This window comes from Symphalangus syndactylus, chromosome 4, assembly GCF_028878055.3.
Source record: "Symphalangus syndactylus isolate Jambi chromosome 4, NHGRI_mSymSyn1-v2.1_pri, whole genome shotgun sequence".
NCBI classification, from domain to species: Eukaryota; Metazoa; Chordata; class Mammalia; order Primates; family Hylobatidae; genus Symphalangus; species Symphalangus syndactylus.
In genome coordinates, this window is record NC_072426.2 from 86,139,856 (window position 1) to 86,428,213 (window position 288,358).

The 288,358-nt window shown below is 43.7% G+C and overlaps 8 protein-coding genes across 36 annotated transcripts in view; 5 read left to right on the plus strand and 3 right to left on the minus strand.

Annotated features, from left to right (window-relative positions):
• Window positions 1-13,823: 13,823 nt before the first annotated feature.
• LOC129480900 (class E basic helix-loop-helix protein 40-like) lies at window positions 13,824-14,231 on the plus strand. Its single transcript, XM_063638084.1, has one exon. It carries the CDS (start codon window positions 13,824-13,826, stop codon window positions 14,229-14,231), a length of 408 nt encoding a protein of 135 aa, XP_063494154.1.
• A 186-nt stretch (window positions 14,232-14,417) lies between these two features.
• LOC134736483 (class E basic helix-loop-helix protein 40-like) lies at window positions 14,418-15,062 on the plus strand. The gene has a single exon (XM_063638083.1). It carries the CDS (start codon window positions 14,418-14,420, stop codon window positions 15,060-15,062), a length of 645 nt encoding a protein of 214 aa, XP_063494153.1.
• A 6,918-nt stretch (window positions 15,063-21,980) lies between these two features.
• LOC129480896 (shieldin complex subunit 2) lies at window positions 21,981-168,493 on the plus strand. Of its 25 annotated transcripts, none has more exons than XM_063638085.1 (10): window positions 21,995-22,087; window positions 22,257-22,335; window positions 131,577-133,142; window positions 137,988-138,095; window positions 145,718-145,912; window positions 146,081-146,215; window positions 151,699-151,905; window positions 155,881-156,109; window positions 163,190-163,305; window positions 167,196-168,493. In XM_063638085.1, exons 1-10 carry the CDS (start codon window positions 22,082-22,084, stop codon window positions 167,393-167,395), a joined length of 2,841 nt encoding a protein of 946 aa, XP_063494155.1. In that variant the 5' UTR covers window positions 21,995-22,081; the 3' UTR covers window positions 167,396-168,493. The 25 variants fall into 25 exon arrangements, with proteins under 25 accessions (XP_063494175.1, XP_063494174.1, XP_063494176.1 ...); XM_055275431.2 differs by lacking the exons at window positions 21,995-22,087; window positions 22,257-22,335 and adding an exon at window positions 83,775-83,891 and having other exon boundaries at window positions 131,577-131,654; window positions 131,691-133,142; XM_063638104.1 differs by lacking the exon at window positions 131,577-133,142 and having other exon boundaries at window positions 21,992-22,087.
• LOC129480898 (glutamate dehydrogenase 1, mitochondrial) lies at window positions 39,782-82,098 on the minus strand. Of its 2 annotated transcripts, none has more exons than XM_055275442.2 (13): window positions 81,384-82,098; window positions 65,780-65,860; window positions 65,172-65,227; window positions 63,790-63,853; window positions 56,987-57,081; window positions 51,922-52,101; window positions 50,183-50,320; window positions 49,957-50,094; window positions 49,437-49,517; window positions 48,427-48,550; window positions 46,946-47,037; window positions 42,632-42,694; window positions 39,782-41,173 (listed from the first exon to the last, which is right to left on the minus strand). In XM_055275442.2, the coding sequence occupies exons 1-13, from the start codon at window positions 81,826-81,828 to the stop codon at window positions 41,054-41,056; spliced, it is 1,677 nt and encodes a 558-aa protein (XP_055131417.1). In that variant the 5' UTR covers window positions 81,829-82,098; the 3' UTR covers window positions 39,782-41,053. The 2 variants fall into 2 exon arrangements, with proteins under 2 accessions (XP_055131417.1, XP_055131418.1); XM_055275443.2 differs by lacking the exon at window positions 81,384-82,098 and adding an exon at window positions 76,632-76,858.
• Window positions 168,494-189,587: 21,094 nt separating the features above from the next.
• Window positions 189,588-200,325, minus strand: LOC129480903 (synaptotagmin-15B-like). Its single transcript, XM_055275446.2, is given in 8 exon segments — window positions 189,588-191,607; window positions 193,017-193,196; window positions 194,177-194,297; window positions 194,889-195,059; window positions 196,931-197,226; window positions 198,085-198,227; window positions 199,950-200,263; window positions 200,266-200,325. Coding segments are annotated over 8 exon segments (1,428 nt in total). The 3' UTR covers window positions 189,588-191,464.
• Window positions 200,326-220,033: 19,708 nt separating this feature from the next.
• Window positions 220,034-234,766, plus strand: LOC129480282 (G protein-regulated inducer of neurite outgrowth 2). Of its 2 annotated transcripts, XM_063637779.1 has the most exons (3): window positions 220,034-220,104; window positions 221,883-222,009; window positions 225,778-227,160. In XM_063637779.1, the coding sequence occupies exon 3, from the start codon at window positions 225,784-225,786 to the stop codon at window positions 227,158-227,160; it is 1,377 nt and encodes a 458-aa protein (XP_063493849.1). In that variant the 5' UTR covers window positions 220,034-220,104; window positions 221,883-222,009; window positions 225,778-225,783. The 2 variants fall into 2 exon arrangements, with proteins under 2 accessions (XP_063493849.1, XP_055129989.1); XM_055274014.1 differs by lacking the exons at window positions 220,034-220,104; window positions 221,883-222,009 and adding an exon at window positions 224,987-225,108 and having other exon boundaries at window positions 225,778-234,766.
• A 9,823-nt stretch (window positions 234,767-244,589) lies between these two features.
• On the plus strand, window positions 244,590-246,678 carry LOC129480283 (protein phosphatase Slingshot homolog 1-like). The gene is given in 1 exon segment (XM_055274015.2): window positions 244,590-246,678. A coding segment is annotated over 1 exon segment (2,082 nt). The 5' UTR covers window positions 244,590-244,596.
• A 40,301-nt stretch (window positions 246,679-286,979) lies between these two features.
• The window catches only part of LOC129480284 (tubulin beta-3 chain-like), a 1,489-nt gene continuing 110 nt past the window's right edge, over window positions 286,980-288,358 (minus strand). The window contains exons 1-3 of one of the 3 annotated variants that reach the window (XM_063638112.1): window positions 288,025-288,358; window position 287,688; window positions 286,980-287,417 (exon numbers count right to left, since the gene is read on the minus strand). The exon at window positions 288,025-288,358 is cut by the window's right edge and continues 110 nt beyond it. In XM_063638112.1, coding sequence (XP_063494182.1) covers window positions 287,040-287,417; window position 287,688; window positions 288,025-288,358 — 713 coding nt within the window. In that variant the 3' untranslated portion in view covers window positions 286,980-287,039. Of the gene's footprint in view, window positions 287,741-287,986 lie in introns of all 3 variants that reach the window. The other 2 variants (XM_063638111.1, XM_063638110.1) reach the window with 2 other exon arrangements.

The following is a 288,358-nucleotide window of genomic DNA, read 5'->3' on the forward strand; positions in this document are numbered from 1 at the left end:
AAAAGTTTTTTTCTTTATGCACCAAAGAAAGACAGAAATGTCACTGATAATATTTCTTATATTAGGCCGGGCGCGGTGGCTCACGCTTGTAATCCCAGCACTTTGGGAGGCCGAGGCGGGCGGATCACGAGGTCAGGAGATCGAGACCATGGTGAAACCCCGTCTCTACTAAAAATACAAAAAAATTAGCCGGGCGTGCTGGCGGGCGCCTGTAGTCCCAGCAACTCAGAAAGGCTGAGGCAGGAGAATGGCGTGAACCCGGGAGGCGGAGCTTGCAGCGAGCCGAGATAGCGCCACTGCACTCCAGCCTGGGTGAGAGCGCGAGACTCCGTCTCAAAAAAAAAAAAAAAAAAAAAAAAAATTTCTTATATTGATTTCAGAGGGACAATACTTCTTAGCTTAATCCATGGAAAGAAACATATTTGTACAAAGAAAAACATGATATTAGAATGATAGTTCCCTACCCACTCTTGATTCTTTGCTTTGAATTTCTTCAAAATTACTTTTAACTACTCAAAATGTATGTGCATATAATGGTTCGAGACAAATTGTACATGTAGAATGCAGATCATAATCTTTGGAATTTGCATTTCTTCACAACTTTACTCTGGCATTATAATATTTAGGGTTACAAATACAGCATATTTTCACCTAGAAATACTTAAAATCAGTGCCTGCAAAGTCAGCTATAATGTAATTGTATTTTAAAAGGTACCGACTTGGACTTCTGTTTCAGATAATCGTAAATTAAATCATTTGCAAAAAACCAAACACCGCATGTTCTCACTCATAGGTGGGAATTGAACAATGAGAACTCATGGACACAGGAAGGGGAACATCACGCTCCGGGGACTGTTGTGGGGTGGGGGGAGGGGGGAGGGACCGCATTAGGAGATACACCTAATGCTAAATGACGAGTTAATGGGTGCAGGGAATCAACATGGCACATGGATACATATGTAACAAACCTGCACATTGTGCACATGTACCCTAAAACCCTAAAGTATAATAAAAAAAAAAAATTAAAAAAAAAAAAATCATTTGCATAAATTATCCAGAAAGTTGGACAAAACATTTTAACAATCTTCAGGAAAGCATCGTAAAATTAACAAAGTATTGAAAAATTACCAGGCCACGATCTGTGGACCCGGAGTAGGGTGGGAATCTAGGAAAGTGAGCTGAGAATTTGGAGATGCTTCACTCCTGAGGTTATTTTCAGATCCTAAAGGGGGCCATTGAGAGGCTAAGAGGGTGAGGTGAGATATTGACTATTCACGTGCATCTAAGAGAAAAAAAATGCATCCCAGTCTGACAAACTGAAACTGATGAAACCCTTTGATTTCAGCTTGGAACCAGAAAGCTTCCTCCCAAAATGTAGCATGAAATGGAGGTATAAAGCCCAGCACAAGGTTTGCAGCTTAGCTTTAAATTCTGTCAATTCCAGAAATTAGATTGATGTGATCCCAAATTACTAGTGTCCTTATTTTCCGAGCAGGAGGAAATTTTCTCTGAAGGCAGGTATTATCTTCCCAAGCCTCAGATTTTCTCTATGACAGTTTCATAATTAGTATCTCCCTCTTCCTCCCTCCTCTCTCTCTCTCTCTCTCTCACATGCACGCACACACACACACACAAACACACACACACACAGATCAAGGACAACATGAAGATAAAATACAACATAACAAAACCAAAGAGAAATAGTCAAATCGACTTAGACCGACAAATATCGATGCTGGAACTATTTCCTAATGTACATCCTCCAAGGTATTCTCCACTTCAGCGTCTGCTTTACAGGAAACCCCAATAACAATGATAGGTCTGAGACAACTGACACAGATGGAATGCTGGAGCTGGGACACATGCTGCCTGGCAGGCAATGACATCTCCATCATTCTTGTGTGGCAGGTTATAGAAAACCCATGAAATAAAGTAGCCTATGACTGTAAAATTTTTCCTGGTGGTAGTGAACTGGGAAACGATCCTCATGGAATGAAATGCCCTAGAAGGTGGGATGTATCAAGTGCATAGAAATTATGTGATAAGAGCAATTATAAGAACAATGCAATGGATTGTTCTTTCTGGGGGCGACTAGTGCTTTGAGAAACACAATGATAGGCTAAGGATGACTACTTATCCATTACAGACTAAAGACTATGTGTGAGAGTCTCCTGGTAGCTTATAAAGAGAGGTCATCTCCTGCAGCCTCAAGGCAGAGAAAGTTAAGGGTTAGGGTGAGGGTTTATTCTTAAAGCTCCAGAAATTCAACAGTTTAAATTTGAAACGTAGATAGTGTTCTGTGCCAAGGACAGGACTCTGTCTGGGAAAGAAGTATAAAACACTGGGACTTGGTTTTGGAAATGCTCATTCATTTTAATTCCTCAGTTTGTTTTGATTATCTGAGCCTGCAGAAATGATGCACCCAACATTTCTCTCAATCATTCAAATGATTTAAAACAAATGAAATTTTTCTATATAACATATCAGATTTCAGTGAGTTGTTGACTTCTGTATAGGAGCCAACAAGAATTTTAAAAATCTGTTGTTAAACACTAATAATAATCAAAGTTGCAAGACACTTCATGTGGAGAACTACAAAGAAACAGCCATAGATAAAGTTAACAGAGATCTGGTGTCACTGCTCACTCCAGGGTGTAAGCTTAGTGCATAGACTGGCAGGCATGCTTGACAGCAGAGTATGCAATGTCTTTTTTTTTTTAATCTCCCATTCTTTTTTCCATTTTATCAAGCATATATAATTACATTTGTTAAGTGAAAGGATGCTTAAAACACTTGCAGCGATGTTTCTCAGGACCATCCTGAGATTTTTTTTTTTCAAAAATTAGTGACTTTAGGGAAACCAGCATCCTTTGCAAACTCACTGAATTAGTGTGTGCATCACCAAGATAGACCATATTTTCTTATGGGTAGGATGCTAGCATGCAACCTGAGATCCCAAAATATTATATATTTACAGGAAACAGCAATACAAAATGGCATGAGAAAGCAGACTATGTGCAGAATCCATTCTGGTAAAGGTGGCATCAGAGTATCCATCTTTGGGAAGTAGTTGTGACAAAGTTTCTAGAATCCAGTGCCCGAGGGTCAGTAGGCAAGCTCTGGTGTCTGTATCCCTCAACAATATTTCTTCCTGCATAAGCCAGTTAGGGTGAAATCTATTCTTTGCAACTCAAAGCACTGATAGACACATCCTTCTTTTCTTCTGGCAATACATTTCTCTAATTCTTTAGCAAATACCTTTTTCTCTGTAGTTCTCAAATTTTGGTTCCCTCCTTAACTGAAAGTAAAAACTGATAGACTCTATTTTCCGGTATTGCAGTCTAAACACATATGTATCTAATTACATTAAATTAGTTCAAATTAAATAAAATTAAAAATTTACTTCTTCAGTCAACCTGAACACATTTTAACGGCTTAATAGCAACATGAGCTACCAGCAACATCAAACAATGCAGATACGGAAACATTTCCATTACTGAAGAAAGTTCTATCAGAAAGAGCTGCTCTAAGGCATAGAAAACTTGACTGGGGCATATGTGTCTGCATCTAGTTCAGAGAATCCCCTTTTAATAAGTTAATTGATTCTGTTAACAGTTTCAAATTATGACCTTGATGCCATGAGATTTATATTCATCTTTCACTCTATTCATTTTGATTTTGCAAGTAAGGTTACGAATGATCAGATTAGATGCAGAGCTCATTTTCTGTTAGAATAACAAACATTTAATCTCATTACTACTCATTCCTAAACACTGAAGTTTTCCTCCCAGTTGCCTTCTCATGAATGATATTAAACTCCGAAGTACAATCTGAAGGCTGACACTAACAGTGTCATCCTTTGCAGAAACTACATTCAACTATGTTAAAGTGTTCATTTTAGTTCAATGATACCTGAAATGCAGGCTGTGAGGTGGACAGGTAGGATTTGTATCTGCCTAGCACGCATTTCCCATCCTTTTACTAAGAGTGCTCCAATTTTTAAAATCTCCCCTAGTATACAAAGTCTTGGTACTTCTGTCAATCAAGTTATTTTCTCACCCTATCCTGGCCTTGTGCTTGACTTAGGAAACAATTAACCAATTGGATAATGCTGTAGAAACTTACAAAGAGGGAAATTAAATGAAGTTACTTAATCACAACAGAAATTACCCAAACATATGCTCATGAGTTTCTCTTCACTAGACCCCCAGAGCTGCCCTTATTTTGCCCTTCCTGAATTTTGATTGTTTAACATTTACTTTAAATATGTGTCCTCCTACAAGATTTTAATAATTTTTAGATTTTGCTTTTAGGATAGCCAGTTGGCTTTTGCAAAAGTATTAGATGATATCGATGTGCCCATATTTTTATCTACTTGGGAACTTTTTCAAATTACATCTGTTCTTGAGATTCTGAAATGCCATGCTTACCCCTTTCTCATCTGTCCTGGCAGCCTCCCACACTATTGACACACTCATCATGAACCAGATAGGTACTTCATCTGCCTGAGAATAATTTAACCTTCATGGTCTGTTTCTGCCAAAACACTGCTTTAATATCCCCAATATTCGTTAACTCTATTTGAAGTTAAATGTCTATCTGTTTGTGCTTCGAGAGATGTTGGCAAAGAGAAAGGGGGAAAATAAACTCTTTTAGATAGGCTTAGCCTTGTCAAATCTGTTGGAGACTTTACAGAAATCACGTTGTCAAAGTGATCAACTTGAAGAAAAACATATTTATGTCTTCTTATTCTCTGTTTCAGGATATAACTGAGTATCTTTTAATTAGACCTTTGATAATATAAGTTATTTTCCCAAACCATCATTTCAAGGTTATTACCATAAGACAAATCACTCCAAAAGCCAGTGGTTCAAGCCAGTCAGAATTGAGTGATGAAAATATACGGCTTGGCTGGGCGCGGTGGCTCACGCTTGTAATCCCGGCACTTTGGGAGGCCGAGGCGGGTGGATCACGAGGTCAGGAGATCGAGACCACGGTGAAACCCCGTCTCTACTAAAAAATACAAAAAATGAGCCGGGCGTGGTGGCGGGCCCCTGTAGTCCCAGCTACTCGGAGAGGCTGAGGCAGGAGAATGGCGTGAACCCGGGAGGCGGAGCTTGCAGTGAGCCGAGATTGCGCCGCTGCACTCCAGCCTGGGCGACAGAGCGAGACTCCGTCTCAAAAAAAAAAAAAAAGAAAGAAAAATCAGAAGTTAGGAAGCAGGGATGGAGAAGAGATCATGAACTTAGTTTCACACTTTATGAATTTGAAATAACCATAGAATATCCAAATGAAAGTTCCAAGAGACAGTTGGTCATGCAGGTCTGAGCTATGGAATAAAATTTCAAGATGTCAGAGATACAATTTTAGCTATCATCTGTAGACAGAAATTAGTTAAGAATTTAACAGTTGATAAAATAAATCAGAAGTAATATGGAAGGCTGGAGTGGAAAAAAATAAGAAAGTATATCTGAGAACATTAACATATGAGATATACATAGAGTAAGAACAGCTTGAAAGTAAACCAAAAATCTGTCTTCAGTAATAAGGTTTAAAATACAAATAATGATAAAAAAATAAACAAAAGGTGAAAGTTATGCCATGTAAAAGAAGGGAGAGGAGCGATTCTAAGATGAGGGAAGAGTCAGCAATAGCAAATAATGCAGATGGGTCAAATCTTCCATTGAATTTAGCAAGTCATTGGTGACAACTGGTATAGGTCATCTCACAAAAATAGTAAAGGTAGAAGCAAGATTGCAGTAGAGAGAGTGGAATTGCATTAATAATTCACTCAATGGGTCATTGAGTTTGAAGTTGAATTCAAACTTATGAATCTAATTCTTTAGAGGATCAAGGTCCCCTAGAAACTTGGTCATTTCCTATATGAAGGTTTCAGAGAAGATATTTATATTCCCCATGAGAATAATACTAACTACACAGGATAAGGAGTAACATTGAATGTCTCAGGAACTGTGGCTAATTTTTTCTATGAGAAAACATAAGTACATCTAACATAGTGAATGGCTTCCTAAACATTCATATTTAAAATTCATTTGACAACCAATATCCTAACATTTATAAGAATGTCTTTGATATGACCAACACCAAAGCAAAAACATAAACAAAAATCCTTAAAGACGTACTCTGTGTGAATGTTATAAGTCATCCAAAAATCTTGTTTCTATTTTGTCCCTTGTCAAATTTTCACCCTATGACTTGCTGAGAAGCTGCAGGGGAGAGAATTTCCTGATGAGATGTCTAACAGCTTATTCTTTCCTCGTGCTATGTCCTCAACATCTATGTTCAATATTAAATTTCACTGCAGCGGAGATGAGTGTGATGGTAAGCCTGGCTCTGTGTGTGTGTGTGTGTGTGTGTGTGTATGTGTGTGTGCTTTAAGCAAAAGACAGAGGCTTGAGTGACTTAGTAGCTAAAAATATAATTCACTGACAAGCAATTAACATATACTTAGGTTCAAAACCAAATATTTCCTTAGAAACAATCATAATCACAGTTTTACAGTGAAAATTTGCATATTTATGATATCTTGACATTAAGATATTCAATAAGCATATTGATATTTAAATTCCAAGTTTAAATGCAACTATTTATAAATCAATTATCCCACAAATCACCTTTTCCTAATTTTGAAGTGCAAATGTGTGAGTTTAAGATTTTAGATTGACCAAAGTACTTATTTGTTTTCTTCCACATACCTCAGTTTAAAATTCGTAAAAAGTATTAAACCACAGGAAAGAAACGTGATAAAAGCAAAGATGTGATTCAGCAAGTTTCTTAACGTTTGAAAGTAGATGGAAAGTCACAATTATTTAAAGCAGAATACAAAAAAAATCACATTGCAAATGGCAAAATTGGGTGAGTATGGATAACATACACTATCAAATTGACTGGAGAACATATAACAAACTTATAAAATAAGGGTAGCATGAAAAGCAAGAAAGATTAGTGGTGTCAGTAAAAATATTAAATAAAGGTATAGGTAAATTAGAGGGATCCTTCCCCAAGTTCTGAGCATTTTCCCCTAAGCCTTCTGCTTCCCCATAAGAGATGTTTTTCTGAAGAAACTGTGAGAAAGCCACCAGACTTTAAGTCAAAGAAAGAAAGGCCAACTCTTTGCTCGAATACAGGAATGTCCACCTGCTGACAAGCCCTGCTCACACACAGAAGATTTCCAAAGAGCATTTCAGTGCCCAGCCATTGGTGACACCAACAACTATCTGTTAAAAATCCACACGCACATATATATTTTTACACATGTATATATTTACATATATATACACCTATATATATATATGTTAAAAAATATGTGTATTTCCTTCATCTTTTAGGAACACAGCAAAAGCACTTGTCTCAATTTCCCAATAGTTAAGCTTGGCCATGTGACTGAGTTCTAGACAAAGGCAAGTGAGAAGAAGGCACATGTGCCACATCCCATCCTATCTTGACTCATGAAAACTTCTTTGCAGGCTGCTTATTTTTTTTCCCCCAAAAAGTTGTCTGGAGTAACAAACCCTCAGGGCAAGCTGGGAAGCCATGTGTTGCAGATCATTCCCACGGCCCCAAGGTCCTGTTGACATAAAATCCACCCACAGAGAGTTACATGAAAAATAAGAAACATTAAACAATTACACGTGAAGATATATGTGTTTCCATGGCCTACATACTCAATTAATAATTTAATGTGAATGAAGAAGCAGGATTAATCAGCCTCTTTGAATAAAACCTGAAACCCCAAAAATGGAAAATAAACCAGAATAAAAAATAAAAGGTGGGAATGGGAAGAGGAAATAATAACGAGGTAGCCAAATAAAACTGCTTTAAAATAAACATGATTATAGTAAATATCCTCACAAAATAAGAAAATATAATTTTAAAAAAGGAAATGACTTAGAGAATGAGATCTTGAGAGAAAAATATTAAGACCCACAAACAAAAATAATAATAACAACAACCAAAATACTCAAAATACTCCTAGGCCAATTATCTTTCAATCCTAACACAGCATCTGAACTGTAATGTCCTCCATTTTTGAAACCAGTAATTATTTATCAGTCCTGTCTTTCTGGAACCACTAATGGTATTTGATACAATTGATCCTTATAAGCTTTCAAGGGCCCAGAGCTCTTCTTTTCTTAAAATAAAAGAAATATGAGGTAAAACTCAGCAATATCAAGTAATCCAGATAGGTCAAATCTTACACTGAATTTAGCAAGTCTTTGGTGACAATTGGTATGGGGCATCTCACAAAAATAGTAAAGGTGGAAGTAAGATTGCAGTAGAGAGAGTGGAATTGCATTAATAATTCACTCAAAGGATCACTGAGTTTGAAGTTGAATTCAAACTTGCGAATCTAATCCCTTATAGAATCACGGTCCCTTAGAAACCTTGACCTCTTCTTTTCTTAAAATTTAATGTCCACAGACCTTTTCTTTTCTTAAAATTTATATCCAGCCCAACTTCTCTTCTGAGCTCTAAACTTGCAGGCTTATCTAATTTGTATGCATTATATTCATCTCAAATGCAACATGTTTAAAAATGAAATCTTAATTTGCCTTTCTAAGCTCATGTTAGTCTTCCCATCTCAGTAACAATTCTAAAAATCTTCAAGTCATCCAACCTCTCTCTTTACTTCACATCTCACATTTAAGCCATCAATACATTATGTTGATTCTATCTTTAAAATGTATTCAGAATCAAAACCACTTCTGACCACCGCACTGCTAATACCTTAGGCTGAGCCACCATTTCTTTGTGCCTAAATTATTGCTTTGGCCCCTTAATTCCTCATTTCTGCTCTCATCTACCTATTGACTATTTCCACAGAGCAGGTAGAGTAGCACCTTTACAATGTGCATTAAGAAAACTTTGCTTTACAATGTGCATTAGGAAGACTTCTGATTTCATTAAGAAGCCCCTCTTGTTACAACACAAAACCCTGTACACAACACGATTAATGAGCATAGAATGACCCTGAGAAGTAGAAAGAAGAAGGTGGACTGGCTAGAGACCTAAGGGCCAAAAACAACATGGCAGTGAGCCCTCTGGGTTTCCTTATTCTGGCCCATAATCTGGGACAGGGCTCCAACATGGAATGGCAAACAGATGTAGGCCCAAAAAGCTCCAAGAAAAATATCTTTACTCTAAACAAAGGACCCAAAAAAGGGTGGGCTAAAAACAAAGTTTTGGGCAATACTTGCCTACTCCAGCCAAATACCAAGGGGAAAAATTGCACCATCTCTACCCTACTAGTGGCTTCAGCAATGTCAAGTAGGAAGCTGATTTTTCACAAATGACAACCTTGCTTCTGAGAAAGCAGGTAGCTGCCACTAAATTCATCTGCTCGGGGAGTTGTGATGAATGGTTTTATGTGTCAACTTGACTGGGCGACAAGATACCCAAATACTTGGTTAAACATTATTCTGGGTGTGTCTGTAAAGGTGTTTCTGAATGACATTAACATTTGAATTGGTAAACTGAGTAAAGCAGATTGACTACTCAAGTGTGGATGGGCTTTATCTAAACCACTGAAGACCGGAACAGAACAAAAGTTGCTCTCCCTACCTGTCTTCAAGATGGGACTTGAGTCTTTTACCATCAGGCTTGAACTAGGACTGGATCAATACCATCAGTTTTCCTGGATCTCCAGCTTGCTGACTGCAGATCTAGGGACTTCTCATTCTCTGTGATTGCTTGGGACAATTTCTTGTCTATCTATCTACAGATAGACAAATAGTTAAACTATTTATCATCTATCTAATTTCCTATTCATTTTGTATCTCTGGAGAACCCTGACAAATACAGTAATATAGCCAGGTTGAGCACTAGCAGGGTGAGATCTTATATCTCATTCACCACCAGAAAGAAGGAGGATGTACTGAGTCCCCCACTCCCAACTTCTACCCATATCATGCTATTAGCAGAGTCCTCCACCTGGACCACCAGGTGAGCTAGGTGAGCCTCTATTCCTACCCAGTACCAAGCTGACTTAATTAAGGAGGCAATATAAAGATGATCTTGTCAATTGTAGGCTTCACTCCACTACTCCATGTCACCACCACCACCCAGTGTCAGTGGGCTCAGTGGAACTGAACCTTCATCCCACCTGGGCATCAATGAGACTGAAAACTGTGTTGCAAGTCTAGGCTAGTTAGCACTGCACTTTATCCCCACCTTTGGTGTCAGGAATATCAAGTAGCTGAGCCTCCACTCCCATTCTGCAGCAAGAAAGCATTGCAAGTCAACTCTCTATTTCCGATATCTCTGGAGGCTCTGGGATACAAGAGGGAAGTTGATTTTATACACCCACCCAGAGGCAATGAGGCAGTATAAGTCTGGGTCTTAAAACCACTGAAAGGAGGACTGCCATTCTGGAAAATCATGGAATTTAGTGGCCAGCCTTTCTGAAGACTTAGAAAAATTTATTGACTATCATGATCTGTGGAATATCTCAAAAAAAATCAAAGATACAGGTTCAGCAAAGTAAGCTGAAAAAGGCATGAATTAATGATAGAAAAACAAAAAATTGGAAAATAAAATCACAATCTATTTTTGCATATTATAGTAACCATAATTTATATATATATGTATATATATATTACTGTGCTTACAACTTGGGGTAGGATAAAAACTGTGCTGATGGTATAAAAAAACCAAATGTTAAGTAGTATAATAGGAAGGAAACAATATCTTGAATCAATAAATCAAAAGATAAAATCATAAGCATGTTATTTAAAAGTATATGAATAAATAAAATAAGAAACATCACCAAAAAAGGTTTAACAAAGTTGTATATGAAAACTTGACTAAAGAGGCAGAATGTGTTCTTTTTTTCATTATACTCACAATTTAATGTTCTTTTTTGAAAACAATGCACAGCTATTTCTTTGATTAAAATAATCATGAATTCTAAGAAGCTGCTTTGAGATATATATATATATGTATATATCTTAAAGGAAAATATAATCTACATCAAAATGGCAACTATTTACTAAACATACATTTTATTTCATAAGCACACAGCTTATTTCATAAGCACAAAGCTCTTTGCTTTGGCATTTTCTCAATTACACAATATCTTCCATTCAAGTTACCACCACCTAAAAAGTTATTTGAGAAAACCTTATTTCTCACAATGAAACCTTAACCCTGATTTACAAATACAAAATAAGAATTCATATAATGTATGCTATTCAAAACTCAGTATATCCTGAGTGGAAATTTTTCAATAAACCTTGTAAGGATGCCCGAAATGTTTGCTGTCATTTTTTGAAAAATATTAGCACACCAATGCAACTATAGCTAATGTTCTAAAATGGAGTATTTTATTTCATGCTTACCGTATCAGATGGAATGTAAGGTTAACAGACTTCCAACACTTCTTAAATGAAGGGATTCATGCAGACATTTTCAGAAGTAAAATTAATCAGAGGGGCGAAATCTGTGCCTACCTGGTAGTGGTGAAATGGATGGCGTATTTAAAAATCACCATTCATAGCTCCTGGCACACAGTAGACACTAAATTTTTTTTTCTTTTATCATTTAGAAGATAAATTCAACAACACATCAAAGAAAGTAGGAAAATAAACATTCAAACCAAACTCTTGCAATCATTCCTAGATTGCTTTCTTAAACATAGTCAAACATTAGTAATAACATATTTAGTAAAAAGAGTTCTGAATTATAAAATTCAAAAATTGTTTAAGTTCAAATTTTTAACATAACATAAAATTGAAGATCAAAATTTGAGTACTTTCTGGCAAATTGCTTTATTTTCTCATAATCTGCCTTATAGCTAGGGATAATCTTAGTGCTTTCATATTGTACATTTTCACTTACAAACCATACACATTCTTTATAATGATATTTTCTCCCATCTTTTCTTGAAATTCAGAAAAAGAAGTATATGTGTGTTTCATTTAAAATTCTCCACACTTCTTAGTTTTATACTTTTTTTCTAACTTAACTGTCCACTTTTCCTTGTCCCTAGTCTATCTTCGCTCATCTTACTATAAACTATATACATTCACTTACTTTTTAAAAATTCCTACCACCTCTGTCTTCCACAACCAGTCCTTATATTAAATAATTAAATAAAAATGACCAAGTCACCACCAGGACAAGATAAATGTCCATTCTCAAAACTATGACTTCAGCTGGCTTTAAGAAAGTAGGATGGACAGTAGGGAGACATCTTTTCCAGCGATTCTGCAAATCAATACCACCATTCTCTGCAAAGCAGACAGGAGGAAATTGATTGTTTCGTTGCCATGTTTCATATTAAAAAACCAAAACCTCATTTCAGCTTTCACATACTCTATGGAAACTAATATTCAGAGCAAATATATGTATTCTTCCATTAAATATTTACTGAGTACTTACTAAATTCTGGACACTGACTGAGCTAGTTAGCGGAATTACTAAAATATATTGTGCAAAGCTTCAAATGAAATATGCTTTTTCATTTAATTAACAGAGCAAGACTATGAGATAGAAAATAATACCTGAGTTTTACAGGTGATACAACTATAGCTTATCAATATTAAATTACTTACTGTCTTCTATGCAGAATAAGCGTTGAGCCAAGGATTTAACTTGACCTCTGATGCCTTGACCGCTGACGCCAATGCTTTTGCTTTCAAGAATTATACCTAAATAATTATGTTGGCCGGGTGAGGTGGCTCACACCTGTAATCCAAGCACTTTGGGAGGCCAAGGTGGGCGGATCACAAGGTGAGGAGTTCAAGACCATCCTGGCCAGCATGGTGAAACCCCGTCTCTACTAAAAACACAATAAAATTAGCCAGGTGTGATAGCGGGTGTCTGTAACCCCAGTTACTCAGGAGGCTGAGGCAGGAGAATTGCTGGAACCCGGGTGGCAAAGATTGCAATGAGCTGAGATCACACCACTGCACTCCAGCCTGGGTGACAGACCAAGACTCCGTCTCAGGAAAAAAGAAAAAAAAAATCAAGCCAGAGCCTTCAGTCATATAGTCATAACCAAATTTTTTTCCAAACAACTTGAATTCTTCCACAGCTGAGCCTCGAGAAGAGAACTCAGACCAGCTAATACCTTGATTAGAGCCTATGAGACCCTGACCTGGACCTCTGACTCACACACTTTGAGATAATAATAAATGTGTGTGGCTTCAAGATACTAAAATTGGGATAATTTGTTATACAACAATACAATACTAATACATCCAGCATATAAGAACTGGAATTGTGAAGAGGTAACGTGGGTAGTTTTTTTTTCTTTTTCTGTTTAAACCTATTAAACTATTTTGTAAAGTCTAAATTTTTCTCCTTAGGAAAATACCGGAAGTATCCCTAAGGAAAGTATAAAGTAGCTTTAAATAATAAATATGTTAAATTTAAAAAAGTATTTTACAAATATTATCTGCACTTCTCTTTAGTTTTATTTTCCAGGTTTCAAATAATTTTAGATTATATGAAATATTGAAATAATTTGACTTTATAATACCTAATCTCACTCAAGCACAAAAATAGTCCCTATTTGAAAGCACAACAAGTGCATAGAAAGGAGTTTCTTGCTCTAAATTTAATACTCTTTAAGAATTATATTTTGAGTCGGAGCCAGAGGCCGCGGGGACACCGGGCCATGCACGCCCCCAACTGAAGCTGCATCTCAAAGCCGAAGATTCCAGCAGCCCAGGGGATTTCAAGGAGCTCTGACTCAGAGGAACATCTGCAAAGAGACCCCCGAAGCCCGCTCCAGGACAGTCCTCATCCAGACGCTCCGCTAGTGCAGACAGGAAAGCGCAGTGGCCCCGGCTCGCCGCGCCATGGAGCGGATCCCCAGGGCGCAACCATCCCCCGCCTGCCTGCCCAAAGCACCCGGACTGGAGCACAGAGACCTACCAGGGATGTACCCTGCCCACATGTACCAAGTGTACAAGTCAACACGGGGAATAAAGCGGAGCGAGGACAGCAAGGAGACCTACAAATTGCCGCATCGGCTCATCGAGAAAAAGAGACGTGACCGGATTAATGAGTGCATCGCCCAGCTGAAGGATCTCCTACCCGAACATCTCAAACTTACAACTTTGTGTCACTTGGAAAAAGCAGTGTTTCTTGAACTTACCTTGAAGCATGTGAAAGCACTAACAAACCTAATTGATCATCAGCAGCAGAAAATCATTGCCCTGCAGAGCGGTTTACAAGCTGGTGAGCTGTCAGCGAGAAATGTCTAAACAGGTCAAGAGATGTTCTGCTCAGGTTTCCAGACATGTGCCTGGGAGGTGCTTCAGTATCTGGCCAAGCACGAGAACACTCGGGACCCGTAGTCTTCGCAGCTTGGCACCCACCTCCACCGGGTGGTCTCAGAGCTGCTGCAGGGTGGTACCTCCAGGAAGCCATCAGACCCAGCTCCCAAAGTGATGGACTTCAAGGAAAAACCCAGCTCTCCGGCCAAAGGCTCGGAAGGTCCTGGGAAAAACTGCGTGCCAGTCATCCAGCGGACTTTCTCTCACTCGAGTGGGGAGCAGAGCGGCAGCGACACGGACACAGAGAGTGGCTATAGAGGAGAATCAGAGAAGGGCGACTTGCGCAGTGAGCAGCCGTGCTTCAAAAGTGACCACAGACGCAGGTTCACCACGGGAGAAAGGATCGGCGCAATTAAGCAAGAAGCCGAAGAATCCCCCACAAAAAAGAACCGGATGCAGCTTTCGGATGATGAAGGCCATTTCACTAGCAGTGACCTGATCAGCTCCCCGTTCCTGGGCCCACACCCACACCAGCCTCCTTTCTGCCTGCCCTTCTACCTGATCCCACCTTCAGCAACTGCCTACCTGCCCATGCTGGAGAAGTGCTGGTATCCCACCTCAGGGCCAGTGCTATACCCAGGCCTCAACGCCTCTGCCGCAGCCCCCTCTAGCTTCATGAACCCAGACAAGATCTCGGCTCGCTTGCTCATGCCCCAGAGACTCCCTTCTCCCTTGCCAGCTCATCCGTCCGTCGACTCTTCTGTCCTGCTCCAAGCTCTGAAGCCGATCCCCCCTTTAAACTTAGAAACCAAAAACTAAACTCTCTAGGGGATCCTGCTTCTTTGCTTTCCTTCCTCGCTACTTCCTAAAAACAACAAAGAAGTTTTTGTGAATGCTGCAAGATTGTTGCATTGTGTATACTGAGATAATCTGAGGCATGGAGAGAAGATTCAGGGTGTGTGTGTGTATGTATGTGCGTGTGCGTGCACATGTGTGCCTGCGTGTTGGTATAGGACTTTTAAGCTCCTTTTGGCATAGGGAAGTCACGAAGGATTGCTTGACATCAGGAGACTTGGGGGGGATTGTAGCAGACGCCTGGGCTTTTCCCTACTCGGAGAATAGCCCCCTTTGATACATATCAGCTGGATTTTCAAAAGCTTCAAAGTCTTGGTCTGTGAGTTACTGTTCAGTTTGGGAGCTGGGTCTGTGGCTTTGATCAGAAGGTACTTTCTTTCTTTCTGTTTTTTTTTTTTTTTTTGAGACGGAGTCTCACTTTGTTGCCCAGGCTGGAGTGCAATGGCGCGATCTCAGCTCACTGCAAGCTCCGCCTCCCGGATTCACACCATTCTCCTGCCTCAGCCTCCCGAGTAGCTGGGACTACAGGCGCCCGCCACTACGCCCGGCTATTTTTTTGTATTTTTAGTAGAGACAGGGTTTCACCGCGTTAGCCAGGCTGGTCTCGATCTCCTGACCTCGTGATCCGCCCGCCTCGGCCTCCCAAAGTGCTGGGATTACAGGCTTGAGCCACCGCGCCCGGCCCAGAAGGTACTTTCAAAAGAGGGCTTTCCAGGGCTCAGCTCCCACCCTTTTGCTTTTATTGTCGACGTGACTCACCAGACGACGGGGAGAGAGCAAGTCAGACCGAGCTTTCTGCTAACATGGTGAGGTAGCAGGCACTGGCATAGCAGGGTAGTGGTTTGGGGAGGTTTCCGCAGGTCTGCTCCCCACCCCTGCCTCGGAGGAATAAAGAGAATGTAGTTCCCTACTCAGGCTTTCGTAGTGATTAACTTACTAAGGAACTGAAAATGGGCTGCTTGTACAGGCTGAGCTGCCCCGGAGGGAGGGAGGAGTTCCCTGGGCTTCTGGCAGCTGTTTCTAGGCCTAACTTTAGTACTTACTGTTCAGGGAACCAAACCAAGGTCTGAGAGATGCAGACACCTCAAGCGAGTACCCCAAAGTGCACAAAGCTGAGTAAAAAGCTGCTCCCTTCAAGCAGAACTAGACTCAGTTTTCAATTCCATCCTAAAAGTCCTTTTAACCAAGCTTAGCTTCTCAAAGGCCTAACCAAGCCTTGGCACCGCCAGATCCTTTCTGTAGGCTAATTCCTCTTGCCCAACGGCATATGGAGTGTCCTTATTGCTAAAAAGGATTCTGTCTCCTTCAAAGAAGTTTTATTTTTGGTCCAGAGTACTTGTTTTCCCGATGTGTCCAGCCAGCTCCGCAGCAGCTTTTCAAAATGCACTATGCCTGATTGCTGATTGTGTTTTAACTTTTTCTTCTCCTGTTTTTATTTTGGTATTAAGTCGTTGCCTTTATTTGTAAAGCTGTCATAAATATATATTATATAAATATATTAAAAAAGGAAAATGTTTCAGATGTTTATTTGTATAATTATTTGATTCACACAGTGAGAAAAAAATGAATGTATTCCTGTTTTTGAAGAGAAGAATAATTTTTTTTTTCTCTAGGGAGAGGTACAGTGTTTATATTTTGGAGCCTTCCTGAAGGTGTAAAATTGTAAATATTTTTATCTATGAGTAAACGTTAAGTAGTTGTTTTAAAATACTTAATAAAATAATTCTTTTCCTGTGGAAGAGAAAAAAAAGAATTATATTTTAAAAGATGACGTGAACAGTTCAACATCTTTACATATTTTACTAAATCACATTGTGTATTTATTATACAACTATAATTTTATGAAATTAGTTATTTCTTGGAGCATTGCCCTTAAGCTACTGTATTATATCCCAAATTGCTTTTCTCAAATAATAGTCTGCCTGTTGGAAACTCAGCAGAGACAAGTATTAAATAAAGTTTATACTGTTCCTTATCCCTCAAATTGTCACTATGAAACAGGTAAGTGCTAGGGTTAAAAAAAGTGAAAGTAGATATTGCTGGCAAGAAACTAAATTAACTATGTCTACCTTGAATTCTGACAATAAACGGGTGTCGGAATAAAAAATAAAGCTATACAACATGAAACCATGACAAAGACTTATTGGTTTAAATACAGATGACTCTCCAGTTGCCAAATCCCTGGTTAAGGTCTTATTGTGATTATACCTAACAGCTTTGAATCTCAACTTTAAATGACTGCTGACAATAGTAAGTCTAGAATGACTTGATCCCAGGCAACTTGGTGAGATACTGCTCGTAATGAGCAAGGTTATTTTGATAATACTGCAGAAGCTTTCATTCAGTAAAGCTTTAATCTGGGTTAAAAAAAAATGCCTTCTCTACCTCTCTACTTTGCAGTTCCTATTGACTCAAGGACTCAGCCCTCATCTTAGAAGGATAGACAAAATCCTCTTATGCCATGCTTTCTCAAAGACATATATTTAAGAATAATATATGAGCTAGTATGGATTTGCTATATTTAACCTGATACTTTGAAATGTTCCCTACCAAAGCACTGGAGTCAAATGCCTATAAGAAATACTATATTTAGTTAATATATAAATTTGCTAGAGTAAGACAATGGCATAAACAGTATTTTAATTCTCTTGCTGGTGAGAGAACTAGCTCTGCACTCTAGCAAACTCTGTATATATATACCTACTATTAAAACAAGTCAAGATTCCAAAAAAATTAAATACAGAAAAAGAAAGTTTGTATCTTTGACTAGATATTTGCTTTTCATTGTTCATTAAATACCAGTGCACAGATGAACTGGCATGAATACAAATGTTTATGGTAATCTTCACAGCTGTGTGTATGATGTAGCTAATTTTTGGCATACAGTAGAGCATTATGTGTTTCTGTATCATTGCTTTGTGGAATGTGCCATGTGGTTAGCTTGTGAGCCTTTGTGCTCTGGCTTAGGGGTGGGTCTGAGGAAGAGGCACCTTTTTTTTTTCTTTCCAAAAAAGGCAACACCATGCTATCCACTATTCACTTGTCTAAAGATGCTTTCTCTAAAGTTCACAGAGGTGCATGTGGACTAGACACACTGCATATACAGAGTGGTCTGTTACATGAGAGAGAAAATGTGGATTGCCGACCACAAAGTCTGATACACAAGAGTTGCTCTTTAAATCACAGCAGTCGATCATAGATATATGAAATTAGGTTTAGTTTACTTTAAGACGGAAAGAGGTTGTATTACCTCACCTATTAGGTGAGGTAATTTTTTTTTTTTTTTTGAGATGGAGTCTCCCTCTGTCGCCCAGGCTGGAGTGCAGTGGCGCCATCTCGGCTCACTGCAATTCACGCCATTCTCCTGCCTCAGCCTCCCCAGTAGCTGGGACTACAGACGCCCACCACCATGCCTGGCTAATTTTTTGTAAAAAACAGATATTTTTATGAAAAATTCTCACAAAATTCTAATACAATTAGATGAAGATTTAGAATAACACATAAAATATATATTTGTGCATCAACATGAACAAGCAAATATCTGTTAAACATACTCAATTTTTTTTAATGTTTGGAAGGGGAGGTGAATGACAAGAAGATGGTGCTAAAAAGGAATTTAGAACTAAAAATCCATGAAAACAGACATACAGGAAAGATTCAGCATGGTCTCTGCAATAATCATCAATTTATATTCATCATGGCATTGTCAGTATTTATGAATATGGAAATGTTTGAATGCAGTTATTAACAGGGAATGTATACTATTTGTCTTCAGCTTTAAAAATTTGACAGCTTATTTTATTTATTGCCACTTTTTAATATGTTTCATAATTGGTACTTAAAGAGCTAGATAACTATCCTTAAAGTTATGTAATGAAATTTATATATCCATTTTTCTATTGTTGATAGATTTAATGATTTATTTTTAAACTGTATTATGTGACTTTAACAATTTTTTAAATAAAATTGTAATCATCAATGTTTAAATATTTTAAATGTTAATGTTTTCAATGTTCAAAATCTTTCTAAAGCACCTAATAGGTGAGGTAATACAACCTCTTTCCGTCTTAAAGTAAACTAAACCTAATTTCATGTATCTATGATCGACTGCTGTGATTTAAAGAGCAACTCTTGTGTATCAGACTTTGTGGTCGGCAGCCTACATTTCCTCTCTCATGTAACAGACCACTCTGTATATGCAGTGTGTCTAGTCCACATGCACCTCTGTGAATTTTAGAGAAAGCATCTTTAGACAAGTGAATAGTGGATAGCATGGTGTTGCCTTTTTTGGAAAGAAAAAAAAAAGGTGCCTCTTCCTCAGACGCACCCCTAAGCCAGAGCACAAAGGCTCACAAGCTAACCACATGGCACTTCAGCCCACTCCTCCACAGGCACCTTAACCCAGGACCTTGATTAAAAGTGGTAAAATGGAACTTCAGAAAGTAAAGGGTCTTAAACCAGGATTCTACAAATATCTTAAAATTAGAAACTATCTGTCAAAAAATAGGTGTTTTGTTAAAGAAATACACAAACATACATACAATGAAACATTAATGATAATTTGAACCTATATGTGTTTATAGAAGTGAATGTTCATGATATATTTTAAGAGAAAAAAAGGCAGTTAAATGTCATGTTTAGAGTAGGATTCAAGTGGACTTTACAATGCAGGGGAGGGGTGAGAATATTATACATTTTTTTTCAAAGAAATTATCATCTCTAGTAGCAAATATTTCAGTGACTCCATTTTGCTTACTGTGTTTTCAAACTGGTTAAAACTTACCTTTATTCATCCCACAGTAAATATTGCATTTTTCACATTTCATTAAATGTATTTTTCTGAAAACTAGATATTGTAATTTACTTTTGAAAATGAAAATTAGCTGTTGTCATTGACAAGCGTTCAATTAATAATAATTTCATTACTCAAAGAAGATGAGGAAGGGATAAAATTTTCTATTTTCTAGCTACAATTCTGATGTGTCATCGAAGTTATAATTGAACATTACCATGAATGAGGCTGAATTGTCCTCAGTAAAAATAACTACACAGGCCGGGCGCGGTGGCTCACGCCTGTAATCCCAGCATTTTGGGAGGCCGAGGATGGTGGATCACGAGATCAGGAGATCGAGACCATCCTGGCTAACATGGTGAAACCCCGTCTCTACTAAAAATACAAAAAATTAGCTGGGTGCGGTGGCGGGTGCCTGTAGTCCCAGCTACTTGGGAGGCTGAGGCAGGAGAATGGCGTGAACCCGGGAGGCAGAGCTTGCAGTGAGCCAAGACTGTGCCACTGCACTCCAGCCTGGGTGACAGAGCGAGACTCCGTCTCAAAAAAAATAAATAAATAAAAATAAAAAATAAAAATAAAAAAATAAAAAATAACCGCTTAATAATTCTTATGGTTACTGATACAATCTTATAATACCAGCTGCTCTATTTAACAAATATCAATATGTGGATTGTTCCACACATGAGACATTTAGTGAAATGAACAAAAAATATCTTTTCACACAAAATATGCACATTGTTTAAACATGTATCAATAAAGTCATCTTTATTAACGCATCAATTTTAAAATCTAAAAATATCAATTCTAACAACTGTATAATGTATTCACTTATTACAAGTCCTCGTGGACTCCCACTGATCTGTGTTTTTAAGGAAGCAAGTAATTTAGTTTGTTTCAGTGGTACATAAAATAAAAACAAATGGGTTCCACTTGAGACTCAAGGGGTTCATCTATAATTATCTGTTTACTTCTACGCGTTTTAATGCTTAAAATTTATAACATATTTGGCTCATCTCAGATATCTATTTCCATATTCTTAAAGATTTTTCCCTCCTTCTGGAAAAGTGAGCCCGCAAGATAAGTCCATTTTGTTTTAAATGAGATTTTATTTTCTGCAAATGTTTGTGTATAGATATGGCAACATTTCTGGAGGCATGGTGTGCTTTTTCTTCTTAAGTAGAATTAATGTATCATCCTAGCAAATAATCCACATGGTTCATTAAGAAAACAGGTGTTCCGGGGGATTTTGTCTGTGATACTCTTCACCTGTCATTTTCAACCAATCTCAGTATATTTGCTCTGTCACAATCACTACTAAAATATGTTCTTAAATTGCTTGTTTCTAGATCCTTCCTTCTCATATGCTCAGGTGAATACATGGGCGAAATTTAATATGGAATTGAAATAAATACTATGCAAGATAGATTCCTTAAGAAATGTTTCTCTGATTTATATGACATAATTGTATTTTACTAGTTTACCTGTCCATCTGTAAAACTTTCTTTTGGAGATTTCATATATTACAATGTTTAAGAAATATGCTATAATGTTTTGTATAGTGTATTTCTTCATGAAACCCTTATATAGTACCACTCATATGTGTTTGTAAAAATCTAAAGAGTACTTTTGGCTCCTATAGAATGTGTGAAGTTGTGAAATTGTTTTTTTTTTTTTTGGTTTGTTTTTATGCCCCAAAGATGCGGAGGGCTTTGTATAAGAGGGTATATTTAATGAGAGAGAGAGAATGATAAAAGAAGCTTAAGAGATTATTTTGTCTTGTCAATGATATTGTTATTGAATGTAAGCTGCTAAACTTCTTAGTACTGATGAAGTAAAACAGTAAAAACAACCACTCAAAACAGAACAGAGAATCATCAGACAGGCTGACGAACACAGTACAATAAAGCAGCCAGTACCGATGATCAGTGGACATCAATTTGTCTTTTGAGCTGTAGCACCTGCTACTAATTGGTGCAAAGCGCTCACCAGTCAGTGTGTGGTTTAGCGCACTCAGCTGTCTCCTGTATGTGCTGAGAGAAGCAAGATAGCTAATTGCTGTTGCTTCAGTGCCACTGAATCAACGTGCTGAGCTAATAGCGACAGATAGAGGGCAGACAGAGTCCTGCTAGCAGCTTAGAGTTAGTCGCTTGTGATAACTAAGGCAGGTAGCATACGTCTCAGAACGTGGAGAATGATGGTATGCTTTCTGAGTTAACATACTGAAGTGTTCTGCTTTTTAAAAAATTTTCCTAGTGACATTTTCTTGATGATATGAGAGTGGATATCAATGCCTCACAGAAACAAGAGGTGGAACGTGTGAATGAGTCGTCTTGGAACTGGATTATGAGCATTGGTTCTTTTTAAAGGTATGTGCAAGAGGCAGCCTTGGCAAGAAAACTTGCTGCATAATCTTACATGGACTAAAGATGAAACTTCAAATCGCAAGTAAGTTCTTCCCCAGCCCTTCTCTTATTTTTTTTCAAATTTAAGGCAGCAGTGAACCACAGAGAAAGTTAAGACGTTCTTTCAGTACAATGATCTCTGTCACGATGCTACTTTCTGTCATGCTTGTTGAAAGAATAGAGTAGTAATGATGTGCAAGTGATTATTTGCTGGAAGGGTGAACACAACTGCCTGTCCTTCGATTCTTCCTGATTACTGTCTGGTATTATAATTTTGTTTAGATGACAATGTAATCTTTACAAAGACACAAGCTTTTGAATAACAACTCTGGTTTGTTATTTAAAAGAATTTTTCATCCTCAGCCACTTTTTTTATTCCCTTCTCCCTGACAAAATATAGAAAAATGGCATCAGAATTGACATGTTTTGTTTTTGTATGTGCAAATATTGATGATTTGTTTTATGAGTGGTTGTTGCTGGAGGTTATAGTTGGCAGTTGAGTTAAAGTAGCTAATTCTGCAACACAATGAACAGTATTTTTAATTTTGTGAGTATACTGATATTTTTACTGCAGATGTTTTAGTTTATTAGAATATCTACTTCTTTTTGTAAGTATCTGGGAACATTAACCATTTAGAATTTGAATCTGGGTCGACTTTATCCTTCTAATACGGAATTAATGCTAGATAGTATTAACAGGTTTCCCACTTTGTGCTGTGGCCTTTACTTTAAAAAATATACTTTGGTAGCTGTAGAGTAAGTGGGCCCTGAATAACAAGTTTCAGGTTCAGTCTGTTGGTACTCTGTGTCTCTAGTACGCACAGATGGCCATCAATTTGGTGGACTTGTAACACGTATGCAGAAAGCCATTGTTAACTAGAGTATAATATAATGGCCTCCTGTAAGGTTAACTCCAAGTCATACTCATTTGCTTTCACAAAAGAGCCAATTGTCAAATCTAGTAACCAAATACTTAAGTTATTATGTTGCTTAACATTAGAGAAACAAAAAATCTGTAACAGTGGCATATTTTGAGCACAAAATGCTTTCTGTGGTTTGCACAGCAGGTATTAAGCTTTTTTTGTATATACTCATGTGAACTTGTTTTTTTCACGGAAAATTGGCTTTACTATTAGTTTCTTTAGTTTGCTTAAGCTGTGGCCAAGTGTAAGTGAGTGCATGTATCTGTACATACGTGTTTTCAAGTTTCAGCAACTTGATCCCCTTGACTGTGGACTCATTCTCCCATGAAATAAAAGTGCTAATGGGTGCCAAATTCCACTGAGTGGTGACTTCCTAACCCCTCAGCTGTTGCAATTATGTGCTGAACAGGGAATGTGAATCCCTACAACTTTGCCACAAAAATTACCCCTAAACATAATCATTAAAGAACCTGAACAGGTTAGAGTTTGTGCTACCTAAGTGTCAGCAACTTCTCTGGAAAATTATGGCATGAAGTTTTGAATATTATTCATAAAAAGATTTAAATAAAACATTTCATTTTCTAGGAAATTTTTAAAAATATAGTATACCCACTAATAATATTTGATAAGTATCTGAACTATAGTTTTTAAAAAACACTAATAATTATGCTTTAAAAAATACCTCAGTGAAAGATAAATATCCATTACAACTTTGTTCTTAATTTGTTCACATTTAAATTTTGCATAGTATGTGTTGTATCTTTTTATCATACAACTTTCACAGCAGATAAGCAGACATAAATTGTTTTTTCTGCCACTTGCAAAAATTCTCCAGTATTTGGTTCACAGCTTATGTTTGAAATTAAAGGCAAAAGGTAATTATTATTTTTTATCGAAGGAAATCACTATTATTATTTGATCACAAAACGTATGTCAAGCAAATACATGTTGAGGAATTAATGATTCCTTTGTGTTATCACTTTATCAAGAGGACTTTTACTCCCTAGACAAATTATGAGCCTTTTCAATAATAGTAAAATGTAAAACCAAAAATTATAAAGTAATTCCCTAAATGTGACCACTTTATTGGGTAGATGAGTGTACTCCCCCTTTCTTTAAATGTGCAGATACAATTTCAGACTATAAGAATTTTTTTGCTACTTAAATGGTGTAAAACAATAGCTTTTCATAAACCAGCTGTTATATCAACTTTTTCCTAACACAGAAGCCCCCCGTATACATTTACATTTTATTGTAGCCCTAATGCTGGGAGAAATACATGGTTTTAAGTTTCACTCAGGATCTCAACCCATGGAAAAGTTAGCAGAAATAATAATCTAAACAAAGAGACCACACTACTTCATAAAATGATCATGTTTATTATCTAAAAGTTTAATTTTACTTCGGACTCTATTTTAAGAGTGGGTTTTAGTCATAGTCATTTTGTTTGTATTTTTCCATTTTTTAAAATAGTTCTTAGTATCGGGATCACTTGTGAACTAGAACCATTTTGTCATTCTGTGTATCTGTGGTTTTCACATGCAAAATAAGACTATACAATTATAATATTGAAAAGATAGTTTTACTTGTCAGGGATGGCATCCAAAAGCTATTTTTGTTACTCTCAACTAAAACTTTGTTTGAAGTTTGATATATTTTCTTTTGTAGTGGGATTTTGTTGTTGTTGTTAACGCCATAGTATGACAGAATGTGGATTCAAAACTAACAATGACCTGTGGGCTTCATTTATTAGTTTCAGACTCAAGTATCACTCAATTGCATCCAAGGATATTGGAAGGAAGTCTGGCTGCTCATTAGTGCTCATAGTAAATTTTGAGTAAGGAAAAAAAAGCTAATGTGAGTAATTTATGGCCAGATTATGTTCTCTTGATAGAGTCGCTATACAAATTCCAGCCGTGTAAGGCACTCAGAAACTGTAACATTTATTTAAATTGAATACTGGAACCACTTAGGTTGAGATGGTAACAAGAACCGAGAATACACACAGAAATTCCAAATGCACATATTAATTCGTTGCATGTATGGATGGCAGGGGCGGGGTAGGAGGTAATTTTGAATGTGAGCGTGAGTAGCTTGACCTTAAAGTACAATTTCCAACTGTGATGTATAAACTGAAGTAAGAGACTTGGAAAAATATGCAGATGAATGTGACTTAGTCTCAGCCTAAAAGTCAGTCACATTGAGTAAGAGGGACCACCCCCTATCCTCGCCCTGCCCCCACACACACGTGCACTATTTATTAACATAAGGAGCATAAAAACATCATATTCTGGCCCAAGGACAACAATTATTTTCCTTGAGAACCTCAGCACACCCCCTAAACATTTGTTCCTCAGTGTCCACATTTAAAATACACAACTTATAAATGAAACCAGGAAAATGAATAAGGAACCTGTAAATTGCTAAATAATTTAAAATACAATTAATTTTTTAATCTTGTACCAATTACTTCCTAAGATGATCACGTGTGTGTGTGTGTCAACAATAACAGCAACAAAATAATTTCCACCTAAAGAGTAAAAGTTTCTGAGCACTGTAATGGACAAATTTCTTTTTATATCATAAGTTGTTTAAAGGTTGCACTCACCCTTGAATATCAGATCATGGCGATTGAGGCTATAAATGTAAGAGGCAAAAGCAGTCATTATTTCAAGAAACTAAAGAAAATGAAGCATCTCTTTCCTTCAAGTTGGTAAATGGAAAAGTTCAAAGCTTGTTTATTGTGCTCCTTGATGGATAAGAAATTGATAGGAGTGTAACTTTCTGTATGGCTTTTGAGTGTAAGCGTTCTCAGGCCATGGCAGATGTGTAGTTCCTATTAGTTGTTTTTTTGTTTTGTTTTGTTTTTGGTTTTTTGTTTTTTGTTTTTTTTTGAGATGGAGTCTCACTCTGTGGCCCAGGCTGGAGTGCAGTGGTGCGATCTCAGCTCACTGCAAGCTCCACCTCCTGGGTTCACACCATTCTCCTGCTTCAGCCTCCCAAGTAGCTGGGACTACAGGCGCCCACCACCATGCTCGGCTAATTTTTTGTATTTTTAGTAGAGATGGGGTTTCACCATGTTAGCCAGGATGGTCTCTATCTCCTGATCTCGTGATCCGCCATCCTCGGCCTCCCAAAGTGCTGTGATTACAGGCGTGAGCCACTGCACCCAGCCTAGTTCCTATTATTTTGAAAAGTCATTCATTCTCATGCCTAGTGAAAGAGCGAGTTTCAGATAGAATTAAGCAGTGTTTCCTGACCTCCCAGCAGTGTGTGCGATGAAGTCATCATTCAAAAGGAAGCCCAGCTAATGAATGCTCTCCTTGTTGTTTTCATGGAGGTGTCAGAATGAGCTTTTTCTGATTCTGCATCACTGAATCCTTATGGAAATGCAAATTGTTTATCCAAGAACAGTGACTTTTCTTTTTGCTTTATCATTTAAGGGACTTACTTCTTTAACTTTGCAGCACACCACTGGAATCCAGAGAAGGGTCATTAAAATTGGATGAGAGGTTTTTATTACTTTAGAACCACACATCTCTGTCTGAGAGACAGAGACAGACACAGATAAGTCACAGAGAGATATTCACAGAGATAGAAACTCAAAGAGAGATACAGGGATAGTCACACAAAGAAAACGAGAGACTCACAAGGAAAAAATATAATGAAAGTTAGAGACAGTCAAAGATAAGACAAAGAAAGGGAACAGAAAGAGAAACTGCGATATGCAGTTAGGAAAGAACAGAAAGAGAGAGAAGTGGAAATAGGTTCAGAGAGAGAGAAAGGTAGAAGCAGAGAGACAGACAGGCAGGGAAAACACAGGGTCAAGAAAGACAGAAATAGACAGATTGCCAGGAAGACAAATAATAAGCAAAATGAAACAAAAAAACGTAAAGAGATAGGGAAAGGGATATAGTGATAGAAAGTCTGAGAGATTGAGACAGAAAGGGAGACTGAGATAGGCATACATACAGATAATAGGAAGGTTGATATATAGATATATAGATACCTAGATGATAGATAGAGAAATAGATAGATAGATAGATAGATAGATAGATAGATAGATAGATAGATAATGTAAAAAGACGGTGGAGAGAGCCTGTGATTTAAGCACGGAGAATGTGTATGTAAGAGAGAGGCTGTGAGGTTGGTCTTCTAGTTTCAATAACTGTTGCTATAGAGAATTGATGGTAAAGAAAAGAATACAGAACCAGATGGAACTGAGCTTTAATTCTATTTCACTCCCTTACCAGCAAGGATCAAGTTGTTTAATTTCTCTGAGCTTTGGTTTCTGTCTGTAAAGGGTGATAAAAGGATGTAATTCACATATATAAAGCACCCAAGCACAGGACATCAAACCAAGGTGTATTTCAGTAAATGGAGATTGACACTAATCATCATCATCATCCTCGACATCAACACAATATTTTTTTTTTTTTAAGACGAGTCTCGCTCTGTCGCCCAGGCTGGAGTGTAGTGGCGTGATCTCGGCTCACTGCAAGCTCTGCTTCCCTGGTTCACCCCATTCTCCTGCCTCAGCCTCCCAAGTAGCTGGGACTACAGGTGCCCGCCACCACACCCGGCCAATTTTTTGTATTTTTCTTAAGTGTGTTAAAATGTCCTTGAAGCTGCTTTATTGTGTTTTGGGGTATATGATAGGCAAAATTTCATAGACTTGAACCCATCAATAAAGATAGTGAATATGAAACTGGCAATTTGTCTGTTTTTTAAGTAAATCATAACACATACAATATACTTTGAAATTAGGAATAGTATTCAATTTTATTCAACATATGTGTTTTTAGCACCAACTATATACTGGTCATTGTAGTAACCAGTTTTTGCTCTCAAGAAACTGACAATTTTATAGAAAAGACAAAATTGCAAATAGAAACTATAGCACTCTGTAATAAATGAGTGTAAGCAAACAATACTAACATACATTTTTTTTAAATTTTCATCAGCACAGAATTTAATATAGAGTTAACAGCATTAATGATGAGAAACTAAAAGTAGCACTATTGTTCGCCTACATGGGACATTTCTCAAAGTCTTTGTATAGACAGTAAATTTCTTACTTCCCCTTTTGGTACTAATGTCTGTGGTGCCTGGCTTGGCATTCAGAGCACATCCACCAATGTGTGAAAAGTTGTCTTGGTTGTCTGTTCTATAAAGAAGATAAATTACTTATCAAAAGTATTTATCTAGAGAGAAGGCTCTGTTTTTACACTTTGAAGCCCTTTTAAATAAATTCGCCAGATTTAAATTTCATATTTCTTTGGAAGAGGTTTTCATTTTGTATTCCCAGTAGTAATTTTTAGCATTTAATAATTGATGTTGACCTTTCATTAGATAGAAAGTGGATGCCAGTCATTCAGTTGAAATACTGACTCTATTTATTTCAGTTATTGAGTATATATTTATCAGACTCAGTTTTGCTTCTTGAAACACGAACAATCTTTTGATATCACTGTGATCAGAATTGAGCTTTTGTATCATTGCTGCAAATTGGGACCCTTAAATGAGCACAGTTGCAATTTGGCTGCACCTGCACGAATCCTAAATAAAAGCTCAATTCCAGGAAAATGTTTGAAATTACTATATTACATAATTATTTTTAAAAATATTTATCTTGATTTTACCCTTATTTTATGTTGGTACCATAAAAACAGAATAAGTATTATTTGTCTAGGCTTGCCAAGTGCTTTCTACTCTGTTACTGTTATAAATGTTTATTAATTAGAAGAAAATAATTTCAATTTCATATTCTTCAGGGATCCTATGTCACTACTTGGGGCTGTAAGTATCTATCTTAACACTGTATGTTTATTTAATAGTCTGTCTTCCAAACTAGGATGTAAGGTCCTTGAGGGCAGGAATCAAAATTTATTTCAGTTTGTATTCCCATGTCTAACTCTAAGCCTACTACTTACTAGTCTGCCAGGAAACATTTGTTGAATAATTGAATAGGTGAATACATAAATGGTTATTCTGTATTCTTCAGGATTGACAAAATGTGCCAGATTTTCAGAAATTTAGTTTTATATTACTCTAGAAAAAATTCTTAATATCTCCAAGACTTAGTTTGGCCATTTAAAGGCTATGAGAATTAAATGATTGATGTATATACATGCTCAGCCAGGCTTCTGCCCCCACATATATTAGGTATTACTATTATTAAGCAATAATAATTTTCATTTCTAGAGGTTGGCCACATCGTTTTCAAGGCATCCTGTTTCTTTCTAATGAAGTGAGAACCACTTATTTTAAACTATAAAATGACACCAAAACTTTTTGAAGTATCAGAGAAACTGGAAAAACTCTGAAAATCAGAGAGAGCATTGTTGTTGAATGTAAATTAAGAATTATAAAATACATGTTTTGCAAAACTGAAGTACTCCAGAGGGAGGAAAAACATATTCCAGGAACTTTTCCCACTACTGAATTAAAGCTAAGAGGATCTCTTTTTTCTACCCTGCTTTTGTGACAGCATTGATGTTATGTAGTTCACATGAGATATGAATAGTGAAGGACTGATCATTTTGGAAATTAAAAATGGCTAACCTTTTATTTCCTTTCACCAGAGACGTCTCATTCCCAAATTTGACAAAACAAAACTGCAGGTGTAATGTTTATTTGCATAATTTTGTTCTTTTGGAAACTGCATTTATGAGGAAATTTTGGAACTATTCAAAGATTAAATGAAAACCAAATCCTTTTATATACACACAGAAAAAAACATGAAAATGAAAGTGATCTAATCAGAAGTATTACAAAAAATAGATAAGAAGAATCAACAGTTATATGATCTCTCTCATAATGGTAAATTCTCTCTTTAAGTAGGCATGTTGCTATTGATGTATACTGAATGAATGTGTTTTACTTTTCCAACATAGCAAATCTGACACTGAACTTGAAATCAGTTAGACTGGTAAGGGGTTTCTGGCTGGATTCCACATAATGCTCTTGGTTCATATATATATATATATATATAATATATATAAAATATATATATTATATATAATATATATGTTGTTATCACTAGTTGATATTCGATTTCCATGTAATTGTAGGCTTTTGAGTGAATTTCTTAGTCTTGATTTCCAATTTGATTGCACTATGAGCTGAGAGACATAAATCAACATTTAATTCTAAACATCTTAAATTGTTTGTGATGTTCATAGTCCTGATAAATAAACACAAAGGATGGATCATTGAACTCAGTAACTTCAAAAGGAAAAATGATCAAGAGTGCCAACACCATCAAACACTGCTGTTAAAAACACAGGCTCGGGCAGCAGTTCGCGAATTGCATGGATACTTCCACATTTGCACTCAGATTTGAGTTAATTTGAATAAGATACTTAGTATCCACTTCTGTTGTTTTCATTATCCAAAGTGTTAACACATTAGATGAGACACAGGGCGGTGTGTGTGGGAGGAGATGTTCCTCACATCAGTGAGGCTATTGATAGAAAAAATATATGTATGTTGTGTTATCCAGATGTTCATCCCATCTGTTTTGAAACAGTTATTCACAGAGCTACTGGTCAATAGAATTTCAAAGAACTAGCGAGGTAAACTAAAAAGGAAATGTGGTCAGTTATCTGCTTTGGTAATTTGTAAAGTATATTCTGGGAAAACAGTTTGAGGTATTGTTTCCTTGATATATTGCATGTTAGTTTTTACCACTTTAAAATTATGATTAAGGTTGTCAATATTTTATAAGCAAGTACTCATTAAAATCCCTGAAAGTGTGTATAGAAAAACTTCAATGAATTGTTTTGAGCATTTTCTTAGTAAATGTGTAAGTTATGCCCTGTGAGCCAAGTATCTGTTTATATTGCTAACCGCTGAGATCAGTATGAACTGACTACTCTTACTTGTCCTATACATGGGATTAGGTCATGAAATAAAGGGTGCAGGAAACGAGAAGGCACTAATTCACTCCTGTAACTTAAGACTTTTGCTCAAGGCGTAGTAGTGAAAGGATCAATCTGGGTTGCGGCTGTATAGAGGCACCTGTCACCTCGACAAATTCAGCCCCCAAATGTCAGTGTAGGATAGATGATAAAGCCTAAGTGTAAATCCATTCCCTGAAGAAAACTTTAGGATTTCTCAAAAAGGTACGGGATTTTATGTCCTGATAGTGTGCATTATTGATTGAAAATGTCTGTACACCTTAGAAAGGATGTTGTCAATTTATTTATTCATAACAATTTTAAAAACACACTGTCGAGAGACAAATAATGCCCTAATTCTGCTCCCAGGCATGGCCTTGATATTTTCTAAATTAAGATGAACGAATCATAAATGCCTAAGGAATTGAACTGCATACATGCAGTTTGTTTCTATACCGAGGGAGAAAACAGAACTATGAAAAGGAAGTATTGAAATGGAAATTTATTTAGGATTTATATATTTTAGTACTGAATTTTATTAACATATCATTTTTAGGAAACTTATTTAAATGCATTAAATTGTTCATTTTTATTTTGAAAATTGTGTTCTGCTTTATTCCTAAGGGTTCACAGCAAATTTAGGAAATACTCACATTTTGCAACCTGAACAACGGAAAATTTAGGGTGTTTGCCTGATAGTGTTGCCAGTGGAATTGAACACTTCTAAAAATAATTTTCTTTAAATATCATGTCACATTCTTTATTATAAAGAAAATGATGATAGTACTTTTCAAATTCCTACTTGAAATCTAATTGATTATTTTAAGTGATTTTATTTCATCTGTATGAAAGGGTGCCTCCCATCTTCCTCCCCCTTTAGCTGAGCTTCTGTGTCTTCCCTCCATCCACTCTCAGTGCCTTCCCTCTGAAGATCCATTAGGAGTGTACCAGTCAAATCAGTCCCTCAGTGGCAGCTGTTGCACCTGGCTGCATCTAGTTGGCCATCTTAACATGTATATTTCCATAACTGATTTTTGTGTGTTGACTTTGTACCCTGCAATTTTGTTGAATTAAAATCAGCTCTACTAGGTTTGTTTAGATTCTGGCTTTTGAGATAGGGCTGGAGTACAGTGGTGCAATCTTTGGCTCACTATAACCTCCACCTCCTGGCTCAAGTGATCTTCCCACTTCAGCCTTCTGAGTAGCTGGGACTACAGGCGTAAGCCACCACACCTTGCTAGTTTTTGTACTTTTTGTAGAGATGGGGTTTTGCCATGTTGCCCAGGCTGGTCTCGAACTCTTGGGCTCAAGCAACCTGCCTGCATTAACATCCTAAAGTGTTGGGATTACAGGTGTGAGCCACCATGCCTGGCTAGTAGGTTTATGTATGTGTATATGTGTATGTATTCTGTGGAATTTTCTAAATATAGAATCATGTCATCTGACAATAGAGTTTCACTTCTTCCTTTCCAATTTGGATGCTTTTATATCTTTTTCTTGTCCAATTTTCTTGGCTAGGACTTCCAGTGCAACGTTGACTAGTAGTGGTGACAGTGAAAATCCTTGTTCTGTTCCCATACTTAAGGGGAATGCTTTCCATTTTTCACCAATGACTATGTTAGCTATGGATTTTTTCATAAATGCTCTTTGTTATTTTTGAGAAGTTCCTTCTATTCCTAGCTGAATGTTTTTATTATGAAAGGGTGTTGAATTTTGTCAACTACTTTCTCTGCATCTATTGAGATGATAATATGTTTTCTCCCTTTGTTTCACTAATGTGGTGCATTACATTGATTGATCTCTTATGTTGAACTCCTCTTGCATTCCTGGGATAAGTCCCACCTGGTCATGGTGTATACCACTTTTAGTCAGCTGCTGGCTTTAGTTTGCTAGTATTTCATTCAGTATTTTTGTGTCTATATTCATAAAGGATATCGGTGTGTAGTTTTTTTTTTTTTTTTTTGAGATGGAGTTTAGCTCTTGTTGGCTAGGCTGGAATACAATGGTATCAGGGGAACCAGTCCCCAATATTTCAATGTAGGTTCTTTTCTATTTTCCCTAAGTCTTGGCCGGTCTGATAAAGGGAAAGAGTACAAAAGACAGAAATTTTAAAGCTGGGTGTCCAGGGGAGACATCACATGTTGGCAGGTTCTGTGATGCCCCCTGAGCCACAAAACAATCAAGTTTTTATTATGAATTTCAAAAGGGGAGGGGTGTACGAATAGGGTGTGGGTCACAGAGATCACATGCTTCAAGGGCAATAAAATATCACAAGGCAAATGGGGGCAGAGCGAGATCACAGGACCAGGGTGAAATTAGAATTGCTGATGAAGTTTCATGTCTCACTGGGCATGCATTGTCATTGATAACATCTTATCAGGAGACAGGGTTTGAGAGCAGACAACCTGTCTGACTAAAATTTACTAGGCAGGAATTTCCTAATCCTAATAAGCCTGGGGGTACTACAGGAGACCGGGGCTTATATCATCCCTTATCTTCAACCATATAAGACAGACACTCCCAAAGTGGCCATTTTAGAGACCTACCCCTGGGAATGCATTCTCTTTCTAAGGGCTGTTCCTTGCTGAGAAAAAGAATTCAGCGATATTTCTCCTATTCGCTTTTGTAAGAAGAGAAATACGACTCTGTTCTGTCTGGCCCCATAGGCAGTCAGGCCCAATGGTTATCTCCCTTGTTCCCTGAAAATCGCAGCCATCCTATTCCTTTTGGATGCCCAAATTTCATATTGTTCAAACACACATGCTCTACAAACAATGTGTGCAGATAACACAATCATCACAGGATCATGAGGCAACATACATCCTCAGTTTATGAAGATGATGAGATTAAGAGATTAAAGTAAAGACAGGCATAGGAAATTATGAGTATTGATTGGGGAAGTGATGTCCATGAAATCTTCACAATTTATGTTCAGAGACTGCAGTAAAGACAGGCATAAGAAATTATAAAAGTATTAACTTGGGGAACTAATAAATGTCCATGAAATCTTCACGATTTATGTTCTTCTGCCATGGCTTCAGCCAGTCCCTCCGTTTGGGGTCCCTGACTTCCTGCAACACAATGGTGCGATCTTGGCTTACTGCAAACTCTGCCTCCCAGGTTCAAGTGATTCTCCTGCCTCAGCCTCCCGAGTAGCTGGGATTACAGGTGGCTGCCACCACGCCTGGCTAATTTTTGTATTTTAGTAGAGACAGGGTTTCACCATGTTGGCCAGGATGGTCTTGATCTCCTGACCTAGTAATCCACCCACCTTGGCCTCCCAAAGTGCTGGGATCACAGGTGTGAGCTACCACGCCCAGCCTCTTTCTTTCTTTCCATAGAGATGGGGACTTGCTATGTTCCCCAGGTTGGTCTCAAACTCCTGGACTCTCACATAGTTCAATCTAATGCTTACTTTTCAATTCTTCCTATTTCTCTGAAGCTTAAAATAATTAAAATACATAATAATCCTTCACTGTTAAAACATGTGTGAAAAATACCAAATTTATTTATTTTAAATTTGTTAGTAGTCACTAGGATTCTTACTCCAGTTTTAGAATATAATGAAAAGAGAAGGTAAAAAACACACATGTCACGCACTTACTGTCAAGCTAATTACAAAGACTACCCAGTAAATGAAATCAGCCTAACCAGCTCTGTCTGAAGGAAAGAGCAGGGAGCATATGTGAAGTACAACTGTGGGGTCACCGCACTCACCGATATCCTGTCTTGGAACTCTGCCGTGGGTACAATGGGAATAGTTCCACCCTGCTTTCCAGAGTTTTTTTTTTTTTTTTTCGAGACGGAGTCTGGCTCTGTCACCCAGGCTAGAGTGCAGTGGCGTGATCTCGGCTCACTGCAAGCTCTACCTCCCAGGTTCATGCCATTCTCCTGCCTCAGCCTCCTGAGTAGCTAGGACTACAGGCACCCACCACCACATCCGGCTAATTTTTTTTGTATTTTTAGTAGAGACGGGGTTTCACCGTGTTAGCCAGGATAGTCTCGATCTCCTGACCTTGTGTTCTGCCCGCCTCGGCCTCCCAAAGTGCTGGGATTACAGGCATGAGCCACCACGCCCGGCCCCAGCTCCACTTTTGCATTCTATTTTTTTTCTTCCTGAGAGTAATATGGGGAGACTTTAGCATTCTTTATAACACAAGTTTACTCATGATAAACTCCCTTGACTTTTCTGGGAATGTCTTAATGTTCCTTCGTTTTTAGAGGTTGTTTTTTGCCAGAGATAGGATTCTTGGTTGACTTTTTGCTGTCAGTACTTTTAATATATCATCTATCGGTGGGAGAAAGGGGAAGAAGTGTCCTACTGCCTTCTGTACTCTGTGATTTCTGATAAGCAATTGTTAATCTTACTGAAGATCCCTTGTACAGGATGAATCACTTATCTCTTGCTGCTTTTCTGTCTTTAACTTTCTACAATTTGATTATAATATGTCTCAGTATGGATCTCTTTGAGTTTATCCTGCTTTGAATTTGTTGAGCATCTTGAATGTGTAGATTCACAACTCCCATCAAATGTGGGATATTTTTAGTCACTATTTTTTGAGACCGAGTCTCGCTCTGTTGCTCAGGCTGGAGTGCAGTGGCGTGATCTCGGCTCACTGCAAGCTCCACCTCCTGGGTTCACGCCATTCTCCTGCTTCAGCCTCCCCAGTAGCTGGGACTACAGGCGCCCACCACCGTGCCCACCTGCTAATTTTTTGTATTTTTGGTAGAGACGGGGGGGTTTCATCATGTTGGCCAGGATGGTCTCGGTCTCCTGACCTCTTGATCCGCCCGCCTCGGCCTCCCAAAGTGCTGGGATTACAGGCGTGAGCCACTGTGCCTGGCCTGGTCACTATTTCTTAAAAAAATCTTTCTAGGCCAGGCACAGTGGCTCACACCTGTAATCCCAGCACTTTGGGAGGCCAATGTGGGCAGATTGCTTGAGCCTGGGAGTTCAAGACTGGCCTGGGCAACATGCGAGACCTTGTCTCTCCAAAAATACACAAATTAGCTGTGCTTGGTGGTGGTATGGGCCTATAGTCCCAGCTACTTGGGAGGCTGAAGGGGGAGGATTGCTTGAGCCTAGGAGGTAGAGGCTGCACTTAGCCATGAGCTGTGAGATCACACCACTGCACTCCAGCCTGGACGACAGAGCGAGACCATCTGAAAAAAAAAAAAAAAAAAAAGATAGGGATATATCTGCATGACTATGGATTAGGCAATGGTTTCTTACATACAACCTAAAGCACACCAACCAGAGGAAAAATAAATTATGCTTTCTCAAGATTAAAAAGGAGACTATCAAGAAAGTACAAAGACAACTAACAGATTGAGAGGAAATATTTGCAAATTATATGCATGATAAAGGTCAATTATCTAGAATATGTATTTCAAAAATTCATTTACAGATAGGGTCTTGCTATGTTGCCTAGGCTACTGTTGAACTTCTGGGCTCAGGTGATCCTCCTGCCTCAGCCTTCTGAGTAGCTGGGACCATAGGCTTGTACCACCACAACCGGCTGTGGAATATGTAAAGAACCCTTACCACTCAATAATGTGGACAAAACCCAATTTAAAAATGAGCAAAGGCTTTAAATAGAATAAAAATGAAATATTTAAGACTGCTGAAAGTGGTTGCCTTGGGGCAGTGGAAAATGGTGAGGCAGGTGGTGTCTGGATTGGAGGGGACAAGCTATTGTGAACAATAAACCTTGTGTCACTATTTGGCTGTCTGGATTGGATGGGACAAGCTATTATGAACAATAAACCTTGTATCACTATTTGGCTCTCTGGATCACGGTTCACAACAAGGGATGAATTTGCTCCACAGGGGACATTTGGCAATCTGAATATATTAGTCGTTGTTATAACTGAGGGGTCTTCCTGACATCCAATGTATAGAGGCCAGGGATATTACTAAACATCCTAATAAGGCAGAGAGAATTACATAGCCTAAACTGTCAATAGTGCTGAGGTGAGAAACTGTCTGAAGTATGTTTGAAGCTGGATGTGTGGCTCATGCCTATAATACCAATACTTTGGGAGGCTGAAGTAGGTGGATCACCCGAGGTCAGGAGTTCGAGACCAGCCTGGCCAACATGGTGAAACCCTGTGTCTACTAATAATACAAAAATTTGCTGGGCATGGTGGCGCATGCCTGTAATCCCAGCTACTCTGGAGGCTGAAGCAGGAGAATTGCTTGAACCTGGAAGGCAGAGGTTGCAGTAAGCCAAGATCGCATCACTGCACTCCAGCCTGGGTGATAGAGCGAGATTTCGTCTCAAAATAAATAAATAAATGAAGTATGTTTGATAAAAATACAAACACAAGTCAATAAAAGTTATGTTAAAAATATTTAAAAATCGTAAAAACAATATTTTGTACAATATCCACAGATGTAGTTTTCTTCATGTGCCATGCTTTGACTACCTTAACAAACAGCAGGGCTGGGAAAGCCTGTCAGGGATGTTTAGTGAATATGGAATTTACTTGCTTGTGAGTTAACATGCCAGGCTTGAGACGGAGTCTCGCTCTGTGGCCCAGATTGGAGTGCAGCGGCGCGATCTGGGCTCACTGCAAGCTCCGCCTCCTAGGTTCATGCCATTCTCCTGCATCAGCCTCCCAAGTAGCTGGGACTACAAGCGCTTGCCACCATGCCCGAGTAATTTTTTTGTATTTTTAGTAGAGATGGAGTTTCACTGTGTTAGCCAGGATGGTCTCCATCTCCTGACCTTGTGATCTGCCTGCCTGGGCGTCCCAAAGTGCTGAGATTACAGGCGTGAGCCTCCGCTCTCAGCCATGCCAAGCTTTTTTTAAAAAGTGAATCAGCTCTTTGGCTAGTCATGAAGTTAAAAAAAAAAGGAAAAGAGAAAAAATATAGAAAAAGGAATGACCAATCCTACTAGTTAGGGTGCCAAAAGCACTGAAAATTCATGCCTTTACTTCTCATCTCCTTAATCAGGGAAATTAGAATACACTCTGGTGTAGAGGCTCATAAAGCAACAGTTAAGTCTTCTTCAGGTGCTATATAAGTCATCTATGGCTATTTCAGAACCAAGTAACTTCAGTATCATGTGTGAGTTTTAAAAATAATTGAAAATAGGTCGGACACAGTGGCTCACGCCTATAATCCCAGCACTTTGGGAGGCCAAGGTGGGTGGATCATGAGGTCAGGAGTTTGAGACCAGCCTGGCCAATATGGTGAAACTCCATCTCTAATAAAAATACGAGAAAATTAGCTGGGCGTGCTGGCACGCATCTGTAGTCCCAGCTGCTCGGACGGCTAAGGCAGCAGAATTGCTTGAACCCAGGGGGCGGAGGTTACAGTGAGCCGAGATCGTGCTACTGCACTCCAGCCTCAGGGACAGAGCGAGACTCCATCTCAAAAAAAAAAAGAAAATTTCTGTCAAGGTAAAAAGAGTAATTGACCAGATTTTTAAAAACTAAAACCTTCAGGAGCCAAAATTACTGACACTAATGCTCTCATCTTTATATAGCTAGCACAGGTAATTTAGTTTTCTAATATTACTATCAACAATACTCCTCAACATTAATCTTTAAAAAATTACTATTGGCCAGGCATGGTGGCTCATGCCTGTAATCCTAGTACTTTGGGAGGCCAAGGTGGGAAGATAAGTTGAGCCCAAGAGTGTGAGATCGGCCTGGCAACATAGGGAGACCTCGTGTCTACAAAAAATAAAAACAATTAGCCAGGTGTCCTACCCATACCTGTGGTCCTAGCTACTCAGGAGGCTGAGGCAGAGTAACTGCTTGATCCCAGGAGGTAAGAGGATGCAGTGAGCCGTGACTGCACCACCGCACTCCAGCCTGGGTGACAGAGCAAGACACTGTCTCGAAAAACAAAAACTAACCCCCCAGCAAAAAAAAAAAAATCAATATTTCCAATATATAGTCAAAGGCCACTAAGACTTATCCCACATTCACATGACTTGAATCTGCTGCCCCACCATTATTCTAACATTCTGGAACTGGTTTTTGTATCACTTTCCCCCTTACACATTTTAGTAGCCCACCTAGAGTGCAGATAGACACCACCATGCTGGGGAAGGGCTTGCTATGCCCATATACTGGGGGCCTGTTTATCTGACTGACCCGATGCCAGGAGCATGCAGAGGCAGAACTGTGACATACAGACAAAGACCAAATGAAAGTCAGCCTTCACACTGGCAGTTAAGTAACTGGTGGAATCAAGTCTAGAATTCAGTTCTGATTACAGTTAGTATTCTCTCTTCAATAGTTGTTACATTCTATAGCTAAATTATTCCACATAAAATCCCCTTCAGTGAAAAACGGCACTAAAAGTTACCTCAGTATCAGCTTTAAACATTAGAGCCTCTTCCTCAAGAACAGCTGTTGATATTATTTAATAAAATACAAAATAATTCGAGAATAAAGACTATGCTTTCAGGGATCATTTCTACAGTTCGTTACTAGGGAAGTTTCTCAGAATGTGTAGAGCACCAAACAAACAAACAAACAAACAAACAAACACCAGAATTCAAGAATAAAATCTGGGCAGCTCACAATAAAGTGGAAGGAATGTTATATAAGTGGTCACTATAAACATTTCAGAAATCCAATTGCAGTATTATAGCTCATGAAAAGAGAAACTACCACATATAAAAACACAGAAAAGAAACGTAAGTTTTGGAAAACGTAGACTTTTAATAACTGCTTTTATCACCAGGTTAAGCCATGCAGTTACAAAGTAGTTAGAAATTTCTGAAGGGTGTTAGAGTTAAAAAAAAAAAAAAAAAAAAGCTGATTCTTACACATATATTATCTAGCACTTCATGGGGACACTACTGTTCAAAAGGCCCTGGCTGGATAACTCCCAAATGAAATACTCAACCCAAGGATGTTTTCAGCCCACTGTTAGTGAAGCTGGGTGCAGAATGCAAAGCCTCTAAAAGGAGAGGATACAAAGTCAGGTGAGTAGGGGCCATTGGCAACGCTCAGAGCCAGCCAGACTCCAAACAGGGAGCCCAAGTGGTTTTTTTCTGGGACACTCTACTTGAATTATTGTTTAATTAGTCAACCATAGATCTTCAAAAGAGAACAATTAGTTAACATGATAAAAAGTTACTGCATTCTTTGGACTGTGTCATAATTATAGTAGGCAAATTCTGACAGTTTTAACGAAAATAGCCTCCACTATTTTGCAGGTATGAAGATAACTTAATTATCCACAGGGCTTTTAATGTCTGCTGGACAACAATACATGAATGATAAGCTATAAATGACATTGTTTTATGATATAAAAATACTAGTTTTTTTCATTTATTATTTCTATAGGCATTCACTGTTTGAGTCAAGGTTAGGCTTGTTAAGTGATTAAAGGCAATTTTATTACAGCAGCATGTACTTATTCTATTCTAAAAGAATAAAATTCATAAACAGAAACAGCTTTTATATTTGTTTGCAACCTGCAAAATTGAGTTATTTTGCTGATATAAAATACTAAGAACTCACTTGAGGACCATGCCACCTTCTGAAAAGGCCACACACCTACTTCTTAAATGTGTTAAAGTTACAGCGTGTCCCAGACTCATCCAGAGCAAAATAAGAAAGCAACTGACTGCTCTTGACTGTCCCTTCCCCAGCACTCGCACTGATTGTGTTGGGAAAAGCCACAGAGTAAGGCTGCACAGCCAGATAGAGGAGGCTTTTTATCTAAAGGCAAAATACCAAAATGGCTCTCTGGTGTAGGTGATTTCTACTTTCACACTCAGCTTGTACATGATCCCCTAACCTTAATTTCTTTCTCAACAGGCTGATTTGGATTGACTTGTTGAGAATGGTATCCATTATTAATGAGTCAGGAGAGAAAGGGATTTCTGTGGTTACATGTAAACTTGTGATAGGTCTGCAGAAGTTACACGTGAAGAGGATAGTGAGGAAGTCGGCCATGATCCATCTATGTGAAGGTCACACCAGCTTCATTGTACACTTTGAAGACTTTCTCAATGGCATTGACATAGGCAGCTGTTCTCAGGTCCAATCCCAGGTTATATTTCATGGCTGTGCGCATAATTTGCTGAAATGAAAGAGAAAATGCAGTGAAAATGATCCTGACTCAAGTGGCCAGGCCATAAACACACAAGGCCCAGACAGGCCTGGTCCAAGTTACCCTCTCATTGTTTCAAGGCAGGACTTGGGCAGCCAAAGACAAACTACTCTAGCAGCAGAACCTCTAGGCAGGAGGGCCTAATTCTCTGGACTTAACAATGGGGTGGCTGGGTGCAGTGGCTCATGCCTGTAATCCCAGCACTTTGGGAGGCTGACATAGGCAGATCACTTGAGGTCAGCAGTTCAAGACTGGACTTGCCAACATGGTGAAACTCTGTCTCTACTAAAAATACAAAAATTAGGCAGGGGTGCGGTGGCTCACACCTGTAATCCCAGCACTTTGGGAGGCTGCGGCGGGTGGATCACTTGAGGTCAGAAGTTCGAGACCAGCCTGACCAATATGGTGAAACCCCATCTCTATTAAAAATACAAAAAATTAACCGGGTGTAGGGGTGGGCACCTGTAATCCCAGCTACTCGGAAGACTGAGGAAGGAGGATCGCTTGAACCCAGGAGGCGGTGGGTGTAGTGAGCAGAGATTGCACTCCAGCTGGGCGACAGAGCGAGACTCCATCTCAAAAAACTAAACAAAACGAAAACAAAATCAAAAATTAGTTGGGCATCATGGCTCACGCCCGTAATCCCAGCTACTCGGGAGGCTAAGGGACAAGAACTGCTTGAACTTGGGAGATGGAGGTTACAGTGAGCTGAAAGTGCGCCACTGCACTCTAGCCTGGGCAACAGGGCGAAACTCTGTCTCAAAAAAAAACAAAAAAAAGAAGGGAGTGATGAAAATGTTCTAGAATTATAAAGTGGTGATAGCTCAAATATATAATAAAGGATGCCAAATTTAATACTTTGAAAGGATGAATTTATACCACATACACCCTATCTCGATCAAAAATTAACAAGAAAAACAACAGCCCTAAGAAGCAACACCTTCTTCATCAATACCTGCTTATGCTATTTCATCATAAATCCAAGCAGATAGAATCTGAACCCAAGAAGAAATTAGGAAAACTGGACTCAAACTGTGGTTGAGGCCTTAAAGCAGGGATCAAGCAGTCAAAATAACTTTTGCTTATACCAAATTCTATAGTAAGGTAGCCTCCTGTAGCTATAACATAGTGGCGCACTGAGCTACAATCCAATTTGGCTAACTACTCCATACTGGGCTAGCTACCAACATCATTACCTCCTAAATCAGCCTTATTATTTCTTTCCAAAGCCTCAAAAACATATTTGAAGACTCTAAAAAATTGCTCATCATCTGAGACTGAAAAGGCATGTGTTTTGCTACACACAAATGAGGACCATTGAACAGACTGCTGTTTTCTATCAGCACATACAGTCTGGCGGCTGAGATAGCATGGTTGAGTTGCACTTCATGTGACTAGCTGGAAGGCAAACAGCATCTGCACACATACCCTGGCGGAACGCTCCATTGTGTATGCCAAGCCAGAGTGCACGATGTCTTTCTCAGATGCACCCTATTAGGGAAAAGAACACAAGTTTAACAAAACCACAAAGACCTGTTTTGTGTCCCTGTATAAGATGACAAAGGATTCTCAAGTCAATATACAACCAGACAGAATTTTTTGTCTTTTAGCTAAGATATGTCATTTCTGTACAGTATCATACAGTATCTTGATACATTGAAGCAGTTGCTTGTTGACCACAATTTATTTTTATTATATTTGACAGCAAACAAATACTCATAAGATTATAGTACAACAAAGAAGACAGTTTTTGGACCTAGAGACATGAGAGCATGGAGTGAGATGAGCACCCTCCACTCATGGAGATGCAGATGCACTGAGCAATGTGTTACGCTGTTCATGCCATGGTGCGTTCACCTCAGCTCCCCAGAGAACAGGGACACCACACAGAACACAGAAAGGAATCTGATTAAACCCCATAGCGGCTTTGGGGTAGAATTCCGCCTATGTATTCAGTAGTGCCAGCAACTTTTAAAGCTGTATAGATCTTAGCAGCTTTTTAATTTTACTGATGAGGAAACTAAGGACCAGAGAAGCTGGCCATGGTTACAGATAGCTATTTTTAGAGCTGGGATATGACCCAGGGCCTCCACCATCAAGTCAGCTTCTCTCTTTCCTAATTTGTTTCTTGAAATGCTTTCTCGAAAATTAAGGACAATTAACTCACTACCACTCTTAAGGTGACATACAGAGCTACAAAACACATATGCCCGATAAAAACTTAAAATGGGTCACTGATATAGTTTGGACACTTATTGAGTACATACTCTTCCAGGTACTAGGGCACACTAGAGAATAAAATCAACATTCTGTTCTCAAAGACTTTATATGCTAGTGGAAAGACAGTGTATATACATGGACTTCAAACCACGAGGCTAAGTGGATCACTGAAGTTTTCAATCTAGATAGAGAAGTGGTTTGGAGATGCAGGCCTTCCAATGTTAGGAGAGTGGAGAGTTGAAGAGATACCAGCAAGAGGCAATTGAGAAGAAACGTTTAGTGAGGTAGGAAGAAAACCAGGAGAATGTGGTATCCTGGAAACTAAGCAAAGAAAATGTTTCAAGGTGGGAGTGTCAATTGTGACAAGAACTACTGACAGGTCAAGCAAGATGAGGACTGAAAAATAGCTATTGGATTTGGCAATGCTGGTGTCACTGGCTGTCTTGACAAGAATAGTCTTGGTGGAGCAGGTTCAAGTAAAGAAGAATTGGAGGCTGAGTATATACAACTCTTCCAAGGAGGTTTGCTCTACAGGAAACAAATGGCAATACTGGAAGGGGAAGTGGGATTAAGATTTATACATTTTTTAAAACAGCATTTGGTAAGCTGAGGGGAATGACTCAGAGGAGGGAAACTGCTGATGTAGGAGAGAGGCGCAGACTTGCTAGAGAGGTGTATCTGAAGAAAAACCATCCAATGCCCACAACAAGAACTGGACCTAAGAAATGAAAGCACAAAGAACTGATCTATTCAAAGAGAAATGACACAGGACTGGGTACAGGTACCAGGAGCTGGGTAGATGTGGAAGCTCCCAGGCTGTGTCAGTTTTATCTGTGAACAGATAGCAGGTCATGAGCTGGAGTGCAGGGCAGTGAGGAGAAAATATGACGTAATCACTAAGGAGACGGGGAGAATGAATAGAACACGGAAAAAATAGTATGACTGCTGGGCAGCTCTGAGCGCCTACTTGAGGTTAGCGGTCAGGGTGTGAACTGCCAGCAGGGCCTCCTACAGGGTAGAGGCATGGAAGAGACTGCTGGGATTTAATTAGGGCTTAGGTGTTAACAAGGGAGTATGATGAAGGAAACAAGACCGGGGAGTGGCAGTAATGATGGAGCATGGAATTTAAGTTAGATAAGGAGGGAAGTGAGGGCACTGGGGGGATAAAGGAGAGTGGAAACATGGCAGGGTCAATGATGTGGGTCCTGATAGTGCCAAACAGGGGCAGGGGGAAACTAGAGGGAGAGAGCTTGAGAAAACTTTTATTTTTTTAACTGACAAGGCATATGCTGGGCAGTGGTGTGACCAAAGGGACGGGTGAACAGTCCTCTGGCAGCGGCAATAGCAGCGCAAGCCCTTCTGATGCACTGCTAGCCACTTGGGATGGATGTTATGTATGAAACAGTGGCACACAGGAGACTTTCAGAGAGAGCCACAGAACTGCAGTGACACTTAAGCAGGGAGGGGATCAGTGTATTCCAGATACAAGGACCAGAACAAAGACATCACTCTAGGAAAAAGGAAGGTTTACTGAGGGGAACGGTTAGTACCTAGAATGGGTAAAGCATTTTTTCTTTCTTTACAACAAAACCTTTAACTTTTTCCCGTGTTGCAATATAGTCTCAGAACTGTTTTCCATCACTCAATATTTCATAAGAAGATACATTGACGGCCGGGCGCGGTAGCTCATGCCTGTAATCCCAGCACTTTGGGAGGGTGAGGCGGGTGGATCACAAGGTCAGGGGTTCGAGATCAGCCTATCAACAAGATGAAACCCTGTCTGTACTAAAAATACAAAAAAATTAGCTGGGCGTGGTGACGGGTGCCTGTAATCCCAGCTACTCAGGAGGCTGAGGCAGGAGAATTGCTTGAACCTGGGAGGCAGAGGTTGCAGTGAGCCGAGATCGCGCCACTGCACTCCAGCCTGGGTGACAGAGCAAGACTGTCTCGAAAAAAAAAAAAAAAAAAAAAAAGATATATTGTAACTTACCCATTGTAATATATTCTTAAACTATGAGTGAATATTTCCTAGGATGTATTATAAGATATGTCAGCCATTTCCCTGCTCCAGAACTTTAAATAAAACCAAATTTAAAAATTGTCTACACCATTTCTTTTCTTTTCTTTTTTTTTTTTGAGATGGAGTTTCACTCTTGTTGCCCAGGCTGGAGTGCAGCGGCACGATCTTGGCTCACTGCAACCTCTGCCTCCTGGATTCAAGCGATTCTCCTGCCTCAGCCTCCCGAGTAGCTGGGACTACAGGCATGTGCCACCAGGCCTGGCTAATTTTTTGTATTTTTAGTAGAGACGGAGTTTCGCCATGTTGGCCAGGCTGGTCTCGAACTCCTGACCTCAGGTGATCCACCTGCCTTGGCCTCCCAAAATGCTGGGATTACAGGCATGAGCCACCGCACCTGGCCTAAAGATAGTTTCAATAACATCATCGTGCATGGAGTGGTTCCTCCTCTTTTGAATTATTTTCTTAGGATAAATTCCCAGAGGGGAGATTATCATAGCACCAAAGGGCAGGAACACTTTAATAACTTCACATTTTCCAAAGAGCTGCCCCAATCTGCACTGTCACTAGAATAAAGGTACAACTGTTTCACCACATACATGGTGAACGTAAGATCCATCAATTGTTTTTGTTAATACATTAAAAAAAAAACACCCTTTTTAAATTTGTATTTCTTTAACAATGAGGTTAAATTTTTCCCCCAGGCTTATGTGTTATGGACTTTTGTTTTTCCTGTCTTCTATCATTTACTGGTAAAGAAGTTTCCCTCCATCCCTCCTTTCTTTTTTTTTTTTGGAGGGGGGCGGGTAGTGGCGGCAGGAACGGAGTATCTCTCTGTTGCGGGAACGGAGTATCTCTCTGTTGCTCAGGCTAGAGTGCAGTGGTGCAATCTCGGCTAACTGCAACCTCCACCTCCCGGGTTCAAATGATTCACCTGCCTCAGCCTCCCAAGTAGCTGGGACTACAGGTGCGCAGCACCACGCCTGGCTAACTTTTGTATTTTTAGTACAGATAGGGTCACCATGTTGGCCAGGATGGCGTCGATGACTTGACTTCGTGATCCACCTGCCTCGACCTCCCAAAGTGCTGGGATTACAGGTGTGTGCCACCATGCCTGGCTTCTTGCTTTCTTTATTTTTGTAGAGACGGGGACTGGCTATGTTCCCCAGGTTGGTCTCAAACTCTTGGACTCCCAAATAGTTCAATCTAATGCTTACTATTTCTCCGAAGCTTAAAATAATTAAAATACATAATAGTCCTTCACTATTAAGACATGTGCGTGAAAAATACCAAATTTATTTATTTTATATTTGTTAGTAGTCACTAGGATTCTTACTCCAGTTTTAGAATGTAATGAAAAGGGAAGGTACAAAACACACGTCACGCACTTACTGTCAAGCTAATTACAAAGACTACGTCGCAAATGAAATCCATCTAACCAGCTCTGTCTGAAGGAAAGAGCAGGGAGCATGTGTGAAGTACAACTGTGGGGTCACCACACTCACCGATATCCTGTCTTGGAACTCTGCCGTGGGTACAATAGGAATAGTTCCACCATGCTTTCCAAATTTTCTTTCTAAACTCTCTTGAACAGACACTATAAAAAAAACCAACAGATCAAGATATTGCTAACAGAAAAAAAAAAAAAAAGAATCAAAAGTAGTCCCAAACTATAACTGTAACCCAAAAACTTATACAGTGTTTTTTTTTTTGTTTTTTTTTTTTGAGACGGAGTCTTGGTCTGTCACCCAGGCTGGAGTGCACAGGCGTGATCTTGGCTCACTGCAAGCTCTGCCTCCCGGGTTCACGCCATTCTCCTGCCTCAGCCTCGCAGTAGCTGGGACTACAGGGGCACGCCACCACGCCCAGCTAATTTTTTGTATTTTTAGTGGAGACGGGGTTTCACTGTGTTAGCCCAGGATGGTCTCCACTTCCTGACCTCGTGATCTGCCTGCTTTGGCCTCCCAAAGTGCTGGGATTACAGGGGTGAGCCACTGCGCCCGGCCTTATACAGAGTTTTAATGACATAAATGGGTTAATCATTTAAAACTCAGTCAAGAAGGAATAAAACACATTGCCAATTTCCTATATAAATGTGAATTTAGGTCACTGCTCTGTTTCCATAACACCCATTACCAGGGTTTTTCCTTGGCTCTATTAAAAAGAAAATGCTGGGGGAAAAAGAAAAGGAAATAGATAGAACACTTCACCCAGATTCTCACAGTGGGCTGAGTACAGAAGCTCAGTAGGAGGTCTTGGTCTTATTTCAGCTTGATGGGAAATTCTACTCTTAAATGTGGAGCTTACTCTAGTCAAAGAAAAACAAGTATTCTCATCAGGAGTCTCAAAAAGAATTCTTGACACTAGATAGGCCTTTACTAAGAGCAACCAGAGACAGAAATTAGTATCGACAGTGGGGTTTTAAAATCACACTTAAAAAAATATTATTGGCTGGGCGCGGTGGCTCACGCCTGTAATCCCAGCACTTTGGGAGGCTGAGGCAGGCGGATCATGAGGTCAGGAGCTCAAGGCTATCCTGGCCAACATGGTGAAACCCCGTCTCTACTAAAAATACAAAAATTAGCCGGGTGTGGTGGTGAGTGCCTGTAGCCCCAGCTACTTGGGAGGGTGAGGCAGGAGAATTGCTTGAACCTGAGGTGGAGGCTGCAGTAAGCCGAGTTTGTGCCACTGCACTCCAGCCTGGGCGACAGAGTGAGACTTCCTCTCAAAAAAAGAAAAAAAAATGTAGATTATATTCTGTGAACATTATATCACAGAATAAAAATCTGGATATAAGTACATGGGAGAGTTAATATCCAGAAGGACATTGTGCATTTTTGGTCTAAGTTTCATGAGACAAAATATTATTTTCTTTTCTGAGACTCAATTCTTTCCCAAAGGGATCAGTTCTCACAAGTGGACCTTTTTATAGCCTTTTAGCTGGCTCAAAAGATTAGTTTTGGCAAACAAGATTATCGATACTCACTGAGCAAGTGGTAGTTAGAATCCCTTTCATATTTGAAGGTCAAACGGCCATAGCTGACATGATTTAGATTCTTTAGCCACTCAAAGTAAGATACTGTCACTCCTCCAGCATTCAAGTAGAGATCCTATACACAAAAATAAGACACCAAAGAAATTAGAAGATGATCGTTTTTGGAAAAGCTTAAAATGAGCCTAAGACCTTAATTTCAATACCAAGGTAGACTGAACTTCAAATATCGCAAATATATTTTAGCTAATATCAGGAATTTCACACTTAATTAATACTCCTCCTCACCCCACCCAATTCCATCTAAGGCTTTTTCTATTTAGGAAAAAAAAAATCATTTTTTGGCTTATTAATCAAGGAAAGTCAATAATCTTTGGTTAGAGCCTCTTCTCTACCAGAAGTTCTCAGACTAAATGGCTTGCCCACCAACCAATTGGACTGGACTGTCCACAGGGCCTCTCAGAAGACAGGATTCTTTCTCCTATTACCTAAGGGTAGCCCATTTCAGTTACATTAAATGTCTTAAGTGCTTTCAGCAAAGAGCGTTCTTTAAAATGCATCCCAAGCCCACACTAATTTCCAGTAACTTTTTGGTGTAGACTCATGCTTACCTGCTAAAAAACCTGAGCACGTGTTCCTCATATTAGTTTTCTGAGTAAAGCCGGAAGGGGCACTTGAAATGCATAAGGTTAGGAATCATATAGAAAATCTTAGAGCTTAAGTTAGAATAGTGTTTCTAACATAGTACACATTTATATAACCAGACTCTTAGAAGGCTAAAGACATTCGGTAAAGAGCCTGAAATTGGAATAAATGTTTAGATCAAAGTGAAAAGTAACAGGCTTAGAATTAACCATGCTTCTACTATATTTTCTGAAAAGTGAAATAAAGATGAATTCACTAGAGCTTGGGAGACTAATAATTCCTCTCTTCCTCCAAATTCCTTGCAAAAGACAATTATGATCCTAAGTACATATAAAGCCTAATAAATACAGATGACTTACTGGAATAACCATAATGTTTCTCTCTAGGAAGATCTTGTCAGCTTCTGGAGTTGTTGGCCCATTGGCACCTTCAGCAATGATCTGCAAGAGAGTCAGGAACATAGAGATGCCAACAACACCGTCAAATCCCCTCCACTGAGGGCAAGAGATGTGCATATATGAACAGGGGGCTGTGGGGAGAAGCACAGTTTCAGTTAAAGTTAAATAGAGGTTATTTTGCTCTGCAAAGTGTATAAAACTACCTTTCACTTTTCTATTTATCTAGGTTTTTTTTTTTTTTTTTTTTTAACAGGAGTGTCAGGCGGATCCATTTGTTTTGGTAATGGTTGCACAACTCTGTGCCAGTAGCTAAAAGCCATTAAATTATGTACCTTAAATGGGGGAACTGTATGGTATGTGCAGTATGTGCCAATAAAGCTGCTAAAAAGAAAGAGAAAACTCAATCAGACTCTTCTACGATCCCCCTAATGTCATTCACATTGATAATGTTGGTTCCGGTTTCTATAATGTTGTCAGTCACCTTGGCTTTGACTCTGGGTGCGTTGGATTTGGTCAACTGCTTCTCACTGGCAGCTGGGATCAGTATGTCACAGTCGGCCTCCAAGATGCTTCCTTCATAGGGCTTTGCCTTGGGGAAGCCCAGAATGGACCCATGTTGCTGCCATTGATTGAAAATCACAATTAATAGCTGCACCAGAGTTTAAATGTTTATATTTAGTGTCTATGCCATAAAAATGTATTAATACCAATTTGAAGTCTTCCAGTTCCTTTGGGTCAATACCATCTGGATTCCATATACTCCCATCAGACTCACCAACAGCAATACATTTAGCACCAAAACGATGTAAATATCTCATAGAGTGTAGGCCCACATTACCAAATCCCTGTGAAGAACAATTACCCATAACACAAAAATTAAAGTCCTGGTATAGACAGCAAGAGTCATATTTTGACCAATGTAAATCCACATTCTGTTCATTTAGAAGTAACTCTCAAAATTCTTTTGCCAAAAGAAACAATGTACTAACTGGTTTCTCTTCAACAATAAAATTCTCTGTTTAAGAATGTGATGACCGGGCATGGTGGCTCACGTTTGTAATCCCAGCACTTTGGGAGGCTGAGACGGGTGGATCACTTGAGGTCAGGAATTCGAGACCAGCCGTGGCCAACGTGGTGAAACGCCGTCTCTACTAAAAATACAAAAATTAGGCGTGGTGGTCTGTGCCTGTAATCCCAGCTACTTGGGAGAATGAGGTAGGAGAATCACTTGAACCTGGGAGGTGGAGGTTGCAGTGAGCCAAGATTGCACTCCCGCCTGGGCGATAGGGTGAGACTCCATCTCAATCAATCAATCAATCAATCAATCAATGGCAGTGGCGGTAAGTACACCACCAGGTCCTCAGTCCTTGATGATCAGATGTCCTATGTTGTGAAAAGGGATGTCACTAATTTGGAGAAATACAATTTTTTTTTGAGACCGAGTCTCATTCTCTCACACAGGCTAGAGTGCAATAGCACAATCTCGACTCACTGCAGCCTCTGCCTCCTGGGTTCAAGTGAGTCTCCTGCCTTAGTCTCCCGAGTAGTTGGGATTACAGGTGCCGCCATCATGCCCGGCTAATTTTTCTTTTTTTTTGAGACGGAGTCTGGCTCTGTCACCCAGGCTGGGGTGCAGTGGCGCGATCTCGGCTCACTGCAAGCTCCACCTCCCAGGTTCAAGCGATTCTCCTGCCTCAGCCTCCCGAGTAGCTGGGACTATAGGCGTGTACCACCACACCCGGCTAATTTTCCTATTTTTAGCAGAGACGGGGTTTCACCATATTGGCCAGGATGGTCTTGATCTCTTGACCTCGTGATCTGCCCGCCTCAGCCTCCCAAAGTGCTAGGATTACAGGCGTGAGCCACTGTGCCTGGCTTAATTTTTCTGCTTTTAATAGAGACAGGGTTTCACCATGTTGGCCAGGCTGGTCTCGAACCCCTGGCCTCAAGTGATCCACCTGCCTTGGCCTCCCAAAGTGCTGGGAATACAGGCATGAGCCACTGTGCCCAGCCACCACTTCTATTTTAAAGTAATCTCAACTTAATTAAGATTCTCCTAAGTAAAATACATGTTAACACATCAAACAAATTTGGGTCAATGTGTAAACCTTTCTGTATACTTACAAAACTTAGAAAATTATGTTAAGAGACTTGCCCTTCTAGATATAATTTCAAGTTGGAATACTAACCAGTATTTTGGTTGAATTTGGTGATAGTTTGGTTGAAGTTGGTAATAGTTTCACATGTACTTGAGAGATCTTAAATCAGTTCTAGTTACATGAATCATACCAAGGTTCAAAAAACAAAAGATCTATTACTCTGAAAACCACCACTCTAAAATTTAAGAGATTTGAGATAACTTAATTTTTAAATTACAATTCTAAAAACATTGAAAACTTTACTTAATGTCTATCAGTTATTAAGGAAACTTTTTTTTTGTTTTTACCTGAACAACAAATGTTTTATCTCCAAACCCTGGTGTCATTCCTAAAATGCTCATGTAAGAAGCTTCATTGATGAAGTTTTCAATCCCATGGAAGACACCACGGCCAGTAGCAGAGATGCGTCCATGGATTCCCCCTTGGCTGATGGGTTTACCAGTAACACAGGCATGTGCATTAATATCCTGTAAGAGGGGGTAATTGAAAGAATGAAATGTCAAGTCCAATTTCTCTGTTGAAGGAACATAATGAATTAAAGTCAAAGCACATTCTCACTTAATTAAAAATATGCTCATTAGGAGTGTGTGTGTGAATGTATTTAAGGTACACTTTTACCAAGAGAGACAAGACTCACTTTTTCAGCTTTCTGTTCCTAGAAAATACAATAAAATAGACTATATATATATATATTTTTTTTTCTTTTTTTTGAGATGGAGTTTCACTCTTGTTGCTCAGGCTGGAGTGCAATGGTGCGATCTTGGCTCACCGCAACCTCTGCCTCCTGGGTTCAAGTGATTCTCCTGCCTCAGCCTCCTGAGTAGCTGGGATTGCAGGCATGTGCCACCACGCCCAGCTAATTTTGTGTTTGTAGTAGAGATGGGGTTTCTCCATGTTGGTCAGGCTGGTCTCGAACTCCTGACCTCAAGTGATCTGCCTGCCTCGGCCTCCCAAAGTGCTGGAATTACAGGCGTGAGCCACCACACCCGGCAAAGTAGACCATATTTTCTGACAGAAAACAAGACTGTAGGGATTGAACATCAAGTAAGTACAAATAACATCACAAAAGTGGAGCTAGCTCAGCCTAAAGCTATCATTCCTTCAACAAGTATTTAAGCACTACTAAATCAAGGTACATACGCATCCCATTACGAGTGTCTTAAAATCTACTATAAGACTTGAGCATGTCACCAAAACAGAGCCTGAGACATGAAGAGGCTTTACAATTGTCTTGGATGGGAAGACTCAATGCTGTATTCTGCCACTTTTTAAAAAGGAAGTTTTTAATATAACTTGATACTTAATATAACATGACATTCAAGTTCATCTAAGAGTAGACTAACAAAGTATTTAATGAAGTATTTTTAAAAAGGTATGTGTGGGTGAGAGTCCTGTGCTTCTGTGTGAGCAGAGTATCTTTGGTAGCAGTGGTTAGGTCTGCAAAGTGGAGATGGGGGTTAGCAGTCTTCACCACCCATCTTTCTGTCCTCTTTCAGTTGAAGATGTGCATATATTCTTGTTCAGAAACAGGTGTAATTAGAAAAAAGAAGAATTGGGCTAAGTAGGGCTTCCCTTCCAAGACATCAACTATACTATAAACATGGCCACGAGAACACTGCAGAGTAAACTCATCAGTGGAGCAGGAGAAACTAGAGACAGTCTTATTTTGTATAGGCAATCAATATAAAATGAAAATCCACATAAAATTTTAAGTCAGTGGCAAAAGTATAAAATACTCAATAAACTTGTTGAAGCAATTTGCTTTCCATGTAAACAAAATAAATACCTTACTTCACACCAAACCCCTAACTCCCAACATATCCTTAACGTTCCAGCTGGCTGAATTAAAAAGTGATCTGTTCTTTATTGTTTAAATATTTTTACACAGAGAACTTAGAATTATATTATTTGTGTAATTACCAACAAAAAGGATGAAAGCAAGGAAGAAAAACGCAGTCTAGTAAAGTGATTTATAGAATTAGTAGTTTTCCCACAGTTTGCTTTCATGAATAATTAACACTTATGAATACAGAAATGCAAACCGAGTGCCAAATGCTTTTAAACAGTGAGAATGCAAATGCAGGGGCTGAAGGAAATACTGTCTGGGGTCAGGCCTGGCGCCAACTGCCAGGCTCCCCAGCATACGTAATGGTCCTGAAAGCCGAGAGAAGAATACATTCTCCCACCTACACTGCACTTCTAGGTGAGGCTAGGACAAAGAGGGCAGCATGTTCCAGTTCTCATCTAAAAATGAGTAACAAAAACAATTGCGTCCTTCCCTTAGGCCTTGATTTTAGATTTCTTATCACTCAAAGAAGAAAAACTGTTCACCAGTATAGTTCAAGCGGCAGTGCTTCACCTGAGTCCAGCCTGGTCAACATGGTGAAACACCATCTCTACTAAAAATTCACAAAAATTAGCCGGGCGTGGTGGCAGGCACATGTAATCCCAGCTACTTGGGAGGCTGAGGCAGGAGAATTACTTGAACCTTGAACCCAGGAGGCGGAGGTTGTGGTGACCCGAGATCGTGTGACAGAGTGAGACTCCGTCTCAAAAAAAAAAAAAAAAAAAAGAGACCACACCCAGAGCTCATTGCTAAATGAGCTCCTGATCTCAGGTGATCCACCTGCTTCCGCCTCCCAAAGTGCTGGGATTACAGGCGTGAGCCACCATGCCCAGCTAGTCTCTTGTTCTTTTTAAGCAAGCCACTACATTGAATAGTGCAAACCAGTGGGCAATATGTTATGTGTAGCTCATTCTCAGTACTAACAGCAAGAGAAAGTCTTGTGAAGCACGGCCCCTTGAACTATACTGGTGAACAGTTTTCCTTCTTTAAGTGATAAGAAATCTAAAATCAAGGGCTAAGGGAAGAATGCATAAAAAGGTGACAGGTGGAAAACTGTCCTTTTTGGGAAGGGCAGTTGAAACCACAATTATTTGAAGGGTCTATATCGTTCCTGTTTTATTTCAGGGGGTTGTATAATTTACCTGATGTAATACCTATAGATATTTATTTTCTGGTACTTACTAAGGGCTACGTACAGTTCTAAGTGCATTAGATTATTATTCATCTAATGCTCATGAGAGTCTCACAAAGTAGGTACTATTATTACTCTCATTTTGCATAGGAGGAAATGGAGGCACAGAGACTCCCAGGTCACAGCACTGATGGGTGAAGGTGCCAGGGTTGGACTTCAGGTGGTCTGCCCATGTTCCCAGCCACGGCATGACATCACTTCAGGAAATGTCCCCATTTCCACATTCTTCCTCTTCTCCAAGGCCCATCTTTTCACTATGAAAAGAACTCCCGAGGCCTTTATTCCCTCGGGGGACTTCACTACCTCTACCAGCCTGCATCTCTTCAGCATTGTCTATCTCTTGCACTGGTGAATCTGTGTCTTACAGCCAATAAACATGCCAAAAGACAATAAAAACCTTTTTCTTTGGGTAACAGCCACTTTTCAAGCTGTCTTCTTTCTGCTTCTCTCCAGTGCGATTTATCTTAGTTGGAGGCTATACTTCATGCCCTGCTTCCCTCTCCTTATCCCCTTGCAGTCCGGGCCCCTGTAGTAGTCTCCTGCCCTCAAGTCTTCAAATGCACACTTAGCTGTGTCACACCTGCTTGAAACCAGCTCTTTGCTGGTTTCCCTCTGTTTTCAGGACAAAGACCAAAGTTCTCATGGTCATCTACCAAGCAGTAACCTGGCCTGACCCTTTTTTCTACTGGCCTTTCTTATCCCACCTTTCTCTTTCTCAACTCTGGCCACAGTAGTCAGTCGTTAGCCTCCCAAGTTCACCCAGCTTCTGAACTTCAGAACCTTCCCTCAGGTACTTCCTTCTGTTCCAAACACTTGCCACTATCCCTCCCCTAGTCCACGTCCACACACCCGTCTGAGTGCAGACCAGAAGGTTTTATCTCCTAGGAGGCTTTTTCTGACCTTACCTTGAAAGGATTTAAAGGACTGGATGGGCCTGTGATTCTTTTTCATAGCTTCAAAACAACTTCTAGCAATTTATCCCAATTGTAGTGAACACATTGCTTACACATGGCCCTGCATGTAGTAGGCATAAATGTATTTTTTGACTCAATTTCTCTTCTTACTCCTCAAATGTTTCATTTTTTAAGGTTGCACCCCTTCCAGGGACAGGAGTTATGTTTCCTCTCATGTTCAGTTCTGTGGTACTACCTCTGCTCAGTCCCCAGACTCAGGTTCTCCCGGTTCTCTGTGACTCAGCCTGGTCCCTTTCCTTAATTCCACATATATCCAATCCAGTTTTGCCGAGTCTCTCTGTCACGTGCCTCACGTGCCAATGCTCTTCTCCTGGTCCTCTGGCTCCTGGGCTTGGTGGAAAGGCACTGACACCACAGGAGGTTCTCTCCTGGCGCCAGCACAGCTGGACATTGCTGCCAGCCTATTCTTCCCCAGGAAGGATCAGCAAAATTTCTCCACTGACTACCATGTAAAACACAAACACTGGGGCTTGGTGTTTTTGTCCTGGTTCATTTACCTCTTCATTCTTACTTTCTTTTGTTTTGAGACAGGGTCTCACTCTATTGCCCAGGCTGGAGCGCCATGGTGCAACCACGGCTCACTGCAGCCTCAACTTCCTGGGCTCAGGCGTGCCTCCCAGGTAGCTGGGATTATAGGTGTATACCACCATGCTTGGCTAATTTTTGTATTTTTTGGAAAGACAGGGTTTCCCCATGTTGTCCAGGCTGGTCTCGAACTCCTGGGCTCAGGTGATCCACTTGCCTTGGCCACCCAAAGGGCTGGGATTATGGGAATGAGCCACTGCATCCAGCCTTCACTCTTACTTTCTATTACCTTTATAAATATGTCTTACCTTCAGACAATCTGAACTCTGTTGTTTCTCTTCCTCTTATCCTGCAAATCTCTAAATGTTCATATTCTACCCATTTTCAAGGTCTAGCCCAAATATCTCCTCTAGAAAGTCTTATTTCAGAATTCATAATCTCCACTGTTGTATTACATTATTTCCATACCTTATCTGCTTATGCGCCTTAGTTCCTCCTTAAATGGAAGCCCTCTGAGGGAAAAATCAGAATTGAATGCTTCTTGATGTATGTTCTAGTGTCTTAGCATAGTGGGCTGCCCTGGTCAGTAAGTGTCCTGTTCCAGTGACAAGCATAGGGTAGCATATAAGTAAAGCTCAATCCGTGTTCATTACGATTTAAGAATAGACAAGTAGACATAAAATAATATGCACATCAAGATTATGATTGAATGAGAGAAAAATCCAGCGATTCTCAACTTTTGATATAATCAGTCAAACTGTTAATTCTTGTAGAGAGCAAATGCAGAAGCCTTGGGGCTTCCAGTGGGTACTCACATAGTGCCCTATGGTGCTGGCATAGGTATCAGCGATCCAGGACATCTCCCGCTCACCTGTGCTCATGTCTGGAGCAGGCACATCAATGCCAGGACCTGCGGGGGCACAGGGAAAGAATAGTGCATCAGTTTTTAAGAAAAATTCTTCTCGAACACAAAGATCCATGCAAGTCTCTGCAATAACCAAGTTACCATGGCTAGAAAACTTTAGATCTCATTTAGGTAGCTAATCAAAGTCCTAGAAATATTCATTAAATGTTTCACTATAAAACGCAGACACATACAACATTACATAATAATTTATCTCTCTGGCATTTACTTGCTATATGTTTGGAAGTTAGCTATGCACAACAGATATAAGCCACTCCATAGGATTTCTGATTGTGTGACCACAGGCTAATCAGTTTAGCCTCTCTTGACCTCATTTCACTAACATGCAATTAGAGATAACAGTACCATTGTGTTCTATATAAGCAGGATTATTATGGTTACGGAGTTGACATCTATGACATGGCAGAGTAACATGCTGCTTAGTGGGGGTATAAGCCCTCCTTATCAAGTAGAGAAAAAGGGGAGAAGATCATATTGCTAAAGCAATTGTGTTAAGCCCCATATTATTTTTACTTGTGGAAGAATGTGGCTGTGACCTATTATTCGACACTCAGCACATATAAGGTTTTAGGCCTTAGCTTTCAGTTCCTCAGATCATAGGAAATTAAAGTTTTAGGCTAACAAATTAGCTTACAGGCAATAACAGGAATCACTGACTGCACTACTACTGACAGCTACAGTAAGATCTCTGATAAAAACATGTTAAGTGATGCTCACTCAAATCTGTAAAGGTGCAGAAATACTCCTCTCAAACACAGTAAAAATAAAAACAACCTAATTATCTTGTATGCCAATTAAATGAAATATGGTATACCTATGCAAAGTACTAAACAGCCATTAAAAAGGATAACTTACATCCATGTAAATTACCTGGAATTATCATGAACATACATATGGAAAAAGGCAGGTTTCATACAGCATGTATAACATGTTCCCACTTACAATTTTTTTCTCTTCCCCTTTCTCTCTTCCCCTCATATATATATTGTTTATAACTTTCTATATTATTTCAACTGTAAAATACAAACTCATTTTTACAAAACGAAAAACACAACTTAAAAAATGGTTAAACTATTAGGCTGAGCACAGTGGCTCACACCTGTAATCCCAGCACCTTGGGAGGCTGAGGAGGGCAGATCACGAGGCCAGGAGTTCGAGACCAGCCTGACCAACATGGTGAAACCCTGTCTTTACTAAAAATACAAAAACTAGCCGGCATGGTGGCACATGTCTGTAATTCCAGCTACTCGGGAGGCTGAGCCAGGAGAATTGCTTGAATGGAGGAGGTGGGGGTTGCAGTGAGCCAAGATCGCACCAGTGCAGTCTAGCCTGGGTGACAGATTAAGACTCTGTCTCAAAAAAAAAAAAAAAAAAAAGTTAAACTATTAAACTATTATGTCTTCCCCATAAAATAATTAAAGGTCTTTCTAAGGGCTGTACCCAATTATTACTATAAATTTTACTTTTTAGTCAACAGAATCAGTATATTGTAATGTTTTCCTATAACTCAGGGGCCCAAGGCCTAAATAATAAACTTTTTTGAACAAGCTGTGATGTAATGGATACAGGGCCGGTATAAGACAACTCTGAAATGGTCAAGGATCGCTTTTTACACCCTGACCCTCTCCACTTCCCACCTAATCTGTAACTCTATGTCTTAGCACCCTTTCCCTTAGTCACCTTAAAACTCTCATGAAGTCAACGACAACAACAACAACAACAACAACAAAATCTCGTGAAGTCTAACCCCACACAGCACTTGGAAAGACTAATGCCATATTCTAGCCTCATCCACTGACAAAAGGGCTCTCTGGTGCTCTCCAGCTCCTATTTGCTCACTTTCCATTCCTTTAGTGACATACCTCTCTGCTGGAGGTCAGTACAACTTGTTTAACCACTTCTTTTCTCCCAATATACAAATGACAAATTGGTCCTGAATCTTTCTAGAGGTATCTACAAAAGTATTATGCTTGCTTTAGGATTAAATAAGCTTGTTACCTCAAACAACAATTCCAACTAGGCTGGGGCAGTGGCTTATGCCTGTAATCCCAGCACTTTGGGAGGCCGAGGCAGGAAGATGGCTTGAGCCCAGGAATTTGAGACAAGCCTGGGCAACATAGTGAGATCCTGTCTTGATTAAACAATACATTTAAAAAACAAAAAACTGGCTGGGCGCAGTGGTTCACACCTGTAATCCCAGCACTTTGGGAGGCCGAGGTGGGCTGATAACGAGGTCAAGATAGAGAGACCATCCTGGCCAACGTGGTGAAACCCCGTCTCTACTAAAAATACAAAAATTAGCTGGGGGTGGAGGCGCGTGCCCATAGTCCCAGCTACTTGGGAGGCTGAGGCAGGAGAATTGCTTGAACCAGGGAGGCAGACGTTGCAGCGAGCTGAGATCACACCACAGAGCTCTAGCCTGGTGACAGAGCAAGACTCTGTCTCAAAATCAAAAAAACAAAAAACAATTCCAACTGGAGAAGGGCTCTGGCAAGTGGCAAGTCTGAAACACATGGTTTGTAAATCAGAAACACGTAATGATAAAATCCTTCTCAAAAACAGTCTATACATGCTAAACGTGAAATAGCTTCTGCCATCCAAAACAAAATCACAAGGTATTAATTATTAGGCTTATGAGTTTTCTACTCCATACAAAACTAATGTATAGGGATGCACAGATTACAAGTAGTTCCTGAGGCTGGGTGCGGTGGCTCACACCTGTGATCTCAGCACTTTGGGAGGCCAAGGCGGGTGGATCACCAGGTCAGGAGATGGAGACCATCCTGGCTAACACAGTGAAACCCTGTCTCTACTAAAAATACAAAAAATTAGCCGGGCGTGGTGGCGGGCGCCTGTAGTCCCAGCTTCTTGGGAGGCTGAGGCAGGAGAATGGCATGAACCTGGGAGGCGGAGCTTGCAGTCAGCCGCAATCGTGCCACTGCACTCCAGCCTGGGTGACACAGCAAGACTCCATCTCAAAAACAAAAACAAAAACAAAAAACAAGTAGTTCCTGAATAACAGATATATTCTTTTTGTTTTTTTAAAATTTTTATTTTTTGAGATGGAGTTACACTCTTGTTGCCCAGGCTGGAGTACAATGGCATGATCTCGGCTCAGTGCAACCTCTGCCTTCCAGGTTCTAGCAATTCTCCTGCCTCAGCCTCCTGAGTAGCTGGGATTACAGGTACCCGCCTGGCTAATTTTTTTTTTATTTTTAGTAGAGACGGGGTTTTACCATGTTGGCCAGGCTGGTCTCGAACTCCTGACCTCAGGTGATCCACCCGCCTCAGCCTCCCAAAGTGCTGGGATTACAGGCATAAGCCACCACGCGCGGCCTAACAGGTAAATTCTTATATAGAGAACAGGTATGAGGCAGAAGTTAATCTTTTTTAAAAAAGCAACTTTTCGGCCGGGCACGGTGGCTCACGCTTGTAATCCAGCACTTTGGGAGGCCGAGGCGGGCGGATCACGAGGTCAGGAGATCGAGACCACGGTGAAACCCCGTCTCTACTAAAAATACAAAAAATTAGCGGGGCGTGATGGTGGGGCGTCTGTCGTCCTAGCTACTTGCAGAGGCTGAGGCAGGAGAATGGCGTGAACCCGGGAGGCGGAGCTTGCCGTGAGCTGAGATTGCGCCACTGCACTCCAGCCTGGGCCACAGAGCGAGACTCCATCTCAAAAAAAAAAAAAAAAAAAAAGCAACTTTTCTAATAGCATGTGACTATAGAGTAGGAGATGAAAGGGTAATTTTGGTACACAGAGATACAAGGGGATGAGAAGGGTGGAGACATCAGGGTCCTGCAGAACTTTACATAGGTGATATTTACACTCACACAAGAGAATGAACATTGACCTTTCAAAAGCTTTTCCAAAAGCAGAAGAGGAAAGAACACTCCTCAACTCATTCCATGAGGCTAGAATTGTCCTGATACAAAGATTAGACAAAGACATCATAAGAAAACTATAGACCAATGTCACTTACAATAGCATTAAAAGGAATAAAATATTTAGTTGCAAGACTTCTGCGTAAGACTTCTAGACTTCTACAGTGAGAACTACAAAACATCATTGAAAGAAATCAAGAGACCTAAATAAATGGAAAGACATCTCATATTCAGCATTGGAAGGCTTAATATGGTTAAGATGGCAATACTGCTCAGGTGCAGTGGCTCATGCCTATAATCCCAGAATTTGGGGAAGCTGAGGTGGGAAGATTGCTTGAGCTCAGGAGTTTGAGACCAGTCTGGGATACGTGACGAGACCTTCTCTCTACAGAATATTGAAAAATTAGCTAGGCACAGTTGCGCACCCCTGTGGTTCTAGCTACTTGGGAGGGTGGGGTGAGAGGATTGCTTGAGCCCAGGAGGTCAAGGTTGCAGTGACTGCTGCCTGGTACTCCAGCCTGGGTGAAAGGGCAAAACCTTTTTGGGGAAGGTGGGGAATATGGCAATACTCCACAAATTAGTGTACAGATTCAATGCAATTCCTATCAAAATCCCAGCCTCTTTTTTTCTTTTGTTTTGCAGAAATTTACAAGCTGATGCTAAACACACATGTGACAGGATCAGGGTTCAGGCTCAGGTCTGAGCCTCAATCTGACACTGTCTGTGGAATGGGAAGTCAGGAAATAACAGATAAATAACATCAAATTTGAAGGTTTGCCGAGGAGTGAGAGAAAAAACTCCCTTTGCCTACCTCCTAGGCTTCAAAGATGTCTGGGCCAAGATGTCAATTTAGCTGCATCCTGGGTCAATGAGGCTTTTGCACATTAAGCAAATAAATCAAATTACTAGAGTTTAAGATGTGTTTTCTTTCAGTATTCCAATGAATCACTTTTTGACCTTTGGAATTATTAGGTACTTGTCAAGACTGATAAAATTAAGCTGGAGATATTGCAGATATGGGCGATAAATATGACTGAATAAAGTCTGAAACCATTTAAGACTATAAAATGTGTTTGAGATTTAGGCGAAGAGGAAAGACCTTTTAAAAATTATGAAGGGTATTAACAGGCTGAACATGACTTCAATTCACCGTATCTCAGAATCAGTAGGCACTCCTATAAAAGTGAGTGAGATAGTTAACTCATGTTAACAGGCTCCGTGTAATGATGCACAAGTTCACAGTAGTGCTGGGTATGCGGCACGTCAAAGGCCCAAATGCCTTTTATTATGAAAGATAGGCCAAATCTAGTCAAGTTTTAGAGTTACCTAGACTTAGTTTATATTTCTATATTAGGTTATTTCATGACATTTATTTCATGACTTTTTTTTCCTAAAAATGAATCTGAATAGCTTTATTTCTTTTCTCTTTCTTCTTGAGATGTGGTCTCGTTTTGTCACTCAGGCCAGAGTGTGGCAGGCCAGAATGTAGTGGCAAAATCACAGCTCACTGCAGCCTCAACCTCCCAGGCTTAAGGGATCCTCCCATCTTAGTAGTTGGGACCACAGGCATGCACCATCACGCTTGGATGTCTTCATTTTTTGTAGAAATGGGGTCTTGCTATATTGCCCAGGGTAGTCTCAAACTTCCAGGCTCAAGTGATCCTCCCACCTCAGCCTCCAAAAATGCTGGGATTACAAGCCCCAGCCACCATGCCCAGCCTTTATAGTTTAATTTCATAGGAACTTGTGGGGGAAATGCTAAGAAAGGAAAGTAGAGAAAAATACACTTTATTTCCTATTTAAGTAGACCTTATTTTGTTTAACTATACTGATATTGATAGGGCAAGTATTCTATTAAGTAACAATTAACATTCTTTTTTTTTTTGAGACGGAGTCTTGCTCTGTTGCCCAGGCTGGGGTGTAGTGGTGTGATCTTGGCTCACTGCAAGCTCCGCCTCCCGGGTTCATGCCATTCTCCTGCCTCAGCCTCCTGAGTAGCTGGGACTACAGGTGCCCGTGACCACGCCCGGCTAATTTTTTGTGTTTTTAGTAGAGATGGGGTTCCTACTAAACCCCATTAGCCAGAATGGTCTCGATCTCCTGACCTCGTGATCCGCCTGCCTCGGCCTCTCAAAGTGCTGGGATTACAGGCGTGAGCCACCACGCCTGGCAGTAACTATTAACATTCTATTAACTATACTGATAGGGCAACCATTCTATTAAGTAATTATGTATATTCTATTCTAACAAATTAGAAGCCTTCTACACAAAAAAATATATAGGTTTAAACTGCTTGAAAATTAAAGGGTACATGACAAATACTTACATATCATAGAAAAGAATATTCGGATTGCGCACAAAGAACATATAAACACAGATAATAGTAAGATACAAAACCATCAAGCAAACGAAGACTAGTATCTTCAGAAATGTTGTATGTCTGGCAAAAGCTCCTATAACAAATAGTAGGAGGCTGGGCACAGTGGCTCATGTCTGTAATACCAGCACTTTGGGAGTCCGAGATGGGTGGATTACCTGATGTCAGGAGTTCAAGCCCAGCCCGACCAACATGGCAAGACCCCATCTCTAGTAAAAATACAAAAATCAGCTGGGTGTGGTGACACATGCCTGTAATCTCAGCTACTTGGGAGGCTGAAACAAGAGAATTGCTTGAACCCAGGAGGCGGACGAGATCACACCACTGCACTCTAGTCTGGGCAACAGAGTGAGACTCCATCTCAAAAAAAAAAAAAAATTTTTTTTTAGATGTTCCCACTTTATACCAAAAACTATTGTGGCTACACATACCAATAAAGCCCTTCTTTGCTAGCTCCATGGTGAACCTCCTTGTGATCTTTTCCAATTCATTATCCTGTAAAATAAGAAAACAACAACAAAAAAAGAAAAAATTGATATAAAAATCGCTTGAGATTATAGCTAGTATCTTATTTTCTATTTATACTACATTTTCATATGTCTTCTCATGTAATCCTTAGAACAACTCATAAAGTAGGCATTGCCATTTTAAAGGTGAGAAAATAAGGGATCAAAAGAGTAGGTTATAAAAACAAGATAGTAGAACTAGGGCTCAAATTCCCATCCTATTAATTCCCTACTGAAAAACATACTAAATCTTAATTAACATTAATTTAAATATAATTAAATTCCATTTAAATGGTGAATTTTAAAGAGAATAAAAATCATCCATTTATGTTTGTATATAGACAATTTAGTATTATGTAAAGCATGGTGACAATCAGTTTGAATTAACTTGGAACTGACTGGATAAAAAGTAAGGTTTTTATAGTCTTAGTTAATATATTTGTTACTAGAATGAGATCCTGACATAAAAACTTCAGATCACAGTAATACTTTTTTCTTTTTGAAACAGTCTTGCTCTGTTACCCAGGCTGGAGTGCAGCGGTGAAATCTTGGCCAATCTCTGCCTCCTGGGTTCAAGCAATTCTCATGCCTGAGCCTCCCAGGTAGCTGGGATCACAGGTGTGCACCACTACGCCTGGCTAATCAGATCACAGTAGTTCTTAAATATGGGTATAAGTGTCTAACAATATGAAGATATTAATTACCTTTTAACTAAGTAAGAAAATAATAAAACAAAAAGCAAAAAAGTAAAACCAAAAGACTCATAAAAACAAAACCAAACAAAACAGAAAATGATAAAGGATATAGATATTAAGTAGGTGATCTTTGTATGGCAAAACATTCTATGAGTTAATTCTTTACATTTTTCTATTCCATTTGAAAAGCAATGGGGACTACTGATCTCACTGATATGGGGGATACAGAGAAGCCTAGCAATTTCAAGTCCTTCATAAATGCACTGTGTGCACAAATGTCACTTTGAGGCCGGGTGCGGTGGCTCATGCCGCAATCCTAGCACTCTGGGAGGCCAAGGCAGGTGGATCACCTGAGGTCAGGAGTTCAAGAACAGCCTGGCCAACATGGTGAAATCCCCTCTCTACTAAAAATACAAAAATTAGTCGGGCATGGTGGCGTGCACCTGTAATCCCAGTTACTGGATCAAGGAGAATTGCTTGAACCCGGGAGGCGGACGTTGCAGTGAGCCGAGATCATGCCATTGTATTCCGGCCCCGACAACAGAGCAAGACTCTGTCTCAAAAAAACAAAAACAACAACAATAAAAAAAAAAGTATCACTTTCATACTTACGGTATAGTTCTTGGGATTGATCTTAACACCAGCTTTAGCACCTCCAAACGGCACATCTGAAAGAGAAGGCTGATGGTTGCTATTCCATATAAATGTTAAAAAAGTAAAATGACAGAAAGCACCACACAATATTAGAGAAACATGTGATGCTTTAAGCTTCAATTTCTGAAAATTCAAGAAATAAACCTACCATCATTTTCTAAACTGTACTTTAAACAACATTTTATTGAACAAAAATTGTTCAATAAAATTGGCTAGCCAAGTTCTAATATATATTTAATCAGTGCTCTTTACCACTTCTAAAAGATAATAGCTTATTTACTATCCTTCTACTATAATTTGGTCTTATTTACAGAATGTGTTGAAGAATTGAAAACAAAGATCTAGACTTAAAATCCAATTATCTCCTATTTTAAAAAATCCCCCATGTAAAAATAAAGGCTGTATCTTAATTTAGACTAATTGAAAAATGATGCAGGTCTTAAAGAGTACAACTTAAAAAAAATCAGTTTTGATAAGGTATATTTCTATAGCATCTTAACAGTAACATGTGTGTAAACATATTTCCCCAGAGTTCTCATTAGTCAGCAAGAAAAGCGATCACTTACCAACCACTGCACACTTGTATGTCATCAGAGAAGCCAAAGCTTTTACTTCATCTACACTCACATCAGTGCTGTAACGGATACCTGGTGGTGTTTTTAAAAAAAATGTGTTGGGGTGGGTGAGAAAGAAGGGGTTATATTTAGAACAAACTTAAGTAAGCTTCAAAAAAGCAAGCTACAAATTGAAAATATCCACTTTTTACGTTTTACACCCAAGCTATGTCCAAAAACACTTGAAGCAGCTCGTACGTCAGAACACCATGAAAATCACCCTGTAATGAATTTCTGTACACTTTCCAGAAGGCTTTTTAATGTTCCTTTTACCTTTGGTTTGGGTGACCTGGTTGCAGGCAGTTCAAGAATTCAGCTTGCTTTTTTTGCGGGGGGGGGGGGGTGGGGCGGTAGGGGTGGGAAACAGGGTCTTGCTCTGTTGCTCAGGCTGAGTGTAGTGGCACAGACATGGCTTACTGTAGCTTCAACCTCCTGGGCTCAGGTAATCCTCCCACTTCAGCCTCCTGAGTAGCTGGGATCACAAGTGCATGCCACCATGCCCAGCTAATGTGTGAATTTCTTGTAGAGACAGGATTTCACCATGTTGCCCAGGCTGGTCTCAAACTCCTGCGCTCAAGTGATCCTCCCACCTTGGCTTCCCAAAGTGCTGGGATTACAGGCATGAGCCACTGTGCCTGGCAAGAATTCTGCTTTCTGATAATTCACAAACATGGGCAATGAATAGTCACCAGGTTCAAAATACCATATGTCTAAACAGAGGTTTTGGCTTCAAATGGGTATACTGAAAGAGATCCTTACCTGTTATTCTCCTCACCCACTGCCAACCTCTTTCAATCTGAAGATGAGAAAGCCATCTTCCCTTCCTGAGGTTGAGTGATTCCCTTCACCACTTCTGCAAGGAGGGCAGGTAGCCAAGCAGACAGGTACTAGTGCCCCTGTATCTAGTAGCCATTAGGTGTTGGTATAGGGTATACAGAAAGTGGGGATGCCCACCGCTTTGGCTTTGGGGATCTTGGTCAATTACTCTTCGAAGTTTCGGAGTGCTAAGCCACCTTTCTTTCTCTATAATCCATTGCTTCTCAATCCCAAGGAGGAAAGTGTGAGCGGGGTTGATGTTTGACTGCACAGTGCTTGGGGCACTGGGTATTTGTGTGTGAAGGATACCCACAAGAAGCTGCAGCATTTTTTCTACCTTCCCACTCCCAACAGATTCAGCCCCCTTGAGGGGCTGGGTACGATTTCCACTGGGAGTCACAGGTAAGTAATGGGAGCCCCAGGGACAGCTCTTTTAAAGAATTCTGAGAATAAAAGTTTTTCAGACAGAAAATATACAATATCTCATGGACTGGCAGTTTGAGAGAACTTCCCTAGTCAATTTTAAAAGCTAGCTTTTTTATATGTTTCTGAAAACATCAACCTTAATATTGATAATGTTTTAAGATAATTTATTTATCGTACACATGATCATAAAGAGCATATTCTAAGCTGAACATACTTATTTGGTCTACTGTAAAAACAAATTATATTTAGAGGAGTATGTGCTTAGAACTATATCTTGTATATAACTGATTCTCAAATTGTGAAATAAATGTACTCATTATTAAACTTTCAGAATGCAAAATTACAGGTAATTTTTCTAGCACACAGCAGATAGCTGTATGGCTCACTCCCCCATTTCATTCAGGTCTCTGTTAAAAACTTCATTCTGAGCGGCTCTCCCTGACCACTGTATTTAAAAGAGCACATCTTTCTCACTCCCACTTTCCTGCCTCTCCTACCTTACTTGTTTCTTCAAATTGTTTATTATTACTGACTTTGCATTATACATGTGTTTATTATCTGGCTTCCCTACCTGGCAAGTTAGCACCATGAGGGCAGATTTTGTTTTGTTCACTGCTTTAATTCCCGGTTCCTAACATAGAAAATGGCATATATTAGGCACTCAAATACATGCTGAATAAATATATGAATATTCTGACTCTTAAAATTTAAAAAAGGAAAGCTATGGCCACAAAAAATTTTGACATACATGTTGTTTTAAATAACTTACCATAAGCCTCCATACATATCATGAAAGGACTCAGAGTATACAAAATTGGGGATGGGGGTGACAGGGAGATGTTGGTCAAAGGGTACAAAGCCTCAATTAGACAGGAGGAATAAGTTTCTTTGAGATAGATTGCATAGCATGGTGAATACAGTAAATAATAATAGATTATACATTTGGCCCAACATGGTAGTTCACGCTTGTAATCCCAACACTGGAAGGCTGAGGTCGGAGGATCACTTGAGCTCAGGAGTTTGAAACCAGCCTGGCCAACATAGTGAGACCTCATTTCTACAACAACAAAAAGTACTGCACATTTCAAAATCACTGAGTAAATTTCAGATGTTCTCACCAGAAAAAATGATAATTATTTGCAATTGTTTCCTGTGGTGAACAGGTTAATCAGCTTGACTTAATTATGCAATGTTGTATTCATAAAATTACTTTGTACCTCATAAATATATATCTACAATTAATCAATTTACAATTTAAAAAATAAAAAATTTAAAAAGAATTTCCAGTCAGATAAGGCCCACAGAAAAGGAAAAAAAAACCTGTAAATAATATTAAGATGAATCATTTGTATCTTAAAAAAAAAAAAAAAAAGTTGGGCGTGGGGGCATGTGCGTGTAGTCCCAGATGCTCAGGAGGCTGGGGCAGGAGAATCGCTTGAGCCCAGGAGTTGCAGGCTGCAGTGAGCTACACTCAGGTCACTGCACTGCATCCCAGCAACAGAGCCAGACCTTTTCTCAAAAAAAAAAAAAAAAAAAAAAAAAAAAATTGTTTAAACACTAAAATGTGCTTTTCAAATTATTCAAAATAGCTTCTAAGTAATACCACATATTATTTAATGATAACTACACTAAGCCAGGGAAATGGTCAGGTGCTGTGCCCAGGCGACCCAGTCTGCACCATCTCCTTGCATGGAGGGGTGCTAAAGCCGCTCTCCTAGGATGGGTGTCACAACTGAGAGGAACATTGCACATGGGGAATCTGGCATGGTGTCCTGCAAGTGGTCAACAGGCAAATCTCAACTATTACCACTGCTATAACAAGTATTACAAAGTAACGGCATGTAACAATGCAATTAAAAAGTCTAAACTGACAGGAGTTTGAACAAATGACTTAAAAAACCTTGGTTTCATTACTTCTACATAAATTCACGGGAAGTGGTAAAACAATGTATTAATTAAGAACTAGTATTTCTTCTCCCACACATAAATCACTTTTTCCATTGCTCTTTTAGAGCCTGTGGAAGTCATCACTACATTATTTTTAATTTTCCTTGCTTTCTTAAGTGGAGGAAAAGTTACTTTCTTTCAACTTAGAAACTTAAAAATTTTAACTTGCATTTAGTGGGGAGCTAAAAACTGCTGGAACCAATGATATTCATAAATCAAACAGAAGCATTCAAATGTCAAGCCTAATATTCTAGAAATAGATGTTATTAAAAATTAGAAACCAGACCCCTCCTTCCACACAACAGTGTAAACAAAAATGTCCATTTTGTCATAAGTCATGGAATGATATGAGTCAGAAACTGTGTGTGTAGAACAAAAGACATGTTCCGCTGGATGGAACCCAGGAATTCTTGTTTGTAAAGTTAAATTCTCTTTCCCAGCTACACCCATTTCGAGAGCTCAACTGCTGAACAGTGAAGAGAAGCAGTTTCACAAATTACCTCTTACAGCACAGGCATTTTCTGTAGGCTATGAACAAATAAAAGCACAGGAGGAGCTATAAAGAAAGTACCAGCTTAGTGGAAGAAGCCCCAGAGCCAACAGAGCAGGGACAGGGAGGGGATAGAAATGAATGCAAGTGATATTGCCTGGGCTAAAGAAGAAACATTTTCATTTTAAATTTCTAGTTAACCAGTGATACATACATGTTTTTAATTCTAGAAATTGGCAAATATCGAGTACTGGGCTACCTAAACTGTTAATCTGAAAAACAAAAAATTTTAAAGTGCACCCATTAATAAAATACTCTGCAGCAATACTTGAGACAAAACAATCTCCAATAAGACACAATGTACCCACACACAGAAAATGCCAGTTACTCTTCCTTCTCTGGGTTTGGAAACCAAAGATAACTATCAAAAATATACTGTCACCTGAAAATAAGTCTTAACTACATTCTAAGGGACACTAAGAGATTTAAGTAGGGGCCGGATGTGGTGGCTCACGCCTATAATCCCAGCACTTCGGGAGGCCGAACAGGGCAGATCACTTGAGGTCAGGAGTTTGAGACCAGCTTGGCCAATATGGTGAAACCCCATCTTTACTGAAAATACAAAAATTAGCTGGGCATGGTGGCACACTCCCGTAGTCCCAGCTACTCACAAGGCTAAGGTGGAGGTTACAGAGAGCTGAGATTGTACCACTGCATTCCAGCCTGGGCAACAGTTTGAGACTCTGTCTCAAAAACATAAAAAAAAAAAAAAAAGTAAGAATATGACTGCAAAAAGGAAGGTACTCTACTTAACTCAATGGATTGGGAAAAATTAGCACAACTGGAGAATGTGAAGGACAAAATGATGTGACATATGCCTCAAAGTTCTGAAAGGCAGGGGAAGCCTAGCACTTTTGAATGCCTACTCTCATTCAAATATACTCAATTTGAAGTTGTTCAAAAAAGTCAAATAATAGGTAAATACATATACATACAAGAAAATCAGGAAATCTTAAAATATTTAAGCCAAAATTAAGCAAGAAGGATCTTATGTGGTCTGAATATTGTCACTTTTTATAAAACCAAGCCTTTCCTCCTTCAGCAGAGAAGGCTGAAGGTGAACAGGACCAACAGAGATCAAACAGGGGCACAGAAAAGAAACTAGAAGGAGGAAGGAAGAGATGTTTTATTCCAGAAATGGAGGAAAGTAAATTATATTTTTTGTATCCCAAGTCTTAGAGGGTTAGGCATGGTGGCTCATGCCCATAGTCCTAGCACATTGGGAGGCTGAGGCAGAAGAACTTGAGCTCAGGTGTTTAAGACCAGCCTGGACAACATAGTGAAATCCCATCTCTACACACACACACACACACACACACACACACACACACACACACACCACACACACACCACACATCTTAAAACTCTGTTAGAATCACTGATGCATTACTAGTGTTTGGGATCAACTGGGTCTTTGGTCAACTGTGCTAGTAGGAATGAAGGTAAATACTTTTAACAAAGACCAGGAGTCCATGGCTGGCTAAGCTAGACAGTGAATGGGCTTGGTACACAGGTGTCAGCCACAGAACTGATGCCATTAGAACATGGCCTAAAAATCAAGGCCACCCTGCTGACAAAGTAATCTGTGCATCCAGCTCACCAGAGGAAACTAAAGACACACCACCCATGACGTTTATTATTTATCAATCTCAGTAAAGCTGGAGGAAGGGCTAGGGATAGAATGACGTATGTACTACAATGGGAACTTTTAAATCATTCCTTCTATTCTGAACAGAAACCGACTAAACAGTTATTTTATGTTAACTGGTATCCAGATGTTTCCAAAGAATATTAGTGAAATGCAGACATCTGCAACTATATACAGCACAAAGCACTGATCTGATTTTTAACTTAATTACCACAGATATTCCTTAGTATGCTCAAGTCTAATGAGCAGTGCATGCTAAGTTTCTCTAGGAGAAATAAAAATCAAAAGCAAAAACTAGCTTAAGTTGCTATAGTGATGAAGAAAACAAACCAGCTCATTACTTTAAAAAAGATTCAGTGAAAACCACAATTGACTAAGCTTGAATTTTTTTTCCTTTTCCTAGCCGACTCAAAAGCAAACACACAAAAGCCTCCAGCTAGAGTCAGTTTTTTATAATTAGTTATTAACAAAACATTTATGAAAACTCAAGTGGTTTTAAAATTACTTGAACCTGTTTCTCTTAATAGGGTTTGATTTATTCATCAGAAATCTAATTTCCAGCTGTACTTTCTCACTTTTCAGGAACTATTTATTCAATAACCAAGAGTTCTACCAGAAGCACAGAACCCCCAGAAAAGCAAAAAGGCCTCAGAACAACTCTTAATATTTATAAGTTAACACTCTTGCCACTTACTCATCAGATTGTATTTTTTTCACTTAATATTAATGTACCTTCTAACCCACAATAATGTAGCATAACTTAAAATGAGGAGAGGAAGGTTAGAAGCAGGGAGGAACTCTCAAGTAATGACCTCCTGAAATACTATGTCTCAGATAAAAATTCAGACATTCAGCATGGGGAAGGAGCACTGCATATAGGAGCTAAGAAAAAGTAGACACTTTAGGCTGGGCGTGGTGGCTCATGCCTGTAATCCCAGAACTTTGGGAGGCTGAGGTGGGCAGATCATTTGAGGTAGGAGTTCGAGACCAGCCTTGCCAACATGGTGAAACCCTGTCTGTACTAAACACACAACACAACTAGCTGGGCGTGGTGGTGCACACCTGTAATCCCAGCTACTGGGGAGGCTGAGGCAGGAGAATCGCTTAAACCTAGGAGACGGAGGTTGCAATGAGCAGAGATTGCACCACTGCACTTCAGCCTGGGCGACAGAGAGTGAGACTCCGTCTCAAAAAAAAAAAAAAAAAAAAAAAAAACCAGAAAAATTATACTTTAATTGCTTTAGCAGCATCAATGTACTGTTTTGTATAAAGTAGGCAAACACCATCTTAGATTTTTAATCCACTGTCTAAATCTTTTATTTTAACCTGAATAAATTTTAAAGAGGTAACTAAGCTTTCTGGGAAGCAAATGTTTAGCTGATATTAGAAAAATATAACCTATTGACAGATCACAGGAAAAAAGGAAAAATACTTTTTCATTAAAAATTTAAAATTATAATACTTATGTATGTATTTCTATCAAAATTTAAATACAAAAAGAAAGCCGAAGACTCCCTTGACTCCCACTTGTGACCCCAGTCTTCTCCTTAGGGGTGACTATTCTTAGCAATGTAAGTGTATATCCTTCCAAATCATGTTCCCTGCAATTATATATGTACATATCCATAAAACATACAGCTTTGTTTTGTGTTAACTTACAGCCTGATGGATGGAAGATTACACATTAAAAGGGGGATTTTGTTAATTTTTCTTGGTAGATTCTCTTATTCTGATCTTGATTAACAGTAACTTAGCTGCACTTTCACACCAAACAGGTCTTGGAATCGGAAATGATGCTAGTTAAAATGGTGACTTTAAAGTTGGATTTAGTAAAAGATAACAGTAACTTGTTATTAAAAAGTTTCAAAGGGATAAAGGCTTGAAACCTCAGCTATCCAGTTTCATATAAATTATTTACAAGTCTACATGATAATTTGAGATGGGTCTTAAGAGAGGCAGAGGAATCCCAGGGAGGGGGAAGCGAGGCATGGACAGGCAGAGGGACTGCACTATGCAAGGGCATGACGGAGAGAAGTACGTGCCTGGATTTCCAATTTCCCTGAGGATAATTTTACGCCAGATCTTCTTTATTTTAAAAATCCAATCCTTTTTCTTAATAACCCCATCTGTCCCTGATACCACCATTTTTTTCTACCAGTCTCTCAGGCTAGAAATTTTGTGGTTATCTTTGCCTCTTCTCTCCTTCATCCTGTAAATCCTACCTGTTGGGAATACATTACTGTCCTTTCTTCAAAATGTTTTATCTGTCTTTTCTTTTTCATTCTCTGCTATTAACTATAACTTCATTCTCAGTTCCACTGCTGCCTAGCTTTCTGTGCCCTGCTAGGTTCATCATTATCCATCCAACAAACATAAAAGGAAAAAATTGGCCGGGTGCGGTGGCTCACACCTGTAATCCCAGCACTTTGGGAGGCCGAGGCGGGCGGATCACGAGGTCAGGAGATCGAGACCATCCTGGCTAACATGGTGAAACCCCATCTCCACTAAAAATACAAAAAAAAAAAAAAAAAAAAAAAATTAGCTGGTGTGGCGGTGGGCGCCTGTAGTCCCACCTACTCAGGAGGCTGAGGCAGGAGAATGGCATCAACCCAGGAGGCGGAACTTGCAGTGAGCCAGATCACGCCACTGCACTCCAGCCTTGGAGACAGTGAGACTCCGTTTCAAAAAAAAAAAAAAAAAGAAAAAATTGTTTTTACTCGCACATTTCTGACAACAAATGTGTGGGTTTTCCACACTAAGCAGTTCTCCAGTTCTCTGCAGATACAAACTGGGTGTCCTGCAATTCAGTTCTGACACCGACTACCAGGGTTAGCACAGACCCCACAGCTCAAGGGCTCAGTCTCACAAGACTGTTCCCTACTTCAGATGCCAGTTCCAAGTCCTGGGTGCCCAGGGCACCCACACTTCTGTCCAACTTGGCTACCAATCAGGGGGTTCCCATGGCCCCCTTCTCAGGTTCAATAATTTGTTATAAAGGCTCACAGGACTCAGGGAAACGTTACTTATGTAAAGGATACAAATCAACAGCTATATGAAGAGGTACACAGGGCCATGTCTGGAATGTCCCCATTGCAGAAGCTTCTGTCCTCCTGGAATTTGGAGTGTACCACCCTACCCATACATGGATGCATTCACCAACCTGGAAGTTCTCTGAACTCTCCCCATACTCCACCCATCAGTTAGGGTTTGTACAGAGGTTCCATTATGAGGGCATGACTGATTGCTGATTAAACTCAATCTTCAGCCCCTTTCCAATCTCCAGAGGTCAGAGGGTGGGGCTGAAAGTCCCAAATTTCTAATTATGGCTTGGTCTTTTTGGTGACTAGCCCCCACCTTGAAGCTACCCAGAAGCCCATCAAGAGTGTCCTAGTTAGAATAAAAGATGCTCCTATCACTCAGGAATTTGCAAAGGATTCAGGAGCTCTGTGTTGGGAACCAGGCAAAGAGACCAAATATATTTACTGTCACAAGTCCTTATTTCTCATTATTTACAAATGTAGTTTGTCTTCATGACCCCCTTACACACAGTTCCACTTCCTGCCTTGGGTGAAGCCATCCCCTCTTTATCTGAAATGGCCTTATCCAAATCCTATCCAGCCTTCTCTGTTCCCACATCAAGACTGTCTGTCTGCCGGGCACAGTGGCTCACGCCTGTAATCCCAGCACTTTGGGAGGCCAAGGGTGGATCACATGAGGTCGGGAGTTCGAGACCAGCCTGACCAACATGGCAAAACCCTGTCTCTACTAAATATACAAAAATTAGCCAGGCGAGGTGGTACATGCCTGTAATCCCAGCTACTTGGTAGGCTGAGGCAGGAAAATTGCTTGAACCTGGTAAGCAGAGGTTGTAGTGAGCCAAGATCACGCCACTGTATGCCAGCCTGGGCAACAAGAGCGAAACTCTGTCTCAAAAAAAACAAAAAAAACAAATAAACAAACAAGACTGTCTGTCCTTGGTATCCTTGAACTCCTACTGCAATAACACATGATTTAGTTTGTTTGTTTTTTTTTTTTTTTTTTTTGTCGTTTATTGACTGGTTCTAGGAAAGGAAAATGTAGAAACAGAATACTGAGCTAATAGCAAAACAAAAAAGACATAGGGTACAAATGAGATTTGAATCTGCTCTACTTGGGAGAAATCAATGAAAAAAATATTCCAAGAAATAAAAAAATTCAACTTTGTCTTTTGAAAAGAACCCTCTGCATACAGTTCAGAGATTTTGCCTGCAGGATCAAAAAACACATAATAAAAAAATTGATTTACTTAGAATATAGACTATAGTTCATAATAAAAGCAGTCCTTATTTGGTAAACCTCCAATACGAGTACATCACCCTTGGTTATTTCTTTGCTCTTTCTCTCTTGGCAAAAAAGAAAAAAAAAAATTCATGCAAAATACTACTAAGGCCCAATATGTACAAAATATTTTTTTAAAGTCCTATGTTGATATATTTATGATAATGACAAATGATAAAAGAAGTCATACTACTGACAACCTTTGTAATTTTCACTTATCATCTTTCACATTTTCCTCTAGCCTAGAAGCAAATCAGAAGAATTATGTCTGATAGACTTTCTCCAAGAATAATAATCAAGAGAAATAGCAATTCATGATAAACAAAGCATTTTCTTAGTTTTTAATGAAGAAAACTAAGAAAGTAATTTCAAAATTATTCAACAGAGAATCTTTAAAGATAAATGGAGTACACACTGGTAGAGAAATGAGTTGTTCTGGCTAACACGTTAATCTCTTAAACACCAAAGTCTTCAAACCTCTTTTGATGGAAAACTGTTTAAAATGTTATTTCAGGTCTTCAGAGTTGGGTGTAGGGGAAAAAGGTTATTTCATTTCCTTAGCAATTAGAATAAATGGACCTCTAGACATATCATCTACGCTGAGTTTTATATGCAAAGTTGTTTGAATATGTATTTTTCTAGGAAGAAGGTAGGTCTTCTAATAGCTTTTAACAGAAATTTCAAAGGTATCTACGATCCGAAGTATTACGAAGCATTGTGTCAATGGCATGAGGTGGTTCTCAATCAGTGCTTACAATTAAAAGCCTAAGATACAATTTGTAACTTTTTGCATAAATAAATCCCAGACAACAATGATTAAGGTGGGTGCTGGAATCAGATGCCCAGAATCTGAACCTCAACTCCACTACGTACTAGCTGTGTCACCCTGCCAAAAGACACTTCACTCCTCAACCTTAGTAGCCACATTTGGAAATCAGGGACAACAGTGTTTTGCATGAGGCATACAAGCAATGATGCATGAAAAGTTCTTACATGCATTGTTGCTATGAGGGATAAAACTGATGATGCACGAAAAGTTCTTAATAAAATGCCTGGCACACATAGAGCTGAATAAATGTTAGCCTTTGCTAATATCTGACCTCGGTGAAGGCAGTTGACCTCAGTGAAGGCAGAATGTGTATGGCTGCAGAATCTTCCAGGTATAGTTGCCTTTTTGTAAAGATAATCGGAAGGTCTTGAGCAGCTCCTTCTCCTAGTTTGTCGTCTTGTCTTTAATAAAGCCTTTCCTGTCTTTATCAGTAGTATTTCACATATTAACAATTCCGACTTGATAGTGAACACTTGAATCTGTATTAATTTCTGCCTCTGGAAAGGGGAAAATATTGATTCATTTGGATAACTAGTCAGTTTTAGACAGCGGCATTAGATTTAAGATTGTTCATGGTTATACTGGGGGAAGGACTTGAGGTAGAGCTGCTCCACTTTTCATTTTGTAACTTTCATTACTATTTGATAATGTGAATCATGCATGTGTATTTTATGGGTTTGCTGAGTACAAAATTTATGGGCTATTTATGAATCAATGTGCTCTAAAGTGATTAGAGATTTTTCTCTTTACTACTTACATTGTAAAAGCCTAATTATTGGGTAAAATAAATAGAAAAGAAGAACAGTCACACGGCAGAGACTAGTGTCTAGGATTTTTTAAACGTCTACAGGTTAATATTTTAGTTTTTAATGGTTACAGGCAGAACCCTTAGTATTTTTAACATAAGTAGATAAAAACTGATTTTCCTAAGCAATCTGAATTATTAACAGCGGTAAAACTAATTTCTTCCCACTATATGCCAAAAGTTCAGGCTCAATTTTTATTTCTTGTACTTAAACACTACAAGTTGTATTGAACCTTAATATATACTGGTGCTTAGGCTCCAATTTTTGATGCCCTAATTCTTACAAAGTATACTTTGGATAATGAGTGAGCAGTTGTTTGTCTTCCTGCACATGGGGCTTTACTGCCAAAAGCAAACTTGCTAAATGGATTCATACATGCAAGTGACAGAAAGACTGAAATCTGATGTATAGATCACTACCATTACCAAGGGTCTTCATTTTCTAGTATACTTTGGGAGAAAAGACGCATTTGGCTTCCATGAAATAAAAAGGCATAAGGGCAACACAGTTCCGTATTTAAATAAGATGTATTACAAACAACAACCTCGGGGCTAAGTGCTTTTAAAAGACACACAAATTAACTATCCTCCAACGGTACTTTCAGAAAAGTCCTAAATTAAATTCACCTACAAAGGTTATATTTTATCTGCGGCAGCAGATGCAGACACACAGCCACTTGAAAATATTAGAAACTGTGAGTTTATTGAAAGTTACCTAAGTTTTGATGGTTGTCAACTGAACATAGCAAAATAAGTCAGAAACATTTTTTCCCCCAGTGAAGGCAGAGAAATATCTCATTTTAAATCAGTATCAGTGCTCTCTATAGTCTTCCCTTAAGCGCTAAACAATGACATCCCAGAGGCTGAGGGCGTCTTTAACACTGCATCGACTCCGGTCTTCTCTTGCATTATGTCATCAAGATTCCACTGTTTCCTTCTGGCATTTTGACTTTTAAAAACTAGTTACTGGGTTAATATAGGGTACACTTTTTTGGGTACTAATATTTGTAATTAAAAGACTTAGGGTCAATGTATGAGAGAACTCCATCTACGGTCCATCAACTATATGTAAATTATGATAATTTTAGAAAATTTTATGATGGTAGCATCAGTGATAGGGAATTTTAATAGTTTTAATATCAAGACAACTGGGGGGGGCAGACTGGAAGAGAAAGTTAATTGACTCCTACCATCAATAAATTGCTATTATCAATCTCTACTTTCCCTCCAAACTGACTTTAAAACGATAAACTTCCTTCTAAAAAGGTAGACTGGTCTCAGGCAGAACCATAGCAAATAAAATACAGATAATTTACTCAGAGAAAGTTAATAGAACAATCTTTGATAATATTTCCAAACACACCAGAACTTTTGAACCAGTCTTCTCAAATCGGTCGCATATTCTCACAACATGCCCCTTTGCTGGAAATATTTTTAAGGCCTCACTTAAACTTCCCTTCAGATCCTACAGCATACCCTTTCAAATCCTTAACACAGACAAATTTAACGGCCTCAGGTACATGTAGTAACTGGGAAAAGAGAAGCACAAAAACTGTGTGTATTATTAAATATTTACTTGGAAAAAGTACACATCAGCCACCAAGTCTTATAACCATCTGTTTCCCTTAGAGATTATTGCTAGATTGTTGCTTTGCTTCAACCTCAAGAATTTTAATTTAGAAAACTCAGGGATAAGGTTGCTCTTGAGGGAAAATGAGATATAGAAAGCTGAAGGTTGGAAAAAGGGTGGAGAGAGGCAGATGAGGTTTTCTTTTTTTTTTTGGGAAAGAACCAATGGGAGAGAAGACAGGTTAGTGGGGAGAGGGAAGAAGAATGCGCTAAAATATGTTTAAAAGGGAAAGACAGAATTTCATAGGGATTATCTAAAGCATTTAAAAAAATCTCAATCACCTAATATATTCTGTGTTTCTAAGACTAGAGCGGGACCACAAAGGTTAACAATGTCTTAGACATTAAAAAAGCTTTAAGAAAGAAGATCTGTCCCTCTTAGAATGCACATTCTCTGCAAACAAGGCTGATAAATGGGTAGATAGATCTGGGGATGTCTTGAACACAAAGCACGGAAGGCTACAGTACCCAAATTTTGCTGATCATCTGTTGAGTATACTGTTTATTAAGCACACTAAAATATTTAAGGGCTTTCATAGCTATATAATCTTCCCCAATCCAGAAAGCCTTTCAAATTCCTGAAGATAATAAATTTATCACTTTGTAGAGGCCAATTTTCTTTGATGTTCTATCAATGCTTGCAACAGTTTATTAGTAACAATTCAGTTTCTCCATGTTTATATGCTGGGGGTTAATAGCATGCTTTTTTGTAAACGGGATAAATGGAACAGAAAATTGTATCTTACACTCTAGTACAAGCAAGTGCTACAGTAACAGTGCTTTGGTATGGCGGACCCAATTTGTTGCTAGGTTCAATATTTTGGCATTAAAACTGCTGTGGCAACAAGAGAAAGAGGACTGACAAACTGGTAAACGAGTTGCTTCGGTGAGTTTGTGGAGCTGCGACTTATAAAAACAGGAGAGAGCTGGGCATCTGAAGAATCGAAGAAAAAGGATTTCAGAGACCAAATCAGATCCTGCAGAAAACCACATACAACGATTTATCTGTACACCTTTTAAAGGACTGGCAAATGCTGCCAGCAAGATAGTAAAAATATAAACTTGACGTCCGTTTTAAGAAAACGATGCAACTCAATATCTGCTAAACATTGCCTGAACTTCCTCCAACATCCTTATTTGCCTTTCTTTGGAGTCTGAACTTGTTTTCCTGGTTTGGAGAATAAAGGAGTGGTAGGAAGAAGGAAGGCAATGTAGGAGACTGACGGTGTGTACATTTTATACAATTTTGAAGCTAGAAGGGAAATCAGAGGTCAAAGTGGCTCAAACACTGGTTTTGGCAGAGGAAACCAGAGCTAGAGGGTAATTAAGCTCCAAAGTTAAGTCCTAGAAGTGGGTGGGGTCAACGCAAATTTAGTAAATCTTTAAAAGCAACCTTTGTCCCCCCTGCTGGGAACACCAGCACCGCTCAAGTTTTTTCCGGTACAGAGAGGATTTCTAAAAATCCTTAGAAGTCAGCGGGCATAATTGAAAGAGCACAGAACCAGGTTTACTAAGACATGGGTCTAGCCCAACATCCTCTGTGCTTCTCAGCCAATCCATCTCCAACAAGACTCCTCGCCTCCCCGGGCTCTTTATTCCATATAATTTTTCTTTTTTACAGTAGACAAAAGTGGTTTGTTCTTTCCATTTTAGGTTACTAAAGAGGTATGGTGCAATGCATTGAGGGGAAAAAAGCTCTTATTTGCTCGAAGAAAGCAATCTGACTACAGAGGCCAAATCTACAGACATTAAATGATTTAAACTACAGGATAACCCGGTGACTACCAAACATCTAACCCCTTTCTTCACGTACTATACCTTTCCTGAAGCTCAAATCCAGGGCTAGCCAGGACCAGTACACACCCCCAGAGCTATTTCATTCCACTGGCTGGCTGGCCATCCGCAGCCTACAACCTGTAAATTTACTGTCAGGACGCCAGGTGTTTATTTGTCAGAGATATTACATTGCTTGTGATTTTTTGTGTTTTTCCTTTTTTTTTGGTATAAAACAGAACTTGTCAGAACGGGAAAATAACTTAATTGAAGCGATTAACGCGTGATCAGTAAATTCCTTTGGTTAATAAAACTGTCTGGATTTCAAACTTAGAAGCCAAGTCATTTTCCATGTTCGGATATCATCTGTCACTGTTGGGACAAATATCAGAAAACAATTTGACAGTTTGCATTTAGGGGAGAGTCACAAAAGCCCAAGAACACTGACGAGGCATTATCACACGGGCAGGTCATTCCCTTTCCTAGAAGTGCATTTTGGCAGGACCTGCCGTGTGTGACACAGACACTGGGACCAAAAGGAGACCGGTGCAGCGTCTACTCTGCATGCAAGATCAACATATACAGAGGCCCGGAGTGACGGCGCGGGGGAGGGGGCAGGCCAACCGCATGATTTAAGGCGGAAAAATCACCATCCACAGAGCCGGCCACATCCGAGGCGGGGTGACCTGGGCGGGGACCCGGCCCGCTCCAGCTCGGCTGGGCTGGGTTGAGCAGCGGCCCCGCACGGGCAGAAGGCCGGAGGGGAGGGCCGCAGGGGAGGCAGGGAGGGCGGGACGGGGCCCGGCCGACGCTCACCTCCCTTGCAGGGCGTGCGGTGCTGGCTGTGCTGGGCCCGGTAGCCTTCGATGACCTCCCAGGAGCCGTCGTCGCGCCGGATGGGGAAGGAGAGACTCAGCACATGGTTGCAGGGCTTGATGATCCGCAGGATGCCGCGCACCCGGTTCCGCTTCTGCTCCTCGCTCTCCCGGGTCCTCAGGTCCTCCACCAGCTTGTCCTCCACGATGCTGGCGCCGCGATCGAAGAAGCCCTCCACCATCTTGAAGAAGTTGGGGTCGTCCTCGCGGTCGGCCACCGCCTCGCTGTAGTGGCGCCAGGCGGCCCATGCGAGCCCCGGCTGCGGGGCGGCGGCGGGCTGTCCCCGGGCCCGGCCCAGCAAAGCGGCCGAGTCGGCGGACGCCGAGCCCAGGGCAGCGGGCCCGGCCCGGGACAGCAGCAGCGCTTCGCCCAGGTAGCGGTACATGGCGACAAGCGGAGGGGAGGTGCGTGATGGTCGCGGAACAGGAGCGCTTTCTCAGACTCTCCGCGACTAGGGAGGAAGGGTCCGGCGCGGGGTGCCCTTTTAAGCCGCAGCTTCCTGCCTACCCGCTGTCCCCTCCCCTCTGGCGCTCGCCACCTAACGGGGAGGATGGACTTCGGCGGCAGGGCGCCGCCCAGGGCGCCGGGCCTCCGCCTCCGCCTCCGCCGCGGCCTCGCCGGGCCTCGCTGGCGGCGGCGCGTGCCGGCGGGGCGTCGGGGGCGCGCAGGCGCGGAAGGGCTCGGCGCGCATGCTCGCGCGCCAGTGAGGAAAGGGAGGCGAGGGGAGGGGAAAGGAAGGGAGAGGAGGAGAGGGGAAGGGCGGGGCGCGGCGGGGCGCGGCGGGGCGGGCCCACGGGTGGCCGGGTCTGCCCGGAGGCCGCACCCGCCTCCGGCGGGGTTCTCAGGTATGTGCGCTGCTGGGGTCCCCCAGGGGTTGGGGGGTAGCCCAGGGAGGTCGGGGTCGGGGTCGGGGGCTGGCCTCTGTGGGGCGCTCAGAGGCCGAGTCCCCGGGAGCGCGACGCGGGTGAGCCTTGGCGGTCTGGTCGGGGACCGGGTCGTGTGAGTCACGGGCGCCCCTCCTTTCCGCCCGCGCGCCCTCGGAACGGGCGGCCCACCCTGGCCTGTCCTCTGGCGGCCTCAGGCCGGGGCCGGGAGTGCGGGTGCTGACACGTGGGCAGGAAAGCGAGGCAGAGCCGCCACCGCGGAAGGCCGGGCTGAGGGCTCGGCGTCACCAGCCAGGGCTGCAGAGAGCGGCGTGGCACCCCGAGTTGAATTATGCTTGGCTGGCGTGAGCTGGAAAGGAGTCACTCACCCACAAGCTCTCACCACGCGAGTTTTTATTGTCCCGTTCAACTGCACTGCAGTTTGGAGATCTCACAAAGGTTTATCTACTCTTGGTTAAGGGTTCCTTTCATGTTGTGAGTAAACATGAAAAATGTAGGATCTTATCCTTTTAAGCCATCATGCAAGAAACATGTGAGGTCTCTTAAAAATTAACTGTGCTGGCCGGGCATGGTGGCTCACGCTTGTAATCCTAGCACTTTGGGAGGCCGAGGTGGGTGGATCACTTGAGGTCAGGAGTTCAAGACCAGCCTGGCCAACATGCTGAAACCCCGTCTCTGCAAAAATACAAAAATTAGCCGGGCGTGATGGCGGGCGGGTGCTTGTAATCCCAGCTACTTGGGAGGCTGAGACAGGAGACTCGCTTGAACTCGGGAGGCGGAGGTTGTAGTGAGCCGAGATCGTGCCACTGCACTCCAGCCTGGGTGACAGAGCAAGATTCCATCTCAAAAAAAAAAAAAAATTTGTGCTGGCTGGGCGCAGTGGCTCACACCTGTAATCCCAGCACTTTGGGAGGCCGAGGCAGGTGGATCACCTGAGGTCAGGAGTTCAAGACCAGCCTGGCCAACATGGTGAAACCCTGTCTCTACAAAAATACAAAAATTAGCCGGGCATAATGGCGAGTGCCTGTAATCCCAGCTCCTTGGGAGGCTGAGGCAGGAGAATCGCTTGAACCCAGGAATGAGCCGAGATGGCGCCACTGCACTCTAGCTTGGGTGACAACAGCAAGATTCCATCTCAAAAAAAAGAAAAAATTAACTGTGCTTATAAATGGGAGCTAAATTAGGAAAAAAATAAAAAGTAAAAAAAGAATGAAAATGAAAATTTAAAAAATATATTAACAAATTAACTGCACTAAGGTAGGATTCTTTTTTTTTTTTTCGAGATGGAGTCTTGCTCTGTCGCCCAGGCTGGAGAGGAGTGGCACAATCTTGGCTCGCTGCAACCTCCACTTCCCGGGTTCAAGTGATTCTCCTGCTTCAGCCTCCCAAGTAGCTGGGATTACAGGTGCCCGCCACCACGCCCAGCTAATTTTTGTACTTTTAGTAGAGATGAGGTTTCACCATGTTGGCCGGGCTGGTCCTGAACTCCTGACCTTGCGATCTGCCTGCCTCCGCCTCCCAGTGTTGGGATTATAGGTGTGAGCCACCACACCCAGCCACTAAGGTAGGATTCTGATCTCACCTGTATGTTACTTATTATGCCTCTCTTTATCTTCATTTTAAAATAGAGGTCAGGTTTTTTGTTTTCTTTATATATAAAGAATGGCACATTCAGTTATTCATCATTCAAGATGCCTTGCCATTCAGCTCTGTTTAATGATGTGGACCACCCTCTAGAAAAGAAAACCTTTATCCTATCTTGAGCATTTTGCTTTTGAAACTTTTAGATCAATTGTAATTTCACTATGGTGTTAGAGGATAAGAAAGGAAGTGTAAGGTAAAAATTGGGGCACATCTATAATGCTGTTAAAAACAGACATAACTGAAAAATACACCAGAGAAGCAAAAAGTACCTTCTCCTTGACCATTCTAGAGGTGTTGCAGAAGAAACAGACTTTAGGCGAAGCATATATGTGAGTATAATTATGTTGCGCTTGCTTCTTAGTGAAAGACATGTCAGTGAAGGACTAGGCACAAGGTAGAGACGGTAATAATGTTGAGTCAGCTCAGGAAATTGGACCTGAAGTAAGAAGATAGAGATTCCTTAGGATGCAATATCCAAATAAAAATGGCTTAAAGGAAAGCCATAAACCAAGATAACATTATCTAACAAGAAGTCTGAAGGCAGGGCTTTTCCATTGTCAGTCCAAGGGCTCAGTGATACCATCAGATACCTACTCTGCTCTTCTCTCTGTTAGACATTCATCAAGTTTGTGATGTCTTTCCTAAGGGTTGTAAGATGGCTTCAGCAGTTCCAGGGGTCACATGTAGCCATAACTAAGTTCTATGGAGAAACAGCAGTTTCCTCCTGTGCATATCCCGGTATTAGTGAAGAAACCTTTTCCAGAGGCCTGCCAGCTACCTTCAACTCTCATAGACCCCAGTAGCTAGGGTTGGGTTGGTTACATGCCACACTCTGGCTGTAAGGGAGGCTACAAGGAAGACTTACTGGCACTTTTGGCCTCTGAAGTATAGGCAGACTGTGCCAGCCAGGAAGAAAGGTAGAAAAGGATTAATTGGTTTTGTTTGTTTGTTTGTTTGTTTGTTTGTTTTGAGACAGAGTCCTGCTCTTGTTTCCCAGGCTGGAGTGCAATGGTGGGATCTCAGCTCACTGGAACCTCCGCCTCCTGGGTTCAAGCGATTCTCCTGCCTCAGCCTCCCCAGTAGCTGGGATTACAGGCACCTGCCACCATGGCTGACTAATTTTTGTATTTTTAGTAGAGACGGGGTTTCACCATGTTGGCCAGGCTGGTCTTGAACTCCTGACCTCAGGTGATCCACCTGCCTCAGCTTCCCAAAGTGTTGGGATTATAGGCATGAGCCACTGTTCCCGGCCAGAAGGAATAATCGTTAGACAACTCACAGTGTCTGCCATATTTGCCACAGAAAATAACTGACTTGCTCTCTGCTGTCTTACTGTGATAATATATTTTTTTAACACAATTTACAAGAGAGGGGGAACATTCTTAAATATGAAACTAGGAATTATGATATTTGCAGTTTCATATTATATACAGTAAAGAGTCTTCAAATTCTAGTTCTCCTTGAGATCTTATACAATAACAGTTTTAAAATTATGCCTTCTGTTTTTTGAACAGCTTTTTACTATTGACAGCTTTTAAGGAAGTAGTTTTCACGTTGTCGTGTTTACTCTCTTACTAGACTGGAAGAGAGAACAGAAATCCATCCTCAACTTCTGGGGATAATCTGAGGATTATAATGAAATATCAGGTGCTTAAATGATTTCAACAGACTTTCAGATGAAGTTGCCATTAGCAACTTGTTATCATCAATGTAACACATAGGCAAGTGGATTAAAATAAGAGGGCTAAACTGGCCTTTATGTTGAAATTAGAAGTTTTGTTGTCCTACAGGCAGAAATAACAGGTTCATTGGATTCTCTATGTTATAGTAATATATCATCAGAAGGATAGCTTGGGATGAGACTATTTTGAAGATACATGGGAGTGGATATTCAAAGTGCCCTTTACATAGTTACCCTCCTCCACAGTTTCCCAATAAATGTGGAATCCTTGTGATTGCATTCTTGGAGGGCCATCGAAAACCAGTGAAGCACAGAGAGACTATTTTTTTCTATAGATATTAATCTAAAGCAATAATTGGCAAAAAAAAAAAAAAAAAATGAGATTTAAAATGTAGGATAAAGGCCAGGTGCAGTGGCTCATGCCTGTATTCCCAGCACTTTGGGAGGCTGAGGCAGGTGGATCACCGGAGGTCAGAAGTTCAAGACTAGTCTGGCCAACATGGTGAAACCCCATCTCTACTAAAAGTACAAAAACTTAGCTGGGCATGGTAGTGCGCCCTTGTAATCCCAGCTACGGCGGAGGCTGAGGCAGGAGAATTGCTTGAAACTGGGAGGCAGAGGTTGCAGTGAGCCGAGATCTTGCCACTGCACTCCAGCCTGGGCAACAAGAGGGAAACTCCATCTCAAAAAAAAAAAAGAAAAGAAAAAAAATAATATGGTGCTGTGCTATGGGATAACGGGGAATACCTACTTTATATAGGGTGTTCAGAGAAGGCCTTGAAAAGAAGAAACATTTAAGCTGAAATTAAAGGCTGAGTTGAAGCAACCTATTAAAGAGCAATGGGAAAGGCATCCTAAGTGAAGGAAATGGCGTATGGAAAAACTGTGATACAGAAAAGACCTTGATATGTTTTAGGAATGGACAGAAATCCAGTGTGACTGTGGTTGTCCTAGTGGAGAATGTTGTGGTTTTGGACAGGTGGATAAGCATCAGATCATATAGGCAAGTGCTTTACATTTTACCTTTTGTGCAGTGGAAAACCCAAATGGAAGTATAGTAGGCATAAATTTTGTAGACTACATACTTAAATATACAAAGATGTAATTTTCTTTCGTTTGTTTTTTTTTTTTTTAGAGATGACTTTTTTTTTTTTTTTTTTTGAGGCAGTCTCACTCTGTCACCAGCCTGAAGTGCAGTGGCGCAATCTCGGCTCACTGCAACCTCTGCCTCCTGGTTTCAAGCAGTTCTCGTGCCTCAACCTCCCAAGTAGCTGGAATTGCAGGTACACGTCATCATACCTGGCTAATTTTTGTTTTTTGCTTTTTTGAGACGGAGTTTCACTCTTGTTATCCAGGAGTGCAATGGTGTGATCTCGGCTCACTGCAACCTTCGCCTCCCAGGTTCAAGTGATTCTCCTGCCTCAGCCTCCCGAGTAGCTGGGATTACAGGCATGCGTCACCACGCCAGGCCAATTTTGTGTTTTTAGTAGAGGCGAGGTTTCTCCGTGTTGGTCAGGCTGGTCTCGAACTCCGGACCTCAGGTGATCTGCCCGCCTTGGCCTCCCAAAGTGCTAGGATTACAGGCGTGAGCCACTGCGTTCAGCCCAATTTTTGTATTTTTTAGTGGAGACGGGATTTTGCTATGCTGGCCAGGCTGGTCTCGAACCCCTAACCTTAAGTGATCCACCGCCCCTTGGCCTCCCAAAGTGCTGGGATTACAGGCTTGAGCCACCGTGCCTGGCCTAGAGATGAGATCTTGCTATGTTGCCCAGGCTGGTCTCCAACTCCTCTGCTCAAGTGACCCTTCCACCCCGGCCTTTTAAAGTACTGGGATTACAGGTGCGAGCCATTGTGCTTGGCCAACTTCATTTCTAAATAACTAAAATTTCCTTAGCTTTGTTTCTACTAGGTAATAGAGAACAATCCTGCTAAACAATCTTGCTGCTTTAGGATAAAAAGTCGGTAGCTTCTGGTTTAACTAAATTAATTACATGTTAATCTAAACCCTTGATAAATACTTGGTCCTTTGGATAAATACTCAGTTTCCTCACAGAGCCCACCCTTTCCCTTTTTTTCCTATGGTAGATGGTATTGGTAGAGAAATCTTATAATTTTTCCTGGCATTAAGGGAGAGTCATCTTATCTTTGTGCTGTCCTCTGTCCTTCTGAGCCATTGCAAATGACTGGCTTGGTCTTGAATGGGATTGTCTGCCTCTGCCACTTCTGAGGATGATGTCCCTGCTACTACTGTAGCCCCTGGGCAACACATCTGTGCATGCTGGGTCCTCCTTAATCCCAGGCTCTTTTGGGTATACTGGCCCAATGGTGAGTGCTAATATGCTTGGGACCCTAATAAAGCAGCTTTTCAGGAATATGGTTTGGGCATGTCATTGGCTATTATGCCTTTAGCAAGGCATGATACTGTATTAGGTGCAAGGTTTTGCTAAATGGCTACAGTCCCTGGACCATAACTTGGGAAAGGGAAACACAATTATTTCCCATTCTGGGTCCTTCCCCACAAACACTGGAGATTTTTCTTACCCTTCCACAAATAAGATTTTTTTTTTTTTTTTGAGACAGACTTTCATTCTTGTTGCTCAGAGTGGAGGGCAATGGCTCGATCTCAGCTCACTGCAGCCTCTGCCTTCTAGATTCAAGCGATTCTCCTGCCTCAACCTCCCGAGTAGCTGGGATTATAGGTGCTTCTACCACACCCGGCTAATTTTTTGTATTTTTGATAGAGACAGTGTTTCGCCATGTTGGCCAGGCTGGTCTCGAAATCCTGGCCTCAGGTGATCCACCCTCCCCGGCCTCCCAAAGTGCTGGGATTACAGGCATGAGCCACCTCACCTGGCCCCTCAAATAAGATTTAGCTCCAGATAGGACAGGAGGTAAAAATTCTAAATTTACATCCACTCTTTTCTTTTAACTCTTGTTTTTCTTTGAACTCTTCCCCCAAGTTTTTATGTCATCTTGATCAGTGTGAAAGAACTGTACTTATGTCATCACCTGCCTTTCCTCCGTGCTGGAGTTTACATGACAAACTCTGCCATGAAAGTTTTCTTGATTTGGTTGGTGATAGTTAAAATCACAGTTTTAGAATTTAAAAAGCTGTCTTGGCCAGGTGCAGTGGTATGGTTCTGAGGATTAATTTTATATACACATATATAAACACACACACATTTGAGTTCAAAATGTATGTTACTACATTTTACAAAGGAATAAGTAATTTCATAGATTCTATATCAATATTAAATCTTGGCTGGATGCAGAGGCTGATCCCTGTAATCCCAGCACTTTGGGAGGCTGACAGTTAAGATCACTTGAGCCCAGAAGTTTGAGACCAGCCTAGGCAACATAGTGAGACCCTGTCTCTACAAAAAATACAAAAATTAGTTGAGCATGTTGGCATACACCTGTAGTCCCAGCTACTCAGGAGGCTGAGGTGGGAGGATCGCATGAGCCCAGGAGGTTGAGGCTGCAGTGAGCTATGATTCTACCACTGCACTCCAGCCTGGGCAACGAGAGAGACCCTGTCTCTCTAAATAAATAAATAAAAAGTTCTCTTTGGCCAGGTACAATGGCTCATGCCTGTAATCCCAGCACTTTGGGAGGCCGAGGCGGGCGGGTCACAAGGTCAAGAGTTCGAGACCAGCCTGGCCAACAGGGAAACCCCATCTCTACTCAAAATACAAAAAATAGCTGGAAGTGGTGGCGGGTGTCTGTAACACCAACTACTTGGGAGGCTGAGGCAGGAGAATCACTTGAACCCGGGAGGCAGAGGTTGCAGTGAGCTGAGATTGCGCCATTGCACGCCAGCCTGGGTGACAGTGTAAGACTCCATCTCAAAAAAAAAAAAAAGCTCTCTTTTCTCTTAAGCCTGTAGGTCTTATGATTGAAATTCTGAGCTTTCAAGAATTATCATTTTAATGGATCAAAGACATAAATATAAGAACTGAAACTATAAAATGCTTAGAAGAAAATGTAGGTTTAAATATTCATGAACTTGGATTTGGCAGGTTTCTTAAATATGACTCCAAAAGTGCAAAAGAACAAATAGATACATTGGACTTTATTAAAATTAAAATTTTTTTTTTTTTGGTGAGATAGAGTCTTGCTCTGTTGCCCAGGCTGGAGTCAGTGGTGCCATCTTGGTTCACTGCAACCCTGCCTCCTGGGTTCAAGCGATTCTCCTGCCTCAGTCTCCCAAGTAGCTGGGACTACAGGCACGCACCACCACGCCCAGCTAATTTTTGTATTATTAGAAGAGACGGGGTTTCACCATATTAGCCAGGCTGGTCTCGATCTCCTGACCTCGTGATCTGCCCACCGTGGCCTCCCAAAGTGCTGGGATTACAGGCGTCAGCCACCGTGCCTGGCCCTTAAAATTAAAAATTTTTTTTAAAGTTTTTATTTTTTTGAGACAGGGTCTCATCATGTTGCCCAGGCTGGAGTACAGTAGTGCCATCATGGCTCACTGCAGTTTCAACCTCTCTAGACTCAAGCAGTCCTCCCACCTCAGCCTTCTGAGTAGCTGGGACTATAGGCATGTGCCACCACATCTCACTAAGTGTTGTATTTTTTGTATTATAGAAATGGGGGCCAGGCACAGTGCTCACTCCTGTAATCCCAGCACTTTGGGAGGCCAAAGTAGACGGATCACTTGAGGTCAGGAGTTCGAGACCAGTCTGGCCAACATGGTGAAACCCCCCTCTCTACTAAAAATACAAAAATTAGCTGGGAATGGTGGCATGCCCATGTAATCCCAACTACTTGAGAGGCTGAGGCACGAGAATCTCTTGAGTCTGGGAGGTGGAGGTTGCAGTGAGCCGAGACCGTGCCACTGCACCTCAGCCTGGTTGACAGGGCAAAAGTCTGTCTCAAAAAAAAAAAAAGAAAGAGAAAAAGAAGTGGGGTTTCACCATGTTGCCTAGACTGGTCTTGAATTCCTGGGCTCAAGCAACCTGCTTGCCTTGGCCTCCCAAAGTGCTGGGATTACAGGTGTGAGCCACTGCACCTGGCCAAAATTAAAAACTTCTGTGTTTCAAAGGACATCATTAAGAAAGTGAAAAGACAACCTACAGAATGGGATTCAATATTTGCAAATTGTGTATCTGTTAAGGGTCTAGTATTTAGAATATGTAAAGAACTATCACAGCTCCATAAGAAAAAAGCAAATAATCCAATTTAAACAATGGGCAGGCCAGGTGCGGTGGCTCACGCCTGTAATCCCATCACTTTGGGAGGCCAAGGTGGGTGGATCACGAGGTTAGGAGATAGAGACCATCCTGGCTAACATGATGAAACCCTGTCTCTACTAAAAATACGAAAAAATTAGCTGGGTGTAGTGGCGGGTGCCTGTAGTCCCAGCTACTCGGGAGGCTGAGGCAGGAGAATGGTTTGAACCCAGGAGGCTGCAGTTGCAGTGAGCAGAGATCGCACCACTGCACTCCAGCCTGGGCGACAGAGCGAGACTCCGTCTCAAAAAAAAAAAAAAAAAGAAAAAAGGGCCAAGAATTTGCAGAGATATTTCTCCAAAGAAAATGTGCAAATGGCCAAATAAACACATGAAAAGGTGTTGAACATCATTATTCATTAGGGAAATGCAAATGAAAATCACAGTGAGGCCAGGTGTGGTGGCTCATTGCCTGTAATCCCAGCACTTTGAGAGACTGAGGCAGGAGGATCACTTGAGCCCAGAAGTTAGAGACCAGCCTGGGCAACATAGGGAGATAGGTGTGGTGGTTTGTGCCTGTAGTTGCAGCTAGTCGAGAGGCTGAGGTGGGAGGATCTGCTTGAGCCTGTGCCGTTGAGGCTGCAGTGAGCAGTGATGGTGCCACTGCACTCCAGCCTGGGCAGCAGAGCAAGACTCTGTCTCTAAAATAATAATGATAATAATAATAATAATAGAGATACCAATTCACACCCACTAGAATGACTATAATAACTTAAAAAAAATTTCAAAAAAAAAAAACCCAAAAAACAAAACCCCAACAACTGTTGGTGAGGATGTGGAGAAATGGGAACCCTTATAGGGTTCCTTACTGATAGGGATGTAAAATGGTACAGATGCTATGGGAAACAGTCTGGCAGTTCCTCAAAAAATTAAACATACAGTTGCCATATGACACAGCCATATGACACATATGCCATGTGATACATAAGGCACATATAAAACAGAGCAAGACCTAAATGTAGATCAGCTGATGAATGGATAAACAATATGTGGTCCAGCCGGGCATGGTGGCTCACACCTGTAATCCCAGCACTTTGGGAGGCTGAGACAGGTGGATCACCTGAGGTCGGAAGTTCAAGACCAGCCTGACCAACATGGAGAAACCCCATCTCTACTAAGAATACAAAATTAGCCAAGCCTGGTGGCGCATGCCTGTAATTCCAGCTACTTGGGAGGCTGAGGCAGGAGAATCGCTTGAACCTGGGAGGCAGAGGTTGCAGTGAGCCGAGATCATGCCATTGCACTCCAGCCTGGGCAATAAGAGCGAAACTTTGTCTCAAAAAACAAAAACAAAAACCAGTATGTGGTCCATCTGTACAATGGAGTATTATTCAGCCATAAGAAGGAATGAAGTACAGATTTATGCTGCAACATGGCAAACCTTAAAAACATTATGCTGAGTGAAAGAAGCCACGAAAGATCACATATTGTGTGATCCCACTTACATGAAATGTTCAGAACAGGAAATCCATAGAGATAGAAAAGAGATAAATGGTTTCTAGGAGAGGGGGAGGGAGGCAATTGGGAATGACTGTTAATAGTTATGGGGTTCCTTTTAGGTGATAGAAATGTTCTGAAATTAGCGTAGATGGTTGCAAAATGTGAATACACTAAAAACTGAATTGTATACTTTGAAATGGTAAATTGTATGCTATGTGAATTTTATCTCAATTAAAAAGGATTACAGCTGAGTGCAGTAGCTCAAGCCTGTAATCCCAGGCTTTGGGAGGCCAAGGCGGGTGGATCACCTGAGGCCAGGAGTTCAAGAACAGCCTGGCCAACATGGCGAAAACCCGTCTCTATTAAAAAAACAAAAATTGGCTGGGCATGTTGGTACATGCCTGTAATCCCAGCTACTGGGGAGGCTGAGGCACGAGAATTATTTGAATCCAGGAGGTGGAGGTTGAAGTGAGCCAAGATCACACCACTGCCCTCCAGCCTGGTCAACAGAACAAGACTGTCTTGAAAAAAAAAAAAAAGATAAATTATGGTATTTGCTTTGGAATTAAATAATTAGTAACCTTTAGTAAGGTTTAGTAAAAGTTTAGTAATCTTTAGTTAACCCGGTTAACTTCTGTGTCTTATATTTGTCTTTGTACTGAAGTAGTTGAATGCCACTGACCCACAGAATGATTTGCCAGAGAACTGGAGCAACATTCTGTTTGTGGGAAAGAGAATACTCTGTTACTACCTTAAAATTAGATTCCCAACATATCAATTGAAGAGTTTTAAATAGAGTGATGTGTTTCAATTTATATTTATATTATATTTACACTTGATCTTAGCCAAAAGGCTGAGAAGCGATTTTATATTATATTTATAAAGATCACTTTAGCTTTTTCCTGGAGACTGGATTGGTAGAGACAAGGTGACATTGGTGAACTTGGTTAGAAAGCCAGTCAAGCCCTGTGCAGTGGCTCACGCCTATAATCCCAGCACTTTGGGAGGCCAAGGCAGGTGGATTACCTGAGGTTTGGAGTTCGAGGCCAGCCTGGCCAACATGGTGAAACCCCTTCTCTACTAAAAATACAAAAATTAGCCAGGCATGGTGGTAGGTGCCTGTAATCCCAGCTACTCAGGAGATTGAGGCAGGAGAATCACTTGAACTTGGGAGGTGGAGGTTGCAGTGAGCCGAGATCGCGCCACTGCACTCCAGCCTGGGCAACAGAGCGAGACTCCGTCTCAAAACAAACAAACGAACAAAAAACCAGTCAGTACTCTAGGGAAGAAATAACAATAGCTATATTATGACATAGTAGTGAGTTGAAGATAATTGAATAGCCAAAACATATTTTGGAGATAGTTTTTTGTTTTTTGTTTTTTTTTTTTTTGAGACAGAGTCTCGCTCTGTCACCCAGGCTGGAGTGCAGTGACGCGATCTCGGCTCACTGCAAGCTCCGCCTCCCGGGTCGGCTCACTGCAAGCTCCGCCTCCCGGGTTCACGCCATTCTCCTGCCTCAGCCTCTCCGAGTAGCTGGGACTACAGGCGCCCGCCACCACGCCTGGCTAATTTTTTTGTATTTTTAGTAGAGAGGGGGTTTCACCGTGGTCTTGATCTCCTGACCTCGTGATCCACCCGCCTCGGCCTCCCAAAGTGCTGGGATTACAAGCATGAGCCACCGCGCCCGGCCTTGGAGATAGTTTGATATGAGAGGTGAGGAAAAGTAAGTAGTCGTGTGTGGTTCTTTGTTTCTAGCTTTAATAACTCCGGTAGTTCTGGAAGAGACTTAGTGGGAAAATTAAGGACATTTTGGATAAATTGAGTTTGTTCAAATGGGGTTGCCAAGTGGAGAGTTGAGTAAGTGAAGCTAGAGCTCAGGAAAGATGTGGACCAGAGTTATAAGTCATAATTATTTATTTATTTATTTTGAGACAGAGTCTCGCTCTGTCGCCCAGGCTGGAGTGCAGTGGTGCAATCTTGGCTCACTGCAGCATCTACCTCCGGGGTCAAGTGATTCTTCTGCCTCAGCCTCCAGAGTAGCTGGTATTAAGGCGTGGGCCACCATGCCTGGCTAAGTTTTGTATTTTTAGTAGAGACAGGGGTTTCACCATGCAGGCCAGGCTGGTCTCGAACTCCTGACCTTAGGTGATCCTCCTGCCTCGGCCTCCCAAAGTGTTTGGATTACAGGTGTGAGCTACTGCGCCCAGCATAAGTCATATTTAAAACAATGGGAATGAATGGGTAGGAACAACTAGGGATAGAGTGTGGGAAATAGAATAGGGCCCAGTATACAGCTGTGCCAAATTTCACTTGTACAGGTTAGATAGTGGAGTGGGTCAGTTCTGTTGAGAATGCCCTGAAAGTTTGAATAATGATAAGCACGTCCATTTTAACATAATGAGGTAGTGGTGATGTTCTAAGAGGAGTTTCAGTGTAGTGGTGGTCAAATTGTCATGGGTTAAAACGTGAATTGGATATGAGGAAGTGGAGTGTGCAAAGATAGTTTTCTGAAAGTTTTACTTGGAAGAGGACAAAAAATTGAGACTAGACAGTTTGAGGAGGATGAAAGATCAAGAATTCTAAGCTAGTGATAAAAATTTCGTCCACATCAATGAATAGGTAATGTAAACACATTAATCCTGGGATGGATGTGAGAAGAGCAAAGAAAGGAGCCCTGGGGGAATATCAGCTCTAAAGGTTGTGTAGAGAAGGAAGGAGTGATCTGAGAGGTGGAAGGAGTAGGAATTATCATAGAAACTTTAAGCTTCTTGAGGGCTTGTGACTGTGTCATGTTCATCATTTTATCTGAAGTTCGTATCAACAAAGTAGCTTTCAGTAAATATTTATTAAATGAAGACAGAAATTTTAAGAGCCATCTGTAGCCCACAGTTGAATGAATATGAGGACAGGGAAGTGTCTCTTGATTTTGGTGTTAAGCAGCTGATTGCCACCTTCTGTAGAACAGCTTCAGTGGAGTCTCCATGATAGAAATAAATGCCAGGTTGCTGAGGACTAAGCATGGATATTTGTTGAGAGTGGAGACAGTAAGTGCAGACATTCTTTTCAGAAAGCTTTGCTCTTTTTGAAGCTTTGCTCATAGAGAGATATGAGATAGTAGGTAGAGAGGCAGGCTGTGTTTAGATGAGAGAGACTTCAGCATGTTTATATGCTAAATGGAAAAAGGAAGAAGGAAGGGAGAAGTTGAAGATGTAGAATAAAGGAGGTGTGTATGATTGATTGTACATTGTCTTTGAGGTTAGTGGGAATGGAATGAAGATACTGGGTTGCAGTACAAACAAGAATACAGTTTCCACTGAAGTAGGAATAAAGGAACAATAGATGGTGCAGATGGGGAAGTGTTTGGGTGGCAGGTGAGAATTTGGGATATCAACACTTGATTTTTTTCAGTGAAGTGGGTCTAAGGTCATCACTGAGATTGTAGCGGGGAGGAAATGATGATTGTAGGGCACTGTTTGAGGAGAAAAGGAGAATTTCAAGAAAGCCTCTGAGGGAAGTGAGAGGGCAAGCCGAGTGGGAATACTTAGAAAAAATGGAATCATGGATTTTTCACGGCTGTGGTATATATTTGTATGAATGAGTTCCTCCTTCTCTCAGGGCTCAGCAGCCTGGGTGAGCACACAGTTGAACAGTTGGATTGATCTTGGCCTGGGTTTTATGTGTCAGTGTGACAGAGGGTAAGGAGGCAAGATATTTCAGTAGCGAGAGTGTTTGAAGTGGTGGGCCATGGAGTCTAGGCTGAATAGGGAACGAATGAAACCAGAAGGTGGCTGCTGGGACATAAAGTGGTTGGTGTTCAAGACTGGATAGTGGAATTGAAGATTGAACGGGAGGAGCAGTTGCTGGTTATGACAGAATACAGGATCCAGCTATGGAGTGGATTTATGAAGTAGAGACAACGTTCCCAGGTCTTTAGTGAACATCAGAGTGTGTCATCTATTAGAACTTTAGCTCCGGCCAGGCAAGGTGGCTCATGCCTGTAATCCCAGCACTTTGGGAGGCGGAGGCGGGCGGATCACCTGAGGTTGGGAGTTTGAGACCAGCCTGACCAATAGGGAGAAACCCTGTCCCTATTAAAAATACAGAATTAGCTGGGCGTGGTGGTGCATACCTGTAATCCCAGCTACTCGGGAGGCTGAGGCAGGAGAATTGCTTGAACCTGGGAGGTGGAGGTTTTGGTGAGCCGAGATTGCGCCATTGCACTCCAGCCTGGGCAACAAGAGTGAAACTCAGTCTCAAAAAAAAAAAAAAAAACAACTTTAGCTCAAAGGCAAGTGGTAGCAGGTAAGGAAAATTTAATGAAGAAAAATTCAGTTTTTAAAACGTTTTAGGCTGGGCGTGGTGGCTCACGCCTATAATCCCAGCACTTTGGGAGGCTGAGGTGGGCAGATGGCTTGAGCCCAGGAGTTTGAAACCAGCCTGGGCAACATGGCAAAACCTTGTTTCTACAAAAAATTAGTCAGGTATGGTGGCATGCACCTGTAGTCCCAGCTACTTGAGAGGCTGAGGTGGGAAGATCTCTTGAGCCCAGGAAGTTGAGGCTGCAGTGAGCTGTGATTGTGCCACTGCACTCCAACCTGGGCAACAGAGGGAAACGCTGTCTCAAAAAACCCAAAAAAACAAAAAACAACATTTTATTTTGGTGATGGAATTCTCTGTTGTTTTGAAGAGTTTTGTTTGTTTGAAAGACATTAACCAGTTTTCTCGAGGGATATTCTATGAAAAAGTGGGTTCTATCATCCAATAAGTTTGAGAAACTGCAAACTCTATCCCCTTGGTAATTCACAATGAACCTCAACTTAGATTAATAAAGGCTCTGGGAAATGATGTTACTATTAATGATTTAACATTTATTGAGCACTGTCTAAGGCTCTGTTCTAAGGCTCCCACATGCATTATTGTTTCCAGTCTTTACAGCAGCTGTCTCATTTAAGTCACATGGCTAAGCTAGAATGGAAGAGCTGGGATTCAAATCCAGAAAGACTTGCTCCATAGGGCTCTCAGGCCTTTAACCAGTATGGAAACAGGCTTACCATTAAATCCAGCATTTCCCCATCTTGTTTGGTTATGGAACCTTATTATCTTTTAGTATTTATAGACAGATGAGTCAGTTGTCCACGGCATGGACCCTGGGAAGTGTTGCCTGAGTCAGTTTACACTGGTGACTGCAGTCTTTTAAACAGCATTGTTTCAGACTATAACTAGTTTTTTCTAACTTGGTTCTCTGTTGATAATACTTAAATGTTATATTTATTTTTCTATTTGAGAGCCTCGTATTTTGACTTCAGGGCATTTTATATTCCCTTTCACAATGACCTTCCCAGGAATCAAAGATATTGTCACCACCACACATTACATTTGAGGTACTAAAACAGTTTATAATCCAAATAACTATTTCACTTTCCTTTCTCTGGTCTAAGATTATCTTATTGTAATTTGTTTTTTAAATTTAGAGACAGGGTCTTGCTATGTTGTCCAGGCCAGTCTCAAATTCCTGAGTAGCTGAAAATACAGGCATGTGTCACCTCAACCAGTTTATTGTAAAATTTTAATGTTTAGAGATCTTGGAGATCATGCATCTTTTATTTTTAACATTATTTATTTAGTTTTGCAGGTAAAGAAAATGACAGCTGTGTACTGCTGTGGAAATTATAATAATTCATATACAAGCTTGAATGTCAGCTCCGCCTCTTTACTATAGCTGTGGCCTTAGAAAACCTACTTCATTTCTTGAAACTTGTTTCTTCCTCTAAAAAGATGAGGATAATATCTTGCAGGGTGGCTATGAAAATTAAGACAGTTCATATAGTATCTGGCACATGGAAAGTTCTCAATGTTAATTACCCATTTTTTTTCCATTTAAGGAAATAGTCTCAATCCTATACCATGAATGAATTATGAAAATAGTTGGAAAGGAGACAACAGTTTTAAATGTGAACTGTCTCAGTCTTATGCTGACATCAGCTACATTTCTGGTAAAGTGATGGTGTCGTGATACAGGTTGTATTAAGGGTTAAAACCAGTTTCCTTCTGGCTTTTCAACTGACATAATAAGCAAAACCGGCCTGGGCAAACATAGACCTATTTATTGGCTCACTTATTATTAATGTTAAACTAGCTTTGGTGCTGACTTCTCCTGTTCTTGTTTTAAAATTTCACTGTTGTCATTTAAAATCTGACAGACCTTCAGAAGCTTCATAGAATGCTTAATGGTTTAAATCGTCTCTAGAACATGTGAAGTATCTTTTCCGAAGTGGTTTTCTCCATCTGTCAGTATGTTCAAAATCATGTATATAGGGCTGGGCGCCGGTGGCTTACGCCTGTAATCCCAGCACTTTGGAGGCTGAGGCGGGTGGATCACGAGGTCAAGAGATCCAGACCATCCTGGCTAACGTGGAGAAACCCCGTCTCTACTAAAAATATAAAAATTAGCTAGCCATGGTGGCACGCACCTGTAGTCCCAACTACTCGGGAGGCTGAGGCAGGAGAATCACTTGAACCCGGGAGGCGGAGGTTGCAGTGAGCCAAGATCGCGCCACTGCACTCCAGCCTGGGCAACAATGTCTCAAAAAAAAAAAAAAATGTATATAGGACAGAATTGCTTATATTTTCACATTTACTACCGGATGCCCGTTTGGTTTTCATAGCAATCAACTTTTGGAGTTTATGGGCAGTACTTAACATATATAACCTAAGTATGGATAATTATTTAAAATAAGGCTATTGAAAGAAAAATCTATAGGGATTTTTCAGTTTTCACAACAACAACTCCCTGAGCAAAGAAAAAATAGGTTGGTTTGAGTTGTATGTGATGAGATTTCTAATATTCTATTCGAAATGCCCCCTAGTAAGCACTAGTGATATGTATTAATGAGCTGAATTTGATTTCTAATTCCAACTCTGTCCCTTGCAACTTCTGTAACCTTGAAGGTTTCTCTATGTTTCAGTTTCTTCATATGTAAAAGAGATTACCAATATTTCCCTCCCAAGGCTGCTGTAACAGTGAAGTGTTGAGGTTTTTAATATAGCCAGTACAGCATGTGGCACATAGTAGGCACACAGCCATTGCTTGTTCCTTCCAGACATCTCACTGCATTTTTCAGTAATATTCTTTTCAAGTATATTATTCTTTCTCATTCCTTAACATTTAGAAGCTGTATTCAAGAGAGAATATTAATGTTTGCCAAGTAAAGTGAAAATATTTCCTTTGCAGACCACACTTTGAAGTGTTTTAGGCCGGGCGCGGTGGCTCATGCCTGTAAGCCCAGCACTTTGGGAGGCCGAGGTGGGCGGATCACCTGAGGTCAGGAGTTCGAGACCAGCCTCAATATGGAGAAACCCTGTCTCTACTAAAAATACAAAATTAGCCAGGTGCGGTGGTGCATGCCTGTAATCCCAGCTACTTGGGAGGCTGAGGCAGGAGAGTTGCTTGAACCCGGGAGGCAGAGGTTGCGGTGAGCCGAGATTGTGCCATTGCACTCCAGCCTGGGCAACAAGAGTGAAACTCTGTCTCAAAAAAAAAAAAGTGTTTTAGCAAAAAATGATTTTAGCCGGGCGCGGTGGCCCACGCTTGTAATCCCAGCACTTTGGGAGGCCGAGGCGTGTGGATCACGAGGTCAGGAGATCAAGACCACGGTGAAACCCCGTCTCTACTAAAAATACAAAAAAAAAAAATTAGCCGGGCGTGGTGGCGGGCTCCTGTAGTCCCAGCTACTCAGAGAGGCTGAGGCAGGAGAATGGCGTGAACCCGGGAGGCGGAGCTTGCAGTGAGCCGAGATTGCGCCACTGCACTCCAGCCTGGGCGACAGAGCGAGACTCCATCTCAAAAAAAAAAAAAAAATGATTTTATGTATGACATACCTTGGTTTAAATCCTGGCTTTTTAATTTTAATTTTTTATTTTTTGAGACAGGGTCTTGCTCTGTGGCCCAGGCTAGGGTGCAGTGATGTGATCTCTGCTCACTGCAAGCTCCGCCTCCCAGGCTGAGGTGATTCTCCCACCTGAGCCACCTGAGTAGCTGGGAGTAGAGGTGTGCTCCACTACGCCTGGCTAATTTTTCTAGTTTTAGTAGAGACAGAGTTTCACCATGTTGCCCAGGCTGGTCTCAAACTCCTGGGCTTAAGCCATCCACCAGCCTCGGCCTCAGTGTTGGGATTACAGGCGTGAGCCACCGAGCCCGGCCTGAATCCTGGCTTTTGAATGTACTAGTGTTGTGACCTTGGGCAAGTTACTTAACCTATCCATAAAGTATTATGAGGCTAAAGTGAGTAATAATACATATAAAACATCTAGTTCATTGTCTGGTTTGTATATTCCCAAAATAAATGTTATTATTTTAAATGGAAACTGTTGTTTAATTTGATAATTCATATAATTCATGGCTTTTGAGAGCCTGCTCTACTCAAACCCCATTAAAAGCAAGCAGGAACATTGTGAATGAATGTTGGGCAGATTATTATGCAAGTGACTGAATTTGACCTTGCCTGTAATCAGGTTCAGCAAAAGTGGTATTTTCTTTCTTTTTTTTTTTTTTTAAATTGAGACAGAGTCTCGCCCTGATGGCCAGACTGGAGTGCAGTGGTGTGATCTCGGCTCACTGCGTCCTCTGCCTCCTAGGTTCAAGCGATTCTTTCACCTCAGCCTCCCAAGGAACTGGGATCACAGGTACATGTCACCATGCCTGGCTAATTTTTGTATTTTTTGTAGAGATGGGGTTTCGCCATGTTGGCCAGGCTGGTCTTGAACTCCTGACCTCCAGTGATCCGCCTGCCTTGGTCTCCCAAAGTTCTGGGATTACAGGCGTGAGCCACTGAACCTGGCCAAAAGTGGTATTTTCTATTGCATTTGAGGTAACAGAAATTGATGGGCTTGTCATTGCGTTTGGCGTGGCTTTTTTTTTTTTTCCATGTTGTCTTTCTCCACTGACTGTCAAAAAAAAAAAAGGCACATTCATGAGTGCCACAAGAGAGATTCATGATTCCCGAGTGCTACAGCAGACCAAGGTTTATTTTAGTATCTAAAAAGTTTTTCATCTTTTGCTGATCTTGTTTATTAGAAATAAATATATTACTCTCCTGTATTAAAATTTAACACAATATTGGCAAGCTAAATTTAATCAAATATTCTGCCCATTTTAAAATTCACTTCCTAGCCTGTCCATCCTTCCTTGTTTTGTTGTTTGATTTTGTCTTATTGTATGCTTTTAGCAGCCTGAAGCCATGGTTTTTAGTTTCTGTCTATAGTGATAAGTGGAAAGGAGGGATGAGAAAGGGGCTTTATTGGCCCAACCAGAAATAGAAACCAAGAACCAGGACTGTATTATCTCCCTTGGACACCCAACACTATATAAAATTGATTCCTGCCCTGGCAGACTAAGCATTGGAAAGCTGGTGCTAAGAGTGTTATGAGAATTCCTAATAAATAGAAAAGCTCAAGGATTGACATTATAGTAAAAGATTTCATTTTGAAATGTTTATAATTTACTTATCAAGTTAACAATAAGGTGTTTTTATTTATTTATTTTTGTTTATTTTTATTTTATTTTTTGAGACGGAGTCTTGCTCTGTCACCCAGGCTGGAGTGCAGTGGCTTGATCTTGGCTCACTGCAAGCTCTGCTTCCCGGGTTCACACCATTCTCCTGCCTCGGCCTCCCAAGTAGCTGGGACTACAGGCACCCGCCACCACACTCGGCCAATTTTTTGTATTTTTAGTAAAGACAGGGTTTCACCGTGTTAGCCAGGATGGTCTCAAACTCCTGAACTCGTGATCTGCCCGCCTCGGCCTCCCAAAGCGCTGGGATTACAGGCGTGAGCCACTGTGCCGGGCCTTTTTTTGGTATTTTTATTTTATTTTATTTTATTTTATTTTTTTGAGACGGAGTCTCGCTCTGTCGCCCAGGCTGGAGTGCAGTGGCGCAATCTTGGCTCACTGCAAGCTCCGCCTCCCGGGTTCACACCATTCTCCTGCCTAAGCCTCCCGAGTAGCTGGGACTACAGGCACCCGCCACCACGCCCGGCTAATTTTTTGTGTATTTAGTAGAGACGAGGTTTCACTGTGTTAGCCAGGATGGTCTCGATCTCCTGACCTCGTGATCCACCCGCCTCGGCCTCCCAAAGTGCTGGGATTACAGGCTTGAGCCACCGTACCAGGCCCTCGTTTTTAATTTTTTGTAGAGACAGGATCTCACTATGTTGGCAGGCTGGTCTCGAACTCCTGGGTTCAGGTGATCCTCCTGCCTCGGCCTCCCAAAGTGTTAGGATTTCAGGTATGAGCCACCATGCCTGTCCTATGAAGTCATTACAAAGAAATTAAATTAATTGGTTTCATTGGCAGTATTGAATTTCAAAGCAGAAGGGCTGCTTAAGAGAAATAATGCCTTTGGAGTAATTTCTGATGCTAGATGAAACTCATGTCTCATTTAAGGTGTCCATCTGAATTTTATGTTTGGATGATTATCAATTATTCCTTAAAGCTTGAAGTGAACTCTGGCTCTCTAGGATAAATTAATCTTTATTTCTTTAATCTTTATTCCATTAGGGATATATTAAAGGGATCAAATTTTTTTTTAGAGTAATGTAAAATTAAGGGACTTCTTTTGTTAGGTTAATTTCTCAGGTTTTAAGATATCAGTATCATTGTGGACATTGACTACATTGTCTACTAAATTCTGTAATTTTAATTTATAATTCTCAGTAATTGGCTGGGTGTGGTGGCTGATGCCTGTAATCCTAGCACTCTGGGAGGCCAAGGTGGCAGATCACCTGAGGTCAGGAGTTGGAGACCAGCCTGGCCAACAGGGTGAAACCCCATCTCTACTAAAAATACAAAAAAATGAGCTGGGTGTGGTGGCAGGTGCCTGTAATCCCAGCTACTGGGGAGGCCGAGGCAGGAGAATTGCGTGAACCCAAGAGGTGGAGGTTGCAGTGAGCCGAGAACGCTCCATTGCACTCCAGCCTGGGTGACAAGAGTGAAACTCCATTTCAAAAATAAATAAATAAATAATAAAAAGAAAAATACAAAAATTAGCTGGGCATGATGGTGGGTGCCTGTAATCCCACCTACTCGGGAGGCTGAGGCAGGAGAATCACTTGAACCCGGGAGGTGGAGGTTGCAATGAGCCAAGATCACACCACTGCACTCCAGCCGGGGCTACAAGAGTGAGACTCTATCTCAAAATAATAATAATTCTCAGTAATTTTTGCAATTTTTTTGGTACCTAAAATAATTTCTGTTATTGTGTTGGATAACTTTGTCAACTTCACTTTGGGAATATCTAAATATAGGTAGCTGCATTTGAGCCAGAGGAATATTGAGTTTTTTTGTTGTTGCTTATTTTTGAGGCAGCCTTGCTTTGTCACCCATATTGGAGTACGTTGGCACAATCATGGCTCACTGCAGCCTTGACCTTCTGGGCTCATGTGATCCTCCCAACCCAGCCTCCCAAGTAGTTGGGACTAAAGGTGTGTACCACCATGCCTGGCTAATTTTTAAATTTTTTTTGTAGCGATGGAATTTTGCTATGTCACCTAGGCTGGTTTCGAACTCCTAGGCTCAAGCAGTCCTCCCACCTTGGCTTCCCAAAGTGCTGGGATTACAGGTATGAGCCACCATGCTCAGTTGAGAAATACTGGGTTTTAATCAAGATTATTGTCTGAATATTGAGTCTTAATGACTTTTTTGATTTTGTTTGTTTGGCCATAGTATTAAGTTTGCAGTTGATAACCTTCTGTACTAACTAGAAGTAGTATAGAAACTGCAAATAAGAAAAAAAAAACCCAGGTAGGGCCGGGCGCGGTGGCTCACGCCTGTAATCCCACCACTTTGGGAGGCCGAGGTGGGCGGATCACAAGGTCAGGAGATCGAGACCATCCTGGCTAACACGGTGAAACCTCATCTCTACTAAAAATACAAAAAATTAGCCGGGCCTGGTGGCAGGTGCCTCTAGTCCCAGCTACTCGGGAGGCTGAGGCAGGAGAATGGCGTGAACCAGGGAGGCGGAGCTGGCAGTGAGCCGAGATGGTGCCACTGCACTCCAGCCTGGGCGACAGAGCAAGATTCTGTCTCAAAAAAAAAGAAAAAAAACCCAGGTAAAATGTTGATGGCTGCTATTTTTATTTAACGTATTAGTAAAGGAAAAGAAGTCAGGGACATTATGGAGGTCAAGTTTTATATTGTTAAAACCCAACTTCATGATTTATACATACTTAGAAATAGTATGAGTGATGTGTGACCAAAATATGATTTCTAGGAGGCATGATTGTTACATCCATGGAATAGCTGCATACACTTTATTGTTCTTGGTGCTTAAACTTTAGTTGTCCTGCTAAGATAAAGGAAGACATTCTTTCAGTTGGAAATCATAATGTATTTCTCCATTGAAACAGTATGGTTTGAGCAGTGCTATATATTCTTACTCATTATTCCTTAAATGAATATTTTAAGCTCCTGATAGAAGGCAGGTACTGTGTTATATGCTGTTTGTGTTACCAGAATACAAAGATGAAGAGAACAACGTATTACACAATTCCTAATCTCACATAAATGCTATTTTTTTTTGCTAGCTGTGGGGAGCACAAAATAAGTGGTTGAAAGTCATCTGACACAGTTAACATTTATTCCTTTCCTTTTTCATGGCTCTTAGGAATAAATTGTTCTACTCTATGGATTAAATTGACCTTTGTTTATTGCCTGGGATCCCAACTTTATTTCATAATTTTATTTCTTTGAGGAAACGTTTCACAAGTTTTATAACAAAGTATAACTCAATTTGGAGAACACAGTCTGTGCATAAGTTGGAGGCTACCTATTGTGAAATGGAAAAATGCTTGTCCTAGCATTACTGAGTTAATGTATAGCTGGTAGAAAGTTTTCACTTTTAATTGCTAACTTGCCTAGTGAGAGTGAAAGATTGATTATGGCAACTAAAATGTATAAAAACGACCTGAGTAGCTTTTAGGTACAGTCAGTTCTTCAGTAGAACAAGAATCTTTAGAGATAACTTTCACTAATTCTTTACTAGTTGTTTTTCCTATTTCTCTTGGATATGGATCATCAGAATGTTTTTTGTCCCTCTTACCCGTCCCCCCATCCTCCACCCCCCGCCCCCCTCTTTTTTGTTGGGAGGCTTATGTGAAAGCATTAGAGGCCTTGAATGTTTGGGTAGACAAGGTAAGTATTCAAATAAACCTTTCAAGATAATTGTGACAGTGAAATTATTTGATATGAAAAAGGATCTCAGTTATTAGAAAAAACACAACGGTGTTAATACTGACAGCCAGCATTGCTGTAAGTGTTTTATGTGCATTATCTCACTTAAGCTTTACAACAGTCCTAAGAGAGGAATGCTGTGGTTATTACACCCACTTGACAGACCAGGGAGCAGAAGCACAGAAACCCAAGGATTTCTGCCATCAATGTCATGCATTTGGCTAGAGTTATGATGTCGTGCAAGTAATGTACCTTCTTTTTCCCTCTAATTCATTTTTATGTTTTTCTTTTACAGGGCAATTTTGTTAGATTTAGTTTCCAGAGGTCAGGTTTGTGTGGGTTTTATGTCCTTGGGAAATCCTCAGTACCTTATTTCCCATATTTCATATTTTTTAATCTTAATTTTTTTCCCCTCAAATGTTATACAGTTTAATGAGTCAAGTGGCCTTTCAGGGATTATTAAAACAAACAGTAATTCTCAGCCTCCACCTTCATTTCCTCCTCTCATAGGTAACCATCCTCAACTCATAGGTATTTGGAATTTACCTGTGGTTTTTCAAGCAACATTTAAAAAATTGATTTACTCGAATTTTCAGTTTAGAACATAAATTATTTGCATGATTTGCTGTGTCTTTGTGACTAACTCAACCTAAACATTCTATCAGTTGTCCAAATTTCCCATTTTCTTTCAAATTTCCCATTTCCTTCACTTACTCTGTCAGTTTCATCATCTTGAAGAAGCCTTTTCCAGAGCACAGTGCTCCAACATGGAGTAGTCTCTGTTTTCTCATAGTGCCCAGCAATCGTCCTAGGAATTCTCTTTTCTTTTCTCCTGCATTGGCACTTCTGTTTCTTCTCCTCTTATGTCTTCCTGTTTCATGGGAGGCAAATATTTGATACCTTATGTTTTTTGAAAACACTTTATTTTCCTCTCACCCTTCATTAGTGGTTTCACTGTATGTAACATTGAGATTGATGATTTTGCTCCATTGTCTTCTAGCTGGTGTTATGCCTGTTGAAAGTACAAAATAATTCTGGAAGCTTATCTATTGTTAGCTATTTCTCTCTTCTGGAAGCTTGTAGGATCTTCCCTTTGTTTCCACTGTTCTGAAACTTATAAATGATACGCTTTAATATGGTTGTACTGTATTTTAAACAATTATGCTCTGCACTCAGTGTTTTTTTTTGTTGTTTGTTTTTGTTTTTTAATTTTTAAATTTATTTATATATTTTTAAATTTATTGTTTTTGTTTGTTTTTTGAGACGGAATCCCACTCCCACCCAGGCTGGAGTGCAGTGGCATGATCTCGGCGCACTGCAACAACCTCCGCCTCCTGGGTTCAGGTGATTCTGGTGCCTCAGCCTACCCAGTAGCTGGAATTACAGGCATGCATCACCACGCCAAGCCAATTTTTGTTTTTTTGTTTTGTTTTGTTTTTTGAGCAGAGTATCACTCTGTCGCCCAGGCTGGAGTGCAGTGGCGTGATCTCGGCTCACTGCAACCTCCACCTGCTGGGTTCAAGCCATTCTCATGCCTCAGCCTCCCGAGGAGCTGAGATTACAGGTGTACCACCACGACTGGCTGATTTTTTTGTATTTTTAGTAGAAACGGGGTTTCACCATGTTAGGCAGGCTGGTCTTGAACTCCTGACCTCAAATGATCCACTCACCTCGGCCCCCCCAAAGTGCTGGGATTATGGGCATGAGCCACTGTGCCTGGCTTCACTCAGTGTTTTCAGTTAGGAAACTTAACATTGTTTAGTTTTGGGACATTTTCTTGAATTATTTCACTGATTTTTTTTTCCTCTCTGTTTTCTCCCATGGATTCCCCATTGCATAGATGCTGAATTATCTTGACTGGACCTCCAGTTTTTTCTTCTTTATTCTGTTGCCATCTCTTTGATTCCTTATTCTTTCTGATAAATTTTCCTAAGTGTAATTTCCAAGGACTCTTTGGAAAAGTAGCAATTTTTTTCATGGATGGAGTATCTACTCTTTTGAGACAGGGTCTTGCTCTGTCGTGGCTCACTACAGCCTTGATTGCTCAGGCTCAAGCGATCCTCCTGCCCTAGCCCTCCCAGTAGCTGGTACTACAGGCCTGCACCACCAAACCTAGCTAACTTTTTTGATTTTTAGTAGACAAGGTCTCGCTGTGTTGCCCAGACTGGTCTCGAACTCCTAAGCGCCAAGCATTTCTCTTGCCTCAGCCTCCTAAAATTCTAGGATTACAGTGGAGTATCTTCCGTATTCTTTCCATGGACACTAATGATGGGGTATAAAATTCCTTTTATTTATTTGTTTTTTTATTGACATCAGAAATTCCTGCTAGTAAAATTCTTTTTAAATTTTAAGTTCTTTTCTTCCCACAGTTGTCCGTATTTCCTCCAAGTTCCTTTTCTATTTTTTGTTTTCCTTTGTTTTCTTTTTGTGGTAGATGCTTTCCTCAGATGAGTGGTAATCCTTGGCTATTTGCAATTATGCCTCTAAAAGCTGATTGGAAGCTCTTAGTACCTCATTGGTACTTGTTGACTAGAGTTCACTCTAGGGTGATCTATCTGTGTCATTTGCTGGGGCACCCTTCATGTCAGCTTCTGATTACTTTTCCCTTTTCTGAAAAGGGAGAGAGGTCTTTTAATTTCCCGTCTGGTGGGAGGAGGTCTGTATGCCGCTTCTGTTGGAGAGTGAGGGAAGTAGGGCAGTGAAGATTTCAGCATTCAGTACATATATGTGTTTTCTTAAGGCCTCTGTTTTCATTAAGCCTCCCCTGCACCAATGTGCTTTATGTTCTCCTGCTCTGAAATCCTCTTGAGGGAATAATCCTCTAGAATTTTGCCTTGGTGGGAAAAGCATAGTAACCTAACCATGTGGTATTTAGGAAGGTACTGAGAGATTGAGCAGTTTCCTAAGGAGCTTTCAGCCAGCCTTCTTTATTTAGTGCTCCTTCCACACCTGTTTCTTTTTTTTTTTTTTTTCTTTTTTTTTTTTTTATTATACTTTAGGGTTTTAGGGTACATGGGCACAATGTGCAGGTTTGTTACATATGTATCCATGTGCCATGTTGATTTCCTGCACCCATTAACTCGTCATTTAGCATTAGGTGTATCTCCTAATGCTGTCCCTCCCCCCTCCCCCCACCCCACAACAGTCCCCGGAGCGTGATGTTCCCTTTCCTGTGTCCATGAGTTCTCATTGTTCAATTCCCACCTATGAGTGAGAACATGCGGTGTTTGGTTTTTTGTCCTTGCAATAGTTTACTGAGAATGATGTTTTCCAGTTTCATCCATGTCCCTACAAAGGACACGAACTCATCATTTTTTATGGCTGCATAGTATTCCATGGTGTATATGTGCCACATTTTCTTAATCCAGTCTATCGTTGTTGGACATTTGGGTTGGTTCCAACTCTTTGCTATTGTGAATAGTGCCGCAATAAACATACGTGTGCATGTGTCTTTATAGCAGCATGATTTATAGTCCTTTGGGTATATACCCAGTAATGGGATGGCTGGGTCAAATGGTATTTCTAGTTCTAGATCCCTGAGGAATCGCCACACTGACTTCCACAATGGTTGAACTAGTTTACAGTCCCACCAACAGTGTAAAAATGTTCCTATTTCTCCACATCCTCTCCAGCACCTGTTGTTTCCTGATTTTTTAATGATGGCCATTCTAACTGGTGTGAGATGGTATCTCACTGTGGTTTTGATTTGCATTTCTCTGATGGCCAGTGATGAGGAGCATTTCTTCATGTGTTTTTTGGCTGCATAAATGTCTTCTTTTGAGAAGTGTCTGTTCATGTCCTTTGCCCACTTTTTGATGGGGTTGTTTGTTTTTTTCTTGTCAATTTGTTTGAGTTCATTGTAGATTCTGGATATTAGCCCTTTGTCAGATGAGTAGGTTGCAAAAATTTTCTCCCATTGTGTAGGTTGCCTGTTCACTCTGATGATAGTTTCTTTTGCTGTGCAGAAGCTCTTTAGTTTAATGAGATCCCATTTGTCGATTTTGGCTTTTGTTGCCATTGCTTTTGGTGTTTTAGACATGAAGTCCTTGCCCACGCCTATGTCCTGAATGGTATTGCCTAGGTTTTCTTGTAGGATTTTAATGGTTTTAGGTCTAACATATAAGTCTTTAATCCATCTTGAATTAATTTTTGTATAAGGTGTAAGGAAGGGATCCAGTTGCAGCTTTCTACATATGGCTAGCCAGTTTTCCCAGCACCATTTATTAAATAGGGAATCCTTTCCCCATTTCTTGTTTTTGTCAGGTTTGTCAAAGATCAGATAGTTGTAGCTATGTGGCATCATTTCTGAGGGCTCTGTTCTGTTCCATTGATCTATGTCTCTGTTGTGGTACCAGTTTCTACAGGCGCTGTTACCAGTTCCTGAGCCTTTTGAGGATTCTGTGGACGAAGGTTGGTTTTTGGCTTTCCATACTGCTGGTTTCTTGGATCTGCTATGTTAGTTACCATTTATGCATTTGCTTTCTAGCTTTTAAGTTTTGTTTATGCCTTAAAAATACCTGATGAGGGCCAGGCGTGGTGGCTCAGACTTGTAATCCCAGAACTTTGGGAGGTCGAGGCAGGTAGAATGCTTGAGTCTGGGAGTTTGAGAGAAGCCTGAGCAACATAGCAAAACCCCGTCTCTACTATAGAAAAATGAACTCAGTGTGGTGCACGCCTGTAGTCCCAGCTACTTGGGAGGCTGAGGTGGGAGGATTGTGTGAGCCTGGGAGGTGGAGGCTGCAGCGTGCTGAGATCATGTCACTGCACTCCATCCTGGGTGACAGAGTGAGACCCCATCTCAAAAACAAAAACAAAAAACCCCCAAAAACCTTATTACTATTTTAGCACAATTTGGGGAAGAAATGAAGTTAAATATGTATGTTCCATCTTCTCTTTACCCAGAACCTATTTCTAATTTTTTTTTTGTTAAGCATCTTTTTTATTGTGGTAAAATATACATAAAATTTATTATTTAAAAGTATATAGTTCAGTGAGTTTTTTATATACTTTTATTATTTAAAAGTATGTAGTTCATTAAGTACATTCACAGTGTTTTACAGCCATCACTACTTTCTAGTTCTAGAACTTTTCTATCACACCAAAAAGAAACCCCATACTCATTAAGCAGTCACTCCCCCATTCCCTCCCTCGCTCAGCCCCTGGCAGCCATGAATGTGCTTTTTGTTTCTATGGATTTGCCTTTTGTGGATATTTCATATAAATGAAGTCATTCAGTATGCGGCCTTTTGTCACATGTTTTCATTTACCATAATATTTCTGTGGTTCATCTATGGTATAGCATAGATCAGTGCTTCCTTCTTTTTTATGGCTGAATAATTTTCATTGTATGGATATATCACATTTTGTTTATCAGTTCATCAGTTGATCAGTTGATGAACTTTTCGGTTGTTTCTGCTTTTTCTGGCTATTGCAAATAGTGCTGTTATGAACACTGATGTACAATTTTTTGGGGGGAACATTTACTTTTATTCGTTTGGGTATATACCTCGGTGTGGAATTGCTGGATCATATATGGTAATTCTGTCTTTAACTTAATGAGGAACTGCCAATCTGTTTTCCTCAGTGACTGTAACATTTTATATTCCTATTAGCAATACACAAGTGTCCCAGTTTCTCCACATTTTTGCCAACACTCTTTTCCATTAAAAAATTTTTATTATAGTCATTCTACTGGGTGTAAAGTAGTATCTTTTTGTTTTGATTTGCATTTCCCCAGTATTGAGCCTCTTTTCATGTGCTTGTTCGCCATTTGTATATCTTCTTTGGAGAAATGTCTGTTTAAGTCCTTTGCCCACTTTAAATTGTGTTGTCTTTGTTTTGTAGAGTTGTAAGAGTTCTTTATACATTCTGGATACTAGACATGATTTTCAAATTTAGGTACATGATTTTCAAATCTTTTGCCTCTAGATGTTTTTTACTTTTTTATTTTTGATCCTTGAACCCATCTATATTCTATGGTTGTGATGTAATGATGACAGAATTGGTGTCATTTGTGTTTATTTACCAGGTTATTTGGAAGGATTATATTTTAGGTGCTCTCCTCTCCCCCAGTAAATGGTATTATGACACAAGGGTTATAAAGGACAAGACAGAAGGGGAAGTTGGCTTGCTTCCAAAATGTGGTCCCAGCCGAAGTGAAGTTAGTTACACCAATAACTACAGTCAAAAAGCTATTTTTATCCATGATAATGTATTTGTTGTTATTAATATTAAAGATTATATTTTGCCAGGTGCAGTCGCTCACATCTATAATCCCAGCACTTTGGGTGGCTCAGGCGGATGGATCACTTGAGCTCAGGAGTTTGAGACCAGCCAGGGCAACATGGTGAAACCCCATCACTACAAAAAATGAAAAATTAACCAGGCTTGGTGATGCGTGCCTGTAGTCCTAGCTACTCACGAGTCTGAGGTGGGAGGATAGCTTGAGCCCAGGAGGTCAAGGCTGTGGTGAGCCGAGATCGTAGCACTGCACTCCAGCCTGGGCAACAGGACAAGACCCTGTCTCAAAAACAAAACAAAACAAAAAAAACACGACTATATTTCTGCATTAAGTGGGGGTATGGAATCCGATCTAATATTTGAGATAATAATTGTTATAGTATTTTATTGAGCTTTTATTGGGTACCAGATGTGTTCTAAGTTTTTTTCATGAATTATTTTCGTTAATCTTACTCGTTGTGTCCTGAATGAGTACTCACATATTTGTGGAAGGGCTCAATGGTCCCTAAACCCTTAGATGCTGTTTTGGAAGGTTAACTTGCCAAAGGTCACATAGTTGGCAAGTGATGAAGCTGAGATTAACATTAAGATCTGATTCCAAAGTAGTCTTTCTTAACTATATTGCTTTATGTGGAGTTTTGCAGTTGATATCTAGACAGAAAATCTCTAGCAATGGAAAAAAAACTAATTTTTAATTAATTTTAATTTTTTTAGTGTTTTGCTTCTTTTATTTTTTTTATTTTGTGAGCCACCATGCCCAATTGGTTTCTTTTAAAAGACTAGTTAGCTTGTGCTTTAGGCCTCTTGGTTAATCTGTGGTATTTAATTAATATCTTTGAAATCCTAAGATTTACTGTATCACTTCTGCAATATCTAAATTTTTCCTTCTTATTTCTATTCTCCTTCTATAGTCCTTTCCATTATGTCTAATCATTAAAACATTGTTCTTGTTTTCTACTGCAATCTAATTTTTAGTGTTATACTGTTTCCAGATGCCATTTGGGTCATTTTCAAAAAAAGATGAGTAATAATTAGCAAGTAATGAATATTGTTCTTTTTACCATTCATTAAGAACAATTGTTAATTGTCTTATTCTATTGTGAAGAATATCTGTCATTCCTGCTTAGAACCTGGGTTGATAGCAGGATATGAGGAAGCACTAAGTGTACACAGAACAATATAGCTGGAAAAAGTATGTATGTTAAAGAATAATATGTTGTCTAAGGACAGAATGGAACTGATCACACAGGTTCTTTTTTGGTAAGCTTCAAAAATTCTTATCTCCCATAAAAGTACTTTTTCGTTTATAATATGCAGCAATAATTTTCTGTTTAGTTAATTAGTTTTAAAGCAAGCTTAAACTTATAATTTATAAAGAATCATATTTGCTCCCTATCATTGTTTTATAGCTGGGACTACACTGACAAATAAGAAAAATAAAATTCCTGCCCTTGTGGAGGAGACAGTTAAGCAATGAGACAAATACATTTCAGATGGAAATGAGGACAATGGAAGAAAAGCAGAGCAGGATGAAGGCATGAAGGGTGACTGGGATCTGGTCAATCTTTAGATAGTGTAATTACGGGAAACTGCTTTGAAAAGGTGACTTCTGAGCAGAGATCTTAATGTACTGAGGGAGTGAACCATTCAAAGTCTGGGGAAAGAATTCGGCTTCCTCTTCGGATGTACAAAATTACAAGATATTGCCATTCTCTTAACTGAAAACCTATAAAAGCAGGATAAGAAGTACAGTTTCCAAAAACCCACCAAAGAGCTGAGGACACAAGGGAACTTAAATGAACCAAACTCCAGAAAGTAATCAAGCTTTCATAGTAGAGAAGAAACCCATGGTTGCTCTAGGATGGAACAACCAAAGGAGTAGGAATCCACCATAGATGAGGGGAAAGGAGAAACCAGCCACATTTTTTTAAATCAGATTTTTAATGGCCACGTATGGGCTGGTATGACAGATTAGGGTCCTGAAAAGCCCTAGCAACTCTGGCACCAAAGAGCAAGTATGCACCCACACTCCAGCTCCTACCCACAGATGTTCACTGAATGTTCAGGAGTGGTAAGCCAAAAGCCTGGGCCAGTGACAAACTGGCATAGATAATACCTGAGGCATTTGGAACCTCTCCCAAGTGTAGGGCAACCACCCTCAGAAGGCAGGATTGCTAAGAGAAATCCAGCAGAGGCACTCCAGGCTTTCGGTTCTGGAATGCTGCAGGCAGGTGAAGAGCTGGAGATAACTCTCACCCCACACTCTGGCAGTCCATGTTTTCAGCCACCAAGGACTGGGGACAGGGCAGAAGAGGTGAGTGAAACTGCTCTAATTCATTTCAGGCCTTCACAGAATGTAAGGAACCTGCCCTCCAGAAGGCTGGCTGGGGAGGAGGAGCAGGGCTGCACGAGGGCACCTGAGCTTCAGAAAGCAAGGTGTGCAACTGGGGAACAAGGAGAATCTAGCAAACCAAACTCTGACCATTGCGCTTAACACAGAGATACAGCTCCTACAGTTTTTTTTTCTTTCTTTTTTAAAATATAAACTTGAATTTTTGAAATAGTTTCAGATTTAAAGAAAAATTGCCAAGATAGTATAGAGAGTTCCCATAAATGCTGCCTCCAGGTTTTCCTATTTTTATTTTTCTATTTATTTGTTTATTTATTTATTTATTTATTTTTTAGTTTTTCCTATTTTTAACACCTTATATTAGTATGGTATATTTGTTATAATTAATGAACTAATACTGACATATTTTCATTAACTAAAGTCCATACTTTATTTACCTAATGTTTTGGGATCACATTTAGCTGTCACGTCTCCTTAGGGTCCTCTTGGTTTTGGCATTTTCTTAGACTTGAGCTTCTCATCTCTTGTTTTTGATGACTTTGACAGTTTTGAGGAGTATTGTTCAGGTATTTCGTAGAATGTCCTTCTATTGATATCTGTTTGGTATTTTTATCATTGTTACAGTGAGGTTTTGTATTTTTGGGACGAAGAACATGCAGGTTAAGTACAATTTTCTTTCCTTTTTTTGAGACAGTGTCTCACTGTCACCCAGGCTGGAGTGCAGTGGTATGATGACAGCTCACTGCAGCCTTGAACTCCTGGGCTCACGCTATCCTCCCTCCTTAGCTTCCTGAGTAGCTGGGACTACAGATGCATGCTACCACACCTGGCTAATTTTTTTTTTTTTTTTAATAGAGACAGAGTCTCACTGTATTGCCTAGGCTGGTCTTGAACTCCTGGGCTCATGCAGTCCTCCCACTTCAGCCTCCCAAGTAGTTGGGACTACAGACATGTGCCACTATGCCTGGCAGTACCATTTTCATCACATCATATTAAGGGGACATACTGTCAATATGACTAATCAGTGTTGATATTGACCTTGATCATCTGGTTGAGGTAGTGTTTGTGTATTTCTTTACTACAAAGTTACTCTTTTTTCTCCTCTGTTTACATACTGTACTCTTTGGAAGGAAGTTACATATGCGCAGCCTACACTCAAGGCATGGAGATTTATGATATCCCTCCTCAAGGGCAAAGTGTCTATATAAATTATTTAGATTTCTTCTGCATGGGAGATTTGTCTCTTCTTCCTCATTTATTTATCCATTCAATTTTTTAAATATTAGTATGGACTTATGGATATTTTATACCTTGGGTTAAAATCTTATTATTGCTTTATTTATTTTATTGGTCAAGTTGTTCCAGCTTTGGCCACTGGGAGCTCTTTCAGTTGGTATAACTTTTTGATATACCACTGTCAGTGTATGTGTGTGTATGTGTGTTTGCACTTTCTCACTTTCTGGCACTACAAGATGCTCTAGTATATTTAGGGACTAAAGCATGTAGTATATGCTTTAGTATATGCTTTATCTAGTATATTTTTCTGTCTCAATCCTAGAATTAGCCATTTCTCCATGGAGCCTTGGTTCCTTTTACTGGAGAATGGAGAAACCAAGATCTAGGTGCTAGGTGTACATGTTGCTACTGGGGTGTTGTTGCTTGTAGGCCATCTCAGCTGACAGAGCCAGAAAATACATGTATTTATACTACCCTGTATATAACCACATATCTATAAATATGTCTATATGTATCCATCTATATCTAATTAAGCTAAACATGAGTTTATATTGATGTATTCAGTTCCAGTTGAGTCACTACATGGATGATTCTAACCTCCTGCCCTTGCTTATCTGAAAACTCCTGCTCCAATAGTGAGAAATCTGTCTCCTACCATCAGCCACCCATTTACTTAATCTTTCTACTCTAGTATATGCGTAAGGTACTCCCGCAGTTTTAAAAATTGGTGGCTTGGCTGTGAAACACAAGCAGGTCTCTGTAATTTTACCTAGGCTGAGATCCCAGACCTGCTCAAGTGAAAAGCTTGATCTCAGTCCTTAAATATTTGAAGCCAGTGATTAACTGTCAAATTAAAGCTGCATCATAGCCCACACCCAGCTCAGTTACATATTGGATTGACTCAGACTCCCTTCTAGTGTCCTAACAGAAAAATTGTCATGTCTTTTTCTGGAAATAAAATATTACTTAATTTAATAAGTAATCTATTTTTGTATAAAACGTCTGGTGTGTAGTAAAAAGTTACAAGACACAAGAAAAGCAAGAAAATGTGACCAAAGGTCCAGAGAAGAAATAGTCAGTAGAAGAAGACCCAGAGATGACCCAGATTTAACAGAATTATCAGACAGGGATTTAAAGATAATTATGAAAAAAATGCTAGATGATTGAATGATAAAGGTTAACAATGTGCTTGAAAAGGTGGGGATTTCTGTAGGTCATGGAAATTATGCCAAAGAACCAAGTTGAAATTCTATTAAATAGAAATGAAAAATATACTAGCAGAGGCCAGGGAAAACAAAAAAAGGAAAGAAAAGAAAAGGAAAGGGAGGGGAGGGGAGGGAAGGGAGAAAGAAAAATATACTAGCAGAAATGAATTCATTACATGGGCTTAACAGTTTATGGACATAGCAGAAGAAAGAATCAGTGAATATGAAGACAGATTGGAAAGAGAAAAGACAGAAAAAGTCAGGGAGGGATAGAAAAGAGATTTCAGATCTGTGGGATAATATCAGATGGTCTAACATATATGTAATTGGAGTTTCAGAAGGAGAGAAGAGAACGTGGCAGAAGACATTTGAAGAGACAATGCTCAGGAACTTCTAAAATTGATGAGGTCATCAATTCACAAATGCAAGAAGTTCAGCAAATCCCAAGCAAGTTAAATACAAAACAAAAATAAGCCAACAAATGTAAAAATCCCATATGTAGGCATATCGTAATCAAACTGCTGAAAATTGAAGATGGAAGAGATCTTACAAGCAACAGGAGAGCAACAGGAGAATAAAAGACACATTAGTTATGTGAGAGTGGCAACATGGGTTATGGCTAATCCATGTTTTCGGACCAGAAAAAAATGGAGTCTTAGCTGAGCATGGTGGCACATGCTTGAACCCAGGAGTTCGAGTCCAGCCTGGGTAACGTAGTGAGACCCCATCTCTATTTAAAAAAGAAAAGAAGTCCAGGCGTGGTGGCTCACACCTGTAATCTCAGAACTTTGGGAGGTGGGTGGATCACAAGGTCAAGAGGTCAAGACCATCCTGGCCAACATGGTGAAACTGCATCTCTACTAAAAATACAAAATTTAGCTGGGTGTGGTGGTGCGCACCTGTAGTCCCAGCTACTTGGGAGGCTGAGGCAGGAGAATCACTTGAACCCAGGAGGTGGAGGTTGCAGTAAGCCAAGATCACGCCACTGCGCTCCAGCCTGTCGACAGAGCGAGACTCAGTCTCAAAAACAAAGAAAAGAAAAAATGGAAAGTTGAAGACAATGAGATGACATCCATAAAGTACTGAAAGAAAAAAAACCAACATGTTAACCTAGATTTCTATGCCCAGCAGAAATAGCCTTCAAAAATAATGGCAAAATAAAGACTTTTTGGACATATCAAAAAGGGAAAGAATTTGTTTCCAGCAGACCTGGACTGTCAAACATTAAAACATACATATTAACAAGATGTGGGTTTTACAGCATATATGTGATTATACAACCATGAAAGAACAAAAAGGAGGAGATGGAATTATACTGTCATCCATTTCTTACTCTGTGAAAAGAGACTGTAGTAACTTAAGGATGCATATATAATCTCTAGAACAAGCACTAAAAACACAAACAGGGATACCATAAAGTCAGTACATCTGCCCAAGAGGGATTAACTGCTATGAGAATCATTCTTCTACTGTAAACAGCTAGAAAACAGGACAAAAATACATGAAACAACTGTTTTCAGACATTGGACAACAGGCAGCACAGGATAGTGATCCTGAGAGAAGAGAAATAACTGATATGAACCCTACAGGGGTTCCTATAGGCAGTTTCCAGATTGTAGCACAGAGTAGGGGAATCCAAATGGAGCCCAGGAGAGTTTGGAGAAGCCAAGGCAATTAGAATTTGTGGGGCAGAAAACAAGAATAAAAGGAACTACACAGAAATCTATAGAAGTAAGAGAATCTTTGATTGGACACTCATCTGCACATGCAAAGTGTGGAAGTCAACAATGCTGGAGAAAGTCACATTGGAAATCAGAACACTGAACAATTCCAGGAGCTCACACAGAGCTGGGAATAGTTTATGTTTCCATTAGGCATAGTGGAGAGACTGTCATACACAGGACATTGGCTAGAGTCTTCAAAGTGGGGTTAAATTAGCTATAGACTAAAGGCCTTTCTAAACCTACCCTAAGCTTCAAGGCAGGTTTTGAAAGGACCAGGCTGATTCTAAGTAACTCAATTATGTGCCAAAACTAAACTTTTAAAGAATACAGTAAAAGCCAGCACCTGACGATTAAAATGTTCAGCATTAATAATATATTAATAAAAGATTAGTAGGCATACAAATAAAAAGCAGGAAAATGACCTATAACCAAGAAAAAAATCAATAGAAAGAGACCTAGAAATGTGGAATTATTAGGAATAATTCTGATGATTGAATTATCAGCCAAATATGTTAATACAAGTATTATAATGACTAGTAGAGAAATGAATGATAGATAAAAAGACACAAGCCAGATGTGGTGACTCATGCCTACAGACGTGAGGGTGGGCAGATCAGCCTGCCCAACATGGCAAAACCCTGTCTCTACTAAAAATACAAAAATTAGCTGGGTGTGGTGGGATGTGCCTGTAATTCCAGCTTGGGAGGCTGAGGCACGAGAATTGCTTGAACCCAGGAGGCGAAGGTTGCAGTGAGCTGAGAACATGCCACTGTACTCCAACCTGGGTGATGGAGTGAGACTTTGTCTCAAAAAAAATAAAAGGCTCACAAGTAGTATCTAAAGATGAAAAATACCAAATATAATATCCAAAACTGGGGGAAAAACTGGATGTGATTAACAGCAGATTAGACACTGTGGAAGAAAAGATCATTAAATGTGAAGGTATAGCGGTAGAACCTATTCTCATTGAAGCACAAAGAGAAAAAAATACTAGAACAAAGTTAATAGAACATCAGTAACTTGTGGGACAATAGCAATTTGCCTAATATATGTATAATTGGAGTTCCAGAAAAGTGGGGAAAGGTAGAAAACAATTACTTTAGGAAATAGTGTCTGGGTGGCCGGGCAGGTGGCTCACACTTGTAATCCTAGCATTTTGGGGGGCCGAGGGCGGGGGGGCAGATCATTTGAGATCAGGAGTTTGAGACCAGCCTGTACAACATGGTGAAATCTCGTCTCTACTAAAAATACAAAAATTAGCTGGGCTTGGTGGCATGCAACCGTAATCTCAGCTTCTCGGGAGGCTGAAGCATGAGAATTGCTTGAGCCAGGGAGATGTAGGTTGCAGTGAGCCAAGATCATGCCACTACACTACAGCCTGGGCAACAGAGTGAGAACCTATCTCAAAAAAAAAAAAAGAAAGAAAATAGTGGCTCATCATGGTGGCTCATGCCTGTAATCCCAGCACTTTGAGAGGCTGAGATGAGAGGATTTTTTGAGCACATGAGTTCAAGACCAGCCTGGGCAATTTCCTTAAAAAAAAAAAAAAAAAAGAAGAAGAAAAGAAAAAGAAACAGTGAGTATAAATTTTCCAAATCTGATGATAACCATAAACTCTCAGATCCAAGAAACTCAGTGAACTCTAAATAGAATAAATAAATACAATCATACCTAGGTATGTAATAATAAAATTAGTGCCAGTCATGGTGGCTCATGCCTGTAATCCTAACACTTTGGGATACCGAGGCCTGGAGTTTGAGACCAGCCTGGGCAACATAGTGATACCCCTATCTCTACAAAAATTAAAAAATAGAAATATAAAAAGTTAGCCAAGCATGGTGGCACTTGTCTGTAATCCCACTTACTTGGGAGGCTGAGGTGGGAGGATCACTTGAGCTCAGGAGGTCAAGGCTGCAGTAAGCCATAATTGTATTCCACCCAGGGTGATAAAGCATGATGGGAGATCCTGTCTCAAAACAAAACAAAACCAAAAAAAGACCAGGCACAGTGACTCACACTTGTAATCCCAGCATTTTGGGAGGTCAAGGTAGGATGATCGCTTGAGCCCAGAAATTGGAGACAAGCCTGGGCAACATAGTGAGACCCTGTCTTTCAAAAAAAAATTTAAAAAGGCAGGCATGGTGGCATGGGCCTGTAGTCCTGTCTACTTAGGTGGCTGAGGTGGGAGGATTGCTTGAGCTTGGGAGGTTGAGGCTGCAGTGAACTGTGTTCGTGCCACTGCACTCCAGCATGGGAGACAGAGCAAGATCCTTTCTCAATAATAACAAATAAACCAATGTTACAATTAGAAGAAATAAATTCTGGTGTTCGTTTTTTTTTTTTTCCTGAGATGGAGTTTCGCTCCTGTTGCCCACGCTGGAGTGCAATGGCATAGTCTCGGCTCACTGCAACCTCCACCTCCTGGATTCAAGATGATTCTTTTCCCTCAGCCTCCCAAGTAGCTGGGATTACAGGCGCGCACCACCACACCCAGTTAATTTTCATATTTTTAGTCCACCATGTTGGCCAGGCTGGTCTCAAACTCCTGCTCTCAAATTCTGGTGTTCTATTGCATAGTGGGGTGAGTATAGTTAAGAGTAAAATGTTATTACAAAATAGCTGGAAGAGGGGCTTTTGAATGTTCTTTCACAAATGAGAAATGCAGGAGGTGATGGATACACCACTGCTCTGATTGGATCATTATGCAACATGGATATGTATCAAAACATTGAATTGTGGCCGGGCATGGTGGCTCATGCCCGTAATTCCAGCACTTTGGGAGTCTGAGGTGGGCGGATCACCTGAGGTCAGGAGTTCAAGACTAGCCTGGCCAACATGGCGAAACCCTGTCTCTACTAAAAATACAAAAATTAGCTGGGTGTGGTGGTGCATGCCTGTAATCCCAGCTACTCGGGAGACTGAGGCGGGAGAATTGCTTGAACCCGGGAGGTAGAGATTGCGGTGAGCTGAGATTGCGCCATCGCACTCCAGCCTGGGCAACAGAGCAAGACTCCATCTCCAAAAAGTAATAAATTGTACCCGATAAATACGTACAATTACAACATGACAGTTTAAAAAATAAATTTTAAAAAAATTCTCTTGTGCCGGGCGCGGTGGCTCACGCTTGTAATTCCAGCACTTTGGGAGGCTGAGGCGGGCAGATCGCGAGGTCAGGAGATCGAGACCACAGTGAAACCCCATCTCTACTAAAAATACAAAAAAAAATTAGCCGGGCGTGGTGGCGGGCACCTGTAGTCCCAGCTACTTGGAGAGGCTGAAGCAGGAGAATGGCGTGAACCCAGGAGGCGGAGCTTGCAATGAGCCAAGATTGTGCCACTGCACTCCAGCCTGGGTGACAGAGCAAGACTCCGTCTCAAAAAAAAAAAAAAAAAAAAAAAAAATTCTCTTGTACTTAAGAGCTGAATAAAAAATAAATTTTTAAAAGGAGAGAAGTCTTCTTAAAAACCAGTTATTTACCCCATCATTAAGTTATAATGAACTTTCTTATGGGAATTCTTTGATAAGGAAGCTCCTTTATGCTGAAGTTTTATTCTTTTCATACCTGTTTAGATAAGTCAGTGCTTTGGGAGCATATGTCATATGACTCAATGGCAGTGTTCTAACTTGGAGTCTAGCTCCACATTGTGCAAAGGCAAAAAAACCAGAGAGTCAGTGTGGTAGTTAAGAACTTAAGTTCTGCTGCTTGATTTCCTACATTCCAGTACTCCCTCCACTACCTGCAGTCTTCCTGACCTGGGGCAAGTTCCTTTTGTAAACTCTGTGTTCTAGGGGGATGGTGGTGGAAGAAGGATGGTGATTTGAGCCAGGCAGTAGCAGGTGGAGGTGGAGAAAAGTGGTCAAACCCTGAATGAACATTAAAGATAGGACCAAAAGGATTTGATGAGAAATTGGAAGTAGAGCATGGGGAAAAAGAAAGATATCAGTGATGATGCCAAGGTTTTTGGCCGGGGGAACTGGGATAGTGGAGTTGTTATTTGCTGAGTATGACTTTTCACAAAGGAATGTCAAGGCGTAAGTAGCAAAGTTCTTCTTTTTTTTTTTTTTTTTAATTTTTCTTGATTGTGTTTGTTTTATTTTTCATCCTTTGTGGGAGGTGGGTGGAGATGAAAGCAAGCATAGGGCTTGGCAGGCATACCCCTGGCACCTACCTGTGAGTTCATGGTTACTAGTCTTAAAGTTCAGTCCTTTTTATTTTTACTTTTTTTTTTTTTTTTTTTGAGAGACGGAGTCTCGCTCTGTTGCCCAGGCTGGAGTGCAGTGGCACGATCTCGGCTCACTGCAAGCTCCGGCTCCCGGGTTCACGCCATTCTCCTGCCTCAGCCTCCCGAGTAGCTGGGACTACAGGCGCCCGCCAACACGCCCGGCTAATTTTTTGTATTTTTAGTAGAGACGGGGTTTCACCGTGTTAGCCAGGATGGTCTCGATCTCCTGACCTCGTGATCCGCCCGCCTCGGCCTCCCAAAGTGCTGGGATTACAGGCTTGAGCCACCGCGCCCGGCAATTTTTACTTTTTTTTAGAGACAGTGTCTCACTCTGTCATCCAGGCTGGAGTGCAGTGACACAATCACGGCTTACCATAGCCTTGACCTCCCGGGCTCAGGCGATCCTTTCACTTCAGCCTCCTGAGTAGCTGGGACTACAGACACGTGCCACCCTACCCAGCAATTTTTTTATTTTTTATTTTTTGTAGTGACGTAGTCTTACCATGTTGCCTAGGCTGGTCTCGGACTACTGAGCTGAAGCAACCCGTCTGCCTCAGCCTTCCAAAGTAAGGTACTGTAATTATAATCTTGAGCCACTGTGCGTGGCCAAATTCTGGCCTTTTGATGTTGCATGGTGCGGATGGGGAGGCGAAGTGTGATATTTTAGGAATTTGAGGATTTCTTCTTCAACCTTAGGTGTGACATTGGACAAATGACATCTGGGCTGAGACATTTTCTGGTAATGCTGCATCCAAAAAACTCTTATCCCATTGTCTCATAGCTTCATTTCACAGACCTGGCAGCCATGATCCTCTTTTTTTCCCCCTTAGTTGCCAAACATGGGTTCTCTGTCTTACCTCATTTGAGTCTTACCTGAGAGTCTCAAATGTATACCATAATTTTCAGACAAAATTCAACCTTATTTCAATTAGTATTTCATTGTTATTTAAAGATTTTAACAGGAAAGCTGAGCAATGTTTCCCTTTTTTTTTTTTTTTTTTTTGAGACAGAGTCTCGCATTTGTCACCCAGGCTGGAATGCAATGGCACGATCTCAGCTCACTGCAACCTCTGCCTTCTGGGTTCAAGCGATTCTCCTGCCTCAGCCTCCCAAGTAGCTGAGATTACAGGCATGCACCACCATGCCCAGCTAATTTTGTATTTTTAGTAGAGACGTGGTTTCTCCACGTAAGTCAGACTGGTCTCGAACTCCCAACCTCAGGGGATCCACCTGCCTCAGCCTCTCAAAGTGCTGAGATTAGAGGCATGAGCCACCATGCAGTTAATCCTGTTATATTTTAGATAAAGTGTAGTAGAAGGCACATTCTCCATTAATAGAATATTTATTCATGTGTTTATGTGGTTCTTAACTAGGAACACCATATAGTCTATCTCCAACCCTTTGAGAAGGAAAAAAGATCCTGACCAAACAGGACACCAGAAAAGCATGCTAAACTAGGACTGTTCTGGGCAAATCAGAAGGCATGTTCACTTTATTCTTTTTTTTTTTCTTTTTTTGTGACAGAGTCTCTCTCTGTCACCCAGGCTGGAGTACAGTGACGCAATCTTGGCTCACTGCAACCTCCACCTCCCGGGTTCAAGCGATTCTCTTGCTTCAGCTTCCCAAGTAGCTGGGACTGCAGGCATATGCCACCATGCCTGGCAAATTTTTTGTGTTTTTAGTGGAGACAGGGGTTTCGCTGTGTTAGCCAGGATGGTCTCGAATTCCTGACCTTGTGATCTGCCCCTTCGGCCTCCCAAAGTGCTGGGATTACAGGCATGACCCACTGCGCCTGGCCTCACCCTATTCCTAAGGCCAGAAAAGCAGCTAGAGTAAAGTTCACTTTCTGTTTGAGTGCTTGGATTTTATTGGGAGAAGGAAAATGCCCTGGAACAAGAGTGAAAGGGAGAAATTCCCGTTGTATTGCAAGCCAGAATAAGAGAGGCTCACCTGCACTGGCCTAAGTCATCTCAGGTGTTGATGAGAATGTGATTACAGATGTCTCACTTGAATACCAAAGACAATTGCAAAGGAAATTAAAAGTTATGCAAAGAGAGTGGAGAAGTCAGTTGTCTGCTCACAGGTTGGCTTTAGTGGCTATTACTTTGAGATACTAAATGAGCGATAGCTTTAAACTTCAACTGCTTTTGTTTCTGAGGAAAAAAACATCTTATATCCTTTCATAAGTCACATAAAATGTGTACATTTTCTATTATTTTAAATAGTAAATTTAGATACTAGTATTTACTAATTTTTTTTTTTGAGACGGAGTCTTGCTGTGTTGCCCAGGCTGGAGTGCAGTGGCTCAATCTCGGCTCACTGCAAGCTCCGCCTCCCAGGTTCACGCCATGCTCCTGCCTCAGCCTCCAGAGTAGCTGGGAATACAGGCGCCCACCACCACGCCTGGCTAATTTTTTGTATTTTTAGTAGAGACAGGGTTTTACCAGTTAGCCAGGATGGTCTCGATTTCCTGACTTCATGATCCGCCCGCCTTGGCCTCCCAAAGTGCTGGGATTGATTACAGGCGTGAGCCACTGCGCCCGGCCTGTAATTCTTTTTTTTTTTTTTTTTTTTTTTTTTTGGGACAGAGTCTTGCTCTGTTGCCCAGGCTGGAGTGCAATGGTGTGATCTTGGTTCATTGCAAGCTCCGCCTCCCGGGTTCACGCCATTCTCCTGCCTCAGCCTCCCAAGTAGCCGGGACTACAGGGGCCCGCCACCAGGCTCAGCTAATTTTTTGTATTTTTTAGTGAAGATGGGATTTCACCGTGTTAGTCAGGATGGTCTCGATCTCCTGACCTCGTGATCCACCCGCCTCGGCCTCTCAGCCTTTAGTAATTCTTAAAAGAGTTCAGCATGAATATACACAGTACGTGGGTTATTAGTACGGTGTTGTTAACACAAATGAACTATGATAGCAAATTGAATTTGGTTCAATCAGGTCAAAGAATAAAAGGATGATTTTTTTTAACCACCAGCAAAGAATAGTATAATGAACCCCATGCAACTGTCACTTAACTTCAATAATTTCAAGTTTGAGTAAGTTGCAGAGTAGTGATTTGAGCCCACATCTCTCTTGTTCCAAATCCCTTGCTTTTAATTACAATCCCATGTGGCTTCTTTGTCATTTGATGCTATTGAGCAACTTTATGATTTTTTTGGTGTTTTTGGTAAAATAGACATGAAAAGGCATTACTACAGGGAGTTTTTTCATTCTCTGGTAATAAGAGGGAAAAAGCACTCTCTTTTAATGATACATGTTTTGTAATAAGCATTTTTTTTGGTTGCAGTGTTCTGCAAAGACAAAACCTGCTGATACAGTTCATCCTGTTTTAGAAATCTTTGACCCATTCATCAGACTCTGACCACTCTAAAGATAAAGGATTATGGTTGTATTGGTTTTTCTGACTGAAGCGGCCTTCTGCAGATTGAGAAATTGTATAATTATTAACTGTGGTAATGGAGATGTACTTGCAAGTTTCATCTGGTATCTTAATGAGCTTTAACCCTCTGAGTACACCTAAAACATATCCTAGAATTATTGAAATTAATCAGTTGTCCATAACTTTTCTGTCTGTATAATTTGGCTGTCATAAATATTTTGTTTCCCCCTGCCCTTACCAGTTTCCATCCTCCTACTCACATACTCACAACTCCTATAAATTGGAGTATTTAGTAGCAGTAGCCTTTGGTATAAACACTTTTTAAAAATTTACTATTTTTTGAATTAATAGGGCCACTTTCTAGTCAAGTTTTTTTTGGGGGGAGGGGCGGTGAGGAGGGTAGGGTAACAGTTCCACACTTACAAGGGTATTTGTTCAGACCAAGTTTGTTCAACCCACAGCTTGCGGGGCTGCTTGTGGTCCAGGACGGCTTTAAATGCAACCCAGCATGAGTTTGTAAACATTATGAGTTTTTTTTGAGATTTTTTTTTGAGACAGAGTCTCACTCTGTTGTCCAGGCTGGAGTGCAGTGGCCCAATCTTGGCTCACTGCAACCTCCACCTCCTGGGTTCAAGCGATACTCCTGCCTCAGCCTCTGGTGTAGCTGGGATTACAGGTGTGCGCCACCACTCCAAGCTAATTTTTGTATTTTTAGTAGAGACGGAGTTTTACCATGTTGGCCAGCTGGTCTCAAACTCCTGACCTCAAGCGATCTGCCCACCTCGGCCTCCCAAAGTGCTGGGATTACAAGCGTGAGCCACTGCGCCCAGCCTGCGATTTTTTTTTTTTTTAACTCGTTAGCTATCATTAGTGTTAACTGTATTTTATGTGTGGCCCAAGACAATTCTTCTTCTTCCATTGTGGCCCAGGGAAGACAAAAGATTAGACACCCCTGATTTAGACAAATAAGTGAAGGCACACTGAAATAAGTTATATATAATAACCTTGTGCCGCCCAGCGCGGTGGCTCATGACTTTAATCTCAGCACTTTGGGAGGCTGAGGCGGGTGGATCACCTGAGGTTGGGAGTTCGAGACCAGTCTGACTTACATGGAGAAACCACGTCTCTACTAAAAATACAAAATTAGCTGGGCATGGTGGTGCATGCCTGTAATCTCAGCTACTGGGGAGGCTGAGGCAGGATAATCGCTTGAACCCAGAAGGCAGAGGTTGCAGTGAGCCGAGATCGTGCCATTGCATTCCAGCCTGGGTGACAAAAGCGAGACTGTCTCAAAAAAAAAAAAAAAAAAAAAAGGAAAAACCAAACCTTGTGTTTCATGGATCTCACATTCATCTCAGATATTTCTTGCCCTGGGAGATCCTCTGAATTCTCAGGACTGCTTCATGTCACCCCTTTATGCTCTACTATCTTCCCCTGCCTAGAAGGCAAGTAGGACTTTGAATCTCGCCTTTGATTCTACTGTGATCCTATCAAATGTAGTAATGCTAGAAATACAGGTCTGAAGTTTGGGAGAGAGATTGGCTCAGTATAGATTTGTAAAGCACAGTTGGATATGTGGTAGTTATATGAATGGGATTGGATGAAATTCTCTAGAGGTGTGTGGAATGGAAAGAGGTGGCCCAAGGAGGAAGAGAGAGAGAAAAATTGGAGAGGTAGAAGAACAATTTAGGAAAGAGTAATGTTCTAGAAACTAAGGAGAGAGTTTCACAACTGCAGTGGTGAAGCACTGTGAGTTCTTATTTGGCAATTTGGACTTCATTATTGTCTTATCACAGATAGGAAATGAAAGGTTGCAGGACATTTAGGAGAAAATATTAAGTGAGGACACAGAAGCAGTAAATGTCGTATACGCCTTTTAAACATTTTGGAGATTACCCATAGTAGGCCTGTCCCTTGGGTAAGGCAATTAGGGCAGCTTTCCTGGGCCCTATTTTGGGGTGGGGAATGACTCAGGGGCTTTATTATATGACTTTTTTTCTGAACATCAATAAAATTCAGTTCCAAAATTTTGTGATTAACTGTAGTCCTAAGAGCCTACGAAAAATGCAGATAATGGGCAGTTCCACATTGGTTGAATTGTCCCAGGCTTCTCTCTTCTAGAGATGCTGTCCCTTCCTTTTAATCCTGTAGTAGCTCCTATCACTGTTTTTTTTTTTTTTTTTTTTTTTTTTTGAGACAGAGTCACCCAGGCTGAGTGCAGTGGTGTGATCTCAGCTCACTGCAACTTCTGCCTCCTGGGTTCAAGTGATTCTCATGCCTCAGCCTCCTGAGTAACTGGGATTACAGGTGCGTGCCACCACACCTGGCTAATTTTTGTATTTTTACGGGGTTTTATCATGTTGCCTAGGCTAGTCTTGAACTCCTGACCTCAGGTGATCCACCTGCCTCAGCCTCCAAAGGTCCTGGGATTACAGGCGTGAGCCAAGGCTCGTGGCCTCCTGTCACTTTTTATAATTGTCGGTTTGTTTTTCCTCTCAGAAATGAAGCTCCTTAAAGCTCTCTATTATTGTTTTGAATTCCCAGGGCCTAGCATAATGCCCAGCACGTAATGTTGAGTGTTTGTTACGTGAGTGATTGAAGGAATAATCCAATACATATCTGTCTTAAGTACAAAAGAATTCCAATATGGTAGTCTCACAGAGTCAAAAAAGCAGAATGTTTCAGGAAAGAGGGATTGATAAACAGTTTCAAATGGTAGTGAAAGTATTGAAAACTGACCTTTGAATTTGGCTTCTAGAAGGTCATTGGTTTCCATAGTGAAAACTTTTATAGCAAAATGGTTGGAGTAGAAGTGGTTGAAGACTAAAGGAGAAATGAGATGTAAGAAACAACAAAGTTTGTGGGGGTGGGGGGTTGGTTTTATTTTTAAAGATTTGTATCTGAGCGTGACAGTATGTATCTGTAGTCCCAGCTATTTGGGAGGCTGTGGCTGGATGATAGCTTGAGCCCAGCAGCTTGAGGCTGCAGTGAGCCATGATTGCGCCATTGCACTCCAGCCTGGGTGACAGAGCGAGACCCTGACTCAAAAAATAAAATAAAATAAAACAAAACAAAATAAAATAAAATAAAATAAAAATAAAGATTTGAAGCTAGAGGGAAGAAACCATTGGAAAAGAAAGCCAAAGATCTGATGGAGGCGAATTTATTATCACGGTAATGTTATGCATTTGATTTGCATATATCTAAGTATTCCCACCAACATTTTTTTTTTTTTTTTTTGAGACAGAGTCTCACTCTGTCACCCAGGCTGGAGTGCTGGAGTGCAGTGGCATGATCTTGGCTCACTGCAACCTCCCGGGTTCAAGCAATTCTCCTGCCTCAGCCTCCCTAGTAGCTGAGACTACAGGCTCGTGCCATCACGCCCTGGTAATTTTTGTATTCTTAATAGAGATGAAGTTTCGCCATGTTGGCCAGGCTGGTCTCAGACTCCTGACCTCAGGTGATCCTCCCACTTTGGCCTCTCAAAGTGCTAGGATTACAGGCGTGAGCCACCACGCCTGGCCCTAACCAACATTTCAAGATAATATATTTCTCCTTCCACTTGGGTTTGATATATTAATGTATTTTGAACTTGAAGGCTTTTGCTGTGCTATTTGGGGCCCCTAGTGGTAAATCTAATAATGACATGTAATAGAACAGCTAATATGCCAGTTATTCCTTATGCAGGTTATTCTTCCCATGAGGATTAAATGAGGTTGGAATATGTAGTTACAGCAATAATAGTGATTCTTAATCATTTTTTTAAAGAGAGGGTCTCACCAGGCACGGTGGCTCACACCTGTAATCCCAACACTTTGGGAGGCCGAGGTGGGTGTATCACTTGAGGTCAGGAGTTTGAAACCAGCCTGGCCAACATGGTGACACCCCATCTCTACTAAAAAAAACTAAAATTAGCTGGGCGTGGTGGTGGACGGCTGTAATCTCAGCTACTCGGTAGGCTGAGACAGGAGAATTGCTTGAACCTGCGAGGCAGGAGGTTGCAGTGAGCTGAGGTTGGGTCATTGCACTACAGACTAGGTGACAAGAGCAAAACTCTGTCTCAAAATAAATAAATAAATAAATAAATAAAGGGTCTCACTTTGTTACTCAGACTGAAGTGCAGTGGTGTGATCATGACTCATTTCAATGTCCACCTCTCAGGCTCAAGTAATCCTCCCACCTCAGCCTCCCTAGTAGCTGGGACTACAGGTGTTCCGCCACTATGTCCAGCTAATTTTAAGAAATTTTTTAGTTTTTAAATTTTTTTGTAGAGATGGTGGTCTTGCTATGTTGTCCAGGCTGGCCTCGAACTCCTGGTCTCAAGCGATCCTCACACCTCAGCCTCCCCAAGTGCTGGGATTACCAGTGTAAGCCACCATGGCTGGCCGAAAATGAGTAATTTTTTTTTTTTTTTTTTGAAATGGAGTCTCGCTTTGTCGCCCAGGCTGGAGTGCAGTGGCGAGATCTTGGCTACTGCAACCTCCTCCTCCTGGGTTCAAGTGCTTCTCTTGCCTCAGACTCCTGAGTAGCTGAGACTATAGGCACAGGCCATCACAGCTGGCTAATTTTTGTATTTTTAATAGAGATGGGGTTTTGCCATCTTGGCCTGACTGGTCTTGAACTCCTGACCTCAAGTGATCCACCCCCCTCGGTCTCCCAAAGTGCTGCAATTACAGGCGTGAACCACTGTGCTCTGCACAAAAATGAGTGTAATATAGTTAAACAAATGCCTCTTTTCCCATTCTTTACTAACTTGTTATTTAAATGGGGCACGTTTTTACAACATAAGAAATAAACAGGCCAGGCGTGGTGGCCCACGCCTGTAATCTCAGCACTTTGAGAGGCAGAGGCGAGCCGATTACTTGAGGTCAGGAGTTTGAAACCAGCCTAGCCGACATGGTGAAACCCCGTCTCTACTAAAAGTACAAAATTTAGCCGGGCATGGTGGCACAGACTGTAATCCCAGCTAATCAGGAGGCTGAAGCAGGAGAATTGGTTGAACCCGGGAGGTGGAGGTTGCAGTGAGCCTAGATGGCAACACTGCACTCCAGCCTGGGTAACAGAGCAAGACTCCATCTCAAATGAAACAAACATACTAAAAACCTATTTACTTGTTTGATGTGAGTGTGCTTAGCTCTATTTCCCTTAAAGAGAGTCTTTTTTTTTGAGATGGAGTCTCACTCTGTTGCCCAGACTAGAGTGCAGTGGTGCAATCTCGGCTCACTGCAACCTCTGCCTCCTGTGTTCAAGCGATTCTCCTGCCTCAGCCTTCAAGTGGCTGGGACTACAGGCGTGTGCCACCACGCCCAGCTAATTTTTTGTATTTTTAGTATAGACGGCGTTTCACGCTGTTAGCCAGGATGGTCTCCATCTCCTGACCTCATGGTCCACCCACCTTGGTCTCCCAAAGAGCTGGGATTACAGGTGTGAGCCACTGCGCCCGGCCTAAAGAGAGTCTTTAGGTGAAAAATTTTTGTGAATATTGTGATTTCTCCTTAATAATTTCTTGTGTATGAATTTTATATAATTAAATGGCGTATCAAAAAAATCACCTATGTTAATTATGTTTTTGACTCAGTTATATTTTCTTTTGGCACATTATTAATATCCATATGCAAAAATATACTGACAATATATTAATTTTGGATTTTTCATTTTTATCAGAAATCATGAGTGGAGGATCTCAAGTCCACATTTTTTGGGGTGCTCCAGTTGCTCCACTGAAAATGACAATATCACAAGGCACAGTTGCTCCACTGAAAATGACAATATCACAAGGCACAGCTTCTTTAATGTCTGTTGCTGACCCCTGGAAAAAAATTCAGCTTTTATACAGTCAACATTCTTTATATCTGAGGGATGAAAAACAGCACAAAAATCTTGAAAACTATGAAGTCCCAGAATCTATTGGTTCTCCAGATCTTAGTGGTCATTTCTTAGCAAACTGTATGAATAGACATGTTCATGTGAAAGATGACTTTGTACATTCTGTTTCTGAAACCCAGAATATAGAATCCCAGAAGATTCACTCCTCTAGACTGAGTGATATAACTAGCTCTAATATGCAAATACGTGGATTTAAAAGCACAGTTCCGCATTTAACCAAAGAAGAAAAGGATCAAAAGCTTCTCAGTGAAAATAAAATTATAGATGAACGGCCTAAACATCAGGCAGATATATGTGGTCAGAACTTTAACACAAATTTGTTTCAGTTAGGCCATAAATGTGCAGCTATATTGGATTTGGTTTGTAGTACTGAACAAATTAATATAGGGCCTGAAGTGGTACAAAGAGAGTGTGTGCCAACAGAATATCATGAAATACAAAATCAGTGTTTGGGATTATTTTCCTCGAACGCAGTAGATAATTCAAGGTCTGAAGCAGCAGTTAGGAAGGTCTCAGACCTTAAAATATCAACTGATACAGAATTTCTCAGTATAATTACCTCCAGCCAGGTTGCTTTTTTAGCTCAAAAGAAAGATAAAGGGCGGAGTCCTATAAATAAAGGGAATGTAAACATGGAGGCTGAACCAAAGGCAAGTTACCGGGAGATAAGAATACCTGAAGAGAATTCGATTCAGCTTGATGGTTTTACAGAAGCATATGAAAGTGGACAAAACCAAGCATATTCCCTTGAACTTTTTAGTCCTGTTTGTCCTAAAACAGGAAATAGCTGCATTCACATAAACTCTGATAAAGGTCTTGAAGAACATACAGGATCTCAAGAACTTTTCAGTTCTGAAGATGAACTGCCACCAAATGAGATACGTATTGAGTTGTGTAGCTCAGGAATACTGTGTTCCCAGCTAAATACCTTCCACAAAAGTGCTATTAAAAGAAGCTGCACCTCTGAAGATAAAGTGGGCCAGTCTGAAGCTCTATCTAGAGTCCTTCAAGTAGCTAAGAAAATGAAGTTGATTTCTAATGGAGGAGATTCTGCTGTAGAAATAGATCGGAGGAATGTGTCTGAATTTAAGGGTATTAAAAAAACATCATTAATAAAAAACTGTGATTCTAAAAGCCAGAAGTATAATTGTTTAGTCATGGTGCTATCTCCATGCCATGTGAAGGAAATAAACATAAAATTCGGACCAAATTCTGGCTCTAAAGTGCCTTTAGCAACAGTTACAGTAATTGATCAATCAGAAACTAAGAAGAAGGTTTTTCTGTGGAGGACTGCAGCATTCTGGGCATTTACAGTGTTTCTTGGAGATATAATTTTACTCACAGGTGAGGTCATTATGGTATAGTGATAGCTTATTTTATAAAGCTAAGTTTTGTTTGTTTTTGTTTTTCTCCCACTTAGTCTTTGAAGACTCAATCTTTAGTCATTTGCCTCTTCTGAGCTCAGCGTAATTGATCCCTTTATCGCATCTGCATTGTTCTCCTTCCCATTGTCCACTCTCCTGCCCATTGCCACTTCTGGGCCTCTGTTCTATCCTTCTGAGCTCTGCCCCTTCTTTCCACTTATCCCATCCTTTAATAAGCCTTCCCTAGTCAGGTGCAGTGGGTCATACTTGTAATCCCAGCACTTTGGGAGGCTGAGGCAGGAAGATTGCTTGAGGCCAGGAATTTGAGACCAGCCTTGGCAACATAGACCCCGTCTCTACAAAAAATAAAGTAAGTTTTGTGTGCCTGTAGTCCCAGCTACCCAGGAGGCTGACGTGGGAGGATTGCTTGAGCCCAGGAGGTTGAGGCTGCAGTGAGCTTTGATTGGGCTACTGCACTCCAGCCTGAGCAACAGAGTTAGACCTTTCTGCTTCTTTACCTAATGTCGAATAATGCTGTGCACATTGTGTTCTTACTGAGGGAACAGTTATTGATTTCTATTGCTTTATTTTACTATTAAAATTATATTAATTACACTTGGAAATATGGAAAGGAAAAAACTGGTATTATACCAACTTCATATAACCACCAATAGAGTTCTAGAGTGTTACCTTCCAGTTATTTTCTCTGTTCTCCTTAAAATGTGTGTGCATGTGTGTATATATCACACACAGAAGCTCATATTTATTGGGAGCTTAGTTTGTGAGACCCTGTTTTAGATTTTACATGCATATTTCGTTACATCAAGTATATGAGGAAGGTACTGATTTTTATCCCCACTTTTCAGTTGAGGAAGCTGAAGCCCAGAGAAGTAAAGTAACTTGTCCAATGTCATACATCTAGGAAGTGGCAAAGCTATAGTTTCTCCTAGACTCCAGAATTTATACTCTTACTATATAGTTGTAACCATAAAGAACATTTTGTTTTTTTAATTTTTAATTTATTTTTAATTTATTTATTTTTAAGAGACAGAGTCTTGCTATGTTGCCAAGTGCAGTGAGTACTCACGGGCACAGTCCGATTACTGATCAGCATGAGAATTTTTAAATTGTTATTTTTAATTTTTTGTTTGTTTGTTTAATAGGGACAGGATCTCACTGCATTACCTAGGCTGATCTCCAACTCCTGGGCTCAATTGATCCTCCTGCCACAGCCGCCCAAAGTGCTAGGATTACAGGCGTGAGCTACCGTGCCCATGGTATTTTTAACATGCCCTTGTTTCCAACCTGGACCAGTTCACCCCTCCTTAGGGAACCTGTGGTCCTCCACTCCCAGGAGGTCACTATATTGATGGCAAGCTTAGTGCAGACACCTGATGGCAGCTACAACTCTGAACTCTTGGGCTCAAGTGAGCCTCCTGCCTCAGTCTCCCAAGTAGCTAGGAATACAGGCACGCATGCCGCTGCACCCAGAGAGAATATTTAATTTTTTTTTTTTTTTTTGAGACAGAGTCTTGCTCTGTCACCCAGGCTGGAGCGCAGTGGCACAATCTTGGCTCACTGCAACCTCCGCCTCCTGGGTGCAGGTGATTCTCCTGCCTCAGCCTCTCGAGTAGCTGAGATTACAGGTGCACGCCACCATGCCTGGCTAATTTTTGTATTTTTAGTGGAGACGGTGTTTCACCATGTTGGCCAGGCTGGTTTCGAACTCCTGTCCTCAGGTGATCCACCCACCTCACCCTCCCAAAATGCTAGGATTGCAGGTGTGAGCCACTGTGCCTGGCCAGAATATGTTTTCACCGAACACACCTAACATTGTGTTACATGTTCTTTGTTGATTTAAAATTGACACACGGTGTATTAGAGCAGGAGGAAGTTGATTAAGCTTAATAAAATATCCAATGAAAGAATGTGATACAGAGGAGGTATTTAGAAAAAGAAAACTTCAAAGCAATATTGATAGTCCTACCAAATAATTTACAGGAGGAATGAGAACCTTAGCTAATGTACCTTGGTGTTCCTGTAGGATTGTCAAGTACAATCTTTTATAAAGAGGTAAACACAAGATTGTAATGAACAGGCTTAGCATAGCCACATCCCACTGGCAGCATTAGCTATTATTATTTATATGTGATTATATTATTGGAGGTTCAATTCACCTAACTCTCTGTTCTGATTCAGTGCTTGCTGAATACCTTTTTGCTTGTAATTTGGCTTTCTAGTTGTAGAGCTGCCCATAGCATGAGAACAGGCTGAAATACTATTTTTGGGGGCAATTAATGCCTCATTGTAAATGAAAAAAAAATTGCTTTTTTTTTTTCTTTAATTTGTTTCATTAATTGATTTAGTATGAGTTTATGTTGCAGTTGGAGTGTTAACAAAATTAAGTTTCCCAGACTGTAAAAGAGGGCTGGATCCTGGACCATGGTCATTTTACCAAGGCAATTAATGTCACCAGGGACCTCTCAGGGGCCTTTTCCTTTTTCCTAGGTAGGTGTAAACTCAACTCTGCAATCTCTGTATTTTTTCCTAACATCTCTATAGTTGTTAACAACTAGGTAACATTCTCTCTGGTGGCTTCAATGCAATTTACTTAACATTTTCCTATTATAAGACATTTAGATGATTTCTATGAACTTTTTTTAAAAAATCAGATTTTTTTGTCTTTTTAAGAAAAAGATGATCTAGTTCACTGATTTCTGAATAAGTTTCTTTTGTGTGGAACAGATGGAAACTTTGAGGAAAAAAAGAAATCTACACTGTTCTGTTGTCCTAATGAGGCAGTGAACTTAGATGGATAGCTTAGATAGTTCATACTACCTATTGATATATACCCCCAAACAGAAATATTCTTTTTTTTTTTTTTTTTTTGAGATGGAGTCTCGCTCTGTCGCCAAGGCTGGAGTGCAGTGGCACAATCTCAGCTTACTGCAACCTCTGCCTCCTGGGTTCAAGTGATTCTCCTGCCTCAGCCTCCTGAGTAACTGGGACTACAGGAGCCCGCCACCATGCCTGACTAATTTTTGTATTTTTAGTAAAGACAGGGTTTCACCATATTGGCCGGGCTGGTCTCAAACTCCTGACCTTGTGATCCGCCCACCTCGGCCTCCCAAAGTTCTGGGATTACAGGCGTGAGCCACCACGCCCGGCCCAAACTGAAAAATTTTAAGTAACAGATGTATTCCAGACCTTGTTGAATACCAACACAGTAGACAGTTTGCTATTATATCTTCTAGCAATAGAATGAAAAGATGCCAAAAATAAGGATTACCTAAGGGAGACTACTGACTAGAATTAGAAGAAGATGGGAGGCTTAACATTGGGAAACAACAGTGTTTAAAGGACAGACAGAATAAAGACTAGGAGTGGGGGCATGTCAGTGGGAGGGCAGGAAGGAGCCAGGAGGCCAGGGCGGGCTACCCATCCCCTCCATGCACCACTAGTGATTACCATGTCACTAATCCAACGTAGGCTTCACAGTCCTAGCTTTCAGAACGCTCTCCTTGAAATTTCTCATCTGTTCCTTTTTTCTGAAGAACATGCATCCTGAATGTTGGATCATGAAAAGTCTTGAATGCTGTACTAGCTCTTCCTGGCTAGGCAGTGGGGAACCACTGTTTTTTAGTAAGTCACCTGAATGATATATCACTCATTAATACTCTGGTAAATGATTCATTAACATTGTAAGAAATGGGTTGCAGGCAGGACAAGCACCTGTTGGGAGGGAAAGGAATGTGTGATGTAAAACAGTAGTAGTCGCAGGGCATGGGCACATTTAAGCAGCAAAGGGGTAGGTGGGGGCTTGTGGCAAGAAGTGGGAAGGGAGAGGCAAGATGACTTCAGATTTTAGTTTACTTGATTAGCAGCATAGTGTCAACAAATGAGTTGGGCACTATGAAAGGAAAAGCAGGTTTGGACATTGCTGAGTTTGGGGAGCCAATAGAATATCCAGGTGGGAATTTCCATCAGGCAGTTGTAGATAAAAGGTTCAAAAGCTGAGGAAAGGGTCTGGAATCTAAATCTGCAAGTAATCACTTGGAATTTATACATCCTTGTTTTTCTTTCCTATTATCTCTAAATTATTTCGCTATTGTTAATATATGTTTATACCTCTGACACTGTATGCTGATTAGATCCTGCCTTAGAGATAGCTCCCTTCCCCTCTTTCTCTTTATAGCTCACAAGTTTTGCTCTACTTACAATTGTTTCTACCTGTTGGTATGTTTAGTTCTACATGATTCTACTCTATCCGTCTTAGATACACAGCTCTCTCTTTCCAATTGGAAAATGTTCCCTACCTCCAAAGTCTTTCACTTTTAACTTCTATGGAAGATAATTATCATGCCATTTAGGGAAAAATAATCAAGTGTGTTAAGAATGCCTTATATTCAGATATATTTATAGTAGAAGGGACCAGTGCATACTGAATATTATTACTCTCCTAGGCACTACGACTTTGGAACCACTACTTTGCCCTCTGCTAAAAAAATTATTTTTAATTTATCAGAAATATACATGATAACATTTTCCTTATGTAAATAAAAACTATTAAACCTTTTTTATATAGAGCAGTGGACTTCCATACTGATATCGTTTGAATATAAAGAAGCAATTTTGTTAATTTACCTAGATTTAGATTTTAGATTTGCGGTTTTGTCATTTCGTGCCTTTAGGCAGGTTATTTAACCTATTTGATCTCTAGTTGCTTGGTATATGGGAGGCATGCATAATATTTTGCTGCGACTGGTAAGTTAACCACATTGTGAAGGAATTTATGGCGTGATCAGAATGTTTTTTCTCTCTCTAGATGTTGTTATTCATGAGGACCAATGGGTTGGCGAGACAGTACTACAATCAACATTTAGCAGTCAGTTATTAAATCTTGGGAGTTATTCATCTATTCAGCCTGAAGAATGTAAGGCACATTTTAAATGAAATAATATATTAGTGTTTAAAGTATAAAAACATACTAGGAAAGATTAGGGTTAAAATGGTTCTTTTACAAAATGTTTTCTAAACAGTTGGAGAGTATTGGTTTCTTTTCGTTAGTAAGAATGAAAATAGAATTTTAGGAAATGAACTTGTACATTGTAAATCACATTTATTTTAAGAAGTATTGGGTCTCATCTTTCGTTTTCTTAGGCAGTCAGTATAGTGGTGGTTCTTCAGCTTTTAGGGAGTCAAAGACCTCTTTGAGAATCTATAGACCATTTCTCCAGAAAACTGGACTTATGTAGATAGGCACAAAATTTACTTATAATTCTAAAGCATTCCATGGACCTCTGAAGTTCTTCTGTGGAACTTCTGAGCCTCTGATTAAGAATCCTTGAGGTAATAAAAATGGATTGGTCTCATATTCAGACAGCTGTGGTTTGAATCCTTATTCTCCTATCTCCCACTGCTAAGAAAAGCTATCTTCCTTCTTTAACGTCCAGTTTTCTCTTCTTTAAAAGAAGCTGTTTAATGAAGAAACTAGCAGCTATGTCCTTCTCGAGGAAATAAAATAAAATAAAATAAAGAAAGAAAACAAAGTAAGGGAAACAGTATAAACTTGTGGTTATGGTCACTGGATTCAGATAGACCAGGATTTGAATCCTGGCCCTCTTACTTCCAGTCTTTGTCTTTAGGCAAGTTATTTCACTTCACTATACCTCTGTCTCCTTTTCTGTGAAATGGAGATAAAAATACATACATACCTTATAGGGTTGTTATGAAGATTAAGTAAGGAAATGAATATAAGATGTTGAACCTGCACATAATGTAGTACTAACATAGTAAATATTAGAGGGAGAAATAATAAGCTAGCAAAATATATTTGATAAAATTCTGAAATATCATACAAGAAAATAGCTGGAGAAATATACCGATTATACAAGAAGATAACTGGAATAACAGGAAAGTTGTAGGATGTATATAGAAGACAGAGCATGGAATTCCTATCTTTGAATTCTTAAAGAAAGGCAGAGCAAGTAGAAGGGAAGAGCAACAATTAGAATAACAAGAACTGTGTTTGGAATGGGCAAGGTTTCATTATATACTAGGGTGGCCCATCAGCAGAAAATCAACTCTTGACATATTTCATAGACAACTAAAATAGAGTTCTTCATCTGTCCAATATATATTTATTATGTGTTGACATTGTTTCAGGCACTGTGCTTACTGTACACTGGGGGTACAATGGTGCCTGCCCTCCTGGAGCTTATGTTCTCATGTGGAAGACAGACCAAAAAAAATGAATGAAACAGACATATAAGTAAAATATTTGCAGGTGATAATGAGTGCTATGAAGGAAACTAACAAAGGGCTAAGATACAGAATGCCATGGTTCTAGTTGAGAAGGATTGATCATGGAGTAGAATCAGGGTTAGGAAGTTGTTACAATAGCTGCAGTTGAGAGATGACAGGAGGCCAATGGAGCTAAAGAGCTGAGATATATTCGTAAATAGAGTTAATAGGATTTTCTGATGATGTGGGTCTGGGGATGCGGGAAGAGGGACAATCTACTGCTACTGGATTACTGGTTTAAGTAACTAGGTAGGCTTTACTGGGAAAGACTGAGAGGGAACTGGTTTGTGGGGAAAAGGGCTATGTTTCAAGGCATGTTAAGTTTTAGGTATCTTTGAGATATTCAAGTGGAGATGTCATATAAGAACTGGAAACAAAGTTCAGGACTCAGAAGACAGGTTTAAAATTAAGAGGCAAATTTTAAAGTTATTAGCATACAGATAATATTTCAAATTTAAAAGTTTTTTAAATAATAAATATTATCTGTATAATTATAGAATCACAGGGGATTGTAAAAATAATACATAAAGTCCCATGAACTCTTCATCTAGCTTCTCCCAGTGGTGATATCTTATATAACTTTAGTACAATATCAACAACAGGAAATCAACATTTGTATAATAATATACTAGGATACTTTCCCTTTCAGTATCAATAAATATAGTATCAGCCTGGCACAGTGGCTTATGCCTGTAATCCCAGCACTCTGAGTGGCTGAGGCAGGAGGATTACTTGGGCCCAGGAGCTCGACACCAGCCCGGATGATATGGTGAAACCTCATCTCTACTAAAAATACAAAAAAATTAGTCAGGTGTAGTGGTGCACACCTATAGTTACAGCTACTGGGGAGGCTTAAGTGGGAAAGAAAGTTGAGGCTGCAGTGAGCCATGATTGTACCACAGCACTTCAGCCTGGGTGACCGGAGTCAGACCTTGTCTCAAAAAATTATTTTTTTCTTAAATAAATAAATATAGCATCAATACAGCATTATAATATGATTAAAACTATATCAATAAAATAGATATACTTAGTCCTAATGCCAGTGTCTTATTTAATAGAAAAGCACTCGAGGCATTGTCATTAAAACCAGGAAAAAGATAAGGATGTCCACTATCTCTGCAACTATTCATCTTATACTAGAATTATCAACCAATGCACTCAGACAAGAAGAGGCATCTGGTCTGGCGTGGTGGCTCACACCTGTAATCCCAGCACCTTGGGAGGCCAAGGTGGGCGGATCACTTGAGGCCAGGAGTTTGGGACCAGCCTGGCCAACATAGCAAAACCCTGTCTGTAGTAAAAAGATAAAAAATTAGCCAGGTGTGGTGGTGCATGCCTGTGGTCCCAGCTACTCAAGAGGCTGAGGCATGAGAATTGCCTGAACCTGGGAGGTGGAGGTTGCAGTGAGCACCACTACACTGCACTGCAGCCTGAGTGACAGCACGAGATTCTGTCTCAAAAAAAAAAAAGAAAGAAGAGGCATTTGAATGGATAAAGAAGAATGAAAATTATCTCTATTTGCAAATGCTCTGATAACATACCTGAAAACTCCAGGGAATCAAAGTTAAAACAAATTTAAATAATAAGATAATTCCTGTGATATATCCTGTGATATATCCTGTGACATAACAGGATATAACAAGATATATCCTGTGATATAACAGGATGCAAAATTAATGTTAAAAAATATCATTAGGCTGAGTGCAGTGGTTTACGTCTGTAATTCTAGCACTTTGGGAGATGAAAGTGGGTGGACAGCTTGAGCCCAGGAATTCAAGACCAGCCTGGGCTACAAAAAAAAAAAAAAAAAAGAAAAAGAAAAAAAAGCTGGGTGTGGTAGCACACACCTGTGGTCCCAGCTGTTTGGGAGGCTGAGGTAAAAGGATTGCTTGGCCCAGGCTGGGGGATGAGGTTGCAGTGAGCTGTGATTGCACCACGGTACTCCAGCCTGAGCAACAGAGCAAGGCCCTGTCTCAAAAAAAAATAATAATAGTAATTAGACTTAATATACACAAATAATAAATGGGCATAATGATAGTGAAAAACTCATTTACTATAGTAATAAAGAAGATTGTTCAAAATACAGTTAATAAGAAATATGCAAAACCTATATGAGGAAAAAATTTAAACACTCCAGAAAGAAATGAAGACATGAATAAATGGAAAGACATTCCCTGTTCTTGGATAGGATGACTCAACATTATAATGATGTTAGTTCTTCCTAAGTTAATATGTAAATTCAGTGTAGTTCCAATGAAAATATATATGTTATGGCATATAAAAGTTGATACTAAAGCTCATATGGGAAAACAGACATGCAAGAATAGCTAGGAAAAGACTGACAAAGGAAAACTACAGAGGAGGGGAACTAGCTTTACCAGATGTTAAAACATGCTATAAAGCCTCTGTAATTAAAACAGTGAAGTACTGATGCATGAATAGACAAGTAGACCAGTGGAACAGAGTAAGAAGATTAGAATTAGACCCACCTACGTATAGCAATTTAATATATGACAAAGATAGTATCTGGAATCAGTGAGATAAAGCTAACTTCTTAATGTGCTGAGACAACTGGGTAGCCATTTGGAAAAAAGGGAAAATTGGACACATATCTCACAACAGTAATAAACACCATATGGATTAATAATCTAAATGTAAAAAATAAAATCATGCAACAACAAGAAGGAAACCTGAATGAATCCTCTGTAATCTTGGTGTAGGGAAAGGCTTTTTCTTAATATTACTCAGAATCCAGGGGCAGTAGAAAATAAACTGATACATTTTACTATAGAAAAATACATTTTGCATAACCAAAACACCATAAACAAAGTCAAAAGACAACTGACAAACTTGGAGAAAATATTTGTAACATATAACAAAAGGCTAATATCCCTAATATATAAAGAACTTTTAAACCTTGAGTGACAAAGGCTGGGTGTGGTCGTTCACACTGGTAATCATAGCATTTTGGAAGGCTGAGGTGGGAGAATCACTTGAGCTCAGGAGTTTGAGTCCAGCCTGGGCAACATAGTTAGACCCTGTCTCTACAAAAAGTCAAAAAATTAGCCAGGTGTGGTGATGCATGCCTATGGTCCCAGCTACATAGGAGGCTGAGGCAGGAGGATTGTTTGAGCCCAGGAGGTCAAGGCTGCAGTGAGCTGTATTCATGCCACTGCACTCTAGCCTGGCAAAAGGGAAAATGTGAAAAAGAGATGAACAGTCAATTTTCAAAAAAAGATATAAAAATGGCTATCAAATATAACTTATTAGAGAAATTCAAATTAAAACTACATGGAGATACAATTTCTCACCTATCAGATTGGCAAAATTAAAAAAAAGACAGCACATTCTGTTGGTGAAACTGTGAGGTAATGTGTCCTCTTATACATTGGTGGTAGGAATGCAAATTGCTACAACCCTTGTGAAGGGATATTTGGCAATATCTAACAAAATTACTTATGTACTTATCTTTCAACCTAGCAATCCAACTTCTAGGAATCTACCCTGAAGCTACACCTCCAACAATATGAAAATACATATCACAAGGTTATTCATTGCAGTATTGTTTATAATTGCAAAATATATAGGAGAATGATTCAGTAAGTTATGGCACATTCACATAGTGGAACACTATGTACTATGCAGCTGTACAAAAAGAATGAAAAAGATCTCTATGAACTGATATGGAGTGATTCCCAGGACATACTGTTATGTACACCATATACACCATGGAATTCTACGCAGCCATAAAAAGGAATGAAATCAGGCTGGTGCAGTGGCTCATGCCTGTAATTCCCACACTTTGACAGGCTGAGGCAGGCAGATCGCTTGAGTCCAGGAGTTTGAGACCAGCCTGGGCAACGTGGCAAAACCCTGTCTCTACAAAAAATACAAAAAAATTAGTTAGGTGTGGTGGTGCACACCTGTGGCCCCAGCTATTTGGGAGACTGAAGTGAGAGGATCACCTGAGCCCAGGAGGTGGAGTTTACAGTGAGCTGAGATTGTGCCACTGCATTCCAGCCTGGGCAACAGAGTGACACCTTGTCTCAAAAAAATAAAAAATAAATAAATTGCAGCAACACAGATGCAGTTGGAGGCAATTATCCTAAGTGAGTTGAGGGAGGAACAGGAAACCAAATAACATGTATTCTCACTTATAAGTGGGAGCTAAACACTGGCTACTCATGGACATAGAGGTGGCAACAATACACACTGGGGACTACTAGAGGGAGAGGGTTGAAAAACTACCTGTTGGGTACTGTGCTCAGTACCTGGGTGACAGGATCACTTGTACCCCAAAGTTCAGTATCACACAGTATATCCAGGTAACAGACCTGCACATATACACCCGAATCTAAAGTAAAAGTTGAAAAGAAAAGACTTCTGTTCTTTCATCTTTTTTTTTTTTTTTTTTTGTTTTTTTTTTTTTTTGAGACGGAGTCTCGCTCTGTCACCCAGGCTGGAGTGCAGTGGCGCAATCTCGGCTCACTGCAAGCTCCGCCTCCCGGGTTCACGCCATTCTCCTGCCTCAGCCTCTCCGAGTAGCTGGGACTACAGGCGCCCACCACCACGCCCGGCTAATTTTTTTTTGTATTTTTAGTAGAGACGGGGTTTCACCGTGGTCTCGATCTCCTGACCTCGTGATCCACCCGCCTCGGCCTCCCAAAGTGCTGGGATTACAAGCGTGAGCCACCGCGCCCGGCCTGTTCTTTCATCTTTATAGTGAGGTGTTACATGTTTTACAAACCTAGTTCTGATAATGTGACAGGAATATAAATTTATCTTGAATATTATTAAATATATAAGTCAAAGATCAACACAGTGTTTCCATGAGGTAGACTTTTTTTTGGAATCTAAATAACCATGTGTTTCCATGTACATTTTTATGAATCAGGGACAAATATATAATTTGATGTCAGAGATGTTTTTGTTCCCCAAAAGCTCTATCTTGTTCATGAAAAACGAAGCCCAGAGAAGTTATGTACAAGTTCACAGAGCTTATTATTGATAAAACCAGAATTTGAATACAGCTCTTCTGATTCCAGATTTGCTGGAAATACTGTGAAAGAAGAATTCAGTCTGGTAGTATTACTTGTGGTTTTAATTTTTTCTTTGTAACTTTAGTTTGAATTTTATGTGTGTGTGAGCATCTGCATTTACTTTTAAAAACTTTTATTGTAAAAGCCTTCAAGCATATACAAAAGTGTAGAATACAAAGCATAATGAACTTAAGTACCTATTAGCCAGCTTATTAAAACATGGTCAGTCTTGTTTCACCTGTTACATCCCTTTTCTTTTACTGTCTAAAGAAAGGAAAGAGGAATCACAAATCAGTTTATGGACTCTGCTTTCTAAAAAGTACTTCAGTGTTTATTGCCAATATCTTATTTTGGTCAGCAATCAATCACGTCCTCAAGCATACTTCTCTTACGTTCAGAGAAATTAAAATTTAATCAGCAAAACTCATCAGCCTATACATTTAAAATATATGCATGTTATTGCACAGAAACTATACCTTAATAAAAAGTGAGAAAAAAATGAGACAGGAAAGAGAAAAACATTTAAAAGACATAGTAACTGAAGAATTAAATAACCAATCCAACACTTGAAAAATATTACAATGTAGCACATGCTGAAAAGCTCTCTGAGTTCAGGGAAAGAAACAGCACTGTGAATCTATAGTGGTCATCATTCTGTGTGGTATTGGGTAGGATGAGAAGACCGCCTTGCAGCTGGAAATTGGTGCGGACGGAGGCCTCGCTGTGGAAAGAGTAAGGCACACTCAAGGAAAGAACCAGTGAGGTGGCTCTGAGCCTGTTTCAGAAGGGAAGTCCCCAGGGGCTTGAGGAAGAATGGCAGAGGCTGGGATAGTTGGGAAAGGAGGATCAAATCAGACTCCAGGGATTGGGGAACCGACTGGCTGTTACAGGGTGGTGGAGTCAAAAAAGAACAGAAATTTTGTGTTTGGTTAATTGATAGAAAAATGATATTATTAACATAGTAAAGAAGTATGGGAACAGCAGATGTTTTTTGGGGATAGTAAATAATTCCATTTCCATTGATTAAACATATCGTTTATTTTTACATCTAAACTGATTCAAGACTTAGCTATTGTACGTTTTAGAGAAAACAAAACTATATTTTATATCTAATCATACTTTACAACATAAAATACAGTTCTAAAAAATATTGTTTGTCAAGAAAAATATTATGTTGCCATCTTTTGTCTGTATGTATGTTTTTTTTCCTTAGGTTCCAGTGTAGTTAGTGACGTTGTACTTCAAGACTTACTGGCATATGTGTCCTCAAAACATTCCTACCTCAGAGATCTTCCTCCGAGGCAGCCTCAGAGGGTAAACAGTATAGATTTTGTAGAATTGGAGCACCTTCAACCTGATGTATTAGTCCACGCAGTACTAAGAGTTGTTGATTTCACTATACTGACAGGTAAACATTTTGACTGCCACCTTAATTTTAGATTATGAAAAAAATTAAGATACAAGACCATCTTAGTGTACCATTTGGTTATCACTATATATGTATCATCAGCTATTAAAGTATGGTATCACATGTGATAGAGTAATACCAACTAAGATACTCATTTTCCTTTTCCAGAGGCGGTATACAGTTATAGAGGACAGAAGCAGAAAAAAGTTATGTTAACAGTGGAACAGGCCCAAGATCAACATTATGTGCTTGTATTATGGGGTCCTGGAGCAGCCTGGTACCCTCAACTTCAAAGGAAAAAAGGTAAATACACCAAAAAGCATTTAACCTATTTATATTTCGGTAAATGATTAATGTTTATGAGCCCAAGATGGAGAAAATCTTAAGAGATGAGACAGCATTTGAAATACAAATGATCATGATTGAATATTCTTCTGCAAATTTCTTCTGTTAAAATTTTGTACCTCTTGTAGCAATTCATTTATCTAATAAGTCTTCATTAATTAATGGTGGTGAAATAAAGGCTTAAATTTATTCTCAGATATACTACTTTACCTTTTTAGTGAAGATCTTACCTCCTTCAAATAATGTTCTTTAAACACTTAATTCTGGAGAAGCTTCTACAATTTTTTTTCAGCCAAAGTACTCTGATAAATAAACGCTATGATTATAAGGCAGATGTCAGGGGAGTTACCTTAACTCTTTCAAGTCACAATTACTGTTCAATAAATTACTGTTTCATATTTTTATTATACTTGTTTTAAAAGCATGCACTGTTAGCCATCCCTAGAATGTTCCATGTTAAAATATGACCCATGATTACATTTTTCTTTAAAGCATAAATTATTTCTGGTATAATGAATTAAATGGAATTGATGTTTCATTAAAATAGTATAGTATCTTCCCTTTGCTATTGTGAAATCCTTTAGTTGTAACAATCAAAGACAGTTTCATTCGTGGCTTATGAGTTATTTTTCCCTGCTAAATTAATTTAGAGATTGATTCAGTATATTATTATTTTTTACCTGAAAGAGTTAATGTCTCTCCAAACTTCTGCCTTCCAAATAGTTATTTGTAGATAGAATCTGTCACATTGTCTCTCTTAATCATTAATAGCTATGACTAGGATTTGAGATAAGTCTAACTTTGGACTTTTATGTTAAGATCAAACAGGGACAGATGTTTGGTTGAGCAAGCTGACAAACATGTATTAGTGATAGACTAACTACGATCATTGACCACCATAGCCTGGCTGAGAACATGAGTCTAGTGCATGCTACACAAGAATGTAGGTCACAAGTATAGTGGAGCTGTAACAAAGCAGATTGCTCCATGTTTAATGTGAATATTCTTTGAAAATTAATAGTTTTTTGGTTAATAGAAGAGAAATTACAGTTGTCTCTAGGTGATTCTATGGTGTTTAGGTTAGTATTGAAAACATATGAATCCAGGAATTAAGATGTTTGTTGTTCTTTGTACATTCATTCATCCAGCCCCCCTTATTTATAACCATCATTTTAAAGTTTTAACATCTACTTCAATACCTCACATCAGTTTTTTAAGATAAAAATACCAATTTTGAAGGATTACTTAAGTAATTCTATTTTCCTGATTTTACTTTTCTTTTCAAGAGACCAGCCCCATTTCCAAATTCCCAGCAAAGAGAATCTGATTGCCCAGAGTAAATTTGATTCAAAAAACTGTGATCAAAGGTCAGGAGATCGAGACCATCCTGGCTAACACGGTGAAACCCCGTCTCTACTAAAAATACAAAAAAATTAGCCGGGCGTGTTGGCGGGCGCCTGTAGTCCCAGCTACTCGGGAGGCTAAGGCAGGAGAATGGCATGAACCCGGGAGGCGGAGCTTACAGTGAGCCGAGATCGCGCCACTGCACTCCAGCCTGGGCAACAGAGCGAGACTCTGTCTCAAAAAAAAAAAAAAAAAAAAAAAAAAAAAACTGTGATCAGGAAGACAGGGTCACACAATACAAATATGAGAGCTTGAGCTTATTTCAGTGGATGGGAAAACAGTTAAGGGAATCATTTGTGGTCTGGGTGAATACATAAAGATATTCATTACCAAAAATGTGTATGTTCATTAGCTTAGAAAGATATATGTAATATATTATTTAGTTTAAAAAGTAGATTATAGGCCAGGTGTGGTGGCTCACGCCTGTTAACCCAGTACCTTGGGAGGCTGAGGTGGGTGGATTGCTTGAGCCCAGGAGTTCAAGTTCTCATCTTAAAAAAAATAAAAATTAAAAAAAATTGGATTGTAAAACTTCACGTATAGAAAATATATTATGTTAACATATAATAAATATTTTTATGTTTATATAAGTTAATACATAAAAATTTTCAAGAAAACCCTTTATATATAATAGTATCTCATTTTAATAAAAATATATCTATAAGTATGTATGTACATTTGAAAATCTGGAAATATGTATGTATACCAAAATGCTAGCAGTGGTTGTTTCTGTATGGTAGTATTATGTGTGCTTTAATTTTTTCTTTATACCTTTAGTTTGAATTTTATGTGTGTGTGAGCATCTGCATTTACTTTTAAAAACTTTTATTATAAAAGCCTTCAAGCATATACAAAAGTAGAGAGAATACTAAGCATAAGGAACTTTTTTTTTTTTTTTTGAGACAGAGTTTCATTCTTGTCACCCAGGCTGGAGTGTAGTGGCCTGATCTCTGCTCACTGCAACCTCCGCCTCCTGGGTTCAAGTTATTCTCCTGACTCAGCCTCCCAAGTAACTGGAATTACAGGCATGTGCCACCACGCCCAGCTTATTTTTGTATTTTTAGTAGAGACGAGATTTCACCATGTTGGCCAGGCTGGTCTCCAACTCCTGACCTCAGGTGATTCACCCACCTCAGCCTCCCAAAGTGCTGGGATTATAGGCATGAGCCAGCCACCATGCCTGGCCAGCATAATGAACTTAGGTACCTATTAGCCAGCTTATTAAAACACGGTCAGTCTTGTTTCACCTGTTACCTCCCTTGTCTTTACTGCTTAAATATTTTACAATAAATATATTTTATTTTATAATTAAAAATAAAATTAAAACCTTGTGCTTTTTAAAATAAAAGAATAGTTAATGTTTGGAAAATCTAGCTAACAATGTGAGAAAAAATAGAATTAAATTTATACTTTATGTTTGTGCCAGTGTAAATTTCAGATACATTAGAGATTTAAATATAAAAATAATGAAACAATGAATAGTAGAAGAAAATATAGGCAAAATTATTTGTAATGCAAAGGTTGGTAGGGTAAATAAAATCCAGCAACAAAAACTATTATACATAAAAACCACCATGTACAAAATTGAAGGGCAGCCAAAAAAAACAGAAAAAAAATTGCATTGTCAGAAAATAATGCAGTAAGCAAAAGACACATATCTATAGAGATAAATGGGGAAAGGAAATGAGTAGGCAAGTCCACAAAGAAGAAATAAAAATGGCCCATAAATATATGGAAAAATTGTTCTTTTTTTTTTTTGAGACAGAGTCTCGCTCTGTCGCCCAGGCTGGAGTGCAGTGGCGCAATCTCCGCGCACTGCAAGCTCCGCCTCCCGGGTTCACGCCATTCTCCTGCCTCAGCCTCTCCAAGTAGCTGGGACTACAGGCGCCCGCCAACCACGCCCGGCTAATTTTTTGTATTTTTAGTAGAGACGGGGTTTCACCGTGGTCTCGATCTCCTGACCTCGTGATCCGCCCGCCTCGGCCTCCCAAAGTGCTAGGATTACAAGCGTGAGCCACCGCGCCCGGCCGGAAAAATTGTTCTTACAAGTAATTGAAAACACACAAAGTAATGATGATAGATGATTTTTCTTTTAAGAAATTGGTAGAGAAGATATGGGAAAACAGCTACTGTCATCAGCTATTGGAAATGCAAACTGGCAGAACCTTTCTTGAGGATAACTGACAATTAATATGAACAAATTGGGGGTACTTTTAGCCCAATCATTTTAGCTGTAGGAACTTATCATAACTATGTATAAAGATGTAGCTGAAAATGGGTTTATCATGGTATCATGTATAATTGTGAAAAATAAAAAAACAACCAGAGTCCCTCAAAATAGAAGTTTGCTGTAATAATTTTTAAGATTTTGGTGTATCTGGACAATGGCATGTTATGTAATATTTAAAAGCAATACATATAAAACTATATTTGACTTATTAAGTCAATCCCAATAAATAAAATCTCAAACAACTGGTTGTCTGCTAAAATGTTAACTGCTTATTTAGGGTGTTGAGATTATGGCTGCTATATGTTTATTTACTTGGCTTCCTTAGCTTACTTTTCAGGTATTTTGTAATAAGACAAGAAAGCTATTTTAGTGATTGGTTTTAAGCAGTAACTTGGAATTTATGCTTTAGTTCTAGCTAGTGATGCTCTGTCTTTACAGATTTACTGACATGTTTGATGATTTTCCACCAAAAAAAAAAAAAAATCTCTAGTGAAAGAAACTAAGGAGATGAGTAGGTGTAGTAAATTAGATTTATGGCCTGAAGTAAGTGGGAAACTAAAAAGACAGCTGATGTTATCAGAAAAATTAGTGCTAAGAAACCCTCTTTTGTTTTATTATGGTTTTGAAGTTGAATTTACTAATACAGAATATGATAATACAGATAAGTTGAATTTACTAATACAGAATATAACAGTAACAAGGTCTGTGCTACTGTGGCTTTAAGAATTAGAATTGTTTCTGGCTCGGTGGCTCCCACCTGTAATCCCAGCACTTTGGGAAGCTGAGGCGGGCGGATCACGAGGTCAGGAGATGGAGACCATCCTGGCTAACATAGTGAAACCCTGTTTCTACTAAAAATGCAAAAAAAAATCAGCCGGGTGTGGTGGTGGACGCCTGTAGTCCCAGCTACTCCGGAGGCTGAGGCAGGAGAATGGCATGAACTCGGGAGGCAGAGCTTGCAGTGAGCGGAGATCGCGCCACGGCACTCCAGCCTGGGCAACAGAGCGAGACTCCGTCTCAAAAAAAAAAAAAAAAAAAAAAAGAATTAGAATTGTTACTGAGAGTTAAAAATAAGTGCTATTGTGTCTAAATGCTTTTTGTTCTAGAAAAGTTAACTAAGATAACTAAAGTATTGAAATATGAGTGAAACATTAGACTTGGGTTCATTTCCGTGTCCTTTCTTTAACAAAACAAAACTTTGCCAATAGGTAGATACATGAGAATTTTCTTTACAGAAAGCAGTTGGTTATTATAAATGATGACCGTTCAGGAGGGCAAGGAATCTTTATAAAATATTTTATTAAAATTATCTCTGGTGGCCTGGCGCGGAGGCTCATGCCTGTAATCCCAGCACTGTGGGAGGCCGAGGTGGGCGGATCGTGAGGTCAGGAGTTCAAGACCAGCCTGACCAACATGGTGAAACCCTGTCTCTACTAAAAATACAAAAATTAGCCAGGAGTGGTGGCACGCGCCTATAATCCAGCTACTCAGGAGGCTGAGGCAAGAGAATTGCTTGAACCCGGGAGGTGGAGGTTTCAGTAAGCCAAGATCGCACCACTGCTCTCCAGCCTGGGCAACAGAGCGAGACTCTGTCTTGGAAAAAATAATAATAATAATAATAGTAACAATCTCTAGCATGCTTCTATTGTCTTAATGCACCATTCATATTTTGTCTCTTTTTACCCAAATTCTTTAGTGATAAAAGATTAGTATTCAATTGACTTAATCAGATCAATCTATTTAATCAGATACTAAGCCTAGTTTTTTTCCTTTTTGGTGACTTTTGTTTTTACTGTTTTTGTTTAAGGTTATATTTGGGAATTTAAATATCTTTTTGTTCAGCGCAATTACACACTAGAAAACCTAGAATTGCATACAACGCCTTGGTCATCCTGTGAGTGTTTGTTTGATGATGATATAAGGGCAATTACATTTAAAGCAAAATTTCAAAAAAGTGCACCCTCCTTTGTGAAGATATCAGACTTAGCAACCCACCTAGAGGATAAATGTTCAGGTAAGATCTTTAGATACATAAATTCTGCTATTTTTATTTCTTTTGAAACAAGGTCTTGCTCTTGCCCAGGCTGGAATACAGTGGTGTGAACACAGCTCACTGCAGCCTCCACCTCCCAGGTTTAAGTGATTCTCCCCCCCAGCCTTTTGAGTACCTGAGGAGGGAAGGGAAGGCTAGTGCATACCATCAGTGCATGCCACCACACCCAGCTGTTTATTTATTTATTATTTTGGTAGAGACAGAGTCTCCCTATGTTGCCCAGTCTGGTCTCAAACTCCTGGACTCAAGTGATCCTCTTGCCTTGGCCTCCCAAAGTGCTGGAATTACAGGCATGAGCCACCACACCCAGCCCACTGCTAGTTTTAATATAAGCAAAAAGGCTACCACTTGTGGTAAAAATGTATAATTCTATATAAAAGTGAAATATAAATCTTTGCAAATATCTGAACTAGATTCCAGTAGTTTTAGGAACTATGTGCCAGGAACCAGGGACAAAGAGCAAATACCTATTTTTTATTATATGACAAGTGGGAGCATAAATTCAGTTCCTTACTTTATCTTGGCCAGATGCCAGATTAAAATTTTACTAGTTGGGTTAATTTACATATATGTGTAAATATGTTTTCCAATATATGATTCAAGGTTAGTGTGGTTATATCGTAAAACTATGCTAAGGAGAATACAGGCAGAAAACAAAGACAATACCTCTCAAAAAACCCAACTTTTAATTGAATACAGAGATTTCATTCTCAGAGAAGAACTCCTTATTCCTAGTTCTACAGTGAAGCATTTACTAATACCAGCAGATAGTTTAAATTAATAATATTTCTGGAAGATAAACACAGATGATAGAACATTTATAAGCTTTTATACTATAAAAATTTCATACTATTTTCAAAAATGGAAGTTGCCTATGGTCATAAAAGACTCTAGATTTATACTAACTGGTAAAATATTGGTAATGTTATAGCATCATGTAAGTTCCTAAGCCAGTTTTATATTTATGTGCCCCTCCCGTGCTCTGCTTCTCAAACTTCACAGACATATAGAGGTGGTCACCACAGGAAGGAATGCCAGACACAGTTGAGGGGCTACATTACTTTGCAGAGACGTTTAGTTTGGTGCCATGGAGAAGTCAACTCTGTTATTTACTGCTTACGCAAAACAGTTATCTGCTGGGATTCAAGTCCTAGAATTAGGTTTAAAAATAAAAATAAATAACATCATGGACAACAACAAAATAGGAGGCCACCGCGCTGATGATGAAAGATTCTGAGGATATAGCCCCATTTGTTTGAGGATGCAGCCAGGAATTGTGCATGTTCTTGGAAATCCTGGCGGTGTGCTCCTCATTGGCAAGCCATGCCAAAACTGTGCCATTAAAATCAGTCCTTCAGAGGCTTTGTTCACAGAGGCCTGTTTAGCCTTTTTCATTCTCTTTATGTTCAGCTATGAGGGCTGAATTCATAGTTTCTGTCATAGTGTATGTGTTTTTAAGATAAAAACGGAGAGAGAATATGAAAACACAAGCAACTTTTCCCTAACCTATTTTATAGTTAAATAAAAGGAGAAAGAGAGATCAGCATGGGAGTATTTCCTAGAAGGGTCTGCTTGCTTAACAAAAGCCAGAGGGGGATGAGGCTAGGCCTGAGTCCTTGTAAAGAAATGAAGACGTTTACCCAGTACCTCATCTTACCGCCAGCAGAATTTCAGTGCTCAGCAGGAGTGACCCCCTTGAAAGCAAAGTCCACATTCAGCATGACCTTTTAATTCTTTTCAAGAGTTGTGTAAATTTACAAAATGATAGGATTATGTGAACATTCTTTTAAAATTGTTGAATTATTAAGAATTTTTTAGGCTGGGCGGGGTGGCTCATGCCTATAATTCCAGCACTTTGGGAGGCCGAGGTGGGTGGATCATTTGAGGTCAGGAGTTCGAGACTAGCCTGGCCAACATGGTGAAACCCTGCCTCTACTAAAAATACAAAAATTAGCCAGGCATGATGTCGGGTGCCTGTAGTCCCAGCTACTTGGGAGGCTGAGGCAGGAAAATTGCTTGAACGCAGGAGGCAGAGGTTGCAGTGAGCCGAGATTGCTCCACTGCACTGCAGACTGGGTGACAGAGCAATACTCTGTCTCAAAAAAAAGACTTTTTAAGTGGAGGGAGGAGAGCAAGGGTTGAAAAACTAACTGTTGGGTACTCTGCTTACTACAGGAGACTCTACTTGGGTGATGATATGCCCATGTAACAAACCTGCACATCTGCCCCCAAATCTAAAATAAAAATCGAAATTTTTTTTTTACATAATTTTTTAGGCCAGACACATTGGCTCAAGCCTGTAATCCCAGCACTCTGGGAGGCCAAGAAGAGTGGATCACTTGAGCCCAGGAGTTGGAGACCAGCCTGGGCAACATGGCAAATCTCCATCTCCACAAAAAACACAAAAATTAGCCAGGTGTGGTGGTGTGTGCCTGTAGTCCCAGCTACTCAGGAAGCTGAGATGGGAGGATCACTTGTGCCCAGGGAGGTTGAGACTGCAGTGAGTCAAGATTGCACCACTGCACTCTAGCCTGGACGACAGAGTGAGACTGTCTCAAAACAAAAAATAATAATAATTTTGTAGTGATTTAACATGTCTTTGGAAAGATTTGGTATTGAATCTTCTACAGTTTGTTACATATTCGATTGCTACGCACTCCTGCTAACTCATGTAGGGATATGTGACACAATTGGAAGAGATGATGAAACCATCTTTGGGCATTGAAAGACTAAAGCAAATGAAGTTAAGAACAGAAGACTCATCATTAACTGAACTCTGAAAGAGATAACCAGAAAACAGTAGGAGACTAGAGTGATTAGTTCTTGACCTGGAGTGTTCTTACTTCTAACTGGATGAAGAAGAACAAATTTGAAGGCTTAAGGCTTAAAGAAGCCTTTAAATTGACTATGGAGAAAGGGAGAATAATGCTCAGGAAAACTCGTAGACCTCACCGGTACACAGTAAGACAAAAGTAAATTAGGAAAAAATAATGTCTGGGAGATAGTAAATGTTCAGTATTTGTTTACTGGTGAATGGATGAGCCATTAGCAGTGAATTATGAATATGCTTGAGGTTTCTTGTGAGTCACCTGAGAAACGATTAATAAATGAGAACTTTTTATAACCCATACCCAGAGTATATAGATGATAATGGTGAATGGGAAGTTGGAAAAAAGTTTAAAAGAGGACAGGCTATTGATATTTTTAGGTAGAGAGAAGAAGAAAAGTTCATCTCCTATTTGGCTTTTCTTTTCTTTTTTCTCTTTTTTTTTTTTTTTTTTTGAGATGGAGTCTGGCTCTTTCACCCAGGCCGGAGTGCAGTGGCACGATCATGGCTCACTACAAGCTCTGCCTCCGGGTTCACGCCATTCTCCTGCCTCAGCCTCCCAAGTAGCTGGGACTACAGGCACCCACCACCACGCCCAACTAATTTTTTGTATTTTTAGTAGAGACGGGGTTTCACTGTGTTAGCCAGGATGGTCTCGATCTCCTGACCTCGTGATCCGCCCGCCTCAGCCTCCCAAAGTGCGGGGATTACAGGCGTGAGCCACCGCGCCCGGCCTGTATTTGGCTTTTCACTATGATCAGTTAAAAAGAAGACAGGGCAAGGAGAGAGGGCATGTTAGCTAGTTTCAAGTATTCGAAGGGATTTCGTCTAAAGGAGGTATTGAACTTATTTTGCCTGATTCCAGAGGATGGGGAAGGAAGGAAACATCACATGTTCAGCCAAATTAGCCAAGTAAACCTGCTCTCAGTTGCAGCCAGACCCCCCTGCCCTTAGATTCTAGGACAATAGTAAAGAAGATGAAGAACAAGACCTCAGTGTATCCTTTTACTACAAGTGACTGTAAGTCAACTATAAAATTAGCCATGTTTGTAAATTAAAGTTATAATTTTGGCCCAATAATTTATAATATATCTGTTTGTTGTTTATAGGAGTCGTTCTAATTAAAGCCCAGATTTCAGAGCTGGCATTTCCTATTACAGCAGCTCAGAAGATAGCTCTAAATGCTCACAGTTCTCTGAAGAGTATTTTTTCTTCTCTTCCCAACATCGTATATACCGGCTGTGCAAAATGTGGATTGGAACTAGAAACAGATGAGAACAGGATCTACAAACAATGTTTTAGCTGCTTGCCATTTACTAGGAAGAAAATATACTATAGGTAAGGCAACTAAGCAAGCCAATTTGATGGAAAATAATTATTATAGCTCTGGAAAAATTCGTCTGTGAACCTTTGCTTTCTAAAAAGAATTAACTAGAGCTAGTTGAAGAGAATAAAATTTTCCCTGAGTGATAGATATCTATTTATGGAAGCAAAAATTTCCCAGGAATCGTTATAGGAATTTCTTAACGCAGTAATTGGGAGATTTTATTGTCTTCAAACAGCTGTACCAAAGAAACATTTTCCTTGGTTTACTTTTTAACCAAAATCTAAATGCTCATAAATAACTCATTTTCCCACCTTAACATAGAATTAGAATTTAAAGGCTAAAAGTATCATATGATCTCACCTCTGAGTTGTTGTGGAAGCTAGTAAGACATTTAACCTGTTTTCCCACCTTTACCTTAGAAATTAAAGCTAGCAAATAAATGTTGTATGGTAAAACTGCTAACCAGCTCAGTGAAAAACACATTTTTGAATAACAGGTAGTCAAAAGCTCAGATATTTTTCTTTTTACCTTATAAATTACATGTGTTTACAAAATAGCACTCAGTAGTTTTATGCTGCTTCTGATTATTTCTAAATATTGCAGTATCTGAAAACTAAATGCAGATATATTCTACATGTTATCATGGTATACTTCAAGAAAAGTTATAGAAGCTTAATTTGTAAACCTTATTTCTCTTTACAGATATTATGTTTGTTATAAATAAGTGAATGAATTTTGCTATTACTGTGAAAGTTGCTTTTGTGGAAAAGAAGATTGAATTAAGATGCATGGTAGGCTGGGTGCGGTGGCTCACGCCTGTAATTCCAGCACTTTGGGAGGCCGGGGTGGGCGGATCGCTTGAGCCCAAGGGTTCAAGACCAGCCTGGGAAACATAGGGAAACCCCATCTCTACCAAAAAAAAAAAAAAAAAAAAAAGCTGGGCATGGTGACATAGGCCTGTAGTCCCAGCTACTTGGGAGGCTGAGGCGGGAGGATTGTTTGAGCCCAGGAGGTCGATTGTTATAGTGAGCTATGTTTGCACCACTGCACTCTAGCTTGGGCAACAGAGTGAGACCCTGTCTCACAATCAAAACAAAAAATGCATGGTATGTAACAAACAACATTGATTTATTAATAGTTAAGACCCCTCAAAAGTATGTATAGGTGACGTTTTTATATCATTCCAAATGTTTCTATTAAATATAAGCATTTATTGGACAAAAATGTTGCCCAATACTATTCCTTATGGGGAGGAAGGCCTTTGAATCTTTAGTATACAAAATGACTATTCAAGAGAAGGACTTCACAGATCAGTATCACCTGATTATGGCATAACTAGTATGAGGTATTTAAGATCTCTTTCTAAACTGTACCACATTAAAGATGTAGTGCTAGTTTGTTGTCTCGCTAGAATGTTGAATGGTCATGTTAAGGCAAGAATTATTATTTTTTATTTAAAAGCCTTTTTTTTTAATTTTTTTATTTTTTGAGACAGAGTTTTGCTCTTGTTGCCCAGGCTGGAGTGCACTGGTGCGATCTCAGCTCATCGCAACCTCTGCCTCCCAGGTTCAAGCGATTCTTCTGTCTCAGCCTCCCAAGTAGCTGGGATTACAGGCATGTGCCACCACGCCTGGCTAATTTTGTATTTTTTTTTTTTTTTTTTTTTTTTTGAGAAGGAGTCTCGCTCCTTCCCCCAGGCTGGAGTGCAGTGGTGCGATCTTGGCTCACTGCAGGCTCCGCCCCCTGGGGTTCACGCCATTCTCCTGCCTCAGCCTCCCGCGTAGCTGGGACTACAGGCGCCCGCCACCTCGCCTGGCTAATTTTTTGTATTTTTAGTAGAGATGGGGTTTCACCATATTAGCCAGGATGGTCTTGAGCTCCTGAACTCGTGATCCGCCCGCCTCGGCCTTCCAAAGTGCTGGGATTACAGGCATGAGCCACCGCGCCCGGCCTAATTTTGTATTTTTATAGAGACAGGGTTTCTCCATGTTGGTCAGGCTGGTCTTGAACTCCTGACCTCAGGTGATCCACCCATCTCAGCCTCCCAAAGTGCTGGAATTACAGGTGTGAGCCACCACGCCCAGCCCAAAAGCCTTTAAATTGTTACTAGAGTCCAGATTATGTGGTTTCCTTGAAAAGAAAATATTGAAATTAACAAACTCCCTTCAAGTTATCAAGTACGTGACTCCAAAATCATCTACATAAATCAATCAGCAAACTGAATAAGAGAAAACTCTCATTGATTATTTTTCTAAGACTCAGTCAAATATTTATTAGGAATCCACGTATGTTCACATATCACATATGTACTGTGGATGTTGTGCTAGTTGATCTAAGTAGACTTATTGTGCCCAAGAAGCTTGGTAGTCCATTTAAGAAACACTTAATGAACATTTGTGTGGCATAACAGTCCCAAACTGTGAGTGGGTTGATCATATTTTACATTGGTTGTAACTTGGAGCTGATTTTCCAATGGAAGCAACATTAGATATTGCGTTGGAGTCTCATATGAGGCCACAGACATTTATTAAATTAACATGTAGATAGCATAGTTCCTGCTCTTCAAGCTATCATAAAACTCAAATACCATTTTTAACAATGTTTCTACAGAATATTCAGATTTACATTTTTGGAATACAAGAAATACTCTGTACTAGAAGCAAAAAAACCCAGCAGGTCAAACCACAATTAAGGCTCCTATTTAGGCAGCACTAGGAAATGTTTGGGTCTCTCAAGAGGTTGTAATCAAGGTGTAGGCTGGGGCTGCAGTCATCTGAAGGCTTGACTGGGGCTGGAGGATTCATTTCCAAAGTGGCTCATTCATATGGCGGGCAAGTTGAGTTCCTCTACACTTGGGTGTCTCCACAGGCTGCCTGAATGTTCTCACAAAGTGGCAGCTCATTTCCCCAGAGCAGGGAAGGCAAGAAAGAGAGTTTCAGGTGGAAGCCAGCCTTTTTGTGACCTAGACTCAGAAGTCATGTGGCATCACTTCCACCAAATTCTGTTCATCAGAAGTGAGTTTAGCTGCGCACTGGAGAGTGGATTAGAATGAAGCTAGTGCAGAGAAGAGGTAAGAGGCTGTTGCCTTATTTTGGATGGGAGATGATGGTGGCTTGACTAGAGAGGAAGTGGTGGGAATAAAAAGAAGTGGACAGATTTGAGAATGGTCGGAAAATAGTTTGCAAGATGTAGTGATTGGTAGGTAAAGAGAGAGCACAGGTACATTACAAATTATTGACAGTTGGGTGAACAATAAGATTATTTATTAAAACAAGTAACCGTGGGAGAAATGTTGATCATATTGAGCTTGAGTTCCTGAGAGGTAACAAGTTGGAAAGTGGTTAGATGTAAAGAAATGCAATTTGCAAGAGAAGTCTGGGCTAGGCTTATGAGGTTATCTGTGGTGATTGAACTTTTCCTTGGTTTCTGCACCCTGTTTTGTTTTTCCTTCTTAATCTTCAGTGATTACCTCTCATAATGGATTATTCTTACCAGCCTATAAAGACACTCCCATATTTCTCGTATTAAAAAACAAACAAAATCATCCATTAACATTACATCTCCCTCTTATCCCTTTGTTTTTCTATTCTGTTTTATACCCAGCCAAACTTTGTTAAAGAGTTGTAAATATATTCTCTCTCTGCTATTATGTCTTCAGTTTCACTACAGTTATTCCATTCTACTCCTACCATGCTGCAGAAGCTGCTTTTGTCAAAGTTACACTTTTGATGTTGCCTGAGGCATGGATACTTCTTTCCTCGCTCTAACTGCTGTCAGTTATATTGAGCATGTCAGTCCACTTCCTCCTTCTTGAAACAGGCTCCTCCTTGCTTTCTAACCTGTCTCTCAGGCCCTTCCTTCTCAACCTCTTCTACCCCCTCTTTAAATGCTGGGGTTAATCTTGAGCTCTCGTCTGTGTCCTTCCTCTTATTCTTTCTGTACATTCTGCCTGGATGGTCACAGCTGTTTTTGTATTTGTACGTACATCTTCACCCTGATTTTCTCCTCCAGGCTCCAGTAGTCAGGTATCAAATTCTTTGCTTGACATCCATCTCGCATTTAAAAATACCCACAATAGACTCTTGTATTTCCTAACCACACTCAAATCTAGTTCTCTTCATTTTTATACTTTCTGGAAAATGGCACATCATCTACCCAATTATTTAAGCTGGAAACCTGGGCACAATCGTTGAATCATTTTCTCTTCCCTACCTCCCTTATCTAATCTATTAGCAAGTCCTACAAATTTTCATTCAGAACTGTATCACAAATTCATCCACTTTTTTCCATCTCCACTGCTAACATCTTAGTCCAGTGTATCTCAGCAGGGGCATTGTTGACATTTTTCTCAGGTTTCTCATTATGTACTGTATCCCACATGCTGCAGGGCATGTGGCATCCCTGTTTACCTTCCCCTAGCTGAACCTCAGTTACTGTGAAACCAAAATGGAAAGTCAGTGCCTGCTGGTCTGGAATCACTCAGGCCTCATCTGAGTTCCTACTACCTGTTGTGCAAACCAGCACACCAGCAGTCTCTTGGTGGGGCTCTTCCTGGCCTTGCCTCCTCCCCTTTATTCTCCACCCGTTAGCAGAGTGATTACCCTTTGCTTCACCCATCAGTCGTCCGTCTCCTTATGCTTGTTGCCTCTGCAGTCTCATCTGCTGCCACTCCCCTGTCATCCAGCACTCTAGCCACGTGGCCTTCTTTCAGTTCTTCAGACGTTTGGATTTTTCTCCTCAGGATGTTCTCGAATGTCTTCCCTCTGTCTGACTCCACAAGGCTGGTTTCTTCATGTCTTAGATTAAATGCTGCTTTATCAGAGAGGCCTTTCCTAACCACCCTTCTTTATTTTCTGTTATAGTAGCCTGGGTGTGCTTATTGTATTTTGTAGTTGCATACTGTCTTTTCTAAAAAACATTTTTACTGAAGTAAAATTCATATACCATCAAATTAATCTTCTGAAATGTACAATTCAATGGCTTTAGTATATTCCCAGGGCTGTGTAGCTATCACCACAACCAGTTAGGACATTTTCATCACCCAGCCCTTTACAAAGCCTCCTACTCATTAGCAGTCACTCTCTATTCCCCATGCCCCTCAACCCTTGGCAACTACGAATCTGCTTTCTGTCTCTGTAGATTTGCCTGTTCTAGATATTTTATATAAATATTATATAATATGTGATCTTTTGTGACTGGCTTCACTTAGCATGATGTTTTCAAGGTCCATCCATGTTGTAGCATGTATCAGTACTTCATTCCTTTTTATTGCAAAATAATATTGTATTGTATGCATGTACCACATTTTATTTATCCATTCATCAGTTGATGGACAATTGAGTTGTTTCTACTCTTTGGCTATTATGAATGATGCTACTGTGAACATTTGTGTACAAGTTTTTGTGTGGATATGTGTGTTCATTTCTCTTGGGTATATATCTAGGAGTGGTGGAATTGCTGGGTTATATGGTAACTGTCTGTTTAACCTTTTGAGGAACTACCAGGCTGTTTTCCAAAATTGCTGCACAATTTTACATTCTCATCAGCAATATGAGGGTTGTAATTTCCCCATATTCTTGCCAGTACTTCTTATTCCGTTTTTCTTTTTGTTGCATGTGCTTTCAGGTCATATCTAAGAAAGGTGTCATTTCTAAGCCAAGGTTATGGAGATTTGCTCCCGTATTTTCTTCTAAGAGTTTAGTAGTTTTAGCTCCTGTATTTAGGTTTATTATCTACTTTGAGTTAAGTTTTATATATGGGATAAGGAAGGGGTCCAATTTTATTCTTTTGCATGTGGATATCTAGTTGTCCCAGCGTGAATTTTTGAAAAGACTGTTCCATCCCTGTTTAGTCATCTTGGCACCACTGTTGAGAAGCCTATTTTCTTTCTTCTTTTTGTAGAGATGAGGTCTTGTTGTGTTGCCCAGGCTGGTCTCAAACTCCTGGCCTCAAGCAGTTCTCCTCACCTTGGCATCCCAAAGCGCTGGGATTACAGGCATGAGCCACCGCGCATGCCCAATTTCTTCCTATCCCACTACAGTTTTATGTTCCTTGAGTGAAGGAACCAGATTTGTCTTGTTCACTAGTGGGTACCCAGCACTTACCACAGTCCATGATAGATACTCAGTTTGTATTTGTTGAAATAAATAATGGAGGGTGAGAGAGGCTGAGGAAAGAGTGTAGAGTGAAAAGAGGAAGGAACATAGAGTCATCGTGTGAATAAAGGGGGAAGTGGGTTTTTAGGGGGAAAATAAGTAGTTATGTTTTAGCTCTGTTACATTAAATTCCCCTGCTAATGAGCCTGTTTCTGAATTCTGTTCTCAACTTATTTTTAAAAAATCAATGTAGTTATAAAATAAGTACCACATGCCATGGTTAAAATGCACACTACATAGGAGGTTACAAAACAAAGAGTCAAAGTCTCCTTCACCATTCAACCCTCTCCCACCAGTGCTGCTTCCATGCTGGTGAGAAGGTTTTTTGTATGTCCTTCCAGTGATTTATTATGTTCATCCCAGCACATGTGTATCCCTTTCTTTAGAAGCATGTGGACAGAAGAATATTGTTCATATTGTTGTTCCCTAGAGTCTATCCTGGTGCTCCTTCCCTAATAGCACTTGTAAATGTTCTTCATTCTTTTTATCAGCTACATAGCATTAAGATTTAGGATGCACTGAAAATTGTTAATCCAGTTCCCTGTTTATTGATATGCAAAACAGTTTATTTCTGATAGGAAAGAATTCAGTCGAAAAAAGTAACTTGAAATTGTGATTGTGAAATATGGGATTATTATTTTTATTTTCACTTCTAAAAATAATTTATAAAACAATTTAATATATTTTTATAGTAGTATCTGAAATTTAAAAATGGATATAGAATAAATAAAATGTAGCAATTTATCATTTGAAGCTCTTGGGGAAAAAAAAAACCTTTTTTTCTTTCTAGGATGTGACAGAACATCCTAGAGTTGTTTTAGGAATTAAAATTAATCCTGTATAAAAACCAAGTGCTCTTTGGAATTATTTTTCATTTAAGCATTTCTTTTATTTGAAAATCTTTTTGAAGGTTGTGTGTTGTTTACTCTTTTGTAGGCCAGTGTTAATGACTGTCATTGATGGAAGACATGATGTTTGCATCCGTGTAGAATCAAAGCTGATAGAGAAGATTCTTCTCAACATTTCTGCTGACTGCCTCAACAGAGTGATAGGTAATATATCAGTGTGCCATCAAGAGGTTGTTTTATTCAGGAGTATAAATGGTATATCGGAAGAGAAAGAGCACTGTACTTTAAATTAAGAGCTTTTCTGTCCATATAAAAGCAGAAGGATAATTTAGCTTAAGTGAAATATAAGCCTATGTAAGTTAGAAGGTTGACTTGCTTTACACCTGTTAGTACATGAATAGTGGGAGGCACCTAATTTCTTCTTAACCTACATTTCCCGTTGGTAAGCAAAAACTATTTTACTTAACTCTAGTTTTATAAGAGTGAAGTCAATGAGTGTGTGACACAATATATATGAAGATAGTCCACTGTCAGTGGAATGGATTTGCAAGATCTTCAACCGTGATGTCTTAGTCGTCAGTGGCTAAGAATAAAGCAAAGATAATATATTTGTCAGGTATTCAGACTCCATTCCTGTTCTCATTAGCCTCAGATCCTCTAAGCTGATGAGCTAATCTGGTTCTGTGATTGCTTTATCTTTTAATAGTAGATTGTTTTTCCTGTTTTTTTTTAGTTGGGGGTGTCTAGTAATTTTGGGTTGAATGCTGAACATTGCATATATTAAGTAGAACAGTACAAACTGAGGTAAATAGTATTTGTACCTGGAAACAGGCATGCCTCTTCTGGTCCTTTACTGGAGGTGAGGGGTGAGCAGGAGGGTCAGTCTCGTCATGTGTTGAGTTGGATTCAGGTTTTGTTGTTTCTCTGGTTACCTTCAGGTCACCACTGGTTTCAAATTATCTTGTGCTTATGGTGGGAAGTGGTTCCCCAGTATTCCTGCTCCACCATCAGCATAGCCCTCCACTCTGCACCTGGGCCTCAGAGAAAGTTTCTTTCCACGTTCTTGCACCTCCCCAAGTTGCACAAGCTTTTGTTGGTTGTTATTTGGTGCATCCTAACCTGGTGGGTGGGAGCAGGGTTGTTCCTCTTTGATTCTGGTCCAGCCCCAGTCTTATACAGGATCTTGCATATGGTGCTTTCTTGGTAGCCCTGTCCCTTATGTGGCAGTGGCAGCTGAGCCCTGTCTTCTGTCTTTGGTGGGTCTTGTGTGGTCCTGGCCCTGCCCCAGCAGTAGGGGACCACTAATGGTCTTAACCCAGGGTGGTTTTTCAGTCCTCCCCCAGGATGGAGGGTTTTTTTTTTTTCTTTTTTCTTTCCCCCATCTGTACTGGTTCCTCACCTGTACCCTGGGGCAACAGGATTTGGTGTCCCTCCTCCAGCAATTGAAGGCTTTTGTTCCTTAAAGGGGAGGCCAGATGGTGCTTTGTGTTTTGTAGTTGGAAGCTTTCTCTGATGTTTTGCCCTGCCCCCAGTCTTATGAGCACCTGGTGGAGGTGAGACTATGTGGAAGAGCCTGTGAGGATGCAGATGTTCCTTTTGCTGACACTGGCAATTCATTGGCTTTTTGTAATTAATTTATTAATAAAAATCACATTCTTCTTTCCTGCCTGTATGGAGGACCTGTCTTCTTCCCAAGGCCTGCCCCAAGGGAACCTATGCTCCTGTTCCATCTCCCTGGAGGCACCTGTCTCCTTATGTTTCAGTCTTTTTGGCTTTTTACAACGTTGATTCTCATGTGTCTTCAAGAAAATGATGATTTTATATTTATTCAGTTTTTTCCAGTAACTGTTAGGGTAGGAGCCACTCTTTCCAGCTTTCTACATCCTAATTAGAAGCCTCTCTTCTTTTTTTTCCCCCATTTTCTTTATTTTATTTTTATTCTTTCGGCTATTTTCATTCCTTTTCTTAATGTTACTTATATATTTTCAGTGTTATCTCTTCTTTTTTTTTTTTTTTTGAGACGGAGTTTTGCTCTTGTTGCCTAGACTGGAGTGCTGTGGTGCGATCTCAGTTCACTATAACCTCTGCCTCCTGGGTTCAAGCAAGTCTCCTGCCTCAGTTTCCCGAGTAGCTGGGTTTACAGGCATGCACCACCATGCCCGGCTAATTTTGTATTTTTAGTAGAGATGGGGTTTCTCCATGTTAGTCAGGCTGGTCTTAAACGCCCAACCTCAAGTGATCTGCCTGCCTTGGTCTCCCAAAGTGCTGGGATTACAGACGTGAGCCGCCGTGTCCAGCCTATCTCTTCTTTTTTGCATAATGTAAATTAGTCTTTATCTCTTAGAGAAGCATCATTCTCATATCACATATACTTCAGTGTTTTGTGCATTCTTGAGACAATTAAAGTTGTACTTCTTGGCATTAATTAGATCGTGATCATAAGTCAAAATGTCATTGGTTATAAAGTACTCATCAGATCATGGAGACTATTACTAATATTGGTTATGTTTTAGTTTATCGCAGTGAAAATACAAAATTTAAAAGTTATTGTAGGCCGGGCGCGGTGGCTCACGCTTGTAATCCCAGCACTTTGGGAGGCCGAGGCGGGTGGATCACGAGGTCAGGAGATCGAGACCACGGTGAAACCCCGTCTCTACTAAAAATACAAAAAAAATTAGCCGGGCGTGGTGGCGGGCGCCTGTAGTCCCAGCTACTCGGAGAGGCTGAGGCAGGAGAATGCCGTGAACCCAGGAGGCGGAGCTTGCAGTGAGCCGAGATTGCGCCACTGCACTCCAGCCTGGGCGACAGAGTGAGACTCCGTCTCAAAAAAAAAAAAAAAAGTTATTGTAGAGAATTATCATACCCCCCAAAATATGTCATTGGTCCTCCAGTACTCTGTAGTCCCCATCCAAGAAAGACTGTGGTAATTGTCAGGGGGTTAGTACGGTTTGAGCATGGTCTGGTGCTCTGTCATTTTGGTATTGAACAACCTGCCAAATGTCTAGATTAGATGTCCTAAAAAAGTGAGGGGAAGAGTGTAGGACAAATACAAAATAAAATAACACATTTAGCTATACTTTTAGTATTTTTTCTTATTGAGATTCAATATTTTTTTTTTTTTTTTTTTTTTTGAGACGGAGTCTTGCTGTGTCACCCAGGCTGGAGTGCAGTGGCGCGATCTCGGCTCACTGCAAGCTCTGCCTCCCGGGTTCAGGCCATTCTCCTGCCTCAGCCTCCCGAGGAGCTGGGACTACAGGCGCCCGCCAACACGCCCGGCTAATTTTTTGTATTTTTAGTAGAGACAGGGTTTCACCGTGTTAGCCAGGATGGTCTCGATCTCCTGACCTCGTGATCCGCCCGCCTCGGCCTCCCAAAGTGCTGGGATTACAGGCTTGAGCCACCGCGCCCGGCCGAGATTCAATATTTCTTAAGTGACCGATTCAAGATTCTTTTATATAAAAAATAAATATATGCATAAGTAACTGTGATAAGAACTGTGGATGGATAAGAGCACTCTTCTGATGTACTGTAGCATAACCAGAACTGCTGTCGGTCTGAACGGTGTGTTATCTGGGCCTGTTTCTTGTGTCGGGGGATCACATGCTATCACTCTGGAGTGCCTCAATAGCTTGTAACTAGAAAGAGAAGGTGTAGGAAGAGTAGTTTACTTACCTATTTATTTATTTAGAGACAGAGTCTTGCTCTGTTGCCCAGGCTGGAGTGCAGTGGCACAATCTCAGCTCATTGCAACCTCTACCTCCCGGGTTCAAGCAAATCTCCTGCCTCAGCTTCCCGAGTAGCTGGGATTACAGGCATGTGCCACCACTCCCGGCTAATATTTGTATTTTTGGTAGAGATGGGGTTTTACTGTGTTGGCCAGGCGTGTCTCGAACTCCTGACCTCAAGTGATCTGGCCGCCTCAGTCTCCCAAAGTGCTGGGATTGCAGGTGTGAGCCACCGCTACTGGCCAGGAAGAGAAATTTAAAATGGGTTTGAGACTAGAGGAACCAAGAGAAACAATGAAACCATTCAATGTGTGTGCTCCTGTCAAGCTAACAGCGATCTTGAGAGCTCTGTGTTTTTGTCTTCCGCAGTTCCTTCCTCAGAGATCACCTATGGGATGGTCGTGGCAGACCTGTTGCACTCTTTGTTGGCAGTCAGCGCAGAACCTTGCGTATTGAAGATTCAGAGCCTTTTTGTGTTAGATGAAAATAGCTATCCATTACAACAAGATTTCTTCCTCCTGGATTTTTATCCTGACATTGTAAAGCATGGAGCTGATGCCTGTCTGTGAGGCCAGAGGTAGAAATTGCAGGCATTTCAAGGAAGAAGTACTAAAATGATTTGTCTTTTGAAATAAATGAATGACAGGGCTTTTGCTTTGGATTTTTTATGAAATATATTTTACAAAGAGAATTGCACTAGATATATAAATTAAAACTTTTTTCTAAGAAAATCCTGTGAGGTTTAAAAGGATTGTTTTTGTCTTTTGGTTTCTTCCTTTCTTCTGGAGAAATGATCTACCAGTCAAGGCAATATGTAGCAGATCCCTGGGAATTAAAGGTTTGCCCATTTTTTCACTGTATTTAGTCCCTGCTACGTTCCAGGCATTGTACTAAGAATGGGGAACCACAGGGAAGACATTCCCTCAGAAACTGCTGCAGTGCTTTCGCTTATCCCTACCTAAAAAACCGTCAGTGTAAAATCATTTCCTTGATTATAACTATAATGATAATGGATTAGTTTCTATAAACCTATGTTTAGGGCCGGGCGTGGTGGCTCACGCTTGTAATCCCAGCACTTTGGGAGGCTGAGGTGGGCGGATCACAAGGTCAGGAGATCGAGACCACGGTGAAACCCTGTCTCTACTAAAAATACAAAAAATTAGCCGGGCGTGGTGGCGGGCACCTGTAGTCCCAGCTACTCGGAGAGGCTGAGGCAGGAGAATGGCGTGAACCCAGGAGGCGGAGCTTGCAATGAGCCGAGATCGCGCCACTGCACTCCAGCCTGGGTGACAGAGCGAGACTCCGTCTCAAAAAAAATAAATAAAAATAAAAAATAAAAAATCTATGTTTAGACAAGTTCAAGACAAGCGTGTCTTCCTATAAAAAGTATTGAAAATGAAGGAAATGAGATCATGTTTCAATTTATTAAAGCAGGGAAGAGCATTCTGTGGTTAGTTCATGTCTAGGATTTGAGTGCCTTACTGAATGTATTTACCAGCAAACATGTAGCAGTCTGTTCTCTCATTGTGATTGTGGAAGAAGCTCATGTAAAATGGTAGTCATTAATGAGGAAGTAAGGCGTGGTACTTATTCTGTAAGTTCAGAGTATGCCGAGTGTTAATCGATTATCATATCGCCTGAAAATAAATTTATGATGACATGAACAAGCTTATTTTACTCTGTGTATGTTTTTAAAAATTCCTTTGGTTCAGAGGTAGTTGTTGTTTTTTAACTTTGCTTCCCTAAGAATGAACCACAAGAGTTTTGTGATTCTTTCAAAAATAATATGCCAAAATGCCTTGTGGGAGCACACACACACAAATGCATGTTTCTGTGGAGAAGGATGCATAGCTTTCAACAAATCCTCAGAGGGTTCTGTGACCAAGAAAGGTAAGAACAAGGGTTTAACTGATGAGTTTCTTTGTTGGGGAGATAAGGGAATTAGAGCAAATGATTGCCAAAGTTTTGTCTAGCAACTAATAAGGTGGGTACAGAAAGAATTGACCCCATTTTGTATCTAGAGAGACGGGAATTCAAACAAAATCATTGGCTCCCTTCAACGATTCATCGAATGGGTGATGAAACTTGAGCCTGTAGTTGACGCCTTCTAATCTGTGCTCTCTCAACTATAACCACACTAGGCGGAGATTTGGAATTCTGATATAAAATCTGCCCAGTCGATATAGGCCAACCAAGAGAGCTGTTCTCTTAAGTGTGCCCTTCCCCACTTTGTCCTCAAGTGGGGACCTAATCCCTACATCAACCAGAACATAATCCCCAGGAACAGATGGCTTTTCACATCCTATTGGGAAGAAATCTTTAAACCATTTCAGGTGAGTCAACAGATCATACCAACATCTCTTCACAGTTGTTGGTATGTATTTCATTAATTAACACATATTTCCAGGAGCCCTTATTTAGGTTGGGAACTGTTTCCTCCAGTCCTGAGGAATCTGAGCTATCCACAGAAGTTATGAGCTATTTAAGTGGGATCGGGATCAGCCCATTGCTCCTGCTATGGTCTGAATGTGTCAACCCAGAATTCTTACGTTGAAACCTCATCTCTGATGGCATTCAGAAGTGGGGCATCTGGGAGGTGATTAGGTCCTGAGGGCTGTGCCCTTGTGAATGGGATCAGTACCCTTACAGAAGTGGCCCAAGGGAGCTTCTTTGTCCCCTTCTGCCACAGGATACAACCAGAAGGTGTCATCTTTGAAGCAGAGAGCAAGCCCTCACTAGATTCTCAATTTTCTGGCACCTTGATCATCCCAGCCTTCAAACTGTAAAAAATAAGTTTCTGTTACTGATAAATTGCCCAGTCTGTTATTTTGTTATAGCGCCCAGAACGGACTAAGACACCTTCTGTGTGTATTCTTTACCTGAGTTGACAAGTAAGTGTCTTTACTCTGTTATGTTTTCATAAAACTCAGTGGGGTAGCCAGAGTGTCATCCAGCAGTCCCATATCTGGCAGTCTCATGGTGGGCATTTTAGAGAGACCTCATTCTTCATCTCCTGGTAGTTCAGCTTGCAGGGACAGCTCTCCTATTTTTAGAGAACGATTTTTACTTGTTAGTCACTTAGTTTCCCCAAAGGTATCCTTTTTCTGACAGCATTAGAGGCATTCACCTTTCTCCCCACTAGTAAGATCTGTGCTGTTTCATTTTACATCTTGTTTTTTTTTTTTGGTTGGGGGAAAGGGGGCTGATCATCAAATGAGTTGACAACACTGGGTGCACAATCCACCCTGCAGACGTTCGCTGAATGTCTACCATGTGCTAGGCACTGGGAATACAAAGACACGAATGTCTGCCTTCTGTAAGTTCACAGGCAAGCTGGTGAAGAAATAGTTAAACAAAATTATATCAGTGCCAGGATTAAATCTGTGTGGAATACAGAGCCAAGGCAAAACAGGTAACAGTAGGATGGGTTTGTTAGTCATGACTCTTGGTTGCAAGTGACAGAAACTCAACTCAGAGTAGCTTGAGCAAAAAAGGGGGACTTGATTGACTCACATAAATGAGGGTAGTACCAGCTTAAGGCACAGTTGAATCCACTGGCCTAAATTACCTGTTTACCCCAACTCCCTAATTTCTTTTCTTTTCTTTTCTTTTTTCTTTTCTTTTCTTTTTTCTTTTCTTTTCTTTTCTTTTCTTTCTTTCTGTCTGTCTCTTTCTTTTTTCTTTCTTTCTCTCTCTCTCTGTCTCTCTCATCAGAAGAGGTCTTTTACGCTGTTATTGCAAAAGCATAGATGTTTCTACAGATTTTTGATAGGATAACATTTTCACAGTGATTATAAATTTGCATCATCCCTAGAATTCTAAACTACTGGGATCTGAGGCCATAAGTTGTTTAAGAGTATTCTGACATTACCTTAGATTCAGCAAAACTTGAATAGTTGATCATGCCTTTCTTAGAAGAAAATATCTGTAATTTCTCAGAACGATATAGAATGAGACAGAAAAACTAACCATCCCTATGTTTCTTATTTTAAGTGATATATTTGTATCCTGATGGGTTTCTAGGTGTTGGGACACAGATCATGAATCATAGAACAATTAGAATAAAGTGTTCGTCTTTCTCAGTAGTTTAATTCTGGCCCTTGATTTAATGTCAACGGGAGAAATGTGTGAGAGGGGATGAGGTTTGCCAATTAATTGTCATTATGTCTTTGGAGGTCTTGAACCTGATTTGTTATTAAGAAGTGAATTCTACCCACTTAAGGCATACATTTGCTAAAGGTGACCTCTCTGCTTGCACGTTGTTAAGAAATCGTGATTTTTTTTCAAAACCATCATCAGCTTTACAGTTTTTGAGGAAAGATCTAGAAGCCTGTTAAAATGGACTTACCAGGCAGGGTTCAGCCCAGGAAACCCAAGCCACTCTGGGTATTCTAAACAGAGAGAGATGAATGTGGAATTCAGGTGTTTGCAAAGGTATTGGAAGGCTGGAGGAGCAGGCATCAGTCTGAGCTCCAGGAGGCTGCCACGTGAACGATGGATTCATGAAAACATCACCATTGGCTGCAATCTTAGACTGAGGATGCAGCTGCTGGCATCCCCACAACTGACTCTCAAGCACATGGAAGCTGGGAGTTAGTTGCTGCTGCCCAAAACTCAGTCCCCACAGCTACACTTGCCAGGAGCAGTAGCTTCAGGAAGATAGCCTGGATTTCACTCATCTTCCATATTGCACATGTGTGTGTGTCTCATTGATGGAACATGATTCACACTGAGAGCTTTAGCTGCAAGAAAGTTTGGGAAATATATCTTCTCTGAGGCTTTTGGTCTTTGCAGTTCAGGAGCAGTTAGGAGGTGGGACTGGTTGGTTGCAGAGTGAGCCGATTTACTGCACTTAGTCTAGCTTATTAAAGGATGAGCTTTAATAAACACCCCAGGTAATATCACAATACATAAGTGCTACCTAATTAGCCGCTGTTACATGGCTAGTGGCATCTTCATTTGAGGATAGAAATTTCCCCAACTTCTTATTTTGAAAATGTTCAGAGCAAAAGTTCAGAGAATAATGTAATGGGCACATTTATACCTTTCATCTTCATTAACCAAATATTATTGTTTTGGCACACTTGCTTTCTCTCTTGTGGCTTACTCTCCATCCTTTTATTCAACAAATCATTTGAAAGTAATTTGCAGACATCATGAAATGTAAATACTCAGTGTGCGTCTATTTCTTCAGAATAAGGACATTCCCCTACACAATCACAACTCCAAATATGGCTGATTTTATCTGTTATTTTCATTATCACAAATCATGTTGTGCTATAATAATTGATTTTCTTCTTCCTTGCTCTGTGAGCTCATTGAGGCAGGGCCGAAATCTAATTTGACATTGTGTTTCTACTGCATATTGCAGCACCCAGCTTACTGTGTGGGTGTGTTACCAAGAATGTCCTGAAATTGAAGATTGTTTCCTTAAGATTTTGCATCCTAATGTGGAATCTTTCCTATTAGAATATAAGTAAATTCTTTTGGTATGTTATTTAAGAATATTTGTGAATAGGCTTAAACACAATGTTAAGAAATTATAAACTTAAGGCCAGGCACAGTGGCTCACGCCTGTAATCCCAGCACTCTGGGAGGCCAAGTTGGGCAGATCACTTGAGGTCAGGAGTTCGAGACCAGCCTGGCCAACATGGTGAAACCTCATCTCTACTAAAAATACAAAAGTTAGCCAGGCGTGGTGGTGCACACCTGTAATCCCAGCTACTTGGGAGGCTGAGGCAGGAGAATTGCTTGAACCTGGGAGGTGGAGCTTGCAGTGAGCTGAGATCATGCCAGTGCACTCCAGCCTGGGCGACAGAGCAAGACTCCATTTCAAAATAAATAAATAAATATAAACTTTAAAAAAAAGAACATTTTCCTTTAAACAAAAATGCATGTGCCTTGTGTTTTGTTTTGTTTTGCCTTTTTTAAGAGACAGTCTTGCTCTGTCACCCAGGCTACAGTACAGTGGCACAATTATGGCTCACTGTAGCCTCTACATCCTGGGTGAAAGCAATCCTTCCACCTCAGCCTCCCTGGTAGCTGGGACTATAAGTGCAGGCCACAACAACTGATTTTTAATTTTTTTTAGAGACAGGGTCTCCCTATGTTGCCCAGGCTGGTCTCGAGCGCCTAGGCTCAATCGACCCTCTTGCCTTGGCCTCCCAAAGTGCTAGGACTGTAGGCATGAGCCACTGCACCAGGCTGTTTCTTGTTTTTTTTTTTTAAACTTTGGAAAATATGGATGAACGAAGTGAGAAAAGTAACCCTTCTGTTATTCCACCAACCAAAGCTAATTGCTGCCAACATTTTAATAGATATTCCTTCAGTTGTTTTATGCATGTGTGATTTATACATGTGTCTACTTTAAAATAGATAGTCTTTCAATGTTGCCCAGGCTGGACTCAAACTCCTGGGCTGAGGTGATCCATCACCTCAGCCTCCTGCATGTATCTACATCTTATTTTATTTAATTTTTAGAGACACTCTGTTAACCAGGTTGGAGTGCAGTGGTGTGATCATGGCTCACTGCAGCCTCAACCTCCTTGGCCTCAAGTGATCCTCCCACCTCAGCCTCCTATGAGTAGCTGGGACTACAGGCATACACCTCCACACCTGGATACTTTTTGTATTTTTTGTAGAGACATGGTTTTGCCATGTTGCCCAGGCTGGTCTAAACTCCTGGCCTCAAGTGATCCCCTTTGCCTCAGCCTCCCAAAGTGCTGGGATTACAGGTGTAGACTACCACGTCTGTCCAACATTCTCATTGATAGTCTTTGCACACATCTTTCATTCCTTCTGGGAATTTTTTCTAAGAAAATAGAATTTTGGGGTCAAAGTACTTGTATGTATGTATCTGTACCAGGAAAAAAGCAGAAATTCCAGTATCAACAGATAACCAGAGCCAAGCAAGGTGGTACATGCCTGTAGTCCCAGCTACTCAGGAGGCTGAGATGGGAGGATTGTGTGGCATGAGCCCAGGAGTTAGAGGCTACAGTGAGCTATGATTGCACCACTGTACCCCAGCCTGGGCAATAGAGCAAGACCCTGTCTCTGAAAAAACAAAACAAAACAGATAACCATTGTTACTATTTTGTTGAACATTTTCCAGATACCCTGATAGAAGACAGATCTGTGCATGCACATACACAATTTACATAAATGGGACCATTCCATATAGGCCAATATGTAGTGTGTACTTTTTTTACTCCACAATTTGCCATATACCTCTTTCCAAATCAATCAACATAGATTAAATCATATCAGCTACACAGGATTCCATCGTCTGTGTGTGCTCTTGAATCCTACTTTTAAAATGTTCTCAGAAAGGTTATCCTGAAATATATTCCTATCAGGAGTTTTCCACACTCTCTCTAAACTGAATGGCATAAGTAAAAGACTAGTTGTTAGGTTTAAAAAAGGTTATCTGTTTTAATTGGAATTTTTTTTTTGAGGTTTTCTTTTTCTTTTTTTTTGAGACACAGTTTCACTCTGTCACCCAGGCTGGAGTGCAATGGTGTGATCTTGGCTCACTGCAACATCTGCCTCCTAGGTTCAAGCAATTCTCCTGCCTCAGCCTCCTGAGTAGCTGGGATTACAGGTGCACACCACCATGCCCAGCTAGTTTTTGTATTTTTAGTAGAGACAGGATTTTGCCATGTTGGCCAGGCTAGTCTTGAACTTCTGGCCTCAAGTGATCTGCCTGCCTCAGCCTTCCAAAGTACTGAGACTACAGGTGTGAACCACCGCGCCCAGCCTTAATTAGAATTATTTTATTGCTAAAGTGATTGTACATTTGTTTCATATGCTTATCAGTCATTTGCAGTTTGCTTTTTCATATTTTACCTTAGACCATTTTTATTTGGGAGAAGGCTTTTATTAAATTAGTATGTTCTCCTTATAAAGTTAGTAATTTTTAACATGTGTTGCAGACATTTTTCCCAAGCTTGTTGTATATGTTTTGACATGTAGAAATCATAAATATTTACGTGGATCCACCCATCAATCTTTTTCTTTATTGTTTCTAGATTTTATGACATGCCTAGATAGCTTCTTTTCTACTATAAGATTATACACATTTTCTTCAAAAAATTTTTTGAAACATTTATGATTTTTATGTTTGTATTTAAATCTTTAATTATCTAAAATTTAGTGCATGGTATGAATGGATCTAACTGATTCATTTTCCTAAAATGGTCAGCTGGTTTTCGCAACACTATTGATTTCTTTCTTTCCCCTCAGTGACGTAGATGTGATCTTTATTATAATATGAAATTATTATTCCTGCTAGCATTACTTGTGGACTTTCTAGTCTGTTTCATTGTTCTATATTTATTGCTGAGCCAGAACCATACAGTTAGAATTATTGTAACTTTACATCTGATAGGAAAAGTACCCCCATATTTTTCTTCATTAAAATTATTTTTCTCAGACATCTTTGCCCATCTGTTCTTTTTTATTTCCCATTAAAAGTATATGTTGCAGTGTTTTTTAGTATATTCAGAGTGTGTGACCATCAGCACACTCAATTTTAGAACATTTCATCACCCCCAGAAGAATCATCCATACAGTTACGTTAACTATACCACCCCACAGCTCTTCCTTAAGAGGAGCTAACAGTTGCTCCTCCATACCCACCCCTTTTCCCCCAACCCTAGGTAACCACTCTTCTACTTAGTGGCTGTATAGATTTCACTGTTCTGACATTTCACATGAATGGAATCATACGTGATCTTTTGTAACTGATTTCTTTCACTTGGTATAGTGTTTTCAAGGTTCACACATGTAGCATGTATCACTACTTCATTGTTTTTATTGCCAAATAATATTCCATTGTATGGATATACCGCATTTTATGTATCCATCAGTTGATGGACAATTGAGTTTTTCCCACTTTTTGGCTATTTTTAATTATACTACCATGAACATTTGTGTGTAAGTCTTTGTGTGGATGTATATTTTCATTTCTCTTGGGTATGTACCCAGGAGTGGAATTGCTGGGTTGTATGGTTTAACCATTTGAGGAACTGCCAAACTTTTCTAATGCAGGTGCACTATTTTACATTCTCATGAGAATGCATTGGAGTTCTGATTTCTCCACATCCTCACCAGCACTTTTTATTATTATCTGAATTTTTGATTATAGCCAACCTAGTGGGCATGCCATCTGTTCTTGCAGGTAAGTTTAGAATCATTTTTATCCCATTGATATTTTTAATGAGATTGCTTTGAATTTATGGATCATTTGGATATGTTTTCAGTGGTTAAGGCTTACTATTTAAGAAGAGCATGCTTTTCCAATTAATAAGGTATTCTTTAATGTTCCTTAGCTTTAGCTTTATTTAGCAGTCCACACTTAAAGGGTATTAACCATGGAAAAATTTTTTTTTATACAGGGTCTCACTCTGTTGCCCAGGCTGGAGTGCAGTGGTATGATCTCAGCTCACTGCAACCTCTGCCTCTCAGGCTCAAGCTATCCTCCCACCTCAGCCTCCTAGGTAACTGGGGCTACAGGCATGTGCCACCACACCCAGATAATTTTTGTATTTTTTGTAGAGATGGAGTTTTCCATGTTGCCCAGGCTGGTCTGGAACTCCTGGGCTCAAGCATTCCGCCTGCCTCAGCCTCCTAAAGTGCTTGGATTACAGGTATGAGCCATCAGCCAGTTTTTGTTTTTGTTTTTTTAAATCATTGATTTCAACTATGCTCTACTGAATCCCTTTTCCATCCCCTCATGTCTCACGTGCCTCACATAACTTCCCAGGCATTGTGTTTTAGAAAGTCTGGTATTGTTTAAATTCCAACCTCATTTTGCTCTTCTCCAGAGCATGTCCAGCTAGTCACTAAAGGGACTTGGAATGGGGAGGAGATAGGTGCACTCTTCCTTTCCTTTGACTCTAGCTGTTGGAGCTGGAGGCAGGGTGTGAACTGGCACCGAGGTGAATTCTCCCCATTCCTTCCCAGCTTCCTGAGGCCTAGCTCCTCCGGTGAGCTGGGGAGGGAGAAAAGAAGGAAAGGGGACAGTGGTGCTTACCAGCCAGCTACCACTGGGTCCTCTCCTTTGATGGACTCCGCTTTTCTAGCCAGTACTTACTGCTGATGCCTTCTGTGCAGCAGGCGTTGAGTACTCCTCTTTCTGGGGTCCATGTGAGAGTTCTTTCAGAGCTCACTCTTCTATGTACTCTATGTACTCACTCTATCATATGTACACTGTTGTTTTCATGGGCGATGCAGCTCTGTCTGGTCTTTCCTGCCCCCTCCACTCTCTCCAACTGTACCTCCTTTCTCCATCTTGCAGTCTCTCTCTGATTCGCTTCACTGGTGCTCAGACAGGCATGGAGAGCAGGTCAGCAAATTCTTCACACTATCAGACTTTAGACAAACTAAGGAACTGTCCTTCTCTGCATACTGTATATAGCACAGTTTGATTTATGTAACATCCTAATCATACTGTTTGGAAGAATCTTACCAAAATGGCATCATTATTCCCCTACATGGGGAATTAGGGCTTGATTTTACCTTCTTTATTATAATTATTTGTACTTGATCAAATTACTAGGAAATATTTTCTCACTTCTAAAGAATACAATTTCCCTGTGTTAGAAAGATCAGTCCTGGTGTGGTGGCTAACTCCCGTAATCCTTGCACTTTGGGAGCCTGAGACAGGAGGATTGCTTGAGGCCAGGAATTCGAGACCAGCCTGGACAACATAGCAAAATCTTGTCTCTATAAAACACTAAAAAAAAAAAAAAAAAAAATTAGCCGGGCATGGTGACACACTACTCAGGAGGCTGAGGCAGGAAGATCACTTGAGCCCAGGAGTTTTAGGCTGCAGTGAGCTATGATCTGCCACTACACTCCAGCCTGGATGACAAAGCGAGACCCTGTCTCTAAAAAAATAAAAACAACAACAAACATACATAAATAAAAAGATCACATCCAAATAATAGAAAAAGATGATATGGTTTTGGTTCCCAAAACTGACATCACATAGGAGATATTGGAACTTTGTGAGTGGGAGCCAAGCACATGCTGGTGCCCCTTCTCTAGGTCACGTCTGTACTGCTTGTTTGGATTCCTTGGCAAAAACTGATTATGCAAAGAGAGTAGGATACCTGACTCAAATTGGGTCAATCGGATCCTTTTTCTTGGAATTAAAAAAAAAAAAATTGCATGAAAACGTATAGTTAAATGCACAGGTCTTAAGTGTACAATTTAGAGTTTTGACAAATACATACATTCATGTAACCGAACCCCAAACAAGATATGGAGCATTTCCATCACCCTAGAATTTTCGTTCAACTCCACTTACAGTCAGTCTCCATCCATGATGGCCAACCACTATTCTGATTTCTATCACTATACGCTAGTTTTGATCTGTGTTTGGACTTCATGTAAATGAAATCATACAGTATATATTCCTTTGTGACTGGCTTTTTTTAACCTAAGAATGTTTTTCAGGCTTATCCATATCTTTATCTGAATCAGCAGTTTATTCTTTTTTATTGTTCAGTAATATATCAATGTGTTAATATATTATCCATTGTCCTGTTGAAGGTCATTTGAGTTCTTTCCAGTTTTGGACTATTATGAATAAAGCTGCTAAAAACATTTTTAAAACAAGTCTTGTTGTGGACATAAGTTTTTGTTGCGGCAGGGATTTAAATAGCTAGGATTGAGATTGTCGGTTTGTTGGATAGGTATATATTTAACTTGAGAAGAATCTGCCAAACAGTGCTCCAAAGTTGTGCAATTTTACACTCTCTGCAGCCAAAATGGAGGCTTCCAGTTGTTCTACATTGTTGCCAACATTTGAGGTGTCAGTCATTTTCACTGTAGCCATTCTAGAGGCGGTAAAGTGGAACCTCCTGGTTTTGGTTTCTCTTTCACTGATGACTAATGATGCCCAACTTTTCATGTGCTCATTGGCCATTTGTATACCTTCACTTGTGAAGTGTCTCTCAAGTCATCTGCACATTTATCTTATTGGGTTGTTTGTCTTTTTACTGATCAGACATATGTATTCTAGATAAAAGTCAGATATATGTATTATTGATATTTCAAAGCGTTTTGTTCAGCAGTAGAAATATGATGATTTGAGATGATTTGAGAATAAAAATAGGATATAATTGTAACAGGAAGTCTTAAATAAATTAAAATGTCACTATTTTGAATAACTAGAATATATATTAAGAAAAATAATCCCAGGAAATAAAAAATATGCTAGTAATACATTAATTACACATAACATAAATTTACAAAATTATATTACCATGTAACAGTAATACATAGTTCTAAATAAAAATAATCATGCTCACAGATAAAACCAAAAACTTTAAGAGCTTAATTTATTGAAAGGAAATGATTTAAATATCATGAGGGAAATAAAAGGAGACAAGAATTAGTGGAACACTCTACTGTGTCCCTGCTGTTCGGGAAGATGTACTATACAGAATTTATTCAACAATAACCAAATTCCCTGAGGGATGGCCTGTACAAGTTGACAAGTTGATTTAAAAATTAATTGATGGAATTAAACAGAAATGTAAGTATTCCAATAACCATTGAATTATACATTTTAAATGGATGAATCATATATGTGAATTATATCTCAATAAAACGATTATAAAAAAAGAATAAACAGGGATTTTTTTTTTTTTTTTTTTTTTTTTTTTTTTTTTTTTTTTTTTGAGACAGAGTTTTGCTCTTGTTGCCCAGGCTGGAGTGCAGTGTCACGATCCTGGCTTACCGCAGCCTCCACCTCTCAGGTTCAAGCAATTCTTCTGCCTCAGCCTCCCGAGTAGCTGGGATTACAGGCATGCGCCTCCATGCCCGGCTAATTTTGTATTTTTAACAGAGATGGGGTTTCTCCATGTTGGCCAGACTGGTCTCAGACTCCCAGCCTTAGGTGATCCTCCCGCCTCACTCTCCCAAAGTGCTGGGATTACAGGCGTGAGCCACCGCACCTGGCCTAACAGGGAAATATTTTTTAAGTTAAAGCAAAAAACAAGGTAAGCCAAGTAAAACAATATAAAAATATATGATTTTGGTGTTTACAGCGCATTGGGTAAAAAATCTTACTTGGAAACAGTATGTAAAATATTTCATTTTTAGAAAACCATACATTAAATCAATGGAGAGTGGCCAAAAAATTTTAACACTGTTTATCTCAAGGAGCTACAACTATGGTAAATATTTTCCTTAATAATGAAATGTGGAAACATTTCTGAGAACAGAAATAAGACGAAGATGTCCACTATCATCACTTGTATTCAATACTTTCCTGGTATTCCTAACAAGAGTAATAAGACAAAAAAGTTGAAATAAAAATACTAAGATTGGACCTAAGATACAAAACTATGTATGTATATTAACAACTCAAAAGAATCCAGAGATAAGTTATTAGAATTAATGAGTTTAGCATGACTGAATAAATGGTCAAAATAGGAAAACCAATTTTATTTCTGTATACCAGCAAGAGTTAGAAAATAAAACATTTTAAAACAATACCATTTATGGTAGCATAAAAATTCAAATGTCTGGGGAAAAATTTAATGAAAGATGTCCATGACACTTTAAATATTATTTAGAGAAATGAGAGAAGAGGTAAACAGAAGTATATACCATGTGAACTGATTAGATGACCCAGTATTTTAAAGATGCCAATTCTCCCCTGAATTGACTTATAAACTCAATGCAACCCCGGGCGCAGTGGCTCACGCCTGTAATCCCAGCACTTTGGGAGGCCGAGGCGGGCAGATCACGAGGTCAGCAGATCGAGACCATCCTGGCTTACACGGTGAAACCCCGTTTCTACTAAAAAAAAAAGAAATACAAAAAATTAGCCGGGCGTGGTGGTGGGCGCCTGTAGTCCCAGCTGCTCGGGAGGCTGAGGCAGGAGAATGGCGTGAACCCAGAAGGCGGAGCTTGCAGAGAGCCAGGATCGGGCCACTACACTCCAGCCTGGGCTACAGAGCAAGACTCCGTCTCAAAAAAAAAAAAACAAAAAACAAAAACCTCAATGCAATCCCAATCAAAATCACAATAGGCTTCATATTATATATATATATATACACATACACACACACACACACACAGAGAAGTTGCATGGTTAGGTGGTAAAAGCACTGTTTGCCATAAAAATCAGGTCGTTGGTTATTTTGGTTATTTTGGTGGGGAGGGAGAGGTAGTGTTTGGGAGGGAACACAAGGGAAGGTTTTGGGACGGCTGGTATACCGGTTGTCAATGTATGGCCTCGCACCCCCAAATCCATCCTTTAATACCTGCTTTGCGGTCACAGCCAGAATCCCCTTCCGCGGCTCCCCTCGCGGCGGGGAGGATGCTGAACAGTAGAGGGCGCTGGAGACGCGCTGCGGCAGGCTGGCGCTCGGGTCCGGCTGCGGGCCACAGGCCGCGGATCGCGCTCTGCCAGCGCCCCACGCCCGCACGCGCGGCTCCTCCGCCACCTCGCGGCCCGGCCTGACCTGTTAATCACGTCCCCACGGCTCTCCTAGCGGAACACCGCCGTCTGCAGGCTCCGTCCCCACAGTGCCCAGACCCCGGGAAGTTTGTCAGTCAGCACCCTGATGCCAGCCGATTCTCAAAAAGCCAGGAGGATCCAAGCAGATCATTTGCCAGACGGTACTACAGCAATGGAGAAGAACAGATAATTCACACAGAAAGAAGGATGGGAGGGAGAGACGTGCATGGGGTAGGGAGGGCGGAAGGAAGGTCTAGGGGAAGGAGCGGAGGGGGAAGGGAGGAAGGAAGGCAGGAATGGAATGAAAGGAGAAGGGAGGAAGGACTGTTTGAATGCACAGCCTCCCCGGTGCTGCACCGGCAAGAGCGGCTCTCACAGGCATGGGGCCCCCAACAGACCCTACCAGGCTGCGGGAATGTTGCGGCCCTGCAGGGCGTCTCTGCCTTTTTTGAGGTCTCTCTGGTAATATGTGATAATGATAGTATTTTTAGACATCTGGAATCTGATTTAAATTCTAGCTCCATCACCTTCTAGCTGTGGGACCCTGAGAAATAGCACATCCTCCGGGATCCTCCCTTCTCTCTTGTCCACACGTGGGGAAGGCTCCTGGCCGTGGGGGGCGGGGGGAGGAAGGTGGGGGGCTTTGCAGATTTACCAAGCTGGTGTACAAAGGCCTACTACAGCTGTAAGGGCTAGCTCCTTTCTCCCACTCTGGCAGTCCTCCACTTTGAGAAACATACCTCTTGAAATAAAGCTACAAGTGGAGAGGGGCAGGTGATTTGGGCAAATAATTCCATACTAAATATTAGGACAAAACATACTAGGCAAATATCACAATCCGGCTTCATAGTGGCATACTAAATTCAACCAAGAAATATACCCATGATGTTGAAAGAGCCAGGCTTATGGAATGTAAACAGCAAACTATTTTATTCTTGTTTTCTATTTACCAATTCAAACCTGCTCTGCAGGTCACTCCTCCCTGCCCCTGGGATAAAATCTAGGGCATGTTCTGTGACTTTTTGGATCACAAAATTCACATGATTTTTGGATCATTCTCAGTTAACCAAAAATTTGTCCTGTAACTTCTAGCTATAAAAATAGGCTCTGTTCAGCATTTAAAATGTCCAATCCCATGTAGGAGTCTGAACTTTCTATTTCATTTTAAGTTTAAGCTTCCTCTTGATTCCTCCCCCAAGCCTGGCCCAGGCTTGCATTTGGCTCCGGGCATTGGGCAGGTAGCAGTGTTTCCTCTCCATTTTTCACTTTCACTTTTCCCTCCCCAACTAGCTTGCAGGGATTTCTGATCACCTAGTAGAGTCTAGAGGTGTAAGGGAAGGAGGTCACCAAGGGCAGGCCAGGCTTTATGTGAATAGTGCTGTTGTGAGCCAAGCACTTGGTACTTCGAGGTCCCCTTCTACTGCAGACATCTTCCCTATGGTTCCTGTGACCCAGGTTTGTCTCAGAGTGGGGTTCGCACACAATACCTTCTCCATCCCCTTTAAAGGTATTTATTACATTTTTCTGGAAATGGAAGTCTGGAAATTATATTTCCCTGATAGTCTTATGAGCAGGATTCTAGGTTGATTCTGCCAAATGTGAGGCACTCAGGTGAGACTAGAAAGCAGAAAGATGGATGAAAAAAATCATTGTTTTCTTCCTTTGACTCTGCACTTATGACAGCAGGATGCTCGAGACTCTTGCAGTAATTTGGGCAAAGATTTCCACAATGCAAAATAGAAAAAACATAACTGGCAGATAGCTGTATAAATTACAGTCCATTTTCATCATGGAATGTCAGTTTGGCAACAATGGCATCGAGGCCCAAAAGCAGCTCTGCAGTAGGGGGGTTCCTCCTTGGTGACTGGGTGGGCACAGCCAAGCACAGGCTCCTGAAGATCCCAGCTCCAGGAAACATCAGCATGGTTCGTTGCATTGTCCACCTGAATTCTTCACCCCTCCCTGTGGCTGTGTCTATTGCCCTGTAGTGTTGCAGTTCCCCTCAGGAAAAAGATATCATTTACTTCTCTGCCCCTTGATTTGGAGCTTGGCTATGTGACTTGCTTTGGCCAACGGGATATTGGATGACACAACATAAGCAGAGACACAGATATGTGTCTGCACAATACAGCTTGCCTTTTTATGCTTCTGCCTTCACCATGAAAAGAGCTTTCCCTGGGGGTAGCAGCTGTTCCTGCAACCTGTGTTCAGAATGCACAAATATGAGGAGCCAAGCCCAGCCAGACCCACAGCTTGAAAGTGAGTTGCCAGGCCCGGCGCAGTGGCTCACACCTGTAATCCCAGCACTTTGGGAGGCCGAGACAGGCAGATCACCTGAGGTCCGGAGTTCGAGACCAGCCTGACCAACATGGAGAAACCCTGTCTCTACTAAAAAATACAAAATTAGGCCCGGTGCAGTGGCTCACGCCTGTAATCTCAGCACTTTGGGAGGCCGAGGCAGGCGGGTTACCTGAGGTCGAGAGTTCGAGATCAGCCTGGCCAACATGGAAAAACCCCGTTTCTACTAAAAATACAAAAGTAGCCGGGCGTGGTGGCACATGCCTGTAACCCAGCTACTTGGGAGGCTGAGGCAGGAGAATCGCTTGAACCCGGGAGGCAGAGATTGCGGTGAGCCGAGATGATGCCATTGCACTCCAGCCTGGGCAACAAGAGCAAAACTCTGTTGAAAGAAAGAAAGGAAGGAAGGCAGACAAAATTAGCCAGGCGTGGTAGCGCATGCCTGTAATCCCAGCTACTCAGGAGACTGAGGCAGGAGAATCGCTTGAACCTGGGAGGCGGAGGTTGCAGTGAGCTGAGATGACGCCATTGCACTCCAGCCTAGGCAACAAGAGTGAAACTCTGTCTAAAAAAAAAAAAAAAAAAGTGAGTTGCCTACCCTAGTTCAGACCACCTCCAGCCAACCCACGGATGTGTTAGAAATGAGTGCTTATTTAAGTATGGCATTGACATGTTGTGATTAGTTGTTATGCACCATTATAGCAAAAAAATTGCACACTGATACAAGTAACTGTTCCCTCATTGGCTTCACCAGCCTTCCCAAGAATTGTTTAATCCCATTCCCTGTATAAAATCACTCTCTGCTGAGAATCCTTTTTCTGAGAAAAGAATTTTTTTTCTGCTTGAGGCAGACCAACGCTCATTCCAAGAACAACTGGAAAAGCTGAATAAAACACAGAAAACCTTTTTAAAAAGTTTTTGGAAAGCTTCCCAGTTAACAGGAATTTGAAGGGCCATAATCTCAAAAGAAGAAAAACACAAAGAGGCAAGTTGGCCCTCTGCGAACAACTTTTCCCTTCAGGAAACGTGTTGATTTTAGCTAAGAGGCCGAGCATTTGGGCAGACGGCCATAGCTAAGAGGCAGCAAAGGCAGCAGAGTCTAGAGCTGAAATGGAGACTGAGGTTGTCAAGGCAGCTGGAACCCAGCCGGAGTTCAGGACCCACCAAGGAAAAAGAAGCCTAATAATCACATCAGACGCTCAGTTGGAATCCTTGGAGGACCACACTCTAGACAGACGGGCAAACCAGAGGCGGAGATGGAGCCTTCCAAAAACCGCAACACAGACTCTAGTCAGTTCAGTACCATTGGATTAAGGTAAAATCTTCCCACTCTGTCTATCAGATGACATGGTAAACCCTCCCTGGAGACAGACATTCTTTTCAGATGTTTCCTGGAGCCACTAAAAGTTATTATAATGGTTAGCATTCAACAATAAATGATCAAACACACCACAAAACAGGAAGGAGGGGAAAACATACACAACAAAACGGAGCCGCTAATGACCCAGATATTGGTGTTATCAGACACAGACTTGATGGGTGGAATAGAGACTTTCATCAAAGAACTGGAATCTATAAGAAAGAATGAAATGGAAATTTAAAACTTAAAAATACAATAATTGAAATTAACTACTTAGCATATGGGTTAACTTCAATTAGATTTAGCAGAAGGAACATTCTTTGAACTGTAATATAGGACAGAATAAAAACTCTAAGCTGAAGAACAGAGACGAAGAGTATGGAAAATACAGCAAGGAATGTAAGATACTTGTGGGAAGTGGTGAACAGACCTAACACATATGTAACTGGAGTCTCAGAAGAAGGGAGGAAGATGGGGCAGAAGGAACAGTTAAATAAATATAGGCTGAGAACTTGCCAAAACTGATAAAGCTTTATGATCCCCAAGTGGGATAAATAAAAACAAAACTGCATCCAGGCACACTATACTTTTTATTATTATTATTATTATTATTATTATTATTATTATTATTTGAGATGGAGTTTTTCTTTGTTGCCCAGGCTGGGGTACGGTGGCGTGCGATATCAGCTCACTGCAACCTCCGCCTCCCCAAGTTCAAGCGATTCTCCTGCCTCAGTCTCCTGAATAGCTGGGATTACAGGCATGCGCCACCATGCCTGGCTAATTTTTGGATTTTTTAGTGGAGACGGGGTTTCACCATGTTGGCCAGGTTGGTCTCGAACTTCTGACCTCAGGTGATCCACTGGCCTTGGCCTCCCAAAGTGCTGGGATTATAGGCGTGAGCCACCGTACCCGGCCCAGGCACACTAAAACTGCTGCAAATGAAAGACAAGGAAAAAACATTAAAAGCAGCTAGAGGCAGGTAAGAGGGACACATTTCTTCTTTACTTTTTTCTTTTCCCCTCCCTCCCTCTCTCCTTCTCCTTCCTCCCTCCCTCCTTTCTTTTTCTTTTGTAGAAGGGGGGATCTTGCTCTGTTGCCTGGGCTAGTTTTGAACTCCTGGGCTCAAGGGTGCTGGGATGACAGGCGTGAGCCAGCGCACATTACTGACACATTACTCTCAAAGGAGAAACAATAGCACTGAAAATCCCTTGTCAACAGAAATGATGGAAGTGAGAAGATAATGGAGTGCCATTCTGAAGTTCCTCAAAGAAAAAAGTGTCAACCTGTAATCCTGTATTCACAAAATGTACTTAAAAATGAATTTGAAATAGATGTTTCTATTCAAAAACTGAGAAAGCTTGGGTGAGGTGGCCTGTAATCCCAGTCCTTTGGGAGGTCAAAGCAGGCAGATTGTTTGAGCTCTGGAGTTTGAGACCAGCCTGAGCAACATGGGGAAATCCCTTCTCTACAAAAAATACCAAAAAATTAGCCAGGTATGGTGGTGCCTGCCTGTAGTCCCAGCTACTCGGGAGGCTGAGGTGGGAGGACTGCTTGAACCTAGGAGGTTGAGGCTACAGTGAGCCGTGATCATGCCACTGCACTCCAGCCTGGGCGACAGAGTGAGACCCTGTCTCAAAAACAAGCAAACAGAAAAACCTGAGAAAATTTGCTGCCAGCAGATGTGCATACACAAAAAATACTAAAGGGAATTCTTCAGGTAGAAGAAAACTGATCTATGATAAAATCACAGAAATGCAGGAAATAATAAAAAAAACAGAATGAATATGTGGGTGAATACAAATGAATATTGACTGCACATAGCAATAATAATAATGTCTCATTAGGTGTAAAATATATGTGGAATTAAAATGAGTAATAATAATATACATGCAAGAGTAGAATGGAGGTAAATAGAGATTGAGTATTGTGAGATCATAGCATTGTCTGGGAAACAATAAAAAGTAAAATTTGTATTAGATTATAATAATGTACAGAAGTTGTAATCTGTGGAGGAAACCACTAAAGAAATTATAAAAGAATGTGTAAGTAGCAACCAATAGTAGGGGGAAATGGAATTAAAAAAATAATCAGAAAGAAAGCAACAGAAAAGAAAAAAATGAAAACAAAAATGGGTAAGACAAATGGAAACAAATAGTAAGATGGTATTTATGAACACAACTATATCAGTAATTACAATAAATGTAAATTCACGAAATACACAGAAGACAAAAATTGACAGACTTGATTAAAACAACTCTATTCAAGAGACATGATATCATTATAAGAACATTAAAAATTCAAAAATAAGGGGGAAAGTGAAAAAAATACCATTGTGAGTGGTAGAGAAAGCCATTTCACATAATAAAGGGTTCACTCTACCAGAAAATGTCAATTTTAAATGGGTATGAGCCTAATAGCACAACCTCTAAATGCATAAAACAAAAATTAACAAAACTCAGAGGAGAAAGAAACAAATTCATAATAATAGTGGCAGGCTTTAGCCTCTCTCAGTAATTTATAGAAAAACAGACAAAAATGTCAGTAAAGATGTACATAATTTGACCAACCTGATTAACAAACTTGACCCAGTTGAAATACACATAACACCTGCACACAACTGCAGAATGCACATTCTTTTAAGTGCAAGAACATTATGATAAGAATATTATAGGAAAGTCTGTCATAAACATAGCTGCAAAAATCCTGAAAAAATAACAGCAAGTTAATCTAAATTTTATTTATTTATTTATTTACTTATTTTATTTTTGGAGACAGAGTCTCACTTGGTTATCCAGGCTGTAGTGCAGTGGCGTGAGCATGACTCACTTCAGCCTTAACCTCCTGGGCTCATGCAATACTCCTGCCCCAGCCCTCCAAGTAGCTGGGACAACAGGCATGTGACACCATACCTGGCTAATTTTTGTGGTTCCTGTAGAGACCGAGTTTCACCACGTTGGTCTCAAATTCCTGAGCTCAGACAATCTACCTGCCTTGGCCTTCCAAAGTGCTGGGATCATAGATGTGAGCCATTGAGCTCAACTTAAATCTAAATTTTATTTTATTTTATTTTATTTTATGGCCATGCTCCCTCTAATAAATCTAAATTTTAAATAAATAAGTCCAAGTATTATTGTGTTTATGTGTATAAACCTGCGCACACACACAAACGCGTACACACCCCGCTGGTTTCTATTACAAGAATGTAAGTTTGGCTTGACATTCAACAGTCAATTAGTATAAGTCATCATATCCAAAGAATAAAGGAGAAAAATAAAATTATTTCAAAAGGTGCAGAATAAGTATTTGAGAGAAATTTAACCTCATTTGTGATTTTAAAAAAATCTTTTTAACAGCTTGAGAATATATGTTAATGAGTATATTAAAAATCCTATAACAACCATCAAACTTCATGGTGAATATTGACAACTCTCCCCATGCCACACCCACCACCCCTGAGATTGAGGATGAGACAAGAATACCCACTATCACTACTTATAGTCAGCATTCTGCTGGAGGTCCTAGCCACCACAATTTGTATACCAATTTTATATCTTGCAACCTTGCTGAATTTATTAGCTCTAGTAGTTTTTTTGTGTGTGGATTCCTTAGGATTTTCCATAGACAAGATTATGTCATATGCAGATATAGTTTTACTTCTTTCTTTATGATCTGGATCCCTTTTATTTCTGTTTCTTGTCCAATTGCTCAGCCACTGCAGTTTGGCAAGAGCTAAATAAGGCATAAAGATTAAGAAAGGAAGAAATGAAACTGTCATTCACAGAGGACATGATTATACAAAAATAATCTGCAAATTATTATATAATTTAAATGAATGTCATAAGGCCACTCACTGGATAACAAGGTCAACATAGTTTTGTAGCAACAGAATCTGTATATACTAGCCATAAACAAATATAAAACGCCTAAGAATAAATCTATTGAAGGATGTGCAAGAACACTTTACTGAAAACCACAAAAATAGTTGTAAGAAACAAAAAAAAGACTTAAAGTGAAGAGATATACCATGTTAATGAATAGGAAGATTGAATATTTTAATGATGTCAAATGGCCCCCAAATTGTTCTACATAATCAATTAAATCCAATCAAATTCTAGCACTTTATTTTGTGGAAATTGACTAGCTGATTCTAAAGTGTTTTATGGAAATGTAAAGGGCTTCTTTCTTCTGGAGTTGCCTTGTGGACAGGATCTGAGACAACCCAGGCCAGGTCTCTCTGGTCCATGGGAAGCACGCATATGCTTTTTGCCCTGACTGTGTCTGTAGAGAACAGCCCAAACAACAACCTCCTCCCCATCAGAGCAGAGAGCCAGCTAGTCTCTTGCCATTTAGATTTTTCAGGGATGAGTCAGAGATACCAGTCTACTCTGTCCTGCAGAAAAGGATACTTATCAACTTTTCCAAGTGGCCCTAGAAAAGTCACTGCTAGTCAGAAATCTCACCTTGGAACGTGGGGGTGGCTGGCATCTATCGGGATGTCAGATGAAACTGAAACAGTTCCACTGTAGTAGCCTGCTCTATAAACATACAGAGAACCCCTATTACATGTGTGCTATGAAGCTATTAGAAACTACAGCTTTGTGGACTACTTTGAAAATGTGCAAGTGGGTCGGGCGTGGTGGCTCACGCCTGTAATCCCAGCACTTTGGGAGGCCGAGGCGGGTAGATCCTGAGGTCAGGAGATCGAGACCATCCTGGCTAACACAGAGAAACCCCGTCTATACTTGAAAATACAAAAAATTAGCGGGGCATGGTGGTGGGTGCCTGTAGTCCCAGCTACTCGGGAGGCTGAGGCAGGAGAATGGCGCAAGTAAACCCGGGAGGCAGAGCTTGCAGTAAGCCTAGAGCACGCCACTGCAGTCCAGCCTGGGCGACAGAGCAAGACTCCATCTCAAAAAACAACAACAACAACAACAACAAAAAAAACAAAACAAAAAAAGAAAATGTGCAAGTGAAATAAGTGACAAAAGCAAACACAAGATATTCTGTTCATATGAAACACTGCCAGGTGACACTTGTATTTGTAGATTGACAGAAATTGGAGGTGGAGTTAAAGAGGTACCAACTCAGTATAACATTCATTGCCTCTTTTGCTAAAGTTGTTTCACTGCATAAGAAAAAGATCCTGGCCGGGCCAGGTGCAGCGACTCATGCCTAAAATCCCAGCACTTTGGGAGGCTGAGGCAGGTGGATCACCTGAGGCCAGGAATTTGAGACCAGCCTAGACAACATGGTAAAATTCCATCCCTACTAAAAATAAAAAAAATTAGCCAGGCATGGTGGTGGGCGCCAGAAATCCCAGCTACTTGGGAGGCTGAGGCAGGAGAATCGCTTGAACCTGGGAGGCAGAGGTTGCAGTGAGCCGAGATCACGCCATTGCACTCCAGCCTGGGTGACAAGAGGGAAACTCCGTCTCAAAAAAATAAAATTTTAAAAAAAAAAGAAAAAGAAGGAAAAAAGAGAAACAGATAGTGGTTCCACGTGCTGGTCAGTTATGCAAAACAACGTGCTGACGTGTAGGCTGCACTGTGCCAGGTGCAAATACACACTGCCTGTTACAGTAACTGTGACAAGCACAAGGGCTGCTCACTAGCTTGAGTGCAGCTTCTGGGGAGTTGACGGCAGTGATTTGTGGGTACTTCCTTCTTAACAAATTTTACATCAATACTGCAACACAGCAATCTCAGCCCTGTGAGCTATACCATAGCCACATGCTTTCACCATTTCCTGCTCAAAGAGAGAGCCCAGGAACTGAATGCTGTTAATCAGGGAGAGCACAGAAACAGCAGCAGAACAGCTGGAGAACTAGGGCTGTGTGGTTTTGGACTGTGGGGAGGGTGGGCCATGGGCAGACTTGGCACAATGTGGGAGGGCATTTGACACAGCCCCGTGGAGGACCTAATGCTCAGGGAGGCCTTCACCCAGCACAGTGAGCCATGCCGACACTTGGTGCCTGGGCGTGCTGGTCACAGCGCCCTCCCTGCGATTTTCCCCATAGCAGTGTGTTTTCTCTGCCAGGCAGAAGGCAGAGAAACCCTGGCTGAAAAAGCAGTGAGGGTCATCGACTGCATGAACACATCATCACCTTTCCCAGATGGAGGCACCCAAGTTTACCCTGCACGTCCATTCAGCAGGTAGAGGTGAGTCATCACTAAACAGGATCTTTCATCTGAGCACCTGAGATTCTGGTCCAAATCAGGGCTGTGAGGACCAGGAGCCGGGATTCCAAGCCCAGGCAACCCCGCAGGTAAGGAGGAGGGAGTGTTACAGAAGGCTGTATGGCCAGAGTCGCTGACCAGGCCAGGGCTTCTTTGTCCCCTCTTCTCTCCTGCACATCAGCACTTACGTCCTCCTGGCTCGGGCTGGCCTGGCAGCTCAGGGAGCTGTTGGATGAAATGTCCATGAGCGTGGCTGTGGCTGTCACGTACAACTGCGAGGATGGTCGGCTCCCAAAGCGGAACCGCGGTGCTGGGCGAAGGGTCAGGGCTCCGTGGTGCGGCAGAGCGCATGCCAGCGCTTCACCAGCTCCTTGGGCTTGCTGAGCATCTCATCCCAGTGCTCCAGCTCTCTGCCGCGGGTGTACATGTAGGGGCCCACCACCACTCGGCCCAGCTGCTGGCTCTCTGCAGGGGAGGGAGAGCACCGGTGTGCTCCTGCGCACAGAAGCCACGTCCCCAGTGACCTCCCTTCCTCCCTCCTGCTCCCAGGAGGAAGTAGCAACTCCCCTCCTCTCTGAGTGGGAGCTGGCAGCCCCCAAAGGGGCCCTGCCTTTGCTCTGCAGCTGGAAGGGCTGCTTCTCCCCCTGGGAGATTGGGAGGAAGGAGAGCCCTGAAAGAGACTCTCTCCTTGAGGGCCACCAGCTCTGCCCCACACCCTTCTGTAGGGCCGTATTAAGTCTACCTTATGCCAAAGAGCTGAGGGAGGAAAGGGCCCCTCTAGAAAGAAGGCCTCGGCCGTCCAAGAGTTCATTCAGCAGCAACGTTCACTGGCCACCGTGGAGAAGGGTCTTAAGTCCAGGCCATGTGGCCAGCCATGGCCTGATGGCTGTTTCCCCAGAGTGGCAGTGGGTGCTGGGGTATGGGGCAGTGTGGGAGAGCTGGCTGACAGACTCGCCCAGAACCCCAAAGGCTCATCTAGAGGGCATGAGGAAGGTCAGAGCACCAGGTCCCTGGGCTGGTGGCAGCCCTGGTCCCTCCCACTCTCTCGGGTGATTTGCTCCAGGAGAGGGCAGCAGAGGCCGTTGCTTAACCTCTTTCTTTTTGTTTTTTTTTGACGGAGTCTCGCTCTGTCGACAGGCTGGAGTGCAGTCGCACGATCTTGGCTCACTGCAACCTCTGCCTCCCGGGTTCAAATGATTCTCCTGCCTCAGCCTCCCGAGTAGTTGGGACTACAGGCGTGCACCACCATGCCCAGCTAACTTTTGTATTTTTAGTAGAGACGTGGTTTCACCGTGTTAGCTGGGATGGTCTCGATCTCCTGACCTTGTGATCTGCCTACCTTGGCCTCCCAAAGTGCTGGGATTACAGGCGTGAGCCACCGTGCCTGGCCCTTTTTTTTTTTTTTTTTTGACAGATTCAGCAGCCTCGCCTCCTGGGTTCAAGAGATCCTCCCGCCTCAGCCTCCCAAGTAGCTGGGATTACAAGCATGTGCCACCACGCCCAGCTAATTATTGTATTTTTAGTAGAGATGGGAGTTTCACCATGTTGGCCAGGCTGGTCTTGAACTCCTGAGCTCAAGTGATCCACCCACCTTGGCCTCCCAAGGTGCTGGGATTACAGATGTGAGCCAGCATGCCCGGCTGCTTAACCTGTTTCTAGGGTGCCACAGACAGAGCTCAACTGGACTAAAGCTGGGCATGAAACCCAGGCCTTGGGCAAGTATTTCAGCCTTTCTGAGCACTAGTTTCCTTAACCAGGGAGGGAGCTAGTACAGCTCCTTCCGAGGTCAGGACAGGAGGCACTCACTCTGCCTGAACACTCGGCAGCCCCTCGTGGTCCCCATCCCAGCAGCCCGGGGTAGGGTGCGGCCTTACTGTCCCCTTCCATGTTCTGCACCACGGTCAGGCTGAGGCTAGCGGTATCCAGCTCAGTGGCATCGGCCTTGAAGCTGAAGGTCTCATTGTACACAGGGTTGATGGAGCCCAGCACAGCTGAAGTCTTCTTGCACTTGACAAACTTGTTGTGGTTCATCAGAGACACTTTGACAAACACACCTGGGGAACGGTGAGCACTAGTGGGCTGGCAGAGGCAGGCGGGAGCCGAGCCCCTGCCTGTGGGAGGTCCGACTAGGAGGGCACGTGCCCAAGCTAGGTGCCAGGGCCCCACCGAGGGGTGGGTGACCCTGCGGGCGTGACCAGAGGAAGCCGGCTGAGGAGTGCACTGCCCTGTGGCCCAGGCGGGGCTCCGCTCCCTTCCTTTTCCTTCCTCTTTGCATCAGGAAAGTACCCACGGCTCTGGCAGGCCCCGGTTTACCAGAGCCTGGCACCACATGCCTGTCCCTCCCTGTTGGGGGGCTGCTCACTGGGCCCCCAGGCCCCTGGGGCCCTTTAAACACCTTATACAGAGGACTAAGATTTGGTGGGTGAGGATCAGAGTCACAGTGGAAGGTCTGGATCCCACCTGGCTTACAGTGACCCCAGACGTGAAAACAAACAGGTGGCTGACCACCACCACCTCACTGGGATGGGTGGGATGTGTGGGGTGAGCCCAAATGGGGTGGGACATGTGGGGTGAACCAAGGCCTCCCCTCCTGCAGCTCCTGTGTTCTGGGAGGCCAAGCATCAGTGCCCACTGAGTCGGGGGCTCTTCCCCTGTGGGGAGGGAGGTGCGGGCCTCACCCTGGAGGAACTGGATCCATGCCACTGATGGAAAGGTGGAGGTGGAGGCAGGCAGGACAGTTCAAAGAGCCAAGACGCTGCCTCGGGAAACAGGAGGGGCAGGGCCTGGTATTGTGGCTGGGTTAGAACCCTCAGTAGGGGAGGCCAAGGAGATGCAGCTTTGAGTTCAACACAGGAAGAGGCTTCCTGCACCAGAACTGTCGACTGAGGGACAGTACGTCTTGTGAGGTAGTGAGCGCTCCGTGATAGGGTGTATGCAAGCAGAAACTGGACCGTCTGGGGTGAGGTTGGACTGTAGCCCCAGGCTGTAAGCTCGGTGGGCGGGACCTTCCCCAGTAGGAAAGGGAGGAACTCACTGACAATGCCTCTGTCCTCCTGGAGCCGGAGGCCCTTGGCACGCAGCACAACCACTGTCAGGCGGCTCAGGTAGTCATTGTAGCTGAGGCAGAACTGGAGATCGCCACACTCCGAGGGGGGCTGGGAAGGCCAAGATGGAAGCACCCCATCCTGTTACTCGGCAAGTGCTGAAGGGGTCACAGAACCCCCAGAGAGCCTCCTGCTTCCTCCCAGCGGTCCACGCGACACACCTGCATGGTCCCCTTTGAGTTCCACTGCCATTTTAAGGATGAGGCAACTGTGGTCTGGAGAGTTTAAGGGGCTTGTGCAGTCCTGTGGACCAGAGCTAAGGAGTCACACCCAGGTCTGAGCCAGCTGGGGCCTTCCCGGGGGTGGTGGGCTGGGGGAAACATTTCCCTGGGCTGGACCATTTGTGGTGTCATCTCTCACAGCTGTCTAACCTAGATAAGAATCCAAATGTGGATATTTCAGGTTGCTCCAGGGAATCTGATGGCCAGTGTGACAACCAGACCTCAAGCAGCCTCTCCCTGCCCAGGGGCAGGTCCGTTCCCCCCTGTCCCATGCTGCTCGGGGCCTGGGCCCTCCTCCCTGAGTGACTGTTGTAGGGCGGTGTGCGGGATGCTGAGGGCTGATGCCACCAGCAGGTGCTGGGCCCTGTGCACACCTGCCAGCTGATGCTCAGTGGCATAGGCATGGTGACCTCGACCTTACCTCCAGGCTCTCGGCCTCCAGGTCTCTCCAGATGACATGCCGGCAGTCCCCCACCAGGGTCTCATTCTTCAAGGGGAAGAGCACCTGGCCCAGGAGCTGGTGCTTCCTCTGCCTGTCCACGTGGTAGACGGAGAACTTCAGCACCCTCTGGGTGACGGTCTTGCTGGACACCTGGGGGAGATAAGGACACCAGCCAGAGTCAGGTGTGGGGGTAGGGGATGGGATGGTGTGACTCGTTATTCTGGACATGGGTGCTTTTCGGAACGGATGTCTCAACCAGGGACCTACATCCCCAAACCTAGGCATTTTCAGGGGACCCTTCTCAGCAGCAGAGCCACGTACCCCTGGAAAGTGGGGGTAGGTGCCAGTACCTTGCTACACAGAGTATGGTCCGAAGACCTGTAGACTCCACCACCACTTGGAGCCCTGTTAGAAATGCAGGATCTTGGGCCCCAGCCCAGACCCATGAATTGGAATCTGCCATTTAACCGGAGCACCAAGTGACACGGCTGCACGGTGAGTGTGTCCCCGCCACCACCCTGCACTGTAGCAAAGGCCCAGGAGCCCGGGGCACCAGCCTGTCTCTGCTGTCAGAGCTGGGCATGCCAGCCCTCCCCTCCTTGAGATTTGGCCTCCTCGCCTGTGAAATGGGGATCATGGGTCTTCCTCTCTGGTTGTAAAACCCCAATCACAGTGTCTGACCTACAGCAGATGGCCCATTAATACTGATTTTCTTTTCTTTTCTTTTTTTTTTTTTTTTTTTTGAGACGGAGTCTCGCTCTGTCGCCCAGGCCCAGGCTGGAGTGCAGTGGCGCAATCTCGGCTCACTGCAAGCTCCGCCTCCCGGGTTCATGCCATTCTCCTGCCTCAGCCTCTCCGAGTAGCTGGGATTACAGGCGCCCGCCACCACGCCCGGCTAATTTTTTGTATTTTTTAGTAGAGACGGGGTTTCACCGTGGTCTCGATCTCCTGACCTCGTGATCCGCCCGCCTCGGCCTCCCAAAGTGCTGGGATTACAAGCATGAGCCACCGCGCCCGGCCACTGATTTTCTTTTCTTTTCCCTTCTCCCTTTTCCCCTTCCCTCTGAAGGCACAGAGGGACTGGATCAAGCCGGGGCGAGATAGAGTGGGGAAGTGATGAGCTAAGAAAAATTAGCCTGCAAGCATGACGTGTCGCACGTCAGCAAGGCTGCAGCCTTGAATTCTGATGTCTGGAGAAGAGCGATTCACCTGTGAATTCTCACAGCCCTGGCCTCAGAAGGACGGCCCGGGACCAGGCCCGACCGGCACCCCTCTTCCCAGCTCTCAGCCAGGGCAGAAGGACAAGTGATGGCCCTGGCCTCGGCAGTCACACTCCTCCTGAAAGCTGACTGGCTGTACCTCACCTCTTGCCTAGCTTGCCACCCAGCTCTTGAGAACATGTTTGTCCAAGGCCTCTTGGCAGGTCTCGATGACTCCTTCCCCTAAGGGCCCCCAGTCACCTGCTAAGGCTCCCAGGCCCCTGTGAAACTGGCTCGGTGCCCCAACAGACTCTCCACATCCAGAACCTGAGCCGGCCAGCCCAAAGTTCAGCAAGGCACCACACCTACCCTGGGAGGGCACTCGGCCCCGCGCTGGCCTCTGACAGCACAGGAAGCTCCTGCACTCACTCTGAGGCCTGTCTTTTGCCTTCCTTGGATAAACTTGCCAGAAACCCCATACTGCTCCAGGCCTTTGGGATAATTCCCCTGAGCCCCATAGGCCAGGGCCTGGCATTCAGTAGTTGCTCTAAAATTGTGTTTTCACCCACTCTCCTCCAGGCAATCAGGACAGCGGAGCCCAGGCTTCTGGTCACCACTCACCAAGTCTCTCCCCTGCCCCTCTATCAGGGATTGGCTCCTATAGGCCTTAACCTAGCAGACTAGGTAAAGCAGAGCTGGTGGCATCAAGGGTCCCGGGGGCTGCAGGGCCCTGGCTGGTACAGGAGGCTGGGCTCTCCTGTAGGTCTGCACCTTCCCAGCAACACGGAGGGCACCAGACCCTGCCTGCTCCAGAGGCTGTACCTGAAAGATGAAGTGCTCGTCAAACTGTGGGTTGGAGGTTTCGCTTTTGGTCTTGGACTGGAGGAAGCACCGCTCATCGGGCAGCAGGTAGAGCTTCACCAGGGGGCTGCAGGTCTCCGAGGGGGCTTGCAGGTGACGTGCCTTGATCAAGCCCACCAGCAGCTGCTCGGCCTCCTGCTTGTATTCCACTGAGAACCACAGCCGCCCCAGGCAGCCGTCAGGGAAGTCGGTCTCACTTTTGTCCTCTGGGAACTTGTACAGCTCTGGGTTGATGGCCTCCACAGTACATGCATCTCCTGTAACAGAGGGTGGGAGGGCTGGCAGGCCAGAGGAAGGCAGGGTCATGGGAGACAGTGGCAAGCTCTGGGCACCCATCCCCATCCTGGCCCATTCCTCTCTGCTGAGCCTCAGCTAGCCTGACCACATCTGCCTCACTCTCCTCACCAGGCTAAACACATCCCCTCTCTCTGGTGCAGCTCCTCCAGGAAGCCTTCTCAGCATGAAGGCATTGCATGGCCGGGCTGGGGATCCTAGCAGAGTCCTGCCCCCTGGGATTGGCCCCCATCCTCGGAGGTCAGGACCTGTTTCAAGGACACAGTGCCCATCACCTGGCCCAGCCCCTTCCATGGTGTCTAGAGAATGACTCAGCGATAAAACATTGCCTTTCTTCTTCCTCTTCAAATTAGAAGGGCCAAGGTGATTATTGGGTGGTTCCTGGGATGGTCTCTTGGTAGATCTTCAGGGCAAAGAGGTGGCAGAAAGCTGTGTTTGCAGCCCCTACCATTCTGTCCTCTTGGTCAACCAACCCATCATCCTAGAGTGGGACCCAGCACAAGTTCTGTACATGGCATGCCTGGGTTCCAATTCCAATCTGTTGCTTACAGCCTCAGTTAAGACTATGTAAAATGGGGTGATAATTCCTTCCCCTCAGAATCATGGTGAGGTCTCACTCCAAATCAGCACCCAAGGCCATATCTCACCCTCATGGGGTGCAGCAAGCACTTCATAAATGAAAGCACCCAGAAAGAGTGGTCCCTGGGCAACCCTGGCATCCCTGGCTGGTTCAGGTTGTGTTCCGGAGCCAAGCTGGTGAAAGCAGATGGGGCCACCAGAGCAGACCCTGACCTCTGGGCAGCCCTGGCAAGGACACTCACCAAGGCCGCCGCTGTGGGTGTGAGGCAGCAGCTCTGATGCCAGGCAGGGGTCCCAAGGGGCATGGGCCCACTCTCCACTGTGCAGGGGCACCCAATCTTGGCCTTGAAGGGTTGGGGGCACCACGAATGGCACAGCTGGTGGCCTGTCCAGAGTCAGGGAGACAACATGTAGGTGGCAAGTGAATAGTGTGGTCTCAGAGCGCTCAGCCAGCCAGGACGGTTGAGCACCAGGGGCTGGAGGAAGAAAAGCCATCGGGAGCCAGGAGGAGGCTAGGGCACCATTTTCTGGGCCCATATCAGGCAACACACACACACACACACACACACACACACACACACAGCAGTGGGATTTGGAGAAGGAACACAGCCCCTGACAGTGTCAGCCAGTCTGGGTTTGGATTCCTGTTCTGCCACTTACTAATTGTGTTCTCTGGACCTGTTGCTTATGTGCACTGAGCCTCAGCTTCCTGGGTTTCATAACGCCTGCCTAATAGCTGATGTGAGGTTTCTGGGGTTTCTTTGTGATAGCTCCCAGCACCGAAGCAGCATAGAAGATGCACCCCCATAAACAGAACTTTCCTTTTCGACCCCACCCCGAGGGAAATTCCAGGGGCGCACTTGGCTCCACATCCTGCCTCACCTGCTCAGCTGGGTCCTAGCATGCGGCTGGCAGGGCCTGTCCCGCTGCCCACTGGAGACAGCTGCGGTGGCCATGGCTGGTGTCCCAGGCAGCTCCTCATAGGTGAGGGTGGCACAGAATCTTCTCCACAGACAGCAGCTTGCCCCGATCAACAGCAGCAGCAGCAGCAGCCCCCCGATGGTGCCCCCAATCACCAGGGCCAGCTGCTCTGGGGGCAGAGACCACCAGTACTGTGATGCCTGCCTGGGAAAGGCACTCTCCCTCACAGCCCTGGCCTGCTGGGGCAGAACTGGGGCAGCAACCCTACCTCTGGGTTTGATCTTAGGAGTGATAGGAGCAGGCCTGCTGGGGACGGGTTCCAGGAGGGATGCTGCTGGCTGGGTTCCGCCAGCTCTCAGAGGAGAAGCCGTTTACCCCAGGGTCTGAGAGCCCGGGGCAGAACCTTCTAGTTTTCCTTGGAAAACAGCTGGCCCTGCCCTTGGGATTCTGTCTTAAAGAAGCCATTTCCTTGCGCTTCTGAGTAGAAATCAAACCTGCCCTCACCAGAACCTCCATATCCCCTGGGCTCCTGTTGAGGCCAGGAGGGGAGCTGGGGTGTGGACGCAGTCAGTTAAGGAAAGCCCTGAAAGGTACTTTCCCCCTGATCTGCAATCAGACCTCTACCCTCTGGGGCCCTGGAACCTGCTGCAAGGCTGGACTCTTCTCTAACACCCGCTCCCTCCCCTAGCCCTATCAAGCCCTCCCCTAGCCCTCCCCTAGTCTATCAAGGTGAGCACGTGCTTAGGGGAGTTGGTGGGAGGCGGTGGACGGGGTGGGGAGGAAGAGCGGGCAGGCCCCTTTGCTGCTGGCCCTCACACGTCCGCATGTGTGGGACCTAGGAGGCTTCGCCCTGGGGGTGCTCAGACGCTGGGTTCCAACCGCTGGCCACCTGGGGCGGGCCAAAAAGGTGCCTCCCTTAGGGTGACGTGCGGCCGCGGGGCATCCCGGTCTCAGGGGTCTGCACTGGGTGGGGTGGTGAGAAGGCGGGACCCCCCCACACCTCCTAAGCCGCGACTGACCGCGAAGAGCGGGCCTCAGCCTCCACTCCATCCTAGCGCCCCTCGAAGGGCGCGCCGAGGCCGGGCAGGGCAAGCGCTGCGCCCCAGCGGGGGCGGCGGGGCTGAGGCAAGTGCCGGAAGGGTCGCAGAGGGGCCGGGGCTGGGCTGGGGAGGCGAGGCTCGCTTACCCGCCATGGGGCTGCACCTGCAGGCTGGTCTCGCCGGTCTGGGCGGCTGGGGCTGGGCTGCCAGGCCGGCTCTTAAAGGGCGGCGGGGCGCCGTCGGGCGGGCGCGGGGGCGGTCCATGGTGGCGCTGGTGCCCAGCTGCGGCGCGGGGAGCCGCGCAGTGCACGGCAGGGGCAGGGACCCAGCCCCGCGAGGCCGCAGTCCCGCCCCAGCCCGTCCCTGGCCCAGGCCCAGGCCCGGAGGTGGAGGGGCGCAGAGCCGACCGTGAGCTCCCGGAAACCGCAGGGCTCCGGCCAGGGCGGGTCCCGGGCGCCAGTGCCTGGGCGCCTGGGGCTCCCTGCGGCTTGGGGCAGGGTGGGGTGAGAGTACCACCCCCATCCCAGAGAGCAGAACTACAGCCTTCACCGCCGCGTCTGACACAGGGCCCCGCACCCGACCCCTCACACCTTGTGGCCAGGACTGAGCCCCCGCCCTCCCAGATCCTCCGCAAGCCGAGGCCCCTCCAGGCGCAGCTCCGACCCCGGCTCGAGGGAGCCCTCCCGGATCCCGGGGTGGAGTCTCCGCGCGGGTCCCGGGCCCCAGCGCTGCCCGCCTGCCGGCCTTGGGCAGGGATGCGGCGCTCGCGCACCCGTTCGCTCTCAGCGGACAAAACGGTCGAGAGCGTAATTCTAGAGCGGGTTCCAGAAGCTCCTGGGTTCCAACTCAGGCTCCTCACTCGCCAGCCCTGCGATTTGGGACAACTTAACGTCCGCACTCTGGGTTCAGTCTCCTCAATTGGGTTAATGTCCGTGAGGGGCTCTCATAAGGGCGGCTGGCCTGCTGGTAACTTACGAAGCATGTAAGGAGCACTTAGAGCGGAGGAGCGGCGCGGCCCAGCCCCTGTTAGGGTGGTTATCGGATGGAGGCCAGCGTCGCCTGGGTCCCCTCTGTACCCCCAGCGCCTATTATTATGGTGATTATTAGAACGCAGGGCCCGTGCCCACTAGTCCAGGCTGGCGAACGCGCCTTGCGGGAAAGGCGGGAGTAAGGTCGCTGCGCGTCCTCTCTGGTCACCCCTTGGCGCGCCCTGGCCGCGCCCCTATGGTTCCTCCGCCGAGGCTCTGGTGGGGAGCGTCTGAGATCTCGAGGCGTCTGAGTGGGGAGCGAAAGGAATGTGTGTATCTGTGGTGCAGGGGAGTGTGTGTGGCGGGGGGAGGGGGTGGTTGTGGGGGAGTGCGTGTTTTGGGGGGATGGGCCTTCCCGTTTTACAGCCTTGAAGGTTGTGTCCAGAGTCATAACCTGGGTCCCACACCCCCGCGTCACCTGTGCCTGTCCTAGGGGGCAGTCAGTGTGCGTGAGGCTCCACCGTGCCTGGGCTTTGGCTCACCTAAGGCGGGTAGGATGGTGAACTGAGGTGCCCCACTGGGCCGGGTCTGGGAGCCCTCAGCGCCAGGGTGCAGAGGCCGCAGCCACTCCCCTTCTAGGGTCTGGGCGGTGGGGGCATGAGAAGGCGGAGACCCAGGCCTCTTCACCCAGTAACTGTCCTCAGCTGTGCGCTTAACTGGCTCTCCGCTCTACTTGGAGACAGTCTGTGGTGTCTGGAGAATCCTCCCCCACTTCTGCTTCCCCGAGGTCGCTGTGGGGGCAGGTGTCTCAGGAAATGGGGCCTGGGTCCCACCGAAGGCCTCGGGTCTGAGTTAGATGTCTGTATGTTTGTTGTTGCCTCTGCCACAAAGTACCACAGATTGAGTAGTTTAAGCCACACGCATATTATCTCACAGTTCTGGGGGTCGGGAATCTAAACTGGATTGGCAGGGCCTATGCCTTCTGGAGGCAAGGGAGCTGTTTCCCAGCGTTTCCAGCTCCTAGAGGCTGCCAGCTAGTGGCCCTTTCCTTTGTCTTCAAAGCCGGCAGCACAGCCTTTTCTAACCTCTCCCGCTCCGGGTCATTTCACATCAACTCTTTCTGCCTCCCTCTTGTAAGTGTGATACCCTACCTTGTTTTAACCTGAATTGACTGTCCCTTAGCTGAGAGAGCTAGACAAACTCCATTTTGGCTGCTTCACTTGCGGCCCCTTACCCACCCCCCTTCCTCAAGGACTTAACTTGTGCAAGCTGACTCCCAGCACATCAAAGAACGCAATTAACAGATAAGATACTGTGGCAAGCTATATCCGCAGTTCCCAGGAATTCACCCAGTTGATAGTACCCTAAGCCCCCACATTTGTGTTCGGTTGATGGTACCCAAAGCCCCCACGTCTATCACCTTGTGATGGATTTAAAACCCCTGCACCTGGAGCTGTTTGTTTTCCCGTAACCATTTGTCTTTTAACTTTTTGCCTGTTTTGCTTCTGTAAGATTGCTTCAGCTAGACTCCTCCTCCCCTTTCTAAACCAAAGTATAAAAGAAAATCTAGCTCTTTCTTCGGGGCCGAGAGAATTTTGAGCACTAGCCATCTCTCGGTTGCCAGCTAATAAAGGACTCCTGAATTCATCTCAGAGTGTGGCGTTTCTCTGTAAGAGGCTCATCGGATAATCCAGGATAACCACCATCCCGTCTCAAGATCATTAACTTAATCACACCTGCAAAGCCCCTTTTGCCATGTAGTCACGGGGTTGGGGGATGAGGACGTGATGTCTCTAGGACCATTGTGTGGACCATGTTGTCCATGCGGTACCCTGGGAGGGGTGGCTTACATTTCCCCTTCCTCTGTCTAGAGCTCAGTGTGCCTCAACACTGGACTCAGGCAGCTAGCAAGGCTCAGGGGACTCCTACATGGAACCCGTCAGCTATCTTGACCCCTTCCCCCAGCTGCCATGCACCCCCACCTGACTACCCCAATGGGGCATGGCATCCACACCAGCTGCCTCCATGATTGCACCCGAGCTGTACTCAGGCTGTTCTGGGGGTGGAGTTGGGTAGTGGGATGTTTTTTGAGAAGGGAATCCCTTCTGGCAGTTCCTGAGTGCCAGGCCCAGAGCTGCCATCTCTCGTCCCCCATGCTGCGCTTTTCCAAAGTCCCCATCTTTCTCTGTGTCACCAAGTCCTGACAGCTGTTCCTCCTCCGTCCATCTCTATCATGGCAAAAACCTCGCCCAGCCCTCCATCACCTCTCATCTGGAGCTCTGCGTGGGCCTCCTCTCAGCTCTTCAGATTCCATGCTGCACCCACTCCCCTTCCCAGCTGTTGTCTTCCAGGCTCCCCTCCCATTCTCATCCCCCCACCACCCATCTCTCTGCAGTTCTTGTGCCCAGACTGGTGCAGCTACTTCCACGGCTCTGCGTATGCACTGGGCTCTCCCACCATGCTGCTCTCTCCCTGTCTGAAATACTCAATGCCCCGCCCACCCTCCTTCTCCACTGCTCATGTTTCAAGATGAACCCCCAGCATCTTGCCTTCTGTGAAACCCTTCATCATCCCCTCCTTGTCCTCATGGTCCTTGCAGCTACCATGCTGAATATGGGACTTTGTGCCTGACACTGCTGCCTCACTCTTCCTGGCAGCCCAGGGCCTCCATGAAGGCAGGGGGTCGTGTCTTATTCAGCTTGGCATTGCCAGTATCCACCTCCAGGGCTGAGGCTGTGCTGAATGTCAGATGAAGGGCTCGTGCCATTGGGATGAGCTGCCCCAGCTTCTGCCCACATTGTCCATGCATCATACACATCCTGGGCTCACAATTTAGGGCCCAACAGGAGCTCCCTGTCCTGGTCCTGCAGACCAGCTTCTGGGGTCTGCAAAATCATGTTGCCAGCTCTATCTGCAAAATCCTAACACAGCCAGCCAACCCACTGAGTTTTGAGTCAATCTTCCTCCACCAGAAGACAAAAGCAGGTGGCAGGAGGGAGCTTGCCTTTCTTGCTGCTCCTGATGTTCTGAGCATTGAGATGCAGGCCTGAGATGTAAGAGACACCCCCTTTCTGGCAGGAGTTGTTGAGCAGAAGGAGCTAAGTCTGGGGCCATGGAGAGCCCCACATGGAGGAGCCAGAGAGGATGGAGCCAGCACAGGTGCACAGGGCTGAAGTGCAGAGGACGGGACCTGTGTTGCCCTGGCAGCCCCTGCATCCTGCTGCATGCAGCCCCTGCCCCTGGAGGGGTGGAGAGAGAGGGCAGCAGAGGGGAGTGAGCCCGCCAGGGCCACTGTGTTACCAAGGAGCCGAGCCGGTGTTGGCATCAGCTGTTCCAGCTTCAGTCTCTTGACCACCAAGGCCCCACGGCATGGAGAAGAAGTCAGGAACTGAGGCAAGCCTTGTCCTTCTTCAATCATCACCTCTGGCCACTCAGCTGTCCTAAAGTTTATGGACTCCCCCTTAGGGATGGGGTCTTTTCAGCCAGGGCCATTTGTGGCAAACAACAACTAATTTACTGCTCAGCCTCCATGGCTCACTCCTGCCCCTCCGCCAGCTCTCTGTGCTAACAGCTGACCCACATTTTTTTTTTTTTCAGGAGCAGCAATGTGCTCCGTCCCCAGGCATGCATCCAGTGAGCCATGAGAGGGCGGAAAGAATTTGCTTTTTGATGTATTAATATGCTAAATTGATGTGTCGGTTGAGACATGAAGAAATTAGCTATCAAACTCCAAAGAGTGGTGACAGACTAAGACGCAGATTTCCAAAGGTGGCTGAGAACCTGCTGGACAACTGTCCCCCAGTGAGAGGAAGGGCTGAGAGAGTGAGGGAGGGAGGGGATTTGCCAGATTCCTTTCTTGAGGGCTGGGGCTGTGATGTGGACTCCCACCTCCTATGGCTGGCCAGGGCTGGGGAGGGGGGTGTGCTCAGGGAGAGAGGGGGCAGGTGGAGCAGAGGACAGCCTGCCTTCCAGCCCAGAGAGTGGGGGCTTCAACTCTGCTCTGAGAGCTTGCTTTCTGTCCCCTGGAGTTTGGGAGGCAGACGGACTTGTGGTGGAGGTGCATAGGCAATTGTGGCTTCTTGGTTCTGATGAAGAGAGCAGGCAGCTGCTGCGTTGGGAAGCAGCCCGGCTCCCTCAGATGCCAGCCAAAGGTTTGTGGATCTTGGGGACGTGACGTGCCACTGGTAGTGCGAGTGTGGCTCAGAGTGTGATGGGGAATTGCCACCGACCTGTGCCTGGGGACTTGTCAGGATGTGGAATGTGTACATATTTCCCACAAACAGACGCTGGCCGTGTGAGTGAAAGAGCCAGTGTGTGATCATCTCAGTCCTGACCACAAGCCCTACCCGGCGGGCATATGCGGCACAGTGGAAGGAAGTAGGAGGTGAACTTTCTAGGGGTTGAGGAGGGAGCAAGTGGCTTCTGATTCATTTGCTCAGGTCAAGGGCACTCTGGTTCTGGAGTGGGGATCGGGGTGAAGGATCAAGGGTTCCTTTCAAAGGGCCCATTTGAGCATGAAACCTCTTCCAGATCTGGAGAGGTAAAGCATCTTACGAGACCGTCAAGACAGAACTTTCCAAATCCCCTTCCCTTCCTCTGCTCATGCTCTTACCTCAGAAGTCTGCTGTGGGCAGTGAGAGAGGAGAGAGGAGGCTGACCGTGGCACCCTCTCCAAGGGCAGGGGCTGTCTGTGGCTGGCCCTCACTGTGGGAGTTGGGGAGACTTAACTCAAGTTTGCAGATTTGATTGTTACCTGGGTGGCCTTTCTGATGACTGTCTTGGGACTTCGGGGACAGTGGCTAGAAGGGAATGATCTCCGCTGAATACCTGCTCCTTCCAAGTGTGGCCCCTCCATAGGGAGCTCGGGCCTCTCCCATGTCCTCCTTTGTTCCCTCAAATAGATCCTGAGATCTTGAACGAGACCATTTTACTGGGCTTTAGTGCTCAAGGCTGAGGTTTCACTTCCATAAACAAATCAGTTAAAAGTGCTGAGCCTGTGGGAAGGCTGTTCTTTGGTTACCTTCTGTGGCCAATTAAATGATTGATCCCAAGCCCTCTCTTCCCTGTACTGGTATTGTACTCCCACACCCTTGCAACATGGTGGGTGCATTAGACTATTTATGTTGCTTATAAAGGAATTCCTGAGACGGGTAATTTATAAAGAAAAGAGGTTTAATTAGCTTACAGTTCTGCAGGCTGTAAAGGAAGCATGGTGCCAGCATCTGCTTCTGGTGAGGCCTCAAGAAGCTTCTACTCATGGCAGAAGGTGGAAGGGGAGCAAGTGTGTCAAGTGGCAAGAAAGGGAAAAAGAAAAGGGATGCCCACTTTTTTCAACTACCAGATCTTGCCTGAACTCAGAGCAATAACTCACTCATTACTACAAGGAGGCACCAAGCCATTCATGAGGGATCTGCTCCCATGATCCAAACACCTCCCACCAGGCCCCACCTGCAACATTGGAAGCCACATTTCAACATGAGATTTGGAGGGGAAAAAATCTTCCAAACCATATCAGTGGGAAACATGCTTCCCCATTATTTGACTTTGAGCATGGCCAAGTGACCTGCTTGGGCCACTGGAACGTTGGCAGAGATGATGCGGCAGAGGCTGGAACTGCACCGTGCGGCTGGCCTTGCTCTCCTGTGCTTCAGCCGTGGTGGTGAGATGAGCATGGCCCAGGGAGAGCTGGCTCCAGGCCAATGAGTGCTCTGTGGCGCAGGTCCAAACCCCACCTGGAGCCTGAGATCGAGGGGTTCAGCCTGAGCCAGCAGACCCCAGCCAACCCACAGACATGGAAGGGAAAAATAAATGCTTGTGGATGATGCCATAGAGACTCCGTAAGGAGCAAAAGATGAGCAAAACACTGTCACTGTCTTTTGATTCCTTTGGTGAGACTAGAGCTGTGAGCTGGCAGGGCCACACCCCTTGTCCCTCGTCCACACGCCTCAAAGTTGCCTATAAAGGTGGATGATCTTGTCACTTTTCCTTACTGGCTGGCCTTGGTCTTCTCTGGACCAGCCTCCGCTGCTGTGGGAGGAATAAAGTGCTAAGGGGTAGTGGGTTTAGGGGAAAGAGAGAAGGCTTGTGGGGGACATCTGAGGTTGTTACACAGCATACTTTATCCTTCTTTTGTTGCAGTGGTGCCCCAGTCAAAAGTGCCCTCTGGGAAAGCCCTTCCCACCTCTTGGGTGTGGTTGACTCCACCCTCTTCTTCCAGCTGGGCTTGATTCCGCCACAGGTCCCTCCTCCTGGCTGCAGCGATTGGTTCAGGGAAACGCAGAGCCAATGAGCAGCAAGGCTGATTTTTCTGACAATGCTGGACAGAGGCAAGGATTCTTCCGGAGGGTCTTGAATTTAATGAGAGAATCTCAAATGATGAGAAAAAAGCCGGTCTGAGGACAGGGTCGGCTGAATAGGCGGTACCCAGAGAAAGAGAGGGAGAGAGATACTGGATGCTGGTGATGGGTGAATGAGACAAGGCATGAAGCTAGAACACCACCTGGTTTTTCACTTAGGTAAGCCCACAAATTCCGATGTGTACTTAATGCCAGCTTGAGTAGGTATCTGCCATTTGCAATCACAAGTCTTCAATGATACAAGATTGCCCACCTGCTTTGGGCCCTCTGTGGCCGAAACTTGTACCTGGCCTTATTTTAGGGGCATACACCTTTCTTGGGTTTGCACGCACACATGTGTGTTTACATTTGGACATAGTAGAACAAAATAATTTATATAAGGATTTTGAAACGCTGACCAAATAAATAATCTACACCAAATACTTTACTTACATTGTTTTATTCATTCATTCTTTAAAAAAATTTATTCTTTACAACCACGATCTATGGCAGGTTTATTGTTTTGTTTTGTTTTGTTTTTCAGATGGAGTTTCGCTCTTGTTGCCCAGGCTGGAGTGCAATGGCACGATCTCAGCTCACCGCAACCTCTGCCTCCCGGGTTCAAGAGATTCTCTTCCCTCAGCCTCCTGAGTAGCTGGGATTACAGGTTCCCGCCGCCACGCCTGGCTAATTTTTGTATTTTTAGTAGAGATGTGGTTTTACCATGTTGGCCAGGCTGATCTTGAACTCCTGACCTCAGGTGATCTGCCTGCCTCGGCCTCCCAAGTGCTGGGATTACAGGCATGAGGCCACCACACCTGACCTATGGCAGGTACTTTTATCACTTAGGAAATCTTTTGGTTACAACTTACAGTAACTCTGACTAAATCTGACTAAATAAGCCTAAATAGGGCTTAAACCATAAGAAGATTTGCTTTCATATTTCATATTTCATCTAGCTCTAAGATGCCATTGATTGTGAAATGCACCACTGTTTTGCACCACTTTCTTTGTGTAAGCAAAACTTGCTACCGAACCATGAAGCCATTCTTTACTACCAAATCAGATATGAGAAGTGACTTGATTTCAGTGGTGTAAGAATGTGAAAAAAAAATGTCTTCCTTGGAATGGGGAGAAATGGTGTTACTTAGCAAGACATTTGTGGTTGGGTAGCCTCAGATTTGACCTGGCAGCTCAACATCATCATCTAAGATCCAGGTTCCTTGGATGTGTCACCTGCTCTGCCACCTTAAAGTTTCAAGATAGTTTGGTGTCTTCTAACACCAAGTTCAAAGGCAGGAAGAAAAGGAAGGGAATCTGATAGGGGAAGTGTTTATTTCCTCACTCACATCCCTCATCTTATCAGAAAGCCTCCAGCAGACTGACCCTCCATACCTTGTTTCTCACTGGCCAGACCCACACACAGCCATGCTGGTTTCAAGGAGACCGAGAAAGTGAGTATCTGACCTTTTAAGTCCTATAATGGGAGATTGGTTGAGGGAAGAGGGCATAAGAAATGGCTGTCAATGCCACAGGATTTCAGTTCCCATTTTACAGATGAAAAAACTAAAGCTGGAAGAGGTTAGGCAACTCGCCCAAGGTCACACAACTAGAAATTGGTCAACCCCAGATTTGAACCCAGTATCGAATGATTCAAAGCTCTTCCCATTGCACCATAAATCATCTGTACATTAAAGACTGAAGGCTGAGAAACCTCAAATACAGAGCAGGTAAATAGTAAGGACCGTGTTTGGATGAAATACCAGAACACCTGACCATCAGTGGATCAGACAGGGGTTTATTGTTGTTATGTAGCCAGCACCCCAGAGATCAGCAGCCCAGGGTGGTACAGATGCTTAAGGGTTTCATCAAGATCCTAGGCTCCCTCATCATCCTCCTTCACCTTCTGGAGTGTGTGGTTTCTGTCCTTATATTCACAGTATGGCTGCTGTGTCTCAAGGCATCACATCTAGCTTTCCAAGAAACCCCTACCTAGTGATTCCCTCTTACATCTCATTGGTCAGAACAAGGTCAAATGTAACTAACCCCAGATACAAGGAAGTTACAAGGAAAAGTGAATATATTTAGCTAAACAATTGTCATCCCAGTCAAAACTGGTGCTCTGTTTTGGAAGAAGAGAGAGAAATTGGGTAGTGGTTGTCATTAGTGCAGTGTGTATTTGGCCACTCTATTTGGTTTTCTTTCTTCCAGGCAGATGGTACAACCCTTGTGGTTAGTTATGGATGTGTAACATACTTTGACCAATGAAATGGGAGCAGAAATGAGATGTATCACTTTCTGGTGGAAGCTTTAAAAGTTGGTGCATAAGAAGACACATGCACCCATATGTTCATCACTGCGCTATTCATGGTTGCAAAGACATGGAATCAACCCAGGTGCCCATCAATAGTGGGTTGGATAGAAAAAATATTGTGCATATACACCATGGACTACTCAGCATCCATTCTTGCTGCTTCTAGTGACAAAATTCAGTGGTCCCATTTCTCTTTTAACTCCAGAGCTAGATTTGATCCAGACCTGGCCAATCAGAGCATCACATGCTGCAGGCCTCAGTGAGTGGTTAGAAGCTGGGCAGTGGCCTACCTTAGTTTACTATGACTTGAACCTAGAATTTGTGGGCAACTTTTGGGAGCCATAATAACAGTAATGGCAGCCAGGCTCACACCTGTAATCCCAGCACTTTGGGAGGCCGAGGTGGGCAGATCTTTCGAGGTCAAGAGTTTGAGACCAGCCTGGCCAACATGGTGAAACCCTGTCTCTGCTAAAAATACAAAAATCAGCCAGGCATAATGGAGGGGGCCTGTAACCCAGCTACTCAGGAGGATGAGGCAGGAGAATCACTTGAACCTGGGAGGCAGAGGTTGCAGTGAGCCGAGATCGCCCCTCTGTGCTCCAGCCTGGGCAATAGAGCGAGCCTCAGTCTCAAAAACAAAACAAAACAAAACAGTAATGGCTAGTACAGTCAATTTGGCGCTCTCCTTGTTCCTTAAACTCTTGTCCATGGGCCGGGCGCGGTGGCTTACGCTTGTAATCCCAGCACTTTGGGAGGCCGAGGCGGGTGGATCACGAGGTCAGGAGATCGAGACCACAGTGAAACCCCGTCTCTACTAAAAACACAAAAAATTAGCTGGGCATGGTGGTGGGCGCCTGTAGTCCCAGCTACTCTGAGAGGCTGAGGCAGGAGAATGGCATGAACCTGGGAGGCGGAGCTTGCAGTGAGCCGAGACTGCGCCACTGCACTCCAGCCTGGGCGACAGAGCAAGACTCCATCTCAAAAAAAAAAAAAAAAAAAAAAAAAACAAAACTCTTGTCCATGGACTTAGAGCTGTGAGGACATAAACATAATCCAGGAGTTCCCAAGACCCACTATGTAGGGAGACCCTGGCTAAAAGAGAGAGGTGCCAGTTCTGATGACATCATTTAAGCTAGGGGCTCTGGCCAAGCCTGGCTGCCCTGGACTCTTGACTTACAAGAAACAGCGAAAAGTCCCTTTGGTGCTTAAGCCAATTTGAGTTGGGTTTCTGCCTCTTGAAGTCAGAAGAGTATTGCCTAATGCAATAATTCTGTGTAGGCATACAAGACACATCAGTGGTGGTACCTGCCATGCCCACAGCCCTAGAGGAGGAGACAACCAGCAGGTGGTCCTATTTTAGATCATGTGACAGTTGGACAAGAGCAAGCAAGCACCTGACTCAGGCTCTGAATCCATTGGCTGGTCAGGATTTGTGAATTTTCCTCTGGCATTAAAGATGACCTATGTCTATTCAATTTCTCTTTTTTAAATTGGAAGTTGAGAAACATGGCAGGAGCGAGACAGCCAGCTGCAAGGAAGGAAGCATGAAGGATACATGAAGAGATGCCACTAGGAGGAGCTGGCATGGTGGCAATTCAGTTTCAAAGCAGCAGAAATTCAGCATCAGGAGAGGGCGCCAGTTGGTGGAAAGAGCTGGCAGAGCACCGTCAGGAGGAAACCGGTCCGGGAAGCTCCAGGAAGAGAGGGAGCAATGGCTATTTCTGAAGTTGTCTCGCCTATTCCTGAGGACTTTTCAATTCTGGTTCAAATCCTCATGCATCCTTATAACAAACCCATTTTTCCCCCAAACAAGTTGCAGGTGGTCTGAGACCAATGCAGACATCCCCCTTCCATGTTGCCTCTGTAACCCTCCCATGGTGACCAGCGTATCACTAAAGACACTTTTGGTAGCAAAGGATGGAAATATAATGCAAACTGGTTTTTAAAAAAGGAAATGTATTGTCTTCCTTAATTGAGATGTCAAGGGATGAGACCAGCCTTAGTCCTCACTGAGGTCAAGGCTCCCGGGATGTTCTCGGGAACTTGCTTCTGCACATCCTCGCTTTGTCCTTCTCTGGGCGGCTCCAGTATCCGGCTTCGTGTAAGACGGTGGCTTCGTCCCCACATTACCTTGGGGAATAGAGTGAGTTTCTTTCTCCAGATTCCCAGATAAATTATTTATCATTGGATCTAAGTGGGGTACACACTTATCCTGAACAATATCTGGCCAGGAAACTGATGCAGTGATTGGCTGAGGCCTAGCATACACACCTCCTCTAAGACCCACCAAAAGCACATGAGTGTAGAGGAGATAGAGTGTGAGTAATATCTTTGTGGAATATATGTTGAACTGCTGGAAGAGAGACTTCAAATAAGATTGGCTTAAGCAAGATAGAAGTTTCTTTCTCCCTCTCCTGCCTGCAGGTAAGCAGCCTGGGAACCCAGGGGTTTTTTTTTGCCCTATCTTGTTGCTTCTCTATCCCTGGGTACTGCGATGTGAGATGTTTCACCGTCACCTCCACTGCCTAGCCAGTGGAAATGGAAAAGGGGGAAGAGGAGGGCTCGCCCCTCTGGTTAAAAGTGTCACCTCTCCCCACTTCAATGCTGCTGGTCAGTTACTTGGCCAAATATAGCTTCTAGGAAGTGAGGAAATACGGTCTTTTTTTTCTGGATTTCCACATCTCCAGATAAAAAACAAGAATTCTTTAAACATAGGAGATGAATGTGATCGGGGCAATTAGCAATCTCAGCCCCAGCCTGTCCCATTGGCCAGTCAAATGTCCACGTGTCCTCTCCCCAGGGGAGACAACCCCAAAGTTGCATGCAGTGCCTGTGTCCAGCTCCAAGCCTAGGATCTGTAGAAGGACAGCCTGCACCATCAGATCTGATGTGGTTTTTGTTTTATTTTTGTTTTTTTAGACAAGTTCTCACTATGTTGCCCAGGCTGGTCTCAAACTCCCAGGCTCAAGCAATCCTCCCATCTTGGCCTCCTGAAGTGCTGGGTTTACAGGTGTGAGCCACCACACCAGGCCTCTGGATGCAGTTCTTTATGGTGTGTTGCCCTTGAACTCTTACATACATTTCCTACCTCCTTACACCCAACATGCAACAGCCAGTAAAAATAAGATAACCATGGTAGGAAACCTCATCCAGAAGAGGGAAAAACACACCCACCAAATCCTGGTGGGCAGAAATTGTGAAGGTTCCCAGGGAGTGGAGCAGAGTCCTTGGATGACAGCGCCTCTCTCCAGGAGTATTCCCTGGGATAGACGTCTTTGGACCTTGGTGGTCCCCTCTTTGTCCACTGCCTTCTATGGCACAACTAAAGGGCATCAAAGGGTGTATCCTTCTTGGGGCTATACAGCTTAAACACTTTTTTTTTAGAGAGAAGGTCTTGCTGTGTTGCCCAGGCTGGACTCGAGTGCCTGGGGTTCAGGAAGTCCTCCCATTTCAGCCTTCAGAGCAGCAGGGACTACAGGCACATGCCACCACACTGGGCCTGGGCTGCATAGCTTTTGCAGCCCACTTTTTGCAGGTGCAGGTTTGGTGGCTAGGGGTTGGTTGATTTAAGGAGTCAAAAATGCAGACTTGTACCAGCCAGACTCATGGTTCTTTGGTAACACATGCCCCTTAAAATCTCAGTTGGCTTTCTGCCTATTTGTGGCTAGTTATCCTCTGGGGCAAGTACAGGTTGGGTATCCCTTATCTGAAATGCTTGGGGCCAGAGTGTTTCATATTTCAGATTTTGGAATATTTGCATTATCCTGGCTGAACATCCCTAATTTGAAAATCCAAAATCTGAAATGCTCCAATGAGCATCATGTGTGCTCAACAAGTTTTGGATTTTGAGCATTTTGGATTTCTGGGTTTTTGGTTTAGTGATGCTCAACCTGCTTTAGATTAGCAGTATTTAAGCCTAAAAATGGTGGCCTTTTATTTATCAGCCTGTATGTTATATCCATTCACCTCCCCCTCAACCTGAGACCAGCCAAAACACTCAGCTTGGACTGGAAGGCAGCTTCCTTGATCTGGTCTTTGTGGCCGAGCAGCTGTCATTGTCAGGTTGAGAAACGTAATCAAGTGTTTGAGAAAGACTAGGGTCCATATTCTTGTCTCCTGCTAATCCTCCTTCTTCAAAAAATTTGTGGTACAGAAGCAATAGATTTTTCTCTTTTTTAAAAATAACTATAATTTTATTCCAAAGGAATATTATTATATGGCAACATTTTGAGAACCATAGAGGCTCCTTTGAAATGTTGTTAGAAAATCACTTAAATCATATTTTTTATTAATTGATGCCATTTTCAGGCACAGTATTTTTTTATGAAGCTTTTGGGCAAGTACTATACAGCATAATTCAAAATATACGCATTTACAGAATCCAATTAAGTATTTTTCTGCTCACAATTGTATGATGGCTGATTTCTGCCTACATTATGATAGAAAACTGCTCTATAGAACATGAAACAGAATTTCATAACATCAGTTATGTTTACACTCTATTTCAAAAATCTTTCAAGATACAAGAATCAAGCTATCAAATATGGAGTTTTTAACAAGCAATAGCTTTTTTTTTTAAGTCTGAAAACTTTTTAAACTGAGGTTATAGCCCATAGGCAAAGGGAGCTTCTTTCAGCACTGCTGTATTCTCTTCCTTATCTGCCTTCCTCAGGCTAGCTCTGTCCACATTCTTCTGGCTCATGTAGGATTCTGTTGAGAGTGGCAAGAAGCATCCAGCAAACACCTGCATTCTGAAATTTCCAACTGTTTCCTTTAGAGCAAGTGCTGACTTTGCAAGGTATTGCAGGAATCAGTTGATCGACTGCTATGGCATGGCATAAACAGGGTTTCCAGACCATCATATTTATGTACAGCATTTAAAATATGTTTTCAGTTTTGTTACCAGTGACACCGCCCTTCTTGGTAATAATTAGTATACAGCCTCTACTAATAATTAGTATACAGGCTTTCCTTCTAAAAGAGAGCACTCACCCCAAATAGTGACTGAAATAGACTGGAGGTTAATTTCTCTTTCATGGAAAACTAGTCCAGGGCTGATAGGCAACCATAGTGTGTTGGGACAAAGGCTCCTTCTCTTTTGTCACTCTGATATCCTTAGGGTTTTAGCTTCTTCTGATTGATACAAACTGGCTTGACACCATGACTTCATTCCTATCAGGGGAGAGGGAAAGGGGTGAGGCACATTCCTTCTGAAGTGCATGACCGAGAAATTGCACAAATTACTTCTGCTGACATCTCACTGCTGAGAACCTAATCGATGGCACATTGGCTGCACAATGCCTGGGAAATGTGGTCATTATTCTGGGCAGTTATGTACTCGGTTAGAGGACTTCTATTACTATAGAAGGGGACAATAAGTATTTGGGGACAATTAGCAGTCTCTGTCTTGGGATGATCCCCCAAATGAAATGGGGCTGGATTGTGGGGAGCTGAAAAACAACAGATGTCTACTACAATGCCTCTCCTCTGAGCACTCCAGCACCTTCTATTCCCTTCAATCCTTGTGACCTAATTGTCCTTTGGGCATCTGTCTCAGGTCCCCTAAATCCCCTATCATGTAGGCTTTGGGGCCAAGGCAACTCTGATTTAGCCTATATTGTCAGCTTGCAGCTGATAATTATTATTAGGGACTCAGGAAAATGTCTGTGGAACTAAATTGAGGTAGTAATAGGTATTTCTGAATCAACTGCCTTCCATTCATTCATTCATTCAACCAGCCAGCCAGCAAATCTATTATATGCTAAGTCCCGGGGAGTCAGTGTCTTTCTGTTAGACAAAAAGACAGCCTTTTCATTTATGGCTCTTTTGGCTAGAGGGGTCTCTTGTACCCTAGAGATATTTTTGCTAGAAAAGCAGATGCTGTTTAACTGAATCAAAGCTCTTTCTTCCTTAGGCATTGATACATCCCAACTTAGCATTTCCTCAAAGCTTGCACAGAGGCTGTCCCCAGTGGTAATTTGTGCTTTGGGCCAGCTCAGTGTCAGGTTCCCTTAGTCTGGCAACAGTATCTTGCCCTTTCCTTTGGGGAACCACTCTTCACTAGTTTCTGTGACCCACTGTCAGCCCTACTGCAGGGCCCCACTGTCTTGGGAAGAGCAGTGACACAGGCTGGTCAATTGAAGAGCTCTCTCTCTGGTCCAGGATTGCCAAGTAGGGTCAATAAGACTTGATTTGTGGGTTGTTTAGATCCAGAGATGTGAGGATGTAGATTTAAGGTTGCCAGCAACCTTCTTTCCCAAGAGTAGAGAGCAGTCCCAAGAGGAGAGAGACTACAGTACCCCGGTACTACCCCCATCATTTCTTCTTGCTCTGCTATTACATAAAGAAGTCACCTCTTTCCTCCTATTGAACTCCTGAATCTCAGCCCATTGAGGACCTTATTGCCAGTAGCAATTCTGGCTCCTGTATCTCCCGTCCACTCCTTCTCAATGGGTCCTTCTCCCTAGCAGTCAAATGTGCTCAGTTTGTTACAATGTGCAGTGGATATTTGTTTCTGGTCACTCAGGCTTCAACCTCCCTGCTGGGGAAAACTGTCTCATGAGCAGTCTCGGTGGGGCAGTGGGTGATCCTAGAGAGGCATTGGGCCAGGTATTCCTCCAGGTATGTCAATCCAAGGGCAGAGGGCATGTGGCCATAGCTCGGCCAAACGAACTGCCACTCCACTGGGATTTTGAATCTTGAGCTGAGAGACACACCAAGGACCATGGACAGGAATCCTTTCTGTGGAGGTGGCACTGGGGAGCAAGCGGTTCCTCCTGTTGGGATCTGGAGTCACCTGGCTCCAGCCTTGAAGAACACAGCTGAAAGCATTAGCATCTGGAGCTCCCTGCGATCTTTTGACATATCCCCTTTCTGCTTAACTTTTTTTTCTTTTTTTTTTTTTTTGAGACAGACTCCCGCTCTGTTGCCTAAGCTGGAGTGCAGTGGCACAATTTCTGCTCACTGCAACCTCCACCTCTTGGCTTCAAGCTATCCTCCTGCCTCAGCCTTGGGAATGGGGCGACTACAGGAGCATGCCACCATGCCCAGCTAATTTTTTTTTTTTTGAGACGGAGTCTTGCTCTGTTGTCTAGACTGGAGTGCAGTGGTGGTGCGATCTTGACTCACTGCAACCTCTGCCTCCCAAGTTCAGGTGTCCCGATTCTCTTGTCTCAGCCTCTTGAGTAGCTGAGATTACAGGCAGACGCCACCACACCTGGCTCGTTTTTTGTATTTTTAGTAGAGATGGGGTTTCACCATGTTGGCCAGGCTGGTCTTGAACTCCTGGTCTCAAGTAATCCACCTGCCTTGGCCTCCCAAAGTGCTGGGATTACAGGTGTGAGCCACTGCACCTGGCCATCCCTTTTGGTTTAACTCAACCAGACTTGCTTTCTGTTGTTTGAAATAAAGGAAACCTACTACAGGATGCAGATATTAAATCAAGCAAACAAACAAAAAGATAGCATTAAAAAAATGCCTCTCTTGACCCTACATTCCTTCCCAAGTGACACCTTTCTTCTCCCCTTTATGGCTGTGTTTAAAAGAGGCATCTGCACATGCACCATCTCTGGTTCTCTCCTCCAGCTCATCCCCCAACCCACGCCAGTGGCTTCTGCCTCTGCCACCTCACTGAAGGAGCTTGCTCCAAGTGCCCTATGTCACCGTGATGTCCCAGTTTTCCACTGTCCTTTCTGGGTGCTCCTCCACTCTTTGTCACCTGGTGACTCACAAATGAGTCCTAAGCCCTCTCCTCACTCTACTCTTTCCCGGAAGACCTTATCCACCCCTGTGACTTCAGCAACCACCCCATGTCCATGACACCCAGACTTCTGAAGAACTCCAGTCCTTGGCCGGGCGCGGTGGTTCACACCTGTAGTCCCAGCACCTTGGGAGGCAGAGGGGGCGGGTCACCTGAGATCAGGAGTTCGAGACCTGGCCAACATGGTGAAACCCCACCTCTAGCAAAAATACAAAAATTAGCTGGGCGTGGTGATGGGCACCTGTAATCCCAGCTACTCAAGAGGCTGAGGCAAGAGAATTGCTTGAACCCTGGAGGCGGAGGTTGCAGTGAGTCGAGATCACGCTATTGCACTCTAGCCTGGGTGACAAGAGTGAAATTCCATCTCAAGGAACAAAAACAAACAGAAAAACCCCTCCAGTCCTGTATGTGCAACCCACCTGTCCACATGGTGCCTCAAACATCCCAGTGTGCCCCCACTGGACCCGAGTGCACCCCACACTCATTCCTCTTCTGTCAGGGTTCAGAGTCTCAGCAAATGGTAGTTGGCCCTTGTGATCCTCAGGCCTGAGCTGCTCTCTACCAAAGCAATCTACACATATCCATCCCCTCCTTCCCCCATGCAGTGCAGCTTGTACCTCCAGGACCTCACCCAGGAGGAGCTCAGTAAATATTTGATCAAGTGACTGATAGCAGCGATAACACTCCACGGGACACGTTCACAAACACCCTCTTCCCCCAGCCCTGTTAGGTAGGTATAATTACTACCACTCTGCAGATGAGGAAACTGATGCCAGGAGAGATGAACAGTTTTGCTTGGGTGTGGGGTTGCACAGCCAGTGAATATGTGGGGGAGTTGAGATTGGAATTTAAGTGTGACTCCCCATCCTGGGTTCTCCCTGGGCAGCTGCCACAGCCAGGGGAGCCTCCTTGCCAGGGCATGAATGGAAGAAGGGGGGCAGCTGGACAAGGAGCGATGCCCTGGTGGTGAGGGCCAGCCAGCGGTGTCCACAGGTAGATTGCATGGCAGACATCTCCTGACACCCAGCCCCAAGAAGGCTTCCTTGAAACACACAGTGAGGTTCTTGGTTCTTGAGATGTCCTGGGAGCTGAGAGCCCCAGGTTTGGGGCCTGGATCTGGCAACAACTCTAGCCACAAGCAGTCCACCCCTTCTTGGGACTCAGCTGACTTCACTAAAGAGGGAATATGAGTAAGATGCCTAAGATGTGGAAGCAGAGGTCCTAATTCCTGGACAGGGGCAGAAGTGGGTAGTGGCCTTGGCAAACAAATCCCCTATTTGCCTCCTTTAAGCAGGATCCCCCTACCAGGCAGTGTGTGCTGGTGAGGCCCAAGCCTGGGGTCTGACGTCGACACCCCTGTGGGCTTTTGGCCAAAGGGAGCCATCTGCCAGAATCTGAGAGCTGCTCTCAGACCTCGCTGGAGAGGGCTACTTGGGGCAGACTGAGGTCCTTTGCTCCCGAAACGGGGAGAATTAGAGATACTGTTGGCTCCTGGGCACTGGAAGGGAGGAGCGCAGACCTCTCAGCACAGGGCTGGGCAAACAAGTTGGGGGTCCCGGCACAGGGGACAACGGAGAAGTGCCAACATTGGGACCCAATTATGTGATACTGGGGCCCAGAGATAGTACAGGTACCTCGTACCACGTGGCCCTGGGTGGACAGCAGGAATCCTTTGCGGGTGGAGGAAGGCCGGGACTGCCTGTCCTGTGCCCTGAAGCTGGCCAGCGGTTGCGGAAACTGGGGGATATTGAGGGAACGGTACGCCGAGGTCCTCAGCCTCATGGTGTGGAACCTGGCGATCCCAGGGCCTGGGCTGGCCCCCGGCGTCATGGGACCGGGAAGGCGCGGTGGCGCTGCGGAGAATTGCGGGGAAGAAGGCGGGCTCCGGTGGAGGTGGCTCATCCCCGCACGGTCACTGCCCTCTCCCGCTTTTGGGGTCCGCGGCTGGGAGACTGAAGGCCTCAAGTCGGGCTGGGTAGGGGCACGTGGGCGGGGAAAGGGTGAGATTACCGGTCTTCAGGGGCGGGGCTGGAGATGCAACCCTGGGGAAGGAGTCTACCAGGCTGGGCTCTTGAGGGGCGATGGAGGGCTCCGGGGGCCAGGCCGGGCCAGGATCATGGAGTTCAAAGGACTGGAGTGAGGTTTGGGGTCCGTGAGGGTGGAGCTCAGAGGATGGGACTGTGGGTCCAGGATTTGGGACCTGGGGCTGGAAAGTCCGAGGCTAGTGGAGACCAGGCCTGGTATCCGAGACGAAAGGGCCCTATAGGAAGGGGGTCTCATGGGCGGGATCGGGAGCCAGAGAATTGTGAGAGGCGGGCCTAGGATGGAGAAGACGAGAAGAAAGGGGTAGCCGCCGGTGCTGAGACCTCAATGCGGGGCGTGGTGCAGAAGGGGAACTGGAGCGAAGGGGCGGGGCTACGAAGAGGTGGACTTGGGGGGCTGGGTCTGGGGCCGGAGGATCGTGGGGACCTGCGCCTATACACCCGGGACTGTGGGGTTGCGTCGGGGAAGTGGGAGTCTTGGGGGTTCGCTGGGCAGCCTGGAGAACAGGCGGTCGTGATGCGGGCGGGGCCGAAAAGACCGAGGACAGTGGGGACCCGGCCTGAGGAGGGGTCGGGAAGGAGGGTTGGGGGCGCTCGGACGCAGATCCCGGGCGCGGCGGGGCGGTGGCAGGCTCCAGAGTGGGGCGGGCCCAGGTGAGCGAGGTCTCCGCCCGGCGCCCCTCCCGCCGCCCCGGTGCCAGCTGCCCCGCTGGCCCCTCCCTGTACCCGGCGCTGGCTCCGCGGGCCGGGCCGACGGCGGCGGGTGGCGTCTCGGGCCCAAGCCAGGTCGGCTCCGGCTCCATCTTGGGCCGCGGCACCTGGCACCTGTGGCGGCCGCAGGAGCAGCGCTTCCCCCGCCTGCGCGGCCCCGGCGGGCGAGAGGGTGAGAGGCCGGTTCCGCGCGCGCCCGTGGGGGCGGGGGGCGTGGTGGGTGGCACCTCCCCCTTGCTGAGCCCCAGAACCCACTCCTCCCCGCTGCCTGCGCTCAGACCCCCGGCATCCTGGCCCCTGTCCAGCGCCCAGAGCCCCCGGTGGCCGCATCGCACTCCCCCAGCTCCGCCTGTCATTGTCCTGTCCTGTTCCCTCTTCCACGTCTCCTCTGCCCATCCTTCCATTTTCACAGGTCTGTCCGAGACCCTGTCTCCTTCGGCCTCCACCCTTGCTGCCATCGCTCCTCCCTCTCCCCTTCTTCCTTTTCCCCTCCCTCAGCCTCCTGCGCCGCCTACCCCGCCCCCAGCGTTGCTGCCCTTTGGCTCCTCCTGCCCCGCATCCTTACCCCGGCCCACAGCCCCATTTGCCTGCAGTCGCTGCCTTTGCTCCTGAGAAGGTCTGTAGCCTCGTTTCGGGCCCGTATTGAGCCCCCTTCTCCCTAAGTCCGGGTGGGCTTTGTGCAGGAGGGGCGGGAGGGGAGCTGTTCTGGGTGAGGCTGCGTGGTGCGGTGCGTTCAGGCCTTTGGCCCCGCAGCAGGGGCGGCCTGTGCTTGGCGTGCAGAGTGCAGCTGGGTAGACGCTGTTACTGCCAACGGGCCTGTGTGTCCCAGGCTGGGGCATGAGTGCTTGTGAGCGTGCAGACAGGGACACAGCGGCCGCCTAGGCTGCTTCTAGGCTGGGGCAACCTCTCCACCTGGGTGCCCCCCAGGGAGTGTGGGCAAATCCTCCCCAGGGGAGGAAGCTCAGGGGCTGTTGGGCGCCTAGGCCGCTTCCTGGTGAGCAGAGCCTCATCCATGGGGCCACTGACCCCACAGTTACCCCAGAACCCTCTCCTGGCACAGCTTGTGACCCGGGGCATGTAGCCCTTAAGGCACATTCATTGTGAAGGGTAGGTTTTGTCTCCTCCAAACCCTCCCTTTAGGAATGTTGCCTGCTGCGTTGCCCAGAGTTGGTCCTGAGTGTTCCTATCAGGCCCCGTTCACTCTGGGGTGGCTTAAACCACCTCCTGGAGGGTGCTGTATCCCCACCGTGCAATGGGGGGTTTGTGCTGTGTGCATTCCTGCCTGGTCCTTGAGAGGTAAAGTCCGTATTTTAACATAGAACCAGTTTTCCTGCCTGACCATATAGGTTTGCTTTTCCTGTTTTGGTTTTGCCGGACACATAAGTCATCATCCAAACGCTTGCCACTTAACAAGAGGCCAGGCACTATGGCTCATGCCTGTAATCCCAGCACTTTGGGAGGCTGAGGCAGGTGGATCATCTGAGGTCAGGAGTTTGAGACCAGCCTGGCCAACATGGCGAAAACCCCATCTCTACTAAAAATACAAAAATTAGCTGGGTGCCGTGGTGCACACCTGTAATCCCAGCTGCCGGGAGACTAAGACAAGAGAATCACATGAACCCGGGAGGCAGAGGTTGCAGTGAGCCGAGACCGAGCCATTGCACTCCAGCCTGGGAGACAGAGCGAGACTCTGTCTCACAAACAAACAAACGAACAAAACCAAGAGGGGACTTAGATGGATGCCACAGTGTCGTCTGAGATGGAGCCCACTTGTGGTGGTCTTGGTAGTCCCCTGGGCATATCCCAAAGGCCTGGGCTCCTCTGCTGTGGCAGCATGGCGGGAGCTGAACTCTCTAAGTTGACTCAAAGGTCTCTATGTTTGGGCTAGTCTGGAAGCGTCTGAGAACTGGGGGCTTTTACTCAAAATGACATTGGTTGATTGCTACATAGGTGGTTGATCTTCCAGTTGCTGACAGGTGGAACCTGAGGCAGCAGGACAGCCCGGCATTGGCCACAGGACATCGGCCACAACCATAGCAACTTCGGCATCAAATGGGGCAGGAGAGAGAACATTAAGGTATCGTTCAAAGAATACTAGAGGTCTTGGATACTTCTGTATGCCTGTTCTTTATCTTGTCCTAAAAGATCTTCCCAGGGTCCCGTTAGGGCAAAACCAGAACCTTCTGTGTTGTTATAAAGGCAGGGTGGGTGTGCCATTCTGGGCATTTAAAGTGCAGACTCTAGACTTGTATGCATGCATAGCCTCCTAGGTTAAGATTTAAAATAGGCTCTGGGAAGCCTAGTTTGGTGATACGGAGACTGGGGACACTGATGGTGACTTGGTCCTAGGATGGGATGAAGGTAGCGAGGATGGGAAGCAAGAGGAGGCTAACTTATGGAGTGTCTTGATGGCTTCTGAAAAGGGCCTCTGTGGCCCCCAGTACTAATACTTGTTATACCATGAACTTAAGCTGCTCTTGATGGGAGGGGAAGAGAAGATTATTGTTAACAAACACTGTTGCAGACAGTGCACGTGCTGTCACATTTAGTCTTCACAACAACCCTGCAGGGTAGGGATTTACTTCTGTTTTGCAGATTGGAGAAACTGAGGCTCAAAGAAGTCAGGGGTCCACCTGTGAGCACATGCACAGGAAGGGGAAGAGCCCCCATTGGAAGCAGAGCCCTGCCCCTTCCTCCTCATCCCTGGCTCCCTGGGAGGCCCCTCCTCCGGCCCAGTCCACAGCACTGTGACAGGCAGTGTGGAAGCCTCTTTCCCCTAGTACTCCTCTCAGAGCCCTTCCTTCCTTCTGAGCTGGGAAGGCCAGGTTGTAGTTAGCCAGGCCAATTCCATTGGGGTTCTGAATTAGCCACTTTCAGCTGTGTGTTCTTTGACATTTATGAGCTGCTCCAGGCCTCAGTTTTGTCACCTGCCACTTGTGGAGGGGGAATGGGGAAGGGAACCAATAGATACACAGCCCACCATGGGGGTCTCTGGGTGATGACTATTCCTGGGTGCTGGGCAGCCATCTGGTGAGACAGGCACAGTGGGATGCTCATTGCTCATGGCTTCTCAGTGGGTTTTGGTGAGGGTCTGAGGACCTTATTCCACCTGTCTCCTCAGGGGCCAGAGGCTGCTGGCCTGGCTGTTTATGGCCCCCCTCCCTGGGAGGGTGGTGGGGTTTGGCTAGAGGCTGTGTGGATGTCCAGATGGGGCCTCCCTGGGGTCTTGGACCTGCAACTGAGTGGTTGTCTCCCTGCCAGGGGCTGGTGGTGACCACAGCTGTCCCAGTCAGGAGGAACACCTCCTGCCCTCCTCATTACTGCAGCCTCAGGAGCTGCTAAGAAGCTTGTTGGGCAGGTGGGGATCCACTCAGTGACTTGTTCCATGGCATGTCATGAGCACCATTGGCAGGGCCACGCCAGATCAGTAAAAAGGGCGAGAGCTGCGAGGCACAGGCCTGCTCAGTGCTCAAAGGGGAGAGGAGCTCAGATGCCCCCCAGCTGTGTGCCCTCGGGGGTCACTGAGCCTCTCTGAGCTTATGGAATTCTCCTATCTGTAGAATGGAGATAATGACTATCTCAAGAGGTTGCTTGCACAGTTACATGAGACAATGTATGCAAAGGATGTGGCACGTGCCTGGCCCTTGGCGAGTGATCAGGCCCTAGCAGCTACTATTATCATCGCTGTTATGGGCTTTATTGCCCATCTCAGAGCTCATTGAGGGCAGGGTCTGGGTCAGAATTCTCTCTTGGCTACTCCTCCTCTTCCTGATCCTCCCAGGGACAAGTCTGGCTTCAGCCCCGTGAAGCAGCTGGGATGGGACATCCTTACCAGGCTGGGGCTGTATTCAGAGCTGCACAGTCCTGTACAGTAGCCGTTAGCCTCATGTGGCCAGTTAGATTCAAATAAAACTTAAACATTTGGTGTCTCAGTTGCAGTAGCCCCCTGCCAAGTGCTTGGTACCCACATGCCATTGGTGCCTACCTATTGGACAGCACAGGGTAGAATCTTTCCATCATCGCAGGAAGTTGTGCAGAGCTGGAGTCTCAGGGACTACAACACCAGTATCGTCCTCACTGTGGCTCAACAGCCACCAGCCGTCTCCTGAGTGATGGGCTGCCAAGACATTTGTAATTACACAGAAACTGAGTCCCACAGCCCTTCCTGAATTTCCTCTCGGGTAGCCTTGCTCACCTGGCCGGGGAGGTGGTTTCTTGGCAGTCTTTATCAGCCTAGAGTGGGAGGGCAGGGCTGGGATTGCCCAAATGCAGCTGCTGCCTCCTGTCCCCACCCTGTTTCTCCCACCTCTCCTGCCTGGCAAGGAGTCCCAGAGTGATCTTCCTAATTCACTGCTGTGGCCAGGGCCGAGGTGGCCCAGACACTTTGACCCCATGGCTCCCCTCATATGCTCTGGACACATGACCTCTTTCCTCCTGCCCACCCCGCTCTCCACCTGAACACCTTCTTGCTTCTCTCACTCCAGGCCTGACTTATGTGGCTGGTCCTCCAGGAAGCCTTTTCTCATCTCTCACCCAACGTGAGCTCTCCTGCCTTGGCGGTGCCCTCCCTCAGACCCCATTTTTGGCACTCAGTGCCCTCCTCTGTGGGTGTGTTCTTGTATTTGCTTGTTCTCTTGGTCAGGCACACAGCAGATAATTCTCTGAGTGCCCATGACACATCAGGTCAGTGCTGGGTGTTGGACAGCCAGAGGGGAGCAGGCCACAGGCCAGGCTTTGCCAACTTCAGGCTGGTAGGGAGGCTGACAGTTGGCCAGACTGTTCCATGCAGGCCCAATGCTCAGTCAGGGATGAAGGCTGCCTGGCTAGAGGGTCAGGAATGTGGCCCCAGGAGGAGACGCTGAGGTGGAAAGGGCCAGAACTGGCTCTAGGCTGCAGCTGCCAGGTCCAGGGTGGTCTTGATGGCTGGGGGAAGTGACAGCGATGGTAGGGAGGGTGGGGGACAATGAGGACGCAGGTACACTGGGCAAGGGGGGGTTAAATGTCATGCAGGGTAGGTCTGATTGATGGTACTGAATGAATCCTATGTTCCCTAGCCCTAGAGCTGGGCACGCAGTAGGGGCTCAGGAGATGCTGTGGAATCAATGACCAGATGCTGAATGAGTCCCTCATGGAAAAAGCTGATGCGTGGGGCCTCTCCTTGGCCCTGGAGCTAGAGGTGGGAGTCAGGGAACCCCAGAGACATGCCAGCTCAGCAAGGCTAAGCCAAGGAGGATGGGGGTGATTGTGGAAGCCCAGGGTGAGTCTCAGTGTCCTCTAGTCATCACTCCCTCATCCTGTGAACTTTCTCTGAGCTCCCACTCTGTACCAAGGAGACCCTGTTCACAGTGAGTTGGACAATGCCAGTCCCAGGAGGAAGTAGCCCAGTGTTGGCCTGTCCAGCTGTGCCTGTTAAGAGGCCATAGTGCTTCCGTTCTGGTTGACTAAGAGTTGTTATCCCACAGCCCCACCCCCTAGGGCTGCAGTTTCGCCCCCAAAGCCCCAGCAGACTTGGCCCTCTCCCTTCCCCTCCCACACAAACCAGCCAGTAAAGAGTCGAGAGCTGATAGAGTGGCAGCCTCCAGGACCCCACCCTAGGGCAGATTCTAACTGCTTCAGACTGATGATGAGATAATTTGCAGTGTCATCCTTGTGTCTAATATGAGATGACCTTGATTTGAAGTGTCTAGTGTATTGTCACTGCCTTGCGTATGGTTCTGACCAGTCAGGCAGGCTGGGACTGAAGGTGGCTCCCTGGTGAACCTAGCACTGTGGGAACTCACAGTAGAATCGGCTGAGGTGCTGCCACCCAACTCAACTCCACTCCCTCCCTTTCTCTCTCTTGCAGGCAGCCATGAGCTCCAGCCGCCCTGAGCCGGGTCCCTGGGCACCCCTGAGCCCCCGCCTTCAGCCCCTGTCCCAGAGCTCTTCCAGCCTGCTGGGTGAAGGCCGGGGACAGAGGCCAGAGCTCCGCAAGACTGCCAGCAGCACCGTGTGGCAGGCCCAGCTGGGCGAGGCCAGCACCAGACCCCAGGCCCCAGAGGAAGAGGGGAACCCACCGGAGAGCATGGAGCCGGCACGGGCCTCTGGCCCCGAGGCGCGACCCAGTGCTGGAGGCCACTGGCGGAGCAGCACTGTGGGCAATGTGTCCACCATGGGCGGCAGTGACCTGTGTCACCTGCGGGCCCCCAGTGCTGCTGCTATGCAGAGGAGCCACTCGGACCTGGTCCGTAGCACCCAGATGCGGGCACACAGTGGTGCTCGGAAGGCCAGTCTCAGCTGCTCAGCCCTTGGCAGCAGCTCTGTCCACAGGGCTCAGCTGCAGCCGGGTGGTACTTCTGGCCAGGGTGGCCAGGCCTCTGCAGGCCTGGAAAGGGACCTGGCTTCTGAGAATGGGACTTCTAACTCAGCCTGGATGCTGGGGGTGAGTCAGTTGTCGGTGCCACCACTAGACCTGGGGGACACAACTGCCCACAGCAGCAGTACCCAGGCTGAGCCCAAAGCCGCTGAACAGCTGGCTACCACCACCCACCATGCTCTGCCCCCAGCTGCTCTACTCTGTGGCATGAGGGAGGTGGGGGCTGGTGGCTGCTGCCATGCCCTACCTGCCACAGGGATCCTGGCCTTTCCCAAACTAGTTGCGTCAGTGAGCGAGTCTGGGCTGCAGGCTCGGCATGGGGTGAAGATCCACTGTAGGTTGTCTGGGGGGCTCCCTGGGCACTCCCATTGCTGTGCCCACCTTTGGGATCCCACCGGGTTAGTCCCAGAGCCTGGCTCTAGGACCAAAGATGTGTGGACCATGACCTCAGCCAATGACTTGGCCCCTGCAGAGGCATCCCGGCTGTCAGCCCAGGATGCTGGTGTGCAGGCGGCCCCAGTGGCGGCCTGCAAGGCTGTGGCCACTAGTCCATCCCTGGAAGTGCCTGCGGCCCTGCATGTGTTCCCAGAGGTAACTCTGGGGTCCAGCCTGGAGGAGGCGCCGTCCCCTGTGCGGGATGTGCGATGGGATGCTGAGGGCATGACATGGGAGGTGTACGGAGCTGCGGTGGACCCGGAGGTGCTCGGTGTGGCCATCCAGAAGCACCTGGAGATGCAGTTTGAGCAGCTGCAGCGGTCGCCTGCCAGCGAGGACAGCCTGTCTGTGGAGGGCCGGAGGGGGCCACTGCGGGCTGTCATGCAGTCCCTGCGGCGCCCCAGCTGCTGCGGCTGCTCCAGCGAGGCCCCTGAGTGAGGAGCTGTAGCCCTTGGAGCTGGCCTGGGCCCACTGACTTGGTCCTAGACCTGGGCCAGGGACGGTGGGGGCTCCGTGCCCCCTGGACCCACTGGCAGCTGGGCACATTTCTCACCTGAAAATCGGCTGCCTCCAGACCCCAGGACTGCAGCCTGGGGCTTCCTGCCCCACGCAGCTGGGCTGTTTTCTTAAGGGCTTGATTTCCAAGGGCCACATCTCTGCACCTTCTGGGCTCTGAAATTTGAGACAGGGCTTTAGCACTGTGCAGAGGGGAGATCCTGAGTTTTCTGTAAAAAATGACCTTTTGTTCACTCCACCCTCAGAACTCTGCCATGTTGCCTCGTCAGACTCTTGGTGGCTTTATTTGACAGCAGTGCTGAGAAATAGTGAATTCTCGACATGAAATGTCAGGCCCCAATGACAGGGACTGCCCGGGTCTTTAGGGAAGGGGACTGATATTATCAGAGGCCTCCTGTGTGCCACATACTGTGCTTGTCTTGTCTTCACCTCATCATCCTGGTTTACGGATGAAATGACAGACATTTGGCAAGGCTGTAGCCAATGTGCCCCACACTGGACAGCTTGAAGAGGTGGGACTGAGATTCAAAGCCAGGGCTGGCTGAGCCTGGGGTGTTTCCCTGTAGCATGTGTCCAGTCCAGTCAGTGCAGTCATATGTGAGGAGAATTTACTGAGCCCATACTCTGTGCTGGGTTCTGTGGATTCTGTGGTGAATGAGACAGAGGCTGTCCCTGCCCTGGCTGGGCTCATGGTGTGGGTTGGGGATGGCAGGGGAGGATGCTGACCATTACGGAGGGCTGCCAGGCTTCCAGGGTCATTGTGTCAGAGGCTGGCCTGAGGAAGGGGAGAATGGGTGGCCATCTGCCCTAAAATCAGTTGCAAAGCCTAAAATTGCACTATTTTCACCTCATTCTGTCGGCTGAAGGATTTCTCCCCAGCTGGTGCAGTTCGTGGAAGGAGGGAGGGCAGGAATGGAGGGGGACAGGGAAGGAGCTTTGCCCTGGCCCTGGGGTAGGGGCTGTGAGGCTGTGGGGGTTTGCTTGCCCACACGACCTGACCTAGGCTAGGCGGTGGGGGCCAGGGGCCTTGGAGAGACAGAAACACGGGGGTTTGGCACAGTCTGACTTCATTGCCCAAAGATTTCTCAAGGCCTGTGAAGAATGGGAGTGGGCTTGTGTTCTTGTCCTGGGTCTTTATCTTGAAGATCCTAAGCTCCTGGGACACAGCCCCCCAATCCACCCTTGTGAGAGACCAGAGGGCTAATGTGGGGTCATGGCCCATGACCTGGCCTGTTTCTGGAGCCTCTTCTGCACCTAGGAGCCCAGGACCCCCAAAGTGGCGGCTTACTTTTCCCCATCCTCAAGGACCTGGTACTCATTGAGGTGGAAGTGACTCATGCAACAGTTGGTGAATTTGTAAAGCAGGAGTGGCATTTCAACAGGCCACAAGGACAAAGTGAGAAAGGTGTGCATCAGGTCAGATGCCTCCTGAAGCCCAACGATGGACCATTCTCACCCGTAAACATGCCTTTCCCATATGCATGGGTGCACCCCTTGGGATTCTGGGGCTGTCAGTCCCTTTGTGTATGGTGCCAGGGCAGGCAGCTCACGTTCTGGGGAGTGACACATGGGTATATGCCATCTTCATGCCTGGCTCCCCATGGAGTCTCCAGGAACCCCAGCCTGTTGGGGCCACATGAGAGAGAACAAATGGCTGTGGGTACATGGGGAGGGACCTTTCACACAGGGCCACAGCTAAGTAGGGTCTTGAGGACGCAGGGGTTAGACAGGTGGGTGGAGAGAGGGCAGGACCTGCCTGGCAGATGGAACAGCCTGGTCAGATACTTGGATTTGCCTGTCCTGCCCGGGCCATGATGAGTTTCTGCAGTGGCAGCTCATTTGGGGTGTTTGTTGGGTTGGGAGGTGACCAGGGGTCCCCATTGTGAAGATCCTGATGTAAATGAGGAAAGGAACTTTAGGGGAACTGTGGAAGGGGTTCTGGGGTGGGACCAGATTTCAGTTTAGAAATGTCCATTTGGCTTCCAGTGGAGATGTGCCGGGTGACACCAAGGAGGGGCTTGTTTAGGGGCAATGGAGTGGGCAGCTGGGGGCTGGGTTCATACATGTGTACCCACACGCATACACAGGCGCACGTGTGCAGTGGATTTGGGGAGGAGGCATTTCAGGATGCTGAGGTTTCCAGTTTGAGCAAGAGGAGGGTGAGGCCACTACCTGGGACAAGGTGAATGGCATGTTCAGCAGGTGCAGAAAGGGCCACATGTCACAGGGTTTGGCTGGGACCAGTGAAACCTACTTCATGAAGAGACTTTCTTCTCTGTCACATGCAGATTCTCATGTATTCACGCTGGCTGGTTGCCACTCTGTGCTGCCTCCATGCTGCCCTGGCTTGCCAGGATGGCAGGCCGGGCTGGGCTCAGCCAAGGTCCCACTCACCTCATCGTCACTGAGATGAATATTTGCAGAGCGGTGCTGGAATCCAACACCTGTGTCTTGGTTGGGGTCCCAGGCCACTCTCCTGGCTAAACCACGATCCTTGTCTCCCTAGTCTGGTTGCACAGCTGCTGCTGACAGGTCTACCTGAAGTGACTGCAGCCTCATTTCTGATTGGAACTGGAGACCCCTCCCAACCCCCCTTGCTGTGCCCTCTCCTGGGACAGGCCTGATGCCTGCAGTGGTTTAGGGCCCCAGGGCATGGCCGGTGGTTTAGTTTACAGATCTCCTCCCCTTGGACTCTAGATTTCTGGCCAGACTTTCTGGGTCCCTTTCAGGCTCTGCTCTGGGAGGTGTTGGAGTTCACTGTTGATGTGTTTGTTTGGCTTTGAATTCAAAACAGATACAAATTTGAAGGTCAGAGCTTTGCCAGACCCCGGCAGGGATGGGGCATCGGTCCTGGCTGGTCTTGTTTATTTTGTCCTGGTAAATTCTGTTCTTTGGGGCATAAACCCTAGAGTCCTAGAGCCCCTTGCCTCAGCAGGAATCCCCCCTCTGTCTGCTCCAGGGGCTCCCTGCTTCTGCCGACCTGCTCTCTTTCCGTGGCATTCAGGACCCCCGACAGCTGAAGCCTCTCTTCATGGAGCTTGTCCCCTCTCGACCTGCCTGTCTTGTGTCCAGGACACAAGACTTGCATCCCTTGTCTGGCCCCAGGCTGCCATCACTGTCACAAGAAAGTGGTAGAGTAGAGCTGGTCTGAGGTCACAGTGCTGGCGGTGGTGGAAAAGCAGGGATGGGCTGTTCCACTGTGATCTTACCTCCTGTGTCACCTGGATTGGGTCTCTGTCCCCCTAGACATGCTAGATCCTAACTTTACAAGGGCTGAAGGGGTCTTCTACATGCAAGTCCCCACACTTTGGGCTGGGGTTGGCCACCGTAGCTTAGTGGGCTAAAGCTGGAGTTTAAATCTGGATGTGTAGGATCCACACCTATAGCCATGTGATCTTGGGCAAGTTACAAGCCTTGATGGTCTTCCTCATCTGTAAGATGGGGATGACAATGGTGCCTCCTTTACATGCATGGTGTGGAGATTAAATAGAGTAACCCAGGTAGTGCCTGGCACTGAGTTAGTGCTCAGCACACAGGCTGGTAGTGTTGGGCACCCCTCTCATAGCCACATTCAGGGGCCACCTCTTACCCTGCCAGCTTGGCTGTGATCACAGCCCACATCCCACTTCCTTAAAAGTCCCTTGTTCAGAGCCTCTTTCCAGTTTCCTCACCCACAGCTTTGCACCCTGCCTGGGACTTGGCCCTCTGGCTGGGGCCTCTGAAAATGTAGTTCCCAGAGTGCATTGAGGAGGGCTACCCTAGCCCTCACCACTCATCTTGGGCTGGGTTCCCCAGAAGCTTCTGCTGAGATGAGGATGCCGGAGTTATTAGGGAGGGGAGAGCAAGTTAAGGGAGGGACAGAAGGCAAGGCAGGGTGTGATTTCAGTCCAAGCCAGACCCTAAAGGGGAGCCCTGGGTGCAGTCCCACCTCAGAGTAAGGACTACCCAGGGGTGAAGATGTAGCCTCCAGGCACTTCTGCTCTCTGGCACGCAGGCTAGGAAGCTCTAGGAGCCCCAGGGTAGGTCTCTGCCTGGAGTTGTAGGGCCTATTTTGGGGGAAGTTGTGCACAGAAACCACCAGAGGGAGTCACAGGCATCTGGGGGTGCACCCATTGACATTTGCATCATGTCGTGCCGAGCCTGTGGCCCATGAATGCCCAGCCCTTTTCTCCATGCATCGCTCTGTCTCAGTTTTGTTCACACCAAGCAGCCTTGGTTAATTAAATGCAGAGCTTGGCACTTGCCCATGTTAAATTCCTTCTCCTTTTTCATTCTGGCTGGCCTGGTTTTGCCATCTGAAGCTATGACTAGTCCTTTATCAGTTTTCATCCAGCTTGTCAGGCAGGGCAGGGCTGGTATGAAGCCCAGGACATATCGCTGGGACATCCCTTAGGTCTGTGAGATTCCCGGGTCCCTCCAAATCCACACGGTCATCATGGGCAAATTAGTTTAAGTCTGATCTGTTAAGATCCAGATCTCTCATACCAATAGCACACACCCCTTTTTCCCATGGCCATGGAAGGAGGGTAGCATAGCCTGACTCGAGTCCTTATTCTCAGCAGAACTGGTTCTGTGGTGGCCACTTCCCTTTCTCAACTTTTACCTAATTCTGTTTAATAGGTTGGTCTGCAAGTCTGAGAGCAACAGCAAGCTTAGAAGTGTGGACTCGGCCTGGTACAGTGGCTCATGCCTGTAATCCCAGCACTTTGGGAGGCTGAGGTGGGCTGACTTCTTGAGCTCAGGAGTTCAAAACCAGGTTGGGCAACATGGCAAAATCCTGTCTCTACAAAAAATACAAAAATTAGCTGGGCATGGTGGTGTGCATCTGTAGCCTCAGCTACTCAGGGGGTTGAGGTGGGAAGATGGCTTGAGCCCAGGAGGCGGAGGTTGCAGTGAGCCGAGATAGTGCCACTGTGCTCCAGCCTGGATGACAGAGCCAGACCCTGTTTCAAAAAAAGAAAAATACAAGAAAGAAGTATAGACTCTACCTTCTCGCCCTTGTGGAGATTGGGAACTGCCTGCCCTTGGCCTCTTTCCTGTCCATCTTGTATTATGAAAGGCTGTTTCTGGCACACCTGGGCTCCTCTGTGCGCTTTCTGGGAAGTGACTGAGGGTCAGGGGAATGGAGCCCCTCTGCAGCCGGCCTCTGGTACCTTCCCTATTGAACCCCTCTTTAAGTTTGCTCACTCTTTTTGATGGGTGTCTTTCCAAAGCTGGCTGGGGACCTCCTTGATTGAGAGACATGGGGCTAGTTCTGTTGCTGTGGCTACACGGAAATAATAAAGCAGAAAAACACCTGAGGAAAGTTGATGTTTACTAAAAAAAAGCAAGTGAAACCAAAGTGACGTGGGCCCATAGGATTGGGGATGGGTGGTGGGCTCTGACTCCCTTGTCCCAAGAGTTGGGTGAATGCCACCTTTGCTCACTTGTATGGTCACTCTCCAGGACTCCTGCCTGGCTTCTCCCACTCCAAGCCTGAGATAGCTCAGCAAGGAGGCAGGTCTGGCCCCAAAATACGAGCTCCCCAAGTGGATATCCTAAAATTCATCTTTCATGGCCCTACTTTATTGGGAGGGAATGTGAAAATTGTGGGAATATGGCTATTGACATCTGGGGCTCAGGGCAGGGGAGTGTGTCTAGTTTTAAGGTGTACGCTTTTAACCATGCACTCCTTGCCCAGTCTGTCCTGCCTGGAGCTTTTCATTTCCCTGCAGCTTTCCTGAGAAAAGACAGAGTGTGCTTTCTCTGCATCCTGTGAACATGGCCCCAGGACTGCAGCGCCTCTGTGTGTACACAGCCAAGGACAAGTCGGGGGACCTCTGCTGCTCCTGCACCCGCTGCCCTGGGTGCTCTGTCTTCCCCATCCCCCATTTCTCTTTAATCTGTTCTTTCGTGGTTTCATGTTCTCTTTGTTCCAGGTTATTTAGAACCTGTCTGCCTCCCCACTGTCCATTGTACTTGATCCTGCCTCCTCCCGCTTTGTGCCAAGGATTTACTTGCCTTCGCCTTCTGGCTCCATACAGTAGTCTCTCTTCTTGCGGTCTGGGCCATTCCCGCCACCAGGCCCCCAGCTGTGGCTGTGTCTGGGTCTTGGCATTTCTGATTTACATGGGTCTAGGCCCTTTCTCTCCACCTGTCCTTCCCCTCTTTGGACACAAGCCAAAACATCTGAGCATCTCCTTACAGAGGGAGGTCTCCCTGGGGTTGCTGTGCCAAGTTTCCATTGCTTTTGCCCAGAATGAGAAATCAGTCGTCAGTGGCCCTGCTGGGTGAATGGAAGGACTTTGGTCAGGGTGGAAGGGCACGCCATCAGTCCTAATTTGGTGGCCCTTGTTGGGGGCTGGCTGGCTAGGCTGCTAGAGAGGTACATCAGGTGGGTGGCACCCATCTGCTGGTGTTAGGCAGGCCATCTCCTCATCCATGTTTTCAGAATCTTCTTGCATGGCTTGTAATTGGGTTGGGGTGTGGCCTGAACCCCTGTGGGGACACACTCACTGTCCCACCTGTGTGCTTCTCTCCTGTCAGGATCTGGATTTGGGTCTAAGAGCCAAGGCTAGGGACTGGAGGAGGAGATTTCTGTCTTTGACCCCTCCATATTAGTCCGTTTTCATGCTGCTATAAAGAACTGCCCGAGACTGGGTAATTTATAAAGGAAAGAGGTTTAATTGTCTCACAGTTCCACATGGCCGGGGAAGCCTCAGGAAACTTACAATCATGGCAGACAGCGAAGGAGAAGCAAGGCACCTTCTTCACAGGGCAGCAGGAAGGAGAATGAATGCCCGAGGAACTATCAAACACTTATAAAACCATCAGATCTCGTGAGAACTTACTATCACAAGAACAGCATGAGGGAACCGCCCCCATGATTCCATCACCTCCACCTGATCTCTCCCTTGACACATGGGGATTATAGGGATTATAATTCAAGATGAGATTTTGGGTGGGGACACAGCCAAAGCAAATCACCCTCCCAGGCCTGAGCAAAGCCCAAGCAGGGAGCCTCTGTTGGGGCTGGAACCCTGGGAGGGGTAGAATTCTCCCCTCCACTCAGATTTGTTCCCTGTTGCTGCCCACCTGGCCCCTCCCCTGCAGCCTTCTGCCTGGTCTTCTCTCTGTTCACTTCTCATTTTTAGCCGTCAGCAGACTGGGAGATGGTGGCCAAGGGTGTCATTTTGTACACAAGCTTTGTGGCTTTTGTAAGCCCAGCCTGCAACTCTTGAGGAAAACTCTTTGGTTTGATTTTTTTTCTCTTCAGAGTTGGGAGGATTCAGAGAGAGGGGCAAGGGCTTCTTGTGAAGATTTCAATTCTTGAAGGGGTGGAAGCCTCCTGGGCTGGGGGAAGGGGTGGGGCAGGAACCAACAGGGGTGTGGACACAGGGGGCTGGCACCTGGGATACTGTAGGACAGTTGGGCAGGAAGTCGGATGCTGCTTTACTGAGATTTTTGATATTTTATCATTTTCTCATTAGTTTTTATTTTAAAACACTGCGTTAAAGTAATTAAAATATTATTTATCTTGGCTACCGAATCACTTAGTGTTGCATTAAATTTTGCGCCTAGTCCCTGCCTGACCTCTCCTCCTCCTCTCCCAGGGCTTTAGGTACTCTTAGTCCCTGTGTCATAGGGACTGGGAGCAGATAGGCCCCCACCCCGCCCCGCGTTCCTACTCTAATCTCCTACCCTGATCTGCGGTGCAGGGCGGCGCTGGAGAGGGTGGCTTGCGGCTGATCCCGCGGTCTGGTTTGCGGCTAGGTGTGTGTCCCCGGACTGGCGTGGGTCCCGGGCCAGGCATGGTCCTGGGCGGCGCGGCCGGTGACAGGACCCGACGCCTCCTGGTGGGCATCTCGCTCCGAGCCGGGAGCCTCAGAGCCTGCGGGGATTCGGGAGGGAGGAGTCGCCGTGGGGCGGGGCGGGGGAGGGCTCCCAAGGCCCCGAGCTGCAGTCCCACCCTCACTGACAGGTCCGTCCCTGCGCATTCCCCACCCTTTTCCTTCTTCGGGCGCTCGGGCCAACCTGGACAGCAGGGCGGAAGCTTCCAGAAAGGACAGAGATGGAGGAGGTGGGAAGGGTGGGACGCAAGCAGGGGACACCACGGCCTTAGGAATGGAAGACAGGCCCCACTTACAGCTTTGACTCCTGATGCAGCTCATCCTCGTGAGGGGCTGGATGACGAGGCCTTCCTCTCTTTCCCCCCTAAGCTGTGCCTCTGAGCCTCTGTGCAAATCTGGTGGTGCAAACCTTTGGTCTGCCTTCATCTTTTGTTGTTGTTGTTGTTGTTGTTGTTGTTGCTGAGACGGAGTCTTGCAGGCTGGAGTGCAAGTGGCACAATCTCGCTCACTACAACCTCAGCCTCTGGGTCAAGCGATTCTCCTGCCTCAGCCTCAGCCTCAGCCTCCCGAGTTGCTGGGACTACAGGTGTGCACCACCACACCTGGCTAATTTTTGTATTTTTAGTAGAGATGGAGTTTAACCATGTTGGCCAGGCTGCTCTTGAACTCCTGGCCTCAAGTGATCCACCCTAATAAACTTGCTTTACTCTGTTGGCTGGCTCTTGAATTCCTTCCTGGGTGAAGCCAAGAACCGACGTAGCCTCCCAGGCTGAACCCCAGTTTGGGGCTTTGCCCCATGACACCAGCAAAGGGCTGGGCTTCCCTTCTTCTTGGGGAGGGGGTCAAAGAACTGGCTGTATCTTGAACACCCATTCCTCTCTCTTTCCATGCACACAAGGCCTCTCTGTGCTGCTGTCTTCCTTAGGACACTTTCAGCTGCAAGTAACTTAATTTTGAACTGAAAGTTACCTAAACAATTATTATAGAATGTTCACCTTCCCACTGAAGAATTTAGGAGGTAACTGGCTTCTGGGTGGCCTGTGTGGTTCAGTGTGGCCATGGATTCAGGTTCTTTCCATATTTGTGCTCTGCCGTCTTTAGAGCGTAGTGAAGGCTGTCCTTACCCCCAAGATGGCTGCTGCATTTAAACTCTGGAATTCAGCTGCTGGAATTCACACTCCAGTCTGTGTGACTCCAGGGCGGTCATTTTGTTTGTCTTTTCAAAAATGAAAGTAATATGTACTTATGATAAGAATTTAAAACAGTACAGACCTCGGCCTTTTGTTTTATTCATCATAGGAATTTCAAATACTGTGTAAACTGAAGGTCTGATCCTCGCCCTTCTCTGGAATTCCCGCGGGTTACCACTGAAGATGTTAATAATTTCCATGGGCCTCCCACAAACTTCCTTGGTAATCACAAGCCCAGACCTCTGAATATTCCATACAAGTGAGATCCCACTTAGATACTATTCTGCATTAATTCTTTAAGATAGGCCAGGCACGGTGGCTCATGTGTGTAATCCCAGCACTTTGGGAGGCTGAGGTGGGCAGATTACCTGAGGTCAAGAGTTCCAGACTAGCCAGGCCAACATGGCAAAATCCTGTCTCTACTAAAAATACAAAAATTAGCTGGGCGTGGTGGTGGGTGCCTGTAATCCCAGCTACAGTCAGGAGAATCGCTTGAACCCAGGAGGCGGTGGTTGCAATGAGCTGAGATTGTGCCACTGCACTCCAGCCTGGGCAACAGAGTGAGACTCTGCCAAAAAAAAAAAATTAAGATATGTCTTGCAGATAATACTGCCACATATAGCAATATTTTCTTTATTTTCTTCCTGGGCATATTGTATTGCATAGTATACAAGTGCCTTTTAAAATTAAACCAGACTTCTTTTTCTGGACTTTATGTTACACCTCACATTTTTTTTAACTTAATAGATTTATTTCTTAGATGATATTTAGATTAAGAGAAAAAGTATGCAGAAAACACAGAGTTCCCCTACACTTTCTCACTCTCATACACTTTCTCCTATTATGAGCTTGCAGAGTGTACAATATGGTACATTTGTTACAATTAATAAACCAATATTGATACATTACTGTTTCCTAAAGTTCATGGTTTAAAGTTTACTCTTTGTGTTGGACACTTCTCTGGGTTTTGAAAATCCATGTGGTGTATCTCCCACTCCAGTTGCATACAGAATAGTTGGACCACCTAAAAATCCCCTGTGCTCCATCCATTCACCCATCTTACCTTCCCCAGGACTCCTGGAAACCACTGATCTTTTTACTGTCTCTATAGTTTTCCTGAATGTCATAGAGTTGGCTTCATGTAGCATGTAGCCTTTTCAGACAGGCTTCTTTCACCTAGCAATATGGATTTAAGCTTCCTCCATGTCTTTTCCTAGCTTGAGAACTCATTTCTTTTTAGTGCTGAAAAATGTTCTATTGTCTGGACACACTGCCATTTATTCATCTACCGAAGGACATCTTGGTTGCTTTGAGGTTTTGGCTATTATGGATAAAACTACTATAAATATTCATGTGCAGGTTTTGATGTGGACATATGTTTACTTCAGTTGGTTAATTATGTAGGACAACATTGCTGTAAGACTATGTTTAGCTTCATAAGAAACTGCCAAACTATCTCTGTACAATTTCATATTCTTACTAGCAATGAATGAGAGTTCCTTTTTCTCATATAAAACTAACTATCCTTGTATGTATAGTTTTATGTACATGTGTGAGTATATCTGTAGGATAGATTTTTCATCAAGTGGTACATGTAAAATATCTACGGGTATTGGCAAATTGCTCCCCAGAAAGATTGCACCAATAATACAGGAAAATGCATATTTTCTCATACCCACGCCAATATTTGATTGTTAATCGAACTTTAATATTTTGGCTAATTTGATAAGTGAAGAAACAATGTCTTCCTGCTTATTGTGATTTGCAATGTGTTCCCTGTGAGTGAGGTTGTGTTCTGCTGGACTGTGTGAGTGAGAATTCCTGTTCTGGCACTCTCAAGCTGTGTGATGCTGGGCAAGTTGCTGAACCTCCCTGGACCTCAGTTTCTTCATCTATAGAATGAGGATGGTAATGGGTCTTTACCTTATTCATTGGATTGGAGGATTTAATGGCATCATTCATGTAAAGTGCTAGCACAGTTCCTGGCTCAAAATAAGGGCCAAGTAAATGTAAGCTATTATTATTCTCCAATATGTTCATAAGCATTTGAATTTCTTCGTTTATGATCTGCCTGTGTTCATATCAATTTTCCCAGGATTTTTTCTTATTGATTGGTTAGAGCTCTTTGTATGTTAATAACATGTTTATTTTTTTCATATCAGTTACAAGTATTTTTTTATTCCAGTGTTTCACTTGTCTCCTGTTTGTCAGATCCTGACTCTGAGCCAGTGCGACATCCTTCTCAGGGACACAGCATTTTAAATCTTACAAAGCCCCTCATTTCCCATCTGTCATTTATGTCTCAGGACATCCACATGAGGCAAGCTGATGTGTTTTTCAGTAAAGAAGGAGACTTTATTGACCAGGCAGGGCGAGTGACTTGCCTAAGGACACACAAGGAATTAGTGGTTTGTACAGACTGAAACGGAGGGTCCTGGCCCCTAGGTTCCACCTCCTCTGCTCTTAGAGAACGGGAGAGGGAATCTGGAGGTGCAGGAAGGAAAAGGTCAAGGTCATCATGACAGACAGCCTCACCCCGTCCCCTCTCAGAACACAAGAGCCTGGGTCCTTTTTTTTCTGTTAAGCTCTGACCATTCTCTCCTGATAAATCAAGGGAAGAATTCGAGTAAAGGGTATGTGTTACTTGGGCGAGACTCCCTGCTTGGAAGGTCTAGGAGGGGAGGTATGTGTGAGTGTGTGTGTGTGTGTGTGAGTGTGTGTGTGTGTGTATGTGTGTGCATTCTTTCTGTCAAGTTGTCCAGCAGGTGAGCTGAAAGCTGGCTCTCTTAACTTGGGGATGAGCAATAGAGTCAGGTCTCGGTTCGTCATTTTCCAATTTCATCAGCCTTGAAAATATTTTAATAATAAAATCCAAGCATTTGATTTTCCTGACTAGTTGTTTATTCTGATTTATTGGCTATGCATGGTGCCTGGAGCTCCTCCAAACTCCCAAGGGTATCCCTGCATGTCTCAGGATGTCTCTTAATCCAGTGCCATGTGAGGGACAGAACCTAGACCAGGCATTCAGAGCCAAGTACCATTGTGCCTACCCTACTCACTGCTAGATGATGCTAGTGAGGTGCTCACACCTCTCTGGGCTTAGTCCCCTCCATTGTAAAGCAAATGGGAGGCCTGCTGCCTCTGCCTTGCTGGGTTGTTGGTATGGCTGAAATGAGGGGATGAAGGTGATGTGGAAAACTTGATAGGAGAGTGGCTGCCATGTGTCCATTCTGGTCTCCTCTGTCTCATGTCAAGCCCAGGGACTGGTTCTTTTCTCTCTTCGGATCTGTGATTCCTGGGAATCCTGCTTGCCTCGGTGCCTGCTGGTGAGATGGTGCCATATAGGTTGCTTTAGCACATCACCGAGAGGGACTTTCCAAACCCTATACTAAGTGGTCACTGCCAGAACACTTGCATTTGGGCCAGACCGGGCTAGGGTACCTAACCATAGCTTCCTGGGTTCATTTCACAGGGTGGACAGCAACTGAGAGATGTCCAGGGAAATTTCTCTTTTTAACAGATGGGGGTTCTGGGGCCCATAAGGGCAGGAAGTATCCCCAACCACAGGCAAGTTCATGAAGCCCATAGGGAGTAGGATGGAGCCAGTTGCCAGGAGCAGGGAAAGGTTCATGCCTTTGCTCCTCCATGTACCCAGCGACTCAGCACCACCTGGAAGTTGATGGGAAGGCAGAATCTCAGCACACTCTGAGCCCCTGAATCAGAGTCTGCATTTTAACAGAACCCCTAGGTGAGGCAGAAGCCCATTACTACAGTATCATTCATTCATTCACTCACCTAGCAAACACTGCCTGAGGCCGACTCTCTGTCGTGCCCGGTGCTGAGGAAGACCGGCCAAAAGACCTTGTTCTGGTCTTCCTGAAGCTCAGGCGGAGCAGACACCCCAACAGCCAACAAATGTGAAGATTGAGAACTGTGGTGGGAGCCTGAGGCGGGAGCAGCTAAGCTTCCCTGGGGAATTGGGGGTCAGGGAAGCAGTCCCAAGAGGATGAGTAGCTCCTGTGTGGCAGGGGCAGGGTGGCCTATGCTCCCTATTATCTTTTTTTTTTTTTTTGAGACGGAGTCTTACTCTGTTGCCCAGGCTGGAGTGTAGTGGCTCTACCTTGGCTCACTGCAACCTCCGCCTCCCGGGTTCAAGTGATTATTCTGCCTCAGCCCCCCAAGTAGCTGGGATTACAGGTGCCCGCCACAATGCGTGGCTAATTTTTGTATTTTTACTAGAGATGGAGTTTCGCCACATTGGCCAGGCTGGTCTTGAACTCCTAACCTCAGGTGATCCACCCACATTGTCCTCCCAAAGTGTTGGGATTACAGGCTTGAGTGGCTGCGCCCGGCCTGTTCTCCAGTAACAAAACCTGCAAGCACCTAGAGAGTGGAGGGTGCTATCGTCAGGGTGGTGCTCAGGTCCAGACTGATGGAGGAACCTGAGCAGGGGCAGGGAGGCATTTCAGGAAGAGGGAGCAGTTGCTCCTGCACAATTTTGTTGCATCGGGCCAAGCAGGGAGGCTGGAGAGGTGAGGAAGAGCCCTGGGGGGAAAGCATGGACCATCAGGGAAAAGTCAGACATTGCCATGTTGCTGAAGGCACTCCTGGATGGGTTTTAGCCAGGGGAGACCAGAATCAAATTGGGTGTATAGAAAGACCATGATATCACCTTGATGGGGAGGAGAAAGAGGAGAAGCAGGAGCACTAGGAGGGAAAGCTGAGGCGATTTGACTCAGCATGAGTGAGATGTGGGGCAGGGAGAGAGAGAGAGAAAGACACAAAGACAGAGATAGGGAGAGACAAAGGGGAGAGAGAGAGACAGAGGAGAGAGAGAGAGAGAACAGGTAGACAGAGGAAAGAGACAGAGGAGAGAGGGGAACAGAAGAAAGAGAGGCAGAGAGACAGCGAAGACAGAGAAAGAGAGAGAAAGAGTGAGAGAGAAACTTTGCATCTGCAGGCCTGGGCCCCATGCAGCACTGACAGCGGTAGGCAGCCGACGTGAAGCAGGAGGCTCAGGCAGGGAGGATGGACACAGCACCTCCCATGGCTTCTGAGTCCTTGGTGTAGAATGCTTATGGCACTTTCTTCGTTCTTTCTTAAGACTTATTTAGTACTTATCTTTTCTCCTTTACTCCATTGTGAGCTTCCCAATGATAGGGGCACTGTCTCTCTCATGTCTGTCTTCCCACATTGCTCATATCTAGGATGGGAAATGCAAGACTCCCAGGCAATGCTTAAAGGGGCAAAGGGCTGTGGCCTTTTCTCAAGTCTCTGCCAGGCTGAATGCCTAGCACTTGGCCCTCAGGAGGGCCTGAGTCACTGTGGGACACAGACTTCTAAAAGGTGAAACAGCAGCCAGCCAGGGGTGAGGAACTAACAGTTAGCAGACACATTGCCTGATTTTAAGATGTACTATAAAGCTACAGTAATCAAGTCAGTGTGGTATTGGTAAAGAATAGACATAGATCAATGGAACAGAATAGAAAATTCGGAAGCAGATCCACACATGCACAGCCAATGGATTTTCAGCAAAGATGCAAAAGCAATTCAATGAAGATAATCTTGCTAACAAATGGTGCTAGAAAAATGGAATACCCATATGCAAACAAATTATTTATTTATTTATTTATTTATTTATTTATTTATTTATTTAGAGGCAGTGTCTTGTTCTGTTGCCCAGACTGGAGTGCAGTGGCGCAATCTCGGCTCACTGCAACCTCCGCCTCCCAGGTTCAAGCAATTCTCCTGCCTCAGCCTCCCAAGTAGCTGGGATTATAGGAGTGCGACACCACGCCTGGCTAATTTTTGTATTTTTAGTAGAGACAGGATTACACCATGTTGGCCAGGCTGATCTCAAACTCCTGACCTCAAGTGATCCGCCCACCTCGGCCTCCCAAAGCGCTGGGATTACAGGCATGAGCCACCACACCCGGCCTATTTATTTGTTTTCTTTGTATAAATTTAGGGGGTCCAAGTGCACTTTTGGTACATGGATGTGTTGCATAGTGTGAAGTCTGGGCTTTTAGGGTGGCCGTGACCCAAATAGAGTGCACTGAACCCTGTAAGTAACTTCTCATCCCTCACCCTGCTCCCACCCTGCTGCCCTTCTGAGTCTCCACTGTCTATTATTCCACACCCTATGTCCATGTGCACACATTATTTAGTTCTCACTTGTAAGTGAGGACAAGCAGTATTTGACTTTCTGCTTCTGAGTTATTGCCTTAAGGTAATGGCCTCCAGTTCCATCCATATTGGTGCAAAAGACATGATTTCATTCTTTCTTATGGCTGAATAGTATTCCACGGTGTATGTGTACACACACACACACACACACATCTATAAAATAAATTTTCTTTATCATCTGTCATATACAAAAAAGATTTATCTTGATTCATACTTCGCAGCATATATAGAAATGAACTCAAAATGGATCACAGGCCTAAATGTAAAATCGGAAACTAACAGATACAAACAAAGAAGAAAATGTGTGACCAGGGTTAGGCAAATATCTCTTAGATGTGACACAAAAACATGGCCTATAAGAGAAAAGCGAATAAACTGGCTATCTTTTTTTTTTTTTTAATTATTATTATACTTTAAGTTCTAGGGTACATGAGCACAATGTGCAGGTTAGTTATATATGTATCCATGTGCCATGTTGGTGTGCTGCACCCGTCAACTCGTCATTTAGCATTAGGTATATCTCCTAATGCTATCCCTCCTCCCTCCCCCATCCCACAACAGTCCCTGGTGTGTGATGTTCCCCTTCCTGTGTCCATGTGTTCTCATTGTTCAATTCCCACCTATGATTGAGAACATGCGGTGTTTGGATTTTGTCCTTGCGATGGTTTGCTGAGAATGATGGTTTCCAGCTTCATCCATGTCCCTACAAAGGACATGAACTCATCATTTTTTATGGCTGCATAGTATTCCATGGTGTATATGTGCCACATTTTCTTAATCCGGTCTATCATTGTTGGACATTTGGGTTGGTTCCAAGTCTTTGCTATTGTGAATAGTGCCACAATAAACATATGTGTGCATGTGTCTTTATAGCAGCATGATTTATAGTCCTTTGGGTATATACCCAATAATGGGATGGCTGGGTCAAATGGTATTTCTAGTTCTAGATCCCTGAGGGATTGCCACACCGTATTCCACAATGGTTGAACCAGTTTACAGTCCTACTAACAGTGTAAAAGTGTTCCTATTTCTCCACATCCTCTCCAGCACCTGTTGTTTCCTGACTTTTTAATGATTGCCATTCTAACTGGCGTGAGATGGTATCTCATTGTGGTTTTGATTTGCATTTCTCTGATGGCCAGTGATGATGTGCATTTTTTCATGTGTTTTTTGGCTGCGTAAATGTCTTCTTTTGAGAAGTGTCTGTTCATATCCTTCACCCACTTGTTGATGGAGTTGTTTGTTTTTTTCTTGTAAATTTGTTTGAGTTCTTTGTAGATTCTGGATATTAGCCCTTTGTCAGATGAGTAGATTGCAAAAATTTTCTCCAATTCTGTAGGTTTAAACTGGCTGTCTTTAAAATTAGAAACTTCTAAGCTGGGCACAGTGGCTTACACCTGTAATTCCAGCACTTGGGGAGGCCAAGGCAGGAGGATTGCTTGAGCCCAGGAGTTTGAGACCACCCTAGGCAACATAGGGAGACCTATAAAAATAAAAAATAAAAAAATTAACCTTGTGTGGTGGCATGTGCTTGCAGTCCTAGCAACGTAGGTAGCTGAGGTGGGAGGATCACTTGAGTCCAAAAGGTCAAGGCTGCAGTGAGCCATGATTGTGCCACTGTACTGCAGCCTGGGCAACTGAGCAAGACCCTGTCTGAAAAAAAAAAATCCAAAACTTCTACTATTTGAAAGACACAGTTAAGGAAATGGAAAAACAAACCATAGAGTGGAAGAAAATATTTTCAAAACACATATCTGATAAATAACTTGTATTAAGGATATATGAAGATCTCTCAAAACTTAACAATAAGAAAACAAGCAACCCAATTTAAAAATGGGAAAATATTTGAACAGATGCTTCATCAAACGAGATACATGATTGGCCAATAGTTATGTGAAAAAATGCCTAACATGCTTAGTTATCAGGGAAATGCAAATTAAAAGCATAATGTCAGACCAATGCACACAAAATGGAGTGGCTTAAAAAAACCCTAACGGGGGGCGGGGGGTGGTGGCGACGCAGAGGGAGAGGGGCGGGCCCGGCCCGGCTCGTCCCAGCCTCCGGCGCGTGGCTCCAGGAGGCCCCCGCGCCTGGCCCGGGCGGCGGTGGCGGCTCTAGCCACCTCTGTGGCGCCCTTGCACCGCGCCGCAGCCATGGCCCTGGTGACCCTGCAGCACTCGCCCGCGCCCAGCGCCACATCCTCCTCGGCCAGCAACAGCGAGTTGGAGGCTCGCAGCGACGAAGATCGAAAATTAAACCTCAGCTTAAGCGAGAGCTTTTTCATGGTGAAAGGCGCAGCCCTCTTCTTACAAAAGGGAAGCAGCCCTCAAGGCCAGCGGAGTCTTCAGCACCCCCACAAGCATGCAGGTGACCTGCCTCAACATCTTCAGGTGATGATCAACCTTCTGCGTTGTGAAGACAGAATCAAGCTGGCCGTGCGCCTGGAGAGCGCCTGGATGGACCGGGCCCGGTACATGTTGGTGGTGTACAGCAGCGGGCGCCAGGACACCAAGGAGAATATCTTGCTGGGAGTGGACTTTTCCAGTAAGGAAAGTAAAAGCTGCACTATTGGGCTGATTCTCCGACTGTGGAGCGACACGAAAATCCACCTTGATGGAGATGGTGGGTTCAACGTGAGCACAGCAGGAAGGATGCACATATTTAAGCCTGTGTCTGTCCAGGCCATGTGGTCTGCCCTGCAGGTGCTTCACAAGGCCTGCGAAGTTGCCTGGAGGCACAACTACTTCCCTGGGGGCGTATCTCTCATCTGCGCTACCTACTATGAGAGCTGCATCAGCTCCGAGCAGAGCTGCATCAACGAGTGGAAGGCCATGCAGGACCTGGAGTCCACACGGCCCGACTCCCCGGTGCTGTTTGTGGACAAGCCCACTGAAGGGGAAAAGACCGAGCGCCTCATCAAAGCCAAGCTCCGAAGCATCATGATGAGCCAGGATCTAGAAAATGTGACTTGCAAAGAGATTCGTAATGAATTAGAGAAACAGATGAATTGTAACTTGAAGGAATTCAAGGAATTCATAGACAGTGAGATGCTACTTATCTTAGGACAGATGGACAAGCCCTCCCTTATCTTCGATCATCTTTATCTCGGCTCTGAATGGAATGCATCCAATCTGGAGGAACTGCAGGGCTCAGGAGTTGATTACATTTTAAATGTTACCAGAGAAATTGATAATTTTTTTCCTGGCTTATTTGCATATCATAACATCCGAGTCTACGATGAAGAGACCACAGACCTCCTCGCCCACTGGAACGAAGCGTATCATTTTATAAACAAAGTGAAGAGGAACCATTCCAAGTGCCTGCTGCGTTGCAAAATGGGCGTGAGTCGCTCGGCCTCCACTGTCATAACCTATGCAATGAAGGAATTCGGCTGGCCTCTGGAAAAAGCATATAACTATGTGAAGCAGAAGCACAGCATCACGCGCCCCAACGCAGGCTTCGTGAGGCAGCTGTCTGAGTATGAAGGCATCTTGGATTCAAGCAAACAGCGGCACAACAAGCTATGGTGTCAGCAGACAGACAGCAGCCTCCAGCAGCCTGTGGATGACCCTGCAGGACCCGGCGACTTCTTGCCAGAGACCCCAGATGACACCCTGGAAAGCCGGCTGCCCTTCTTGGATGATGCTGCCCAGCCTGGCTTAGGGCCCCCCCTGCCCTGCTGTTTCCGGCGACTCTCAGACCCCCTTCTGCCTTCCGACGAGGATGAAACTGGCTGCTTGGTCCACCTGGAGGATCCGGAGAGGGAGGCTCTGTTGGAGGAAGCTGTTCCACCTGCAGAGGTGCACAGGCAGGCCAGACAGCCCCAGCAAGGTTCGGGACTCTGTGAGAAGGATGTGAAGAAGAAACTAGAGTTCGGGAGTCCCAAAGGCCGGAGTGGCTCCTTGCTGCAGGTGGAGGAGACGGAAAGGGAGGAGGGCCTGGGTGCAGGTTGGTGAGGGCAGCTTCCAACCCAGCTCGATCAAAACCTGCTCAACTCGGAGAACCTAAACAACAACAACAGCAAGAGGAGTTGTCCCGACGGCATGGAGGTAGGCAGAGCCCGGCCTGCAGGGTGGCACACCTCATCTCTTCCATCCCACTCTGATTGGTCTACCTCAGTCTCTGTAGCAGGGACTACAGGCACCCGCCACCACACCCAGCTGATTTTTTTCTGTTGCCTCTGCTGGGCCGCCAGCTCCCATCTCCAGGGACCTGAGGATTTTTTCAGAGGGTGATTCTGCTGGTGGGTACGTAGTGCGTACCTTATATAGCAAATTGAGAATCTATTGGGCATAACACATACCTCTGCACGCCATGTACCTTATTCATACCCTGGGCAGGGCTTCCAACTCAATTTCTTTTTGTGTATGTAAAATTAAAACATATAATTTATCAGCCAACTTCAAAAAAAAAAAAAACCCTAACAGTACCAACTGCCTTGAGGGTTCTCAGTACCAGCTAAGAACTCTTGTACACTGCTGGTAGGAATACAAGATGGGATCACCACTTTGTCAAACTCTGTGGAAGCTTCTTATAAAGTCAAACAAACATTTACCACACGACTTAGCAAACATACTGCTAGGTACTTACCCAAGAGAAGTGAAAAATTATGTTTTCGCACAAGCCTACACACCAATGTTTATAGTAGCTTTATTTATTATCACTGAAACCTGTAAACAACCCCAAAGCCCTTGAACAAACTCTGATATATTTATGCAATAGAATGCTTATCAATAAAAAACGATGAACTAATTATATATATATGTATATAAAAGATGGATAAATCTCAAATGCATTCTGCTACGTGAAAGAAGCCAGACTCAACAGCTGCGTACCTGAATTATTCTATCTATGTGAATTCTGGAAAAGGGAAAACTATTGGGGTAGGAAATAAAGGAGAGCTTGCCAAGGGCTGGACAGTAAGGGAAAGGCTGACTACAAAGAGGCTCAAACGGATTTGGCAAGTGAAAGTGTCCTATATTTTTACTGTGATGGTAACATGGTTGTGTTTGTCAAAACTCATAGAATTGTACGCTAAAAAGAGTAAATTTTACTGTACATTTATATCTTAACATACTTTTCAGAAAGAAAAGTATATATTATACAGATCAACAGGAAGAACAAATAAAACCATATAATACTCACACCTGCAACATAACTGGAAGACACAGAACACTATAATCTTCCAATTACCCTAGAGAATAAAAATAAGCAACCATTACCAGTGGAGCTCTTTCTGAAGTTCCTGCTCCAAACCTTGTCACCAAGTAAGGCAGAGCCTGGATAAAACTGCATGGGAGGTGCACGGATCACCTTAGGTCAGGAGTTCGAGACCAGCCTTGACAACATGGCGAAACCCTGTCTCTGCTAAAAATACAAAAAATAGCCAGGCATGGTAGCGCACGCCTATAATCCCAGCTACTAGGGTGGCTGAGGCAGGAGGATTGCTTGAACCCCGAGGGTTGAGGTTTCAGTGAGCTGAGATGGCATCACTGCACTCCAGCCTGGACGACAGAGCGAGACTCTGTTTCAAAAAGCAAAACAAAACAAAAAACAACAACAAAGAAAAAACTGCATAGGAGAGAGAACAGGGGAATAGAGTGCTCAAGACTGAGCTAAAACCTTCCCCAGAAAGACTGGAAACAGCCTAGTTGTCCTTCAATAGCTGGATAGTTAAAGGTTAAACCAGCGTGGTACATCCATGCCCCAGAATGCTGCTTAGTAATCAAAAGGAAGGAACTGTTGTCTCAGAATGTGGATGGATCTCCAGGGTATTCTGCTGAGTGAAAACAGACAGTCTCAGAAAGCTACCTTTTTATGATTCCTTTGATGTAACACTCTTGAAACAAAACTTTAGAAATGGAGAGCATATTAGTGGTTGCCAGGGGTTAAGTAGATGTGGCTGTAAAAGCGCTGCAGGAGGGATCCCGTGGTGATGGAGTGTGCTGTATCCTGACTGTATCCACGTCAACACCCTGGTTGTGATATGGTCATGTAGTGTTGCAAGATGTTACACTGGAGAAAACTGGGTACAGGGTACAGTGGGTCTCTCTGTATTATTGCTTACAACTGCTTGTGAATCATGACTCTACAGTTAAAAAGCTCAGTGAAAAAAAAAACCCTCATTTACAATCACATCAAAAAATGTGAAATACTTAGAGATAAATCTGACAAATATGTGTAGGACTTGTAGACTGAAAACTACAAAACATTGGTGAGAATGAAAGGCTTAAATCACAATATGCTAACAATAGATGGATTTGATGAATGTAAGTGAAGGAAATAGTGTTGATCACAGACCTGAAATTTTTCTTTTTCCTTTTTTTGAGACAGTCTTGTTCTGTCACCCAATCTGTAGTGCAATGGTGTGATCTCAGCTCACTGCAACTTCTGCTCCCCGGGTTCAACCAATTTTCCTGCCTCAGCCTCCTGAGTAGCTGAGATTACAGGCGCCCATCACCACGCCCAGCTAATTTTTGTATTTTTAGTAGAGATGGGAGTTTCACCATGTTGGCCGGGCTGGTCTGGAACTCCTGACCTCAAATGATCCGCCCACCTTGGTCTCCCAAAGTGCTGGGGTTATAGGCATGAGCCAACATATCTGGCCTGAAATTTTTCAAAATAAAATGCTGGTAAGAGGAAAAAAACAAAAAAAAAAGCATAGGAAGAAGATTTTAGGAATGTATAGTTAGTTCTGCTATAACACAATATATGTGTTCCTAAAAAACCAGTGCTCTATGCAAAAATCACATAATAAAAACCATTGGGCTTATGGGAAAAGTGGGGTTAACCTCACAACACTCCAAAATTTTGTCAGTGGCCCATAAGAAACAAAAAGATAGGAACTTGATAAAAATAGTCATTGAGTTTTGCACATTTGATGGTTAAGAAAAGCATGCATATTGCAATAAATATGACACCTGACCTTGAAAAAGCCCTGGAGTTTGTGTGTGGATGTGTGTTGACATGGAGCTGTAACACCAGATGCAGATGGATGTGGCTCATAACACACGAGGTGGATGTGGAGCTGTGGGTATTTGAGGCGTCCATCTGGGTGTATTTTGTGTATTCCTACTTGGCTTGGTTCAGTTGGGTACAACTTTCTGTGCTCACGTAGAGTTTCTTGTAGACCACATTGCACATAAGCAAGTGTGAAATTCACGTCATGCTCAAATTGTTCCCTAATAATGTAACTCAATCTCATGGGAACAAATTTCTGTTTTCAAAACAAGTGTTAACAGAATGGACTGTGCTTGTTAAAGTCACAGGTGGTAATCATCAACAACTTGTTAGACAGTTTGCTCTTTAAATGCATAGATTTCTAAATCTAAAAATTAGGGAAAAAAAAAGAAATCTCATGCCCAGGTGTGACCATTTCTTGATTGCATCCTCACAGGATTTTGGGTTGAAAGAAAACAAAGTCCCAGATTCTGCCACAGCCCACCAAAGCATGTGGCATTGAACTGTCCCATTGCACTGTCCCCTGTTGACTGAGACTGCACTGTGGGCCAAACACCCATGGCAGGCCCCATGGAAGGGACTCTGATACCAGGTCATCTCCACTCAGTCATCTAATTAGATGTTGGTCAGGCACCCACTGGAGGCCAGATAGCACATAAAGGTGGGGAGGGGGTTTGTTGGGGGCTTCTGATGGAGAGGAGTACACCAGGTGAGTACTAAATGACTCACTCTAGATGAGAGGAAGAAAGGGTCATAGGTATTCGGAACCCAGAAGGTCTCAGACAAGTGCTGTGCATCTTGCCCTGGACAACCCAGCAGGGTCACCCTGCAGCTGCAGGGCAGGCTCTGAGCTCAGACACTGAGCCTGGGCAGCCTGAGGGTACAGAGGGTGCCAGAATTAGGCCCCTTTCTTTGCCATTGGGAGATCAATGCCTGCAAGGGCCCTGATGCAGCCAGGTGGAAGGGGCTCAGCGTGGGGACAGTCTCTCCCATGTGCTGGCTGGCCTGGGAACAGCTTTGCCTCTGCAGATTAGTGTGAGAGGTCAGGACCCCCCATAAAGCCATGGCCCTCCCCCACCAGGACATGTGAGGGTACCAGCTCCTGGAGTTCTGTGTCCCAGGCCTGGTCGGGACAGTTGGGCTGCCAGGGGGCCTGGTCCAGGGACACTCTCAGGCCAACTCCAGGCTGAGGACCGGGAGCTGGAGGAAAGGGCTGGTGGTCTCTGAACCACTAGCTTCCCTGTGGTTCCTGCCCTGGTGGCTGAGGTTGGTGCGACTCCCCTCAATCCAGCCCGGTCCAGAACGCTAAGTTGGGGATGGGAGCTTCTTCCCACGAGAGAAAGCATTGCAAACTTTTTGTGGTGAAAACATTCAAATGGACAGAAAACTAGAGAGGGTGGATCCATGACCCTATCACCCATCACCCAGTGGGCCCAGTTCTTGACTCTGTTTTGCCAAGAAGAGGGATCAAGGCCCCAGCTTTTGAGGATATGCCAGACTGGGTTTGAAAACTTCTGCTTCTCTCAGACAGAGCACTTTCCAACCCTTGGCCCTAGTGGGTCCATCTATGATGCGGAGACAGGAATCCCAAACTCAGAGGGGGCTGCGAAGATCTAATGAAGGAACCTTTGCGAAGGGCTCCCTGGAGAGGCAGGCACACTGAGGGTGAGGAATTCAGGTTGGATCTGTCTCCAGCCATGGCCAGTCTAGGGCTTAGCCCGTCCTTGCTGTGTGCCGCAGCCCCTTGCTCTCAGCTTTGCCTTTCACAAGCCTCAGGTCCTCTGTAGGCACTACAGAGAGGCGATAGTCAGGCCCCACTCCATCCTCCTCCTCCCTGCTGCCCACCGAGGTTCCTTCACCATCTGGACATAGCCCTGAACCTGGGCCCAGCTCCAGTCCCAAGGCTTGGGCCTGCAGGGCATCACCTCCAGTGACCTGCCTTCTCCCCCCATCAAGGGCTGTGTGACGTGTGTGTGCATGTGTATGAGGTATGTGGTTGTGTGTGTGTGGTATGTGTGATGTGTGTGGTCCACAGTCAGCTAGGCAGGCCTAGACCTGCCCAGTGCCCCCAGGGACAAAGGAGCAGTCCTTTCGGATCCTCCCAGCTCAGGGATCCTCTGATGATGGACAAGGAGACGCCGCAGTCAGATGCACTGTGTTTTCAGGACAGACTGAGGCAAAGCATTTTGGCAAATGGCCTTGGAGCCCTGAACACCCTGAGACCTTGTCACCGTCAAGCCCCCAGACCAGGTATACATAGCAATTCTAAATTTGCTAATAGCCTCATTCAAAAGCAAAAGGAAACAGGTGAAAATAATTTTCATAATATATTTTACTTAACCCAATATATCTAAAATGTTACCATTTCAAAATTTAATTTGTATATGACTGAGATATTTTGTATTTCTTTTCAGGCTCCATCTTCGAGGTCTGGCATGCACCTGGCACTCACAGCACATCTCAGTGGGACCAGCCTGGCTTCCAAGGCTCAGCAGCCACCGGGGACAGCACAGGTGTAGTGCAGTTGCTCTCAACTCTGCTGTGTGTTAGAATCACCTGAGAGCTTTGAAAAAGTGCCAATTTCTGGGCTGCCTGGGAACCCCCTCATAGTTATATGAGAATCTCAGGGAGGGGTGGGGCAGACAGGGGTCACTGATCCTGGGGTAGGTGGTGTCAAAGCCCCACAGAAGGGCTTCCCATCAGAGGGAACAGCGTGTGCAAAGGCAGGGGAGTGGGGAAGGGCAATGTTTAGGAGGAACTGTGAGTGGTGGTGTGTGTGTGCAGTTGTGTGTGTAGTTGTGTGTGTGACTGTGATGTGTGTGCATGTGTGTGTGTTGTATGTGGTATGTATTGTGTGTGTGGTGTATGTGGTTGTATGTGTGTGGTGTGGATGTGTTTGGTATGTGTGATGTGTGCGGTTGTGATGCTGTCTGTTCGTGTAGTGTGTGTGTGGTGTGTATGGTGTGTGTGGTGTGTGTGGTGTGTGTGGGGTGTGGTGTTGTGTGTGGTTTGTGTGATGTGTATGGTATGTGTGGTTGTGTGTATGTGATGTGTGATGTGTGTGGTGGTGTGTGGTTGTGTGATGTGTGTATGTAATGTATGTGTGTACATGTATGTGTGGTGTGTATGATTATGCATGTGTGGTGTATATGGTAGGTATGGTGTGTGTGATTGTGTGCATATTGTTTGTATGATGTGTATATGTGTGATTGTGTGTTTGTGATTATTTGATGTGTGTGTTGTGTATGGTGTGTGGTGTGCATGCAATTGTGTGATGTGTGATGTGTGTTATGTGTGATGTATATGATGTGTTTCGTGTGTGGTTGTGTGTGGTGTGTGTGGTTGTGTATTTGTGTGTGGAGTGTGCGTACTGTGTGTGGTGTGTGGTTGTGTGTGATTGTGTGATGTATGATGAATGTGATGTGTGTGGTTGTGTGTGATGTATGTGGTTGTGAATTTGTGTGTGAGGTATGTGGAGTGTGTGTATTGTGTGTGGTTGTGTGCAGTGTGTTATTGTATGCGATTATGTGATGTGTGATGAATGTGATGTGTGTGGTTGTATGTGGTGTATGGTATATGTATGTTGTATGTATGTGATATGTGTGGTTGTGTGGTGTGTGGTATGTGTGGTTTTATGATGTGTATGGTTGTGTATTTGTGTGTAGGGTGTGTGTAGTGTGTGTGGTTGTGTGTAGTGTGTGATTGTGTGATGTGTGATGAATAAGATGTGTATGGTTGTGTGTGGTTTGTGTGGTATATGTGTGGTGTGTATGTGATGTGTGTGGTTGCGTGGTTGTGTGTGTGGTTGTATGATGTGTGTGGTTGTGTGTGGTCTGTGTGGTTGTGTATGTGATTTGTGTGGTTGTATAGGTGGTGTGTAGTGTGTGTGGTTGTGTGATATGTGTGGTTGTGTGTATTTTGTGTGGTTGTGTGTATGTGACTGCGTGATGTATGTGATGTGTGGTTGTGTGTATTGTGTGTGGTTGTATGTGGTTGTGTGATGTATGTGATGTGTGTGGTTATATGTGGTGTGTATGGTATGTGATGTATGTGGTGTGTATGTGGCATGAGGTGTGTGGTTGTGTGATATGTGTGTTTGTATGTGGGGTATGTGTATTATGTGTGATTGTGTATATGCGATGTGTGTGGTTGTGTGTGTGGCATGTGTGGTTGTGTGTGCGATGTGTGTGTGTGTGGGGTGTGTGTATCGTGTGCAATTGTGTGTATGTGATGTGTGTGGTTGTGTGTGTGATATGTGTGGCTGTGTGTGTGATGTGTGTGGGGGGTGTATGTATTGTGTGTGGTTGTGTGTGATGTGTGTTTGTGTGTGGTTATGTGTAGTATAGAGGGTGTGAGTTATGTGTGTGGTATGTGAACCCAGCTCGCCACTTCCTGACCTCAGCAATCTTAGAGCTGTAAGTGCCCTGACATGGAGTTGCAGTGGCTTCTGACTCCCAAAGGTGCCCATTCTTCTGTGGCCACTGCCTTTTTAAAAAAGCGATTTTATTGGCTTCAATCATCAAAATCTGATACAGAAGAGAGAAAAGAGGAATTCTTCTGGTTGAAATGTGTGTATGTGTGTGTGCATGGTGTGGGGTGTGCATGGGCGTGTTCGTGTGTGTGTGTATGCACACACGCGCTCACGTCTGTGTCTGTGTTTGGATGTGGGGCCTCCTCAGACCACTTGCACTCAGAATAGCTTGCTTGGAAACCACAGCACTCACTGGCTGCTGGTGAGACCCGGCCCAAAGAGGGCCACCTTTGAGCAGGGTTAGTGCTCTTTGGCCAGGGCCCTTTCACACCCTCAGGCTGCCTCTGGTCCTCAGGCTCAGTCTGGAAGACGCTACTGCTCCCACTCACCCCCATACTTTCTGTGTGGTCTTAGGCAAGTCACTGCCCTCAGGACTCTGGCCCCATGTTGAGTAAAATGGGTGGCCAGATATGGGCCTCGGACGCATGGCCTTTGCTGCCATTCCTCCAGGGCTTTCCATGCCAGTCCCAGGGTGTTCTGGACATGACCCTTACCCCTGAACCAGCTCTGATCCCATTGCAGCCCGAGGTGGGTCCCTGGGCTCCTTGGGGCAGGATGCCAGCCCATTCCAAGCCCCAGCACTGAAACTCCTCCTCCCCCTGAAAATGACTTTGCAAAAATTATAACAGTGAGAAAATGATGGCACTGAAAGAGATCTGACCAAACCGACTCCATCTTGCTTCTAACCTCCAAGCTATCCTTGTTCATTCCTGGGGGTAGGTGGAACGAACTTTGGGAGAAATTTAGTTTATAGTTTTACTTTGCAACAAAAATGATAAGAGCCCTTTCCTGAAACAACCCCGCTTCTTGCCTGGGGACCAGTCGGCCTTTGAAGGACTAACAAATTAGCCACAAGATTAGAAATTACGGTTTAGGAGTCACGCAGCCAGGGGCTGCAAGATTTGGAACCTCCCCAAATTGCTCCTGGGGCTAACGTCACTGTTGTAAAAACTAAGATTAGTGCTAGAGCTATTTTGCAGACCCTGTGTTCCAATGCACCAGCAGGCACCCAGACAGGTACTCTGGCTCAACCAGTTCTGCAATGCCACCCAGGAACCGAATGAAGACAGCAAAAAAATCCCACTTTGACACCCTATGATTTTATTTCTGACTCCACCAATCAGCACTCCCCACTTTCCGACTCCCTACCCACCAAATTATCCTTAAAAACCTGAGTCTCAATTTTCAGGGATACTTGAAAATTTGAGTAATCATAAAACTCTGGTCTCTCATACAGCTGGCTCTGCATGAATTAGTCTTTCTCTATTACAATTCCCCTGTCATGATAAATCAGCTATCTGGGCAGCAGCCGAGGAGAACCCCTTGGGCAGTTACACACCCACAGAAACCTTCTCTCTGCTTCCTGCTCCTCTTGCTGTTCCCCACCCAGGCTGGCTCTGCCATGCCAGGGCCCTGCAGAGGAGCAGCAGAGGTGTGGCTGCCAGCCCCGCCTGGAGGCTCTGAGTTCCCTTCCTGCACCCACGTCCAGGACTCCAGCCTGGGCTCTGTAAAGGTCTTCTTAGGGGAGGAAACACAAGCCTAGCCAGGGGGTTCCCTGAGGGACCGTGGGTATGGGCAGGGCCCTTCCCTTCCCAGGGCCTCCTAGAACCTGAATCTGTGCATACAGCAGGCCAGTCCCACCACTGTGGAATTTCCTGGCTCCAACCTCCCTTTGGCCTGGGCTGTTCCTACCAAGGCTGCCTGGCTGGGGTGGCAGCTTAGTGGGTGGCCTCACAGGCCTCACAGCAGCCCCACAGGGGTTCTGTGAGCCTGGGAAGGAAGGAAGGACCCTCCAGCTCATATGGGCCTAAAACCCACTGGCTGGCGTGCTTCAGCCTGGGGACAGCCTGCAGACACCCGAGACCCCAGGCCATCCCTCAGCCCAGTCTATCCATAATTACCCTGTCCACAGGGGTGGGGGTGGGGCGCCCTCCCTGCCTCCCATCCGGGGTCAAGCCAGTGATATGCTGATAACCTTCAGTGACCCACCCCCTGCCACAATCACTCAGGGAAAGCCAGAAAACCCAGAGCTTGGGCTTGCTGTGTTGAACCACCTCTGCCGTTTCCTCTCCTTGAGTCTAATGGGCACGTGGGCTGGTGGAGACATGTAGAGTCTGAGAAATTACTGGGTCAAGGGTATGGTGGTGAGAAGGGAAGTGTGGGAGAGAGAAAACTCGGGAGATGCAATCTGTGGAAGAGAGTACATATGACCCCTTGCTGGGGTGTGTGGGAAGACCGGGGCAGGTACCTGTCACCATAATCTGTCCACTCAGTGCACGAGCCCTCCCTAATGGGGATGCCAGCTGGATTTTGACATTTCAGGCACTTCAAATGCTTTTAAGGCATTTGCTAACAAAGAGGTGAATAAGAGAGCTTCATGGCATGAAGGAGCAAGTGAGGTCTAGGCAGACCTCACTGCCCTTTGCCAGCTGTGTAACCTTGGGCAAGCACTTACCCCACTCAGGCTTGGTTTCTTCATCTATAAAATGGGCTTCTTGGCTCTGTCTCAGAGGTCGTGATGGGGTCAGAGGTGATGAATGCAAAGTCAGTGAGTAGGGCCTCTTCCCCACCAACCAAATGGGGACTGAATTTGAGGTCTTGCCATGTGTTTCATTAGCATTTGAGCCCACGGTGCCAATCAAACGGACGGAATGGGAGGTTCTGTGCTAGGCAACATGTGCCTCTTGGCCTCTGCACCACTGTCTAGGTGGAGCAGTGTTTGGTGAAGAAGGGAAGAGAGATTTCTAGTGGCCCATTGGCAAGGAGAGGCAAGGAGAGAGAGTGCTATAGTTTGGATGTCTGTCCCCTCAAACCTCATGTTGAAATGTGAACCCCTAGGCCGGGTGCAATAGCTTATGCCTGTAATCCCAGGACTTTGGGAGGCTGAGGTGGGCGGATCACGAGGTCGGAAGATCGAGACCATCCTGGCCAACATGGTGAAACCCCGTCTCTACTGAAAATACAAAAATTAGCTGGGCATGGTAGCACACGCCTGTAGTCCCAGCTACTCAGGAGGCTGAGGCAGGAGAATTGCTTGAACCCGGAGGCGGAGTTTACAGTGAGCCAAGATCACGCCACTGCACTCCAGCCTGGCGACAGAGCAAGACTCCCTCTCGGGAGGCGGGAGGAACAACTGAGCCTTCCTGTTGGAGGTGGGGCCTAATTGAGAGGTGCTTGGGTCATGGGGCCAAGTTCCTCATGAATGGCTTGGTGCTGTCCTGCAGGTAGTGAGTGAGTTCTCACTCTGTTAGCTCCTGTGAGAGCTGGTGTTAAAGAGCCAGGCACCTCTCTCTCTCCCTCTTGTTTCCTCTCTCACCATGCAATCTCTACACACACCGGCTCCTCCTCACCTTCTGCCATGAGTGGAAGCAGCCTGAGGCCCTCACCAGAGGCCCAATCTTGAACCTTCCACCCAGCAGAACTGTGAGCCAAAGAAACCTCCTTTGTTTATAAATTATTCAGCCTCAGGTATTCCTTTATAGCAACAAAAAATGGACTAAGACAGAGAGAAATGGCAATTTTGTTCCTAGGCACAGTCTAAGGGAGGGACTCTTTACCTGCCACTGCTTCCCTGCAAAAATAACAGTGCAAGACCGTACAAGCACCCAGGCCCTGCTTCAAGTGCTTCCTATGTGTTGACTTGTCATCTTGCGAACACCAACATGAAGCCATCCCCATTTGTCAGAAGTAGGACAGTTGACAGAAATAAGTAACTTTCCTGAGGTCACAGAGCTAAGAGCTACAGTGCTTCAGGGGTTGAGGGTATTTAAAATGGTAAAATGTTTTTCACTGAGTCAATTTAAAAAATTAGCATTTACAGGTGGTAAAGTGGCTGTTCTTACAGTATCTCATTGAATTGTCACAATAATCCTGGAAGGTACATCTTATCGGCATTATCTAGATGAGAAATCAGAGGCTCACAGAGGTTAAACAGGTGCCTATGGAGGCAGAATGAGCCAGAGACAGAACTGGGATTTAAGCCAGCTCAGCCTGACCCCCAGCAGTGGTTTTTGCCACCCACAACAGGGATGCATGTTAGAGCCAAACCCCTAGTGCCTTTGAAAGGGCCTGGCTGGGGTCCAGACCCCCGCCCATCCTCCACACAGCTGATGCTTTACATTCTGGCAGATGGCAGGGCAGTTTGCCCCAGCATCAGTTGCTGAACCCCACTGTGTGGGGGACAGACACAGACCGATAGTCACCCAGCCTGAGCAGATCAGGCTTCCTGAGGCAGGGTTTGGGGCTTTTGCTGAGGGAACAGATGCTTTTGAGAGTCTGGTAAAATTGTGAGTCCTTTTCCCAGAAAAACACACATGGGACAAATACCCCCCTTTGCATCCAATTCGGGGTGTGCAAAAGCCCCCAGATTAAAGAACTCCAGGCCTAAAGAATGATCTAGATGAGAAGGCTGCCTTGAGTGCTTTTATGGGACAGAACAGGGAGTAGCCAAGAGAGTGGAGACCAGCAAGGGAAATGTGGGGCAGGCAGCCCATCACAGGGATTAGCATCAGCCAGAGCCTAGCAATAAGGACTCCAGGAACAGAGTGGAACCAAGATGGGCTGGCCAGACAGGCAGGGCCATGTGGCCCACTGAGCACAGCTGCGAGCACACAGTTCTGTAAGAAACGGGCGCCCATCAGGATCTTAGATGAGCATATCAGCAGCCCTTTGCTGCGCTGAGCCCCCATTGGGTCCCAAGATCCTTGCTGTGGACAATGTAGTCCCTGCTTCCATCATTAGGTATGGTCGAAAACAGCTTGTCCAGCAGAGCAGATGCTGTCTTTGCCTTCTCTGCACAAATCCTCTTTTTGTGATGGATTAAATGGAGCCTGTTCCTAGTTATTGGCTTCCCAATCTACTCTTTTTTTTTTTCTTTTTTTTGGGACAGAGTCTCACACTGTCGCCCAGGCTGCAGTGCAATGGCATGATCTTGGTTCACTGCAACTTCCACCACCTCCTGGGTTCAAGTGATTCTTGTGCCTCAGCCTTTGAGTAGCTGGGACTACTGGTGTGGACCACCACATCCGGCTAATTTGTGTACTTTTAGTAGAGATGGGGTTTCACCATGTTGGCCAGACTGGTCTTGAACTCCTGACCTCAGGTGATCTGCCTGCCTCGACATCCCAAAATATTGGGATTACAGGTATGAGCCAAAGGCCCCAGTCTACATTTGTAGGCAGGCTGGCATTGTGTGCATGGCTGGGCTGTTCAAACTTTGACTACAATCTACAGTTAGAAATACAAATTATCTGTCAGGTGTGGTGGTTCACGCCTGTAATCCCAGCACCTTGGGAGGCTGAGGCGGGTGGATCACCTGAGGTCAGGAGTTTGAGACGAGTCTCACCAATGTGGTGAAACCCCGTCTCTACTAAAAATACAAAAATTAGCCGGGTGTGGTAGTGGGTGCCTCTAATCCCAGCTCCTTGGGTGGCTGAGGCAGGACAATCACTTGAACCTGGGAGGCAGAGGTTGCAGTGAGCTGAGATTGCGCCATCGCCCTCCAGCCTGGGCAACAGAGACTCTGTCTCAAAAAAGAGCAAAACAACCACAACAAAAAACAAATTACGACTCAAATTTGCAAGAAAAAAACAACCCCATCAAAAAGTGGGTGAAGGATATGAACAGACACTTCTCAAAAGAAGACATTTATGCAGCCAAAAAACACATGAAAAAATGCTCATCATCACTGGCCGTCAGAGAAATGCAAATCAAAACCACAATGAGATACCATCTGACACCAGCTAGAAAGGCGATCATTAAAAAGTCAGGAAACAACAGGTGCTGGAGAGGTTGTGGAGAAATAGGAACACTTTTACACTGTTAGTGGGACTGTAAACTAGTTCAACCATTGTGGTAGTCAGTGTGGCGATTCTTCAGGGATCTGGAACTAGAAATACCATTTGACCCAGCCATCCCATTACTGGGTATATACCCAAAGGATTATAAATCATGCTGCTATAAAGACACATGCACACGTATGTTTATTGCAACACTATTCACAATAGCAAAGACTTGGAACCAACCCAAATGTCCAACAATGATAGACTAGATTAAGAAAGTGTGGCACATATACACCATGGAATACTATGCAGCCATAAAAAATGATGAGTTCATGTCCTTTGTAGGGACATGGATGAAGCTGGAAACCATCATTCTCAGCAAACCATCGCAAGGACAAAATCCAAACACCGCATGTTCTCACTCATAGGTGGGAATTGAACAATGAGAACATTTGGACACAGGAAGGGGAACATCACACACCGGGACTGTTGTGGGGTGGGGGGAGGGTTAGCATTAGGAGATATACCTAATGTAAATGACGAGTTAATGGGTGCAGCACACCAACATGGCACATGTATACATATGTAACAAACCTGCACGTTGTGCACATGTACCCTAGAACTTAAAGTATAATAATAATAAAATTTAAAAAAAAACAAAAAAGACAAATTACGGTGTGACACATATGTCACATATGCACGCATATACACACTCTGACTTTTTTTTTTGTATTTCATTTCATTAAAAACTTACTGGTCTCAGTCCTGATGGATTTCACACCCACTGGTGAGTTGCAACCCACAGCGAGCTGGGATGCCAGAAGAAGGCCTAGGCTGTGCTCCTGCCCTCTCTCTGTTGGATCTAGGGCTAAGCCACAGCAGGCCCACCAGAGAGAGTCACCTGGGCACTAGGAAACACTGCCACTCTGTTCTAAGGCAGAGCTGAGAACTGTCAGCTCCCAGCTGCACCCTATCCTCAGGGTAAGAGCCATACCCAGCTCTTTATTGAGTTTGTATTTTACCATGAGTTCCTTAGTGGTGTTGGAAATAATTTGAGGCAGCTTATAATAGTAAGTATTTTTCTCCCAGTGGAGACGAGAATCCTGTAGAGATAGGGCAGCAATGTCTGGGAGAGTGCTTCATCAGCTATAAAGGCTGTCCCTGGATTACTGCTGCTGTCCTTCCCCAGACACCTGGGAGGAAGCAGAGCCATTGAGGAAACCCAGGAGAGACAGGGACCTGGCTGTGATGAAGCCGCTGGGCAGGAATGGAGGCTCTGCGCATGGACATGATTTCACATTCAGGTGATGAAAATCTTAATTAATCCTGTGAGTTGATGGATCCATTCATCCATTCATTCAGTAAACACCTTTTGACACATAATGTAAGGCTCATGTCTTGCAAACAGTGGCATCAGCTTAAGATGCAAGGAACATCTTGTCACCTTCAGCTGTGGCCAGTGTTTGTTAATTGGCAGTTAAAATCTTTCTGATGCTAGCAAGCATCCAAAAGCATTTTTGTAAACACAGAGAGGAGTCCTCTCTCACCTTCCTCTTCTTGGTCTTTCCTGTCTCTAACTCTCAACTCCTCCCCACCCGGGAGCAGTGCAATAGCCAAGGGACTGAATTTCAGCCAAGGACTGAAATTGCAATGTGAGGGGAGACCTGTCTGGGCAGGGACGTGGGCCTGGGGCCCACACATCAGGGTTCCTGGTCCTCAGGGATCCTCCAGAAACCTGGACCCATGCTCCTGAGAAGGCGATGCTGAATAGAAATAACAATGAGGCTTTTCCCTGCCAATTTGATGAGTGCTCAAGAAGTGGTAGCTAGCACTATTTCCATTTTAGATAAACGGACATCATGCCCCCAAAGGCTAAGTAAGTTGCCCAAGGTGATAAAGCCGGTTAGCAGAGCTAGGTTCAAAGCCAGGTCCTCAGGCCACAGTAAAGTTTGGCTCCACATCTGCTGCTTCTGTGAGGCCAAAGCTTTGCTGCTCCCAGGGTGTGGCCAGGCTTGGCTTTGGGTTTTCTGAAACCAGGATGGCAAAAGGTGTGATGTTCAGGTGGGATACCCAGGTGGAATGTCCAGGTGGGATGTCCAGGTAGGATTCCTAGGTGGGGTGTCCAGGTAGGAGATCCATGTGGGGTATCCAGGTAGGGTGTCCAAGTGGGAGGTCCAGATGAATCAGGTATGAGGGTCATGGTCCCAGGTCATGGCTGAAGCAACCTCTTAGCAGCTGGGAACTGACCAGGTCATTGAGGCTGCAGAGAGGGAATCCGTGTTAATGGATTATCCACGGTGCCCTGGCTATAGATGTGACACTCCTGGGGCGAGGGGAGGCTCCTCACCTATCTAAAGCTCAGATGGAAGCAATTGGCACTAGGTTTACAGCAAATCAAAATTACCATCTTGCAGCCAGTTTTCACAAAGGAGTCACTGGTAGAATGTTTGGCAAAGAGAGTTGTCATCATTCATTCTCACATTCCTTCCTTTGTTGAACAAGCATTTCCGAGGTATGCCTTATTTCAGGCACTGAAACATAGCCATGAATCAAAGATGGTCCCTCTCCCTGAGGAGCTCACAGGCGGCTGAGGGGAAGGATGATTCGTGAGCAAACAATTACCATACATGCCACAGCTGTTAACCCTGACTCAGAACTTTATAGATGCCAGTAGTTCTCAGAAAATACTGAGCGCTTCGCAGCAGCTATTGTATGCATTTATTAAAATGACCTTGGGACAGCTTTTGCAGATGAAAAGCTGAGATTCAGAGAAGTGAAATAACTTGACTGTGATCACACAGCTCACTAGAGGCAGAACCAGGATTTGAACTTGGATCTCTGGCTGCAGAGGCCACACTTGGCAGCTGTCCCCCCAAAATGAGCGTCTGATAACAGAAGCTGTATATTGAAGAGTTCTTCAGGCAGATCCAGGTGGGAGGCAGCTGAGTCAGAGGACCCATGTGCAAAGCACAAAGATGGGGACATGTGGCCCCAGTGACCGCTGGCTGGGCTTGAGGCTGGGGGTGAATGGACATGAAGGGAGACGGGGTGAGAGGCTGACCAGGGCCTCCCTAACTGTCTTCAGTTTTAGCTCAGTACTGTCTTTTTCTTTTTTCTTTTTTCTTTTATTTTTTTTCGAGACAAGGTCTCGCTTTGTTGCCTAGGCTGGAGTGCAGTGGTGTGATCTTGGCTCACTGCACCCTCCACCTCCCAGGTTCAAGCAATTCTCCCACCTCAGCCTCCTGAGTAGCTGGGACTACAGGTGCACACCACCACACCTGGCTAATTTTTTTTTTTTTTTTGTATTTTTAGTAGAGATGGGGTTTCACCGTGTTGGCCAGGCTGGTCTCAAATTCCTGACCTTTAAGTGATCTGCCCGACTCGGCCTCCCAAAGTGCTGGGATTACAGGCATAAGCCACAGCACCTGGCCAGTTTTAGCTCAGTACTGAGGGCTAGAGCTGAACCTGAGCCTTGGGTTGCTGCGAGAGCACCACACCACCCATTCAGAACCCCTCCCTTGCTGCCCTCTGCATCCTGCTTGGGGAGAGGGAGGATTGGTGCATCGCTTGGGAAGCCCATACACCTGTCTGATAGCTGTGTCCTTAGGCAAGCAACTTGCTCTCTCCAGTTCCAAGTTCTAATTTGTGACGATTTGATGCCTGAGAAAGGTAATATGCATAAAGTGCTGTGTTCATTAGACCTCTTTGACTTCAACGAGTGGAAACCCTGATGAATTTAGGAGTGAACCTGGACCAAGGTTGGAACAAAAGCACCTACAGAGGAGTATAAACTGGAACCTGGGGCTGGCCTGACTCCAGACACTATCTCTAGTCTCTTCCTCTCCAACAGCTCGTCCATGTGGCTACCAGTTTTCTTCCTAAATATTTCCTTGTAACCACCCTGCTAAAAAGCCTATGAAGGCTTGCCAGTAACACAAAAGAAATCTCAAAATGTTGAACCTTGCCTGCCTCTCTGCTGTTAGTCTCCTAACCCGACACTCCTCTCTAACCCATCATTTTCTTGTACTCTAATTTCTGGTGTTTTTACCTCTGAAATGCAGCATTCCAAACCTGGAGAGCCCCAACTTATACTTTGGAACCATAGGCCATATATATTACAGAAAAAGTGTTTATACTAATAGCAACTGACCGGTAACACATACATGTTGTTTACTGATGTCAGTGACCTGGGCAAGTAACCCTGATATCACTGCTCACCTTGGACCCAGGGTCTGCCCTAGTGCAATGTCAGTTGAGGAAGGAAGGCTGCACAGGCACACAGAAGGGCTGCCTTCTCTGTGCAATTGTACGATTTGGCCTCATAGTGTTGCCAGTCTGTCTCTGGGGCAGCTGCTTGCAAACTACAGGTTTTTTCGTGTCTTTGTGCTGTTGAAATGATATAGCTAAGGGGCCTGTATGACCCCCACATAACTCAGGGCCGTCAAACAGTCACATTGCTTCCTCATGCAGGGACTGAGAGGCATTTCTGGTTTTCACACCTGCACTCTTGCTGTGTTTCTCGTAGGTCCATTTCATAGGCCACAGCTGCTTTGGCCATGGCTTTATAACAGCGGCCTTTAAAGCAACCTGCCTTCCCTTCTCAATGTCCCTGAGGATCCCTGGGCAGTGAGTGGTTCTGTCAGCTGGGGTTCCACAGCATAGTGAGGCCACACCTCTGGGCTCTGACATGGGCAAAGGACTTGAGAGCCCAAAGCATCTCACTTGTGTCAGGGGCTGTGGGAACTGGGAGCCAGAGCAGATCCAGCCACCTGTGACAGGTGGCTGGAAAATACTGGAACTGCCACCAGGGCTAAGGCTTACAAGACTGGCATGCCTGAGAGGGCAAGAGGGGGCAGAGGGAACCTCAAAGGTATTTCCTGGGCCAGGCCCTGGGCCAATGACTGGACTGGCTAACTCCTCCGTTTTGGCATTTCAGAACCTCGGAGCTGTCAGAGCAAGCCTCGTTTGGGACTGGGTACTCTAGAAGGCCAGATGGGAGCAATGACAAAATCCTGGGAGGGTGCGGGTGGGTCTTGGAGGTTAATGCAGTGGGAAGAACAAAACGCAGAATTCCTATTGCAAGCGAACATTTTGAAGCATGTGAAAAAACTAATTCTAAGAAAGGTGACAAAACTAATAATAGGAGATGAATTCACTGCCAAAGAAATGGAAACATGAGAAAAATCTCAAAACCAAAAAGCCTTAAGCATCTTAAGACCCACAAAGAAGAAGAAATAGCATTCATAAAAAGTAATTATAAAATAAATCCAGGAAGGTATAAATTAAGAACAGATTGGCTCTGAAAAAAAAACTGAGTAGAAATCTAGGTGTAAAAACTATGATAATTAAATCAATAGATGAGCTAGTCAAAGGTAGAATTTGTGAATGGAAAGCTAAAAGCAGCTCACAGATAGAAGGAGATGAAACTATGGAAGAGAACTTAAGAAATGGCTGAGTTTTTAACAACCAATGTTCTGGAGGAGAAGACGTGGAGAGAATGGTAGAGAAGATACAGCAGAAGGAGTGGTAGAATGACATGACCGAGAATTTTCTACAGGTTAAGAAAAGGTGTGACTTCAGAGTAAAAGCATGCATAGAAAGCTGAGCAGGACAAACAAAAGGACATTTCGAGAGAGACCCCAGAGCAGGTTAGCACTGCCCCCTCCCTTCAGACTTTCTGCAGCATCATCCCTTCCTTCTCTTTTGTAGCACTCGGGACATTTGTGATTGTTCAAGGGCTGGCCTGGTTCCATGTGTGTCTGCATGGCACATGCAGCAAGTGGTCTGGTACCTGGCCTCTGGGACATGCTCCATAAACACATGTCAGTAGACTGTTGAGTAACTGATGGATAAGTAGGTCAGTGCTGGGAGAAACCAGGTGCACATGTTCCAGCATGCAGCCAGGGGGAAAGGGCATCTAAATCACTGCCATGGAGTCTGGGAAACCGCCATGGACAAAGTCCATGACCCCCTCTGGTTGGGCTGGACAGGCCCGGCTGTCCATGTGGAGGGCTGCTCCAGGCGCTGAGCCCGAGAGGTGCCCTCTAGATGAAGCTCACTTGGGCAGGTTTGCCCTAGCAAAGGAAGGAAGTAGGAGGACCAGCTCCTCCATGAGATCTTTCTGGCTTCCTGGCCTGGAGAGCAGCTGGCCCAATAGATGCACAAACACACTGTCTACAGATATGTAATTTGAGATGAGTTATTAATAGAATAATCTTAATAAAAGCACGATCAACCAGTCTTGATACAGCACTTTATGGGTTCCAAAGTGCTTTCACATTTGCAATATCATCGAATCTTAACATCCTGAGAGGATGTCAGTTTTGTACCCATTTTATAAGCTGGGAAACGAAGTCTGGAGAACTGAAAGCCTGGGGACCCTGTGCTCCTATGGGGACAGATTCTGGGCACTGAGCTCACCCTCTGGCCATGATCCTGTGTGCCCTTGCCAGCTCCCTGCCTGTCCCCTCCTTGTCTGGGCAGAGGTTGGGCTGCCAGTGACCTTTCCTCTCCAGAAACAGAGGGTTTACTGAGTGCTTGAATAATATATACAGCAGAGCAGGGCATATTTGATGGCTTCCCAGGAATAAGCTGTCTTCGACATTTTCAGACACAGAGCAGGACCTCCCTATTGCCTCCACAGAGTGGGTCATATGTAGGGGGTGTGTTGGGGCCAGAGCAGATAGATTTGGGGTGGGGCCCCTTCTCAGAGAGGTAAGGAAGCGACGGTACAATCCTTGCTTCCTGCTCTACATCCAGGTACAGCATTCAAGACTATATTGCTAGCATTTCATACACACCCTTGAATTTTGTTCCTTTCCTTCACACATGAATTCAGTCTAGTGGCTTAAGACCTAGGGACACACAACAGAGGGGAAGGACTTCTTTGGGCACCCCTGAAAACCCATGCTCTCCTTCCAATTGTGTTGCTCTTGAGTGTAAGCCCTTCCACTTTACTGTTTTTCACTATTTTAATAAAACCGGGGGAAAATAAACCACTGGAGCAATGAACAAATGCTGCTGTACAGACATGAAAGTCTTTCTGCCTGGATCCGCTGGCCCATGCAGAGCTCAACACCTCCCTGTAGCTGTAAGCAAAAGTCTGAATCAGGCATATGCAAGACTGCATGTGAGATATATTCAGGGCAGGTCATTCGAAAGCAGAACACGACACGTGGAAGTCAGTGACAGCTTGTGTTTCCAAAACATTCATTTATAACAATTGACCTACTTGTGAATTACTCATTCAGCAAACATTTATCGTATGCCTTCTGTATGCCAGGCACTGAGACACATCTGGCTGCTTGGGAATGACTGAGACCCCACCCACAAGAAGCTCACAGCCAGGTCACAGAATTCATGCAGGGTAGAAAGTTCTGTGATGCGACTGAAGCTTAGCACTATCTATAAGGCATGGTTTCTGAGTGAGGTGCTGTATCTCAACGCATTTCTGTATATGTATCCTGAAATTTAGCCTGGACTTTCCCAGTTTCATCTGTATTATATTAGTGTAGCTTTGCTGGCAGAGAAAGTGCTACTTAATATCAGAAATGGGAAGAATCAGCAGAAAAAAAGTGGACGTGCAGTTAGGCATCTTCTGGGCAGCTGGGAGGAGGAGAGAGGCAGGGGAGGCGAGTGGGAGAAGAGACAGGCAAGACTCTGGGACCAGAGGCTAAACCACTTTCCACTACGGGGCTAGAACATGGCATACGTGATTTCATTTTCTGGGGTTTATTTGAAAGATTACTCTTGGTCTGAGAATGCCTGACAGTTGCAGAATAGAATGAATCCCTTTTGTTTGCTTGTTTGAAAATCACGAGGTCTCTTTCAGCAGATCTGTTACCTGGCCTTCAGTTGTGATGCTTGGTTTCCCCATGTCTACCTGAGGAAATCCTGCTCAGCCAATATGCCCTCCTCTGGGAAGCTGCCTCTCACCTCCAAAGGCTGAGTGGTGCCAGTGGTCCCCTGGTTCGTGCGTCTCCTGGGGCATTAAGCACATCCTAGAGCTGACTGTTCATTCCTGGGGCTCCGCTTTGAGGTGATGAGTCTGTGAGCCGCCTCCTCACAGTCTCCTCTGGCTGTTTGCATGTTGCCTCCTCAGCCCTCGTTTCTTTGCAGGTTGCCTTCCCTGCCTTGTTTCTTCCCATTGCTGTGGACTCTGGTTTGTGATAGCTTATGAGGCATTGGGGCCTTCCGCCCGAATTCACCTTTGTGTCTGGCTTCCCCATGTGATGGGGAGCCCCTGGGGGCAGGGCCATGGCAGGGTCATCTCCCCGTTCCCAGGGCCCAGCACAGAGGGAGTGAAATCTGAGCTGCGATAAGCTGACTCAGGACGGCAGTGCCTTCTGCCCTAGGATGGGGGACCCCCTTCTTCTTGAGAGCAGAGACCTTCCTTCCTCATCACCTAGCCCATCCCCAGCACCCAGTTCAGTGCCCAGCACAAGACTGCAGGGGACCTCGGCTGAAGGAAAAGGTGTTGAAGGAATGGAGGCATTAGGGCCCTTTCTTTGAGACAAGGGTGGTTATTTTGTGCCTGACCTGGTTTGCTGTGGACAGGTCAGAGCACTTCAGGGACAGCAGCCTTCGTGAAAAGGGGCAAATGTGGACAGCAAAGCCTGCCAGGACAGCGGCTCCTCCAAGCACCTGGTGCATTCCTGCTAAGTGCTTCTTGAAGCTTCATGCCCAGGCATTCCGCAGGTGGGATGCAGATGCACCCCTGGCCCTGCAGTGTGGGAGTGCAGGGACAGTAGATCGCTGCTGGACAGTTTCCTTGCACCACCCATTGCCCACGATCCAGAGGGCTCAGGCTGAGGCCGCCTCTCCACCACCTCACGGAAACCAGTGGCCATGGATTATCCGGACGTGGTGGCTATTTGGCCATGACAGGCAATCACCTTACTGTGCAAGCTGGGCCATGCCATCTGGCCTCTCTGAGCCTATTTCTTATACATAAAAAGGGATTGATGGCTGGGCATGGTGGCTTACGCCTGTAATCCCAGCACTTTGGGAGGCCAAGGTGGGAAGATCATGAGGTCAAGAGATCGAGACCATCCTGGCCAACATGGTGAAACCCTGTCTCTACTAAAAATACAAAAAAATTAGCTGGGTGTGGTGGCATGCACCTGTAGTCCCAGCTACTTGGGAGGACTGAGGCAGGAGAATTGTTTGACCCAGTAGGTGGAGGTTGCAGTGAGCCGAGATCACACCACTGCACTCCAGCCTGGGCAACAGAGCAAGACTCCATCTCACACACAAAGAAGGATTGATAGTAAATTTTATCCTTGCCTGGCCTCCAACAGGCTGCCAGGCCACCTCCCTTGGTCTGCAGCTCACAGAGGGCTGTCCTCACATGGTGACCACACTGCCAAGGCCTGGCCAGAGAACGAGCAGGTGGAGGCCTTGGGGGAAAGTGGATAATACTGTGAAGCCTTCACATGGGTAATCTTAGATTTGATTTGTGGGGACAGGGGGAATCTAATTTTCTGTTAAACGTTTGTATATTTCTTTCTTTATATTCAAAATAACACAATTCAATGGGATTTGACTTATTGTCTGTTTTTGAATTGTCTTATAGCTCTCAGATTTTTCACGTTCTAAGACTGGCCTGCATCTGCCGCTTACCTCCACGAACCACTTGAGGAACTGGCATAGCTGTGAAGCGCAGCTCAGAATGTATTTGAGAACTCCTCTTTTTTTCTGGCTTACACATCAGTAATGCAGATCCCATTTTTAGAAGTCCTCACTTCTGTGTGTGTATGATTTTTAAATTAAGGAAACATATAAGAGTGTTTAAATTTGAGATAATTAAGTAAATATCTCATTCCCTGCAAACAGCAGGCATCACCGGGTTCAGAATCAGCCAACTGCAGCTGCTGACTTCAGGGCCTGTCAGCTGGCTGGCCTGAGTTGGGGACAAGATCCCTAGTTACTTCGAGTAACTTGCAAACATGCATCACAAGACTTAACATAGGATGGTCATGCTGATAAGAAGTATTGTTTTCCTTTCTACCCCGGGGAGGGCACTGTCTTCTTTAACGAGGGAAGGCCTGTAGCTCCGTTTGGACCTACATGACTATATTCTGCATTAACCTGTTCCAGTGAGGCTCTGGTGGCCACTACAGCCTGGTTCTTGGGCAGAGACCTGGTTTGTAGTGTCCTGTGTGATCCTGGGCCAGCCCATGGGGAGCTGGACTGGCTTATGTCTGAAAGAGGCACTGGTGGTGCGTTAGTGTTTCTGTCTATTTCAGAGGCACTTTCTTCCCTCCCTTCTCCCAGTGTTTCTGGCTGCCTTTTGCAGTCCCGGAAGTTTCTCTCAGGGTCAGTCATGTAGTGAGAAATCAGCCTCAGGGCTGAGATGGACTCTTAATTCTGGACGCCTGTGTCTGTGGCTCTGTCTTAAGCTAGTGGGGCCCAGAGAGGATGTTGGCATGACTCTAAGTGGAATGTCTGCAGCCGGCATTCTGGATTTTACTGCCCAGTAGAGGTGGAATGCTCCTGTGGTCCTCAGTGAGACTGGGAAGTTCACAGCCCTCCCGCATTGCTGTGCGTAAGTTGACTGCTTCAGGGGCCACTGGATCTTGTCTGGCATGCCCACTGTCAGTCCACCTGTGTATCAGCCCAGCCTCATCAGCATTTACAGAGCACTTACTGTGTACTAGGTGCTGAATGCAATGAGAGAAACAAAGCATGCCCTGCTCATAGGTCAGTAGGAGAGAGATAGCAGCTGTCTTGGTTTGTTTTGTGTTGCTATAAAAGAATACCTGAGGCTGGGTAATTCATAAAGAACAGAAATTTATTTCTCATAGTTCTGGAGGCTGGGAAGTCCAAATTGAGGCAAGCCACGGACCTTCCTCAAACAGGCACTAGCCTGGTGTGGAAGACAGATACATATGTATGCATGTATACGTGTGTGTGTGTGTGTGTGTGCACGTGTGCGCATGTGCGCATGCATACACACAACATGGGAAAATTTAAAAGCATTCCTGAACTGTGCCCCACACCCTGTGAATCAGAATCTCTGAACCAGGTTATTATTTGCAAATAAACAAAGCTATAAGAAGCCACATAAAACAAATGAATGGCTTAATGGATTTTTACAAGAGTAAAGCTTTATAACCACCACCCAGACCAAGAAACAGAACTTTGCCCAGAGGCACCTCCCCACTCTCTTCTCCAAAGTCACCACTACCTTGACTTACAGTAGACACTCCCTTCCTTTGCTTCATAGTCTAATTATTACCCACATATATATCCCTACACCCTATAATTAAATCTCACCTATTTTATAAAAATACATCTTTTAAAAGTTGGTTAATACACAGGTTTTCCTACCCCCTCCCAAGACCCAGGTTATTTGATCTGTAGAGTTTCCAATGGTCTGGATTTTGCTGACTGCACTCTCATGGTGCTATTCAGCATGTCCCCTGTCCTCTGTGTTTCCTGTAAATTGGTAGCTCATCCATGTTCCAGCATGCATCAGTACATCATTCCTTTTTACGGCTATTATTCCATTGTATATCACAATTTGTTTATCCATTCATTTGTTATGGAAATTTGGGTTGTTTCCACCTTTTGGCTATTGTGCATAGTGCTGCTATAAAGATACATGTACTTGTTTGAGTACTCATCGTCAATTCTTCTGGGTATATACCTAGAAGTGGAATTGCTTGATCATACTGTAATTCTATACTTAAGTTTTCGAGAAATCACTAAACTTTTCTCAGCAGTTGCACCATTTTACATTCTCACCAACATTTGAGGGTTCCAGTTTTTCTCCATTCTTGTTAGCCCTTGTTATTTTCCATTGAAAAAAATATATCCATCCTAAGTCAGGTGCAGTGGCTCATGCCTGTAATGCCAGCACTTTGGGAGGATAGCTTGAGGCCAGGAATTTGAGACCAGCCTGAGCAACATAGTGAGATCTTGTCTCTACAAAAAAATTAAGAAATTAGCAGGGCATGGTTGTGCCTGCCTGTAGTACCTCTTAGCTGCTCAGGAAGCTGAGGTGGAGGATCACTTGAGCCTGGGAGGTTGAGGCCGCAGTGAGCTGTGATGGTGTCACTGCACTCCAGCCTGGATAACACAGCAAGATCCTGTCTCAAATCAATAAATTATATATGTATTATATAATTTATCATATAATAACATTGTTATATATACATATTATAAATATATATAAATATATATATCCATCCACCTATTACATATATATACAGTGGGTGTGAATTGGTGCCTCACTGCAACTTTGATTTGCATTTCCCTAATTACTAAAAATGTTGAGCATCTTTTCATGCGCTTGTTGGCATTTGTATATTTTCTTTGGAGAAATGTCTATTCAAGTCCTTTGCCCATTTTAAAATTGAGTTGTGTGTTTTTGCTGATGAGTTATAAGATTCTTTAAATACTTTGGATACCAGACGTTTATTAGATGTATGATTTGCAGCCTATTATGTATGTTGTCTTTTTACTTTGTTGGTAATTTTCTTTGATGTACAAAAGTTTACTATTTTTATGAAGTCTAACTTATCTAGTTCTTCTTTTGTCGTTCATGCTTCCGGTATCATATCTAAGACTCTATTGCTAAATCTAAAATTATGAAGATATACTCCTATGTTTTCTTCTAAGAGTTTTGTGGCTTTAGCTCTTATATGTAGGTTGTTGACCTGCTTTGAGTTAATTTTTCTATATGGTGTAAGATGGGAGTCCAACTTCATTCTTTTGCATGTGGATATCCAGTTGTTCCAGCACCATTTGTTGAAGAGATTATTTGATTATTATTTCCCCCATTGAACGATCTTGGCACTCTTGTTAAAAATTAACTGACAATACAGTTGGGCATGGTGGCTCACACGCATGTAATCCCAGCACTTTGGGAGGCCAAGGCAGGCAGATCACTTTTGGCTCAGGAGTTTGAGACCAACTGGGCAACATGGCAATACAAAAATTAGCCAGGTGTGGTGGTGCATGTCTATAATTCCAGCTACTTAGGAGGCTGAGGCAGGAGAATTGCTTCAGCCAGGGAGGTGGAGGTTGCAGTGAGCTGAGATAGCACCACTGCACTCCAGCCTGGGCAACAGAGCAAGACTCCATCTCAAAAAAAAAGTAAGTTGACAATAGGTGTATGTAGATAGATTATGGATTTATTTCTGGACTCAGTTCTATTTCGTTGATCTGTTCTTATGTTAATATCACACTGTTTAGATTACTGTAGCTTTCTAGTAAGTTTTGAATGTGGAAAATGTGAGTCCTCCAGCTTCGTTCTTTTTTCAAGATTCTTTTGGCTTTTCTGTGTTCCTTGATTTTCCATAAAAATTTGAGGATTGCCTTGTCAATTTCTGCAAAGAAGTCATCTGGGATTTTGATAGAGATTGCACTGAACTTATAGATTAACTTTGGGATATTTCTATCTTTAACAATAAGTCTTCTGGTCCAAAAACATGATATGTATTTTCATTTATTTTGATCTTTTAAGACCCCTTCCAACAATGTTTTATATTTTTTGGAGTATATCATTTGGATTTGTTTTGTTATCTTTATTCTTAAGTATTTTTTGATGTTATTGTGAATGGAATTATTTTTCTAATTTCATTTTTGTCTTGTTCATTGACAGTGTATAGAAACAGAATTGATTTTTGTAAACTGATCTCATGTACTAAAATCTTGCTGAATTCATTTACATATTTTAATTTTTTGTGAATTGCTTAGGGTTTTCTACATAGAAAAATCATGTCATCTGCCAGTTGAGACCATTTTACATCTTTCTTTCCTATCTGGGTGCCTTTTTTTCCCTTATCTAATTGCAATAGCTGGAACTTTCAGTATGATGTTGAATGGAAGTGGTGAGTAGACGTCCTTGTTTCCTTTGTGATCTTAGAGGGAAAGCATGTTGTCTTTCCCATTAAATATGATGTTATCTATGTTTTTGTTGTTGCTGCTTTTTTAGTATATACCTTTATTAGGTTGAGGAAATTCTCTTTTGTTCTTTCTGAGTGTTTTTATTATGAAGGAGTTTTGTATTTTGTCATTTTTTGCTGTATCTATTGAGATGATTATGAGGTTTTGATCTTTTATTCTATTAATATAGTATTGACAGAACAATTAATAATATGGTATTACGTTGATGATTTTTTGGATGTTAAACCAACCCTGCATTCCTGGGATAAACTGCACTTGATCATTGTGTATAATCCTTTTTATATGTTGCTGAATTTAGTTTGCTAGTATTTTGTTGTTATTGTATCCATATTCATAAGAGGTATTAGTTAGTAGTGTTCTTTTTTTGTGATGTCTTTGTCTAATTTCAATATCAGAATAATAATGGCCCCATAGAATGAGTTGGGGCCTTTACGCCTATCTTTTTTGCAAGTTTGTGAAGAATTGATAATAATTTTTCTTTAAAAGCTCCTTTAAATGCAAATATCTTTAAAATGCAAATTATTCTTTAAATGTTTAATTTCACCAATGAAGCCATTGGGGCTTGGCTTTCTCTTTGCAGTTAGTTGTTGGATTACTAATTTAATCTCTTTAGTTGTTAAAGGTTTCTTTAGACTTTCTATTTCTTCTTTAGTCAGGTTTGGTTTCTGTGTTTTTCTAGGAATTTCTCCAGTTCATCTAAGTCATTTAATTTATTGACATATAATTGTTCATAGTATTCACTTATAATTTTTTATTTTTGAAGGTTAGAGGTAATATCTTCTTTTTCATTTCTGATTTTAATCTTTCTTTTTTTCTGGTCAGTATAAAGATTTGCCAATTTTGTTAATCTTTTCAAATAACCAATTTTGGTTTTTAAAGATTTCTCTTTTTTTCCCCATTGGCATTAGCAAGGGTTGGGGGAGTATTTTCTCTATTGTCTTTATTATTAAAGAATCAGCCTGGTCTATGTTATTTATAGACTAGCCTCTATTATTTTCTTCTTTCTTCTTGGTTTAGGTTTGGGTTTGGGCTCTATGAATATAGAGCTTGATCAACTACCGGGTACATGCCTAAATTCCATCTTGTGATGACAGGCCTGGGATTACAAAGATGAATGATACACAAAGATGAATGATACACACACTCTTCCATTGAAAACTCATGGTGCAGTGGGAGAGGCTCAAATGCACCACTTCCATATAAGTGGCCAGTGCTATAAGGAGCCATTATCAGGAAGGACATGATAGCCTGGGAGGGCCTCAAAGAAGTCAGAGAAGCTTCCCAGAACAGGTGATGTTAGAATGGGGTTTTGAAGGAGAATAGAAATCAGTTAGGTATTGAAGTGAAGGAAGGGAGGTTCTGAGAAGAGGTTAGCATGTGGAAAGCCCAGGGCTGAGAGAACAGGGTGCATTCTCAGAACTGGAAATTGTGTGGTGTTTCTGGAGCAGGATTGAGAAAGTGAGGCTGTGCTTGAGAGAAATGTAAATGGGTCCTGTGCGAGAGTCCATGATCTTTCTGCTTCACAAGGCTGAAGGCAGAGCCCTTCCCTGAGCTCAGGCTCAGCTTTACCAAGTCAGAAGTGATTGCAGAGCTGTAGAAGAGTTGATCTATTAATAGTATGTAGAACAAAGGGAATATTTTTAAGGACTGTAGTACAATATTTAAGAAGCTTCCACATGGCAAGAGGAACTGCAGCCCCTACCCAAAGCCAGAAAGGGGACCCTACCTCATACTTGCTTTTTTGACGCTGACTTGCGAGGTGTGAAGCCTACCTCGAGACTGATGGTGTGCCTCTGTGTGTCCTGAACTCTGCGTGAGGACAGGCCCTGCTGCCTGGGCAGAAAAGCGCCTCCCTAGGCCAGACCAGACTGGACCCAGGCCATCATGGCAAGGACTCCACCAGAGAGCAAAAGGTCAGAGCAGATGAAGCAGGATGGGCAGAGGCTGGCAGGTCTATACCAGGAAGCTAGGGGGACTTATGAGGTTCTTAAACTCCTGTTCACATCAGGAGCTTTGCATCAGTGCTGTCAAAGGGAAGGCCAGGGTCTGGCCTTAGAAGATACCTCTGAGAGACTGTGCTGTGGGTCTGTGAAGGGACTTGGGTTGTGGCAGGAGAAGTCGGGACTCATCCAGGCTCTGAAGAGCCATGCAGCCTCATTCACCTGTCCCACTCCAGTGTAGGAAGTCCTGTCTCACACAGGAGCTGGGGACACTGAGGATGGTGGAGGAATTCCACTACAGGGAGACACCAGGAACACAAAGTGTGGTTGTTGGAGCTGGCAGGTGAGGATGAGTTCACCAGCCAGAGAAGAAGAGAAAAGAACTCCAGAGAGAAGGTACAGCACATGCAAAGGTGTGGAGCACTCACTACTCCCTGGGCAACTTCTGCCAAAAATAAGGACCCTCTCCTCCTATACACCCTTCTTACTTCCTGGGCTGTCATGCATGTTTGCTTGTGCAACACTCTGGAAAGCAGGTGGCACAACCCCATCTTACAGATGAGGAAGTCAAGGCTTGAGAGGTGCGATGGGAGATCTGGGACGAAAGTCCCAGCTCCTGCTCCTGGTCCACTGCTCTGCTTGTGTGTGTGTGTGTGTGTGTGTGCGTGTGTGTGAATATGTATGGATGTGTGGATATGGAAGGTGTTTGTGTGAGTGCAGGTGTTTGTATGTGTGAATATGTAGGGTGTTTGTGTATTTGTGTGTATGTGCATGTTTGTGTGTGTGTGGATATTTATGGGTGTTTGTGTCTATGTGTGTGTTTGTATGCAGGTGCACATATATATGTGTGAATATGCTTGTGTGTATGTGTGGATATGCAGGGTATTTGTGTGTGTATTTGTGTGCATGTGTGTGGACCCCTATAGGTGTTTGTGTGTGCAGGTGTATGTATGTATGTGTGAATGAGTATGTGTGTGTGAAGGGTGGGCACACACAAGGGCCCTGTGAGAGAGAAGCCCCTAACTTGCCTATCAGTCCTTCCTACACTGGAGATGAAGGTTTTGTGAGCCAGGCAGGCTGACAGCTGACACGGAGAAATCTTGGGTACTGGAGTTGCCAAGACATGTTTCATGCCCATGTTCTGTCACTCATTGGTTGCATCACCTCCTTCACTCTCAGTTTTCTCATCTGTAAAATGGTATCCTCATGTTCTCTCTCATGAGTTGCTGTAAAAAAGGATAATTTTTTTGTGAAATATCTAGGGCCTGGTCCGTGGAGGGGATCTGTACAAGCTAGGCTGCTCTCCCATGAAGATCCCAGGGAAGCCAGCCTGGCTTGGCTTCCTGGGGGCCCAACACAACAGGCCTTTCCTCATGGCCCTGGAATTCAGGTCATCCATGGACACACAGCCTGTCAAATGTGCAGCTCAGCATCCTCTGGGGCCCTGTGGGGCAACAGAAGAGAATCAGGCAGATGGGTATTGGGGTGACCTGGGCGGTGGGTCAGCATCACACGTGCATCTCAAAGCCTGCCTTTCCCTAGCTGGGTCTGCTATTCCTGGTGGGCAGAGCCCTAGGACTTGCCTTGCCCACAGGTTGGGGCACACGGGCAGGGTCTTCCCTGACAGCCATTCTGTGGCACAAAGGAGGTGGCTGGCCCAAGGCTGGTGTGGGGTGCGTGTTGTAAGAAATGGGGTAGGCCACCAGGCCCAAGGTGACCTCTATCAGGGAGAGGACTGGAAACTGGGTCCTGGATGGAGTGCCAGAACTCGGGAGCCAGTTCTTCATGGAAGCTAAAGTCAGAGCTGGAAGAGTCCCATGTGAGAGAGGAGCCTGGAGCTAAGATTAGGATCGCCCTGAGGCTGAATGGCAGTGGGTGCAGCATGAGTGGGAAGGTTTAGGTGACATCTGGTATCACTGCCATTAGGTATCACTGCCACTATGAACGATGCAGAGGGGGGCCTAATAAGTCCAGGGGCGGGACCATCAAGACCCTGGGCCTGCTGCCCTCTCTTCACAGTGTCTCTGAGCCACATTAGAGGTCTGCGCTTACGGCTTCAGTTCCTCCTTTAGGGCAAGAACCCAGTAAGTTACCTGGTCTGCAGCGTTAGGTCCTGGCCAGGAGTACAAACTCAAATGCCCATGGGGCCAGGAAGGTGCCATTGGTGAGTGCAGCAGCCTGGAAGAGTTCCAAGTGTCCTAGATGGACACAATTGAAGCTGGCGAGAGAAGTGGGTCATTCACCACCTGGAGGGCACGTGCCTGTTCCCAGGGCAGCAGGTGCTCAGCTATGGCTATTGTTGTCAAGCGTGTGGCCAGAACTTTGGATTCTTTCATGAAAAGCTGGACGTCGGATTTTTTTTTTTTTTTTTTTTTTTTTGAGATGGAGTATTGCTCTTATCGCCCAGGCTGAACTGCATTGACGCAATCTCGGCTCACTGCAACCTCTGCCTCCCTGGTTCAAGCAGTTCTCCTGCCTCAGCCTCCTGAGTAGCTGGGATTACAGCGATTATATGCCACCACACCCAGCTAATTTTTTTGTATTTTTAGTAGAGATGGGGTTTCATTATGTTGACGAGGCTAGTTTTGAACTCCTGACCTCAGGTGATCCGCCTGCCTCGGCCTCCCAAAGTGCTGGGATTACAGGCTTGAGCCACCGCGCCTGGCTGAAATCTGAATTTTTAAAAATCAGTAAGCCCTCAGTAAGCTACGCCCCAGGACAGCCCCGGAGGCAGATGCCCTTTGTTAGGAGCCACATGGTGGTTGTTCCCACCATCCCCCAACACTCAGGAAAGGGGCAGGGACTGTTTCAGGACATCAACTCCTTTCCTGGGCCCGTCCTGGGTGGACAGCCACTGTCCGTGGCCCCTTTCTGCATGGACTGGGGTTCCTTGACTGAGTACGCAGAGGGTGGCAAAAAGGTCTCTTTCTGAACTAAAAAAAAAAAAAATTAAAAACAAACTTAAAAAATAAAATTGAAAAAACCCCAAATCCCAGGATGGAAGAATAAATACAATCAGCTAAAGTTCTGTTATTTATAAATGGACATTTTTGCCATTAATAATGATGTGATACTAAAAATTTTTAATGCATATTGATTATAAGGTTTTACCAATTTTTAAATGGGACACTTTGTTTTATATTGTTAAATATAAAACAATATAAAACAAATTTGGACAAGGCTTTCCAAATTTGGGTAATATTTGCTTAACTGCAGTGTCATAATGAAAGTAGCTTGGTCTTTTCAAAATTGGATTCTTATTTCTGGCCAGTTAAAGTTCTCAAGGAGAAAACATTTTAACAACAGAAGGTCAAAGGAATGCATGGTCAAAAGAGAAAACACCCAGTGGGCAGGTGACACGGGCGGGACTTCCAGGGAAGGTCAGGCATGCTCAGACTTTGTTCTGCACCTGGCTGTGATCCCTGCTCCTTCTCACAATTTAGTGTGTCTTTTCTTTGACTTCTAGTTAGCTTCAATCTGTGAATTCAAGTACCAACTTTGTTTTGTTTTCAAAATCTTGAACTCTGGACCACTTTCGGCATGCTGTTTTAAGAAAGTATTTCACTTTCTTAAAATGGTTTTAATTACTTTGCTATTCATGGGGAAGCATAATTTGCACATTCAGCCAATTTTTATAAATAACTTTCCTCTGTTTCATATTGTTTCCGGCCTAGAGGAATAATAATTTCTTGTGCCAAGAGACACTGCTTTCAGTCATTAATTGGTGATTTGATTAAAAAACAAATTCTGCCTTCTGCCTGGGTCACAGTGATCCCCAAGGGGCTGTTCTGTTAAGTTTGCGGATCTGAGATATCAATACTCTGTCTCCCCAAACCTTCAGGAGAGTCTGCTGCAATGTCTGGCTTCTTTCTTTGAAGGTAAAAAGAGGGTGTGCTCTGTGCCTTATCACCATGGTACAGAACAGGATGGCCCCTGCAGCTTGGTGAGAAGATCACTAAACTGAACTAACTTCATAGGATCTGGTTTCTGGCAGCAAATGTAAACATGAGACTAGAAGGTCCCAGGAATTCACAAACCTTCTGGCATTGAGCTGGGCTCGTCCATGGGGTGCGGACTGAATTCAAACGGATGTCCCTAGGTCTCAACAAGCAGAGTAATCACTGCTATCTGACTTGCACTGATAGGTTTTGAGTCTAATTTGAATTGGGGCTTGCTGAATCTCAAAGATGTCAAACAAGTCATCATGGAAACCAAAAGTCTCCTAACCAAAAATTACTGTGCTAACATTCACTAGCAAGCAAGTTTTAGCTCAAACTCACAGTTCCCCCTGCATTCTGGTTGGCAAGTGGCAGTGTGAGAAGGCAGCCAGCACCGCTGCTGGCTAACAGGAGTGCTCACATGGCAATTTGATTTCCAGAGGCCGAGGTCTCCTAGTTAGCTCCCTTCCTGGTTGCCGGTTCCACTGAAGGAAACTCTACAGTGAGAGTAATTGTGGCTCATTGGGTACCACTGGGCACCGCCAGTGTAAATCTATCCCCCAACTGGTCATCAGTGGATGTGACCCTTCTTAATTCTCACCAAAGACAAAATCAAGCTGTGTCCAGAATCTATTCCTTCTGGTGGGTTCTTGGTTTCGCTGACTTCAAGAATGAAGCCGTGGACCTCACGGTGAGTGTTACAGCTCTTAAAGGTGGGCGTCCGGAATCTGTTCCTTCAGATGCGTTCATGGCCTTGCTGACTTCAGGAGTGAAGGTGCAGACCCTCGTTGTGAGTGTTACACCTCTTAAACGTGGTGCAGACCCAAATAGTGAGCAGCAGCAAGATTCATTATGAAGAGCAAAAGAACAAAACTCCCAGTGGAAACGGACTGGTTGCCGCTGCTGGAGCATGTGGCCAGCTTTTATTCCCTTATTTGGCCCCGTCCATGTCCTGCTGATTGGTCTATTTTACAGAGTGCTGCTGATTGGTCCATTTTACAGAGTGCTGATTGGTCCATTTTTACAGAATGCTGATTGGTGCATTTACAATGCTCTAGCTAGACACAGAGCACTGATTGGTGCATTTACAATCCTCTAGCTAGACAGAAAAGTTCTCCAAGTCCCCACCCGACCCAGAAGCCCAGCTGGCTTCACCTTTCAAAGCAGTTCCATGTTCATGATAAAACTCAAGTGAAAATCCATTTGATTAAAAACTCCCTTTGTCTCCATTTTCTTTTTTGTTTAAATTGAGACAGCAAAGAGAATTTACAAAAACAAATCAAAATGGAAATCAAAATGAATTCCAAACCAACCTCCTCTTCCCCAGTAAACAATGAGAAAGTGTTCCACAGTGAGCTCTCCTGGCCAGGGTGGCAGTGCCAGCATTGCCCATTGGCCATGTCCCTATCATCCTGCTGTGCTCCTTGTGGCTCTTCCCATCCCCACCCAGCCTGGGAACACTCTGGAAGAAGGGTTGCCAAGCTGGCAGGAAGGCCTTGGAACTTCTAGGCAAGTCTGCTCTGTACAGGTGAAGAGATGGAGGAGTAATTGCCCTTCCATTGCCCAATGCGGGGCTGGAGGCATGAAGCATGCACTCTGGTCATGGCTTCCTGTCTTAGCCATTTCCTCTTTAGCAGGTCTCCATTTGTTTGATGCATGCTATGCAGATGTGCTTTGGTGTCTGGACAATGCCAGACCAGTGTCCAGGGGCCCACACAGAAGGAGAGCGGACTGGCCCTGTGTCATTCCCTTGGGGAGGCAACTGCCTTCCCAGACCCCAGGGCCCCAGGTTCCTAGAAATTCATTGCCCATTCATTCCTTCAGCAGACGTTGACCCTCTGGCCAGTTCAAGTCATTCTGAGGACCTCCAGGATGCACTAGCTTAGGGAGAAGAGGCAGCAGCCCATGGTGGTTAAGAACAAGACCTCTGCAGCCAGACAGCTTTGGGTTCAACCCCTTGCTGCCGAAACACTCATGGTGTGACTTTGGAAAGTTGCCCAACCTCTATGCTCCTATTTCCCCATCATAAAGTGAGCACAATAAGTGTGGCCACCTCATAGGGCTGTGGTAAGGACAGAGGGAGTTAATTTTTATTAGGTATTTGGAACCAGCTGAGTGACCGACACTCTGGCTGTCATTTGATCATTTCTTGGAATATCTCTTCAGTCATCTTGGGTTCTTGTAGCCCCTTACTAATTTCATTTATTCATGGTAAATATTTACCCTGTATATGCAAAGCTCTGGGCACTGTCTGGGTGCTGGGGATGATGGTGACCCCCTGAGAGTCTCATGAGGGAAAAAAGAGGTACATATCCTAACATAAATGACCCTTGTGGTATGTGCCACCAAGAAGAGAATTGGGGGCCATGGGAACACATGACAGGGCCCTGACTGAGTGTGGGGATTTCAGGAGAAGGGTGTCCCCAAGTCAGGGACTTCCCTGGAACTGTAGATCCACATGCTTGGTTCTCTAAAGTGCTAGCATGAGACTCCTGTGCTTTTCCTTATAGGAAACAGAAACTTAAGGGTTGATGCCGGACCTCAGTGCCCCCCAAAGCCATGACCTTTTGTAGCAAGGAAGACGGGGGTGGGAATCACTTTAGCTTCTGGACAGGAATGTTTCCTTTGAGGTTTTTTTCTATCTCCAATCTAAGGCTCCAACCCCAGAAGCCAAAACCAATTTTTGCCATGATAAACTTTGCCAAGATGTAACCAACCCCCAGGAAGACATAATTACACTGTACTTAAGTAATTGCTGTTATTACCATCTCAGTTTGAAGCAGCTGCAATTGAATTATGTCGTTTGTTTATTTTTATTTTCTAAACTTTTTTTTTTTTTTTTCCAGCTATAGTGGATATCCTGCCAGGTCAATAATAGTAGTTTTACCTTCTTTTTCTTTTTTAAAGAGCTGCAGTGGTTCCAGATTGATGATCCTTCATAATTTAGTAATTCTTCTCCCTATAGATGGAACTTGGGATTGTTTCCAGGTTTGATGTTTGTTTGCTAAAATAAACAACTGTACAAGGAGCATACTCATATACATCTATTTTTAAGTATGGTACAGTCTTATTGGTTATTGTGGTCAGTGTCTGTTCTGATCAGGGCATGCTTGTGATGTAAGAGTAACTTAATGTTTTGATTATGATCCCTGGACTTTTCCAGAAGCGGCATCAAAGGGTATCCAGATTAAAATGTCAGCAGTAACTGCCAGGTTAATTCTCAAAATCATTGTAGCAATTTATAGTGTCATCAACATTAGACTGTAGGTACCAACGTTTTAAACATTTGCTAAACTGATGAATTTTAATTTGCATTATCCCAACACCGTTGTCTTGTAATATGCTATTGTCCATTTGTATAATCTCTTCTGTTATTTGCCAGTGTCCTTTATCTGTTTTATGGTTGTCTTTTTATTATTAATTTCATAAAGTTTTCATATCAGGGATATAAACCTTTTGTCTATTTTAAGTATTGCAATTATTTTCTTCTAGTCAGTAAAAAACTGTTTAATGGCTTAAAAAATCAGGAGTTTAAAAAGTTTATGTAACCAAATTTATCAAGTTAGTTTTTCTCTTTATGGGCTCTAGAGTTCCTGTTTTTGTTTTGCTTTATTTGTTTGTTTGTTTTTCGAGACAAGGTCTGGCTCTATTGCCCAGGCTGGAGTGCAGTGGCGGGATCTTGGCTCACTGCAACTGCCACTTCCTGGGCTCAAGCCATCCTCCCACTTCAGCCTCCCGAATAGCTGATACTACAGGCGCACACCACCATGCCTGGCTAATTTTTTTTCTTGAGATGGAGTTTTGCCACGTTGCCTAGACTGGTCTCAAACTTGTGAGCTCAAGCGATGCTGGGATAACAAGTATGAGCCACTACACCTGGCCTAGGTTTCCTATTTTATTTAAGTAGAAATCCTCATTGTAAGGTTACACAACATTTACTTATAATATAATATATGTGTGTGTGTGTATTTATTTATTTACATTTAGATATTCAATCTATCTGGAAATTTTGTACATGGTATGTGATAGGAATTTAACTTTATTTTCTTTAAAAGTGGATAACCAGATGTGTCAATATATTTTTAAGGAACTCGTCCTTTCCTCACTGACTTATAATATGACTTTACCATATAATAGATTTTTACTTATGCTTGGATCTGTTCCGTGCTTTAATTGTCTGGTCCTTGGCTAAGTGAATGACTCAGTCTCATACTGACCAGAGATAGAGATAGGAAGGAGCGCCTTGGGGGGCCCTTCCTTCTGCTGGGGGCTTTATCCCTGCCTGCTGGAAGACCACCAACCCCCCTGCATGTTCCTGCTCTGCCCAAGTCCATCTTGAGACCCATGTCATTGGGAAGCCATTGTTTCTTTCGTCAGTGGAATTCAGGGAGATTGTCCAAACTGGCCGTCATTCTTAATTAGGGCATTCTGTCTGCTCAGGCATGAGAATCCCCTTCCTGAGCTTACACTATAAAATCCCCAGGGTATGAGACCCCAGTCAGGCAGAGATTCAGGGTTAAGCCATCCTCTCTCTCCAAATGGTGCTTCATCATCATGAAGAAGATGATCTGTCTGAGTATTGAGGACTGCCGACGCACTAAAATTTACCCCCAGGCCCTGGGCTTCCTTATCAGTGACCTTGGTACCCCATTCTCTAATCTGAAGTTACCGAGAGAAAGATAGATAGAGAGAGAACAAGCAAAAGACACCCAGAGCACTGAGAAGAAAGGCAAATAGCTTCCAACGGCAATGCAGGGTCTCAGTATGTGACTGGATAAGAGGAAGAGTCTGGGTTCAGCTCCATCTCTGTCACCTACCAGCTGCATGACTGTGGGTAAGCTATTTCATATTTTGGAGTCTCATTCCCTCAATAAATTGACTAGAATTAAATACCCAGTCCAGCATCTGGTGCCAAGAAGATCCTCAATAGGGGTCAGCTCCCACCTTCCTTCCAGAGTTTGAAGTCAGAGCTCTGGCCATATCTTTTCCAGATGGAAATTAGTGTCCCTTCCAATGCCTGTCCTATAGGATCTCCAAGGGACAGTTTCTGTTGAATGCTCTCAGTTGCCAAATGTGCTCCTTCCCTCCCTCTCCTTCTCTCTTGGGAGAGCAGAGGTGGATTCTAAAATTCCTGCTCCTGGTGTGGTTCTGTGAAGGCAGATGCACTTCTACAAGGGTTCCTCTGCTTTTCAATGATGGGAACACTAAATCCAATCTTGTGACCTCAGGCTGTGGGAGGGATGCTTGAGTAAACCAGATACCTTCATTCCATGCTATGACCTGATGGAGATTCAGAGCGATCACAAGCATATTCTGCTGGTGCCCTTCTTGAGAAGTGCTATGGCTTGAACATTGCCTCCAAAGCTCATGTTGTAATTTAATTGCCATTGAGATGATATTAAGAAGAGGGTGCTTTGAGGGGTGATTAGGTCATGAGGACTCTGCCTGCTTGAATGGATTAATGCTGTTATTGCAGGAGTGGGTTTCTGGTAAAAGGATCAAGTTCGGCCCCCTCCCTTCTCTGTTTTGTGTGCTAGCTTGCCCTTCCACCTTCTATCATGGGATGATGCAACATGAAAGCAGAGATGCTGGTGCCATGCTCTTGGACTTCACAGCCTCCATAATTGTGAGCCAAATAAATTTCTTCTCTTTATAAATTACCCAGGGTATGGTATTCTGTTATAGCAACACAAAACAGACTAAGACAGGAGGGCTCAATGAAAAGGAGAACAATCCCCAGGTAGAGTTATCATCCACAGGAGTACTGTGGACTAAAGCCCTGATAGAGTGACTATCTGAAAAGTACTGGCAGTATCAAGCAGCCTCTGCTGATGACCTTTGGTATCCTGAGCAAGCAACTCAAACTTTCTGACCTTCAGTGTCAGACAGCATACTTTACAGAGTATACTCTGTATGAGGATTAAATAGGTGCATAGTCCATAGGATACAATCAATAAGGATTGAAGCAATAATAAACACATTTGCTGTGAATATTATAGTTTGGTAAATGGCAACAGGATGGTACAAGAGAAAAGCCAAAGTTTAGAGTGTGTTTAGATTGCAAATATTCCTGACAAAGGGAACATATTAATTCAAATTTACCCACTCTAAACTATAAAAGTTGATTTCCTTAAAATAAAGATTAAAAAAATTTCAAAACATTATAAACCTTTTAGAAAATTTAGGAATATATGAATGAAAATAAATAACACACAGTTATTACTTGGTGACAACCAGTCAACATTTTGCTTTATTCCTTTTCATTCAATTTCCTATTATTTGAAAAAAAAACCTTTAAATATCTTTGAGATTGATACTGTATATGAAATTTTGTAGGATCCATATTAAAATAAATTTACCACATGTATTTTACACTACAAAGTAAACATTTAGAATTTTGAATAGGCCAGGCACAGTGGCTCACGCCTGTAATGTCAGCACTTTGGGAGGCCAAGACAGGCAGGTCACTTGAGCTCAGGAGTTCAAGACCAGCCTGAGAAACATGGTGAAATCCCATCTCTACAAATAAATAGAAAAAAAAAAAAAACAGACAGGATTGGTGGTGCATGCCTGTAGTCCCAGCTACTCAGAAGACCGAGGCAGGAAGAGTGCCTGAGCCTGGGGAAAGTCAAGGCTGCAGTGAACCACGATCATGCCACGGCACTCTAGCCTGGGCAACAGAGTGAGACCCTGTCAAAAAACAAAAACAAAAACAAAAAAAACAAATTCTGAATAAACACCATGTTAGAGTCTACCCAATGTTTTATTACATTGCTATATTCACTTCATACTACAAATGAATGTTTAATAATTCTGGTTAAACACTGTTTTAGAGCCTGTCCAATGTTGTATCACTTTGCTGTATTTCCTTAACCAGTTCCATATATTGTAAATTGAAATTGTTTTCAATTTTCCACTTTTGTAACTAGCAAGACAATATCATTTTCTTGCATTGAGCTTTGTGACTTTTGTATTTCAGATTTCTCCAGGATACATTGCTGAGACTGAATGCCTGGGTCTGAGGGATGAACATTTTTAATGTTTTGATATAAATGGCCAAATTGCATTTTTTTTTTCTGACAGTAATAGATCTTTTAAGTATCCCCAAAAATATAAACACAAACCAGTAAAAAACAAAACCATAAAACGTCAGGCCTGGAGCTGCAATAAGACAGCGACAGGAGTAGCTCACACGTGGCCTAGGTGGGGAGGACGAGGCCATAAATACCGCAAGAGGGCGGCAAGGGAGCCCTAGGGCGAGGGGACAGCATGGTACAGGTGGGGCATTTGGAGCTGGTGGATTCGGTCCTGGATGTCGTGCAGAAGGAGTGTGAAAACTGCGACTGCCTGCAGGGCTTCCAGCTGACCCACTCGCTGGGGGGCAGCACGGGCTCCGGCATGGGCACGCTGCTCATCAGCAAGGTGCGTGAGGAGTATCCCGACCGGTGTTGGCAGCAAGATGGCTATGGGGGTCAGACACTGCTGGCCTTGGCCCCGGACGCCACCTGCCTCTCACTCCAGCTGCAAGCAGCTTCACTTGGGGCCCTGGGCCTCCGACTCCACCTCGTCGTCTTCGTACATCTCGCCCTTCTCCTCCGCCGTGGCGTCCTGGTACTGCTGGTACTCGGACACCGGGTCGTTCAGGTTGCTCTCGGCCTCGGTGAACTCCATCTCGTCCGTGTCCTCGCCTGTGTACCAGTGCAGGAAGGCCTTGCGCCGGAACATGGCCGTGAACGGCTGGGAGATGTGCTCGAACAGCTCCTGGATGGCCGTGCTGTTGCCGATGAAGGTGGAGGACATCTTGAGGCCGCGGGGCGGGATGTCACACACGGCCACCTTCACATTGTTGGGGATCCACTCCACGAAGTAGCTGCTGTTCTTGTTCTGGATGGCCAGCATCTGCTCGTCCACCTCCTTCATGGACATGCGGCCCCGGAACACGGTGGCCACCGTCAGGTGGTGGCCATGGCGTGGGTCGCAGGCAGCCATCATGTTCTTGGCATCAAACATCTGCTGGGTGAGCTCGGGCACGGTCAGGGCCCGGTACTGCTGGCTGCCCCGGGCTGTGAGGCGGGCGAAGCGGGGCATGAAGAAGTGCAGACGGGGGAAGGGCACCATGTTGACGGCCAGCTTACGCAAGTCAGCGTTGAGCTGGCCCGGGAAGCGCAAGGAGGTGGTGACCCTGCTCATGGTGGTCGACACCAGGTGGTTGAGGTCCCTGTAGGTGGGTGTGGCCAGCTTGAGGGTGAGGAAGCAGATGGCGTAGAGAGCCTCGTTGTCGATGCAGTAGGTCTCATCCGTATTCTCTACCAGCTGGTGGATGGACAGCATGGCGTTGTAGGGCTCCACCACCGTTTCTTACACCTTGGGCGAGGGCACGACGCTGAAGGTGTTCATGATGCGGTCGGGATACTCCTCACGCACCTTGCTAATGAGCAGCGTGCCCATGCCGGAGCCCGTGCTGCCCCCCAGCGAGAGGGTCAGCTGGAAGCCCTGCAGGCAGTCGCAGTTTTTACACTCCTTCTGCACGACATCCAGGACCGAATCCACCAGCTCCACACCCTCCGTGTAGTGACCCTTAGCCCAGTTGTTGCCGGCCCCACTCTGACCAAAGATGAAATTGTCAGGCCTGAAAAGATGTCCGAAGGCCCCTGAGCGGACACTGTCCATGGTTCCGGGTTCCAGGTCAACCAGAATGGCCCGAGGCACGTCCTTGTGAGAAGAGGCCTCGTTGTAGTAGACACTCATCCGCTCCAGCTGCAAGTCCGAGTCGCCCACGTAGTTGCCACTGGGGTCGATGCCATGCTCATCACTGATGACTTCCCAGAACTTAGCCCTGATCTGGTTGCGGC

What these genes read in the sequence shown, in the direction of transcription:
- LOC134736483 (XM_063638083.1), top strand. Translation starts at nt 14,418, where the DNA reads ATGGACTTCAAGGAAAAACCCAGCTCTCCGGCCAAAGGCTCGGAAGGT.
- LOC129480896 (XM_063638085.1), top strand. An exon ending in AGGAAGAAAATATACTATAG is followed by an intron (nt 156,110 to 163,189) that starts GTAAGGCAACTA and finishes ACTCTTTTGTAG; the next exon opens with GCCAGTGTTAATGACTGTCA. An exon ending in CTGCCTCAACAGAGTGATAG is followed by an intron (nt 163,306 to 167,195) that starts GTAATATATCAG and finishes TGTCTTCCGCAG; the next exon opens with TTCCTTCCTCAGAGATCACC.
- LOC129480900 (XM_063638084.1), top strand. Translation starts at nt 13,824, where the DNA reads ATGGAGCGGATCCCCAGGGCGCAACCATCCCCCGCCTGCCTGCCCAAA.
- LOC129480898 (XM_055275442.2), bottom strand. Translation starts at nt 81,828, where the DNA reads ATGTACCGCTACCTGGGCGAAGCGCTGCTGCTGTCCCGGGCCGGGCCC. An exon ending in CCAGCACCATAGGGCACTAT is followed by an intron (nt 52,102 to 56,986) that starts GTGAGTACCCAC and finishes CCCCTCTTACAG; the next exon opens with GATATTAATGCACATGCCTG. An exon ending in TTCTAACTACCACTTGCTCA is followed by an intron (nt 47,038 to 48,426) that starts GTGAGTATCGAT and finishes TTTTTTTTATAG; the next exon opens with TGTCTGTTCAAGAGAGTTTA.
- LOC129480282 (XM_055274014.1), top strand. Translation starts at nt 225,043, where the DNA reads ATGCTGAATGAGTCCCTCATGGAAAAAGCTGATGCGTGGGGCCTCTCC. An exon ending in CCTTGGCCCTGGAGCTAGAG is followed by an intron (nt 225,109 to 225,777) that starts GTGGGAGTCAGG and finishes TCTCTCTTGCAG; the next exon opens with GCAGCCATGAGCTCCAGCCG.